This window comes from Juglans microcarpa x Juglans regia, chromosome 5D (genome assembly GCF_004785595.1).
Source record: "Juglans microcarpa x Juglans regia isolate MS1-56 chromosome 5D, Jm3101_v1.0, whole genome shotgun sequence".
Lineage (NCBI taxonomy): Eukaryota > Viridiplantae > Streptophyta > Magnoliopsida > Fagales > Juglandaceae > Juglans > Juglans microcarpa x Juglans regia.
In genome coordinates this window covers 10,180,037-10,391,592 of record NC_054602.1, presented here as the reverse complement: position 1 = coordinate 10,391,592, position 211,556 = coordinate 10,180,037, and the positions used below count along the sequence as shown (strand labels likewise).

General features: G+C 35.5%; 11 protein-coding genes, 1 long non-coding RNA gene and 1 pseudogene across 15 annotated transcripts; 7 read left to right on the top strand and 6 right to left on the bottom strand.

Annotated features, from left to right (window-relative positions):
- Positions 1 to 5,027: 5,027 nt before the first annotated feature.
- LOC121264973 (protein phosphatase 1 regulatory inhibitor subunit PPP1R8 homolog) lies at positions 5,028 to 7,715 on the bottom strand. The gene is made up of 2 exons (XM_041168390.1): positions 6,860 to 7,715; positions 5,028 to 6,126 (listed from the first exon to the last, which is right to left on the bottom strand). Exons 1-2 carry the CDS (start codon positions 7,282 to 7,284, stop codon positions 5,316 to 5,318), a joined length of 1,236 nt encoding a protein of 411 aa, XP_041024324.1. The 5' UTR covers positions 7,285 to 7,715; the 3' UTR covers positions 5,028 to 5,315.
- A 1,699-nt stretch (positions 7,716 to 9,414) lies between these two features.
- LOC121265217 (C2 and GRAM domain-containing protein At1g03370-like) lies at positions 9,415 to 16,483 on the bottom strand. Its single transcript, XM_041168752.1, is given in 10 exon segments — positions 9,415 to 10,086; positions 10,201 to 10,473; positions 10,812 to 10,980; positions 12,176 to 12,438; positions 12,617 to 12,733; positions 12,851 to 13,134; positions 13,301 to 13,483; positions 13,818 to 14,559; positions 14,561 to 15,069; positions 15,580 to 16,483. Coding segments are annotated over 10 exon segments (3,084 nt in total). The 5' UTR covers positions 15,929 to 16,483; the 3' UTR covers positions 9,415 to 9,891.
- Positions 16,484 to 23,673: 7,190 nt separating this feature from the next.
- On the bottom strand, positions 23,674 to 27,917 carry LOC121266126 (farnesyl pyrophosphate synthase 1). The gene is made up of 12 exons (XM_041169860.1): positions 27,700 to 27,917; positions 26,916 to 26,940; positions 26,636 to 26,751; positions 26,425 to 26,511; positions 26,211 to 26,327; positions 26,048 to 26,136; positions 25,512 to 25,563; positions 25,059 to 25,154; positions 24,624 to 24,668; positions 24,441 to 24,530; positions 24,277 to 24,348; positions 23,674 to 24,054 (listed from the first exon to the last, which is right to left on the bottom strand). Exons 1-12 carry the CDS (start codon positions 27,808 to 27,810, stop codon positions 23,926 to 23,928), a joined length of 1,029 nt encoding a protein of 342 aa, XP_041025794.1. The 5' UTR covers positions 27,811 to 27,917; the 3' UTR covers positions 23,674 to 23,925.
- A 7,008-nt stretch (positions 27,918 to 34,925) lies between these two features.
- On the top strand, positions 34,926 to 38,456 carry LOC121264567 (phosphoglycolate phosphatase 2). Its single transcript, XM_041167806.1, has 11 exons — positions 34,926 to 35,114; positions 35,245 to 35,312; positions 35,415 to 35,507; positions 35,633 to 35,704; positions 36,006 to 36,077; positions 36,338 to 36,397; positions 36,485 to 36,537; positions 37,261 to 37,358; positions 37,443 to 37,542; positions 37,812 to 37,915; positions 38,045 to 38,456. Exons 1-11 carry the CDS (start codon positions 35,021 to 35,023, stop codon positions 38,143 to 38,145), a joined length of 915 nt encoding a protein of 304 aa, XP_041023740.1. The 5' UTR covers positions 34,926 to 35,020; the 3' UTR covers positions 38,146 to 38,456.
- Positions 38,457 to 38,743: 287 nt separating this feature from the next.
- On the bottom strand, positions 38,744 to 42,125 carry LOC121264564 (oligopeptide transporter 1-like). Its single transcript, XM_041167803.1, has 7 exons — positions 41,967 to 42,125; positions 41,388 to 41,827; positions 41,116 to 41,213; positions 40,434 to 41,006; positions 40,057 to 40,315; positions 39,800 to 39,982; positions 38,744 to 39,580 (listed from the first exon to the last, which is right to left on the bottom strand). The coding sequence occupies exons 1-7, from the start codon at positions 42,019 to 42,021 to the stop codon at positions 38,957 to 38,959; spliced, it is 2,232 nt and encodes a 743-aa protein (XP_041023737.1). The 5' UTR covers positions 42,022 to 42,125; the 3' UTR covers positions 38,744 to 38,956.
- On the top strand, positions 39,163 to 55,102 carry LOC121264566 (serine/threonine-protein kinase D6PKL2-like). Of its 2 annotated transcripts, XM_041167804.1 has the most exons (4): positions 39,163 to 39,175; positions 51,002 to 51,247; positions 52,189 to 53,252; positions 54,091 to 55,102. In XM_041167804.1, exons 3-4 carry the CDS (start codon positions 52,240 to 52,242, stop codon positions 54,965 to 54,967), a joined length of 1,890 nt encoding a protein of 629 aa, XP_041023738.1. In that variant the 5' UTR covers positions 39,163 to 39,175; positions 51,002 to 51,247; positions 52,189 to 52,239; the 3' UTR covers positions 54,968 to 55,102. The 2 variants fall into 2 exon arrangements, with proteins under 2 accessions (XP_041023738.1, XP_041023739.1); XM_041167805.1 differs by lacking the exons at positions 39,163 to 39,175; positions 51,002 to 51,247 and adding an exon at positions 51,321 to 51,465.
- A 5,675-nt stretch (positions 55,103 to 60,777) lies between these two features.
- Positions 60,778 to 62,886, bottom strand: LOC121266296 (annotated as a pseudogene).
- A 1,868-nt stretch (positions 62,887 to 64,754) lies between these two features.
- On the bottom strand, positions 64,755 to 67,400 carry LOC121266023. Its single transcript, XR_005940725.1, has 3 exons — positions 67,391 to 67,400; positions 67,344 to 67,349; positions 64,755 to 65,045 (listed from the first exon to the last, which is right to left on the bottom strand). It is a non-coding gene; the product is annotated as an uncharacterized LOC121266023 (long non-coding RNA).
- Positions 67,401 to 68,489: 1,089 nt separating this feature from the next.
- On the top strand, positions 68,490 to 78,703 carry LOC121265533 (phosphatidylinositol/phosphatidylcholine transfer protein SFH9-like). 2 transcript variants are annotated; one of them, XM_041169196.1, is made up of 11 exons: positions 68,490 to 68,925; positions 69,024 to 69,052; positions 70,186 to 70,269; positions 70,384 to 70,437; positions 71,589 to 71,666; positions 71,827 to 71,880; positions 71,999 to 72,058; positions 72,211 to 72,306; positions 76,825 to 76,926; positions 77,169 to 77,249; positions 77,927 to 78,703. In XM_041169196.1, exons 1-11 carry the CDS (start codon positions 68,871 to 68,873, stop codon positions 78,221 to 78,223), a joined length of 990 nt encoding a protein of 329 aa, XP_041025130.1. In that variant the 5' UTR covers positions 68,490 to 68,870; the 3' UTR covers positions 78,224 to 78,703. The 2 variants fall into 2 exon arrangements, with proteins under 2 accessions (XP_041025130.1, XP_041025131.1); XM_041169197.1 differs by lacking the exons at positions 68,490 to 68,925; positions 69,024 to 69,052 and adding an exon at positions 69,781 to 69,911.
- Positions 78,704 to 93,700: 14,997 nt separating this feature from the next.
- Positions 93,701 to 100,390, top strand: LOC121265529 (cellulose synthase-like protein E6). Of its 2 annotated transcripts, XM_041169192.1 has the most exons (9): positions 93,701 to 94,163; positions 94,303 to 94,624; positions 97,920 to 98,060; positions 98,190 to 98,321; positions 98,458 to 98,670; positions 98,818 to 99,048; positions 99,200 to 99,365; positions 99,504 to 99,547; positions 99,644 to 100,390. In XM_041169192.1, exons 1-9 carry the CDS (start codon positions 93,892 to 93,894, stop codon positions 100,190 to 100,192), a joined length of 2,070 nt encoding a protein of 689 aa, XP_041025126.1. In that variant the 5' UTR covers positions 93,701 to 93,891; the 3' UTR covers positions 100,193 to 100,390. The 2 variants fall into 2 exon arrangements, with proteins under 2 accessions (XP_041025126.1, XP_041025125.1); XM_041169191.1 differs by having other exon boundaries at positions 99,200 to 99,547.
- A 21,436-nt stretch (positions 100,391 to 121,826) lies between these two features.
- LOC121265531 (cellulose synthase-like protein E1) lies at positions 121,827 to 131,569 on the top strand. Its single transcript, XM_041169194.1, has 8 exons — positions 121,827 to 122,151; positions 122,463 to 122,784; positions 129,365 to 129,505; positions 129,628 to 129,759; positions 129,881 to 130,093; positions 130,206 to 130,430; positions 130,523 to 130,870; positions 130,958 to 131,569. The coding sequence occupies exons 1-8, from the start codon at positions 121,877 to 121,879 to the stop codon at positions 131,501 to 131,503; spliced, it is 2,202 nt and encodes a 733-aa protein (XP_041025128.1). The 5' UTR covers positions 121,827 to 121,876; the 3' UTR covers positions 131,504 to 131,569.
- A 26,543-nt stretch (positions 131,570 to 158,112) lies between these two features.
- Positions 158,113 to 164,518, top strand: LOC121265530 (cellulose synthase-like protein E6). The gene is made up of 8 exons (XM_041169193.1): positions 158,113 to 158,439; positions 158,791 to 159,112; positions 162,304 to 162,444; positions 162,567 to 162,698; positions 162,826 to 163,038; positions 163,162 to 163,389; positions 163,481 to 163,828; positions 163,915 to 164,518. The coding sequence occupies exons 1-8, from the start codon at positions 158,165 to 158,167 to the stop codon at positions 164,458 to 164,460; spliced, it is 2,205 nt and encodes a 734-aa protein (XP_041025127.1). The 5' UTR covers positions 158,113 to 158,164; the 3' UTR covers positions 164,461 to 164,518.
- Positions 164,519 to 193,031: 28,513 nt separating this feature from the next.
- Positions 193,032 to 199,924, top strand: LOC121265532 (cellulose synthase-like protein E6). Its single transcript, XM_041169195.1, has 8 exons — positions 193,032 to 193,413; positions 193,758 to 194,079; positions 197,546 to 197,686; positions 197,809 to 197,940; positions 198,068 to 198,280; positions 198,401 to 198,628; positions 198,720 to 199,067; positions 199,154 to 199,924. The coding sequence occupies exons 1-8, from the start codon at positions 193,139 to 193,141 to the stop codon at positions 199,697 to 199,699; spliced, it is 2,205 nt and encodes a 734-aa protein (XP_041025129.1). The 5' UTR covers positions 193,032 to 193,138; the 3' UTR covers positions 199,700 to 199,924.
- The last annotated feature ends 11,632 nt before the right edge of the window (positions 199,925 to 211,556 follow it).

Below are 211,556 nucleotides of genomic sequence, written 5' to 3'. Positions count from 1 at the left end.
TAAAAATTAAAAAAATATATATGAACTGTGAATATCCAAATTCACACTCATAACAATTTCAAAAAAATATTTAAATTTGTATTAACATGTTCACAAGAAAAACTTATAACGAAAATCCAAGAACTAAAAGGAGTTTAGTGCTCTTGCAGTAATAATGAGAATATTCAAGTAGATCGAAACACTTTACAACAAAAACTTAAATCTTCTTTCCTTTCCTGCAATCAGATAATAAGGCACAAAAATTAAACCACATCAATCAAAACTTTAAAAAAAGAAATGAAAATGCAAGACTAACCCAACTAAGAAGGCACAAATAAATGCAGTAGCAGAGAGTAACTCACCTGGAAGTTATCAAGAACCATCACTGCAGCAATAGACTAGCCCAAACCTTATGAAATAAGATGCTGAATAAGTAGGAGGATATCAATGGTCATCTTCTATTGCTTATTAAATTGACAAAAAGAAAGTTACATCTTCTACCCAACATAGACATGAACTCACTCTGTATACCAAAATCGGTATACGACTGAACACAATAGCAAATGTACACAAAAATGAGGTTCAAATCAAAGCCATGATACCAAAACTTGAGGCTGCAAAGCAAAACAGAATAGCCAAAAACCCCATATAAAGGCCATCTAAACTGACAACGTAAATGACAGATATTATTCACATATGGGTATACACATATTCGGTTCTATTTTGCAAAAGATAAGTATTTTCCAATAGGTACTGAAGTGAACAATAGTTGGCAAAGACAAGAATTTCGCTACCTTGATTGAATTTGCAAGCACACCAACCATCCACACCATCACATACAATGCCAATAATTTAATAAGACAACCAAAAAATAAATAAAAAATAAAAAAAATAGACAAAAGAAGTACTTCATGACTATAATGCGCAAAGCATGCAATCATCCTTTCTAGATATCAGAAAATTTTGTTAAAACTCTCAAAATGTGTACTCCAAGTACATGGAATGCAAGAAAATACCTATCTAGAAAAAAGAAAGCATCCCATGGCAAGATTTTTTATATATTTTCTCAACCATTGTTATTTAGAAAATTGGTGATAAAGGCAGGCTATCTCATATACATCACAATAATAATTGAAGGAAAAATGAAATGAAAGAACATATGTTTAGCAAGTGAGATGAGACACAAAATTCTCATCTCATCTGTCTCGTCATTACAACTTTTTCAAATTCTCACATAAAAAATAATAAAAAATTCAACTTTTTCACTCAATTTAACTTTTTTAAATTCCAAAACAATAATAATATTATAAAATAATATTTTAAACTTTCATCTAAAATCAAAAATTCTCATCTCATTATCCAAACCTATGGGTACATTTTCACCTCGAGCGAGCTGCTACCATAAGTTGCAGGAAACAAAGGTTGCAGGGCACAATGGAAATAACAAAAGGTTTACAGGTATAATTAGATCACAACTCTATCCCACCAAGTGTTCACTAATTCCATCCAACTGATTTAGCTATTTTCTGGGCACTTTGCCTAAAGAGTCCTTGAAACTTGAAAGTAAGAAAAATTGAATGTATTCCAGTTTACACCAATGTTTCTAGCTCCCAATATACCATGTCCAGATTCAGCCCCTACCTGGCGTGTGCTTTATCATAACTATATTTTACTGATTAAGAAAATATTCTCCAAACGAATGAGAGGATGAAAAGATATATATGTCCCTTATGAAATGTACATAATACTCTGCACTCCTCAATATTAAAGAAAATATTTACCAAGCTATGCTTCAGGGCGCCGAAGATAACATGGGTCTTGCCAAAGTTGGGAGGGCCGATTCAATCTGACAAAAGAAAATGCACATATAGGATTTCATAGGAAAATGCATCCAGAATTCTATTGCAGAACGTATTTTTCTGAAAAAACTAAACATGTGCTGAGTTTATTTTAGAGATATTGCAGAAAGTAAGGTTCTCATAAATTAGAAGTATCAATACCTTCATTGCCTGAGGCTCTTTCCCTTTCTCCATTCTAATAAAAATAACTCAATCCTACACAAAGGAATGCCTTTGAAACTCTTATTAATGCATTTTTCATATAGTCTATTTGCTTAAGTGTTAACCACAAATCTATTCAACCAATCCACAGTAAGTTCTTCAAGGGGTATATTTTCCTTCGTAAAGGAACTTCCGATTTAGTATGCAAATAATATTTAGGTAGTGGAAGTTTCTAATTTACATTTACATGCCTGAGGAACCACAGATTCAGAATATGCATAACACCAAAATAGTTGTAATCCGTGGGGAATATAAGAAACAGAACTACGAAAAAGCCCATCAAAATCAAATATAGCATTTCAACAAGATTCAATGTCTACACCCGTTTCATTTTCTTAGCATCTTTTTTTAAATAAACCTAGAAAATATAAGTTGATTTCGTACGAAGTCATCAGCCTGACAGTAAGCTCCACCATTTAAAGCTACACAGATCCAACACAAAATCATTAAGAGTCGTACTATACAAAAGCCTTACACTCTACACACCACTTAAAAATATGTCATTTTATTTTTTTTATCCTCATATTTCATATTAATTTCAGATAAAAAAGTAAAATCACATGTTTTTAAATAATGTGCAGGAGTGTGGGGTTTATGTTTAGAATTTTTCAATCATTAATAGAGGATATAGCATATTGCTAAACGAGTCGTGCTACACAGAAGTCCCAGACTCTGCACACCACTTAAAAATATGTGATTTTAATTTTTTATCCTCATATTTCATAAAATATGAAAGTAAAAAGGTAAAATCATATCTTTTTAAATGGTGTGCAAGAGTGTAGAACTTATGTTTAGAATTTTTCATTGGAAAAAAACTCTAGTTTTTACATCCAACTATTTCTTTTCCCACAAATTTTTGCTCATCCAACGTGATATCATTGCAAAAGACTTGCTTTTTTTTTTTTCACGGATAATTTTTGTCTCATCAGCTAAATATTTTCCATGATAGTATATTTTGATAAAAAAAAAAAAACTCGTGGGAAAATGTCAAATTTCTTATAGTGAGTGTTGGATTTATATTGGCTTCTTAAGTACCATATATAACTGGACTTTATAATGGTTTCGATTAATTGTAATTGTGACCTTGATTAGTCATTTTGTAATACATCATGTACTCTAGAATGTGATTAATTAGTTCCTTTGAGATTTACATGCAGAACAAATCTCCTTGGGATCCCATTCTCAATACATATTACATGGTCATGTTTTGCTAATTCACATGATTAAACTTTTATGATATTATGATCACCATGCACCATAATCAAGTCTGGCCTGTAGAAATTTCGAGTACTTCATTTTCCTAAAATTTCTAATTTTATTGTTTAATAAAAGAAAAAGAAAGGGATAATCATGATGATCATTGAGATCATTAGCATAACATCATTGAAATCATTAGCATAAATCACTTGTTGCTTTCTCTAATAAATGCATATAACTGTGCGGCGGCCACCATGAAAAAATGAAGCCATCCTTCAATTCGGAAAAGCCAAGCTGCATGCATCCATCTGCATGCCCTGCACCAACCAATCACCGATGCTGTTGCTTGCATCCTAGTTTTTTTTTTTATGAATTACAACCAATTAGCAATATCAACCTACCTACCTATAATATATGATTAATGTTTTAGATACAAAAATATTCCATAAAAATAAATCAACAAACTGACATGACTTTATCTGATATGGGATTTCTTTATGTTTATAACAATTCTCATAATATATGTAATTAAAATACATAAATACAAGTCAAAATGCAAAGAAAATGCTTGTCATTATATATACATGATACGAGTCTCTAAAACAAGAAGCTAGCCCAAGTACGTACGGCATAATGGCCTGTTTACTCAATGTAAATAACTTAGATACATATCTAATCTCTAGTATTATTGTTTCAATTAGATCAGATTAGATACAGTCCTCCTCCCACAAGGTTTAGTCAAACCGGCCATCCACTCTCTTTAATCCGGGTGGGGTACTTGTACCTGTTATCACATCAGGCTAGCTCTAGGATATGACAGCTCAAATGCAAAACCAAGGGGCATACCCAGATTCTAAGCCAGAGGCTCAAATTCAATTGAATTGGCTCTGTTTCAAATTTTAGGAGCTCGTAAAGACGGTCTTCGGCTGCGGATTAAAGATGAGTCCTGAATCATGATCATGCAGTAATTGGAATAGATATACTTTTCATTGATGCCACTTCCAGCCTACAAAGAAAACCAAAGGCTACTAATACTTCCCTTGCACCATACCAAGAGAGAGAAATTCTAGATCTAGGATTTACATCCCCTGTCATGCGGCTGATGTAGAGTAATTTAAGTGATTTTTTATTTAAAATACATCACATCAATCGATACAATTAAGAATAATAAATTCAACACGAAGAACAATATCTTTTTTTTTTTTTTCTGCTAGAAGATTAGAAAATTGATGGTCAACTGTTTAAAAAATATGATCTAGACAAATCGGATTGCTCACCTAATCACCTTAATCTCATGGCCGACTGGAACCAAAAGAATACCAAAGCAATTGTATGAGATATAGTCTCTTTTACATAGTCAAGCCCACATAATGTGTTAAGAATCACCTGTCGACCTACTACATAAGGGCAACTTAAAGACACTAATCTCGTCACTAACTATCTAACAATTGCAACACACAAAAATTATAGACACTAATCCCCATAAGGACACAAAAAATAAAACAAATGTGACAGTGCATTTGAAGTTTGCAAGAAGTGATCAAAGCACACTAAACCTTGCATTCCTGTGACATTTTGTTTGGACACCGTGGAAAATATAATACGTGCTAAGCATCTATGAACGATCATTCATGGCAATTCCAGCTGAGTTATGTTTTCTGTTTTCACCTTCTGTTATGGTCGAGGGGAAGTACCTTTGGTTGCCCATCATATGCAACCTATCATCATGAGCTTCATTGTTGTTAGACCAATAAAAGCACATTACTACAGGTTTAAGCATGACCAAAGGAATAAGCAGAAAACAGCAAAAAATACAATTCTTTCCGCCTCTTGGGTAAAATACAAGTTCAGAGTCCCAGCCTTTGGTTATAAACTGTCTTGGAGATTTAAGAACCATTGAGCCTGGATGGCCATGCAGAAAATTTGTTGATGAATTACAACATATTTTCCCATTTTCAAGGGAAGCAAGCAGTTTCACATAATTTCGAGGAAATCCAGCTTCTCAAAACTCAATCACATTATCAAACCCAACAACAGGAAAACAACAAAGCCTTCCACATCCGATTCAGCTCACATCAGTTAGTCACCAAATAAATCGTCATCATTCTCATCATCAACATTACCTGAATTCCCACTAGATGCCTTCCCTTGGATGTCTTTAATAGCAGAATCCGGTCTACCACCAGAACTAACAGAGGGATATGCCCAGGAAAAACCTACTTTTCCAGAAAATGATTCCCCATAGAGATCATCATAAATCCCACTTTTTGAAGTGGTTTTGACCTTATTCAAGACTTCCTGTAGCTTATGAGTCACCCCTTTCTGGGAAGTAGTGTCCTCCTTCACAGAGGACTGTGGCTTTCCTTTGGGAATTACTGTAGACTGTACAAGGGACTCGTATTTTCCAACAAGACTTCCTTCTTTCATGCCTACTGGACCAGGTTCAGTTTCAACATCTGCACCATCAGAAACCCCAACGACTTCAACCAACTCTCCCCCAACTTGATCCCGGAAAGCCACTCTTAGCTTCTTTTTTCTCTTACTAGGCCTCTCTAATTGCTGTCTGTCATCTCTTCCCGCTTCTGAGCCATCAGATTCAATGGATTTAGACAGTAGGCCAGGCTTGCTCAGACCATAACGATTCAGAAGTGTGTTATAAGCCACTACAGCTTCTTCATCAGACGGATCAGGAGGCGGCGGTAAATTAATCTCTGTAGGCAGAGGAGGCCGAGGAAAAAGAGCCGCTTCATTCTTTCTCAAGATATATGTTCTTGTTGATGCAGCGAACCGCAAAGACTGCCCCACTTCAAGCTCCATAGGACTATCTTTAGTTAAGCGCTCATTTGCAACAAATGTACCGTGAGCAGATCCCAAATCAAGTACATATATACTGTAGAAAAGATAACAGATTAAATGATGCCACAAATGCATGGAAAGAACTTCCAAACTCCACAACACCGAATCACATTCAACAAGTAACAAGCAATATTCATGTCTGTACAAGTATAAATCACATGTGCTCCAGCTGTCGTAGAGGGTAACAACAGATTATTTTACCTCAGAACAACAAATGGACCACTGGAACAACAAACGAAAACTCAATAAGATTGAACCAGAACCTCATATGATAAACATTGGTTTTATGCTGAGCTAATATTTGTTCTTTCTCAAGCAGATTATGATTTTTTAATTGATGATCTAGTATACAAATGAAACTAAATTGCAGCTGCACCAATTAACTTGCCATCCACCGAATAAGCAAGCCAGCCCCACACTCTTTCCAAGCAAATTTTTGCTTGTAATCATCAAATATATCATGTAGTATGGTTCAGCTTAGGATTCCCCTTATTACCTAAAATAAATCATCCTAGCCATTATTCTAGATTAAATGGTTCATATTTAATGGTATTTGAATTTATTATCCCATACTCAGTTTTCAAAAATTCATTATATATCATTCAGTTGAATGCTAAAATGGCAAAAAACGTTTTAAAAACTCTTCTGTGGAGTCTCTAATATTCTATTTTAACATCATTTCACAGAGCATTCTTTATCCAAAGAACGGATATAACAAGTACAAAAGAAAATCATGTCAAGGTGAGGATTGAGAAAAGATGTCTAACCTTCCATTCTTATGAGGAATGACAGCCGCGTGCTGGCGTGAAACCGACTGGTGATCAAGAACGAAATCACAAGTATGAAACTGCCTACCAAAGATATGCCGCCTCCTATCTAGATTAATCCTATCAAGAACCTCTCCATCCTTCAAAACCTCGAGGTAATAGACTCCCGGACGAGGCTCAATGGCCCAGTCGGGTGGTTGCCAAGTCGATTGGCCTCCTCCCACCTGAGTTAGCTGTTGCGTCTGCCCCACCTCTTGAGAAACATGAGGTTGTTGGTGCTGCTGCGCGGTGGGGTTTGAAAGTGAGGCCTTAGGGTTAGGGGACAAGTGGGTATTGGATTTGGAGGCGGAACTGTTGAGAGTCACCGAGAATGGTTCCAAGGATTGAGCTTTCTTGAATCGATCAAGACCAGCTCTTCCATACATTTCTTTTTCTTATCTTTTTCCTTAATCAGACACTTGATCAATAATAAAAAAAACAGCATGAAAGCGAGCTCAGCTAAGATGCAATTTTAGAATTAACAGCGAAAACTAACTACAAAACGCAACCCAGAGATCGAGCAGCACCTAATTCACTACGAAACCCAACCCCAAAGCTTCGATTTTGCATATGCTTTGCAAAAACCCTAAGCTTAAAAAACAAAATAAGAAAGCTTAGCATCAACACGATGATGATTGGTGATACGAAAGTCACAGAGGGTAAAGCCAAAATATCGCAAGAAATAAATTTAAAATAAAAAATAAAAAAAATTAGGGTTTCTGCAGCTACGGGCTCCTCTGGGATTAGGAAATTAGGAGAGAGAGGGCAAGAGAGAGCAGCAGCGTCATTGGCTCTAATATTTGGAGGGCAAAAACTAAACCCAGTTATTCAGCGACATCTGGTGTTATTTTATGCCACTTTTCGTTAATAATCATCGGATTTGACATGAGAAATCATATTTGTCGTTGCAAGTTTTAATAGTTTTTTTTTTTTTAAATTGAATAAATATGATATTTATATATACATATATATATATAATCATTTTTAAAGAGAAAACATTTAATAATTGATTCCGAAAATGAGAACAACTTTTACACTTTAAAACTATATATGAGATTACTATTTCATGATAACAAAGAATAAAAGAGCAAGCGGCCGGGAACAAACATAATATAAGAGATGCATAACAGATCAAGATTAAATAAAAAAATGTCCAATACATTTAACAAATTGAATAATCAATAAAGACGATGAGTAATGTTAAATATAGTAATATGTTGTGCAAATGTCACGCATTTATTTTGTAAAAAAATAAAGTCTATTATTATTATTATTTTATGTAAATCTCGTATTTACTCATTTTAAAAAAAATAATAATTGACGTTTATGCATTCTATAACTACAAATATCATATCTCAAACGATTTGCATGTACTCCATGACCACAATCGGTAGACTATTTGGATGTAGTTTGAAATTTCATCCGAAAACACTGTAATTAATGAGTTTATTGTTGTCAACAAATTAAGATGCGCACTTTCCTTTTTTTTGAATCCTCAATTCGGAAAGACATTTATATATTGGATAATGAAGATTGAAGTTAGACAATCCATATCAATGGTGTGAAATAAAAGATACTTACGACTTTTACTAACACGTTGGATGCACATATCAACATATGTGGATAGACCCAAATTAATGATGTTTAGAGGCATAGATATGCAACCGCATGTGAAATTTATGTCAACTTTAGGTCATGGGATGCTTTGAAACCCCATTTAAATGGATTTTGAAATCCCGTTTAGATAGTGTAAAGATCTCCAAATAGAATTATTTTTTGAAGATTAAAGGTTAGTGAACATGATATTATAGCTTCGAAGATATATTTTTGTCTTAGATGAAAGGAAAACTAAAATAAAGGGGAAAAAAACTATAAATAAAGTTAAGAATGGGAGGGAGGGAGCTCGCCTTTACCCTCTGGTAAATAAAGAGACTTCTATAGGATTTTCAAACGAGAAGTGATATAACTACAAAAAGATACAACAAAAATAAAATCACAAATTGATATGACTTCATATAATACATTAGATCTTTTTTACAATAAAAAATGACTTTTCAGTTAACGTACTATATCAAATCACGTTAGTAGATTTACTTTTGTAAAACCTTTTTCTTCTTAAAGCATTTCTATTTTTAAAAGGGGAAAAAATAGAAGAAGGATAAAGAATCCCGTCACTTTATAGTTTATACAACCTTTTGAGTTCTATGTGATTTGCCAAAGATCTCCCCTTCTTTTAGTTTCTTTTTTATTCCCTTAATTTTGTACTTGGAAGTATTCCATATATTTTGCTCGACGGTACATTAAGCGTGAGAGAGAGAGAGAGAGAGAGAGAGAGGGGTTAAATTCTAGCTTCCCAAACAGACAGGACTTGTAAAGAGTTAGCTAGTTGGGATAACGGATGCTTCTTTCTATCGATTGCCATTTGCCAAAAAGGAGAAGGGTGGGGTTCAAACTTCAAATCTGACTAAAGCCGTACCAACAACAAAGCGCCACATGAAACAAACATCTATCTAGCATTAATCCACAAGATAATTTCTGCACATTGTTAAAATGGCATCACAGCATGTCAAAGCTTCTACACTACTTCAAAACAACATTTGTATGTACAAGAGGCTGCAAAAATATTCCTATAACTAGTATGACTACAAATCCAACATGCTAGTAATCCCAACCCTACTTCTTTATTAACAACATTTGGACATCATTTGAAATTCTTCTGCCAATCAGCTTACAAACCGGTTATCTCCAAAGGAGCTTCGGTCGGAAATCTACCCTATCAGAGGTCAAATGAAAAATAACTCCAATTAATCCACGTTCTCAAAACTTGCTGCCATCTTCACCCGGTTCCGATAATGAGCATCAATCTCGACGAGAATGGAAGGGATGCAATCAACCCCTGCCCAAATCTTAAAGTTCCATATAAAAGTAATTCCATCGGCCCTCAGCAATCAAAACCTATAATCTTGAAATACAATATGCAGTTAATCCATACACTATCTTGCTGCAAACTCCTTCTCAACTTCAGAGAAGATCACCTTCATGCGATCTTGTAGATTATTCAGGATGTTCTTTGAAATCCTTTTCTGATGTCTAGTGCTTTTCAGCCATGCAATTCCAAAGAACACCCGTACATTACACCCCTCCTTTGTTTTGGAGGGTAAATCCTCAATTTGGTACCTAAGATGAAGCTGAAAGATAAGAAAAGAGACAGGTCAATATCGCCTACCCAAGAATGGAAGGTAAAATTAAGATGAACGGGAGACACTGCAGCAAATTTACATTTAAGCACTCATATGCCATACATTGAAATAGTCACCAAGTGGAACACCATGGAGTGTCATAACCTCTTCAACAAGCCATCCTTTTTTATCAGAAAGAGGGGACCTTTGCTGAGTACTTGTCACCTCTCCTCTATAACGGGAAATACGTTTATCAAATATGTAATGTATTTGCCTCTCGTAGATATCACCTTTTTCCAATTCCCATGGCGTGTAAGAGTAGTTAAGACAACCAGCCCTCTCCATTACTCTACGGTCCAGAATACCCCCACTGAATACCTCCACAAAGAAACTCGCCTAAAATCACCAACAAACAAACTTGATGGTCAGACATTAAGGGAAGATGTACAGTATTTAAGACTAGATTTTTTAAGAAAAAGAACCAAAAAAAAAAAATGGGATATGCAAGGGTTGGGTTGGGTTGTGTTGTGTGCACTCATGCTCCTGCACACATATCTGCTCACACACACAAACACGTAATCTCTAGATGGAAATTGAGGGACCTTCATTTCCTGAGGCGCAGCATAGGCATTAGTGGAAAAGCAAAATGAGAAGAGATCTATTCCTAAGAACCACACATTTGACTGCATCTTTATAAAATATTTACAAATATATAACTAGAGAGAGAGGCTTACAGGGACAGATAGAGCAGAAGAATAAACCTCAGACATGCTGACATCATCAAGGCCCAAGAAGGACCCACTCTCTTCAGTTTGGAGGTTTTTGGCTTCAGATTCTTCTTCTACTATTTGCACCTTCTGCTCAAGGCTCAAGGATCTAGCTTTCCATAAAGCCATTATTGTCCTATTGAGCACCATCAAATACTTCAAATCAAAATCAGAGATTGAATCCTTCTAATATTCTTTTTCCTTTTTATCTTTAGATGCTATTCACTTACTAATTAAGCACGCATCAATAAGTTAAGCCTTCTTCAGCATTTCAAGACAATGAAAGGAGATCATCAATACAGTCTAAGCATTACTTGGGCTATGACAGAAAGACGATTCTGAAAAGAGAAAATGGGTGCGGACTGTTTTAAATATACATCTTCTAGTATCTAATTTTAGTGTAGATGTCCAACATTATAAAGTAAGATGTGGTTGCTAAACTAAGCAGATCAAACAATATGCCCATTGAATGCAATGGAATTTATGTCGGCTGAGTATAAGTTGAAGCAAGCTCTAGTAGAGAATTGAAGTACATAAGGACAAGATGGCCATAGAATGAGTCGATTCATGACTAAGGCATTAAACATGAATGGCAAGCAGAAGTGTCAAATTAGTCTGATGTTGAACAGACCATCATGGCCTGACTGAAAAAAAAGATCAACATGGATTTAATGAGAGTAATCACAGTTTTTTTTCTTAAAATTAAAAAAAAAAAATTGCATAATTTTTTTCTTACATTAAAATAACAGTACTTTGTACATGCTCTTCAGCACAACAGCTGAAATACCCCACCCAGGAATAAAATCAAAAATAAAATCTATCGAAAAAAGTACCCGTACAACTGACAAAGATGGAATGAACCAAAATGTGCTGAAACATACAGGAATATATGAAAAAGAAAACCAAAATAAACTGAAATTATAAAAAAAAAATTACAAGTACAGGAATGCCCATCTCTGAAGCAATTTAACAAGACTGCCGCAAAGTTAAAATAAAATAGGGCCATGCCTTTAAGTGAATGAACTTGATAGAAGTTACAGGAAGCACAAAAATGACAACGCTCGAGCATTTTTTATGAACGACAACCATGGGGCATAAAATCATTAAGAATGGTCAAGTCATGCATCAAGAAGTGTGTGAGTGAAAAACACTTAATAGAAGTCTAGATTAAGGAGCTAGAACATGATACAAAAAAGGCCAAATAGGATAGCAAAATAAATATAATCTAACAAATAAAATGATAGAGCTGAGGAAATATGTAATTGGAGAACTTCACTTTAGCTTAAAGAAGTGAGCATGTTCCATTATAAGATGCTCTTTTATTTAGTTACCTATGTGCTACATTGAAGGACACAAAGGACTGAAAATGGAACTTCAGCCTGCCTTCCTCATCTTGCGTCTTTGCCCCATGCCTGGCATCCATACCTCTGCCTGGCCGGAGAGTCATGACAACAATTGGACTCCCCATTGATGACAGAGTAGGTGCAACAACTTGGATATCTTCTATATCCTCCCAAAGGAAAAAGAACTTTGTCTTGTGTCCAAATAAATTTGTATGAAACCCAATTATTCTTGCTGATAGAAATAGGCGACCCTGCACAGAAACAACTGCAAGTTGATGAGATATAACTTTGGAAGCCTGCATCAGTTAAACTCAAGAATGGCAAGTTGGCAACATTTAATTTTTCCAGCTACAGCTCAAAGATTAAAATGGTTTAAAGGAAGTGTGCAATCTTAAACTTTTCAGCATGATTCAATCATGGCAACAGCACCTGCAGAGGCATTTTCCGTTTGAGGTGACAGGTAAAGTCATTAATGAGAAACTCCTCTGGTGGAAGCGCAAAGAGTTTTTGAAAGGCTGAATTTGTTTGAGGAGACCGTACATTTATCTACAAAAGTTTCAGTTGAAATTAGTAATCGAAGTAGGCAAGCCAAGTGCAACGCTTAAAAAACACCCAAAAAATGCACATAGCAATGTGGATTTCCAAAGCCGAATTGGCATGTACCTTCTTCCCCACCTCTTTCTCCATCTTACTTAGGTACTCTTTAACAACATTCACACCTCTAGTATTGTCCAAGAAAATTCTTAAGTGAAGCTTGGACTGGCATGCCTGAGCTAACTTTCCTTGAAGGGGAATCCACACATCAGCTAGAGCTGATATATTAGTTTTCAGAAAGTTTATTTCAGCATTTCCCAGAGATGTAGCTTCGTCAAAAGGTCCATCAAAATCATAAACTTCCACGTCCAGTACAGAAGGAGGCTCATCCATTGCATCAAATTCAAATATTTCTGCAAAAAGCAACAAGGTCACAAGAAGAAAAACAACCAGGTGAAAATTCAGATTCAGAACATATTTACATAAAGATTATCCAACTACTGTAAGATCCACACTATAACAGAATATAAGAGCTAACGATATGAACAGAACAATGATGCAGAAGAAAATAATATTCACCATTCCATTGAGGATCAGATTTCTGGAACTTGATTGAGCTGGTTCTAGTTTTCCCATTACAAGTAAACACAACATATGGGTCAGAGGACCCACTTGAATCAACGGCTGCCAAATTATTTCCTTCAATCAAGGCAACAGTTACCAACCAGCCGTCTCCTTGTGCTTTGATTCCATGATCACTGCCTTTAATTTGGATACACAAAGAAAATAAGTCATATTCAAAACAAGAGAGATACAGATTCAAGGCAATAAGGTCTTTAGGCAGTTGAGACATAGAAGAGTCCTCCAAATGCTAAAATGCAAGAAACAGAAAATGCAGAAACAGTGAGAGCAGTAATTGAAAGAGAAAAAAAAATGAGCGTTCAGCTCTCTGCTTCAAATATTTACTTATGGCATTTTTAGTACCACTGACAATATAGACTGATTATAGACACCTCAGAGACTCAGCTGGAGAGGTGTGATATTCTTTTCTTCTTTTGTCACTAATAAAAAAGGGCAACTGTCCAGGTGGTATTACCTTTTTGCACTCTGGCCTGCATGAAGCGCGAAATCATCCTCAGTAGCCGTTCACCCTGAAGAACCAGGACACCACATACTATGAATTCACCAATCGAATCTGGCAAGTCAAGCCCAACAAACTCGAGCCCTTGAATTGTGCCAGGTGTAGCCAGCCAGATGTGAACAAGCACATACAATCCCATAACAATTGTAGAAAGTACCGTAAAATTAGCAAAGTACCGTACAGCTAACTTCCAATCTGACTGGGGCTCCACCTGTAGTGAAGCTAAAGCCTGTTCCTTATTCGACCCAAGTTCCTTAGAGTCGACAGGCTTAACACTCTGAGATAGTAAATCAGCATACTGCTCAAAACTCTCCTTTAAACCTTGACGGGCTCCATTTTCTATCATTCCTTTCATCATGGTGCTTTGTAGAAAATTCATTCGCCACGATATTACCAAATGGGAAGATTGTTCTCCAGATGGCAGCTCGGGCCCCAGTGTAAGGCAGTAGAGCACTTCTACCTTAAAAGTGTTCCCATAAATGACATCAGGAGTGCTCACGCTTGAAAAAACTGCAAAAGAATTCCCATCAGCTTTCAGATACATTTGCTCCTCAGTAGCTTTCACAGCCTTGATAAATTTAGTCGCAGCCTTAATGTAACTAACCACTCTTTTCAATCTATCACCACCATTTTCGAATTTCCAAGCCCCTATTAGCAGTTCTGTAGATCCCTGCAGATCTGCTAATGATTTGAAAAAAACTTGAATTAGGTGAAAATAGTAGAGAGTTCAGGTCTGCAGGTGCAATCTGATACAATTGGTCAAGAACCACTCCTCCAGGTAAATTGTTTGGAATTTCACTATCTTGATCCTTTGACTCCATCATCTTCATCAATTCTTCAAATGTATCAGAAGAAGGCTGATCATCGGACTTGTTCTCATAAACCTCAGATCCAGACGTTTCAGATGGCTCCAACATGTCAATGGGTCTACTGGAGGTGGATGAAGAGGCTGCACCTGAATGTTTATTGAACATCTGAGCTATTCGGCCAGCAAAGGTCTTCTGTGCACCAGACTTATCTTCCTTAGAGGAGGCAACTTCTTCTAGTCTCACTGCAGAAGGTGAGTCCAGAGGACCACTGAAAGACCTCGAAGGTGAATCAATTGTTTCATCTGCATGCTTTCTCACTTGTGGCCCATGATCGCCATAGCCGTTCAAATCCAAGAATGAATTATTTTGAGAGAAATATATTGTGAGAAGAATTTCTCCTGCAGGAAAATAGCATGACAATTACACTTTCCTCGAGTGAGTTAAAGACTACCTAAGAGACTACTTCAACCATGTTAGGATTTGAATCTTAACTCCAGACCATGGAACTAAATTTCATTTTAACAAAAGAATTACCGACAATTAAGTGGTGAAATCCAATTCTGAACTCAAAATACAGAAGCAGATTATCCTTTTCACGACAACACTTTGGCCTGGGTATTGTAAATAAGTGATGCAATTAAATTTTTCTCAACCAAAACAGGAAAGCACATAAAGAAAGCTCATAATTCGACAAATACCCAAATGCTGCCTTTAAAACCTAAAAGCATTGCAATTTAAAAGAAAGAGAAAACTTAAGCAGTCAATAGCTACAGAATTAAACAAATATAAAAAACAGCATTACCACAAAGGGCGAATTGCAGACTTGAAACAAGCAGCACAGCAACTTACTTACAAGAAGACATCAAAAACTTAAAGAACGCAACGAACAAAAAGAAATGGAACGTTACCACAGTCCTTGTTCTTGGACTTCTTATTCTTTGGTTGCAGAGAGTACCAAGCAGGACCAAGCGACTGGTCGTCCGAATCAAAGACCCGGGACACCGGCACCTTGAGCTGCCCGACAAAGTCATCGTTGAAGTACTTGTCCTCGTCCAAAACAGAGACGAGTAGCTCCTCATTCAAGTCGTCAACCCGGAACCCGAATTCCTCCTCCCACTGGGGATCCAAGCTCTTTTTCACCACTTTGGTCCTCGCCTTCTGTTTCCCCAGCTGCAACCTCACGTACGGATCACTTAACCCATTCAGATCCGTTGCCGGTAAATTCCGAGCCTCGATAACACGCACCAAAAGCTTCATTCTTTTAATATATGTAAGATCAAAAGGAAATTGTTTAGAATTATTACGGATAAAAAAGAGATTATTTGGGTAAATGTGGGACTTGAGGGTTCTTCATTGACGAACAAAACATTAAAGCAGAGTTCAGGAGAAACCGGAAATTTGAATAATCCCCTAAAAATATAAAACTGCAGGAGAAAATGGTAGTAATTTTGCACGTATAATGCTGCGAAAATTGCTGGCTTTAACCATCAAGATTTTTGTCGATTGGAATGTAAACACGAAGAGAATAGAACGACCGAAATTTTCAGAAAGAAAGCACAAAACATTTGAGATGGAACTTAAATAGGATCGAAGGAGAGGAAAGAATGGATGAAAATCAGGAAATTGCAGAGCAAGACAAGAAAACAAAACCAAACCCGAAAAGGCAAAAAAAAACCAATGAATCAGAGAGACGAATGGATTTATTTAATTCCAGGGAAGAGAAATGGGAAAAGTTGTGGGTTGGACTTGGAAAAGCTTGGCAACTTTTCTCTGCTTTTTCCTCTTGTGCGTTCTGTAATTTCAATCTGTTACTGCTCGTAGGATGTTGGACTTTTTGACTTTGATGGCTTCGTTCATAATACGTCACGTTATGGATCTCTTTTAGGCTTTTGACATATATAAATATATGGAATTAATTAAGAAAATTCACGTGAATGATTAGTTTATGGGGGGTGACGTTTGCTGTTGATTAAATTAATTAGGAAGAAACTTTCACGTTTCCCAAAAGTATATTTATTTTTTTAAGATGTTTGCGTTTTTAAAAAATAATATTTTATTTAATTTTTATTTAAAATTATCTCATCTAATCTCCTATTAAAATAAATTAGAAAAAAGTTCTTTTAAATTTTTATTTAAATAATTATGTTTAAATCAAAAAGAAAGCGAAAGATTTACACATGAAAAAAGTTTTAAAGAATATGGTAAGAGGGATATAAAATTTATATGGTTTTAATTTAAATACGGTGAAACTGTAAAAAGGTTGAGAGTTTAAACAATGGAGAGTGAATGCATTGAAATGATTTTTAATTAATTTCTTTCAATAATGTAAGTATTTTGCTGACCCAACCATTTTATATGATTTTTCTGATCAAAGATTTGAGGAGAGAGAATAATTAAATATAATGATTGGTCTATTAGTATTAGCTATCACATTTATTTCGATAGGCCTGTTCTGGTCCTACTTTGAGTTAGATTTGAAAGTATGTCTCAAGAACAAGTCAACAATATTTATATGTTTTTGGTGGAAATTTATTTGCATTTTTTATTTATAAATGAGTAATCGTACTTGTAAATTAGTATATTATTTAATATGATAAATTATAATTTATATAAAATTTTTAAAATTAAATTATTTTACAAATCAAATCATGTCAATAATATATTTATAAAAAATAATCAAAATTAATAAAAAAATATAGGTTTTATAACAGAGATTCCCAAAAGGTAAATTTCAATATATATTGTCATCTCTTTTTCAAGATGTACATTATTTTCTTTTCTTTTCTTTTTTGAATAATAAATATAATGATTGGATAATAAATAAGATTTCTTTCTCTCTTTTATTATTAGATCACTCTCATTAGATTAATTAAAAATTAAATTTATTAAATATTTAGTTATTAAAGAGTAAAATATGCTCACAATAGATTAGTTAAATTTCAAATATTTAAAATTTAATTACAGTAACTTTTAAAAAAAATTTTAAATTTAAAGGTTACTGTACATATATTAAATATATATTTTACTAATTATTTCTCTCTCTATTTCTTTCTATCTCATATTTTATCACAATTGATATATTAATTTGAATTAGTAATATATTAATTTAATAAGAATATGATTATTAATTAATATATAATAGGTAGAATAGAAAAATATGATAAAATAATAATTAAAAAAATTAAATATTTTTAAAATTATTAGTTATTTATTACTATATAATAAATAAATGTATAATCTAATATAGAGTTTTGATGTGAATAAATTAAATTAAATTTATCTTATATTATTTTATTATTATATAATAAAAAATAATTATTTTAATATAAAAATTTATGTGAATAAAATAATTAAAAGTTAAATTTTTCTTATATTTATTAAAAATATTCTTTAATTTTGACTAAATCCAACTAGGGGACTCAAAAATGAGACGCAACTGCAAAGAATACGATCGGTCATTAATTGTCTTATTTATTATTACAGGCAGAGGACGTACTAATTGAACTACTCAATCCTCGTATTTATTGATTATAAGGGCATGGAGTATCTGAATCTGCCTCCTCAAATTCACTCCCTCCAGATAAACCGAAAGGAAAGCTCTAACAAATCTTAATGGACGATTTGGATAGTAAAAATATTTTATTTTATTATTATAATTTTTTTAAATTTTTATATAAAATATAATAAATAATTCAATTTTTTTAAATCTTAAAATAATAATAATATTATTAAAAAATAATATTCGAATAATATTTTATTCAACTTTTATCTAAAATTATCTCATCTTATCTCATTATCCAAACTACACCAATTGTTGAGAAGTGGCCTGGTCATCAGAACTTTGAGCTGGCAGGGCACAAATAAGAGTGTTTGTAAACATATCATTCCAAAGAGAATTTCCAAAGGCTTTATGAAGTCTTTTTTTAGTGAAAGCTTTACCATGCCTATTATTGCACCATGTAAACTTGTTACCCATGAATTCCAAATCACTCATACCACACTCCTTTACTGCTGGTCTGAATTCCTCCATTTGTTTGTAGGATCTCATTGCTTTCCCATACTTCTCACTATTATGAAGAACCTCATTGAAGTCTCCCACACATCCATCCCACCTCTCTCTCATGTTTGATTGCTTTGAGAAATAACCAACTTTCAAGCCTTATTTCCATAAAACCTTGTCAATATCTGGTCCTTTTCCTTACAAGCATTGTGAACTCTTAATGAGATGTGGTTTTGGTTGTAGGACTCCAGTTTAGTATCAACATCATTATTCCACATAAAAGCAAGACCCCCACTAAGTCCTCTAATGTCCACTACAAAACTATTCTCATAATTCAGCCACTTCTTAATCTATTCAACCTTGTTCCTCCTGCATTTAGTTTCAATGAAAAAAGTAAAATTTGGGAACTTATTTTTCACTATAAGGTGGAGATCTCTAACTGTCCGAGGGTTCCCAAGTTCCCGACAGTTCCAACTTATGCAATTCATGGCTATTGGTGGGGCTGCACGACAACCTCCACCACCTCCTCACAATTTGAACCTTTGTCAGCCACAATCTCAACCTTTTATTTTTTAAGAACATTATCAGCAGAATATTCTTCTAATGTAACATTATATTCCCTTTTTCTAGCACCATCGTAAATCCAAGTTCTTGCCTATATCATTAGTAAAATCAGCAAAAAAGTTGTCCCTTGCTCTCTCATTTTCCAGCTTGCTTACTTTTTGGACTTTTCCAGCAATTGAATTGATCAAACAAAAAAGTATCTAAAGAACTTACTCGGGATAAGATGGATGATTATGTGTGATTGTTAACAGCTATGCTCTCCTTTTTTTTTTTTTTTTTTATCAGAATCTTCCATATCTTCCTTCAGACCTTCCTTCTTCATAACAATATCGCATTTATTGGGCTTGCCATCCACAATAGCATTATCTGCATGATCAGAGGAGTGAGAAACTGGGGTAACTATTGCCTTGCAAATTTCCTCCACCTTCAGGTTTGAAATTTCCATAAGATCTGCTTCCTTCCTTATATGATTCTTATTTTCCTTAATAACAATGTCTTCCTTCATTGCTTCCTTAATATGCACCTGTATTATTAACTTGCCTTTTTTGTCTTCATCACTATCCCTTTAGCTTGAGTTTCATGGTTGTTTCTCCTCCTGTGGTGGTTGAGCCGTGTCCCCACCATACTTCTTTTCACTACTGCCACTGGTTTTTGTTGGGAGAGCATGTAACCAGGGTCTATACTAAGGTTGGACAGTACCTGAGTTCTTGTTAGTTTTCATGTTGGGACATAACTTCTTAGGATGCTTAATCATACCACATTGAAGATAAAAATTTTAAAGCATTTCATACTTAAAATGAACCCACACTTGCTTCTCTTCAATGGTAAGAAATTTTCCTCTAACCAGTGCTTTTGTAATGTCGATCTCTACTTTCAACCTTAGATACTTACCTCATCCAAAACCTCTACTGTCTGCATCAACCTCTAGCACTCATTCCAATGCTTTCACTCAGTTGAGATCTTACTTTTTGTGTCATGCATACCAAAGGCATGTTATGAACTTGGATCCAGAAAACTTCCTTCTTAAAAGGGAGATCATTTGGTGGTATATGACCCTCAAACTCCTGGAGACAAACTAGTCATCGGTCAAAAGACCATGGCCTCCTTGTAATCACCCTCTGCCTATCTGTTTCAAATTGAAATTCCACCAAATATTTGTTCTCACCAACTTCTTTGTACTGTATCTATCCTTTAGTCTTCCAAATCCTTGACATAGACGTTTTGAAAGTCTCTCTATTCACAATCTTGTCTGCTATTATCAAAGCAAAAAGATAGTACCTCCCTTTTCTTTTAGCCTTGTCCAGAATTGATGGAGGAAGTACAACCTCCTTCCTTTCCTAGTCAGTGATGCTGGGTCCTTTCCATAGGCTACTCAACTCATCCTCTATGTAAAACTCTACAGACTTAAATCGCCCAAGAGACATTCATTTGTCACAAGCAGAGAAAAAAATACCACACCCTTCAGAGAAGGAGATGACTCCCTCCAAATTTTGACTTAAGCCTATGAAAAATACTGCATCAACCTCTCTATAAAGTAGGAAAAAAGTTTAGACTGTCTAGGTGGCAAAAAAAACTGCTACAGATATAAAAAAAATTACACAAAGTAAACTCACAAACTGTCGTGACTTTATGAGATCTGTTAGATCTATTTTATAATAAAAGTAATTTTACAATCTGACGTACCAAATCAAACCACATCAGTTTGTAGATTTATTTTTATGTAATCTCTACGTAGCTAAAGTATTTTCCTAAAAAAACTTGGTTATTTTTATCCAACCTTCAGCCTCCTCTCTCTCTCTCTCTCTCTCTCTCATTCTTTATTAATTGTTTTTCCTTGTTTCTAAGTGAAAAATGTTGTTTTCTTCTTCTCATTTCTCACATCCTAAGTTTGATTGTTTGGTTTTTGGGTTAGCATCGTTTTTGGGTAGACGCTATATTTGATTGAAGAAGAAACTATATATGTTCCTCATTCAATTATTAGAAAGAAAATTGGTATTGAACTGCTCATTCTAAAGCAGTAGCTAGGGGTGTAATTGGTTTAGTTTTAAACATATTTTAGAACCGAACCGGTATATACCAATTTTAAGATTTGAAGAACCGGTACCGCACCGGTTACACCTCTAAACCAATACTTCCAGTTTTACCGATTCCGGTTCAGTTCGGTCCCCTTTTTCTAGTATATTATATAGTATATATAATATAGTATATTATAGTACATAATAATATAGTGATAATATATTGTAGTATATTATAATTATATTATAAACTATATAGTGATATATTATAATATATAATATAGTGATATATTATAGTATATTATAATATATAGTGATAATATATAGTTATTTATATATGATTTTAAAATTTTAAATTATATTAATTAGTAATTTATTATATAATACAAAAATATTTTATATATAATATATAATTATATATAATATAAAAAATCATGTAAAAAATATTTTATATAATATAGAAAATTAATATATATATATATGAACCGGTCCGATATTAGAAAAAAAAATTAAAATTGGACCGATTTTGATTAGTTTAAAAAAAAAAAAAAAAAACCGGTACCAATGCTGGACCAAACCCAATACCGGATCAAACCTATTGTTCCGGTCCAGTTGACCGGTATTTTTTTCATCTATAGCAGTAGCCAAATTATGAGATATTTCTACCGACTCCAATTTGATATATGGATAAGCATTTGGAAAATGCTTAGGCCACCAAGGATATCCACCAATAAATCTACCGATTTGATTTTTTTTTTTTTTTACTTAATGGTTAATGAAATGTTTTTTTAATGAGTTTGTAATTTTCTTTTAAATATTCAAGAGGTAAAAAAATGTTTGAACAAAAATTACACGTTATAGTGCCACTTATTAGTGGCCGACACAAAATGGAAGGTGAAGAATCACCGATGTTTTTTATTTGGAAATGGATTTAAACCGTTATGACCCATTTTATAAAAAAGTACACTTTGTACCTCAGTTTTACATTTTGAATGAAAAAATTGTCAAAACTAGCACATTACGTTCTCGATCTTCTAAAGATTGGCATTTTATAAACCACATCAATTATATCCCTTGGCGTAATGCTATATAGTTTTGGAATGTACCGTCATACTCATTTGAAAAAATTAGATAAATCTGCAATCTATCTAAAATAATTATTTTTTTAATGGTAATTTCCACTTTCTTTCAAAGGAAATATGCAAAGACTGCATACTTCAAGACTGTAAATATCATTTCTCTAATAAGTTTACTTTTACAATCTAACATATCACATCAAGTTACGTAAGTTTATTTATTTATTTTTATAAAATCTTTTTGACTAAAATATTTCACTTTATTATTCAGGTCTTATGTAGAGATAAAATGATGGGACTCAAAGCACAGGGAAGCCCAACGCAAACCTGCCAAGTATTTGGGTCAGGTCGAGAGGATTGTGAATGGTGGGATCATAACTCAAACCAGTGAGATTCACAGCCCCAGACGTTTAGTATTGAGGTGAACTCTTAACCGAAGTGGAAGCACAGGAAGAGAGTTCAGAAAAATTAACATGTTTTTAGGATTGAGGCCTGAACTCTTAACTGAAAATGGATTATTTTGAACTTTTATTTAAAATAAAGATTTTAAAAAATTGATGGATAATACCTCCTCAGTTTAGTAAGGAGAATTTTTCTTTTGATTCAATACACCTTGCGCCTAAATTTCAGTTCCTTGGGGCCGGGGGTTCCATTATTTCTGTAACAGAGCCATGATTCTATGAACGCCAGTCAGTGGAAACTTTGAGAGAGAGGGAGAGAGAGAGAGAGAGAGAGTGACAGAGATGGATCATGGGATGGTCCAGCTGCGTGGCCGAGGAAGTTCCTGTTTCATGCAGATGGACCCAATTTTGAGACTGGCATCTTTATTTCTCTCTCTTATAAAGTCACCCATGTCAGTGTCTTTCTCTTATTAAAGTCACTCCTGTTATTATCCCAGCAACCGTACGGAATCCTGATTGACATGCATGAAGGTATCCATTATCCATCGCCTAGAAGTGGGGAGCACGAGATTTCCCTGAAAGCTCGCAACAACGTGTTAAGAAGATGCCTTGAAAGTGATCATGGAGATTCTCAAAGGGTTTTCTGGGCACTCGAGTGGTCCATCTCTCTCTCTCTCTCTCTCTCTCTCTCTCTCTCTGAGTTTCTATTTTTGAGCAATATATATGCCTGGTAATATTAACTCGGATGGTCATCATGTAGAGGTTAGTGGACTAAACTTGCTGTTTTCCTCTTCTCAAGTGGAGCACTGAACTGGTTGGTATTTCCTTAACAATGACAAGCCAATAATTTGAACTGCTGATTCTAAAGCTGGAGCTAGCAAGAACTCTTGGCATGCATATGATCAATCACCTGGAGGACATTTTCACCGTTTACAATCATCAGAAATTATTCACACATTTCCAGTCTTATATATGTATAGCATTATGATGTAATCACAGATGGCCAACACATATTGGAAGTGAAAAATCACCAGTGTTTATTGGGATTGGAAAGCAAACTAACAAAACCAGCAGCAAAAAATGTTTACAAGAACACGATACAACAAGATTATTTCTCTTCCCATGTAAACATAGAAATACATATCAAGATCAAAAGTGGGAAAACTCTTCATCTTCCAACCTTTTCCTGACCGATTCTCTATTTTTGCCTCTTATATATTTTACCCAAGAATGACTTCAACACTGATTGCACTGCTTTGCTCGGATGAGCTTCAATCGAGGCTGTTAACTTCTGATAGCTCTTACTCTCATACTCAGCAAATACGCCCTATGAAATTGGGATCAAAGAAGATGTAGATCACAGACTAAAAAATTCAATGGCTGAATACCATAGAATAAATTCGATAAGCCAATAAGTAACTTTGACTTCCTTGATAGGAGAAAAGCAAACAAAAACACGTTTGTTTTCCTTCAAACTAATATATGTTATGGAATTTTATGCTCTACTTAGATATTCCATGGAGTTAACTTTATATGATCAAGTTCAAACCTGAAGATCAAGCTCTTTGTAGAGGGCCTTCACTTTTGTGACATTGGCCGGGTCAGGTTTCCCATAGTTCTCCTGCAAACAAGCATTACAAATGAGCGAATTAACCCCAATATTGTAGAGGAACCCAACTCGATAGGCATAAAGAAAGAAAGTTCAACTCTTACATGTAACTCTTTCTTTTGTTCCTCGTTGCTTAGCTCCAATGCTTTTACCACCAACCAGGAGCACTTAAAATCTTCAATGTCTGTTCCTATCTGGTGTCAAGTGAAAACTCGAAATAAATTAAATGGACCAGAAAGTGAGTTTTTCAAAAACTTTATGGATAAAGCCATCATTCTGGTTCTCACCTTGCCAATTGTTTCAGGATCACCAAAGCAATCCAAATAATCATCCTACAAAAAGGAAAGAAAAGAGAGATTATTGAAATGAACAAGTGATATACACCTGAGGATATAAATAAATGTTACCCACCACTGACTTTTTAATTTTTGAAGTAACTGAATGAGCCCTGATGGATTGATTTAAAATAACATAACAAAAATAAACAAGTAAATGAACGAAAAAAATCATTGAGCTAATAGGGCTTTTCTTATTCATAACTAATGGAGTTTGGAATATTTATAAAATCTCACCTAAAGCAATTATCTGAAATTATTTAGGCTTACTCTGTCCTCATACCCAAAAGGTCAGATAAGGTAAATCAAACGGTTTATTATATCAGTTTCCAACATATGCTGTAGAGGGAAACCATTTTAATTTTTATCAACTGAGAAACATTTTACCTGTACTTGAAAGTAGACCCCCATCTCAACAAGAATATTCTTCACATCAATATGTTTGTCCAGATTCTCACCCGACATAACCAATGCACATGCAACCTGAGTTGAGTCAGAGAATTTGAACAGAAAAAAGTTGACCAAATGAGAATCTTTGAATGCCAGAAGACCAAATTAACTGGTATGAACATGGTCAGAAGAAATCTCAAATAATGTGAATATTGCTTTAAGCAAAGGTCAGAGATGTCAATACGTAGAGGAACAGGGACCTAATATGTTATCTGGAACACCAGACACCAAATTTATGGGGCTAAAATAGGGCAATGCCAAAAAGGCACAAAGATGCAAGCTAATATGATGTCTGTCAAGAATACACTACAAAAAAAAAAGATTTCTAAAGATCCAGGTTGAATGCATGCTAAAATCGGAAATTTAACAGTCATAGATGTTTATACCCACCGAAAGGTAAAATGAGTAATAGGCAGTCTTGTACTGAACAATACGGCGGTGACTGCATCAGATTTCAACCAGTTAGCAAAAAGATTACGTAAAGAAAAGAGATGAAAACAGAGACGGAAACAGAGTTTAGTGCTGCTTAAATGAATATAAAAATCAGAAAGAGATCTATATAACTTATTTATTAAGGAGTCCAGAATTCAGGCTGTGTACACTTCCAACTTCCTGTGGTAAGGGAGATGCAGGCATGATTATATTGTCTAAAGCAAGACAGATGGATCGTCACTGTACTGACAAGCATCAGTTCCTAAAATGAATTTCTCAATATCATCCTACATGTAACGACCTTCGCCACAGATTCATTTACTATTTTCTTGTGGAAATCTAAACCTGGATTAGTGACTCTCTTGATGATACAGATATCAGTGAGCATTTCCTTGGGTAGTTTAAGAGTTTCATATGGGTTGGGTACTTATCTTGAACACAAAGATGCAAAGACGTTATTCTCATAGCATAGATCATTAATAGGTTTCACTCACAGTGACAATGAGTATTTGGACAGATCTTTTTCTCCTTCAAGAGTAGTAATCAAATCTATCATCTGTCCTGAAGCGGTTTGAAACTCCACCTACAGCATAACTAAATTTTTAGCAAAAAATCTGAGTGAGAACCAGTAAAGCAAAATATGTAGAAGTCAATTACCTCGTTAAACAAATCAAGCAAATCTACATAGTAAGGCTTATTCCTGAAGTGGTTCCTAAGAATCCTAGGGATATGGTTTCGAAGTAGAATCCCATCATTTGCAGCAATCAAACCAACCTAGAAAATAATGATCACCCTAGTTAATCTTTCACCAAAAATGGCAACCATAAAAATAACTGAAGTAAACCAGAACATGTTTGGTGTTTTTATAAACCTTTGGCACTCTGAACCAGCAAGGTTGACCACGCCTTGTGTGAGAGTTATCCATGATGTCATCAAGAACAAGAAAATATGCCTGAAGCTGCAAATTTTGTTACAAAAAATTATTAGTCAGTACGTAAATTAACAACAGAATGAAGATTTTAGTGAAAAAAAATTATATCCACATAAATAATCTTTGAATTGGAAGGATTTTATTTTCATACCCATTCAATACACCAACCAAGAGCACTAGCAAGGAAAATTTCATCTTCAGTTAACTCCTTTCCTTCTTTCAACAATTTGTAGCTGTCGATAACGGACAAGCCCCTGTTCAACTTCCCTGCGAGATGAAGTACAATCCATAGCTGTCTTCAAAATATTTTCTTTAATAGGTGCTTCCTTATTTCAAATCCCCCACCCCCCCCCCCCCCTCCCCAAAAACCCCATTTCATTTCATTTCATAGAGAATTTTTCAAAAAAACTACAGATATGCTCAATTCTTACCTCCAGGCACATTGTAATCCAGCATCTGAAACGGTGAGAATTAACAAAGTCAGGAAACCAACAATAAGCCCAAAACAGAATTAACAAACCCGCAATCATACTCTCTGAGAGAGAGTGAGAGAGAGAGAGAGAGAGAGAGAGAGAGAGAGTCTGATTGTAGATTTATGCACTTAGATCTAAGTATAAATCAGAGGCACAGATAAAAGTTTTTACGAAGCCCACAACAGTTTGTAAAAGTGGTTATTAAGATTTGTAAAAGAACAAAGGTAACTCTTTAAATGCTGAGCAGAAATCAATAAATGTGAATAAGAAGGGCACCCTGTTCGATTTTTATAAGAATTTTCTGGGATGGCATATACTTCATATCTTTTAGCTTTTCACTTTCGTTTCTGGGGTGAGCTGAATTAAAATTAGCTTTGCTACAACTAAACGCAACCTATGCATTTTGAAGTTAAATCTACGATCTTTAACTCTGAGTCAACCCGATCTACTTTTTTTTTTTAAAGTCCAATTTGTGTTCCTCATATTAGTCATCGGAACCAGAACCATTGTCATTCGAGCTCTTCTTTGTTTCTTGTTTTCAACCATGAGTGTGAATACCGAATACCATTACAAGGAAAGTTCACACGAACCATTAAAACAATGATATATCAAAAAGATATTTCAAACACTAACCAATCCGAACCAAAAACAGATATTTTAGACAAATAAGAAAAATCTGGATGAGGAGAATGCAAAATGATGACAAGTAAGGAGGAAGATGAAATGGAAAAAGGCGACGTACCCGCTCGACCCATTGCCGAGATTCATCGGTCCACTCGAAAGCAGGGTCTTCAAGGAGCTCCGATTTCAGGGCGGAGTATACTTTCAGAAAGGTTGACTTCAGATCCGCCATTGACACCCCACGCAGAGCTTTCCGAGAGAGAGAGAGAGAGAGAGAGAGAGAGAGAGAGATTTTTAAGAATAACAGAAACAGCAACCGCGAGCCTGTGAGTGTGATAAGATTGAACTCAAAGGACAACCATAAATGGGGCGATATTTTGTATAAATTTCGTACTTTGCCATTATTTATTGAGAATATTACTTCTTGAGAATATTTTGTTTACTGCCTTTTTACCTAATTTATTGATGGTGCACTGAAAGCTGCACACATGTAATTAAATAAGCATCACTTTTTCATGTTTTTTAGGATGCGAGTTCTATCTTTTTTAATTAACATATGGACAAGTTGATAGATGCCCTGTGGTTTTAATTTTGCTAAAATCTTCCTAACTCCACATTATGTTCGCTTTTCGCAAGAGTAATATTTTAGCCATAAAAAAAAAAATCTATAAAAATAAATTCACAAATTAATATGATTTGATGTGATGCGTTAAATCGTAAAGTTACTTCTAACGTATCATATCAAGTTATGTCAACTTATAAGTTTACTTTATTGAAATCTTTTCGTGGTTGTAATATTTCTCTTTACATAATATCACTGTCCAATGTCCAAAGAATCAAAAAGCTCCATAACAAAAAGAAGCCTTATATTGTCGACTAATTGATCACCTTTACATGCATTGAAATGACATGATCATATATATATATATATACACACACACACACACATATATATATATATATATCGCTTTAGATTCCACAAGACGAGGATGAGAGATGTTATCAAATTCATATTGAACTAAAAGCAAGATTAGAATTCAATGCGATATGATCTTGAAAATGAATAAGGACCTCGACATTCTAATAAAAAAACATTAGCTATGAGGAGATATAAAGGGTAGAACATTCAATGTGATAAGTAGCTCGTTTAAAGTTATAGAACCCTAATAAATCATTTGACTTTCAATGTCCTTAATAAGGTTTAAATAGAAGACATTCAAATTGAACACGAAAGAATCATGTTAGATTACAAACATCCCAAGTCTCAATTAAAAGTTTGAGAGAACAAGAGGACATATCTAATTCAATTAGGAAAAGTGTCGACCTACTTACCTCAAGGTCGGGTGTTGACAAGAATGATAATTCTTAATAGTACCCATTCGACACCTCAAATCGAGGAGACCTATGTCATATGAGCTAAAACCTTCTTTGCACCCTTTTTATTCTATGAGTGGGGCTATTCTGCCGCCCCACTCTTACCGTTGGGCGGTATTTTTTTTTTCTTTTTTTTTTCACATTTTTTTAATACATTTAAATATTTTTAAAAAATAAAAAAATATACAAATATACTTAAAAACACTTCCTTAATTAATAAGTAAAAAAAAAAAATTTACCAATCGATCAAGTTGGGACGGCAGACTAGTGTTTTCTTTATTTTATTATGATGAACTTACACTATCTTTTTCCAAATGCATAATTAATAAAATCACACATGAAAAAAAGATACTTTGTAACCTACATCTACTAAACATTAGGCATTATTAGAAATTCCCAATAGCATAATTACAAAGGCAGTCGAGGCAAAGGGATGGAGCCAAACGGGTTGAAGAAGAAAAGAGGACATGGGATAGACCATATTTTCAGATTGTGATTACCCAAAAAGAAGTTATACCCACAAATAAATTTAATAAAAATAAATTTATAAATTCATGATGTGATTTTATATGACATGTTATACTTATTTTATAAGAAAAATAATTTTACAATAAAACATACCACATAAAATAACTTTACTAACATACCAATATCATCTGTAGTTAAAGTATTTTTGTTTTTAAATATATTTGAGTTCTCGCGGGAGTGTAGACAGTATCGTAGTTTACTGGATGAGTGGAGGCTGAAAGTTATTTAAAAGAAACAAAGAACACAGGAATTTCCGAAGAGGTCGCACCCTGGTAGTCCAACCGCTGATTCGGTAAGTACGTTGAAAAAATCGACATCTGAAACACGAGCTTCAACACGTGGCATTAAGTGATTGCATGATTAATTTGCATCGTTGAGCTGAGAAATTCGCGTGTTTGTTTCGTCCATTGTCTTCGACCGTGACATACATGCAACCTGAAATCCAATCTGGTGCCTTGAGAGCCAACATAATACAGAACAATCTCCAATCCCAGCCGTCCAAAGTCGAACAATTTCAATCAAGTGATGGCATTCAAGCATCTGATGGTTGTTATGTGTATACAATGCGTGCAATTAGTATAAAATAGGAATAGGGGAAACAATCTCCGTCAAAGCTAGATAGCCATCAACGTTGAAAAGACTTTTTAATATTTATATTTATTTATTATTGAAAGTGCATGGAAGGGTCCTCACGGTTCCTTAATTAATTTACTTAATTTTAAGGCCAATGGGCGATGCACAACGTGGCTTTCATGTGCCACATGCGGACCTTGTATTAAAATAAAAATTTCCATTGTTTTAAAAATAATTAATTTATATATAAATTGTGTTGTTTGGTTGGTGAGGAACAAAGATCGAAAAAATGGGGAGACGGCAAAGTCCTTCTTCGCCTCTTAGGAGGATCTAATTAAAGAGATCCAAATATAACATTCATTAGCAAACTAATATTTAATTGAATAAATAAAAAGTGTATACTAATATTCTGTTGGAACGTTAAACTGAGTTGAAATAAGTTAAGTTCTTTATAAATCGTAGTGAGTTGAGATGATAGAATAATTTTGTAGGATCTACTTAAGATAAGTTTAAATATGTTTAGATATCAAGATGAATTTAGATGTATTTATGAGAAGTTAAAAAAAATTATAAATCTTACGGGTAAAGAGATATTGAGTTGAAAAAAATTGTGAGTTTCATATATAAAGAAGTGTTGAATTGAAAAAGATTGTGAGTCTAATATGTAAAGAGATTTTGAGTTGAGATTTGAAAGTAAAGTATTTTGATGTTAGACTCAATTTAAAATTAGACTAAATTAAGTTGATATCAATACGTTCTAACATCCAAACAACGCCTAAGTGAGAGCAGAGATGAATCAATTAGATCTGCATAAACGTTTTACAAAAAAATTAAAAAAATAGAAATCAAGGACTTTTGAGTAAATGTATTTCAAGTTTTTTAAAAGTAAGTAATTATTTTTATTATTTCATTAAGATTGACTGCAATAGTATTTAAATCAACTTGGCCCTTACATTCAATTTTTAATTATGAACTTGGGTTGGAGTGGAGGACTTTGATAATAAACTACTAATTAGGACCATACCATGTCAGTCAAAATATTATAAAACAGAAATTGGTTTAATGGGTTCTAACACACAAACCAAAAGATGAGTTGTGAAAAATAGAATTAAACAAATGTAAAACTTCTTAAGCAATCTCCATATTTCTCTCTGTCCTAAAAAAATAATATGTATGGAAATAACGAATCCATATATGAATACGTCTTACCATCGTTGTTAGGTTAATTTTTTTCAGAACTCTCAGGTTCGGCTCAAGTGGTAAAGCGTTTGGTTTTGGTAGTATACTCAATCCAGGTATATGGTTCAAATACTTTATTACAAACAATTTGGAGATCTAATTCTAATTGGACTGGGATAATTTATTCTTAAATTACCTTAAGTGCATTTACGAGAAACTGTTTCATTATATTTGGGAGATTTATGCTGCGTTTGGATGTTAAACTAAATTGAGTTGAAATGATAAAATATTGTTAGAATATTATTTTTTAATATTATTATTATTTTGAGATTTGAAAATGTTGAATTGTTTACATTTATTATTAGGTGCAAGGAGTTGGGTTTATTTTCTATTGATATGGAATGTGATTCTTTGGTGGTGGTTAATTGGATACTGGCTAAAGCTTGTACAGTTTGGTATCTTTGAGATTTTCGGGACAAGCTGATGATTTTACTCGAGGAATTTGATTACAGTATTAGACATTGTTTTAGAGAAAGTAATCAAGTTGCATACTGCCTTGCTTGTGAGGGGGCTTGCGAGATGAACAATATGGTTAGGGAGGCGCCTCAATTAGGCCGTGAGTCCAGAGGGTTGTATAGGCTAGTGGGCGGGTTTGGCTAACATTCGTTTGTCTTGAAATTTTTTGGTCTGGATTTTTGGCTTATAGGCTGTTTAGTTCTTTTAATGGATGGGGTTTTGTTCTTGGTTGGTTTGTATTTGGGTGGTCTTTTTTGTACAACCCCATATGTTTAGCTTGTAGATCAGGATTTTCTTATGCCATAAGTGAGGGTTATTAATATACTTGGGACGGAGCCACTCCTTGGAACTCCAAGCTCTTAAAAAAAAAAAAAAGTCACAATACTCTATTGAATAAGCATGTGCAGGAATATAAGGCTTCTATACTTTTTGACCTTAATGTGTACATTTGCTTTCACTGTAAATATCTTGGCCTAAGAGCTCATTGAGCTATAATCCCCACCTCCATAATATTGTGTAAGGATTTAACAACCATAATGACAGGGCGAAGAAAGGGTGTCTTGTGAAAGAGAATCACCAAGAGAAAAACCTTTCCTTCTGCGTGCGAACTGGAACTAAAATTAGCACTCCTACAACTATATAAAACCTGCCTACTTCGGAGTTTCCAATGTCGTGATCTTTGGATACTTCGGAGTGTCCAATGTAATGGGTAGATTGGATGGTTTGGATAGTGAGGTAAAAATTTTTAATTTTTAATTTTTAATGAAAGATTAAAATATTATTTATTATTATTATTTTAAAATTTAAAAAAATTTAAATTTAAATTTAAAAAAATTAAATTATTTATTATATTTTAAATAAAAATTTAAAAAAATTATACGGATGAAATGAGATCCGAATTTTTTGTCTCATCCAAATCTACAATATAATCAATGTTTCCTGCAACTCTGTGAAAACATCACCTCAAGAAATCAGATTATCAGAATGAATAAATTGTAAACAATATGAAAGAGCAATAAGAAGAGCTTGATTTATAAGAAACCAAAAGGTGAGAACGAAAAGGGAAGATCAGATCTCATTAAGGAGGAAAAAAAAGTACCCGTTCGATCCATTTCCGAGAATCATTGGTCCACTCGAATGCAGGGTCTTCAAGGAGCTCGGATTTCAGGACGGAGAACACCGTCAGATCATTTTTTATTTATTTTTAATCTTCAATAATTTTTTTATTCACTTTAATCTTCAACAGTTTTATAATAATAATATAAGAATCAAATTAAATTATTAATTAATATATAATTAATATAATTATAAAAAATAAAAAATTATTATTAAAAAATAATATTATATTATTATTTTGATGAATTAAATAGCTAATTCAATATAAAGTTATAGATAAGGAAGTTTTAGATATATAGAAAGGGTACGGCTATTATGCCGCCCCAACTTGACCGCTAGGCTTAACGTTCAGTGTAAAAAGTTTTTTTTTTACATTTTTTTAATATATTTAAATATTTAAAAAAAATAAAAAAATACATCAATATACTTAAAATTACTTTCTTAATCACTAAGTAAAAAAAATTTTTACTAGCAGTCAAATAGAGTGGATAAAGTGAGGAGGCAAAATAACTTTTTTTATATAGAAAACATGTATTTTTTATTAAAATTTAAAGACAAATTTAATGAGTCAAATACTAATGTCTGAAAAAGTTAACTTCAAATCCTCCATTGACACTCACAAAGAGCTTTCAGGCGGGATTTGTCTGGGCGTGAATGAGGTATTCAAATAGTAAAGCTGTACAGGAGTATGTGTACTTATATATAGGTCTGTATAGTGTATGGTCAAGGTGAGAATTAAAACGAGGGCTCCATTGGAGTGGTATGATGTTCGGATCTCTGGGCCACCTTCGGAGCAGGGAAGGGTGACGGGATGGAGTCCTAGAATTTTGGTACAATGGAGTCTGGAGAAATTTTACATATAAATCTCGTATTTCCTTTATTTAATTAATATGTGATTTTTTATTTTTTATTTTTTATTTTAATATTTAAATATGTATGTATTTAAAGAGAATGACAAAAATATAAATCACTTAAAAAAATTCTACTTCTCATCTCTATATTACACATCTTTGTATTTAATATGAAGATGATAAATAACATTTCTCAAATCATATATTAATTAAGTAGATGTACGTGATGTAAGTAATTTTTTTTAGTATTCTCTTCAATTAGGGGTGAAAGTTGGCCAGAGAAATCGACCGGATTGGTTGGTTCAGTCCGATCTGGACTTGAGACCAATCGGTCTCGATCCATGAAATAGAGGATCGAGACTTTTTGGTCTGATCCCGATCTAGGGGTTTCCCATCCCGGATTGGACCGAACTGATCGAATTTAAAAAATACATATTTTATATAATAATTGTATAATTAATTATATAATTTTCATCTAACCTATCACCATTAAAAATATAAAATTTTAAAAATGTTATTAACAAATTAATATTCTATCAATTAACTAATGTATAATATCAATTAATTAATTATATAGTAATTATATAAGTTAAGAATGTAATTTTTATCTAATTTATTATCATTGACCATATAAAATAATTTTTTATTGAGTTAGTTACATAATCTATATTAATAATTCACTTAATTTTAATTTAGTATTTTAAATAATTTTTTTATTAATTTATTTAAAAAAAAGAAAAAAATAATTAGGTTGAACCGACCGAACTGATAACTACTTATCCGAAGAAAATGATGAAATTTCGATCCATCACCCCCAGACCAAACCAGATCCGACCGATTTACATCCTATTCTGAATGTTAAAGATTTATGTCATGGTAATAAAAATAAAAAAAACAATATTTTAACTAAATTTTATTTATAAAAATAAATTTATAAACTAACGTGATTTTATATAATAGATTAGATCTTTTTTATAACAAAAATTAATATATTAAATCACATTAATTTATAAATTTTAATTTTATAAAATATTTTTATAGTTAAACCATTTCTCAAAAATTAATATCAGACATATCAGTACGTTATATAATTTTTTAATAAAATATCAGTTATTTTATTTTATTTTTATAAAGTTAAATCAAGAATAATAACATTTTTCTTTAGAGTAAAAATTGAGGATTATGCTCGTCTGTACTACTTGTGGTTACAAACTACAAAATCAGCCACGCAGCGGCTGCAGCCATCTTTGATATTCCGCAATCCGCAGGCTCTGACAGTTTTGTAGTTCACTTTCACACGCAGCAATGAACGTAGCAAGCAGAGCATCTCAGCTTCTGTCCTCCAAGAGCATCGGAGATCTTCTAAATTCCGTCGAAGCTTTTCTCTTCGACTGCGACGGTCTCATATATATGCATTATATATAATTTTTTTTTTTTCTAAATCTTATTTGTATGTTGCTTTCTCTTCGTTTCCTTCTCGTTGCATATCATCATTATTCATTACAAATAAACTGGGTTTTGATATATAGGTGTAATATGGAAGGGCGATACACTTATCGATGGCGTCCCGCAGACATTAGATATGCTTCGCTCCAAGGCACACCCACCTCTCTCTCTCTCTCTCTCTCTCTCTCTCTAAGTTGTCATAAAATTTCGAAATTTCTTGTTGATTTTATTTCTTTTTAGTACATACTTTTAGGGAAAGAAGTTGGTGTTTGTGACCAATAATTCCACAAAATCGAGGAGGCAGTACGCTAACAAATTCCAATCTTTGGGAATTTCAGTCACTGAGGTTTTGTCTTTAATTTCGAATCTAATTCCATTAGATGTTTTCAGAAATTGATTCTCTCTTTTTAAAGCTGATTCTCTCCCTTTTATTTGTTTTCTGGGATTTTTTTTTTTTTTTTTTGGTTTTAGGATGAGATATTCAGCTCATCCTTTGCAGCTGCTATGTTCTTGAAGGTCAATAATTTTCCTAAAGAAAAGAAGGTACTTTGCTGCTTCTTTTCACTTATTTATTTTACTTTTCGAATACCCATATATGTACCTCAAAATAGAGAGAGAGTGCTACTCCGAAGTTGTTTAATTGACAGGAGAATCAGAAGCCTACAATGCTACTTAAACTATTTAGAATGACATACTCCACACCCAAAGAAACATATCCTAGTACCATTGTCTAGTAAAACTGTGTTTTGGCGGTCTAAAGGAACTCGTTTTTCTCATTTCGTGCCTTATTTTGTTACAAGTTATTTGAAGGGACTATAAGTGGCACCGCTTGTTCCTTTTGCAGGTTTATGTGATAGGTGGAGAGGGTATATTGGAAGAGCTGGAGCTTGTTGGGTATACAGGTCTTGGTGGCCCGGTAATTCAGTTTGTTATTTTGTTTTCAAATTGAAGTTCTGGACTTATAGACAAGATACATAACCCATATATCCAATTGCACTCAAGACTTTATTCTAAAAAATAAGGTGATTTTAAGGCCAGTCACTAGTTTTGGCACTCCAGCTGCTGGTCTGCTCTGGTTACTAAACGATCGGGTTTTCCCTCGTGCCATTATGGAGGAAACACTTGATTTATGATTTTTTCATAAATAGGTATGCTGATGAAAGCAAGATATTGCAGGAAGATGGCAAAAAGACAGCACAATGGAAAACAAACTGCCTCTTTGAACACGATAAGACGGTAATGTAACATATTGCCCATCGTTTCTTTGATACTTTTATTTGTTGTGTGCTTGCTCTTAAAATGTGGCAAAACTTCTATTCCCAGGTTGGAGCTGTTGTGGTTGGACTAGACCCGTATATTAACTATTACAAGCTTCAGTAAGTCTAAATTCTCTGTTCATTACTCCCATACTCCCCTATTTTTATGTGTGGAACATGCCATCTTTATTTCTTCAATTGTGCTCCTTAGGAAATGCTTATATACAAACCACTTACACATGTGACATTCTTGTCTGAGTAGGCCGCAAATGGAGCCTATAATACCTCTATAAACTGTTGACTCTTTGAAATAAGTTATCAAAACATTCTACAGAAATTATAAATATGTTCCCGAAAAAATTGTCTTTAACATTTTGAAGCTCAAATGGTCATTGCTTTCTGCAGCTATTTAGCCTTAATGGTGTGTGCATGTGTATGTGTATTTCCATTTGGCTTCAAAGCCATTTTTATCTCGAATACTGTTGCAAGTCATCCTTCATCAGCAAAGGGGTCAGGGCTTTTTGATGCTTTGTTGGATGAACTTAAAAACAATGGCCTCTTGATTTTTGCAAAGGTTATAACCAACTTTACATTCAAGATCTCAGCCTCTCAATTGAATCCAGGAGGAAACTTCTATCGGTAATATAATACTTGCATAGTATCATGGTCATTATTTCTACCACAAATTTTTTTACCTATAAAAAAATTATATCTACTACAAATTTGTGAATTTTTTATTTCTAAAATTTTTCTACCATATGCTTTGCTGTGTTGGATTTGTAAGATTTAATGGAACAAGTTGTTTGCTGCTCTGTTTAAAAGATTCAAGCTTTCAATTGGCAGGTATGGAACCCTTTGCGTACGTGAGAATCCTGGATGCCTTTTTATTGCAACCAACCGCGATGCAGTTGGACATATGACTGATTTGCAAGAATGGCCTGGTATTTTTTTTTTTTTTCACTTTCAACCTTTATTTTATTTAACCAAGTTTGCAACTTGACAGTTTCTATGATGCATACTTGCAGGTGCAGGGTGTATGGTTGCTGCTATGTGTGGATCAACTGAGAAGGAGCCTATTGTAGTTGGAAAACCATCAACCTTTTTGATGGACTTCTTACAACAAAAGTAAGTGATGTAATGGGAACAATTGAAACAATTGCATTCATGTAAATTCAGCCACATAACCATATTCTCCTAATCCTTTTACTGAAACTGGATGCTTTAATCAGAAATGTATTATTATTTTGAATGTATGAGGAACTGGGAGCCATATAGTTTGAAAGCCATACGGAACTTACTCAGATAAATTGTAGACTATTGATTGCAAAAGCATAATGGTTGATCGAATTGGATTTCGTACTTCAGAAAAATTTGAATACTTTTTTGTTTTGTAGGTTTCAAATCAGTTGCCCCAAAATGTGTATGGTGGGTGATAGATTAGACACTGATATCTTATTTGGACAGAATGCTGGTTGCAAAACCCTTCTTGTACTTTCAGGTAAAGGGTTTATTCTTTGTATGATGCAGAGTTGTTTTTTTGATTGGTGATGCGGAGTAGCTGTAACTATGAACGGTCATTAGCCATCCAAGATTCTTCCGATGCTCATGAAATTATTGTGGGTTGCAGGTGTAACAAGTCAATCAACTCTTCAAGACCCTTCAAATGATATTAAACCAGATTACTATACAAACAAAGTTTCTGACATTTTGGAACTATTGGGAGCATAACCCGACTACCAGGCATTCCAACATTCTTTCAGCCCATTTATTTATGATGGGGGAATTATTAACTTTGGTGCTTACTGGCCATCTGGTACCTAGGTTTTCATTTGCTAAAATACTCTTTGAATTTGATTATCGGTTAATATTACTTGATAATACTTATAAAAAAAAATATTACTTGATAATTATCAGTAATATTTCTCATTGGACTTGGAGTACTCCAACGGTTGGGGACCACAATAGTTGCTTTGAACTCTATTCATTAGCAATGATAGTATATTTATCGTCCTTTTCTCCCTCAAGTTGAGATCCCCCTTTATCAGACTTCTCATTAAGTTCTTGTCTCTTTGCGAACCGAGCTGTCATAATTCATTTCAATGTAACGACCCATGGATAACCACAGTTTAATGGGATATCATGGAGGCTGTTTACAAACTTTTGAGATATAGAACTGTTTTTTGAGCTACTAGCTACTTTGGTTCAAATCTTGTTTGCATCCCGGTTAGGGTGGGTCCTATATCATTCCACTAGATATAAACCACAAGGTATCCTCTCTAGTTCTTCATAATTATCTTTACGAATATCCATCTTAGAAGCGGTAATGTACAGTAATGATAGGATAGATATTGTTATGTAGAATCGAAATTTGCAACCATGAAGTGGCAGTCTTCAACAATGTCAATCCTACAAGAGTTGTGCTCCGAGATTTAATGATCGGCAGCGCTACCATAAAAGATTAACCTTTAACTTGATCTACATAGTCTAGCAAACTTTCAAGTCTACTGCATAAACTGCACAGTATAACTGTGTAACTTTGTCAAGGGAATACTGGACAGCCTTCGACCTCAATGCCAGGGGCAGTAGGACAACTTGCCAGTGGGCAGTGATCGTCCAAATCCAAACCCCACCACCCCACTCCATTGATGTCTCTAACCTGCAATGTGAAATAGCAGAGGATGGCCATGAAAGCAACCCCAGCATCTAGCCCAGCTGAGAGAATGTAATTGTGCCTAGCCCACCAGCCTTTGAATCTCCTGTACACAAAAAAGTTGAAGAAAATGCCCACAGCACCCCAACATATGTAGTTCACAGCCTTGGCCGTTGGCATTGCATCTGCACCTCCTATAATGATGGGCATGTTAATGAGGCATATCCACTTTTGGTCAGGAAACAGGCGAGAGAATACCCAAACTGGTACCGGTGCCAGGATGCCAATGAGGAAGAAATAGTTCATCTTAGAGTAAAGACCGAGAGGGCCAAACATGCGAAGTGGACCAACTACTCCCCATATGATGGAAGCATTGTAGAAAACATCATCTCCAGGGCATGTCCAGGGGCTTCCTTCTGGAAGTTTAGATGGGTCACAGATATGTTCTACCGACGTGATAAGCCACCAAGATGTGCCAAAGTAGACTGATGAAGCGACCAAGGTTCCCGCTAACTTTGTTAAGAATAAAGGCAAGTATTAGTTTTCTTAAACAATAATTATACTCTCTGAGTTTACTTTTATCATCTTTAATCATACTAATTAATATGACACATTTTAAGTTGTTTAATAGGCAAACAACTTGAATGAAAGTCATTTAAAATATGACACATCAACGGATGTGATTAATGACGGAAAAATTGAGAATAATTTTTGGTAGGATTAAGAAACCACCTGAACAAAGAACATGGATTTTGGAGGGATTTTCATGTAGTGGCCTAGCTTGAAGTCTGAGAGAAACATTAGTGCCTGAGACATGCTTATGTAGCCATAGGTCTTGAAAGCTACATTTGCAAGAGGTTTCCCCGGATACATGTAGCCGATAATCAGCTCAGTGATGACGTTAAGTCCTGGTTGCTGCACGAAGATTTTTTACAATCCAATCAAATACGATGATCAGGAGACTGGAAGCTTATTTCTCAATGGCGTACCTGGTTTGTCGTAGCAGTGATTACGCCAATAGGGAGAGTGAAGCTCAGAGCCAAGAGTATCGCTAGTAGGATACCCCAGAAGGGAAGCTGCAATTGTTTGCCAAAGCCTTCACAAGCAAGCAGGGCAAGTCCAACCACCACCATTAAGAGTGTGTAAAACCACCATTGAGGGACAGGGTCATAGTTTTTTCTCATTATTCTGGTGTGTACATCCCCGAACTTATCTTTGAATGTAGCCTTTGTTTGTTGCCAGATTGCTCTGCACATAGAAAAGGCAAAAGTAACTAGGAAGTACATGAAGCTTCGAGAGCACATAGCCCATTTTAAGGAAAAGTGAAGAAAATATGCAGTAAAATAGACAAATACTTATGCAGTACCTTCCATGGAAGAGTGCAACATGAGATATTGTAGCAGCCAGTGTTGCAAAGCTTAGACCATAAGTATATACATAGAAGATACTGAGATGTATTTTGCTGTACCCATCATATCCTTGTCGATTGAATTGGAAGGTTGTCTCATTCAAAACTATTGAAACATCGTATTTTCCACCATCAGCATTGAACACATGCGATGAGATAATAGGAAATCGCTTGGCTTCAAAGGAGTTGGTCCAGTAAACAACAGGGATTAATACGTAGAGCGTTAGGAAGAAACCAACCATTATGTTAATAATGGCAAATCCAGGGGTGGCTAAAGGAGATCCTAGGAAACCAGCTACAGTGGACCAATCAAGGGCAAACGAGCCAACACCAAGGCCTCGAAGACCCGAACCAATTTGTTGGGCCGTGACTGAGTCCTTCCATATCCAACAAACAAAGGAGAGTGCAGTAATCGATGGAAACAGGTAGTTGGGTACAATATAGTATGCAAAGCTTGATGTAAGGACTACAAGGAAGAACTGCAGTCTCGTTAGTCCGCCTTTGGGTCTGATCTCAACTTCGTGCAATGCCCTGCAAGTTCAAAGAACATGAGAGAGAGAGAGAGGGTGAAAAGGAAGAAGTTGTGCAGAGGGTGGAAAGGGGGAAGTGGGTGAAGCAAAGTGGTAGGACGTAGGAGCACCTAAATAGAGAGACTTGAACCAGGTTGGAAGGCCACCACATGTAAGGTGAATCGACAAGAAACTTTCGGAAAACTCCAGCCCATCCATATCCAAGCAGCTAAATAAACCATCAAACATATTAAGAAAATTTAAGGGAAACAACTCCACTAAGTCTTGATAATGGCGAAAACCAGTTATGTTTAAAACTCTATTTCTCAAACTTGAGCTATGCTTATATTTTCTGTGGAATAAAATTCTTCCCTATTATCTGAAAGATAAAAACAAGGAATACCTGGGTGGTTTGAGTTAGCAACATGGCTGCAAGAGGATGAATCCGACGGTGATAGAAAGCCTTGACAATTGTAATAATTCCCACAGCATAAACCGTATTTGAACCTGAATTGGCAAATATGGTGATTAGGACATGCTCCTTCAAGTTGAAGGGCCCTGGATTCAATGAAAAACACCATTTTGTTCCAGGAACGCGAACTGATTTGTCTGGTAGGTATACTGCCATAAGCTTTCCCACTGGAAGCACTAGAATTTGGGCTGAAACCGAAGATACATAGAGTGCATTCTGGCGGTAACCAAAGAACTGATTCAAGAATGCCAGAGCAGCACAAGATGTGATCCCCAAAACCCATGTTCGAAATGTCATGCATGGTAATGTTGGATCATCTGTAATGGAGACTGTGAGCCGAACTTGTTCGATTGGAGAGTCATTTACCTCATCTGCAAAGCCATAGAAGTTTGGAAAGGTTAAGTTAATAAGAAGATAACATGTCCTCCACAAACATGCCCAAACATGCTACTTACATAGGAACCAGTAATAAAATAAGATGCATACGTAAAGATACGATGATTTTATTACCAGAATCCTCATAAATATGAGCATCTGGACCAGGCTTCTTGGGCTGATGATCCATGCTTCACAGCTGCACTTACCAAAAAATGAACCCTATGAAAGCCTTCTTTTAAGATAAGCTTGGATTTGTTACCGTACGTTCTTCCTTCCCTTCTTGTATTCTTAAGTTCTTATTTTTATTTTTATTTTTTTCTTGTTTGGCTTGCTTTCACTTTCATTGGGTTTTTTTCCCAAAACAGTGAAAATGAAAACTTCCCCATTATAAGACAGAGGAGTGGTCAGAAGAAAAAATGTTAAAAAATGAATGTAATCTTGGAATCTTCAAGGGGTGGCTGGACACCACAAATGTCAGATTTTCTGTCCTAATGCCTCGTTTGGCTACACTCATTTTATCTTATATAATCATTATAATTTTTTCAAATTATTATACAAAATATAATAGACAATTCAACGAGTGCTAAATTGACTGGAATAATCATATCACTGGTTATAGCTTGAAGTAAAAATACAGTTCCATGATATTTGGCCCATGGGTTGAACAGTTTTTCCCGAGAACCCCTTCAGTAGAGATGGTGATGGATGCAACTTGTCAGGACTAACGCCCATCCTAGTGAAAGCGTCCCAAAATAAGATATCGGTTGAGCTTCCATTGTCTATCAAAATCCGTCTGGTCGTGTAGTTGGCTATCAGCAAGGTGACAACTAGGGCGTCATTGTGGGGTTACAAAACCCCTTGGCAATGTTTATCTATGAATGAGATAGTAGGGGTTGCATTCAGCTTGGGGTGCTTAGGGGGTTTATCCACCATGTATACTTCATGATATCTTGCTCTGCGAGCGTGAGCCTTTTTGCTAGATGTCGTGACACTCCCGCAGGCGAACTCTCCTGCTATGGTACGGATCTCTTCAAAGGGTGTCGGGTCTTGACCCCTTGGTTGTCGGGGGGTGTTATGTCTTCATTCCTCCTCTTGCCTTTGGCGTTTGAGGCTCCTGCTCACGTTTATGACCTTATTCTTTCTTTGGCTTGAGATAGTCGGCCAGCATTCTTTCGAGCTCCCCACTTCTTGTGAGGCTGGCAACCAGCGATCCCCTTCTTTAATGTGGAGCAATCCTCAGTCAAGTGGGTATCCGACTGGTGATACTTGCAGTAACGATGCCCCTTACCGGAGGATGTTCTTCCTCTCTTATTGTCTTATTATTTTCCTGTAAACTTAAGTTATTATGAACGAGACGACGGATGTTCACGTAGTAGTTGACAAGTGAAAATCACGCAGAAGTCTGCAAAGACCTATAGACGGCGCTACTGTAGAGGACGTGTTTCACACTACCAACCACTCGAATGATCTGCAATGAATAACTCGACAACACTGGGTACCCAAGATAAACTCTGATGCTTAAGTTAGAAGAGTAATCTCAATGTAAAATATCTCAAGAAGTTTAGGAAAGTATTTGATACCTTTATGAACCATTTATAGTGGTGTAGGAACGTGTCAAATGAGTCGATAACCATCAGTCTCATGCGTTTATCTCTAATTATCCCTTCCAAAAAGGTGGAGGGGATAACAGCTCTGGTTTACAGGAGTTATCCATCACAGAATAACTACCTTCATCTAGAGGCGTTATCTTCTTGCAAGTAGTATTGTTCTCTTATTGATATCATGCTCTCGTAAGCCCTTGGGCGGTAAGCCTTGTACGTCATGGTGGTAGGCTGGACCCGCCTTCCAACTGTGGGCTTGGCAGCAAGAGAACCTAAATATCCCCTACACATACGTAGAGATACGATAATTTTATAACCAGAATCCTCATAATTATGAGCATCTCGACCAGGCTTCTAGGGCTGATGCTCCATGCTTCACAGTTGCACTTTTAAAAAAGATGAGATAGTTTGGTTGTACATAACTAAATTATCTCATCTCATCTCATCATTATAATTTTTTTAAACTTTTACACAAAATATAATAAATAATTCAAATTTTTTAAATTCTAAAATAATAATATATTAAAAAATTATATTATAATAATATTTTATTTAACTTTTAATAAATTATACAATCTCATCTAAACTATGCAATCAAACTAGATTTAATATTATAATAATATTTTATTTAACTTTTAATAAAATATCTAAGATACGGATTTGTTACTGTACATTCTTCCTTCCGTTCTTGTATTCCTTAGTTTTTTTTTTTTTTTTTTTTTTCAACTTTTCATTGGGTTTTTTGTCCAAAGCAGGAAAACGAAAACTTACACGTTATAAGAGAGGACAGGTCAGAAGAAAAAATGTCAAAAAATGAATGCTAATCTTGGAATCTTCAGGGATAGCTGGAATATCAGATTTTTCTGTCCAATTCAACTTTTCATAAACGTAAAAGATTCGTTTAGGTATTAAAGATATTTCCGTTCATCTCATATAATTATTATAATTTTTTTTAAATTTTTATATAAAATATAATAAATAATTCAATCAATTTTAAATTACCTGAGAATTAGAATAATCAGATCAATGCTTACAACTTAAAAGTAAAAATACTGTTCCATGAGATTTGGGCAATGGCTTAGCCAGATATTTCGTGAATTCCAACTTGTCGTTATAGTTGATATTACATTTGTCATTTACTTTTCATGGACCATCCGAGATGGGACTTTAAATACTATCCGACAAGTGATTCACAGTTGAATTAGTCCACATACTACTACATATTCTCCCCACCCAAAAGAGTTGCTTTCTATATTTTTATACATATTCCCCCTAGCCTTGAACATACATAAAAATTTAAATCCATCTCCATTTAAATACATATTGGAGTTTTTCAGCCCCTCTAAACCACAAGCACCCTATCTTAGCAATGACCAGCCATTGATCTCTCTGCTACCTTTCTACAATAACCAAGACTTGACTGGCGTGCAAGACTTGCATGCCACCTCTCAAGCCATACCGGGCTGGGCCTAGCTTATCTAGAGGGAGCTAGTGACCAAAGTGTAGTCGGCCCACGGGCCAGAGAAAGGAGATCAAAGAGGCCCATGACCCACGTGAGAAGGAAGTAAATATGGGGTGACGAGGCGTTGACATTTCTGACATCGCCTTCCACATGCATGACGACGGCATGGAGGCCCCTCAATAAGGACATTCACTCTTAATGTGGGGTACATGAGACCCCTCAGCAGCCAGTATAAAAACCAAATACCAGATCAGAATTATTCTTCATGCTCTCATATATACAAAACTCTCTCTAAAGAATAGATGATTGATTTAAGTATAGGAGGTGTTTCATTAACCCCAAGCCCCCGACTTTCCTTATATTTTAGATGATCAAGTTCGGAGCCTAGCTTGCGAAATACGTCATTAACAGTTATAATATCATTTTGTAATATCATTTTTATTTTAGAATTTGAAAAAGTTAAATTATTTTTGTGTTTTGTTTGAAAGTTTGAGAAAGTTATAATAATTAGATAATGGTTAGATAAAACAATTGAAAATTTGAAATTGAAAACTATTTGTGTTTATTGTGATGTTTAGATATTCACATGAGTTGAGATGAGATAAAAATATCTCTCTATTCAAACCAGACCTAAGTGTAAAGTCGTATTTAAGAATATTTGTGTCTTTTAACTTCAGAAATTATCCAACACGCCAACACTATTGTATCACTACTCCTTTAAAGATATCATCCACATATATAGAATAGTCTTGCAACTCTCATGCACGTTATTTATTGATATTTATTGAGTATTTAATGCTATTCAAAAGCATTTTTATCTCAAAATCCAAGGCATTCCATCTCGAAACATGATATGGAACCTCAAACCGGCACCCGCGTCCTGGTTCGTGACCCCTCCCTATTTCCCCTTGTAAGGCATGTAGTACTAGCTGCTTCTATTCTCCCAGAAAAATACAAAAAACAAACAACCAAAAGAAATGATAGAGGAACATTTAGGGAGCCTTAAGAAATCTTGAAGGGGCACGGCTCTAGTTTGCCATTATTCGTATTGTTGTTGTTATAATTGCTTATAAGATAAGGAGACAAATACTGTCATTCATGTCTGGAGCTAGCATCATCTTACGTGCTAGTGTGAATTAGCCGTCCTTTTGGTCTTTGCCTAAATGCAATTTACTTCGTAGCTTGAATTCTTATCTCCCTCTCAGTGGGCTTGCTAGGCTGGTCATGATTATATTATCTTTATTGCATTGTGCTGGCGATCAAACCTACGTACGTGCATACAACTTTCTAGCTATTTTATCAAAGAAGACGGCATATCATGATACAAACATCTGCACTGCGTTCAAACTGAATCAAATTTCGTCAGCAAAGTCTCTAGTTTCATAATTATTCATATGCAATGATTTTTCTTTGGAATTTTTTCAAAAGCTAATTTCGAAATACTTTAATTACGAAAAGATTCTACAAAATTAAATTCATAAACTGACGTAATTTGATATGCATGTAGTGCGTTAAATTGTAAAATTATTTTTATTATAAAGTAAATTTATGTAAGATGCTTCCCACATCTCTTGCAAAAGTTGACATGGGCTCGAATATTGAACCCCAAATGTTCTGGCCTATTTAAGAACCATCTGTCCGGAAAAAAGATGCATGCTGGCTGGCTAGCTAGCTGCTGTCGAATTCCTGCATGGGTAAGAATTAGGTGCAGAAATCGCGGCTATTGCATGATATGCAAATGGAATTATTGCACAAGTAGTTTAGATAATGGGTTGCCAATATCAGCCCCTACGTGCGACAAATGATAAAATCAGATCTACATTATGCAGAACTCAGGAGAGTAATGGGCATGCATGTCGGGTTCGATCCCTATCCAAATAAGGAGGTCCTAGTACGTACATCAGATCTAGACATTTAAGAGTTCTCTAGATCGATCATGTCATGCATAGTCCCAATTAAGTAGGGCCTGTTCATGACTCTCTTCTTTTATTTTGTTATAGCTAGGATGGTGATTTGTAGGCTTTTTCTCCATCTCATCAAACACATTCATAAACTCTATCTATTTGTCTTATTTTGGGTTTGATTATCCTCTTCCGATCCCCATCTCCACATCATTGTAACCCTACCACATCCTAACTATAAATATTATTGCATCGGCCTCTTCTTTCTAAAAGATGCCCCTTAATTATTTTGTGATAAAAAGACCAGTAGTATTCATAAATTATGGAGATTGAGTTAATTTTATCTCTAAATTTGGTTAAATAAATAATTCTGCAAACAAATTAATTAAAGGCTACGAGATAATAAGATTTCAAGGTCCATTAATTCCATTTTTCTTTTCTTGTCATAAGTGGTTTTTGGTGGAATTCCCAAAATATTAAAAAAGGAAGAAAAAAAGTGATCAAACAAGAACATATTCCATCGTCACTGGTACAAAAGATCATGTGGAAAACTAAAGGAATCAAACAGGGACAGCATTCTTCACGAAATCATGTATGGACCCCAGATCTCACCTGCATTCCTGGCATAGTGTCATGATGATCTCGAGTATATATATATATATATATATATATATATATATATATGCAGGTTCATGGCTAGCTGATCTTATCGTCAGCACCAATAATGCTTAATTAATATGATAACAATAAATAATAAAACAGGCCCATATATATATATACACACACACACATAGCATGCAGGACCACTGCATGCATCAAACTTCTAGTTTTAACTTCTAAACAAATACCAGCTGCATGCATGTGGTAAACTGTGACTAGCTCGCACCTCTATGCTGCATGGAGCGGTGTGGATAGACTTTTTATTTATTTAGTGTGCATGGCCTTAAAAAACTTATACTTAATGCAGAAGATATAAGATATATCGACCAGATTATTGACATGACAATATTTTAAAAATAAATAATATATCCGTACTTTAGATAATTAGCAGGACAAGTTTCGGAAATCACAATTGCTAAAAATTAAATTAATAAATATTGTTTTAGTATCTTAGATCATTTTTCATGTTTGATATTACTCCAGCTCCGAGCTGCTTTATGGTTACAATTAGTAATATTCTTAATTATTAGACTTGTTTATAAAATAAATAAATAAATTAACAAATTCTAGCTTATCATGATATATATATATACACAATGACTTTATCCCTTTATAAGGTTAAGGTGGCCCTCTGTGTTTGGAATCGAAGGGTACTGAGGCGGGATGCGTGGTTTCGGCCAAAACAGCTTTGTTCTTCTGGCCATTAAGGAAGGAAGGAGGCTTCTTCCACGAAGTTGCTCCCAATATTGATAATAACTAGTACTGCCTGCCCCTAATGATCTTTATTTATGACGTTGCACATCAAAGTTACATATATACTATACATGAAAAGTACCAGTACTAGTTGTTCTAAATAAGTACTCTCCCAACGTGTAGAGATTTTATGTTATTTTATTTTATTTTTTAACGAAAAAGAATAACACTTTAAATATTTAATTAAATGAAATAAATTTATAATTAAGATTCAAATTCATGACTATTGTTCTGATCATTTCATGTAAAATCTTCCTGACTTATTTTAAAAGTTTAATCTAATAAAAAAATATAGAGTTAATTATATATTTATATTATATTATGAACCTACACAAGTAAAAAGCCAATCTCAAATGTATTATAAAATTCAAGAATGATTAATATATATATATATATGTCACGTCAAAATAAAGACGTTGAAGTAAAACGATTAAATATATAATAATACATTAGATTTTCCAAATAACATATAATATATTAATCTCAATGCATGACAGAACTCTAGTCCCATGCAATGTAGCTGTGGATGGACGATTTGGACCACGACTTCAATAAATAAATAACAAAAACTATATATGTAATATTTTTATGCATTTTTTTGTGTATTCTGACTGGTTGCATTTTTTTTAATATAAATAATTGTTTTGATTAATTATATTAATAAGATGCATAAAAAATATGTAAAAATAATTATATATAAGATAACTCAATAAATAAAGTTGTCCACCTACGACAAGAGAAATGCAGTCCCAATACAGTGGTAAATTAATGAAAGTTGCAGACGAAAGTTGATTCGTTGTCGTTTCCAACTAAGTCGTACTTGAAGTAGCTAGTACTGATCAGTTGGCTTGAAGGAGACATGTTTGGACACTGTTTAAATGACATTAATTACAGAAATTTTGCGGTATGGATCTAAAAGCTGTTGGGACGATTTGGATTTGAGTTTTTGTTCAAATGATAAGATTTATAAAAATTGTGAGAGATATATAAATGAATTGAACTCATATTTATAATTATTTGTATAATTTTTGTTCATGTACAATATGTATATATACATATGTATTTTTAATTATAGAAAAATGCTAGATAGTTAGGGTGTTCAAGTTGCGCATATTTTTTTGTTTTTAAATAGAGATTATTATTAAAAAATTATTTTTTTTATATTAGTGAGATAAGATGAGATGAAATGATATAGTTTTAGATGATGAGTTGAATAAAATATTATTAAAATATTATTTTTTAATATTATTATTGTTTTAAAATTTGAAAAAATTGAATTATTTATTATATTTTATATAAAAAATTTAAAAAATTATAATGATGAATTAAATTAAGAGTGTTTCCGAATCTAAACCGAACCTTAATTATTATTTTTAAAAAGAGTGAACGAGAATTACAAACTGCCAGGCGAATACCATTTCTCTTCATTGGATGTAGTTACTTACCAAATTAACGAATATTCTGTCTTATAGCATGTCTCTTTTGCCAAGCAAAAGAAAGACTGTTGTGAACATTCGGTAGAGGGATGACAGAGTTTCCATCTCACCTACGTACGTACATTAATACAATAATGTTAAAGATCGAATGGTTCTGATCACTTCCTACCAACTTACATCTTTTATAATAATAATAATAATAATATTATTATTATATAATGTGCACTTTGATCAGTTAAGATTCAATAATCAAGACTATGCCATGTCACTTATTTTTTCAGTATCTTAACAATTTAAATTGAATAAAAAATGGTATTTAAAAATAATTAGTAGCTGAAGAGTTCAATACCTAATTAACTTTAGTAAAAGGCAAGTTCTCTTTGATGATATTGATTAGAAGTCAGGTATTAATTCAAACTTGTCTTTTAGAACATATTTCCCACATAATACGAAAGGAAATTAATAATTTTCTATAAAAAGTCAACTATTTCTGATTTTCATGAATTTTCTAAACATATTTAAAAACTATATATGGGCGGTTAAGCACAACGAGTTTTTTTTCCGCATAATTTTTTAGGTTAGCACCTGTTTGGGTTGACTCGTGAATGAATCGTGTCTTTTAAAATGTAGATTGACACATAAAAAGCAATAAACAATGAGAAAAAAAAAATGCATTAGTTTAGTTATGATGAATAAAAATAGAAAAGTTTTATCTCTATGAAAATATTTTATAAAATTAATTTGATGTGATACGTTAGATTTATTCTAAGATAAAAATCACGTGAATTCAAAATATGAATTGTTTTAGTCACGAGTTTAATGCTGGGTCATATTTAAAAGAAGTTAACAAAACAATAAATTAATTGTTGGTTTGGTTATATAAAATTAAACTATCACATCTTATCTCATCTTATATAATTATTATAATTTTTTCTAACTCTTATATAAAATATAATAAATAATTAAATTTTTTTAAATTTTAAAATAAAAATAATATTATAATAATATTTTATTTAATTTTAAATAAAATATTTCATTTTATTTCATTTCATTTAAATAATGTAATCATACGAGACCGGAAGGTTTTATTTAGAGGAGAGTGTAAAAGTTGACAAATTAAAAAAATAAAATAAAAAGGAAGCGTAATTTGAAATTTACTTCAAAATGGTTAAGAAATGGAAAGCAAAAGACCTGATGAAGAAGACAAGTGTAAAAACAAATACATTTAAAAAGAAAACGGCAAAAAGAATGAAGGGCATTTTGATAATTTTGACTGGGGATGAAGTATGCATAAACCAATTGAAATTCGCACGCAACGAGAAATAAAAAACAAAAAAGCTCTCGTTGGCTTCAGCTTTGACTCTCTCTCTCTCTCTCTCTCTCTCTCTCTGCCTAATATCCGCCAGAAGCTGAAGCCTAGTCCTCCATTGTAATACTTACATTGCTCTCTTCAGCTTCCCTTTCAGGCTTCTCTCTCTGGTCTACACCGGCTTTAAGCTCTCAGGACAGCTCCCTTTCCCCTTTTGGACAGTGCTAGCTCTTCTCTTTTGTTTTCCACTGCCAGAGCAAAGCCGCTGAAGTATGTGAACCTTGCAATCAGGTACTCCTTTTTGCAGGCCTTCTCTCTCCTACCCTTTTAGCCTCACTGAGTTTTTATTGATGGAATTCCATTACTATACTTCTAAACTTGCTTTTTGCTCCTGGGTCGTTCTGTGGCTGTGGATCTGTGCTGGGTTTTCCCTGATGTCTTTCGCTTTGTGAGGGAGATCATGGTTTTGGTGTAATTGGAGTTTCATCATGCTCTTGTAGTTGACTGCAGTAGGTTTATCTCTTTTGAGTTTTTGCATAAAATGTGTTCGGAATTGGATATCTAATTGGTTGCTCGCTGACTGATTCTTTGCTTCTTTTTGGTGGTCCTCGAATCTTTTGTATCTGTTCTGACTTCTTATTTTTTCCTTAAATTTTCTAATTCGTTTTGGTTAATTTACCTTTACTTGGGTGAAGGAAAATGACAGATCGAGTTAGATGGCTGACTGTCAATCTGCCAATGATACATCTTCTACATCATATGATCGAGTTTACATGCATCTCTGTGCTTGAATTATGTAAATTCCTGGAAAATTAAACTTAATTTACTAGTGGGGTTTTAGGTGTTATGCTTGCTAAAAGTTGACATTTTTACTCATATTTAGCTGAACTTTTCAGTATTCTCTATGGGCACTATCTGATCTAATTTTGTGGTTTTTCTATTGTCTGGGTCGTGGGAAAACTGAAAAGGGTGCTGGATGTGTAAAACTCCACTTGTTTTAATTTTCGTCCGTGGATTTATGCCCCTGTATTTTATTATTAATGAACTTCATGATATACTTCCAGGCACACCATCTTTGTAGCTAGCTCTCTCTCTCTCTCTCTCTCTCTCTCTCTCTGGGGCTTAGAGTGTTGTTACGATTAAATATATATAATCTTTTCGTTTGCGATGCAATGGGTTCTTCAATAATTTGCTATTGATGTCTGTAATTGCTGAAATGCTGGTTTTGACAGAGTGGAGATGTAGTTATGCTGCTAGTGCAAGATATAGTTTGTCGATGATGGATGCTGAGCAGTAGATTGATTCAATCTAATAAAACTTTGTCATGTGTGATGGCCTCAAAAACTGGTGCAAGAGCTTCCACGAGACAGCAACAGAAAACAGCAGGCGTTCAGACAGTAGAGGCAAATGATCTGAGGCCTTTAGCTCCACAGTTTTTAAAGGCAAGCAAACCCGAGTTAGTAGTGCCCGAAGAATTACCGAAATATGTTCAGCACACATTAAAGGAGGTTAGGGGTGAAGGTGCTGAAAATAAAGTCTCATCAAATTCTAATCAAAAGGTGTTGTCCAATTCTTTAATTAATAAATTTGATTCAAGTTCATCCTTACTGGGTCTTGAGCAAGCAGCAACTGGTGTAGATTCTTCTGTCGATGATACAAGAGGCTCACTGGAAGGTTTTGTCGATCAAGAAAAGAAGACATCAGTGTATGAGAGCGTGAAGAACAGTTCAGTTTCTGCGAAAGTTAGTGATGGGACCAGCAGTCTTGCCAAAACCAGTGGAAGTGCCAAGATTAGTGATCGTGTTGATTTTGTTGAGAGTGGAAAGAGCAGTATGTGTAGAGGTAGCACAAGCAGTGATATAAGCGATGAGAGTACCTCTAGCAGCTTTAGTAGCAGTATCAGCAAACCGCACAAAGCAAATGACATGAGATGGGAAGCCATCCAAGCTATTCGAGCAAGAGACGGGGCTTTGGGGTTGGGCCATTTTAGACTGCTGAAGAGGCTTGGCTGTGGGGACATTGGTAGTGTCTATCTGTCTGAGTTAAGTGGAACTAAATGCTACTTCGCAATGAAGGTTATGGATAAAGGGTCTCTAGCAACTCGGAAGAAGCTGCTTCGTGCTCAGACAGAACGAGAGATACTTCAGTCTCTGGACCATCCCTTCCTTCCAACATTATACACCCACTTTGAGACAGATAAGTTCTCATGTTTGGTAATGGAGTTCTGTCCTGGAGGAGATTTGCACACTCTGAGGCAGAGGCAGCCAGGAAAGCATTTCCCTGAGCAGGCAGTCAAGTATGTTAAGCTAGCTTAACCATAATATTATTATTATTTTGATAAACCATAATATATTGTGCCCTTCATTTTAGTTGATGTGCATGTTCTGATTCGCTTTCAGCTTAATATTTTTATCTGTTTACCCCTTTAGCCTTGGATGGTTAAACAAACACCCTATCCTTGAAAAGGAAAATTTTGTTTATTTCTTTCAGGAATCTGTAATTATTACAATATGTTGAGCTATCTGTGTTATGACCATGGCCTTTGTTCTTCTTCTAAGATGATTTATTTCATTAGGTTGAGTTAGTTGCCTATCCCCATTGTATGCCTATGAGTCAGAATATTGCCCGTGCATGTTGAGTAGAGTCTGAAACTTGACTTATATTATATAGACAAGTTCTTAAGCTGTATTCTTAAAGCCATAACTGATGAAACTTGGAACTCACATGTGGCAGAATGTTGTTGTAATGCTTGTATGATTTCTACTAGCTTACTCTAGAGCCTTGAATGAACTTTAGTTGCATATCTTCAAAGCTTGTTCACACATCAGATCATGCAGAATATTAGTTAAAAAAGCCTTTTTTTTAACCTAAAGATCAGTTCTTTTATGGCCTTCAGTTCCAAAGCTGTACAAAACCTCAAACCACTAAATCAAAAAACCAAAAAACTATTTTCAAAGATAAAAGTAAGATGGTCAGTGGCTCAATCATGAATCAGCGGCAATTTTATGTTTCATCTTGTTTTAGGGGGGGGGGGGGGGGGGGGGGGGGGGGGGGGAGAATGTCTTGGAGACAATGTTTTATATGTCATATGATACTTCTTAGTAACTAAATGTTGTATTTCATTTAACCTGCAGATTCTATGTAGCAGAGGTCCTGCTAAGTCTAGAGTACCTCCACATGCTTGGTATTGTCTACCGTGATCTTAAGCCAGAAAATGTCCTTGTGAGGGATGATGGACACATAATGCTCTCTGACTTTGACCTTTCACTCCGCTGTGCTGTTAGCCCAACTCTTGTCAAAACCTCATCTATGGAATCTGACCCATTCCGGAAAAACCCTGTTTACTGTGTCCAGCCAGCTTGCATTGAGCCTTCCTGCATTCAGCCATCCTGCGTAGTCCCTACAACATGCTTCTCACCGCGCCTCTTTTCAAGCAAGTCTAAGAAGGACAGGAAACCTAAAAATGACATAGGTAACCAAGTCAGCCCATTACCTGAGCTCATTGCTGAGCCAACTGATGCCCGGTCTATGTCTTTTGTTGGGACGCATGAATACTTGGCACCCGAGATCATTAAGGGTGAAGGTCATGGAAGTGCTGTTGATTGGTGGACTTTTGGAATCTTTCTGTATGAATTACTGTTTGGTAAAACTCCTTTTAAGGGATCTGGAAATCGAGCTACACTGTTCAATGTTGTGGGTCAGCCTCTGCGTTTTCCAGAATCGCCGGTTGTCAGTTTTGCAGCGAGGGATCTCATAAGGGGGTTGCTTGTAAAGGAACCACAGCATAGATTGGCCTATAAACGAGGGGCAACTGAGATCAAGCAGCACCCTTTCTTTGAAGGTGTTAATTGGGCATTGATACGCTGTGCTACTCCGCCTGAGATCCCAAAACCTGTCGAGATGGAGAGATTACCTGCTCCAACAGCATCAACAAGCGAAAAAACTGCTGCGGCTACACCTGCTCCTGAGCAGAAAGGTTCGGATAATTATCTTGAATTTGATTTCTTTTAGTGATGATTGGTGTTGATTGCAAGTAGTTTATATAGGATAACTGTTTTGAATATTTCAGGGATTAATATTGGTGATTATGAAGTTCTTTTCATTTCTACTTTTATAAAGAATTTAGGGGGAATTGTATGGTTGTTATTGCCGCGGCTAAATGTTTCTCAATTATTTGCACGAGTATTTCCTCAAGTCTGCCATTGAAAGGCTTGAGAACAGTTCCCTCTTGATAAAGCACGATTAAACATTTCCTCACTTCCTAGGTTTGAAAGAACCAAAGGTGTGAACAAATTCAAAATCGTCAAGTTTAGCTGACTCAAAGGTGTGAACAACCAGGTCCTTGCATGTAAAATGTGCAATACATATCCAACATATGGGAGGATGATGGGAGTATTCACTATTTCTTTATCCCAATAAGCTTGTCTACCGTCACCACCAACACCACCAACGGCATAAAAGATTATGAAATTATGCTATGTGAATTATGTGTGGCGTAAAAGTCTTCAAATAGAATTATTTAAGAGCGAAATTAACTACCCATCTCAGTTCATCTCAACTTATCTCATTTCATTAATATTCACTACTATTCAGCAACTTTAACTCTAAAATCTCATTACTATTCATAACTCATCTAACTACTATTCACAATCCATCTCAACTCATTTCAACTCATTTTCGAATCTAAACGACACCTCAATCGCAAGACGTACAAATCCTGGAGTTATTTGAAAATGTTAAATAAAATCTCACATCAGATAAGAAAAAGAAAACAATGACTAATTAATACATAAATAGTCCATTTTAAATCGGGATGCAACAGTAAATATGGTATATAAAACATAAAAAATAAATATGTTTAATAATAATAAGTTTCTCAAATTCACATCTCCCATCGTCGTGAGAGAGACTAATGGAACGAGACCTTTAGGTTGATATTTTCTCAAAACAATAGAAGGAAAAAGAAAAAAAATCACCATCCTCAACTTTTCAGGGATGATACAAATGACTAGCAAAAATAAATCAATGCATTCGAATTTGCTTAAAAGAACAGAGTGTTGAATCATGAACAAAATATGCTAAACAAATTGCATTTAATTTTTAGTCTGTTTATAACTGAAACCGAGGATCAATGTGCATTTTCCTCCATAAAATAGCTTGATATATGATTCAAACTTGATAATCATTATTATTTTTTCAGTCTTGAGATCGAAGTATCAAACTTTCCTCAAATGGATTAGCTATTGCCCGCAGAGCTCTGCTGTCATCACCAAAATCAACAATTTCAAATGATTTGCTATTGATAATATGATATGAAAAATGATAAATACATATCACTTTTCACAATATTTTACACAACAATGTTTTAAAAGGAAGGTTATTTTTGTAAACTAACTTGTAAAAGTGACATCATTTTACCAAAATATCCTTATTTTACAACATGTGTTGTGAAATATGTTATGAAATGTATTGTGTGGATATCATTACTCATCTTGAAAAAGCCATCCTCTTTCGGTGAACCTTGGGCTGAATATTAGCTTTATTCCTCTATTGAGGCATTTGAAGACAATACAAGATATGTCCCAGAACATATTGGATCTAAAACCCCAACTTTAATTTCGTAATTTCGTCTAAATTATCTGAAATGTATAAAATGTCGAATGTAAATGATTATTGGAGACAAAATCCCGACTTTAAGGCATTATTGAATAATATAGAGTTTGGCTTGTAATCATGGATTTCACTCAGAAATGAGTATTTATTATAAATAAAATTTTAATAAATTTGAAATAACTCATTAAGGATCACTATGATATTAGTAACTCATTATGGTCTAGAGTTACATCAAATGAATATGAAAACAATTGCAGAGTAAAAGTCTGAAGTTTACAAGAAACAAAAAAAATGGTTACTTTGAAAATGTAACAGATTTTTTGAAAATTGGTATTTAAAATTTGATAATACCAATACCGTTTTTAAATTTAAAAAAAATATTTATTGTTAATGTATATATACTAAGTTTAGTGGGAGTATATTTATATTTATGGTCATGCATGTATATGACTTTTTGACAAGTATGAATCACGGTTTGTAGTATGACATTAAAGTTATATCTCTAAATAACTTTAAAAATGAAATTTATGAAAGAGATGTCTTTCGTAATTGAGATTGAATCTTAATACAAAGATGAAAACTGTTAGAATTGTCTCAATATATTTGTATAGAGTTTTGAAAGACTTTGCATGTAGAATTGTTGGTCAATAGATGTTTTAAAAATAAAATGTGACATGCTCAATATTTTATAGTGTTCTCGAATTGATTAGGTTGTTAATGAAATTTTGTATATGATTGTTAGAGGTGTAAATTTTAACCAAACAACCAATCTGGAATGGACCAAACCAGTGAAACCGATCCGATTTTGGACCGGTTTGGTCCGGAACCAGTTTCTAAAATGCCAAAACTGGCCGGAACCGGTTCCATGATTTTTAGGATCGGACTGAACTGGACCCATTCAATTTATTATATATTTAAATTAGTTTTTTAAATATTATATATAATATTTTTTTATTTTTTATATATAATATATATAATAATATAAATTATAATTATATATAATAATATAAATTATAATTATATATAATAATATAACTTATAATTATATATAAGATATTATATAATTATCACTATGACCATATATTATTATATAGTATTAATATTAGACTTTTGGACTTATTTTATTTTATAGCAGATTTCTTGTTTCAGTTTTTTTTTTATAGCATAATTTTTTTGCATAATAAATTTTTTTTATAATGCAGAATTTTTATAGCAGAATTTTTTTTACATAACAGATTTTTTTTATAAAGCAGATTTTTGTAAATAGTAATAGATTTTTAATAAAACATATTTTTTAAAGCAGTTTTTTTTAATGAGAAATTTGCATTTTATTAAAACTAAAAAATTGGACCGGAAACCGATAAAACCGGATGTACTGGTTTAGGAGGGTAACCGGTGCGTAATTAGTTTTGAAAAATGAAAAACCGGGTGCATACCAGTTCGGTCCTAAATCTTGTTTAAAATCGAATCCAACCGGACCAGACATGTTACACCCCTAATGATTGTTATAATAAATTTGATGATTGTACAAACTTGTATAAGGTTGAATATCAATTTTGCAATTAGCATTCTTGGTTGTTGCCAAAGAACCTAAGGATGTTTGACCCAAAAGTTGTGAAAAGAGTGCAAAGTTATTTGCAAGAAATTAAAGACTATATTGTTACCTTAAGAAGATATGATATTCTTAAAGTAACTGGATATTCAGACCCTATTTTGTGTGATTATTCTAATGATGAAAAATACAGTTATGGTTATATATTTTGCTATTTAGTATAGTTATTTAATGGAAAAGTATAAGACAAATCTCTTACTGCTTCATGTGCAATAAAGACTGAGTTTGTGGTATACTTTGAGGCCACAAGGTATAATATCTGACTGAAGAAATTTATTTTAGGACTTAGAATTCGACTTATAGCCAAGCCGCTAATAAAGTATTATAAGAATTTTTCAGAATATTTTTCTCCGAATGATAAGTATTTAATGAAATTTTAAATACCTAAGTGTTGAGAAGAAAGTACAGAAACAGATATGTTCGTAACAACAGTGTGTTAATAACTATACTTTAAATGACATGTTGAAAAGATGGGTCATATGCTTATACCCATGATGTGAACATGCTAAAGAAATCATTAATATACTGAGTATTTTGTTACTGAAATTAAAAGATATCTATTATAGTTGTTTCTGTTTTCTTGTATTTTCACTTTATATATACATGAAATGGTGTATATGAATTATGATAAGATAATATCTATAATAGACATGAATTGGAACCCAAGACATTACAGTATTAGCTTAATTGTCTCAATTAAAGATCGTGTTGAATTAAATTACTGGTATTGTGGTATATGAAAGAGAATTTGTTGATCATATAATAGAGGACCGTCATGACTCGTATTGGTAGTTAGTTTGACATTGATATTATGGAACTAATGTATTATGAGTTATGAAAGTTTTCTGGAAATGAATTTGCGTAGAATGATTAATTTTAGCATATCCTAATGGATTTAGAATAGCTCAATATTTATCACTTACTTGATGAGTCACACTGGGATAAAATTAACTTCAATGAGATAAGATTAACTCTATATCTAATCATAGAAGGATACAAAGTTTCTAGAATTCTTGATAACTAGAAGTCTATAAATAGTACTAAGGTGTTAAGGGTTCTCACTTACAATATTATTATGCCTCTAACCATCGGAAGACATTTGGAGGCTAAGTTGTTAGGGTGATTCTTTTCTCATAGTCAACCAAATTATTTATTAAACTGTGATGAAGAAAGATAGGTCTTTTAATTATTATTATTTTATTATAAATCATAAAAAATAAAAAATTTAATTATTAATATGCATGTTAAAATATTTAATACTCCATGCTTGGCTTTCCTAGGTTCCTGAGTCGGGACTGTCCTTACTTCTTCTTCTTCTTGTTTTTTTTTTTTTTTTTTTTGGATCCTTATCAGTCACCAATTAAGTAGTGATTGGTGTAGCATACGAAGAGGTCAGGATTTCTTCAAGTAATTGAATTTGTTCCTCATGTATTTATTAGTTTTGACCGAACTGGATCATGACATAAATTTATCACATCTGCTTTCATTTATTTCCTCGATTGATTTTACCAAGGAAACATGGATGTTTGGTCTTTCTAGTGAGATATTCAACAGATCATAAAAAGTACAATCGAGCGTAGCAAAAATATTATTCATAATTTTTTTTAACGATTGATCCTGAATCTCAATTTTATAAGATTAATGGAAGGTTTGATAGTAAGTTGAGATGAAAGTTGAATAAAATATTATTTTTAATATTAATATTATTTTATAATTTGAAAAAATTAAATTATTTATTATATTTTATATAAAAAATAGATAAAATTATAATGATTATAAGAGTTAGAAAAACTTTTATATCTAAACGGGACTTAACTGGCGGGTAAGGTTTTTTTTTATTTTTAATTAACTTATTGTTTTTTTTGGACTGTGATGAGAAGGCCCACTATCCAACTGGCCCTGCATATATCCTCGGTTTTTCTACATAATACTGGCCGGGCCGTGCTACACAGCCCCTCATGACCACTTCAATGAATGGCTGTACCACTAATTTGCCTGGGTTTGAAGTAAAATTTTATACACTATACTATTATTTTATTCTCGTCTTACTATATAAGATATGATATATTTATTATTATTGAATGATTCTTTATTAGATGATTCTTTATTATCTAATAATAATAAATATGCCACATCTTAAATAGTGAGATGAAAATAGGATAGAAGTATAGAGTATAGCATTACTCGGATTTGATTTCTGTTTGTGATATGGAAAAGGTTTGTGCTAGGGGAGCTGAACTGTGTTCTAAACAAGTCGGGGGAGTGTTATTAATGGTGGCGAGCATGGAGTTCTTTCATTGATAGTTTACGAGGAACTCTTATCTTTGGTGGTGGTATTGATTGTGTTGCCTTTTTAAGGCTTTCAAGCGCATAAAAAGCATGCATGCATGTATGTTCTCAGAGCTAGTGCTTCTAATGGGAATGCAGCGACAACTGTGCATTGGTGTAGTTTTGTAGCTGAATGTGGATTAATGTCCAAAGCTAAAAGAAAAATGGCATGGTTGTTTATCTACGCGGTCTAAGTTGTTCCAAAGCTACAATTTATGACAACTAATACCAAACCGAAAAAGAAACACAAAACCCAGTGGAAAGATCAGAATCACAAATAGTGTTCTTAAGATTTTAATTTACAGCATCAGATATTACACTCTGAATCAATCCAAGAGATCTGTCCCTTCTGATCTTGTAGTGGTTCTCTGCAATTATTTGTAACTATTACTTGAACATGGGTTTGAAGCACATACTGCATGAAAACGAGTCATTGCGTTGATCATCTTGCTCTTGTGGAGGCTGCTTTGGAGTATTATCATCAATATTGTCACGTGGAGAAGGGGACTCGGTCATCTGTTCAATCAGTATTCCCTTTCCTTCACATATGATCTTAACCTCACAACCTACCGGTGCATTCTGCAGCATTTGATCAGCTATCCCACTTCCTCTCCTAGACCTCAATTTCCTATATATCCATTTTTGAAAAGTTATGTGCAGATGAGAAAAAAGAAAGAAAAAGTTTCTTTGGAATGATCACAGAATTATAATTAACTTCTTAAATGGGCTTGCCCGTACTCATGATAAACTAAAGATTCATGTACCTTAGACTGGATTTAGTGGTTCCAACAACCAGCTTTCTAATATTGAGAATAGGAACGAGGTCTAGGATGGCCTTTGCAACCATATCACTTTCGATAAGAATGGTATCGAACTTAACCTGTTTCATTGATTGTATTTTTCTTCAAATTTTCATTAAAAGATTAACCTCAAACATAGATAAGTTTGTATAAAATGATGAATCAAATTGGAGTTTATGTACCCCGAAAGTGGAGCAGGCATCAAGATACTTTTGGAGGAGTTCTCTCCTCTTGCCTCTTTCTTGGGCCATGTAGCTCTCCACCTGCTCTGCACTCACTTGATTCTTTGGAAGCTTTCCTACTAAAATCATGACAAGATACACGCATGGGTCATTTCAGTCTAATATGCATAAGATCCTGGAAAATTTGATGAACTTTACGATTATGAATTCTCGTTTAATTCTGACACCTTGAAGGTAGTATTCAAAATGGAGCAAGCATGGAGATTCTAATGATTTAAACCCTGGTTTATGATCTATTTTAATGATCAAACCCAGCTCCTGAGCATGGGGTAGGGTCAACCTTCATCAAGTACTTTATCTTAATTGTCCCAAAAATTTCCTAAAACCAAAGCTTCAGTTCAAATCTAGGCCCTTATAAAAATGAATTTCAACCGATAGACACAGATCTCTATCATTTTTCCCGTGATTTATGCATGCCACTAGATGCTTCGTCGACAATGACATGTTTCAACCTTTTCTTCGCAAGTCTTTCACAGAGCTCATAAAAGAATCTCACAATTCTGTTTATCTATTGTTGAAAGCAAAGTCACTGGTGGTTGAGGCCCTGGCTGCACATGGCCCAGTTTGACTCACCAACCACAGAGAGAGAGAGAGAGAGAGAGAGAGAGAGAGAGAGAGAGAGAGAGCTTACATGGGCTAGGTATGTACTGAACCTCCGGGAAGACATGGATGAGATAGACGAGAGTGGAGGGATTAACAGCGTGCTTCAAAGTCCAAGCAAGAGCTTCCATGCTGGACTCGCTCTTCCCACGGCCACGTACACGCAGTCTTCCCAGTTCTGAACATCCAACGAAAACACACTCCCTTCAAACTCTTCTTTGATGGATCCCATCGGCAGCACTCCATGATCGATCTCGAAGATTTCGCTCGTACTCTCTTCCTCAATCTCGCACACACTAGTAGTACTGCTATATGGCTTGAACTGGTTATGGTACCCAGCTGCAGCACCAGCTTCATCGTAAGCCGGCATGTATCCGGTCGCATCCGACAATGACACCGACATCTTTGGCTCAACCTCTTCCGGTAAAAAATGATCACCACGACATCATTGACATGGTTTTTTTATTTTATCTAAATCGCCGGATGTATTTGAAGCAAAAACCTATTCCTTGGGCGAAGGGACTTGGACTTGGAGAACCTACAGTACTCGATGAACACAAGCACATGGAAACTTTGAAGAAGTCCTTACACAACGTATTATTATCGTAATAATTTATGCCCTTTTTCTGATCTGTACCTTTGAAAATATGACTTGCTCGTTTATTTCAACGCGAGGCCGAGCAGCTCCTAGCTACCGCCCTCAATGTACAATCTCGATGACGTGACGAAAATTGAGAGCTTGTTTTCTTCTACTTTGACTTTTCCTGGTTGCCATTTGCCCCAAGGTGGAAGAAGAGACAAGATTTTTTTTTTTTTTTTTACCGTTTTCTTGTGTATTGCACGAACTCCTTGCATATTTCAGATATGAATAATTATATTCAGACTTCATGTATAAATAATATATATTTTACAGTAATATTTTGAGATGATGGTATTTTCATAAAATGATATTATTTTTATAAATTATTTTATTCTTTATTTAAAACGTCATTAAGTAAGATATTGTAAAAAAAATTTATGGTTTATCAAAAAAAAAAAAGAATTTTATGTAAATAACTTTTCTTCTGATATTGTGAACTCTGTGGTTGTCTTATTGTTATTTAGAAAAATATTTTTTATAGTTATAAAATATATAAATTTTTTACGCACCCTTTAAAAAATAGAATTCTAGAATGCGCATTTTTTTTTTCATAATAGACACTTTTTTTCTAAAAGAAAATACCTAAATTTATAGGCTAAAAGTAGACTGGGCGGTTTGGATCCACTCAACTCATTTAATTTTAATTAATAATCTTATTATTATTTACATATTATCTCAACTTATTTCACTATCAGTCATATATAGTCTAAAAAAATTTATTCATTTTTTTAATTCTCATCATCTTAATTTCTGACATTAAATAATAGATTTATAAATAAAATATAGTAAATAGTCTCTAATTATTTAATACATTATAAAATGATAAGAATTTAGATAATGGCAAGGCTACTTTACCGTTGGACATGCCGCCTAAGTTTTTTTTTTTTTTTTTTTTACTTTTTTTTTACATTTTTTTAATATAGTTAAATATTTTTAAAAAAATAAAAAAATAAATATTAATATACTTAAAATCATCTCCATAATCACTAAGAAAAAAAAATATATACAAGCAGTCAAATGGAACGGTTCAACTATCTTTTCCTTTTAGATAATAAATAACATTATTTATAGTCTTATTTACATTCAAAATCTACCTCAATTCATCTCATTTAATCAAATTATTATAATTTTTTTTAAATTTTTATATAAAATATAATAAATAATTTAACTTTTTCAAATCTCAAAATAATTTTATTAAATTTCTACACAAAATATAATTAATAATTTAACTTTTATTTTCCACTTCACCAGCTATTTCAATTAATCTAACTTATTTTTAAAGTCAAACTACTCCATAGTCTATATAGGTAGGTAGTCCTTGTATGGGTAGGGCCATACAGCTTTGCCCAGACCTTTATATAGTCTATAGGCTTTTATCAAAGGACCAAGCGGTCAAATCTCAGAGAGAGAGAGAGAGAGAGAGAGAGAGACTGAGGACACAGCAAGTCATTAAACGTGAATTATTGTAATTAATAACGTGTAACTTGTAAGGGAGGTGTGAATCGTTGGGTATCCAATCGTACAATCAATCATTCTAAAGTTTTGGCATAAAATATGAAATATAGTCGAAATATTTTCAATATTACTTTCATTTTTAAAATTTTATCATTCTTAATCGAATATATGCCACATAATCAAAATAATTATATAAATAGGATTTAGTCTACACATGAACACAATTACACAAATTAAATGTAAACAAAATAATTTTCTTATATAAATAAATAAAATATAACACGTAAATTAGAATGAATGATTATAATAAAAATTAAATATATTAACATGATCTATATCTGATCTAAACTTAATGACTGTAGAGAAGGTAAGCTGCAACTTCTTTGAACCCCGTCTCCCCCACCCTCACTGAATGTTTCAAACCCGGTTGCCCAAGAGCTTTGCCAACTAAGCCTTTTCGGTTGTTCGGCGCAAAGGGTTCTTCATTTGTAGGCTTCACAACCGCAACATTCTCACCTTTGATATTCCTAAAATAGTACGCACCACCAAGTCCACCATGAACAGCAACCGGATTAACCCCGATCTTAATTGCCTTCACAATTTCCTTGACCAGCTGTTTCATTTTAGCAAAGTGAGTCGATTGTCCTAATATCTCAATAGGACCACTCCGATCTCTCTGCTAGTTATCCCTCCCAGTAGGTGACAGACACGGGGTTGAGGAGCTCCTATGCATAAGGTTCCGTGTAAGAAGAAGAGGGGAATCGTTTCGAATAGCACTAAGATCATTCTTCAACACCATCTACCTTATCGTTTGGGTTCGAAGATGAGTTGAGATGAATTGAGATGGATTGTAAATAGTAATGAGATGAATTGTAAATAGTAATGAAATTTATGAGTTAAAGTTGTTGAATAATAATAAATAATAGTGAGATGAGTTGAGATGATTTGCGAATACAAACTGGGCCAGTGGGTGAGCTCTCCTCAGTAGGGAAATTTAGAGCAAGCTGCAGCCTCCTCTTCACGATATGGACATTATCATCTCGATCTAATTCAATCCCCAAAACACATCCAATTTCAGTTTGCACAAATACTTGTATCCTCCCTGAAGGCTGGTTCCCTTCCATTTCTCGGCTTCCATGGTATTCCCTGCTAAGTGGGCTCTTAAAGATTGTCACTGCCATCTAAGTCTGAATAGGGCTGTCCAATTCAAGAGACATTAAATAGATAGAACAACTGATTATTTTTACAGCTGGCAACAGAGGCGGTGGTGGAAGAGAGTTTATTCCCTCCCAAGGAAACACTAAACTCCAAAGTCGACAACAATTGTTTGAGATCAAAGTATGTCCCCCCAAAAATCATCACTTAATAAAAAACAACTTCAAATCCCACAAAAGATTCATATAGAAACGAGCGAGATATAGCAACAACAAGACGAAGGAAACAGATGCAGCCGAATGCTACACTGAGTGAGCCATCGTGCCCAGAGATTTTGCACAAGGGACCATAGCTGAATTAAAAATACATACAAACTGCATCAAATAGTACATAAATGACCACCAAAATGTAGACTGTTTTTTACACACAGAGAGAGAGAGAGAGAGAGAGAGAGAGAGAGAGAGGAGGTTTCAAAGGAACAGTGGAAGGGGGTGGGCGCACACTGTTTCAACGGGCAAGGTTTTTTAGAATGAGCGAGAGAGAGAGAGACGGGAGGAGGCCGACGGGAGTGGCCGGGTGGGGGCACAAGAAGGGAATACGAAATTGTGATATGCTACATTCGGGGTGTTTTCGTTTCTCAATATTACTGAAACTCATACGTGGCAGCTGTTTATTTGCTGGTGTAAAATAACATTTGATACCCGACCGACCCGAAGCATCTCCCTTAGGAAAACCCGCTTCCTTGAATTTTGTTCTGTTCATATTGATCATCTTCTTTTCGGAGTTTTCTTTTAGATGCATGGGGCCGGCGGCCATGCACATACGCCATGGCCCATCAATATCTTTTGAAAATCGCAACCGTGTTATCGCTCATCTACTCAATAAAGACCTCACATGACACCAAAAAATGGACCCATAACTACTTATGCCAGTAGAAAAACGTACCCAGCTAAGTGCATGGGAGCTGGATTAGTTTTAAGAGTAGTTTTCATTCACATGACCTGAAGTGTGAGAGAAATCGATGTTTATGAACATGTCCTTGGAAAACCTATGATCATCATAAAATTATGCGGGAATGAATAATATTGAACAAAAGGTCGATGAAGCAGATCACGTACGTTCGAGTATTCATGCATGCCAGAGGTCCATGCATGATGATCATCAATTGGAACTAAAAAAAAGTTAATCGGTATTATAAATATGAGTAATACTACATGTACTTACAGTTTTACTTACAATACTTATTTTGTTAGTTTTTCTTTTAAATTCAAATTTAGAATTTAAATTTTTATGATTTTCAATATATCAATAACTGACATGTAGAGAATTAAATTTTTTATAAATTTTTCTTAAGTACATTTAGTATTTTTCTATAAATATTAGAGCTCAATATTCGTGGGCGCTCGATCTTACACCTTGGTCATAATTCATCCACCCAATACATCCATTAACCCTATCACCCAAGTAGCGATGCAAAATGATCATCAGCCCAATTTATCGGTCTAAACGATGGTTGAAATTACAGGTTGCGCAAAAAAGATGGACGGTGCATGTCTTTTCTAACATACCGAGTATTTCCCAAAAGAGGGTCAGACTTTAGACTCCGATCCGGCCGGCTGGTCGTTTGGAGTTCATCAACGAGTCACAGTCAAAGATATATGGCTCGTTTTAACTCACGTGTGATCTTTCACAGTACTCATCATGACTACCAAGATGCATTTTAGCCTGTTAGGTGACACGCACTGCTCTAAACAAGAATGGAGTCGGACGCTCTTCGCATTTATATTGTGGATACAGTCCGAATGCACCTCATGTGGCACGCGTACGTACGTATGTTAATTGATTAATTGCAGTAACATTAGGATCATCATCTCATCATGCGCGCATGAAATCGTGTCCTTTAATTTGTCTACCACGCACCCACGTACACACACTTGGGTACATCCTCCTTGTTTCAATCATCACACGAACACAAGACTGTTGGCCGACAAAAGTGAGTCCTGCGACGAAGTTTCGATGTACGAATATACGGACGTTAGCTGGTTCCGTGTTTGCTTTGTTGTATTTGTCTGTCTCAATCACCCAAGGAAATAGGATCCCTACTTTTTTGGCGATAACGCATCACTAATCATGCATGGAAACCAAACATGACAACACTAGACATTTTTTACACGTTCATGTAATGGAGGTAGTTTAGCTAGCTCCTTCCGCTTCTCATCGTATCGGTCAATACAATCCCATTTTACCTTAAATCTGCATCAGAATCTTTATGTGATAGCAACGTCTGAGCTGTTTTGTTCCCAAGTAGTAGTTTAGCAAGAAAAGTTTATTTACCTACTACCTTCTTGTACGCTTCCAAGTTTTACCCTCTTTGGGAAGATATTAGCAGGCGGACAAGGATTAGTAGAAGAAACATCGTATATGGAGTAAAGATCCCAAAAGGGAAGGGGACATCCACCCAAACAAATGTGAATACGAGATTTAAGTTGTGTTTCAGTCGGGAGGTGATTTGAATAATAATAAAAAATAAGTGAAAAATACTAATAAAATAGTAATAATAATAAAATATTCTCTACCCAAATGGAACCATGAGAATAAAGGAAAAGATAAAGTTATTATCCTCGTACTACTCATTTTATATTTGATTTTTTTTAATTTTTAATTTAATTTAATTGTTAAAAAGTGACTATTAATAAAATTATTTATTTTTTTAAATTGTTTTCTTAATAGTTAAGAATGTTAAAAAATACTTAAAAAAATGGTAAAAAAATAAAAATTTGAAATGAATTATGAATAGTAAATAGATAGTAATATAGTAATAATTCTATCACTACTCGAAAATAAAATAGGAAAACAGAGACTGCAGAACAGTCAGCCCATACACATACATACATATATGTTTGTATGATATATATATATATATAATATATATATATATATATATATATATATATATATATATAACAATAGAAAGTAAAGGCTAGAAAGTGAGAAAAAAGAAATAGAGGGAGAATACTAAGTGATTGTACAAGTGAACCGAAATATAAGTGGCACGTATTATTCGTAGGTGGTGCAGGGGGAGATAATATTCGAATCCTTGAAGAGATCTATCGGATTGTAGGACCAATAAGGTAGAATAGCATATGGTCCATACAGTTTGGTGGGTGAAAAACTCATCGGTAACTGGGATTCTGAAGCCTGAAGAATCAGAGGGAAACAAAAAACTCAAACAGGGGTTCTAGCACAAATTTCTAGGTGGAGAGTGGGGATCTGGGATGACTGGGTTGTCCCCCCCCCCCCCCCCCCCCCCCCCCCCCCCCCGCGGTAAATTTACCGAACTTTGGTAAACAGAAGAGTCCAAAGAGAAAAAGAGAGAGGAAGAAGCTTGGAAACCTGGAAGGTAGTGAATTTTTTGGACTGTCAGCAGATTTGTGTGTGAAAGGGAGGGAGAGAGAAACAGAGGGAAGAAATGGGGATCGTTCCTCAGGAAGCGATCAGGCAGGTTCAATCACTAATGGATCAAGGTCGGTTTTTTTTTTTTTAACTTCATTTTCTTTTTCATTCGACAGACACTTTATAAACTTTCTGTTCTTTTTTAAATAAATCTTTTGAATAATGGCAGTTGAGGAGCCTTTGAAGAGAACATTTCAGGTTCCCATTTTCCTTATTGCTTAATTCTTTTATGCTGCATCCGATCTGTCTTCAACCCGATTCACAAGCCTTCCAAATATGCTTCTTTTTGTTTTGTTTTGTTTTCTTGTTTCTAAAGTTTAGTTTTTAGTGCATTTTGTTCAGTAATTTTTTCTGGGTGTTGTGGGTTTTCGTAATTCTGGTTGTAGGAAAATTAATTTCTGATTGTAGCTGAGCAAAAGATATAAGCCACAGATGTTTGTTGTGTTTCGGAGAATTTGGTGCGCAAAAGAGTTTGATCCTGAAATCTTGCTTAGCTACTTGATTAAATACTTTGATCTGGGTGGCTACTCGTCTTTTATGTGGCAAATATAGCACGTTATGTGATTCAGAACGAGTCTTATCTGAGTCACACTCACACCATGTAGTTCTGGCATAAGACGACGGTGGAAGTGGTTATGCTATGCTTTTACCGCAACTCACTGAAGATTTTGGCATGTGCCCTTTAATTAAGTTACTAGATCTGTTCATGTCTTCCATTTTCATCTTTCTCTCTATATCTCTTCGATGGGTCAGCTATATATCATTGGTGTTCATGGAATTTGGCACATGCCAATACTGTCCTTGGTCATCAAACCAACAGTTCCTGGAAATATATCATTCTTTTGGGTTGTCATCAAAAGGAGAATAAAATTGTAGTTCGGTCTCATAGCACATTATGCCTCCAGCTTCATGAAAAGCTCTGTCAATGATAGGCCAACCTGTTGAATGACATCATCCCTTCTAGCAACTTCAGAACGTAAGGCAAGTTCAAAGGGTGAAATAGGAAATATAATTTGCACTGTTGTCTGCATCAAAGTGTGAAGATCAATCGTTACAGGTTACTAACTGTGCTTTGGTCAGATTGAGATTTTCTATTGAAATCTAATTCGGCAGAAAACTTATCTATGAGTTTGATTAAATTGCTATGGGCTCGTGGGAATGGAAGATGTCTTTTCATTTGTCACTCTTTTAATGTGGTTGGAGAAAAATTCAGTGTAGTTTTTTGGTTAAAAATAATATGGCATTGAGCTTCACCAAGTGCTATGTACCTCCTCAAACGTATTGATGTTTGAATTTATTGCTGGACTTAATAATTGTACCTTAATCTGCAGAATGTTCATCAAGGATATTTAGTTGAAACTCTGGTGCGTTTCTTGAAAGCAAGGGAGTGGAATGTTGCCAAAACCCATAAAATGGTTCTATATTATTCTTTGGTCAAAATATTTTTCTATGATTTTATATCGTTAAACATTTTGTTACTGCATCCTCTTTATACCAATGACAAATGCTATATCTGTATGATGTTGCAGCTGGTGGATTGTTTAAACTGGAGGGTACAGAATGAGATTGACAACATCTTAGCAGTAAGTTTGTTTTATGCTCAGGGTCACATTTTTCGTTCAGTTGACAACATTAAGTTAGAGATTGGCTGTTAGAATTCTTTCTATGCCTTTCATTAAAGACACAAGGTGTTAAAACAGAGTTCACATTATGTGATTGTTTGAAAATCACCAATCTATTGCATAATATCAAATGCATTATCTCATAGCCTGCAATCTAACTTGTCTAGCTAGTTCTGGTCATTTTGGCTCTTGGAATGCAAATAAGATCAAATATTTCGAGCCGGCTTTCACCAAAATTAACTTCTGTTATTATCTAGTGGGAGTGCCTATATGACCACTTCATAATTATAGACATATAGATGCCACATATGGTTGTTGTATCCTTTTGAGCTAACTGGTTTAGCAGTGGCCTCTTCACCTAGCTGGTACGTAGAAAACCGCTATCCGTAATTTCTCATTTTATGGATGGAAATCATATGAAGCAGGTGGGCTGTCGTATTGTTAGTCTCAGGGCAGTAGTGCTTCATAATATCAGCCAGACTTTTAATTGATTTCAGTTATTGATATTATTGAACAGCGCCTGTGTGTGTATGTGTGTCTGTCAGTGCAAGCACATTAACAATGTTTTGGTCCTAAATTGTCTTGCTCTGGTATTTTGTGCAAAAAAAGGCAGTAGTGCTTCATAATATCAGCCAGACTTTTACTTTATTTCAGTTATTGATATTATTGAACAGGCCCCGTTTGGATAGTGAAAGTTTTTCATGTCATGTCATCTCCTCATTACAACTTTTCCCAATTTCCATATAAAATATAATAAACAATTCAATTTTTTCAAATCCCAAAACAATAATAATATTAAAAAAAAAAATTTAACAATATTTTTTTCAACTTTCATCTCAACTTACTATCCAAACGGCACCTAATTCTTCTTTGCTCTCTCTCTCTCTCGCTCTCTATCTGACAGACACACACACACACAGGCGCATTAAACACAACCATGATTTCTGTCGGTGCATGCACATTAACAATGTTTTGTTCCTAAATTGTCTTGCTCTGCTATTTTGTGCAAAAGTAGTCTTTTTTTTTTTTACAAGTAAATTTGAAGCAGAATATAACTATAGTGTTGGTCAATTAATTCTTGAGTCTGATATGGTTGCCATTTCTTTATGCAGAAACCCATCATTCCTGCTGAGCTGTACAGAGCTGTGCGTGATTCGCAGCTTGTAGGGGTGTCAGGTTACTCGAAGGAGGTGCTCATTTTTAACAAATGCTGCTTATTATTCTGCCAGGATAGTGTTTACATATTCAATACTGCGATATGTTGCTTGATGGGTAGCACCTTAATTGAAGCAATGATGTTAATTGCATTGATCTGTGTTTCTTAACCTTTCCTCTTGCCATCTGCTCCAGGGATTGCCTGTCTTTGCAATTGGCGTTGGGCTCAGCACATATGATAAAGCATCTGTAAGTGTTTTTGATAAGTTCCTCGCTGATGTCTCATTGACAGAAATAACCCTATGGAGTTAACAATTTCTACTGCTTGCTCTCAACGAAGGATGTTTATTTGTCTCTTCTTTTGCAGGTCAACTACTATGTGCAGTCACACATTCAGATCAATGAATATCGGGACCGTGTAATTTTGGTTAGTATTAAAGTTTGCAATCTTTTGGAAATCTCCTGTTACTTTTTTAGATGAACAAAGATTAATGAAAAATTTCTTCAGTTTAGAGATTCCTTTTACATAAAAAACGTATTGAGTCACCGCTTTGATCCATATAAAAAATGTCTGTGTAGCCTTCTGCATCTAAAAAATATGGACGGCCTATTACCACGTGTGTGAAGGTTTTGGACATGACTGGCCTTAAACTTTCGGCACTGAGTCAGATAAAGGTATCACCTTCTGTTGTGAAAATTTTCTTCTCTCTTTACTGCCCCTGCTACCCCATTTAACACTGCAATCATTGTATCATTTTCATTTTCTTCTCATTATATAATTTAGTTTTTTTTGGGCACTTATTCTCTTTTAGCAGCAAATTAAAGTTAGTTATTGCATTTCATTATTACTTATCAGAAAAAGTTATTGCATTTCATTATTTTCTTTTTACTTGTCCAAAAAAAGTTATTGCATTTCACTATTTTCTTTTTACTTGTCCAAAAACAAAAGTTACTGCATTTCACTTTGCTTGAACACTTGGATGAGCAGGATTTGCAAACAACTTGTACACTTCACTGATCTTACCTTGAATGTATGACCAACACTCAAACAATAATTGGACTTTTTCAAGATGGATCAGTGAGAAGTTAATCACAGGGAACATAATCAACAATAGACGAGTTGAAAATATGGTTATTCAAACAAGACAATCAGTTTTTAAGACTAATATTATATCAGAAAATGTATCACCCCGTTCCCCTAGGGTAAATACTAAAGTCATTTTTAGAATCTCGAGAAAACGGTATGCTACTAACTTGATTTAAAAAAAATTCTTTATTAAGGAAGTGCCAGCTCCAAAAGATTTCATAAATAAATAAATTCAGTATTTATTAAAATACTTAAAATTCAAAAGAGAGTCTGCGGAAGTACTTATTAAAATCAATAGTCTCATGTGCTTATTCAGAATAACTTATTAAACTGGAAATCATAAACTGTCTAGGCCTCTGCCTCGCCTCTCTGGGCTAAGTTTTGTCCTGCAGCTCCATCCTCATAAAGATCCTCACCTGGGGAGGTTAAACCATAAAAACATAGAAAAATGAGTCGAATACTCAATAAGTAACACATTATACAATAAACATAATAAAACATAAAGTTTCTTGAAAACATGCATACTCATAATTACATACTTAAATAACATGAATATGGACTTGAACTGTGCATGACATGCTTTAACTTGTCTTTTCACTTGTCATAGGCTGGTACCCATTGTTGACCTCCATGAGTTAGGGTTATCAAATCTAAGTAGATTTCGATTATGCCCATGACAGTGGCTTGTGGAATCCATACATAAGGAAGACACACTAGGTGCACTACCAACATGTACGACCTGACAATGCAATATGCCCATAACATATGGTAGCGTCTTCATATCATAACATAGGCCATTACGTATTTAACATTCACATTTCATCATAGTCATACATGCATACTTTCTTGTCATATCATACCATAGATTTCAAGTGAAATCATGCCTTATCATTTCATAGATTTCAAGTGAAATCGTAATCTTTCATAAATGTCGTGATACATGTTTCTTCACATAATATCTTAATGCATAACTCTTCACATAAAATCATGGATTTTCATAATGTTTTAATACATAACTCTCACATAAAATAAAGACTTTTCATAAATATTTTAATGCATAAATCTTCACATAAAATCATGGATTTTAATAAATCTTTTGATGCATAACTTTCACATAAACTCAGGACTTTTCATAAATACTTTAATGCATAAATAGTCACATAAAATCATGAATTTTCAAAAAATATTTTGATGCATATGTCATGCAACTTACATGAAACTTCTGCATAAAATCATGACATTTATAAGTTTATCATGACTTAGGTGCATAAAAAGGGGTTTCCAATGGAGGACATACATACATAATAGTTATAAAAAATTGTCATTTACTATTCGTACATGTAAGTGTATGATCATGCTACTTACCTTGTAGAGCTAATCCATTATTTTTGGGGTGCGATTGATTACCTATAAAATACAAGTATCGTCACGTAAATTACTAATAAAGTGTGTACAGTCTAATTATAAACCCTAAACACTTAATTAACCTATATTCCCTAAAATTCTCGTAACCTTGAAATAACATTAACTCCATAATATTGAAGTTAACCCTAGTGTTCTTGAATCCAACTTGGTTTCCTAGCATCCATAGTACCATTAACTTTAAAATAGTCTATTCGTCTATGGATTCAAAATACTCTGAACCGTGACTGCAAGTGGCTAAAAGGATAGGGGCATATCTGTAATTTGACTTAAAAGTCTCAAGCCTCATCAATTTGCAAGTAGTTATCTGTTCTATGTGCTTACACTGAGAGACTGGAAAGGGAAATAGACTGTGTTGTGGTATAGTAACCGAGAGAGAGAGCGGGAGTTTACACACCATGCAACTTGGGGGCTGTGGACAATGGTTTTGGACGTCAACTGGGCGGCGTCCAATGGTGGATTCTTACTTCCCGGCGAGTAACAGCGGTAGCCAAGCGGCTACGGTTAAACTGTGGGCTACCGTGGGGGAGGATGGAGGTGGTTGTCATGCGTGGGGCTGCTCTGTTTTCAGTTGATTAGAATAGGGCTTGTCATGTGAGGTTGATGCGTGGATGGGAACTGGGCTGTGGTGCTTAAGCAAAGGTTGCAGCGGCTTTGTCTCACAGTGGGGGAGCAAGTGCTCTGTTTTTCTTGCTTAGAACAGGGGCCTCGGTGATGGTGGTTTCCATTTTGCTTGAGGTAGCGTTTCAGTGTTGGACGGCTGAGGAGGGCTGATGGGTTTCCTTGTTGACGTGCAGCGCACGAGGGGGTTGCTCCTCGGTTTCTACAGGTATGGTGGTTTGTTGGTTTGCTCTTGGTTTTACGTTGGGCGTTTGGTTGTGGCTGACGGAATGGTGGGCAGCGTCGGTTGTTTGTGGGGGATGAGGCTCACGGTATGGACTGTGGAGGGTGTTGCTGGTTTTTGACAATAGGGCAGTGGATTGGAGGAGCTTGGCAGTTGGTTGATCTGGTTTGATGTGGGAGGATGCTGTGGCTTCGAAACTGCCGTGACTTGTAGCCAAGGAAACCGAGAGGTAATATATATACGAGCCTATAACCCGAGCAATGCACGGATTGGTGTGTATGTTGTGTATGTGGGAGAGAGATTTAGAGAGAGACCGAGTTTTATAGTGGAGAAATTCGAAACAGTTTATAGGGCGGTTTATTTAACGAAACAATATAAAGGTTGAAATAATACCTTTGAGTGGAGACTTGAATCAGTTTATATCCTTATATGTAAGAAAATAAATGAAATTTAAAAGTTACAACAGTTCATAATGAAACATTGAAACTTAAAAGTTACAATGATTCATAATGAAACATTACTTTAAAAGGTTTACTGCTTCATAAATATAAAGAAATGAAACTTAAAAGTTACAACAGCTTATAATGAAATATTAAAACTTAGAAGTTACTATGGTTCATAATGAAACATTGCTTTTAAAAGGTTTACCGCGTAATAAACATCACACTTCAAATCTAATTGGTAGAATGCCTACTTTTATAGGTAGAACGCCACGTTGGAATTATATGACTCTGCTTTTATATATAGTAATAGATATGAGAGAGGTGCAAAGCAGCGACCCTAGATTGTGATGAGGAAGGTAATTACGTGGATGGCTTTGAATATATAGAAGGCAGTCGGTTGAAGGAATTTTAGTGTGAAGAGGAATGTAGAATGGTAACTCTAGTGTGTTTGAAGTTGAACACATTCATGGGCTTGGAGTTCATTTCAAATATTTGGGCCCAAGTCTTGGGCAGTGTATGGACTTAACAAATGGGTTGGGCCAGTTTAGGCAATCCAAAAGTCTCTTTGGCTTGTCTATATTTTCATGGGCCTAGTATTCAATAAATTCCAATGGGCCTCCTCTCAAGTCCAAATTAAACCCAACTCGTCCAATCAGTTTTTTATGGGCTATAAGAAAAATTTCTTGGGCCGTTACTAATTAAATAGGGCCCACTTGGTCCATACAATATTAAATGGGCTTTAACTCAATTATTAAGCCCAATAAAATCTCATGATCCACCATAATAATTTATGGGCCCATGGTCTTTCCGAAATTACTTGATTAATCTAATTTGGGCTTCTATAAATATTGGCCCATTAATATCCTCCAAAATCATCAACTAAACCTTAATGACTTTAAAATAAAGTTTTGGGCCGAAGTAAATTCCAATAAATAATAGCTCATGGGCTATTCCAATAGGGCTCATTAAACCTATTTTAGGCTCATTACATTATCCATATTTCATCCCTAAAAATATTGGATCGGGTGTGACAGAAAATTCTGTGTAACATATGAAAAAATGAATTAAATAAAGTTGCTAATCAGGTTTTCAGATTCCACGGTGTTCCTCTGACTTATGGGTGATTAATAATAAATATGGGGTTTTGTTTAAACAAATCTGGTTCTCAGATTTGTTCAAATCACAATTAAATATGTTCAACAGGTGTCCTTAAGAAGCTTGGCATTAAGCAAATCCTATTTGGCTTGGGGCCAAATCTGTAAAAATAAGTTATAAACGTACCTGGAAAAATAATTCCAGAATCATTGGATGAAGCTTGGGAATCTGAGTCTATCTTATACTGGCTGATATATGCATTCATTCAACATTCACTCAGTTGGCATTCTGTTCTCATGCAGTTAATGACGCTTATAACCACCATTGATGATTTGAACTACCCAGAGAGGACAAATACATATTACATTGTAAATGTCCCGTATATATTTTCAGCTTGTTGGAAGGTATGCCTAATGCTGTTGAACATTGTGTACATATAAAAAAAAAGGCTATTGATCATTGTGATATGTATTCTGGTCTGCTGTTTTATCAGTGTTTCTCCTTTATGCATTCGTGCAAACTGAGCACTTGGCTTTATCTCAAGTTCATCAAGAATATAGAGTTATCATAATATTTTTTTTCCTCTAAAACTATATGTTTTTGGCATGGTAACATCGTTACATACTTACATTTAAACTGTTAGCAGGTTGTCAAGCCTCTTTTGCAGGAGAGAACAAGGAAAAAAGTTCAGGTCCTGCCAGGCTGTGGGCGAGATGAGCTCTTAAAGGTAATTCTGTTATAGAATGCATTAAAGTTTTCACAAATGTATGAAATCTGCCTCCGTTATCCACAATCTTTTTTATAATAGTTTATCTAGATATCCCCCACGATACTTATGTACAGTTTGCCTTTTTTTTTTTTTTTCCCTGTTGATCAGCATAGAACTTTCCAACCCTTTTGCAAGTTCTATTTTCTGTGCCGAAATATTTGTCATCTTGATTACGGTTGTCAGTATTCTTTCCTCTTCAAGTCTGTAATATACATGTTGAAATTATAGCGACTTTTTAACTATTACTTTTGAGCCAGTATCTTTTCTGATATGATGCAACCTTTAGTCAAATATTGGAAAACTTGCATGATCACCTTTAGGTGGAATTACCATTAAAGGTGATTGGAAAACTTTCCTACTTGTAATTGATGCCGTGCAGGGATGTTTCCCCTTGACCTGTTTCTGTCAATAATCAAGCATTCCTGTATCTCTTCTGATGTCACTTGTTTAAAGATGCATTAAAAATTTTGCGGCTGCAGACAAAGGATGTAATGCCTAAAGCCAGATGTTTGCTGGAACTCTGAAATGATTCTGCAGAACAAATGTTGCATTTGATGGCTCACTGGAATGAAAGCTCAGTCTCCTGTTCTATAGTTTCAGATGATTAATCTTGTTGGCTTTTGTGTTTCATGTAGATAATGGACCATGCTTCCCTCCCACATTTCTGTAGAAAAGAAGGCTCTGGATCATCTCGGCATGCGGAGAATAGCCAAGAAAATTGCTATTCCTTGGACCATCCATTTCATCAACAACTCTACAACTACATAAAGCAGCAATCCTTGAGACGTGAACCTATTGAACTCATAAAACAGGGTTCTTTTCATGTGGATCTGCCCGAGCCTGCTCCAGAAGGAACAGAGATTGCCAAAACCATAGAATCTGAGTTACACAAGTTTGGGAATGGGAATGGGAATGGGATGCCTCACTACTAGATGCGGTAAAAATTGAAGATATTTGAAATTATGTAGCTGTATTTACTGAGTTGCAGTGACACACCAAAAGCACATGATACGCCGGCACTTCCTATGAGCTTTTAGAGAAGGAATATGGTCTTGCTGGTCCCATCATTCTATTAATACCATATAAATGAATGGAATAGCAGTCGCTTATATCCATCCCTACATGAATTCAGAGAGAAAAGCCGATAAGCTATATGTAACTTGACAAACTGGCTGGATAATCAGTGCTAAACTGTCCCTGGCCTGTCATGTATTAGTGAAACAGAGAATCGTCACTTTTAGTTGCACAGAATCAAGTTAAATGGTAGTAGCGCAGTTATCTGTTTAAGCCATGGACAGTCTCCAACATTGACTGGTGACTGAACTTCTATCTTGGATTTTTCGGGGTTCTCAATCATCCTTTATGCATTTTTGAACGTTGCAGTTGGTATCAAAGGGATTTTCCTTTCTCAATGCAGACTTCATGGCGTAATCTATGACTGGTCAGTTTCTAAAAATTATAGGTTTTCAGATAGCTCGCCCAATTGTGGCCTTGTGCTTGTAGTTTTCCGTCAATAAGGCGCCCTTGAAGAACAACCTCAAGTGTAACACCTCTCTTCAACCCCCTCCCCCTCCAAACTATATTTCTCTTGTGGTCCTGTAGGCTGTATTGATGTGCCTCATAATCTGCTACGCCTACCTACAATATTACCTTATTATCTGTTCCTTATGGAATCCAATGAGAGCGAGCATTTTTTTTGTCTAGGCAATAGGGATGGGGATTGAAACCTCAGATCTCACCCTTGAGTTACCGAGGCCGGTGCCAATAAGAGCAAAAGCAACTGTTGAGGCACAGATTACTTGCTTACAATTTTTTTTTTTTTAATTTTTATTATCGTCGCGTATTCTACAACAAAGGCTTGACTAATCTAGATATCAAAAAATCATGGACGTGAAGTAGAATTTGGTATATGAGTAGTGCTAAATCTACACAGAATTTATTTACAAATATACATGGGTTGATGGGAGAGGTTATATCTACTTTACAATAAAATGAGTTTTATAATTTGACTTCTTATGTCAAGTCACTTCAGTTTAAAATTTTACTTTTGTGATATTTCTATATAGACCAATTATTTTTTCTTGGTATATTTGTCATGTGACATCCAATCAGAGGAGAGTATGATGTCATAAAGGCGTATTAAAAGTTGAAAAACGCATGAAGGTAAGGTGAAAAATGGAGAGCTACTCTCTGCAACTGAGGAAAGCAGTTGGAGTTCTGTTAGAATCGATAACACCCATCATGTCATGTTAGAAAACACCCATGCATTATGCATGATAGTAGGGACATCAGGCCTATGGTGGTTAGGATCAATCGATCGATCTTGAAAGAAGTCTTTGAAGAAGGGTGCAAAGAAATGGGAGAAGACTAGAAGACCCTTGACGTTGGGCATTTCAAGGGGCAAAAGCATGGGGCCAATATGGATGGGTGGTGAGTGAATTAGAAAGCCCATAAGCTGTGGGGATCAAGGAGATCATGGCTACATTGGCCAGCTTGTTGAAAGTATTATCCTTTGGAGTTGCTCTGTTTATGTTGTTTCAATGGAATTGCATTTGCAACCCTAACTTGTGGAACAAGGTATTGAGCTCACAACAGACCCAACTACCCAAGATTCCACCAGATAAAAGCATAGTGGTGAAATAAATGCATGTCACACTCATTTTGTTAGGATTGTTAGCATTGTCAAAATATTCTTTATTCTTTATTGCACATTGTAATCTATAAATAGTACATACCTTGTATACATAAGGGATCACTCATATATCCAATTAAGTTTTTCTCACAGCTCTGTTTGTTTTACATCGTCTTCAAGCTTTCCTCTGTGCCACGCTCAATATGGTATCAGAGGAATGAGCCAATCCATCTCTGACACCGAATTAGAACTTTCCTCGAACACAGATTCCACCATGCCAATCAATACCGAAATAAACCCCAAAACTAATCCTCACCATCCTGCAAGTCCTTACTACATTCACCCTGGTCCCTGGTGAAGGGGCTTCAAATCCGCTTGTTCCAGACTTGCTCACAATAGAGAACTATGTAACCTAGGCGAGGACCATGACGGGCCCTCAATATAAAAAATAAACTTGGATTCATTGACAGCAAAATCCCCAAACCCTCAAATGATTCTGATCATCTACATGCCCCATGGGAATGCTACAACGATATGATCATTGCCTGGATCTAACATTCAGTTGGTTCAGAACATCGGTCGAGCATTGCTCATGCAGATTTTGCGGCCAACGTGTGGAACGATCTTCAAGACAGGTTCTCAATCCAAAATGCCCCACGCATTTTCCAATTAACCAAATCTATATCTTCTCTTACTCAGGAAGAAGATTCCGTCAGCCAATATTATAACAAGCTCAAAAGCTTTTGGGATGAGTTGGAAATTTATGAACCCATGCCTCTCTATACATGTTCGGTGAAGACTCATGGAATACACGCACTGCAGCAAAGTCATGTAGTTCCTCATGGGACTCAATGACTTTTATGATGCTGTTCGGGCCCAAATAGTACTTCACGATACCCTCCCTCCACTCAATCTTGTCCTCTCACTTGTTCAGCAAGAAGAACAGCGTAGGCAACTTCACTCACCTTCAGTGCCCATCGCCATGGCTGCCAGTGGACCTGAACAACACAATTCATCTTCCTCATGCAAGGACCGCCTCTTTTGTTCCCACTGAAACATCTATGGACACTCCCTGGAACGCTGTTTCAAACCTAATCCTCATCTTCCAGTGTGCACTCATTGTCGCATTCCAGGGCACACCAAAGAGAAGTGTTATAAACTCAATGGTCTTCCCCCTGGCCATAAGAACCACAATAAGTTTAAATCGTTTGCTAATCAATCTACTTTTGAGCAGGAACAAATCAACCATGGACCACCTATTACTCAGGAGCAGTATAGCCATCTCCTTGCTCTACTCAATCCTTCTCATCTCGCCACCTCCACAGCAGCCAACCACGCTAGTGTCTCCCATTCTTTCCTCCTATATGATATCTCTCTTTGTGATTTCACTTGCTCACAATAGACAATCACAGCCACAAACACCACTAGATAATTGACAATGGAGCTACAGATCACACGATCTGGAGCCCCTCTCTTTTCACTCACAACATTACCTCCGTTTCACACAATATTAAACTTCCAAATGGAGCCACAACAATAGCCACTCATCTCGGTGATGTTCAACTCTCTAAATGCTTAACACTAAAAAATGTCTTCTGTGTTCCTGCATTTTCCTTTAATATAATTTCAACAAAATCCTTAGCAAATCATTCCCATTGTTGTCTAATTTTCTTTTCGGATTGTTGTTATATCCATGACCTTTCATCTTGGACGACGATTGGACTACGGAAGGTGCATAATGGCTTATATCACCTCCAAGTGTCACAACCCAACCCCACTGTTCTACATTCATCTTTTGCTGCATTATGTTCAAATGCTGTTAATCCCTCCGATGTTTCCAAATTTGATGAATTTGAATTATGACACTATCGGTTTGGACACAACTCAATGACCAAGCGCATATTAAAAGACATTTACAAAGGCAATTCTAGACCCAAAGTGTTTCCCAAAACTCCATGTGAAATTTGCCCAATTACAAAGCAGCATAAGCTACCTTTTCCGCCATCTAACATCACGAAAACAAAGCCCTTTGATCTTATCTCCGCAGACATCTGGGGTCCATATAGAACACATGCATACAATGGTGGTGCCCGATATTTCCTTACAATTGTTGATCAATATACCCGTTGCACTTGGATTTACATCCTTCAAACCAACTCAGAGGCTCGAAAATCTCTTTAGAATTTGTTCTCTCTAGTCGAAACTCAATTTGCAACTCAAATCAAAACAATTAGAACCGATAATGGAGCCGAATTTCACATACCAAATTATCTTCAATCCAAAGGTGTCATACATCAATTAACATGTGTTGCAACACCTCAACAAAACGCTTTAGCTGAACGCAAACATCAGCACTTTCTCAACATTGCAGGAGCTTTAAAATTTCAATCTGGCCTTTCCATGCATTATTGGCCTGACTTCATCACCACTGCTGTTTACTTGATAAATCGAAACCCTACTCCTCTTCTTCATTTCAAGTCCCCTTTCAAACTCCTCTATAACACTAAACTCAGTTACTCACATCTCAAAGTATTCGGCTGCCTATTTTTTGCCTCCACCAACAACAATGATCGCTCCAAATTCGACCCAAGAGCTCGTCGATGCTTGTTCCTTGGTTATCCGTGTGGTGTCAAAGGCTACAAGCTTCTCGGTCTCAATACCAACCAGATATTTCTATCCCATGATGTAATATTCCATGAAGTTATTTTTCCCTCTCAAACAACTACCAACCAGCTACCCACAAATAAACCCCATATTCCAATTATCCTCACTCCAATACACTGCCTCTCCCCATATTCCATTTCCTGCGCCTCTCGATACAACAATCCAGCCTCAACACACTCTTACCCCTTCCAACCCCTCCACTTCACCCACCTTTTCCTCACTCACCGACACAACAAACCAAATTCACCTAGCTACCCAAGAGGTTCCACCAGACTCAAAAAGGCTCCAGCCATTGTTAGCAAGCTACTACACCAGCCCTTCTCCAATCAGCACATGAGCATGAAGATCACAGTCCTTTCAATAATTCGAAGGTAAATTTTCCTCTCTCCTTTGTTCTCTCTTATCACATCCTCTCACCCTCCTTCAAACTTCAAAGCCTTCACCACCTCTATTTCCATGCACGCTGAGCCAACCTCTTATACACAAGCTATCAAAGAACCCATATGGTGTGCATCAATAAAGCAAGAGCTCACTGCTCTCGAGCTTAATGAGACATGGTTCGTGGTCGAACTCCCTCCAGACAAGAAGCCAATTGCATGCAAATGGATTTATAAATACAAATTCAATGTTGACGGGTCCATCGAACGTGCCAAAGCCAGATTGGTCGCAAAGGGATTCACACAACGTGAAGGTATCGATTTCCATGACACTTTTTCCCGATTGCTAAAATGGTCTCTATCCGTTGCCTCCTTACAGTGGATGCCATCAATGGTTGGGATCTCCAACAGTTGGATGTCAATAATGCTTTTCTATATGGAGAGCTTGATGAAGAATTGTACATGAAGCCTCCCCCTGGCACTCCTCAGCCAAGAAAAACTAGGCCTGTCGCCTACACAAAAGCCTCTATGGCTTGCGACAAGCATCCCTCCAATGGAACACCAAGGTGTCCTCTTCCTTAGCTGAATTCGGCTTCATACAAAGCAAGGCAGATTACAGTTTATTTACAAAGCAAACGCATGATTCGTTCATCGCACTTCTCATTTATGTCGACGACATAATTTTATTAAGCTCAGACTCCACTTCCAGCAATGCCGTGAAGGAATTTCTTGCCACCAAGTTCAAGATTAAGACGCTGGGTCCACTTAAATACTTTCTTGGCATGGAAATAGCTCGCTCCAAGGCAGGCATTCAGCTATGCCAGTGCAAGTATGCACTAGACATACTCTCTGAAACAGGTCTATTGGCAGCTAAGTCATCCCCCTTACCCATGGAACCAAATATCAAACTAACCAAGGATGAGGGAGATGTATTCCATGACCCCTCTCTGTACAGGAAATTAGTCGACAAATTACTCTATCTCACCAACACAAGACCAGAACTAAATTATAGTGTTAATTTGCTTAGCCAGTTTATGGAGAAGCCACGAGTTCCCCACTACAATGCCGTCCTCAAGATCCTCAAATATATCAAGGGCACCCCAGGTCAGGGCATATTCTTCTCCAACAATTCCAAGTTTGAACTCATTGCATATTCTGATGCTAATTGGGCCAATTGTCCTGACACATGCAAATCCACAATTGGCTTATGTGTTTTTCTTGGTCATTCACTCATTTCCTAGAAGTCAAAGAAGCAGAACACCATCTCTCGTTCTTCGACTGAATCGGAATACCGAGCCATAGCTTTTGTTGCTTGTGAACTCACATGGTTGCGATATTTTCTACATGACTTGCACATTGACATTTTGGCACCTGCAACCGTGTATTATGATAACTTAGCAGCATTATACATTGCTTCAAACCCCGTGTTCCATGAACAAACGAAACACATCGAACTTGACTGCCACCTCATTAGAGAGAAGATATTAGCTAGCCAAATCTCCACTGCACACGTTCCTTCCTCTGCTCAGTTGGTGGATCTGGTCACCAAACCGATACATTCTCCGACATTTAATCGATTGTTATTCAAGATGAGAGTAATCAGCATTTACTCTTCATCTTACGAGGGGATATTGAGCTCACAACAGACCCAGCTACCCAAGATTCCACTAGATAAAAGCATAGTGGTGAAATAAACGCATGTCACTCTCATTCTGTTAGGATTGTTAGCACTGTAAGAATATTCTTTATTCTTTATTGCACATTGTAATCTATAAATAGTACATACCGTGTATACATAAAGGAATCACTCAGACATACAATTAAATTTTTCTCACAGCTTTGTTTGTTTTACATTGTCTTCAAGCTTTCTTTTGTGCCACTCTCAATACAAGGAGAATCCGTGGACGTTATATATCCCATTCATGCATGCATGCTTATTAATTGGTACATGACAAAGATGCGCATCCCTATGCCACTTCTATATATGTACATTCCTATATCAAGAACAAGTATGGGTGGGCAGCGGGGCCCCGCCCCCGGTCAACGGGGCGGAGCCCCCCGTCCGTCAGATGCGGGGGCGGGTGGCCTCGCTTGCATTTGACCCCCATGGCGGGGGTTGGATAGGGGCAACTCCCGCCCCACTCCCGCTATTCAGTTTATATATATATAAATATATATATGAATATATATATATATATAAAATAACCCAGTCGTTTCATGCCTGGGTTATTATTATTTTTATATACCCATTAGGAAATGACGTCGTTTCCTCAATGGTGAAACAACGTCGTTTCCTTTTTGTTTAGAATCCCCCCCCCGACTCCCTCTCTCCTTCCCTCCCAGTCACTCGATTCTCTCTCTCTCTCTCTCGGCATCTCGCAGCTCCGTCGCTCACTTGCCGTGCTCTTTGTGGTCGGTCGCTCGTCGTTGCCGTTGCCTTCCGTCAGTCACAGTTCATCTCCGTCGCCGAGGCCCGAAGGTAAGACCGTAAGAAACCCATCTCCTACAATTTATTGTATAATTTATTTTATGAAATAGAGATTGGAGGAAGGATGGGGTGTAATCGGAGGTGGAGGAAGGGATTTTGTGAATTGTGTGCTGTGGAGACTTGATTGTGCATGTGGTTCACTTGATTTGTGTGTTGAGTGTTCTTGTGTGAAATGTGAATCTGTCGTGGACTCGTGATTGGTTATTTTTTTCAATTTTTTGTAAATACCCTAAAATAATTTAGGAGTTTCAAGGAATTAGGGTTCCAAGCTGAAACCCTAAATTAATTTAGGGGTTTCAAGGATTGACCCTTTTATAGACAAAAATACATGTTTAATCCCCCTAGCTTTACAAGTTTTGACCCTTTTATAGACAAAAATACATATGGAAAGCAAGAAGTTTCAGCATGCACTAATCAATATATATGTTAATGCTTGGATGTAATTGGGTATTTCATTTTTTTTACAACTTGTATAACCCATTTTAATTGGGTATTTCATTTTTTTTATTTATTTATTTATTTTTTTATGTTTGATGTTTGATCATTAATGTTTCATCTTCCAACTTCTAAATTTCCAATATATATGTTAATGATTGGACGTAATTGTTTGACATATTGATATGTTTGCTTTAATTTTAGATTTCTTGTTTGATTGAGTTAATGGATATGCCAACAAATTCTAGTACGAGCTCTTCTTTCGATGCCCAGGATACCCCTACCTCTACCCCTACACCTACTCCTACTTCTACTCCTACCCTTACCCTACACCTACTCCTAGCCCAACACCTATCCCTACGGTACCTTGCCCCGCCCCTAAGCCCAACAAGAAACCTGCTTCTATAGTTTGGGCTTATTTCACCAAACTAGAGGGTGGTGACCCCAATAACCCCCAAGCCAAGTATAACTATTGTGGAAAAATCTATAGATGCCACTATAGGAAACATGGCACCTCACAATTAAAGGTGCACTTAGAAGACCAATGTAAAAAAGGTCTAATATTAAGATCATTACAAGAGAAAAGCCAATCTAGGTTAGAAATTGAACTTAAAAAAATGGCGGATGGGACTAGTATGATCCAGACGAGTGTAGAAGACACTTAGCTCGTATGATCATCATGGACGAGCTACCTTTTCAAATTGTTGATGGGAAAAGGTTCCAAGCGTTTGCTCGCTACTTGGAACCAAGGTTTAATATTCCTTCTCGCCACATGATAGCAAAGGATGTAAAAAAATATTTTTGGTCAGGAAAAGAGAAGTTGGAGGGTGAATTGACCGGTCAATTTGTTTGCCTTACCACTGATACTTGGACATCAGTCTAAAATTTTAATTATATGTCTTTAACTGTGCATTTTGTTGATTGTAATTGGACATTGCATAAGGAAATTATAAAATTTTGTCAAATCACCGATCATAAGGGTAAGACAATTGGGAAGGCCTTAGAGGCCGTAATAAAGGAGTGGGGGTTGACTCGAGTACTTACAGTCGCAATTGATAATGCCTCGTCTAATGATGTCGCATTGGAATATTTGAAGACCTATCTTAGAGAGGCAAATAAGACAATCTTGGGTGGTGAGTGCCTGCATGTGAGATATGCGGCACATATTCTGAATCTTATTGTTACTGATGGTTTGAGGGATCTTCATGACTCGATTGCTCGAGTCAGGACTGCTGTGAGATGGGTGAGATCTTCTCCTTCGAGGTTGGAGAAATTCAAGATTGCTTCAAGGTCTGCGGGCCTAACATCCAAAAAGGGCCTTTGTACTGATATGGCTATACGATAGAACTCAACATTTTTGATGTTGGAGGCGGCCCAAGAATATAGGCGGACATTTGCAATATTGGGTGATGAAGACATCCAATATGTTAAATATTTTGATGATGACGGGGGATTGAAGAAACCCGTAGATGATGATTGAGAGATTGTATCTATTTTTGTACATTTTTTGAGACTTTTTTATGAGGTCACCATGACAATATCTGGAACTTTGTACTCTACATCCCATCAATTCTGTCAGCAAATATGTAAGGTAAAAGAAGAATTGGATGATATGGTCGCGAGTGGTCACTTTAGGCTGTGGGAGATGGCATTGGTTATGAGGTCAAAGTGCGACAAGTATTGGAGAGATTTTACTAGGGTTAATATTTTGTTATATGTAGCTGTCGTCCTTGACCCGAGGTTTAAGGTGGATGTCATGGTATTTGGATTGGGCCTTGTGTACGGGCAAGCATGGGTGGAGCTTATTGCAGCAAGGGTTCGAGAAACCCTTTGTAGATTATTTGATGAGTTTACTGTCCTGCGGGGTGGTAATATTGCGGCACCTACACCTACCCCCACACCGGTTCAAGAAGTCGATATAGGGAAAAGACGTAAATTGGACTGGGGTGAGAGGTTTGAGCAGACCCCTTAATGCGGAGTTATGTAGAGGCTCAGTCAGAGATAGACAGATACTTAGCAGCGGAGGTAATACCATTTTCATGAGAGTTTGATATTTTAAGTTAGTGGAAGGTGAATGCCGTAAAGTATCCCATCCTTGGAGAGATAGCCCGCAGTCTTTTGGCCATTCCTGTTAGCACCGTAGCCTTGGATTCAGCTTTTAGCACCAGAGGGCGTATATTGGATTTATTTTGGAGTTCATTAGCTCCTACCATTGTGGAGGCTTTGATTTGCACGCATAATTGGATTAAGAGAACTCCAATTCATGTTCCGGATGTTCTTAAGTATGAGGAGGCCGATGTCGAGGAGGAGGGTGGTGATCAGCATGGATCTGGTATTTATTTTAATTTCATTTTCTAATTTCTTATTAATTTATTTATTTTCATTTAATTGGTATTCATTAATTTAATTTCAAATTTTATTGTTATAGTGATACATGAGACGATGTCTATGGCTACCTCCGATGCAGTATGACTTTGTATTGGACCCACCATTGCCATGGTTTGCACAATTTGTCCTTTATTTGTTTTTTTTATTTATAATTTTATATCATATTTTAGTATCTAATTATTTTGCTTGTTTTTATTTTAGCTTTCATATTCTCAATGTACAATTAAACATATGCCCAATCCTAATGACCGATTTATGCTCATCTGCCTCATCTTCATCTCAAATTTCAATTGCCCAATCCCAATCTCATCTCAAAAGGTACTTTTAATATTTTGTATTTTAATTTTGTTTCATTTTATAACTTTATAATTCTAATTTGTTTTATTTTTAACTTATTAATATTTCAGCCTTTAACGTTTTATAACTTATTAACGTTTATGATCTTGATTTTCAGTCTCACAGCAGTCGACACAACTCACCACTCAGTGAATTCATCCTTCCACAGCGCCACGCCGCCATCCCAAATTGTTCAAATTGAAAAGTTATGACTTATAATTGTTAATTTACAATTAAGTGTAATGTTGCTACAATTTGTAATATTTAATATTTTTAGAGGAGTTTGTAATAGTTTAAGTTTATTAGTTCTCTTAGAGTCTTAATTTGTATAATTGTAAATTGTAGTTTGTAATAACTTAGTAGTTAGTAGTTGAAATTTAGTATATAGTTCTATCTATATATATGTATATACTATATATTTTTTCAATTTTTAAATATATTTAACTTTTGTAGTTAAATTCTGGGCCCAAAAATAAATTATGGGCCCAAAAAGGGCCTAGAAAAATGTACTGGCCCAAAAGCCCATTAGGGGGCACCCGGGGGGGGGGGGGGGGTGTAACACCTGAGTCCAATCAAGCCGTTTTACAAAATTTTTGGGGTTTATAGTGATGAAAAATCATTTGGGATTACGAGTAAAATTTTTGGAAGAAAGTTTGGGTCTGAGATATTTTTGGTGGAATATATTTTTCAATAGGTTTGATATTAGGTTTAAATTGACCAAGTGGATGTTCATCAGAAAATTTATGAGATAAGTGTATTTATTTTAGATTGAGTAGAGACCCAAATCTTTAGATAAAAGCCATGCAATAATCTCGTTAAAGGTCTAAGATGTGGCCTAAGTATATTTACTTTATGTTATGTTATGTTACTTTATTTTATCTTCTTTTCTTTTCTTTTTAGACGTAAGAAACCGGTCCGTGGAATCGTTTTCCAAACACCATCGCTCGGTTTGTGTCCATTTTCCTTTTTCATGCAGTGTTCCCATCCTCTCCTCTAGGTTTCTTATCTCTTTACTATTTATATATTTTATATATATGCGTTAAGCAACCTCAGCGCCGCTGCCCTCTCTTCATGCTTTCAACCATTTAAACTCATATGAGCTTCCACCCCCAACCTCAATACAGACCACAGCCAGCCACTGAAAAACCACCTTCTCCGTAAAACACCAACCGAAGAGCTCGGTTTGCATCCAGTAAACTGCCACACCCAAAGCTAGTCCACGAGTCGTAACTCCACCAAACACAGTTCGCGCCGGTGCCTCCGCCTCTCATAGTCCATCACCCAAACCGTGCGCCACCACCCTCTCCGTGTAAACACCATCTATGTAAACCACGAAACTCCCCTGTTTTTAGCCACCCGAAATAGAGATCCATCCACCAAACCACTGCACTGCACCGCACCGCACCGCACCGCACCAGCCACTCCAAGCCGTCGCCACCCGCACGGAAAAGGGCTGTCGAACACCCTCAGGCCACCTCAGCCGGTAACAACCCCTCACAGTGAGCATCTGCTTCTTTCCGCCCTCTCTCTCTCGCTCACCTCTCCCTCTCGTTCTCTCATGCTCAGCGCTGCTTGACGAAAGCTCCGCCGCGCTCCTGCTCTCCTGCCGCACCACCACAGCTCTTCCAGCCAGCCCCGTCACGCCTTACCCCTTCACGCGTGCCTTGGTTTCCCTAAGGTAAGCCCCTGCCGCCACGTACTGGGTGTTATTCCCGTGCATTGTGTGTGTGTGTCTAGTTTTATGATTATAAGTGATGTACGTACATAATATATATGTTATATATATATATATATATATATATATATATATATATAAAGTGTTAACTTGATAGTTGAGTCTGTTACCAGTTCTACCCCTATACTTCCAGATACATGTTTTTGGTTGAGAGGTATTTATTTATTTATTTTTTGTTGTGTTAAAATGAGTTTTGTTTTAAGTCTCATAAAACATTATTTTTGTGTAGAAAATATTTTAATAACATAGTTAACTAAAGGAAGTAAATCTATTTTTAGGAGAGGAGTTTTTCATGGCGTAATTTATAAGATTTTTAAAGTAGTCTAAGTATTTTATTAATTATAAGGCGTAGTTGGTGCTGTAGATATTTTTAAATATTACTTTTTATTGAGTTCCGTAATTGCCTTAATACTTGTTCGATTAAACCTCTTATTTGGTACAAATTTAGTTAAGTGGATATTGATGGTTTTAGAAAATAATGGTATTTTAGGAATTATGAGAATTTTAGATTTTGAGGTTTTAAAATAGGTTCTTTTAGCAATTTAGGTTTAATTATCGAAACACGTGATTGATTGAAAATTTACGGGGATTGCGTGATTTTTATAGGTGACGATTAATATTTGTTCGGCTTTGTTGAGGAAAATTCTTTTAAAGGCTAAGGAGTTCAGGTAAGCGGGGTTCCTATGCTAGACTTTGCATAAAATAAATAAAATGGACTGAGGTTGATTTTGAAACAATATGCATGTTTTGTTATGAAAAAAAATTTGAAATAACCTCAGTTATTTGTTCTGCATGACTAATGAAATTCTGTTTACTTTCTGTCATGACTGGTGTAGACATGAGCAAAGTTTTGGCATTCTGTTTCTGAACTATAAAAGAGAGCGAATATGAAAAACTATGCATAAATTATATTTTGTGATCTGACTCTGTTTTGTTCTGAAAAATGTTCTATACTCTGATGTGATATGATGTGATTTCTGAAACCTCTGGCATGACATTCTGTTTCTGTTTTGACCTTATCACGGGTGTAAAACTGTGGCCTCTGTTTGGGTTGGTACCAACTTTTCTATTTCTGGTACACCCACTTTGGAAACAAAGTGGTTTTCTGCGTGGTCTTTCCTATGTGCACACGCGGGGCTCCGAGAATGATAAGGGGAAGATTAACATTCTGTTTCTGCTCGGTTGGCCGCCGGGATTTGCACAACCCTACCACGGGGGTTAAACATGGAATTCTGTTCTGATATAATGTTTCAATTATGCTGTGCCAAGGAATTTTGAATAAGAATATTTTTGAACTTTTGCTCTGATATTTTTGATAACATGTTCTGACTCTGCATTCTGAAAATAAAAAGTGTTTTGTTCTACATTCTGAAATCTGTAACTGCTCACGTTTGCATACTAGTATATGTTCTCTGCTTACTGAGTTGTTGATAACTCACCCACCTCCTATCTCCAATATTTTCAGATGATTTTTGGATATTTCAGCTGAGGATCAGGACTATGAAGAATTGGGTGAGATGACTTAAGAATAGTGGATTAAAAATAAAAAGCTTTCGATAAGTATCGGTGATTTTTGATAATTATATTGTTGAAATGTGAGTTTAAGTGACATGTAGGGAAGTTGGAAATTTTGGGGTTACTGTACTGAGGATTTTATATACGAGTATGTGTGGTTAATTAAATTTGAAGTGTTTACGTTTGACTTGGAGCTTTTGGAGGTATATTAGCAATGTTGGAGTTGGTTATCAAGTAACATGAGTTAACTCTTCGGACCCTCGGGAACGGGGCGTTACAGGGAGGGATGGATTGGGGTGCACCCCCGCTCCCCGTTGAACGGACGGGGTACACAAGAAGGAAACTCATCATCAATGCATTAATATTAACAAAAAATGACCACAATATATGTTTTCCTTCTTAATAAGTGATCATATATATATATATATACACGTACATATATACATACCGAATGTAATGATCATGAAAGATTATCTTCTAGATGACCATCATTCACGGGGTATTTTTTTTTAACCTTTTTCAAAAGTTAAAAATCTTTTTCAAAAGGTTAAAAAAAATCTTCTATATATATAAAAATCTTCTTGCAACGTAATTATTGTCATGTGGTCATCATGTGATCAGGTTAGTGCTTTTCTAAAGAATTATTTGTGTTCCTTATAAAATAGTGTATCTTTTGGTTCTATTATTAATGGGGTGTGAAGTGTAAACCATTGAGTTGGATTGCATATGATTAAACAGTACTGCCTGAATAATTAAAGAAATTAAAATCTAGCCAATCCTTCCACCATCATAGAGAGAGTCCAAATTAACTCATGAATCTTAAAAAATAGAAAATCTAAATTCACAAATCGCTATATGAGAAGCGCGCGTGAGAGAAATATAGAGCTTAGGTTGAAAGCCAGCTAGCTGGAAGTGTTTTTGGGATGTAATTCCCAACTGTATATAGCTGATCAACTTTTTAAGAAGCCATGGAAAAGCTTATTACTAATAGTACTACTATTAGATCAATTAGGTCCCTTAAGCTATAGTCGAAACTTGAGGGCATCAAGTGAGAGAGAGAGCTAGACACATGGAGTGAATCCTACAATATTTATTATTACCTATATAAATATTTCAGCTAGTATTAATTAGATCATGAGTAATAAATACTTTAACCTACTTCATGATCTATTTCCTATTTGAAATTCTAAAGTTTAATTAGCATTCAACAACGTCCCCATCTTGAGATCAGTCTTTTTTTCAACACGGTCGACGTCCTATTGCGGGTGTACAAACAACAGAAAAATGCTATTTTATTCACTCTATTTGTTTCCTCATTTTGACACCTCATGTATTTTAATTTTTTTTTAATTTTTGTTTTTACAACTATTAGTATATTGATATTATTTTTTTATATTTTTCAAAAATATTTTAAAATAATAAAACAATAATATTGATATCACTATTCAATTCGAGCCTAGTTGATGAAGCATGATCGCAAAATATCCCTTTGTATTAATTAATATGCACATGAGTGAACAGTGTCGATGCGTACGTAGGACAATTAGTGACTGTTTGCTTTGCTTTCAAAAACTCATGTATCTAAAATAAAGTAGACAAGGGAGATTCCTTAAATTGCAAAGATAAACAGTACCATGAGTAGGTCAATGATAAATCCTGAAGTTACTCTAAGCTGACACAAAAGTACGTACCTATATACACATGGCAATTAGCAACTTTTTCATGGATTTTTTTTCTTCGGTGTCCTTGGATTGTCTTTCCTCAAGTATATCAAAATTGTAACATTGGAGTAACGTTCGGCTTGACTTTCCATACATACTGTGTCTTTAAGAGCCCGGCCTCCATATGTTTGTACGTACTTTGTGATCTCTAGTCGATCGATCTCCATTTTGGCCCTCTGGGCCCTCCTACTTCACATGCTTGTCGTTTCCAACCTTTCCAGCATTTGCTAGCCAGTGCTATAAACATTTGCACTAGCTCCTCATTTTAAGCGCAGCATACCAGAGAGAGAGAGAGAGAGAGAGATCATCATGGAAAAAAACTCTCATCTTCCGCTTTATGCGACAAAGTCAGCAAAGGCACGTATTCCTTTCCAATTATTTGCACTTTTACTCTTCGTGGGTGTATGCTTCATCTTTGTATATAGAGTGAGCAACATACCATCAGAAGAAGAAGCCGGAAGATGGGCTTGGATAGGATTGTTTCTCTCAGAGCTCTGGTTTTGCCTTTATTGGTTTATCACTGTAATTGTCCGATGGAATCCCATCTACCGTTGCACTTTCAAGGATCGGCTCTCTCTCAGGTCCCCCTTTCTCTTTCACATGTCTAATTTGTTCATTTATATATGCATGTGCCTCTCTCTCTCTCTCTCTCTCTCTATTATATTTATATGCTACGAGGTTAATTTACATGCTAATTAATTTTGGTCGTAAGAGAAACAGATACGAAGAGGCTTTGCCGGGCATAGACATATTCGTATGCACTGCGGACCCCATGATAGAACCACCAGCTATGGTAATCAACACAGTTCTATCAGTCATGGCTTATGACTATCCACCTCAAAAGCTAAACGTTTATCTCTCCGACGATGGCGGTTCCGATTTGACGTTCTACGCAATGGTGGAGGCCTCAAGTTTCTCAAAGATTTGGCTTCCCTTTTGCAAGAAATTCAAGATAGAACCAAGATCGCCAGAAGCTTATTTCCGAACAGCTGTTGAGCCACTTGAGGATCATGTCACGGCCAAGGAGTGGTCCTCCATCAAGGTAAATCTCGTTCTTCATCAACTTCAAAAATTATTTTAGTTTTAAGTTCTACATGATGATGACAGCAATCCAAATAGAACGAAGATATTTAAATTAGAGCCGCATACAAATTCATTACTCTACAAAACTATGAACTCTAATTTTCTCCGATCATTGTTGGTGTCTTATGGTGTGTTTGGCAAGTACTCTAATTATTATTTTTTATTTTATTATTATTTTTTATCTATTTTTTTTACTATTTATTACTTTTCAACTATTTTTTAATATTTTATTATTATTTTATTATTATTTTTTTATTATTATTTATAAATATTCTCAATACTTTTTAAATATTTTCACTGTCCCAACAAAGCATACTCGTAGAAAATCATGTCATGGCACAACTGCGCGCACAAATAGAATGTAATTAAGTCTGACAGACTCTTGGCAATATGCGCCTAGCATTATCCCATTATATAAATGAGTGGTGCCCGGCATACTTGATATCTATGCGCAGCTTCCTGTATCGGCCCTTAGCCACACACCAGTACAGTACGTTATGCGTACGTCATACAAATGCATGCATTGAAGTGGTTGATCTCTGATCTTCCATTTTCCCAAAAATAAAATAAAATAAAAATAGTATAAAATACGAGAACAAATTGAGTGAACAGTAATATTTTTCTTCTCAAATTTGTCCCCGGATGGAAAATATACACATTTTGTCGACATAATAGCTAGCTAGGCATGCAGGATGGTTTTGATAAACTAGCTAGCTAGATCTCGCACGGTACGTAGCTTTCACCATTACTTGGCTCTCTAGAACTCCAGTCAAGATCAAATATATAAATAGGAATCTATCCAGGAATATGGATCGATGCTTTTTTCGGTACTCTAGAGTCGTGCGCGTGCACGTAATTTGTTTGATTTGGAAAGCTCGTATACGTACAAGATCATATATATAATTTTTATTTATAAAATGTTGATTGTCGCACTCGTGGTCATTCATATATATAAATATATATATTATTTATTTATTTTTCACGGTACTAACATTGAAGATTACGATGCACGCAATATATAATTAATTGTCCGCTAATCATTAAATGCAAAGACGACGTTAAAGATACTTTAATTAGCCTGCACTGAATTATTTGGATCAATCGATAGACGTTGATTCTTATTTATTTATAATTAATTAATTTTAATAAAATAATTATTTATAATTAAAATGAGTCGCACGTAATTTGTTTGATTTGGAAAGCTCGTATACGTACAAGATCATATATATAATTTTTATTTATAAAATGTTGATTGTCGCACTCGTGGTCATTCATATATATAAATATATATTATTTATTTATTTATTTATTTTTCACGGTACTAGTATTGAAGATTACGATGCACACAATATATAATTAATTGTCCGCTAATTATTAAACGCAAAGACGACGTTAAAGATACTTTAATTAGCCTGCATTGAATTCTTTGGATCAATCGATAGACGATCCTTATTTATTTATAATTAGTTAATTTTAACAAAATAATTATTTATAATTAAAATGAATCTATTTTAATTATAAATAATCTTTTTATTACATATTAAATAGTCATAAAAATCTATTTTTTTTTTGTAGTGTGATGGCTAACCACTAATTAATAAGTATTTTTGTCTCTATTATTAATAGTAGTACTGTTTATTGATCCGGATGATCTTCATCTTCCATGCAATCTTATTATATCAACCCACCATAAAATTTAGCATAAAATTAAAATGGAGGTACCAATCAGCTTATTCACGTGATTTTTATTATTTTTTAAATTGGTAAATGTGGTTTAAAAAGTTTTGGATTTCACTTTAAAAACATATAGATTATATTATATATAAATAACGAATGTGACTAATATATATATTTTAATATTTATTTTCATAGAATAATATATTTTAGTAAATAATTGAGGTGAGAAGTTTTATGTACTTTGGTGAAAGATTTTTTTTTTTATAGACGAAAAATCTATTCACTGTAGATGATTCGTCCAAACATGGGAGATTTGACAATTTTCACCGACAGTGCTTGTGATTTGAACGGTAGTGTGTGGGGCATACTTTCAAGAGGAAAATGACTTTTTAGAGCACTTGGCACCACTCGTAAAAATTTGGTCAAAATCTCAAAGCATCACTCGTAAGCTACAGTAGTAAATTTATCTGTTTTTCCTAAATTTGATCATTACTATTTATCTCAAAAATAATATTTTATTTTAAAAATATTTCTAATAGTTACTATATATTGGATAATTAAGTTGAAAAAAAATAATTTTAAGTAAAAATTAAATTTTTAATTAATATATGGAGTATATTTCTAAAATATAAAAAATAGAAAAATTATTATTAAAATATTTAATATTGTATTATTATTTTGACTTTTAAATAGATAGTCTAATGTAGATTAACCTCTCTAATAATTTTGATTTTAATCAAAATTTTAATTTTTAATTAAATTTTAAACTTAATAATGACTAGACTATTGGCAATAATGCTCTTAGAAAAGGCTACTAATAAAGTTTACTATTGTGTTTTCTTTTATTTAATGTTTCAAGAAGTATTTTTTAATAAATTTGTAATTTTTTTTAAATGTTAAAAGACTTTAAAAAGTATTTTGAAAAAAAAAAATAGTATTGGTAATTTTTGTCCGTAGCCAGCTTACACTGTAGCATGCTGATGCCATTACCCTTTTGAAAAAGCTTGGCTCTCCTACTTGCTTTTTTCTTTGATAAAACAACTGTCGCTGTATCGACAATATCATCTGATCATGTCGCTTTATTCCACTCTTTTTTATTCTTCAATCATGATACTCAAACCTCACTCATGTCATTCTTGACCAATTTTATACTTGTGCTAATTATAAGGTTAGGCAGGACCTGAGGATCAAGTACTCCACTCGATTTCTCGTATATTTATACACAGAGTGATGGAAAAATAAATAAGGTAGAGATTTGCCACATAATTATGATCATCAGTTAGTATAAAAAATATTTGTAATTTGATTTATTTTTTTAATAATTGTAATGGATCTCACGCTAAATATATAGTATATGCATTTACATATATACCAACTACAATTTATTATCGGTTGATTAGCAACTAACCCAGATAAATCTATGATGGTATCTAAAATGAGATCTAAAATCAGCTGATCATATTTTATATATATATATATATATATAACAAGCATCTTGTAGTTTTTTTTTTCCATTTATTTTTAATCACAATCGAGTAGTTATAAATAAAATAATTTCTGTTTCATGCATGTTATAGAAATCATATGAAGGGATGAAGAAACGGATTGAAACCACCACAAAGCTAGGCCGAACTTCAGAAGAAATACGCAAACAACACAAGGGATTCAGAGAGTGGAATTTGGTTGCAAGCCGACGTGATCATCAAACCATTCTTCAAGTAGTACTTTGATCTATAATATTGTCACTGTCATATATACATGATGAGAGTGAATATTTAGTACGTACTTCTCCAAGATCACACAATTCTTTTGCTAGCTGAATTAATAGAGTTGTGACTAATTCACAGATACTTATCGATGGGAAAGACCCCAAGGCTGTAGACATTGAAGGACAACCTTTGCCAACTTTGGTATACTTAGCACGTGAAAAGAGACCACAATACCACCACAACTTCAAAGCAGGAGCCATGAATGCACTGGTACGCACGCCATAGATATATACATCCACATATATATACTAATTAATCAATAAATATATAGCTCTTAATTTGTACGTGTACGTATTTGATGCATGGTCTAATTTATAATAATCTTTTATGATAAAAATATATATAGATAAGGGTGTCATCGAGGATAAGCAATAGTCCCATAATTCTTAATTTGGATTGCGACATGTATTCAAACAATTCGGAGTCAGTGAGGGATGCTGTGTGTTTTTACATGGATGAAGAGAAGGGTCACGAAGTTGGCTTCGTACAGTTTCCACAGTCCTTCGAGAACATTACGAAGAACGACGTCTACGGCAGTTCCTTGAACGTAATAATGGGGGTAAGCATAAAAAAAAAGACTAACATGAAGTACTGATTTTAAATTATCGAATTAATTAAACATGCATGCATGCTTCTGATCATAATTGTAGAATATACTTCAAAATGAATTTGTGTGATACTGCGCGCGCGCGTGTTGATCATACAGGTGGAGATTCCAGGATTTGACGGGAATGGAGGACCACTCTTTATTGGTACCGGGTGCTTTCACAGAAGAAACGCTCTTTGTGGACAGAAGTATAGTGATCAGGAATGTAAGGTAAATTGGAAGGAATGGAATGGCATTAAAATAGAAGAGAGCGCGGGTGTCCTTGAAGATACTTCCAAAGTACTTGCAAGTTGCACTTATGAAGAGAAGTACACCCAATGGGGAAACGAGGTCTCTCTCTCTCTCTCTCTCGCTCTGATCTCTCGCACACATATGATCAAATTCATGAACATCGTACAAATATACATACATACATATATATATATATATATATATATATATATATATATAGACACACACACATGAATGTGCTAATTTGCAGGTGGGTTTGAAGTATGGCTGTCCAGTGGAAGATGTCCTTTCGGGACTCGCTGTACATTATCGAGGTTGGAGATCCATATACTTCAATCCAGCAAGGAAAGGCTTCATCGGACTTCCTCCCACAACATTACTGCAATCACTTGTACAGCATAAAAGATGGAGTGAAGGTGATTTTCAGATATTTGCCTCAAAGTACTGCCCCTTTGTGTATGGGTACAAAAAGATTCCCCTCAAACTTCAACTTTCTTATTGCATCTATATGCTATGGGCTCCAAACTGCTTTGCCACGCTGTACTATGTTGCAGTACCTTCCTTGTGCCTGCTTAGAGGCATCTCCTTGTTTCCTAAGGTACGAAAATTTCCTTATTTGAATCAAACCTGTCTATGCATATGCATGGTTGTTCCTAAACTGCTTTCTAAGATTAGAATCGTCTTGCACTACCAGCTTTTGAGCGCATGGATGCTGCCATTTGCATTCGTCATCATTTTCCACCGGGCATACAGCCTTGGAGAATTTCTTTGGTTTGGGGGGACAGTTCAAGGTTGGTGGAATGATCAAAGGATGTGGCTCTTCAGAAGAATTAGTTCCTACATCTTTGGCTTTCTTGACTACATTCTAAAACTAGTGGGATTTTCAAAGTCTGCCTTCGTAGTCACGGAAAAGGTGGCGGACGATGATGTCTCGGAGAGATACGAGCAAGAGCTTATGGAGTTTGGTGCTTCTTCTCCAATGTTTACCATTATAGCTACACTTGCGTTGGTAAACGTATTTTGTCTAGTCGGAGGAATGAAGAAGGTGATTAGAATGGACGTGCAAAGTTTGGTTTCAGAGCCATTTACGTTGCAGATTCTTCTTTGTGCTCTCCTGGTTCTAATCAACTTGCCTGTTTACCAAGGTCTCTTCCTAAGGAAAGACAAGGGCAGGATGCCAACGTCCGTAACTCAACAGTCAGTTATGTTTGCGCTATTGGCTTGTGCTTTAGCCATGTATTAATTAATTAAGTACTGCCTAGCTCGGTGCCCAGCAAAAATTCTGCTGCATGCATGCAGTAAACAAATTCCTGGAAGGAACAAATATTTCTACTTACAGATCATATAAAGCCAAAGGCATATATATATATATATATATATATATATATGCTAGCTGATACTTTCGGAGGGAAGGGAACTGATCTGATCTTTAATATTCATAATGGTGTTTAAAATTGTCAATGCTAAAACGTCTCTCCCATTATGGCCAACTCACGACCCCTGCATTGCAAAGATTCCACTGCTATCACATAATAGAATGCAGGCACAACTAGGGCGGTAAACGAGCCGAGCTCGAGCGAGCATGGGGTGGGCGAGCTCAGCTTGTTCACTACTCGAATCGAGCTTGGGCTCGGCTAGTTTGTCAACTGGGCCAATGAGAATATCAGAGCTTGGCTCATGTACAAGGAAAATGAACTTGAGCTCAGTTCTGTTAATGAGCCTAGCCGAAGCTCGACTCGAGCTCGACTTGCTAATGCAAAATTTTAGTGAAAGAAAAAGAAACAATAAAGTAATAAAGATCAACCGGAAAGGTAACAAAATAAAATTAAATTAAGCACACTGAGATCTGAACACAATCTCTTCAAATATATCAACATCTGTTTGGATCTACAGGGGAAAAAAACTAACAACCGAAATAAAAGGCCATTTTAAAAAAAATGTACATTAACTCAGATCGGTAGGAAATGTTCATTTCCCTGCAGATCCACAACGGAAGAAAAAACAAACAAAAGAGAAAAATAATAGATAAAAGGAGATTGAAAGAAAAATAAAAAATAATGATCAACCGAAAAGAAAAAAAAAAAGTTAACAACGCTAACATCTAACACAATCTCTCAAAATATATGAAAATCTGTTCGGATCTAGAGGAAAAAAAAAAAGGCAATAGAAATAAAAGGAAAAAATTGTTGACATCTAACACCCACCCATTTCCCAACCACTCCTCACGTCGAGCATGGCTTAACGCCATCGTCACCAGTTGTGCAGATTAACTGCCACACGATTTTCACTCGATAACCTCTCTCTCTTCTCCCTCAAGGCATGGCTCTCTGTTATAATCAACGGTTTGAGAAGTAAGAAAGCCTGAGTCTTGGAGGATTTAGGAAGGAACAAGACGAAATCGATGAATAATTAGGGATGGGCAGCGGGGCCCATACCTCACTACCCAGCCCTCGTCTGCCCAGCCCCACATGGAGAAGGCCTAGCTAGGGTTGGATGACCCCAGTGAGGCCCCGCCCCCTTCTCTGCTCCACTCTTTAGATATAATTATATATATATATATATTGTATATAGATATATACAATTTATTAAAGACTTGAAATTGTATTCAAGTCATTGGATTTCCTTGGCCTAGGAGTCCAAGATAATCTAAAATCTAACACTAATGAGTTTAAATTCTTTTTATATTTATAAATCTTAATTTATAATTTAAATTATATTATAATTTGGATCTAAAAAAATATTTTTGGACCAAAAAAATTTTTTTAGACCCAAAGTGTTGGCCCAGGCAAGGGCGAGCCCCGCGGATGAGGTTTTTTCCCCCGCCCCCCAGTGGTGCCGGGTGGGGGAAAAAACCCCACCCCCGCTTGGTGCAGGGTGGGGTGTGGGGAAGGGGAAGGGGAAGGGTACCCCCCGCCCCTCACCATGCGAGTATCAGCCCTATGAATAATCTGGTTTGAAGTCTTTTGGTCAAAAAGGTTAAGTGAAGTGCAGTGGGATTGTAGCTGTTGGATCATGCACTGGGAAAGAAGATGGAAATCACACGTGGAAGCAACATCACTAGTCTTACCTATGTAGTGGAAATTACTATTAAGCCCATTATCATTAGTTTACTACTTTATCAGCATTTATATTTGTAATGTCTGTTATATCCTTTTAATAGTTGTCATCATCCCATTGGTTGATAATTATATTTGTATATATTTGTAATACATTTAAGACATAGTTATAGATTATAGTGATTTAGTTATAGTGATTAGTATAACCATATAATAGTATTAATATTAGACTATTAGTATTAGTTATAGTGATTTAGTATAGCTATATTAGTATAACTATAACTATAGTCTATATTAGACTATTTAGTTAGTTATAGTGATTAATTAGTATAACTATATTAGTTTAACTATAACTATAGTTTATATTAGACTATTTAATTAGTTATAGTGATTAATTAGTATAACTATAGTCTATATTAGTATAACTACTAATGTCTTATGTACTTGTCAAAATTTAGTAATAATATTTGAGTGATTTTCTTTCTTTTTATATATTATATATAAAACTTATATATATAATATTTTGTATAATATTATTTTTGTATAAAACTTATGTATTCATCATAACTTGTAACCTTATAATGTTATATATTTATTGGACTCAATGTATTTATCATAACTTCTAGTTCTATAAGACTAGGAAGTTAATATTATAAATTTATATATAGTATATTTAGTGGACTCTAAGTAAGACTAAGTCTATATACATAATTATGAATATTATAAATTATATATCTATATATCTAACTTTTGGCTATTATATATATTGTATTATATATGTATAAATATATACAAGTCGAGCTCACGAGTCAAATCGAGCTTCATACGAGTTTTTCACAAATATTAATCGAGCCAGTTGAGCTTTATACAAGTTTGTATTGTTTAATAATCGAACATAATTCTATGTTTACGAACGGCTCATTTAATATTGGATTCGAGTTGATTTCGAGTTTAATTAAGTCGAATTCAAGTTGCCTGTCGAGTAGTCTGTTCATTTTACAGCCCTAAGCACAACGCACCTCATTCTCTATATATGGCAACAACACCTTTTTATAACAAACCCAAGTCTAGCATAGAATATTCTAGTACCTGTTGCATTGCAGCATTGTACAGAAACTTTGGCTCACGTTTATATAAAAGCCTCATGTAAATTTTAATGAGAAATACAAACAATACGTTTTTGTAACATGGTATCGAGAGCCAACAAGGACTAATGTCCATGGCTAATCTTGTGTCTTCTTCCCCTCCCTCCCACAACCTTCCATTTCTCATACAATTTCTGTCAAATTAACCCCAGACAATTACCTGTTATGAAAGATTCAATTGGTCCTTTACCTACGTGGTCAGCGTCTTTATAAGTTCGTTGACAGCAACTGCCCAGCCCCTAAACCAGGGCTTGAAAATCATACTCACAACCCTGCATATGACTTATGGCTACAACAAGATCAATTAGTGTTGTCTGCACTAATTTCATCTCTATTCGAACCTTTAATGGGCCAAGTTGTTGGCTGCACCACAGCTCGCGTTGTGTGGCTGTCCCTAGAATCCACCTATACTTCCGTATCCCAAGCTAGTCTCATCCAAACCCAACTCTAACTTGCCTCTCTAAAAAAGGGGTCAGATTCCATCTCTACCTACTATTGACGAGCCAAAGCCCTTGCAGATACCATGGCTGCTGAGGGTCGCCCCTACCCCTGATGAATTTGTGTCGTAGCTTCTTACTGGACTTGGTATTGAGTATGATGGTTTGGTTACCTTAGTAGCCACTCGCCTTCAACTTGTTTCTCCAGATGAACTTCTTGGGCACCTACTTGCTCACAAAGCTCACATACTCCACTCTGACTCTAGTCTCATTAACAACGAGGCCTTTGCAAATTACTCAGAAGTATGTCATTGACTTGCTGCAAAGAACAAATATGCAACTAGCTACGTCTGTCAAGTCCCTGATGTCAACTTCAGAGAAGCTTAGTGCATTTTCTGAAAATTTGTTTGAAGATCCTACATTATATTGAAGTACAACGGTTTCTCTGCAATATCTCTCCTTCACGAGACCAGACCTAGCTTTTGCAGTGGGAAAAGTCTGTCAATTCATGCATGCCCCTTGGATTCCACACTGGAAGACTGTTAAATGCATCCTAAGGTATCTTAAACACACCTCCTCTGTTGGTTTGCAAATCTCAGCTTCCCCTGTTTCGAACATTACGGCATTCTCCGATGCCGATTGGGCTGGATGCCTCGACAGAAGCAGAATTCAAAGCCGTAGCAAATGCTACTACAGAGGTAATCTAGATCCAGCATCTCTGCAAGGATATTCGAATTAAACTCACTCGGGCACCTCTTCTCTATTGTGATAATTTGGATGCCACTTTCCTCTCATCTCACCTTGTTTTTCATGCACAAACGAAGCATCTTGAGATCAGTTTTCACTTCATTCGTAATCGGGTTCTCAACAAATCACTGCATATCACTTTTATTTCAGGAAAGGACCAACTCGTTGATCTATTGACTAAGCCATTGTCTGCTGCTCGCTTTTATTCTCTTTTGTTCAAGCCTACGTTTGCAGCCTCTGCACCTTGAGCCCTACATTGCAAAGATTCCATTGTTTTCATGTAATAGAATGCAGGCACAACGCACCTCATTCTCTGTATATGGCAACATCACCTTTTCGTAATAAACCCATGTCTAGCATAAAATATTCTAGCACTTGCTGCATTTTATAGAAACACTGGCTTACGTCTATATAAGAGCCCATGTAAATTCATTTAGTTTAATGAGAAATACAAACAATATGTTTTTATAACAAATATATTGATCAATTAATCAAGATCATTATAAGTTTAATTTTGTATGAGCGTACGTAGTTTGACTGAGAACCACATATATATATATATATATATATATATATATATATCGGCCTATATATGCTTGGTCATGTAAAAGTTTTTGTAGAGTTCTCGATTGTGTTTTTTCTTCTACTATATATAATATATACAACAAAAGATGATTGATCTATGTACTTCCGGCCATATTAATTCTTGAGTAACAAATGCAGCACCTTAAGATTCCCAAACCGCCGATCTATAAAACTAAGAACCCGGCCCTCGACTCAATCTGATGGCTCCAAGTGATCATGTATATGTCCATTATGTAAGAATAAAATACGATTCTAATCATGCGAAATAACACTTTAGAAACAAGAATTGACATGTTTTAATGCCAAGAACAGTACCTCCAGCCATTGATAATCTTCACTGATTTGCTGCGTTTCTCATTGGTGTTTGGCACTTCCAAACTTTATTCCACTCTATTTAGATGGTGTAAGACTGAAGGGAATTGAGTAAGTGAGTCTGGGGACCAAACACAGTATTTATAGCCGAAACCTCCATCAAGCTTCGGTGCTACGTGTCCCACGTGCTCAGTTTTTCATGGGATCAGTTTCTACGTTTTATGAACGTGATGAATAAATCAGAGTAGACCACTTCAAGGACTCCTAAACTCAAGGAAGCGAGAGACTCGTTCTTTCGAACGGCCTCCTTGAGAAACGGTCAACATTCTCCCACTTGGTCCACACTTCTAATATAATATTTCATCTTAAACCCATCGATAATCTGCATTTAAGTAATAAATACATGAATCATTGCGATAGGTCCTCTAATGACGAGTATTACCTTCCATGTATTAGCATGTATTTATTTTTTAAACATTATAATTTATGTGGCAACAATTTCTTAATGAATAAACCCTATGTTTATTCATGGTCCAACACAGATGAATTTTCTCAAAATTAAATTAAGGTGCATATCAATATGAGAAAAAATATCAAAATATTTAAGAATTTCATTAAAAAATAACATTGTTCATACAATGAAAAATTATATAATGGAACCAAGTCCCATATTCACTACATGATCACTGAATTTCAATGGTGGCATGCCCTTAGTCAAAGGATCAGTGATCATTAGCTCAGTGCTGACGTGCTCAATGACCACTTTCTTTTCTTTAACACGTTTCCTTATGGCTAAATATTTAATGTCGATGTGTTTACTTCAACTCCCACTTTTTTTGTTCTTAACCATAAAAACAGCAGCTGAATTGTCGCAATATATTCTCAATGGACTAGAGATAGAATCCATAATTCTAATATCAGAAATGAAACTCTTAAGCCATACACCATGTGAAGTAGCCTCAAAACAAGAGACAAACTCAGCTTCCATAGTGGAAGTGGCAGTCAATGTCTGCTTGGCACTCCTCCATGATATAGCTCCACCGGCCATAAAAAAAATGTATCCTAATGTTGATTTGCGTGAATCAATACAGCCAGCAAAGTCAGAATCTGAGTTGCCAATTACTTCTAGATTGTCCGTCCGTCTATACATAAGCATGTATTCTTTGGTTCCTTGAAGGTACCTCATTACTTTCTTTGTAGCTCTCCAGTGGTCTAAACCTGGATCACTCTGATATCGTCCCAACATTCCCACAGCAAATGCAATGTTAGGTCTTGTACAGACCTGAGCATACATTAGGCTTCCGACAACAGAAGCATATGGAATGTTCTTCATTTGTTCTCTTTCAAAATCATTATTCAGGCATTGGTTCAAATTGAACCTATCACCCTTCAAAATGGGAGCTACACTTGGTGAACAATCTTTCATCCGGAATCTCTCTAAAACTTTATTAATATAGGTTTCCTGAGACAGACCCAAGATACCTCGAAATCTGTCTCTATGAATCTTAATGCCAATGACATAAGATGCCTCACCCATATCCTTCATATCAAAATTTTTAGAGAGGAATTGTTTTACCTCATGTAGTAAACCCTTATCATTAGTTGCTAGCAAAATGTCATCGGCATATAAAATAAGAAAACAGATTTTACTCCCACTGACCTTCTGATATAGACATTGATCCATAATATTTTCTACATAACCGAATAAAGAAATTATTTTATGGAATTTCAAATACCACTGGCGGGATGCTTGTTTTAAACCGTATATCGATTTCTTGAGCTTGCAAACCAATTGCTCACCATCACTAGAGGGGAATCTTTCAGGCTATTTCATTTAAACCTCCTCCTCTAGATCTCCATTGAGAAATACTGTTTTCACATCTATTTGTTGTATCTCTAAGTCAAAATGGGCTACTAATGCCAAAATAACACATAAGGAATCTTTCTTAGATACAAGAGAGAAAGTCTCTGTGTAATCAATTCCTTCTTTCTGAGTGAATCCCTTAGCAACGAGTCTTGCCTTGTATCTCTCAATGTTGCCCAATGAGTATTTCTTTGTCTTAAAGACTCATTTACATTCAATGACTTTTACACCATTAGGCAACTCAACAAGATCCCAGACTGCGTTACTCTTCATAGAATTAATCTCTTCCTTCATGGCATTGTACCATAATTCTGATTCTTTGCAACTCATGGCTTGTGAAAAGAACTCGGGATGATTTTCGGCTCCAATGTTATAGTCAGATTCTTGCATATACACAACATAATCATTAGGAATTGCTGATCTCCTTGCTCTAATAGATCTTTTAATGTTGTACCATCATCTTCCTGAGAAGTATGTGGTACCATCATCTTCTTGAGAAGTATGTGGTTCAACTTGTTCTTCAAGAGTTGTTGGCAACTCTTGAACTATCTGATCTACTGGAATGTTGTCAGCAGCTTGTGGAACTTCAATGATTGGTCGTTCAACACCAGTTTGTACTTGAAGGGTGTTGTAAACAATAACCAATCTATCACTTGAGGTGGAAGTTTGAGAGTCTGAATGATTATTATCAAAAACTATGTTCCTGGTTTGATCACTCCCACTGATCAAGTCATTTTCAAGAAACTTTGCATTTCTTGATTCCACAATCCTAATATTATGAGATGAACAATAAAATCTGTAACACTTAGACCTTTCAGCATATCCAATGAAATACCAACTAATGGTCCTTGGGTCTAGTTTCTTTTCTTGTGGATTATAAATTCTAACCTCAAACGGACATCCCTAAACGCGCATATGTCGCAAACTCGGTTTCCAACCTTCCCATAATTCAAATGACGTTTTAAGAACAACCTTGGTTGGAACTCGGTTTAATATATACACTTCCGTCTTAAGTATTTCAGCCCATAAGGATTTAGGAAGATTGGAGCTGCTAAACATACTCCGCACCATGTCTAATAATGTTAGGTTTCTTTTTTCTGCTACACCATTTTGGTCCGATGAACCAGGCATGGTGTATTGGGCAACAATCCCATGCTCTTGAAGAAACTTTGCAAATGGCCCAGGTACTTGTCCATTCTCTGTGTATCTACCATAATATTCTCCACTTCTATCTGATCTCACGATCTTAATTTGCTTACCGCATTATTTCTCTACTTCAACCTTAAAGATTTTAAAGGCATCTAATGCTTCGTTCTTGTTTTGAAGCATGTAGAGATACATATATCGTGAGTAATCATCTATAAAAGAGATGAAGTATTTCTGAGCATATGAGTCCATGTCTGGACTACATATATCAGTATGTATGATCTCTAATATGTCTGAACTCCTTTTGGCACCTTTCTTTGACTTGTTGGTCTGCTTTCCCTTTGTGCAGTCCACACAAGTCTCAAAATCAGTAAAGTCCAGAGTATTAAGTACACATTCATTTATTAATCTTTTAATTCTATCTACGGAGATATGACCTAATCTCTGGTGCCATAATTTAGAGAAATCCTCATTAATAACACACATTTTAGTGCCAGTGTGAACATGCATTGTATCATAAGTGGCATTGTTTTGTAAATTAATACACTAAAGACCATCAGACAAAGTATCATTCCCAACACAATCAGATTTATAAAATAAACTGAATGATGAATTTGAAAAATTAAAGGAATATTCAAAAGGTACAAATCTTGAAACTGAAATCAAGTTTCTAGAGAAACTTGGAACATAAAACGTCTTTTCCAACTTTAAAACAAAACCACTAGATAAAATTAAATAGCAAGTTCCTATGGCTTCCACATGCGAGCCCATATTATTTCCTGAAAAGATGCTTTGCTCACTTTCCACTGATTTCCTTAGGTTTTGCAAACCCTGTAAGGAATTTGAAATGTAGATTGTTGATCCAGAATCAATCTACCATGTGTTAATATTGACATTAACCATATTAAATTCATAACAAACAAGTGAAGTTGGATTACCTTTGTCTGCAAGCCATTTCTGAAATTTGGCGCATTCCTTCTTCATGTGTCCCTTCTTTTTATAGAAGAAACACCTGAAATCTTTTTTAATACCACATTGGGGAGGTATTTTGCCTTTTCTTTTCTGATTGGCTTGAGATTTGCCCTTTCCATGCGTTGCCAGCATTGCACTTTCACCTTGTTCCATCATCAGTCTCCCTTCCTCTTGAACACACATGGTCATGAGGTAATTAATTGACAATTTATCCTTATGTGTGTTGTAAGAGATTTTGAAAGGTCCATATTGATGCGGAAGGGTGTTTAGGATGTAGTGCACTAAGAAGGACTCCGACATTTCAACCTCGAGTTTCTTCAATTGAGTCACATTGTCTCTCATTTGCATGATGTGCTCACGCACACTTCTCACACTGGTGAGCCTTAGGGATGAGAACTTCATGATTAGGGTGCTTGCTAGTGTCTTGTCTGAAGTGACAAATTGTTCATCAATGACTTTTAGCAAGTCTTGGACCTTTTCATACTGATCGACAAAACCACGAATACTAGCAGAAATTCTAGTCTTAATGAACATCATGCTGATGCGATTAGATCGCTCCCATCACTCATAGAGCGCGATATTCGCTGCAGTGCTGGTATCAGTTACAGCTGGTGGTTCGTCTTTCCTAATAACATAATCTATGTCCATCCACCCTAAATGAAGAAGAACTCTCTCATTCCAGACCTTATAGTTATCTCCCTTAAGTTCAGGGATATCATATCGAATATCAGAAAAATTTGCAGGTTTTGAAACTGCATAAAATTATAGATTACATGCTTACGTTAAAATTGAGGCGTAAAAATATCATGTTTTACCAATGTAAATCATGCTTAAAAATTGAATCTAATGATATAAAATTGCCTGTGGGCTAAATTTTTAATTCAAGTAGATTCAATTAATCTTTATGATAAAATTTTATCAAATTATTTACTTAATTCATAATTCTAAAGAGTATATTATGATTTGATGTATATTCTATCTTAGATTAATTTTTTTATGATAAAACTATTAAATTATTTACTTAATTCATAATTCCTGTGGATAATTTATGAATAACTTGATATTTTATCCTAATTAATAATATAAATATAATAAAAATTCTTGTGGATAAAATTTATTATATTAAGTATAATTAATTACAATTAATGTCTAATTTTCTTTATGTGATCCTAATCATTCATAATAACTTTACTTAATTAAAGATGCTGTGGCTATTCTCTAATTAATTAAAATTATTTGGATCACTAGACATTAAATTGCATAAGACTAGCTTAATATTATGAATTACATAATTTTAACTAATACTAACATGTTATAATTATGCACAAAATATTCATAATATAAGCATAAATATCGCACAATCAAAACTATAATATTATGCATAACATTTAATTACATCTCTTTAACTTTATATTCATCCAAAAATGCATGTATCAATATAGAGCAAATTTAATCAATTCATGCAAAAATATGAGCATAATAAATAAATTTACACAATAATTATCCAAATTGCATCAAATAAAAAATTATAAGTATAAAGGACATGCATCCAAAAAACCCACTTTCCAGACCATCTATAAAAGTGGAAAAAAATAATTTTTTTTTGAAACTGACCAATTAAAACGACATGTCGTTTTTCCAAAACTGAAAAAACGACTTGTCGTTTTCCTTCATTGTATAAAACGAAAACAGGCCTCATAAACGACATGTCGTTTTTATAAAACTAAAAAATGACGTGTCATTTTTTCTCTCTTCAGAATAATTGAGACTCAACTAAACGACATGTTGTTTCTACCAAAACTGAAAACGACTTGTCGTTTATTTGCTATATTGAATTAGTGTTGGCCCAACGAAACGACATGTCATTTTTCAACAAAATTGAAAACAACATGTCGTTTATCTCTATACTGAACAAATGTCTGCGAACTAAACGACGTGTCTTTTACCAACACTGAATGACAGACTCCCCCACTAAACGACATGTCATTTTCAATAAGGCTGAAAACTACATGTCATTTGGGTCGTCTTCAACCTCCAGACAGCTCGCAGAACAGAATTTCTAGGACCATTTTCACGTCAAAAAAATATGTTTTTAATCACAAAAAGTTTAGAAAAACTATTTCTAAATGATTTCTAAACTTCTTTCAAACAAAAAAATAAAAAAATCGAAATTTAAAATTTATCAAAAAATTCGGCCAAAACAGAGATGAACAGAGCATTTGTGTTAAACACCAAGGCAGAGATAACGGGGCTCTGATACCAAATATAAGAATAAAATACGATTCTAATAATGTGAAATAACACTTTAGAAACAAGAACCGACAGGTTTTAATGCCAAGAACATGAGTACCTCTAGCCATTGATGTTCTTCACTGATTTGCTGCATTTCTCACTGGTGTTTGGCATTTCCAAACTCTACTCCACTCTATTTAGATGGTGTAAGACTGAAGGGAATTGAGTGAGTGAGTCTGGGGACCAAACACAGTATTTATAGCCTAAGCCTCCATCAAGTTTTGGTGCTACGTGTCCCACATATTCAGTTTTTCATAGGATCAGTTTCTACGTTTTATGAACGTGATGAACATGATGAAAAAATCAGAGTGAACCACTTCTAAGATTCCTAAACTCAAGAAAGCGAGAGACTCGTTCTCACGAACGGCCTCTGTAAGAAACGGTCAACACATTACACTACAAAAAATGAATATTTATGATAAGTTATTTATGATAAAAATAATTATTTGTGATAATAATAACTTGATTACAAAACTAATCATTTTAACAAAAAAAATATTAATAACAAATAAACAATTTTCTAATTACCTACTAGCTGCATGCCATCTTAGGGACTCCGACTCTCTTGATCATATTCCTCGTCAAATCCTAAGGATCTTATCACTCAGTGCGCCCCTCGATCGATCCGCTCATGCTGACGATCTATTTTCTTATCAGTGTTTTTTTTTAAATCAGTATTCGATACACTCTTCTAGTTGTGCAGGACAAGCTAAAATTCTGAATTTCTGATCCATTATCGTTCACAATCAATACTACTCTCGTGACCCTTAAGCCTTTTGATTTACTCGCGATCACTTCCCAAACGTGGCTAGTGATCATCTATCGTGTCAATAACTCCCATTAATCGGTCGGTTCTTTCAGCAAATTTAAGGTTTAATTTGCTAGGTATATATATATATATATATATATGAGATCGAACCCTTTTAAAAAAAATAAAGAAAAAGATTGCTGATCCATTTTTTTTTATGTCGAAAGCTAAATGATACGGTTGGATGACCTTCATTTGTCTAAGTGGCTGTGCTCGGTGGAGGATGCTTTAATGTCTCGTTTGTATAATGAAATGAGATGAGATGATTTTGAATGAAAGTTAAATAAAATATTATTTTTTAATATTATTATTATTTTAAAATTTAAAAAAATTATAATTATGAGATGATATGAGATGAGATAAAATCGTTTCTATATCGACCTAAATGTTTATCAATGCAGGCTTCCTTAACGATACATGGATTTAGTCTACTTCCACATGCTTGAGTATATTTAAGCCTTGTTCGGTTATACAAATTAAATTAGATGAGTTAAAAGTTAAATAAAATATTATTAATATATTATTTGTTAATATTATTTGGATAGTGATAGGCTTACTACCTATCTACTACCCATTTACTACTTATAATGTTCTTATTTTTTTATCATTTTATTTTAAGTATTTTTTTAACATCCTTAATCATTAAGAAAAAATTAAAAAAATATATAAACTTACTACTAGTCACTTTCTTAACTATTAAGTAAAATAACAAATTAAAAAAAATTAAATACAAAAGAGTAGTAAATGAGTAGTAAGAGGATAATAATCCTATCATTTCCATATTATTTTTATTTTAGAACTTGAAAAAATTAAATTTTTTTAGGTGTTTAAAAAAATTATAATAATTAAATAATATGAGATAAAATAAGTCGAGATTATTTGTAAAAAAAAAAAAAAATAATAATAAATCTTACTATAAATAAAGTTTAATATAAACTCTCAATTCTCGCTGAACTCTTTATAATCACTCACACGGAGATCACTGGCAAAAAATGATCTTGGGTGCACTCCGAATTCTTTTTTCTTTCTTTCTCTTCAGAAGTCGGTACTGCCTCCCTCTGTTTTAAGCCCTGCCCCTTTCTTTATTTTTCACCGTCCCCTCTCAAAATTTGTCTCATTCTAACTAATTTATATCTAATCAATCCTTAATTAATTTCTTTTCTTCTTCAATTATTGCGCCCATAGTAAACTATATTTTTGCAACGACTTTTTTTTGGTGTACCTAAGACTTATGCTTTTGTTTAAATTTATGCGAAAGAGTAGATGCTTTCAGGCTAGAGATCATATCGCTCCGCCGCCGGTCCCACTGATGACCATAGATGTCGCCAAAGAACTAGCTACTCGATCGGTTAATTTGCTTAATCACGGTCGATATGAAGTTAATTAAACATCTTCACACACACACACACACACACATATATATATATATATATATATACATAAAAGGAATCGTAATGAATATAATATGAATAATTAAATTTATATATTCTTATTAAATAAAATTTTAAAATAAGTGATAATTTTATAAAATATTAAAATATAAATCCTAAATTTAGATTTCAATTTTATACTCTATTTTATTTAATTAAATATGTTATGTGTTGAATTCATTCGTTAAGAGAGAATGAGAAAAATATTAATAATATAATATAAATAATTAAATATATATTTTTTATCTATTTAAACTTTTAAAATAAATAATAATTTAATATAATTATATACATGTGCTTTTTCCAAATAAATAACACGGACATGTGCATCCGCGTACTTATTTATTTAACGGAACCTGCTCTAGCCAGAGGATCTCACGGAAAGGTAAATTTTTTTTTTTTTAATTTTTTAATTATTTTTTAAAAATTTTAAAAAATAATATTTTCCATTCAGAAACGTCTTTCGAGAATTGAAAAAAGGGGTAAAGTAGTGGTTGACTGGCAGCTGAGTATGGACGGCCATGCCAATCCATAGTCCACCAGTTTCAAGACATTGACATTTGTGCAGGACATTTAATTTAATTTTATTGCAATCGAAATATGCATACTTGTACGTCGTATACGCAACAAGTACAGCTCGCATTTTTTTTTTTTCGCAAGAAGTCCGCTATTTTATAGATGAAACCGTAAATATTAATACATCATAAGTTGTCTGGCAAATGACTTAATTATATGAGTGAAATTCACTATAAAAAAAAATCAGAAAAAGAAGAGTTTGGAGTAAAGAGATATTGCCGTAAGTTTGTGTCGTTGTTGTCTATTATGTCAATTTGTACGTGTATCAATTCAATAAACGATGTTTTCTAGCTTTTCATTCTTTAAAAGAAGTGAGATGACATTTGATGTCTCTAGTGATTAGAATATCATAGTCCAGTCTTATACAACAGCAGGGTTGGATATTACCTCTATGGTGGTGCTTAAATTCCCTCCCAATAGTATTTTTTGCTTTAGTAACTCCCATCAAGGCTGCCTTGACTTCTCTTAAATTTGGACTCACATTGCATATTAAATCAATAATTGTAAAGATAGATTCTCCTGAATCATTCCAACAAATAACTGCAATGATAGAGCCTTGAGCCCGAACTGCAACATCAAATCTGATAAGGAAATAGACTATTGGATGATGCCTTGGGTCCATTTTTGGTGATTATTATTTAATAATGACCCAAGCAGCTAAGTGTTAATTGAAAATAAAGGAAACAGACTTCATGAAGGAAAAAGGTATTGGAGAAGAGGGAACCTGATTATGGATTTTTTTATTTCTAAGAAACCCGATACTATCCATAGCTATTAGAGCAAAAAATTGAAAAGAGTGACATTCTTCATCAGGAATTTTAAGGACAACTGAAGGATTGATAATGTTTTTTAGCCAAGTCTGAATGGTCTGTCTCGAGAAAGAAGAAATGTCAATTGACCATTTAGAATGCCTCCACAAAATTCTTGAGTAAAAGCAATATAGGAAGAGGTGGGAGGTATCTTCTGGTTCAGTGTTGCATAACGGACAGAAAATTTGATCTTCGTTGAGATGCAAGACATTGTTGATCCTAACTTTGGTAGGAAGGATATCATGACTTGTCTTCCAGAAAAATAATTTCAATCTATCCTGCACTTTCATTTTCTATTAAATCTTCTAATTGAGGTTCTGATTGTTGGGATTAGGAGCGTTATTATCCTTGACAAGCTGATTTAATAGAGAATTTTTTAGAAGAGTGATGAGTCCAAATGATATTGTCTTGAATGTTCTGATAATTATGATTGGCAAGGGAGATTTTTTGGATTTCTCTAGTGAATGTCTTGAGAAGAGAGTATTGAGGAGAAGAACATTCCAACGTCTTGGTTCCTCTAGTATGAGTTCTGAAACATGCATATTAAGATCAGGCTCAAGATTGTTATCAGGGTTTGGATTAGGGATAGAATTATGAATGGTAGGGATCTAGGGGTCAGTCCAAACCTTGGTAGAACTCCCATTATTAATTTGGTAGCAAATGCTAGATCTCAGGAAATCTTTCATTTTAAGCAAACTTTTCCAGAACCAGGAGTCAGAAGATTTAGGAGAAGCTTCCAAGAAAGTTTTTAAACCAAGGTATTTTATTGAAATGACCTCTTACCAAAGACTATTTAGCCCATTAAGAAGAGACCAAACATTTTTTGAAACTAGGGCGGAATTAAAAGATGACATAAGTCTGATTCCAAGACCTCCCAGTGATTTAGGAATGCATATAGAACTCCAGAATTTTGGAGTGAATTTCTTTTTCTCTCTATCTTCAAATCCCCACCAGAATCTACGGAAAAGGGAATCATGATGCTTTGTTATTGTTTTGGGGACTAAAGTGGAAGACATCACATACGAAGGAATGGAGCTTGCAACTGCTCTTATGGGAACAATTTTTGCTGTTTGAGAAAGAATCTTAGATTTCCTACCCTGAAGCCTGTTTTGACCTTTCTCCATTAAGTCCTCAAAAAACTTTTTCCTATCAGCTCCATTGGAGAGGGGTAGCCCAAGATATCTGGAATTAGGAGGGAAAATTCTAAAATTGAATGATGATTTGACCTCATTAATGGATGCAAGGGAGACAATTTTTGCTAAAATGGAGAGATGATTTGGTTATATTGATGCTTTGACCAGACCATTGTTCATAAGTCTTTAGAAAATTAGAGAATTTTTTAGCGTTATTAGCAAATGCTGACCCAAACAGAAACAAATCATCAGCAAAAAGAACATGCATGATGCTAAGACCGTCAGTTGAGAGCTTGATGCCCTCGAGGCCACTAGAATGTTCTTTTGGTGCAATTAGTCTAGACAGGACCTCAATACTAATAATGAAGAGAAATGGCGATAACGGATCCCCTTATCGGAGACATCTGGAAGGATGAAAGTAACCTTGTGGGGAGCCATTGATGACGATTGAATATGTCATAGTGGTGATACATTCTTTAATTCAATTGATCCATTGTTGTTTAAAACCTGCATGTTTTAGGATATCAAGGAGAAATGACTATTCCATAGAATCAAAAGCCTTAGCCATATTGATTTTAATGGCTATTTGACCAATTCTTCCCCTTTTTTTTTTTTTTTCATACAATGGAATATCTCTTAGGACAAAATAGTATTATCTTAGATAAGACGCCTAGGTAAGAATGCAGATTGGCATGGTGAGATGATATTGAGGAGTATGTATTTAAGCCTATTTGCAAGAATTTTTGTTATAATTTTATAGTAAACATTGGATAGGCTTATGGGTCTGAATTGATTGATATCATTTGGATTGCCAGCTTTTGGGATCAGAACTAAGTTGGTACGATTGAGTTCCTTTAACAATTTCCCATGGACAAAAAAACTCCTTACCGCTCAGTTAGATCAAATTTAATGACTTCCCAAAAGATTTTGTAAAAGAGATCCGTGAAACCATCAGGACCGAGAGCCTTGGTAGAAGGAAGATTTTTGACAATGAAAGCAATTCCATCCTCAGTTGGAATTTTGCAAAGCAGTTCATTTTCTTGATCAGAAACTTTCCTTGGGAAAAGAGAATCCATATCTACTAGGGATGTAAGATATGTGGAAGAAAAAATAGCTTGGAAATGTTCTTGAAGTTTGGATGAGATGATGTTATGATCCACCGTCCAATTGTTTCTTCCTAACTTGAGACAATCAATATTATTCCTTCTTTGTCTGATAGAAGTGGAAGCATGAAAGAATTTTGTATTCAGATCAGTAGTTGTCAGCTAAGTTATTCTGGATTTTTTTCTCCAGAGAGATTCCTCTCTGAGAAGCAACTCATTAATTTTTTTTTTTTAATTTCAGCTTCTGAAGAATTAGAAGATGGATGTACATTTTGATCTTGCAGGGATGAGAGATTGGACATCAAGGTTTTAACATTAGTCTGGATATGACCAAAAGTTGTTTGATTCCAATCTTTGAGAGCTTTCTTGGTGTTTTTTTAATTTCCTTGATAAAATGAAAGAAGGGGTTCCCATAAAGTGAGAATTACATGCTTCTTTAATAATTTTGAAAATGGAAGGATCACGAAGTCAGAATTCTTCAAATTTAAAGGATTTTGGAAATGTATTTCTCTTTGTAGTGTCTAAAAGAATGGGAGCATGATCTGATATGACTTTGGCCAGTATAGTAAGGGTGGCATGGGGAAACAGATCAATCTAAGAGATATTAGCAATACCTCTATCTAGTCTTTCTTTAATTAGATGAGGGCCAGATCTATTATTGGTCCATGTGAATTTAGGACCCGAAAAACCTAAATCAATAAAACCAAGATTTTCCATGAAGAGTTTGAGATCCTTGGGTTTTGAGGATTGAGCAAAAGGAAGACCACCAGATTTTTCATTTTGACAGATAATGGAATTAAAATCACCTAAAATCAATGTAGGACCAGGAAATGAAGAGCTAACTCCGGAGAGAAGGTTCCAAAAATTATCCTTTCTATTGTGCGACGCTGGACAGTACACCAAATTAAGAAGCAATGGAAAATGACAAAGGTCAGAATACACCAAAGCAGAAATAATATTACAAGAGTTATGTACAATTTCAAGATCGACACCAGGTCGATTCATGAGCAAAAGACCTCCCCATTTACCGGTAGGAGGAGAGTACACAAAAGAGACATATCCCAATATATTCACAATACGAACACAATCAGTAGACGATATTAAACATTCTGAAAGGAAAATAATATCAAGGTTATGGACCCTAATATTTGCTCTGAGGGATCTGATTGCACGAGGCCGGGCAATGCCTCGACAATTCCAAGCAAGAATTCTCATGGAACTTTTGGTGGCAGTGAAGACCCTGCCACTTCAGCCATTGGATTCATAGGGAATAAATTCATGGTTTGAGACTGAACCTTGTTGCCCGTTGCCTTCAGATTCTGAGTTTGGTATGGAGCATATCTGATGATTGTTGAACTCTTCTTCAGCTGCTTTCTTGATGATTGATTTTTCTTCGGTTGTTTGACTGCTTTGTTCTGATTCATCTGCTCACCTCCTTGTTATTGATCTACATTCGCTTCAATGGGTACTGTTATATCAATGCTGAGTGAACATTTTTTGAGTGGGTTAAATTGCTCCATCTCAGAGAATGAAATTTTCGTCTTCCTCTTAGTGTCGTTGTGGGTGAAAGTTGGGTATTGAGATTCGGCATCTGATGAGATATTCATTTCTGATAGGGTTTGATTCAAAGGTGGATGATCGAATTGGGGGAGAATGGCGTGGGGATCAGAATAGAATAGATCAAGTTGATGAGTTGGGGAGAAAATATTTGTTGGGCTAAGCTGAATGGTATTGTTTGCAAAACAGGCCTTGCCAGATGGGCTTACTAGAAGGGAAATATTATGGCTCGGGTTCTGAAACTCAGATGGGCTTTTTTGGTCTTTAAGTTGAGAGATGAACTGTTTAATGAATGATGGATTGGGTTTGGGTTCAATTGAGAGAGGCTCGATAGGAATTTTTTCCAATTTCAGCAATTCGGGCACTTTGAGCTTAAGGGTAAGGACGGGGGACATTGAGTTGACTTTCAATGCATTGGTTTAATGAAGTGCAGGACACGTGGAGGGTCAGGGGGTCCTTAGTAGACAATTGTGTCGGTGACGTAGGGTCCAAATTATTGAGATTGAGAGTTTGGCTGCTCACCTTAATGGGATCTGAAAATTTTGTCTGGTGAATTGAGACATTTCCACGCGGCATTGAAATAGGGTCTTGGTGCAGTAAATTGGGATGAACAATATTGTCCCTTAGGGCTTCACCATCATTTCCTGGAAGTGTAGAGAAGAGCTTTTTTATGCAAAATTCCTTCCTTTGGCCTTCTTCCGTATTGACGATAATGGCTTTGCCTTTGCCCATGTGTTCAACTCTGTTATTCTTTTTAGTTGGCTCACTTGTTCCCGAACCTTCCAAGAAAATTGGGTTGATTGGTTCTTTAATGTAGACCGGTGGAAGGGTAGGTGGGATAAACTTCATTTGATCTGAGAAATGAAGGGTCTGGGCATTGAATTGGTCTCTTTGGTCTTCTTCAAAATGCATCTGTCTTCTTGGTTCTTGGGACTCAACTCGCATCCATGGACCAAAATGAAGTTCTTCCCCTGGATTAAAAAAAATATGGCATGACTGTAGAAGATGGCCAATTCTTCCACAATTGTAACAAAATTTCGAAAGCCTTTGATATTTAAAACTGATTTTAGCTGGGTTTCGATTAGGACGAGGAAAAACGAACCCTTCATAAAGGAGCTTTTCTATGTTAATCTCCACCCGAATCCTTAGACATTGTTTGACCCCATTTGCAGGAATGAAAGCTTGATTGATTTCGATTAGATTACCTAGCACTCTTCCAATTTTTGCAGCATTATCTTCAGTCATCATTTCTAGTGGTAACCCATATATTTGGATCCAGAAGGCGGAATGGATAAGGTCTATTTCTTGGAGATTTAATCCTGGGGGCCATTGTTTAAGCACCATGTGATAACCCTTGAAATTCTAAGGTCTTTGTGAGAAGACTCGAAATTTTTCATTCAATGATAGAAAAGTGAAGAGAAAAACGTTGGGCCCAAGATCTTCAATGGTGAGACCTTTTGTGAAACTTCAAACCGCACAAATTGTAGAATGAAAGATTTGCTTATTCAGATTTTTAGAGGAGACCAACTTACCGATCAATACATGATTCGAAATATTTGTAGTTGTATCTACTTCCAGAACCAGAATAATATCATCCCAAGTTAAGGCCTTTGTGTGTTCAATGAGTGATTCCAGACTTTCAAAGAGTAATTCTAGATTTTCTTTTTCCTTTTCTGTTGACATTGTTGGGAACAGGTTTGGTTGATTGTATTTTTGTGAGAATGGTTGGTGAGAGGATTGATGACTAAGGAGTTTAGTTGATGGGCAGGTGGTTGGTGGAAGGAGTGAGTGGGGTATTGATGGCGATGGGGTTTCAAATCAGTAATGGAGAATAGAATGGTAGGAATATAAAGGGAAGACTACTAAGAGGGGAGGAAAAACTATCTTCAGAGATCGAGAGGTGTTCTTTTTCTTGGGACCCAGCTCGTAATTAAATGGTTGCATGCAATTATTTTTGTCATTTGCGTCTGTGTTTGTCACAGCAAATTTGAAATAAAAAAATAAAAATAACTTTTTTATAATATTTTATATAATTACGTTTTAGAAGTAGAACATTATTGTAAAATAATTTATTATTTTGTAAAAATATCTTTATTTTAAATAAATGTATTGTGCATATATGTTTAAAGATAACTCATACAAACACAAATTATTTTTTATAAAAATAAATTTATAAATTGATATATTAGATTTACTTTAAAATATAAGTAGATTTATAATCGGACATACTGCATCAAGTTACATCAATTTATAAATTTACATTTATAAAATTTTTTTATAACTAAAGTATTTTTCATGTTTAAATGATAAGCTTTAAAAAAAAAACTCACATGATATATTTTATTAAATATTAATACTAGGAACAGGTCTGAAGTAAACCAGTTTTATATAAGTTATTTGTAAAAAAAAGTAGATTACACTAAAATAAGAAATTACACTTTTTTTAAATAATTTTTTATAAAATTTATACGAGATTTATCTATATGAAATTTGTATAAATCATTTCTCTTTATTAAATAGGTAATGATATCATTATACATTCTTTATTGCTGCTTTACTATTCAACTATTTTTTTTTCTTTTGCTTTTTGAATTTAGACTAAAAATCTTAGAATATGAAGTTTTTGTATAATTTAACAAGAAGTAAATTCAATCAACTAATATAACCATATAATTTAATTAAAAATAAATTCAATTTTATAAAAATTTACTTAAAAAAGGTTATGTTTACAGATTTTTAATTTTAATTTAAATAAATAATAATAATAAAATGTAAGTATATCATTTTTCATGATTAATATGTTTAAGATCTCTCTGTAATTTTCTGGACACTTCTTCAGCTAGGTCCTACTACCTCCTTTTGTTTTTTGTCTTTTTGGAATTTTTTTGTCGTGATAGTATTAGTTGATATAGCTATCATCTGCACTCCAACTCGTACATCTCGAGAGAGACAGAAATGGAAAATAAGGATGATCATCTTCCTCTTTTCACAACAACGCCAGCAAAGGCACGTACCCCTTTCAAATTCTATGCACTCTCAATCTTCGTGGGTATATGCTTGATCTTTGTATATAGATTGAGGTATATACCAGCAAAAGAAGAAGCCGGAAGATGGGCTTGGATGGGAATGTTTCTCTCAGAGCTTTGGTTTTGTTTATATTGGTTTGTCACCATGATTCTGCGATGGAACCCCATCTACCGCCGCGCTTTCAAAGATCGGCTCTCTCTCAGGTCACCTAGCTAGCTAGCTATTTCTCTTTCACACGATCATGATATTCATGGTAGCTGTTTAACTTAAGCTGAGTTGAAATTTGTGAATATTAATAAATAGTAACGAGAACAATCCAAATCGGCTCTAAGGTCTCAGGATAATTTAGATATTGAGATGAAAATTCTTGATTTTAGATTTTAAAATATTATTTTTTAATATTATTATTATTTAAGAATTTTGTGAAAAAGCATATTCAGTACGTGCTTGTGTGGAGTAGCGAGGTTTACTTGTTAATTGTAATTAAGAGTGGTCGTTTATTAATAACGTACAGATACGAAAAGGTTTTGCCGGGCATAGACATTTTCGTATGCACCGCAGACCCCGTGATAGAACCTCCAGCTTTGGTGATTAACACAGTTCTATCCGTCATGGCTTATGACTATCCACCTCAAAAGTTGACCGTTTATCTCTCTGATGATGGCGGTTCTGATTTGACGTTCTACGCAATGCTCGAGGCCTCGCGTTTCTCAAAGACTTGGCTTCCCTTTTGCAAGAAATTCAAAGTAGAACCAAGATCGCCGGAAGCTTATTTCCGGAAAGCTGCCGAGCCACTTGGTGATCCTGCCATTGCCACCGACTGGTCCTCCGTCAAGGTAATCTTATCTCGTCTCCTTTATTTTTTTTTAATCAAGGTACAATTAATATACTAATAATTTGAAAAACAAAAGAAAATAAAACGTGTCAAGTTATATAAATATGTGGGGTATTTTTTATAGGATTAGAAATAATTTTTATTGGGTGCAGAGTGTTGGGCAATGAGTAACACATTTTTTTTTAAAGAAAACTTAGAACCATTTCATTAAACCAAAGGAGAAATACCTGAAGGAATGTCCTCCATTGTTACAATAAGATTAGAAATGGAGAGAGCATATTTTGCTAACAAGTGAGTCATTGACTTACCATTTCTCCTTACATGAGAAATATCCCACTTAAAAAAATTTTTAATCAAATGTTTAGCCTCACTAACAAACATACTAGCCGAAATCCAGCATTCCTTAGTACTTTTGAGGGCAGTTACAACTTGCAAGGAGTTCCACTCTAAAAAAAGGAGCTATTAGAGACACGAACAGATCTCACACATTGATGTGATATGTCCATTTTTCCTAGCCGCTCATTCCCCCACTTTGGATCAGATTACCAGCAGCATCACGTAAAAGTCCCCCTGGACCTGCCTTCCCCGGATTTCCTCTACTACTTCTATCAACATTCAATTTAATCCAACCCAATTTCGGTCTATGCCAGTGAACAACCTTCATACTTTTCATGCGTTTGATTCTTGGTTGGATATTCAAGTCAGCTAATATTCTCTCCTCTTGCAAAGAAAAAAGGTTGGGTTACAAAAAACTTCTCACTTATTTTATCAAACCAGAACTTAATACTACGCCATGTCTCCTCCACTGATTCCGCTTTCCCTTCCATCCGAGCTCTACACCTCCGAAGCCAGAGATGCCAAGTTGCTATAGCAGGAATAATGCCAAGTAGAAACCCTCTCGTGGATTTTTTTTAAGCTCTATGAAACCATGCACTCACTGTCTCTGACCATGTGCCAAATTTAGTTCTCCACATGCCCACCTGACGAGCACATTTACCCCACCCTTCCCACATTACTACCAATCTGAAATCCAAGCTCTCGAGTTATGCATCCAAAGGCAGTCCATAAGCTTGGATCCAGAACTCCTCCCTGTTGAAAGCCACCCCAGTGATTGACATAGAGTCATCAAAAGATTGAAGGCACAAAAGCCATGTATCAAATGACCAAGGCCTGCCACTGATCACCCTCAACATGTCCTTCTCTTTATTAAACTCAACTAGGAACTTATTGAATCCAACTTCAGAAAATTGAATCCAACTCTTACACCTCCAAACCTTAGATATCGTGCTCTTGAAAGCTTCCTTGTTAATAATCTTATCAACTACAATCAAAACTAACAAGCAATTATGTTTCTATTGCACTCCTTTTGCATTAACAGGAGCTGTTAAGACAACCCCCTCCCTTTCCTTTTCAGTAAGAGACATTCTCTCCCATTGCCTAGATAGCTCCTCCTCCATGGTCTCCTCTTCAGACTAGCCACATTAGACTAAGATTGTGTTTGAATGTTAAAGTGAGTTGAGTTGAGATGATAAAATATTGTTAGAATATTATTTTTTAATATTATTATTATTTTGAGATTTAAAAAAGTTGAATTGTTTATTATATTTTATGTTGAGATTTGAAAAAGTTGTAATGATGAGTTGAGATGAGTTGAGATAAATTTATGTTCCAAACGAAGCCTAAGAGACTTACTCTACAGGAGAGAAAACACTCTCAATTGGAGAGAGACTTTTTGTAGAGAGGATTTATTTAGTGAATAGCTATTAAATAGTGGCTGGAACACCTAAAAAATATTATTATTTTAATATATAATAGTAGTTAAGTTGTAATATAGTTTGTGTATCATTGCATTTTTCAAATATGTAATTCTATAGCTCCCCGGATTTTGATCATCTTTCCTACTGCAACTTGCACGTCCTTCTCGTCAGAATATAAATTACTCCTTCCTGTAAATTTTATAGAAAAATGCTACTTTATTCACTTAATTTGTCCATTCATTTTGAGTCTTTTGACATCTCATGTATTTTATTTTTTTTTAAATTTCTTTTTTTATTTAATAGTTAAGAAAATCATTATTAATATATTGATATATTTTTTATATTTTTTAAAAATGTTTTAAAATGATAAAAAAATCTGAATAAAAAAAAATATATATATATTTTTAGTCTAATGGTAAACTTGAGCAATGCACCGAGCGGTAGAGCAGCACCGCTCAATTTTATACGGATTCGAATATTGACAGACGCTTCTTAAAAGTTGGATGGACGCGTGGTACAGACCATAACGATTCCAAGAAATGTAGATAGATGGAAAGATTAAAAAAAAAAAAAAAAAAAATTTGAAGGAAATCTATAATGTGTAATAGAATTTGGATAAACGTGTGTTAGATCACTATCATTGACTTCTTTATTCTATCTTTTAAAATATATTATTAAAATTCATTTTTTCTATTTTATATACTAACTTTTATATATAACTTATTTATTATTTATTTATATCATTTAAATATTACATTTTTTAATATTTTTTAATCATTTCAAATTTTTTCTCTAACTACTAATAATATACTCAAATATTTTGATATTTACAATATCTTCCAATATACAAAGTGATAATTATGTTTTATTTTAATTTAAGTCAAATTTATAAACTAAACCAAAATTTAAATTTATAAAAATCGAAATATAAGAGATTTCATCTACCCAAGAAAAAAATTGCTCGAAAATCCAAAATCTACCCTAAATATCAGACCATCCACAAATCTGTCCAAGAAAAAACCACTCGAAAAGGGTGAAGCTTGAGCTTAGGAATTTACCACCGGAATTAGATGCTTGAGCTGTGTTGTTGTGTTTTGGCACTTTGCAGTCGTTGCCTCCATTTGGGTTGAAGAGCAGAATCAGTCTTGAGAGGAAGTGAAGATGGCGCCCCAAATATACTGGGGCTGAAACGAAAGAATCTCCCCGGGGAAGAAAGAAGTAGAAAGCATAGAGAGAGAAAAAATAATAAAAAACTTATACACTTGTTTATACTGTTCAGTTGAACGTATTCTGAACTATTGCCAATAAAATGTTGGTAGATAGAAACGAAATCTAAAGTAATCCAATCTAAAATCTGACTCTGCTATTTGGATATCTACGGTTTACTATGAGATTCGGATGTGAAAGCTCCAATTTGGTGGGCCACCAAAGTAATTGAGTAGGTATGAATGTATGGCTGGTTTGGCACCTTACGGTCCATACCTTACATTCTTGAGTCTTCGACTCTTCTTAACATTGGTGAGTTCCGTAAATTTGGACAGTCAGCTGAAAATGGGTTAGCTCTGCACTTCTTTTATTTATATGAAAATGTTAAGGGTCTCGATAGTGGGTCTTATAATAGATTCTGATATATTTTTTTTTTCCTTAACTTTTCACAAATTTTTATATAAAATATAATTAGGAGTGTAACTGATTCGATCTGATTTGATTTTAAATAAAATTTAAGATCGAACTAGTATGCATCAATTTTGCATTTTCAAAAATTTATTACGCATCAGTTACCTTCTTAAATCGATATCTTTGATTTTACTGGTTTCGATCCGATTTCTCGATTTTAATATTGTATTAGTATTAGAGTATAAAATGTAATTAATATACAATATACATTAATATACTAATGTATACTAATTAATTAAAGCGAAATCTAATTAATATACTAATGTATATTAGTATTACTAATATAATATATATTTATCAAAAGGAATATGTTAAGAATTTATTAGGCTATAAATTGTTATTAATATATATATTTTATGTTTAAAACATATGATCAAGTAAATTTTCATGTTATAAATTATAATAACATTATTTTATATATAATTATAATTTATATTATTATATATATTATATATACAAATTATATAAAATATAAAAAATATTATATATAATTTTTAAAAAAATTAATTTAAAATATATAATATAGTGAACCGGTCCGGTTCTAAAAAACATAGAACCAAAACCAGACTGGTGTCGGCCAGTTTTGGAACTAAGGAAACCGGTCCCAAACAGGTCCTAGACTGGACCAGTTCCACCGGTTTAGGTCGGTTCGGTTTTTTCGATTCGCCGGTTAATTTTTACACCTTAAATATAATAAATAATTTAACTTTTTCAAATCTCCAAACAAAAAAAATATAAAAATTGATATTTTAATAATATTTTATTCAACCTTCACCTTCTATCTCAATTCATCTTATCTCAACTCATTATCTAAAACTAACCTTAATGATTAAGGAAATGCTTTTTAATGATATGTATTTTTTTTAAAATGTTTAAGATGATTAAAAAAATAAACGAAAACAAAACAAAAAAAATACACTTATTAGGAGAATTTGTCCTAGGGATGGGCAACCCCCGCCCCTGTTCGCTCTACCCCACATGGGCCGGTGGGCTACCCCACACTGCCCATGCGGGAGTGAGGGGAGGGATTTTGCATTTATAAATTTTAATATAATTTAAATTATATTATAATTTGGGTCGAAAAATTATTTTTAGATATAATGAATTGTGGTTTAGGCAGGGGGTGGTTTTGAACCCCCCCCCCCCCCCCCCCCCCCCCCCCCCGCCTCGCGGGGGTGAGGTTGCAAAACCCCTACCCCGCATGGTGCTGGGCGGGGTGCGGGGAAGGGCTCACCCCACCCCGCACCATGCGGATATCACCCTAATTTGTTTGGAGGAATTCTCAGTGGCAATAGTGCCACCCTTATTTATAAAGTAGGAGTTGAACTCTATATAAGATATCCTCCTACTTTTTGTGGTTGACAATGGAAATGAGTATGACAATGTTCAATGTTTAGGTCTAGTTTGGATGGAGAGATGCATGCTATCATCTCATCTCATCTCAACTCAATATTTAAACACCACAAACACAGACACTTTTCAATTTCAAATATTCAAATTTTTCATCTAATCATTACCTAATTATTATAATTTTTTCAAACTTCTAAACAAAACACAAAAAGTAATTTAACTTTTTTCAATCTAAAAAAATATATATATCTTCTTAAAAATATTTTAACTTTATAATATTTTATTCAACTTTTTCTATTTCTTTTCCCAAAATTCTATAAAATATTTTAACTCAAACCATTTCTAACTCATTTAATCTCAACTCAAATATATTACTATTATTCACAAATTATCTCAACTAATCTTATCTCAACTCACTACCTAAATGGGTTATGTTTAATGTATTTAGTATCATATTTTCAACGTTATTTATATATATATATATATATATATATATAAAAGCTTAATAAAATATAGATTTAAGAAAAAAGTACAAAATTCGAGCAAAATCAGGGTACTAGGATTTCGGGTAGGGGTGTAAATGGTCCAGTCCGGCAATGGATTGAATATTTTCGGTCCATCATTTTTTCGGACCGGACCGGACCGAACACCCAAAGGGACCGGACCGGACCGATCCGGTCTAGTTGATCCGGCCTAATTTTTTTTATTTATTTTTTAAATAATTAATATAAAAAAATTATTTAAATACTAAATTAAATTAAGTGACTTATTAATGTGGATTATATAACAAACTCAATAAAAAAATATTTTATATGGTCAATGATAATAAATTAGATGAAAATTATATTATTAATTTATATAATTATTATATAATTAACTAATGGATATTATATATTAGTTAATTCATAGAATATTAACAAGTGTTAATAACATATTTAAAATTTTATCTTGCTAATAGTGATAGGTTAGATAAAGATATATATAAAATATTGTTAATTTATAGAATATTAATAAATATTAATAATATTTTTAAAATTTTATATTGTTAATTATATAATTATTATATATAAAATATTTATTTTATTTTATTTTTTATTCGGTCCGGTCTGGTTCGAAAAAACCTTGGACCGTGGACCAGACCGAAACTTTTCGGTCCTTTAAATTGTGGACTGGACCGGACTGGTCTAAGTCTTGGTCCGGTCTGGTCCAGACTGAAACGATCAGTCCGGTCGGATCGGACCGTATCACCCCTGATTTTGGGTTTCAAAAATCTAAATTTGTCTGGTATTGGCCCATAATTCGAGCCGCATTTGACGCCCGGATCCTGATCCAAATATATCTAGGTAACTGAACCTATGTGAACAATCCCTAGACTCCTTAGTATTCGAGTTTCTTGAATTATTCAATTGACCAAATGGTGAACATATCCTGCAGATCTAGATTAGGTAAATGGACTCGTTCCATGATTAGAAAATGGGATCAAGATTTAAAAAAATGGTTCCGATCAAACCCAAAAATTGATATTTCACACCCTTTCTTAAAACCAGAAAAGTAAAGATAACTAAAACTATGTAAAATAACTCTTGTAAAGAGCTATTTTAAAATCTTTATTGCAAGAGGTAGGAACAAAATTGCATCATTTACCAACAACAAAGAGCTAGTCTACTTCACATGCAAGTCCTCAATGCTCGTGAAAGAGTTCTTCATTTCTCTTATACAATTGAAATGACCTTATGATTCATTTTAATTTATTTGGAGTTTATTTATTGATATCATCCGGCCTCTTTCACGTGACAGAAAGCATACGAGAACATGAAGCAACGGATTGAAACCGTCACAAAGCTAGGTCAGATTCCAGAGGAAATACGTAAAGAACACAAAGGATTCAGTGAGTGGGATTTGGTTGCAAACCGACGTGATCATCAAACCATTCTCCAAGTACGTACTAATTACAAATCTTGATACCAACGGCAACGAATATTTTCATATGCATAATTTACTCAAAAGTCTTCTGCACCTTACAGCTTAATTATAAGTAGAGTTATTATTCAAATTCACAGATACTTATTGATGGGAAAGACCCTACGGCTTTGGACATGGAAGGACAATCTTTGCCAACTCTGGTATACTTAGCACGTGAAAAGAGACCCCAATACCACCACAATTTCAAAGCAGGAGCCATGAATGCACTGGTACACCATACTTCATATCCACGTGCAAAATGCATATACACATATATAGCATTCCAATTAATTCGTGTGTTAACATTTTTTTTTGTTGTATATTTTATGGTTATGATAATTGAAAAACTAGACACGAGTGTCGTCGAGGATAAGCAGTGGTCCGATCATTCTTAATGTGGATTGCGACATGTATTCAAGTAATTCGGAGTCGGTGAGGGATGCAGTGTGTTTTTTTATGGATGAAGAAAAAGGTCACGAAGTTGGCTACGTACAGTTTCCACCGTCATTTGAGAATCTTTCGAAAAATGATCTTTATGTTGGTGCCTTAAACGTATTAAAAAAGGTAACTACAAACCAACAACCCGGTGATTTCAAACGATTGAATTAAACTTGTCCCTGATGGATTAATACTTTTACTGAATTTGTATCGGTGGTATGCATGGTGGTGATAAAAGGTGGATCTTCCAGGACTTGATGGGAATGGAGGACCTTTCTATATTGGTTCCGGTTGCTTTCACAGAAGAGAGACACTGTGTGGGAAGAAGTATAGCGAGGAATGTAAGACAGCTTTGAATGTATGGAACGATATAAAGGCAGAAGAGATTACTGCAAGTGTAGAGGACACATGTAAAATCCTTGCAAGTTGTACCTATGAAGAGAATACTCAGTGGGGAAAGGAGGTCTCTCTCTCTCTCTCTCTCTCTCTCTCTCTCTCTCTCTCTCTCCCTCCTAAACTCCATGTAAACCTTCGTATACATCTTATGATTTGCAGGTGGGTCTGAAATATGGCTGTCCGGTGGAGGATATCATAACAGGACTAGCAATACAATGTCGAGGTTGGAGATCCATATATTTCAATCCAGAAAGGAAGGCCTTCCTCGGACTTGCGCCGACTACATTATTGCAGACACTTGTACAGCACAAGAGATGGTGTGAAGGTAATTTTCAGATCTTTGTCTCAAGGTACTGTCCCCTCGTGTATGGGTATAAAAAGATTCCCCTCAAACTTCAACTCTCCTATTGTCCCTATTTGCTATGGGCTCCAAACTGCTTGGCCACACTGTATTATGTTGCAGTACCATCCCTGTGCCTGCTTAGGGGCATCCCCTTGTTTCCTAAGGTACGAAAATTTCCTTATTTGAATCAAACCTGTCTATGGTTGTTCCTAAATTGTTTTCTAAGAATAGAATCGTCTTACACTAAACAGATTTCAAGCACATGGGTGCTGCCATTTGCATTCGTCATCGTTGCCCAGCGGGCATACAGTCTTGGAGAATTTGTTTGGTGTGGGGGCACACTCCAAGGTTGGTGGAATGAACAAAGGATGTGGCTCTTCAGAAGAATCAGTTCCTACTTCTTTGCCTTCTTTGACAACATCCTAAAACTTTTGAGATTTACGGAGTCAGCCTTCGCCATCACGGCAAAGGTGGCTGAAAGTGATGTGTCGCAGAGATATGAGCAGGAGCTTATGGAATTCGGTGCTTCTTCCCCAATGTTTACCATTATAGCAGCACTGGCGTTGCTAAACGCATTCTGTTTTGTTGGAGGAATGAAGAGGGTGATTATGGATATGAAAACTTGGTTTTCAAACCCATTTACGTTGCAGATTCTTCTATGTGCTCTCCTGGTTATTATCAACCTCCCTGTTTATCAAGGCCTCTTCCTCAGGAAAGACAAGGGCAGGATGCCAACTTCAGTGACACAATGGTCACTTATGTTTGCCGGTGTGGCTTGTGCATTTGCCCGTTATTAAGTTATCTCTAAATGCCAAGCAAAACTTTCTGCTAGCAAAGAAATAAGTTGAAATTACCTTTCTCAATGCAGACTTCCATGGCGTTATCTATACACCACCTCCGAGTGTGACATATACACCACCTCTCTTCAACCTCCCTCCCCCTCCAAACTATATTCATCTTTTGGTTCTGTATTGATGTGCCCCATGATCTACTACGTACGCCTACATATTTACTTTATTACATTATTGTCTATTTCTTACGGAATCCAATGTGTGGGACAATTTTTTATCTCTAGGCAATAGGGATAAGGATTCCAACCTCATATCTTACTCTTGAGTTACCGAGGCCGGTGCCAATAAGAGCGAAGGCAACTGTCGTGGCACAAATTATTTTGTTACTTTTTTGTTATTATTAGCACGGGGAATTCGAGATAAAGTCTCGACTAATCCATGTATAGAAAAAATCCAAACTGATGTTAGGGATTTGGGTCAATTGTGTTTTTTGTTTTTTTTTTTTTTTAAAGGAAAACATTTCCATTAATCATAAATCAACAAAGGTCAAGAATACAAGTGGGAACATTTCCCACATCAAGGCAGCTTTGTTGCCGTCTCTTCTAACATGTGAAACTGACCAATCCTCAAAAAAACTCAACCGGTTCTTGACATCTTGAATAATCATACCTGTAGCTGACCAGTTTTCACTCCTTGTACTAATAGTTGTTATGACTTCTTTTGAACCCCCTTCTAGTATATCCTTTTAATCCTCAACGGCAAGCCAAAATATGAAGCTTCCATTGCTGGCAAGTGCCTCTATCAGTAATGAATCAGGGAAAAGAGGCCTGAGTATCCTTGATGTTGCCAAAGTCCTCCCATTCCAATCTCTGAGAATTAAGCCTATGCCAATCATGCATGTACCTTATCAACTGCTGCATCTCAATTAAGTTTATAGACATTCACAGGGGGGATTATGTGTAGTGATCACATTCTTCAGTAAACTTTGTTGATCTGATGCAACTGTCGAAGTATGTCGATTGTGTTGAACTAGTTTAAGAAGGTGAATTGTACAAATATAACAAGAAAAACTTAATATTCCTTAGATTGGGGCAATATCATTTTTTTCATATATTCTATTTACGTTCAATTTTGTCTTCTTGGAAAGTATCTTGTTTCAAGTTTTGGAAGTGATTTTAATTTTAATTTTGGCCAAATTTTTGTTAGGATTCATGTTTACTTACGTATTTAATTTTTATGCAATAATTTAAAATTTTCATTTTTGAGAAAATCTTTATAATTTATAATTTTGTAGTTATTTAAGCCCAGTTTGTGCACTTCATAAAATGTTTTCGAGTTTTATCATTAATCAATACTTTTCAGAGTTTTCTCTCTATTTTGTATCTTTTCTTAATCTCAATCCCCAGTTTCTGTTGATTAAGTACTAGCCGTCAGAATAATTTTAATTATGTGACATCTGGCGTGATTTGGCATCACAGCTTTAATGTTTTCATAGGATTATTTATCATCAGTTTTATGGCTGGTAGAGATTGTGGGTGACGTGGGCATATTCCAAATGAGGAAGCCCTTCACCGCCATTGTGATGCACATGACATGATGATTGTAGATTTATAGAAGTAAATAGCAGAATTAACCTAGCATTTCTCATATAGACTTAGCACTGCTCATATATGATGCCAGACAAATTAGACTATTATGACGACTAGTTAATCAACAGAAACTTGAAATTGAAATTGAGATCTTACAAAAATGAACTTACTATTATGAAAAGGGCTTGACGTGACATGTTATATGTACTTTACTATAAAAAGAGATTTACAATTTGATATCTCACGTGAAACCACTTGAATTTATAAATTTATTTTTGTGATATTTCTACATAGACCAAACATTTTCAATAGTTATATTTGTCCATAAGATACCCAATCAGAAATTTGATCCTTATGTTGGGTGTGTTGGGTTTATGCTCCTTTGGAGTCCCACATCGGTGGGAGAAAAATAAGGAGGAGGCCCCATGGCCTATAAAAAGGAGGTTTAGCCTCCTAGTTAATCACACCAAGTCATAAACTTAATTAGTAACTTGTGACTCTAAGAAAAGTCCTCTATTAGCCTTTTCTTGTAAAAAGGAAAGAGGTGAGAGTTAAAGTTTTACTAGTGGGAAAGCTTTGGGGGTGTCATTTGGGATGAGAAGAAAAATTGTGTGATTGTAATAATTTTTCACATAGTGTATTTTCTTCTCTGGGTCTGGTGATTTTTCTCCTGTTTTTGAGAGTTTCCACGCAAATTCTTGTGTTGTTATTATTTCTCTGATTTTCTTCATATTTCACCAAAAAGTGGATCTTGGGGGTGAATTTGGTATGTCCAAATTCCTAACAAGTGGTATCAGAGCCACTAGGTTCTTTTTGGTGGGTGGAGCTTTGGTGTGGTAGTGTGGATACGTACAGTCTAAGGAGGTTCTGTCTAGGAGATTGGTATTTAAGTGGTCCAGTGTGACCCTCCAATCTTTCCTGGGAACCTTGAAGTTCTGTCTAGAAAAGAATAATATTTCCTGGGAACTTACTTAGTGAGTACCATTCATTTCTACGGTAAAATTCATCGAGACAATGTCAGGAAGTAAGGCTTCAAATTCTATCAGATATGAGGTGGAGAAATTTGATGGGAGAATCAATTTTGGCTTGTGGCAAGTTCAATTCAAGGATATTTTGATTCAATCAGGATTACACAAGGCGTTGAAGGGCAGACCAATCCCTAAAGTCAGCAGTGATACTAGCGTGACTGATGAAACAAAAAGCAGATCTGTAATGAGCGATGAAGATTGGGAGGATCTGGATTTAAAAGCAGCAAGTGTGATACGTTTGTGCTTGGCCAAGAATGTTCTTGCAAATATTCATGGAATATCTACAGCAAAAGAACTCTGAGAAAAGCTCGAAGAGTTGTATCAAACAAAGGGCGTCTCAAATCGGGTGTACCTGAAGGAGTAGTTTCATACACTGCAGATGAGTGAAGGTACGACTATTTCAGATCATTTAAGTATTCTCAATGGCATTGTCTCTGAGCTAGAATCTATTGGAGTTAAAATTGATGATGAGGATCAAGCCTTGAGGCTCATCTGGTCTATTCCATATTCCTATGAGCATATGAAGCCTATTTTGATACATGGGAATGATAAAATAATTTTTTCAGAGGTTACCAGTAAACTCTTTTCTGAAGAGAGAAGACTAGGTGGTGGAAGAAATGGTTCACTTGGAAACTTAGCATTGGTAGTAGCTGGTAATGGGAAGAGGAAGAACTCCATGAAGATGAAAGTAGTTTGCTGGGGGTGTGGACAATCTGGGCACGTCAAGAAAAATTGTCCAAGAGTAGGAGCAGGTTCGGCAAGTGGCTCCAAGTCAGTAAATGGAGATACTGGTAATGAAACTAACGTTGTCTCTCTCTCCATGGAAGACGATGTCTGTTAAAGGACATGTACATCCTCATGGCATGCCGCTAATTCTCAAAGTTGCCATGATAGAGGATGTGTTAATGTTAGTGGGTTCACAAGTTTGCACACAGGCATTGGTTTGGCATTAATGCAGAGTGTGTGGTGGAAATTTATGTCGATGGCTAATGCACTTCCAGGAAAGCCAAACGTGGAAGTTCCACCATAATTTTTCAGCAAGATTATTTTCGACATGGGCCGAAATTGAAATGCTTGGAATTGGTTTATTCTGAGTGGGTATGCTTTTATGGTGGAGCATGATAGCAGAAGTTATGAAGATCTTCATTGCGGTGGAGCGTGACTGTGGGATCGGCCAAAGTCGCAAGGTGGAGATTGTTGGGTTTATGCTCATTTGGAGTCCCACATCGGTGGGAGAAAAATAAGGAGGATGCCCCATGGCCTATAAAAAGGAGGTTTAGCCTTCTAGTTAATCACACCAAGTCATAAGCTTAATTAGTAACTTGTGACTCTAAGAAAAGTCCTCTATTAGCCTTTTCTTATAAAAAGGAAAGAGGTGAGAGTTAAAGTTTTACTAGTGGGAAAGCTTTGGGGGTGTCATTTGGGATGAGAAGAAAAATTATGTGATTATAATAATTTTTCACATAGTGTATTTTCTTCTCTGGGCCTGGTGGTTTTTCTCCTGTTTTTGAGAGTTTCCACGCAAATTCTTATGTTGTTATTATTTCTCTGATTTTTTTTTCATATTTCACTAAAAAGTGGATCTTGTGGGTGAATTTGGTAGGTCCAAATTCCTAACAGGGTGGAGGGTATGATGCGATATAGATGTATTACAAATTGGAAAATATATGAGAAAAGCAATTCGAGTTCCATTAGAATCGATAAGAGCCATCATGTCATGGTAGATAACACCCATTATGGTGGTCAGGATGTATCGATCTCGAAAGAAGTCTTTGAAGAAGTGTGCAAAGAAATGGGAGAAGACTCGAAGATCCTTGATGTTGGACATTTCAAGGGGCAAAAAGCATGGGCTACGCGTGGATGGTGAGTGAATTCGCAGCCCATAAGCTGTGGGGATCGAGGAGATCATGGTCGGCTTACCGAAAGTATTATTCTTTGGAGTAGCTCTGGTTATGTTGTCTCGGTGGAAATGCATATGCAACCCTGACTTATGGAATGAGGAGAATACCGTGGACATTATTATATATCCATTCATGCATCATGCATGCATGCCTATTAATTGGTACATGATAAAGGTGCACATCCTTATGCCACTTCTATGTACATTCCTACGTCAGGATCAAGACAAAAAAAATCTCCTCATCATTGCATTAATATTATCAAAAAATGACCACAATATATGTTTTCCATCTTAATAAGTAATCATATATCTATCTATCTATCTATCTATATATATATATATATTTATATATATAGACATACATACATATCAAATGCAATTGATGAAAGATTATCTTCTAGATGGTTTGTTTCAATCTGTAACTTAATTCGTGCATATGCATAAAATAAATGGAATCACCAAAGATTAAAAATTCTAAATATTTCTTACAAGTAGAGGTTAAGATCATAGATGACTGGCAACAGCCTACAAATGACCCAAGCATGTACAATTTGTAATGGAACTTTTGAGCATATATACAATGGCCTAGATAGCTAGCTTCTGGACGCTCTGAAAATGAATGTAAGAGATAAAATAGCATGAAAAAAGGCTTCAAAAACATGTCATGATCAATGGCTCAACTAAAACATGTTATCTGGTCGTGTACGTTGTCAAATTTTAACTACTAGTACTCGCACAACCTTAAAGATGAACCTTTATGTACATGATTCATGCATGTCAGTTGATATTCATCCAATGTAACGGTTAGAAATACATGGTACCTTCACCGCGTCTCCGTTGTTTTTGCAACTTGCACTTATTTAGCATATGGACAACTCCTTTTAATGTAGCCTAGCTTCCTTCCTAGCTTCTTTAAAACTCCATAGCTGGTACTATGAATCTGGCATCTACCACTTGGATTATGTTCATTCATCTCCATCAAGGTTGTTCACTGTTGTCATGGCCTTGTAGACTTCATCGCCATTATCGTTCTTCATATTCTTCAATTTTTCATGCACTTTGTCAATGACTTCATGCATGCACAACATTAACAATATTATCCAAAATCATTTTTCATAGTGTTGATCACTTGAATCTTTTTTTCGTGCTACAATTTTTATAGGCATATGTATACCTTAATATTCCCTTCTATGTCGAGTCGACGATGATCTTAAATGGATGCCAGCTTGGATCCCTGATATGATCCTCCCATTGTGAACATAGCCGATCCATTGCTTTCTCATCTGCTTCTTCACTAGAAAATTTCCTCTTGGCTGCAACGACCCAGAATGGCTTGATGTCAAGCTCTCCCATTCTCTTCATGCGTAATTGCGTGTATTTGCACATGTTGTCACTTGTTGCAATCCCTATGAAGTAAGGAAATTAGACTTTTCACCCAAACAAAAAATGAATAAAAGAGTTAATAATTCCAACATATATGTTTCTTTACAAGGACATAAAAAAAACAAAACTCAGACCAAACATATATGTTTCTCTACAAGAACATCAAAAAAATCCCAACATATTTAATCAAGAACTCTACAAAGTGTCAATAAAGGAGTCAACATCCCAAAATACCAATCAATAAAAAGATAAAAATCTCCTGAATAAGACTCCAATAACCCCTTGTACCCTGGCACTTATCCCACTACGCTCAACTAATAATTTCATCCAAGCTTACTATTCTTGATCCCCACTTGATCTATCATAAATATTTGAAAAATATTGAAGATAATTAGGTGAGTTATTAACAACCTTCGTGAAATAAAACATAAAGAGAATGATTGCAAGCAAGAAGGACATGAGGACATTGAGCATCAAAGCTGCAACACAAAGAAATGTATGCAGAAGTAAAAACAGATATGAAGTACTCTGCAATGACCAAAAAATGCATGCAGTAGCAAAAGTAAAAATAAAGCATACTATAGCAGAAGAGATGTAAAAAGCATCAGCAAAAAGAAGAAAGTATTGTCACAAAAAAGCAAGAGATCATATGTGAAATACATGGCTGCACACAAAGCAATGTCAGGAAATCAACATGTAAAGCACTACCTAAACCATGTTGTCCATAAAGCTGCAGACCATTACTTGTAACTAAATAGGAGATAAAAGTTAGTTTTTAGAATTTTTCTTTTCTACTTTTTGTAATGTATATATAGCAGTAGTTCTTGTATCATAAAACACATCAATGGGAATCATATTCTTTTCTATATTGTGGCTTCATTTCGAGTTCCATTTTCACTTTTAATATGATATCAGAGCAGGTTAGTTGTCCTGTTGTGTTTGCCTAAGTTTTCCAACCAACTTCATTTTCTAAGTCATGACACCCTCTTCTTCTTCTTCTTCTTCTTCTTCTTCTCTTATTTCCCTTGCTAAGGACCCAAGCAGTCACTTCTTTCTAGATCGTGGTGACAATGCTAACACTGTCATTGTCTCACCTCCATTAACTGGTTCAAATTACATATCTTGGAGCATATTATTTTTGCTTTCCATTTCAGTCAAAAACAAGTTAGGCTTCCTAGATGGCACCATTTTTACTCTTGAGTTGTCAGATCCCTCATTTGTGCCATGGCGAAGATGCAACAACATCTTGCTTGCTAGGTCCTAAATTCTGTTTCAAAAGATACTGAATCTAATCTATTTTTCATAACCTTAGCTAAACAGGTTTGGGACAAACTTAAAGAAAGATTCGTTCAACCTGATGAAGCTCGAATCTATCACCTCCAACACAAGCTCAGTAGCATTGTTCAAGGACATCTCTTTGTAAGTGATTACTTCACACAACTTAATGCTATTTGGGAAGAATTACACAGTTATGGACCTCTTCCTTGTTGTTCATATGGAAAATGTACTTGTGATGCTTTAAAAACTGTTAGTGAGATCCAATAAGGGGATTATATCTTTAAGTTTTTAATGGGCTAAAATGATAGCTATGATTCTGTGAGATGACAAATCATTTTGCTAAGTCTCTTGCCTTCATTAAACAAAACCTTTTCACTAATTTTGCAAGAGGAAAGATAAAGGCAAGTAAGGAATACAACCTTGCCCATCTTAGAACCTTCAGCCTTTCTTGCCTAACAAAACTTCCCGAAGAAAAGGAAAAAATCATAGCTGGTTTGTCACAAGTTAGTAGGCTTCCCACCAAACTTTAAGTTTACCGAAACCAAGTTTGGAAATACCTCTGCTGCTCCATATTCTACAAACCAAGTCACTGGACAAATGACCACTTCACCTAAGAAAGTACCTACTCCAAATGCCTCTTAACTGAACCTCTCTAAGGCACAAGTGTAGCACCTCATGGCTCTTGTCAATGCTCAATTTCCCCATATGAACTTGGGACAAACCAAGCCAGTTCTGCCTATATTTGCCCCTGCCAAACCAGACACTTCTAAAACCAACTCCTCGACCACACCTTACTCAAACTTAGCAGGTAATCGTCACTAACTCTCCACTATTTCCATGCCTTTTGATCACTCTCATCTCAGTACTGTGAATCACTACAAACATAGTTCATCTTCCCAACATAAGCACTCTGATATGTATAACAAACCATGGATCATGGACACAGGATCCACTGATCACATGGTGTGTTTCACCTCCATCTTTGACAATCCATCTTCTTGCATACAAGCTTTTGTGCAACTCCCAAATGGTATAAGGGCTCAAGTCACACACATAGGCTCTGTTAAGCTATCAGATTCACTGTCACTGACTGATGTTTTGTGTATACCCTCATTCACTTTCAACCTCATCTCAATTAGCAAGCTCACTCAAAAACCAAATACATGTCTGTTTTTCTTAAAAGATCTTTACTTCATTCAGGTCCTCTCTTCATAGATGATGATTGGATTTGCTAAGGTTCACGCTGTCCTTTATTATCTGCTGCCTCCATTTCATGACAACAACATCAACCCCTCTTTAACTTTTCCCAATCAAGCTCGAGTCAACCAAGCAGCTATACAACAGGATTTTGACCTATGGAACTTTATATTAGCACATTTATCTTCACAAAGAATGAATTTAATTCATTCTCTTGTTCCTAATGTCAAGTCCAAGGATCCATCTCATTGTAAAATCCGTTATTTGGCCAAGCAGAAACATCTTCCTTTTCTTCCAAGTGTATCCACTAGTTCATTTCCTTTTAACTTAATCCATTGTAACATATGGGGCCCATATTCTCAAGCAACAATTCAAGGTTTTCATTACTTCTTAACCATCGTGGATGATTATTCAAGAATCACTTGGATTTTTTTTAATGAAACTGAAATCAGACACAAGGCCTATCCTACAATCATTCTTTCAGCTCATACACACTCAATTCAATTGCAAAGTTAAGAAAATCAGAATTGGCAATGGCTTTGAATTCGAGATGGCTGATTTTTATAAAGACCATGACATCATTTACCAAAAATCATGTGTTGTACCCCTCAACAGAATGGTGTTGCACTCATCTTTCAAGCTAGATTACCTACTCATTTTTAGGGAGATTTCATCTTTACTGCAGCATGCATCATCAATAGGATGCTGACACCCCTCCTTTCTAACCAATCTCCCTATAAAAGGATCTTTTCATCACCACCCTCCTATGTTCATTTTTGAGTCTTTGGCTGCCTAAGTTATGACTCCTAAGCACCACAGAACCAAGTTTGAACCTCGAGCTAGGCCTTGCATTTTCCTAGGATACCCTGCAACTATCAAAGGTTACAAGCTCTATGACATAGAGACTCATTCCACCTTTATTTCTAGGAATGTAATTTTCCATGAATCTGTCTTCCCATTCCACTCTTCCACCTCCATTCCCTCCTCTCATTCCTCTTTAGAGATTCACTCCTCCTTCCCTCATAATCTAGTTTTACCTCCTCCACCACCAAATAACTACTTTCCACCTCCTCTTTATGAGCTACAATCTCACACATCCAATTCTACTCTCCAATCTGAACCACCTCCTCTTGAAACCTCTCTGCCTGCTACCTCTTTTGATCCACCTCTTTTTTCACCTCATCTTGATAAGCTACATGCCACCTCATCTTCTGATCCATCTCCTCGAAGGTCCACCAGAGATAGGCATCAACTTGCCTATCTCCAACAATACCATTGTCAGATAGTATAATCTCTATCTCTCAATGCATCCTCTCCATCCTCCACACTTCATCTACTCAATCATCACCTTACCTACAAACACCTCTCCCTATTCTCTGAACCTAACTCCTGTAGTGAAGCTGTGAAATTTAAACATCGGCAAGATGCCATGAAAGCTGAACTCAGTGCTTTAGAGGAAAATAACACTTGGACCGTTACCTCCATCACCCTAAAAAAATCTCATTGGTTGTAAATATATCTACAAAGTAAAGCTCAAATCTGATGATTCTTTTGAAAGATACAAAGCTAGACTTGTAGCCAAGGGGTATACTCAAAGAGAATGTTTTGATTTCCAAGAGACATTCAGTCCAGTGGCTACACTCATCACAGTTCTTGTCTTCCTTGCCTTAGCATCCATTCAAAACTGGTTCTTATCTCAAATGGATGTTCATAATGTCATTTTACATGGGGATCTCAATGAGAAAATTTATATGGAGATGCAACCAAGATATCACATTCACAGAGAGCAAATTGAGGGGGAGAAATTAGTATGCAAAACTGAATAAGTCCCTCTATGGACTTAAACAAGCATCAAGGCAATTGTTCAAAGTTTTCTAACTCACTCACTTCTATTGGATTTCAACAATTTAAATCTGACTATTCTTTATTCACTAAAGTTAATCAAAATGGGTTCAGAACACTCCAAGTGTATGTGGATGATATCATAGTGGGAGGTAATTCTCAGGATGAAATTGATTCACTCAAAGCTTACCTTCGTAAGAAGTTCAAACTTAAAGACCTTGGACTCCTCAAATATTTCCTAGGCCTAGAGGTTGCAAAGTCATCTTCTGGAATCACTATCTGTTAAAGAAAGTATACCCTCAAAATCTTGGAAGATGAAAATTTACTTGGCACCAAAACAATCTACACCTATTGAGTTGAATCACAAGTTAAGCCACACCACAAATGAGATTCTGCAAGACCCCACAACCTATAGAAGACTCATTAGAAGGCTCATTTATTTAACAATTACTAGGCTAGACATCACTTTTGTTGTGAATGTTCTAAGCCAATTTATGGATAAGCCTTCACAAACTCATATGCACTCAACCTATAGCGTTTTCAGATATCTCAAAGGATCCATAGGTCAGGGCATTTTCTTGTCATCAAAATCATCTTTACAATTAAAGGCATATAATGACTCTGATTTGGTTGCTTATCTCGAGACTAGGAGGTCTGTCACAAGTTTTGGTGTGTTCACTATACTAGCGAACATCTCCATATAAACTAGTATGCAAATGAATAAATCCCTCTATAGACTTAAACAAGCATCAAGGCAATGGTTCTCAAAGTTTTCTAAGTCACTCATTTCTATTGGATTTCAGCAATTTAAATCCCAGGCCAGACATCACTTGTGCTATGAATGTTCGAAACCAGTTTATGGATAAGCTTTCTCAAACTCATATGCACTCAACATATAGAGTTTTGAGATATCTCAAAGGAATCATAGGTCAGGGCATTTTCTTGTAATCAAGATCATCTTTACACTTAAAGGCATATAGTGACTCTAATTGGGTTGCTTGTCCCGAGACTAGGAGGTTTGTCACAGGTTTTTGTGTGTTCATTAAAGACTCATTGATAAGTTGGAAATCAAAGAAACAAGTAACTGTCTCTAGGTCTTCATTTGAGGTAGAATATAGGGCATTAGCTTCCACAAGTTGTGAAATCGTGTGGCTTCTTGGTCTGTTACGAGAATTTAACATCAATCCTGAACAATCTGCTCTTATGTTCTGTGATAACTAAGTAGCCATCCACATCACAAGGAATCTTATCTTCCAAGAAATGACTAAACACATAGAGATGGATAGCTATTTTGTTCAAGAAAAAGGTCCGAGCTAGAGACATAACTCCTGTCCATATTGCCTCAAAGTTCCAATTGGCAGACATTTTCACTAAGGCTTTATCATCTTCTGTTTTTCATTTTTTGTTGTCCAAGATGGGAATCATAAATATCTATACCCATCTTGAGGGGGAGTCTCACGAAATAACACATAAAGAGAAGGATTGCAAGTAAGAAGGACATGAGGACACTGATCATCAAAGCTGCAACACACAAAGAAATGTATGCAGCAACAAAAGCATATATGAAGTACTCTGCAATGACCAAGAAATGCATGCAGCAGCAAAAGTAAGAATAAAGCATACTGCAGCAAAAGAGAAGTAGAAAGCAACAGCAAAAAGAAGAAAGTATTGTCATAGAAAACAAGAGATCATATGTGAAATACATGGTTGCACACAAAGCAAGGTCAGGAAATCAACATGTAAAGCACTGTTTAAACCATGTTGTCCATACAACTGCATACCATTACTTGTAACTAAATATGAGATTGAAAGTTAATTTTTAAAAATTTTCTTTTCTACTTTTTGTTGTATATATAACAGTAGTTCTTGTATCATAAAACACATCAATGAGAATCAGATTTTCACCATATTGTGGCTTCATTTCGAGTTTCATTTTCACTTTTAACAACAACGTCTCAGAAAGCAGTGAATATATATTAGTTTGTAAATATGAGTCAGTTACTAAATATAGAACAAAATAGATTACCAAATATCAGAGTGAAGTTTCAAAAACATTTATTTACAATAATAACTATACATAAGTCCTTTAGCATAAGTATAATTGAACCACATCATATTGGAACAGATTCTGTGTTTAAACCCCATGGTAGGTTGTGTTATCCCCGTTGGCCAAACCAGGTAGAAATAGAAGTGAAATCTCTCCCTTATTATTCTCTGTGTTCCGAGTGTGCGCAGAGGAATTACCATGTAGAAAACAATTTTGTTTTCAAAGTGGGTGCACTCAGAAACCAAGATGTAATTGGCACCAACACAATAACAAAGGCCACAATTTTACACCCATGATAAGGTTAGGACGAAAGTAAAAACAGAATGTCATGTCAGAAAGTTTTTAGATGTAGCATATCATATCATAACATAGTATTAACATATAAATATCACGTGATCATATACAATTTTCAGATTTCATAATCACTACTTTTTATACAGTTGAGAACAGAGTATTAAAAAATGCTAATGTCTACACTAATCATGACATAAAAATATTCCAGTTTCATGTTCAAATAACAAGTAGTGCAGGAAAGGTGACCGAGGTTGTTTTTATAACAAGACATGCAAGTTTTCATAAAATTAACCTCAGTCAATTTTTATGCAAAGAACACTGCTTACTTGACTATAGTAGTGTATTATCTATGTTATGAGCTCGTACGTTAGTTGTAAGGCCCAGTTTCTTTGTCAAAGTGGCTTGGAACCGTGCGTGGAAATGGCCCAGCCATTTCAGTGCTTAGTGAGACCACCAAGCGGCGTCGTTTTAGGGAGGTTAGTAGTTCTCTTCCTCCATCTCCGTCACTTTCTCCCTTTCTCTTCGCATTTTCAGTTATTATTTAAGTTTCTCCAGCAACTCTCTCTCGTCTCCCACGTCTCCCACATCTCCCACGTCTCCCTCTTCTCTTTTCGATTTCATTTTTGTTTCTGGTTACTGGCATTAGTTTGAGTTTCCGAATCCATGCCCTAGACCTCCTCACGTGGATTTCTGTTGCTGCGTTGCTTCTGGTTTCCCGAGTGTTGCCGTCTGCTATACTCTGTTTTTCCTCCATTTCTGCATTTTGGTTTCCGTCTGCAACTCACGGGCATCAATTCGCATCCCCTCCATTTTTGATTGGTAAGGGTTTCTTTCTCATCCAAGTATCGGTTTCTCCTTCTGTAACCGTGCGATTTCTGCTTCTTAGTTTTGGGTTTGGTTTATCTTCTTTTTTATGCAATATCTGTTTTGGCTGTGAGTTTGAGTAGTTTTTGTGAGTTTTTCTGGTTGTTGCGTGGTGAGTATTTCGGGTTGGTGTTTTGTCCTAGGTTTGGATTATTTGAAGTTTCATTGTAGTGGAATTGTTGGACTGGTGGTGGAGAAAATATTTGGAAGTGTTAGTTTATACTTTATGTTATGGAGTTGGGAATGGAAAGAAGAGTGCTTTGTGTAGTGTAAACTGGTTTTGTTGGCAAAATCTGCGTACTTCGCTCGAGCAGACTGTCGAGCGCGATTCGAGCGAACAGCCAAATGAGCTTTGGCTTGAGCGGAGTGTCGAGCGAGACTCGAGCGAACCTCTCTGACTTGCATTCGCTTGAGCGGAGTGTCGAGCGAGACTCGAGCGAACCTCTCTGTCTTGCTTTAGCTCGAGCGGAGTGTCGAGCGAGACTCGAGCGAACCTCTCTGACTTGCCTTCGCTCGAGCGGACTGTCGAGCGAACTTGGCTCGAGCCAACTGTCGAGCCAACTTTCAGCAAACACTTTTTCAGTTCCGAATCAGTCTCCACTTATAGCCAACGTACTGAGTTTAGTATAGAATATTTTGGGTCGAAGTGTGGGCTGTCCGGATTGTTATTTGGCTAGTTAAGTTTGATTAAACTCGTTGAATTATGGTCTAGAGTTTGAGTTCTTGAGTTGTTTAAGACCAATTGTGTATTGTTGGACTTTAATATTTAGTTTATATTATCTTATGAATAGGTGGCGAGACGGATAGAGATCGTATTCAAGTCATAGATAATACGCTGCAGGAGTCAGGTAAGCGGGGTTCCTATGCTAGGTTTTATACAAGTTAATAAGACTGAGGTTGATTTTCTGAAAACTTTGCATATTTTGTGTTGTGTTGGGAACTTGTGAAAATAAAGATCAACCTCGGTCACTCATCTGCATACTCATGAAATCTGTACGAAAAAGGAAAAATATGTTCTGGCATGCATTGTGTAGACATGAGCTAAATTCTGTCATGTGGTTTCTGAAATCTGAAAAATGAGCGATATTGAGAATATGAAAAGCTGTACATTTATTTAGAAAGATGTTCTGACTTTTGTGTTCAGTGTCGGTAAACTGTCTGATTCTGTTTCGGTACTCTGTATTATTTTAATATAACATTTGAAAACCTTTGGCATGGTGTACTGGTTTTTGTATCTGACTCTGTCTCTGCTTTGCTCTGCTCTACTCTGTTATGCTCTGCTCTGTTTGGGTTGGTACCAACTTCTTTGTCTCTGAGTGCACCCACTTTGGAAACAAAGTGGCTTCATTGTGGTCTTTCCTGTGTGCACACTCGGGCTCCGAGAAGAATAAAGGAAAGATTTCACCTCTGTCTCTGCCTGGTTTGGCCACCGGGGTTAGCACAACCCTACCATGGGGGTGAAACATGGTCTCTGCTCTGTTTGATGCTCTGTTTTGATTTGATGATGATACTCAGTTTATGTTATGCCAAAGTACCATGGGTTTTACTTGTTTTAAAACCATCGCTCTGTTATTTTGAAAATATGTTCTGTTCTGCATGATAACTCTGGAAAAATATTTTGTTCTGCATACTCTCCTTGATAAATGCTCATGTTTGCACGCTAGCATATGATTTCTGCTTACTGAGTTGTTGATGACTCACCCCCTATCATTATAATATTTTTCAGATGATGTGGTGAGTCCAAATGAGGACCTGGATTAGAATGCTCTTTGTGTCTAAAGCTGAGGAGATGTTGGTAGAAGAAGGACTTTTGGTGTTCTTAGTTTTAATATCTTTGGGTTTTATTTATGTCTTGAGTTTAGTAAGATTTATGAAATATTTAGTTGGTTTGTTATGACTATCGAGAAGTTATGGACCCCTTTGATTTATTATTATTGCATTAAAGATTGTGTGGAGTTTATAATGAGATTATTGAGAAGATTTGAGATTGATTTTCATTTATGAAGTTGTTGGAGATTATCCTTTGGATGTGTTGGGAGACATGTTTACGAGTGACAGGTAGTAATTCTCCAAGCCACCCGGGTTTGGGGCGTTACATTTGGTATCAGAGCCAGGTTAGAATTCTGCATACTATAAACCTAGGAGGTTTAGATTTCTGTGGGTGCATAGGATTGAATATTGTTGAAGTGAGAAGTCTTAGAATTCACAGGCTTTGCGAATAACTATGAAGTGTGGTATTTCATAGGTCTATGAACTAAATTCATGTTGATTAAGGTTTAGTTTAGTGGCGGAGCCTTCTTAAATACTCAGATGGAGTAAGATGTTAAATTTTTGGGAGAGATTGACTATTACTACCGTTGTGCGTTCCTCTTTTGTCTCTGTTATAGATATTCTTATATTTTTGAATTCTAATATATATATATACGTTTTGTTTTTACAAATACCACTAATTTTCTATGTTCTTATAAAGTCTATTTTCAAAGCGATTTTTAAAAATTCTAGTTATTTTGTCAGGATGCCACCTCGTCGTAGAGGACGAAGCATGACGGATCTGAATGCGACCGAGATCGAAAGGGAAGCAAACCCGAGTGCTTCCGACGTATTACGAGTTGCTGCACATCAGTTAATTGATGACCTTGTGCAGAATCCCACGGGTCGCCAGCGTAATTTCAATGAATGGGGTTGTACTGTTGAGCAATTCAATCGTATGCACCCTCCTTTATTTGATGGGAGAGGCGATCCAACTTTGGCAGAGGATTGGATTCAGGACATTGAGGAGATTTTGCGAGTCCTAACTTGTACTGAGGAGCAAAAAGTGGCGTACGCCACATTCAAGCTTACTGGGGAAGCGAAGAGGTGGTGGATCTCTGAAAGATCTATCAGGGAAGCAGAGGGGACAGAGATAGTCAGATGGCTGCACTTCAAGCAGACCTTTCTTGGGCACTTCTTCCCTAGCTCTTTCCGTGAGGACAAGGCTATGGAATTTGCCACCTTGGTTCAGGGAACCATGACGGTACATCAGTATGCTGCTAGGTTTACTGAGTTATTCCGTTTTGCTACTTATTTGATTCTCGATGAGGAAAAGAAGGCACGCAAATTTGAGCAAGGACTGGATGAGAAACTGTATGTGCGTGTGGTGGGCTTCCAGATTCGAAACTTCTCAGAATTGGTGGATAAAGCAACAGTTTTTGAAAGAACCCTTCAAAGAAGCGTTGCAATGCATGAACAGAGGAAAAGGACTACTCCTACTGGGTACCAGTCTGGCATGGATCAGGGACTATGGAAAAAGAGGAATGAAGGTAGTAGTTCGGGAAAAAGGCTGGTTCAGAGTAATCAACAGCCCTACCAGTGTAGGACATGCAATCAAGTGCACTCCGGAGAGTGCAGAAAAGGGGCGGGATTGTGTTTTCGTTGTGGCAAAACAGATCACTACATCAGGGATTGCCCAATGCAAAATAGGAACAACCAGACATTCATACCGCCACCTCAGAGGAATGAAGTATCGGCCCGGGGCAGCAATCAACGTCCTGCTGTGCCTGCTCGAGTCTTTGCACTAACACCTGGAGAAGTTGAGGGTAGGAATGACGTGATCACTGGTATGACTCTTTGGTTTTACTTCAAGGATTTTTAGTTTCTATTATTTTCTTTTCTTTGATTGATTCTGGTTAAGACTTTGAATATTCTTGGTTCATGGATGGGTTTGAATGTGAATCACAGGTACTTTTTCTCTATTTTCTAGTAATGCTTTTGTGTTATTTGACTCGGAAGCGACACATTCTTTTGTTTCCACAGCGTACTCTAGATTTTGCACTTTAGATACTGAAAGGTTGAGGAACAAGTTAGTGGTTGCGACCCCAACAGGAAATTCTGTAGTCTGTAGTGAGATTTTACCTGGATGCCCTCTTTCTATAGAGGGAAGACTGATGCCAGCAGATTTAATAGTTTTCCACATGGTTGGGTTTGATGTAATTTTGGGTATGGATTGGCTGGCTTCCTATCACGCCAGTATTGATTGTGCTAAAAAGGAAGTGGTTTTCAGACCCCCTGATGAAGGTGAATTTCGGTTCACAGGGTCAAAAGTGAGGTTGACTCCACCCATCATTTCTGCCATTCAGGTTGGAAAACTGTTGCATGATGGTTGTCAGGGATTCCTAGCCTGTGTGGTAGAAACACCAAAGGGGGAAGTGATGTTGGAACAGATACCTGTGGTGAGAGATTATCCAGAGGTCTTCCCTGAAGATTTATCGGGACTTCCACCCGAGCGGGAGGTAGAGTTTGCTATTGAGTTAGTTCCAGGCACGGCACCCCTTTCGAAAGCACCTTATCGCATGGCGCCATCTGAATTAGCGGAACTCAAAGAGCAGTTGCAAGATTTGTTAGATAAGGGTTTCATCAGGCCCAGTGTCTCACCTTGGGGAGCTCCAATTCTTTTTGTGAAGAAGAAGGATGGATCGATGAGAATGTGTATCGATTATAGGGAACTTAATCGGGTGACCATAAAGAATAAGTACCCGCTACCCCGTATAGAAGATTTGTTTGATCAGCTTCAGGGTGCTCAAGTATTTTCGAAGATTGATCTTCGATCAGGTTACCACCAGTTGAAGATCAGAGCTGAAGACGTGGTTAAGACGGCGTTCAGAACCCGTTATGGCCATTATGAGTTTTTGGTCATGCCTTTTGGCCTGACTAACGCCCCAGCCGTATTTATGGACTTGATGAACAGGGTGTTCCATGAGTTTCTGGATAAGTTTGTGGTTGTCTTTATTGATGATATACTGATATACTCCAAAAGCGAGACCGAGCATGAAGAACATTTGAAGTTGGTACTTGGGACACTCAGAGATAAGCAGTTGTTTGCTAAGTTGAAGAAGTGTGAATTTTGGCTTGATTCAATCACGTTTCTGGGGCATGTAGTTTCGAAGGATGGTATTTCAGTGGACCCAGGAAAAGTGGAAGCCGTGGTTAATTGGTCGGCACCGAGGAATGTTCATGAGGTTAGAAGCTTTTTGGGATTGGCGGGGTATTACCGTCGATTCATTGATGGGTTTTCCAAGATAGCAGTCCCTCTCACTGCACTCACCAGGAAAAATAATAGGTTTGAATGGACAGCAAAGTGTGAAGAAAGCTTCCAAGAGTTGAAACAGAGATTAGTGTCAGCCCTAGTGTTAACAGTTCCCACAACTAGAGGCGGATTTGTTGTCTATAGCGATGCTTCTAGGCTTGGTTTGGGGTGTGTATTGATGCAACATGGGAAGGTTATAGCTTATGCCTCACGCCAACTGAAAGTGTATGAGCAGAATTATCCCACTCATGATCTGGAACTCGCGGCAGTCATTTTTGCACTTAAGCTTTGGAGACATTACTTGTATGGAGAAAAGTGCGAAATTTATACGGATCACAAGAGTTTGAAGTATTTCTTTACCCAAAAAGAATTAAACATGAGACAAAGGAGGTGGCTTGAGTTGATCAAGGATTATGATTGCACCATTAATTATCACCCAGGCAAAGCTAATGTTGTAGCCGACGCTCTAAGTAGGAAGTTAGTGGGACCGACAATTGCAGCTATTACCAATCAGCATAGGTTGTTGATGGATTTAGAAAGAGCCGGTATTGAAGTCTTTTCTAGTGATACAAGTGCTGTCATGGCCAGTTTAGTGGTTCAACCTGCTTTGATAGATAGAATCAAAGATGCTCAGAAAGTGGACTCAGAGTTGGTGAAGCTAAGGGAAGAGATCGGAAACGGGGACAAACCTGATTTTTGTATTTCCAAGGATGGAGTTTTGAGATTTAGGAGTAGAGTATGCATACCTGCTGATGATGAACTAAAAAGGTTGATTCTTGAAGAGGCACACCGTTCTTTGTATACTGTTCACCCAGGGAGTACCAAGATGTATCGGGATTTGAGAGAGTCCTTTTGGTGGAATGGCATGAAAAGGGAAATTGCTAAATTCGTAGAACAATACCTGACCTGCCAACAAGTGAAGGCGGAACATCAGAGACCTGCAGGATTATTACAGCCACTTCAGATTCCAGAGTGGAAATGGGAACATATCTCCATGGATTTTGTGACAGGTCTACCAAGGACCGTAAGCGGGCAAGATGCTATATGGGTGATCGTGGATCGCTTATCGAAGACCGCCCGTTTTGTGCCCATTAAAGTTTCTTATAAACTAGAGAAACTAGTTGAACTGTATGTGCGGGAGATAGTGAGGTTGCATGGAGTACCGGTATCCATTGTGTCGGATAGAGATCCTCGCTTTACCTCGAAGTTCTGGCAAAGCTTACAGGAGGCAATGGGTACTCAGCTAAGTTTCAGTACCGCTTTTCATCCTCAGACAGATGGACAGTCAGAAAGAACTATTCAGATTTTAGAAGACATGTTGAGGGCATGCCTGATGGATTTCAAGGGATCTTGGATGCAACATTTACCATTGGTTGAGTTTGCATATAATAATAGCTTCCAGGCTAGCATTGGGATGGCACCTTACGAGGTTTTGTATGGCAGGAGATGTAGGTCTCCATTGTATTGGGATGAAGTAGGTGAAAGGAAACTTCTAGGGCCAGAGATTATTCAGCAGACCACCGAAAAGATAGATATCATTCGGGCTAGAATGAAAGCAGCTCAAAGTCGACAGAAGAGCTATGCAGATAAACGCCGCCGTCAGTTAGAGTTTGCGATGGGAGATAAGGTTTTCGTGAGAATTTCCCCAATGAAAGGAGTTATGAGATTCGGAAAGAAAGGTAAGTTGAGTCCTAGATACATTGGGCCGTTTGAGATTCTTGATCGGTTTGGACCGGTGGCGTACAGGGTGGCTCTACCACCGGCATTTTCGGGAGTACATAACGTGTTCCATGTGTCCATGTTGAGGAAGTACATCCATGACCCCACTCACATCATAGATCATGAACCCTTGCAGATTCAAGAGGACATGACCTACACCGAGGAACCATTGCGGATTCTGGACAGGAAAGAGCAAGTATTGCGGAATCGAACTATTGCTTTGGTTAAAGTATTGTGGAATAATCATGCTATCAATGAAGCATCTTGGGAATTCGAGGAAGAGATGAGAGTAAAGTACCCTCACTTGTTCGAAGGAAATTACTATAGCTTGTAAAAAAATTCCGAGGACAGAATTCTTGTCAGGGGAGGAGGATGTAAGGCCCAGTTTCTTTGTCAAAGTGGCTTGGAACCGTGCGTGGAAATGGCCCAGCCATTTCAGTGCTTAGTGAGACCACCAAGCGGCGTCGTTTTAGGGAGGTTAGTAGTTCTCTTCCTCCATCTCCGTCACTTTCTCCCTTTCTCTTCGCATTTTCAGTTATTATTTAAGTTTCTCCAGCAACTCTCTCTCGTCTCCCACGTCTCCCACATCTCCCACGTCTCCCTCTTCTCTTTTCGATTTCATTTTTGTTTCTGGTTACTGGCATTAGTTTGAGTTTCCGAATCCCATGCCCTAGACCTCCTCACGTGGATTTCTGTTGCTGCGTTGCTTCTGGTTTCCCGAGTGTTGCCGTCTGCTATACTCTGTTTTTCCTCCATTTCTGCATTTTGGTTTCCGTCTGCAACTCACGGGCATCAATTCGCATCCCCTCCATTTTCGATTGGTAAGGGTTTCTTTCTCATCCAAGTATCGGTTTCTCCTTCTGTAACCGTGCGATTTCTGCTTCTTAGTTTTGGGTTTGGTTTATCTTCTTTTTGATGCAATATCTGTTTTGGCTGTGAGTTTGAGTAGTTTTTGTGAGTTTTTCTGGTTGTTGCGTGGTGAGTATTTCGGGTTGGTGTTTTGTCCTAGGTTTGGATTATTTGAAGTTTCATTGTAGTGGAATTGTTGGACTGGTGGTGGAGAAAATATTTGGAAGTGTTAGTTTATACTTTATGTTATGGAGTTGGGAATGGAAAGAAGAGTGCTTTGTGTAGTGTAAACTGGTTTTGTTGGCAAAATCTGCGTACTTCGCTCGAGCAGACTGTCGAGCGCGATTCGAGCGAACAGCCAAATGAGCTTTGGCTTGAACGGAGTGTCGAGCGAGACTCGAGCGAACCTCTCTGACTTGCATTCGCTCGAGCGGAGTGTCGAGCGAGACTCGAGCGAACCTCTCTGTCTTGCTTTAGCTCGAGCGGAGTATCGAGCGATACTCGAGCGAACCTCTCTGACTTGCCTTCGCTCGAGCGGACTGTCAAGCGAACTTGGCTCGAGCCAACTGTCGAGCCAACTTTCAGCAAACACTTTTTCAGTTCCGAATCAGTCTCCACTTATAGCCAACGTACTGAGTTTAGTATAGAATATTTTGGGTCGAAGTGTGGGCTGTCCGGATTGTTATTTGGCTAGTTAAGTTTGATTAAACTCGTTGAATTATGGTCTAGAGTTTGAGTTCTTGAGTTGTTTAAGACCAATTGTGTATTGTTGGACTTTAATATTTAGTTTATATTATCTTATGAATAGGTGGCGAGACGGATAGAGATCGTATTCAAGTCATAGATAATACGCTGCAGGAGTCAGGTAAGCGGGGTTCCTATGCTAGGTTTTATACAAGTTAATAAGATTGAGGTTGATTTTCTGAAAACTTTGCATATTTTGTGTTGTGTTGGGAACTTGTGAAAAAAAAGATCAACCTCGGTCACTCATCTGCATACTCATGAAATCTGTACGAAAAAGGAAAAATATGTTCTGGCATGCATTGTGTAGACATGAGCTAAATTCTGTCATGTGGTTTCTGAAATCTGAAAAATGAGCGATATTGAGAATATGAAAAGCTGTACATTTATTTAGAAAGATGTTCTGACTTTTGTGTTCAGTGTCGGTAAACTGTCTGATTCTGTTTCGGTACTCTGTATTATTTTAATATAACATTTGAAAACCTTTGGCATGGTGTACTGGTTTTTGTATCTGACTCTGTCTCTGCTTTGCTCTGCTCTACTCTGTTATGCTCTGCTCTGTTTGGGTTGGTACCAACTTCTCTGTCTCTGAGTGCACCCACTTTGGAAACAAAGTGGCTTCATTGTGGTCTTTCCTGTGTGCACACTCGGGGCTCCGAGAAGAATAAAGGAAAGATTTCACCTCTGTCTCTGCCTGGTTTGGCCACCGGGGTTAGCACAACCCTACCACGGGGGTGAAACATGGTCTCTGCTCTGTTTGATGCTCTGTTTTGATTTGATGATGATACTCAGTTTATGTTATGCCAAAGTACCATGGGTTTTACTTTTTTTAAAACCATCGCTCTGTTATTTTGAAAATATGTTCTGTTCTGCATGATAACTCTGGAAAAATATTTTGTTCTGCATACTCTCCTTGATAAATGCTCATGTTTGCACGCTAGCATATGATTTCTGCTTACTGAGTTGTTGATGACTCACCCCCTATCATTATAATATTTTTCAGATGATGTGGTGAGTCCAAATGAGGACCTGGATTAGAATGCTCTTTGTGTCTAAAGCTGAGGAGATGTTGGTAGAAGAAGGACTTCTGGTGTTCTTAGTTTTAATATCTTTGGGTTTTATTTATGTCTTGAGTTTAGTAAGATTTATGAAATATTTAGTTGGTTTGTTATGACTATCGGGAAGTTATGGACCCCTTTGATTTATTATTATTGCATTAAAGATTGTGTGGAGTTTATAATGAGATTATTGAGAAGATTTGAGATTGATTTTCATTTATGAAGTTGTTGGAGATTATCCTTTGGATGTGTTGGGAGACATGTTTACGAGTGACAGGTAGTAATTCTCCAAGCCACCCGGGTTTGGGGCGTTACATTAGTAGTATCACAATAGGCTAAACCAGAAAAATATTCGCTTACACATCAATAATCCACACAAGCACAAAAATCCAACTAAAAGAAATTCCAAAATCCTAATGATAGAATAGTACCGAAAGCCTAACAATATGATCAGATAATCTTCTTCTGTCTACGTGGTGGTGCTACGTGAGGGATGCTTAAAGTGTTCATCCATGGCTAGTTTGATGATAAGAGAAATGATATTTACAGTTTTAGGATGTACAAATTTTGTACACTCTTTTTGGAAATAGATGGCACTAACATCTATTTCCACAGATCTTGGATACAAAATTCACAATAAATAATGTTTAATACAAACTCTCAATCCTTATGCTAAACACTCTACAATCACTCACATGGAGCTCAGCAGCAAAAAATGATCTTAGGAGTTCTAGCTCAATCTCGTTTGTTTTTACAACTCTTTTAAATTCATCACATTTCATCCTATATAATCATTACTAGGGCTGCAACCCGAGAAACCTGTTCAGAATTTGAGCCCAATCCGATTCGGCCCATGCTTCTGAGTGTGTCAAATAGACTCAACCCGTCCCGCAGATTCATGATCAGGTCAACCCGAGTTGTTCTTTATTTTCCTCTTTTTTTAAAGATGAGAGTTGGTTGGGCGTGTACTCAAGAAGAAAAGAATCAAACCCAAGATTTCTAATTACTGGCGATTTGCAATTCCTTTGTACAGTTTGCATATATAAAACCCTTTGCCTCTGCAAACGCAATGCGACCTTTCGCTACACCAAAACCCACCAATAAAAAAATAGGACACAACAAAAGCCAAGCCAAAGAGACACAAGTAGGGGAAAAAAAAAAGAATAAAATTTTAGTAAACTTTATGTATGGTCAATCCTATCTTTTTCACTTCTATTCTTCAATTATTGCATTGTAAACTACTTTATTTTTACGTAGACTGTTTGGTGTACTTAACACTTACGCTAGTTTCACCTCAACGGGGATGAATAAAATTTGAATAAACACGTGAGTCCGTGACAGTATCTGTATTTTTATTATTAATTTTGTTTAGATTTACGCAAAAGAATCGATGCTTTCAGCTGGGGATCACATCCCTCCGCAGATCGTGTCGCTGAAGATCAACTGCTCCCACTGATCATAGATATATGTCGCGAAATAATTACTGGCCTACTCGATCCGCGGTTTGCTTATTAATGATGATCGATATGAAGTAAATTAAACATGCATGTTTACATATACTAGGTAAGAAGCACGTATTCTCTTTTGAAAGTGTTACTGCAATTTTGATATGATAAATATAAATTTTAAGACACATATCAATTAAAACAAAAAATATGATAATTGTTAAAGATAATCATAAATCTATACAACGAATTTTATAAATGATTATATTTGTACCTAAGAAAATGTAATATTACTGAATACATAACAAATTAAATGTTTAGAACTCATTATATTGAAATCATAATAGGACAAGCATTGCTCCACTCAACCATCATAAGACAAATTAATTAGACATGATCTACATAATAATAATAATAATAATGTGCTTATAAATGAAAAAATAAAATAATATTATTTTTAATTGTTTCAAAAAACTAAATTGATATAATTGTTATTGGAATTAATTTGAAATTTAAAAAATTATAATGTTGTTTTCTCAAATAAAAATAATATTAGTTTAAAAAGCGTTATTTTGAATCTTTGATTCATTAATATTATGATAAATAATATGAAGACAATTCTTTCTTTTTTTAATGATATCCTATAGTAATAAAATATTATTATTTAAGTTTAAAGACAATGTTTTTATGTTTGAACTTCAATACAATATTATTTTTCTTTTCAAGTTTGGAATTGCAATATGATCTTAGACAATAAAAGCACGTCCTTTCCAAAATAATTTTTTAAAGGATAAAAAGTTCTATTAATTATTTTAATAATAATTTAAAAATGCATTACAAATATATTCATATGAAATGCGTTACCACAAAAAAAATAATAAATATGATAAACTAAAGACCAGTTATAAACTAATGCATAAAATGGAACATAAAAATAATAATTGTATTTTATAAAATGGAAATATTATTAATCCAATGACTAGGATTTTTTTTTTCTTATGAATTACTATAAAAGTAATTCGAAGATAATTTTTATTTTTTCAAATAATATTATATATAAAAAAATGCTATAATTCTTAAATCTAAGAAGAAATATAAAAAAAAAAAAAATTCGAAGTTGTTAACTTGTTGCACAAAAGTTCCATAAACCAAAATCTTCAATTTAGGTTATTTGTAAGTTCATTATTATTATTATTATTATAAAAAATTTTAATGATGAATTAGGAGACAAAAATGTAATTATAAAAATGAAGGCAAAAATATAATTGTGCAAATAGAAATAGTGCGAACTCAAACAAAATTCAATGTTGATGAGGCTATAGCCTCTTTTTATCGTAGGATATATATATATATATATATATATATATATATAATAGATATAACGAAGATGCTAATATTGTATGTAGTTGCATACATGTGCTACTATGACATGCTAAATAAATGTGGATGCGCTTGTCTGTTTTATTTCAATGACAATTCAGAAACGTCTTTCAAAAAAAAAATAATAAAAAAAAATAAAATAATTTTAATGCAATGGATATACGCACACTTGTACCTAGCATATCCATCAAGAACAGCTCGTAATTATTGCATGCAATCTTCAAGTTCACCATTTGTGTTGTCACAGCAAATTTGAAAAGCGCACACACACATATATATATATATATATATATATATATATTATATGATAATATTTTATTGATTAAGCCATATTTTTTTTATTGTCTACGGGCTTTGATCCCAACAAGATTTCTTATCGTTAAAATTAGGTGTGTAATTAATCCAATTTGATTTAGTTTTAGACATATTTTAAAATCGAACCGAAATATATACTAATTTTAGATTTAAAAAACTGATTTTCTATCAGTTATATCCTTAAAACGGTACTTTCAATTTATTCATTTCGAATTGATTTTTCTGGTACTATACTAATATAGTATATACTAATATAGTAATATATTATAATATATAGTGATATAGTATTAATATAACTACTAATACAATAAATAATAGTGATAATATATAATTATTTATATAAAATTTTAAATTTTAATATTATATTAATAATTAATTTATCATATGATACAAAATTATTTTATATATAACTATATATATATATATATACGGTTTACCGTTTTCTATTTTTTTTTTCACCCCCAGTTCAAGATTCGTTGTCAGGCCGAGCTGGGGTAGGGACGTAGTGTGACAGTGACCTCCCTTTTCCTCTGGATGTTCTGGCCACATGCTTCAGCTAGGTCGTAAGCATGCTTTTCGTTTCTAGTGTTTTTTAAATTTTGCCTTGATATAAGCAAGTAGCATCTGCATTCTGCACTCCAACTCATACGAGAGATCCAGAGAGAGAGAGAGAGAAATGGGAAATAATGAAGAGCATCTTCCTCTTTTCACAACAACGCCAGCAAAGGCACGTATCCCTTTCAAATTCTATGTGCACTCAATCTTCGTGGGGATATGCTTGATCTTTGTATATAGAGTGAGGTATATACCAGCAAAAGAAGAAGCCGGAAGATGGGCTTGGATGGGAATGTTTCTCTCAGAACTTTGGTTTTCTTTATATTGGTTTATCACCATGATTCTGCGATGGAACCCCATCTACCGCCGCGCTTTCAAAGATCGGCTCTCTCTCAGGTCTCCCAGCTAGCTATTTCTCTTTCACGCATTATTCATGCAGATATCTAACTTTTGTATGCAGATATATATTCATGGTAGCTGTTGATCTTAAGGCATCGTTTATTTTCACATTTAACACATTTTATTTCATTTAAATGTTATAGTTTTTAAATTTTTTACCTAAAATAAAATAAATTATTCAATTTATTTAAATCTTAAAATAATAATAATATTAAAAATTATATTTTAACGACATTTTATTTAATTTTTAATTTTTATCTCAATTAAAACCACGTACATGCTTGTATATCTGTACGATATTTACTTGCTAATTGTAATTAAGAGTGGTCATTTATTAATAATGTACAGATACGAAAAGGCTTTGCCGGGCATAGACATTTTCGTATGCACCGCAGACCCCGTGATAGAACCTCCAGCTTTGGTTATTAACACAGTTCTATCCGTCCTGGCTTATGACTATCCACCTCAAAAGCTGGCCGTTTATCTCTCCGACGATGGCTGTTCCGATCTGACGTTCTATGCAATGCTCGAGGCCTCGCGTTTCGCAAAGACTTGGCTTCCCTTTTGCAAGAAATTCAAAGTAGAACCAAGATCGCCGGAAGCTTATTTCCGAACAGCTGCTGAGCCACATGGGGATCCTGTCATGGCCAACGACTGGTCCTCCGTCAAGGTAATCTTATCTCGTATCCTTTACTTTTTTTAATCAAGGCACGATTAATATACTAATAATTTAAAAAACAACAGAAAATAAAATGTGTCAAGATATATAAAAATATATAATTCTATAACTCTTCGGATTTTGGTTCGATCGCTATAAGAAAAATGAGCTTTTGTGATTAATTTATTGTAACTAAAAGACTATTCACAACTAATTTTAATTATAAATAATCATTTCGTTAGAATTAATTGGTCACAAAAATTCTTTTTTTTGTAGTATTCTCCTTCGGACTACAACTTGCAAGTCCTTCCAAATAATATCATTTTACAAAAGAGAAATCGTTTGTATAAATTTTAAATAGATGAATTTCATATAAATTTTTATAAAAAAATTAGATCTTATTTTATAAAGTATAAAAAAATTTGTCTTTTATTAGTGAGACTTATTTTTTACAAAAAGCTTGTATGAGATATATTTATTTGAAATTTATATTTGGCCTTACTCTTTATAAACTATTTTTATTTTAAAATGTAATTATAAAATGTGTTGAATATTGTGTGCGTATCGATATTCTTTATGAAAATAATAAGGTTACTATCTTCTTATTACCTATTTACTATTTTTTAAATTTTTTTAAAAATTTTTTATTTTATTTAATGGTTAAGGAAGTGAGTATTAATAAAATTATATATATTTTTTTAATCTTTTTAATGATTAAATGTGTTAAAAAAATACTTAAAATAAAATAATAAAAAAATTACAAATACATATAAATAGTAAATGGATAGTAAACCCTTCTTATAAAATATCTTATAAAAAATGTTTTGCAGTAGCATTACTGTAGTATAAAAAATTAAATAGCACAAATATTTTTGTATACTTGCATGCTTTCATATTAGTGGTTTTTTTGAATAATGAGACGAGATGAATAAAATATTGTTAAAATATTATTTTTTAATATTATTATATTTTTAGAATTTAAAAAATTTAAATTATTTATTATATTTTTTTTTTGACAATTTAAAAAAATTATAATAATAAGATGAGATTAGTTAAAATGATTTTTATATTCAAGCGGACCCTAAACGTGTGCTTTCACAAATATATGGGATCCCGAGAATGCCCACCCTATTACTTTGGCAAGCAGAATTCGATTAAATATGTGGGGATACTTGTTCTCCGAAGAGTTAATTGTCTGTCCCTTTTTGGCAAGCGATGAAGATGGATGAAAATTGATTAATTAGGTTTCGTTGAAAAGTATTTCATTTTATCTCATTATTATAATATTTTTAAATTTTTACATAAAATATAATAAATAATTCAACTTTTTTAAATTTTAAAATAGTAATAACATTAAAAAATAATATTTTAATAATATTTTTTTAACTTTTATATTCATTCTAAAATCATTTCATCTCATTTTTAAATCTAAATCAGCCCTAAGCCATATATGTTCGCGGTGGCCTTTTTATTAATTAGAAGTCTTAATGCATATGGGATCACATAATTATAAGTGATTGAATTTATTATTTTAAAAAATAAGAGTCATGTTGTGATATTTCATATTGATTGATAAATGTACGTGATATATAGATCTCACGTTATTTAAAGTTGTATTTGTTTTGGAGTAATTTTACATATAATCGTGAAGTTTACAACTGTTGTGTAATCGTTTTGAAAAAAAATAGAGTTCGCTATTAAAAAATTAATTTTTTTATGAAGGTCTTATATTTTATTTATTTTTTTCAAAGCGATTATGGGGCGGTTCTATAATTCACAATTGTAAATATCTTCTCTCTTTGTTTTTATAACTTCTCTCAACTCATATTATTTTATCTAATTATTACAATTTTTTTAAAATTATACACAAAATAAAATAAATAATTTAATTTTTTAAATTTTAAAATAAAAATAATATTAATAATAAATTTTAATAAATTTTTTTTAATTTTTAACTTTAATCTCAATCTATCTTATCCGTAAAAATAAATAAAATTTTAGAATTAAAATTTTATCTTCTTATAATGAATCAATGATTTTAATGTGATTTTAATTATGTAATTGATTTGTCTTTATTTATTATTATTTTTTTAATGTAGTTTGGATCTTTCTTAAAAGTTGGATGAACGGGTGGTGCAGAGTCTACAGACCACAACGATTCCAAGAAATGTTGATAGATGGAAAAGATGTGTTATAGAATTTGGATAAACGTGTCTTATATAGCATAAAACTTCTTGTCTAAAAAAGCTGACTCTGTTTTTACAAAGATTCGGATGTGATAGTTCCAATTTGGTGGGCCCACCAAATTAATTGAGTAATATAAACGTATGGCTGGTTTGGTGCCTTCCGGTCCACACCTAACCTTCTTAAGTCTTTGGAGAGCCAATCAGTGAGCGCTGAAAATGCGTTAGCTCTGGCCTTCTTTTATTTATAATGTAGGTGTTGAACTCTATATAATATTTTTTTTTCTTCTTTTTAAATTCTATAAAATATTTTAATTCAAATAATTTCAGCCTCATCTAATCTTAATTCAAATATCTCAATATTATTCACAAATTATCTCAAATCATCTCATCTCAACTGGGCCATATTTAATGTATTTAGTATCATGTTTTCAGCATTATTATTTTTTTTTTTATAAAATCTTAATAAAATTTAGATTTAAGAAAAAAGCACCAAATTCGAGCACAATCTGAGTACTAGGATTTCGGGTTTCAAAAATCCAGGTTCTTTTGAGTACTGGCCCATAATATGGGCCACATTTGACGCCCGAATCCTAGTCCAGATATATCCGGATACCCAAATCTAGGTGAATAGTCCCTAGACTCTCAACTATTCTAGTTTCTTGAATTATTCAATAATAAAATTACTATACCTTCCCACTTTGACTGCTGATCAAATTTTTTTTATTTAGTAATTAAGGAAGTGATTTTAAGTGTATTTATATATTTTTTTATTTTTTAAAAATATTTAAATATATTAAAAAAATAAAAAAAAAAATCACTGGACGGTACGTACAGCAATAAGAGTGGAGCAGCATAGTCTTTAAGAGTACGTACAGGGTCATGTATGTATAATTACTTCCTTTTTTTTTTTTTAGGCTGATCACCACAAGTGAGAAGCAGCTTATCATGATCTTATGATTCATTTTAATTTATTTGGAGTTTATTTATCGATATCATCCGGCCTCTTTCACGTTACAGAAAGCATACGAGAACATGAAGCAACGGATTGAAACCGTCACAAAGCTAGGTCAGATTCCAGAGGAAATACGTAAAGAACACAAAGGATTCAGTGAGTGGAATTTGGTTGCAAACCGACGTGATCATCAAACCATTCTCCAAGTACGTACTAATTACAAATCTTGATACCAACGGCAACGAATATTTTCATATGCATAATTTACTCAAAAGTCTTCTGCACCTTACAGCTTAATTATAAGTAGAGTTATTATTCAAATTCACAGATACTTATTGATGGGAAAGACCCTACGGCTTTGGACATGGAAGGACAATCTTTGCCAACTCTGGTATACTTAGCACGGGAAAAGAGACCCCAATTCCACCACAATTTCAAAGCAGGAGCCATGAATGCACTGGTACACCATAGTTCATATCCACGTGCAAAATGCATATACATATATATAGCATTCCAATTAATTCGTGTGTTAACATTTTTTTTTTTTTTTTTTGTATATTTTATGGTCATGATAATCGAAAAACCAGATACGGGTATCGTCGAGGATAAGCAATGGTCCGATCATTCTTAATTTGGATTGCGACATGTATTCAAGTGATTCGGAGACAGTGAGGGATGCATTGTGTTTTTTTATGGATGAAGAAAAAGGTCATGAAGTTGGCTACGTACAGTTTCCACATACCTTCGAGAATCTTTCGAAGAATGATCTTTACGGTGGTTCCTTGAACGTAATAATGAAGGTAACTACAAACCAATTAACAACCTAGTGATTTCAAACGATTGAATTAATTAACTTGTCCATGATGGATTATACTTTTACTGAGTTAATTTTGCATCGGTGGTATGCATGGTGGGGATAAAAGGTGGAACTTCCAGGACAGGATGGGAATGGGGGACCATTCTATATTGGCTCCGGGTGCTTTCACAGAAGAGAGTCCCTGTGTGGGAAGAAGTTTAGTGAGGAATGCAAGACAGATTTGATGGTATGGAACGGTATAAAGATAGAAGAGAGTAATGCAAGTGTGCTAGAGGACACATGTAAAATCCTTGCAAGTTGTACCTATGAAGAGAAGACTCTGTGGGGAAAGGAGGTCTCTCCCTCTCTCTTTATCCCTCTCCCTCTCGCTCTCGTCCTAAACTCAATGTGATCCTTCATTATATATATCGTATAATGATTTGCAGATGGGTCTGAAATATGGCTGTCCGGTGGAAGATGCCATTACAGGACTAGCTGTACATTGTCGAGGTTGGAGGTCCATCTATTTCAATCCAGAAAGGAAGGCCTTCCTCGGACTTGCACCCACTACATTACTGCAGACACTAGTACAGCAACAAAGATGGTCTGAAGGTGATTTTCAGGTCTTTCTCTCAAGGTACAATCCCCTTGTGAGTGGGTATAAAAAGATTCCCCTCAAACTTCAACTCTCATACTGTCCCTATTTGCTATGGGCTCCAAATTGCTTGGCCACACTGTATTATGTTGCAGTACCATCCTTGTGCCTCCTTAGGGGCATTCCCTTGTTTCCTAAGGTACGAAAATGTCCTTATTTGAATCAAACCTGTCTATGGTTGCTCCTAAATTGTTTTCTAAGAATAGAATCATCTTACACTAACAGATTTCAAGCGCATGGGTGCTACCATTTGCATTCGTCATCATTGTCCACCGGGCATACAGTCTTGGAGAATTTATTTGGTGTGGGGGCACATTCCAAGGTTGGTGGAATGAACAAAGGATATGGCTCTTCAAAAGAATCAGTTCCTACTTCTTTGCCTTTTCTGACAACATCCTAAGACTTTTGGGACTCACGGACTTTGCCTTTGTCATCACGGCAAAGGTGGCTGAAAGTGATGTGTCGCGGAGAAATGAGCTGGAGATCACGGAATTCGGTGCTTCTTCCCCAATGTTTACCATTATAGCAACACTGGCGTTGCTAAACGCATTCTGTTTTGTTGGAGGAATGAAGAGGGTGATTTTGGATATGCAAACTTGGTTTTCAAACCCATTTACGTTGCAGATTCTTCTATGTGCTCTCCTGGTTATTATCAACCTCCCTGTTTATCAAGGTCTCTTCCTCAGGAAAGACAAGGGCAGGATGCCAACTTCAGTGACACATTGGTCACTTATGTTTGCGGGTTTGGCTTGTGCATTAGCCCGTTATTAAGTTCTCTCTAAATGCCAAGCAAAACATTCTGCTAGCAGTGAAATTAGGTTAAAGAACAGTACTTTTCTACTTACCAGGAGGCCAGGGAATATACCGAGTCTCAAAGGAACTGTAGTGTTCATGATGCGTGGTATGTTATTCCCATCTGGTTTTATTAAGGTTTTGTACGACAGAATAAGCTTTAGAAGGCAAAACGTCCATTGGCAAACTGAATTAATCTCATTAGTCATTACCTGTTTTAATAATGTATGATTAGAAATTTTAATAGGCATGTCATCCATTGACAATCTCATATGCCATGCTTAGTGTTAATGTAAAAATGAGTGTGTTGGCATATTCTTGTAAAAACCTTTGTAAAATTGTGTTGTAACAAGTGTTGAAGTGTGTTAAAGTGAAAAGGAGGTCAAGTGAGCTCAACACGACTCGAGCAGAACACATAGAAAGTTCACTCGACTGGCACTTGAGCGAAACTCAAAACAGAGAGTTCGTTCTACATGCGCTCGACACACCACTCGAGTGAAGCTCATATAAAGAGTTCGCTTGACTTATGCTCTACACAGCGCTCGAGTGGAAGGCAAATAGAGAGTTTGCTCGACAGGTGCTCGACATGGCGCTCTGGCGAAGGTCATCCCAAGAGTTCAAGTTTCGCTCGACTTGGCGCTCGAGCGGCTTTAGAAGTACAACATGCACTCGACCTGTGCTTGACATGTTGCTCGAGCCAATGTTTAGAAAACTTAATTTTTTTTAGGATTTGAGTGCCTCACTTCTTGGGAGGTATAAATAGAACATTTTGTCCTGCACTTTGGCTGAGGTGAGAGAGCTAAAAATTGAGCCCATTCCAAGAGCATTTGAGAGAGGCTCCCCTCCACATTCAAAGTTGAATATTATCTCTTAAAAAATATATCTCCACCATATCACACTCAAGATTAAACATAGTTGAGTCTATTGGAGTAGACGTGTTGGTTGGCCAGAAGATTTCTGAAGCTGCTGTTGCTAGAGAGAGCAGGAGGTTCTTGTGGGACACTATAGAAAGGTCGGAGTTTCGATACAATACATGCATGTAGAGATTGAGTGGGTCACTCGTGGTGTTGCATGCCAAGTTTAAGAACTACAAACGTTTTGTGAGTGTCTCTAAATTAGTTGTAACAATTAAAGTTTCTATAGTGGATTTGAGGTGGTGACTTACACCGGAATTATTTTAGATTTTGAATACGTTCTTCAAATGAGTTTCCACTTCGTGACCAAATCTCTGTATTAATTATTTGTGTGATTTGTTTCTTTGATTAATTGTTTATTTAGCAATATTTTTTAATAAACCATAAAAATTGAACTACACCTATTCACCTCCCCCTCTAGGTGTTATGTTAGAATAGAACCACTGTTTTTTCACTTAGATGCCTAATTGTACGCCAAATCAGCTACATATTAATTCAATAATAATTTACAAAACTAAATAGTTCTTAATGTATGAATCCTTGCAAAAATATACAACTTTTTTTTCACAAGAAATTTTGGAATCAAGAATATATTGAAAACAATTAAAGATGACAGTGAAGAAATGCCATAGGGTATATTTATTAAATAGACCTACATTAAAAAAAAAAGAAAAATAAAAAAGGAGAAAATTGATAAGATAAGACTGTCTAAAATGGGAAAAATAAGTTCCTACGTGAAGGTGGATTCCTCAGTTTGGCCACCTAAACCTAGAGGAGTGTGGCCCTTTATTTCCTTCTTGTTTTCTTTTTTATTTTGGCCACAAATTAGGGTTGAGTATTATAGATCAGCTTCGCTTAGTGTAACGCCCCGTACCTAGAAGGGTCGGAGAATTACTACCTATCACTTACTAACCTATCTCTGCAAGCACCTAAAATTCCAAGGATTTTATAAATAGCACATAATCTCATATTATCCAAATAACCACAATACAAACTCCATAAGTCATTATTACAAAAATAACATAAACCAAATGGGTCCACAATTTTTCAATAATCTCAATAAAAACAGAATGATACATCTTTAAATCTCAATGGGTTCAAACAACTCGAAGTACTTCTATTACTCAAGTTATACTCTTTTACTAATAATGGAACTCGACTTTCTATCCATATCTAGACAAGCTCCAATTTCTAATCCTGACCTCCTGCTGGGCAATCAATGTCATCTGAAAATATAAGAAGATAAGGGAGTGAGTTATCCACAACTCAATAAGCAGAGAATGTATACTAGTATATAAACATGAGCCATTTTTAGAAAGTTTGGTATGCAGAAATAAAACGTTTCGTTTTCTTATGCACATCTCAAAACGTGTTATCAGAAAAATCAGAGCGACTATTAAAATCTTTTCATACTCATAAACCATTTTCATATTCAAAAACCACTTTGGCATAACGTAACTGCACATCTTCATCTTATTATATCATATCGTATCATATCATATCATGTCATATACCATGTTTAACCCCCCTGGTAAGGTTGTGCTATCTCCGGTGGCCAAACCAGGCAGTATCATGTTATGAAACTTCCCATTTTTCAATCTCGGAGCCCCGAGTGTGCACAAGGGAAATGACACGTAAAATACCACTTTGTTTCCAAAGTGGGTGCACTCATATCATATCATGTTGGTACCAACCATATCAAGTGAACCAGTATCATCATATCAGAACCATATTCAGAATTAGATTCAGAACAGGTAAGTGTGCCAAAGGTTTATCATATCCATATCATATCAAAACACGTGCAAAACATATTCATATCATTTTCCCATAATCAATAACAGTGCCAAAATATTTCATATCACATGTACAAAAATTCACAGATATCGTATTTGCTCTTTTGCACATTTAAAAACATGTCAAATATTGCTCATGTCTACACATTTCATGTCAAAAACATTTTTTTTCTCTTTCATACGTATCTCATGAGTGAATACAAAACATATACTGAGGTTGTTTTTCACTTTTCCTTTTTAACACAACATGCACATTTTTACAAACCAACCTCAATTCATTTCTTTTTATACAAATCTAGCATAGGAACCCCGCTTACTTGGGCTTCTAACTTTTCAAAAATTTCCTCAAAAGTGCCGAACGAATATTTATCTTCACCTATAAGATAATCACGTAAATTTCCATAAATTTCCAATCAATCTCATATTTCGATATTCAAGCCTAAAATTTCTAAAATAATCCATTTTTAACTCCTCAAATCCAAAATTCTCATTATTCCTGAAATACCAACATCACTTTCTAAACTCATCAATATCTAACATAATAACTCCGATTAAAACATCAAATTCCAACTTATTTACAATTGAGATCTTACTATAATTTATAAAACTAAATAACATAACTATATCAAAGTCATTATCAGTAGCTGATCATACTTTTTGTTTAAATCAAAAATATTCTTTTAAAAGGATTGAAAAAAAAAAAAAGATTCGCACTTACCGATCACTTCAAAAATTTATCAATATTTTCATAAAAATATTCCGTTAAAATATCAGTCTCTTACAAAAACTAACTTAACAATATAAATCCACACGCCTACGTTCAAATAAAAACATACTCTGCAACCCACGTAATATACTCATGATTTCAAACCCAAAGTACATAATATAAACTCATTAAACTAAATACCCGAAACAAATAAATCTGGAGCCATACTTTAAGAGGTAAAAAGGTAAAAACTAAAACAAACTCATCTTCCTATTGGGTTAACCAATATATATTCCGTATGTTTCCTTTTTAAGCAACTATCAACAACAACCAAAACAGTAACAACAAGCAGAGGCCTAACGTAAGCCACGACAGGAACTTACCCACGAAAAAACCGAGGCAGTGACACCGTGGGAGTGCGACGGAAGCTGGGCTGAGGTGGTGGTGACTTCCCCAATGGTGTCATACAGAGAGAGCGGAAGAGAGAGCTGAAAATGAGGGAGAGGGAGATAGTGTGAGAGAAGAGATGGAGGGGGAGAGCAAAACCGAAAGGGGGAGATACGGCGAGGGAGTGTCCGTGGCTTACCGAGGGATAGAGGTGGCGTGCGGCGGACTGAGGGTGGTGCGACGATGGCTTGCGGCATGGGTTGGCAGGTTGGCGGCACACGGGATGGAGGAAAACTCATCTATTTCTTGGTGCGGGAACAGAGCTTTCCGTGAGATGGGGGCGTTTGGTTTCGCGGGCATGCGCAGGGGCTGAGGGTGCTGTGGTGCACTCCGACGAATGCCACTGAGCCGCAATTGGTGGTACTGAGTGGTTAGGGTGGCTGCAGGTGAGGCTCTGCTTCGGTGAATGAAGGGTGTGGTTGATAGCAACTAGTGCAGTGGAGTAGAGTTCCCGTTTGACTCTGTGAAGAGGTCGAGTGGCACAAAAACTAGGGTTGAGGATGATAAATACACTTAAATATAAGATATAAGTAGTAAAGAGAAAAACCTAAAGGAAGAGGATGAAAAAGGGCATGCATGAAAATGGCAAAAAGGGCGTGAACCATGCGACGTGTTCTGGAACACCTCCACGGGCCTGGGATTGGCAGTGGGCTAGGTCTTACACTTAGTTTTACCTGAACTAAGCATTACAATGAAGATACAAGGAAGAAGAAGACTTTGTCATGCATCTCGTATATCAATTTGTCATATTGCATGAAGCGACCTTCCTTGATAGGTTTGTTAACCTCGTTTGTTTTCACAGATGAGATGAGTTGAGATTAACGTTAAAAGTTGAATAAAATATTGTTTGAATATATTTTTTAATATTATTTTTGTTCTGAAATTTAGAAAAATTGAATTGTTTATTTTATTTTGTGTGAAAATTTAAAAAAGTTGTAATGATTAGATGATATGATATGAGATTAGTTGAAATGAGTTGTGAAAACAAACGAGACAAGTTTGTGATTGTGATATATAGGAAATAGAACTTTTCATAATAATGCTTTTAATTTTAGAACTTTAATATAAATAGTACTGCCACATCCACAACGAATTACACAAAAATTATCCTACAAACTGATGTAGTTTCATATAATCTGTTAGATCTATTTTACAATAAAAGTAACTTTATAATTTTATGAACCACATCAAACCATATCAATTTGTGAGATTGTTTTTATATAATCCATTTGTGACTAGAGTATTTTCCTTAATATAAAGTTATACAATTAAAAAAAATGTTTTCTGTTTCAAAACATGCATCTAAAGAGATTTTAAAATTAGTTACTATAGTTTTTTTTTTTAAATGTGCAGTTATCTATTGCATGAGCTTTTCAATCAAACTTTCAATTTTGTGTTTTTTTAAAAGTGAACTTTCAGCTTTTTTTTAAGTGCTTAAGATAATTTTTATAAATTTACTAAACATATCATTTTTATTTAAGAACTTTTAGGCGTTAAAAGTACTTTTTAAGTTTACAAGCTCAAACCCAAACAAACACAGCTAATTTGGAGTAGTCGTCTCAGATAGTGAAAATTTTTTGAATGTGAGAATCACTGGCCTGCTCTTCTGCTAAAATGGTATCCTTTTACTGTTAGTTTAGATTAACAATTTGATTGATTTTAGCCCACGTTTTTGGTAGTTTAGTTTAACAATTTTAACAAAATCAAGAAAGATATGGAAAGATTGAATCGTTATAATTGTGGAATCTGGTATATGACTGGCACTTTTTTTCCTAACCAAGCTTCATTGAAGAAAATAAAACCATTACTGATTATAGAAGAAGGTTAATTGAACAATACATATGGGTGGATCTTTTCTACTATGAGAATCTAATAGACATTGGGGAATACAAATAAAGGGATGCTTCCATGTGATTGGTTGGAAGCTATTTGTTAACGTCATGTTTCGCACACCTTTGAGCTAGACTCTAACAACTCAGGTCTTCTGAAATGAGCTTGCAAAAGATAGTGAATAGTGCAACCAGGAGAGGGCAGCCTTGGGGCCAGGGAACCTCCGATACTAAAGTTAGTAAGTATTTTTAGAAGTTTATAAATAAGTAAAAGAGTTTAGGGATCAAAGATATATTTTCGTACCTGTGATCTGCTATTTATATTATAAGTATGGGGGACAGATTGGGTCTGCCCCCATGGAGTCTGCATCCTTCACAATGTTCCCTATGTCAGAGTCACATTTCTTGCACCACCTTCCCTCCTGCAAGTTGCGTACAGAGGACCCTTCTTATGGGCTGGGTTGGAGACTGTTTGTTCTAAGCTGGGCCTTTGGTCTTGATTCTCTTATCTTTCATTTATAGGCTTGTTGGGTTTAGTAGGAGAGAAAAATCCTCTTACACTTCGCTAATTCTCAACGGACGAGTACGCTAAAAATTTTATCACTATTTGAACCCGCCTTGCCACTAAAGTCGGGATCCCATTGTTGATGTGTGCACAACTCCGAAGTTCAGGAAGACTCTCATCGTTTGGTAATCTTGACAACGTTTCTCCATCATTCTTGATTGGCTCACCTTTTGATGATTCTGGTGACATCTTTTCAAGCTCATTAATGTGAGGGTATCAGGCGGCTCTTCGCATTCACGACGCTTTGTAGATTACACTTCCAGAATTGGAAGCTGCTCATACTCCTCCCTTTTGTCATGGGGTGTGGGACATCAATCGTCGCCTTCCCCTTATATAAAGTTGGAGTTGTGTTGTTTTCTTCTATTACGTTGTAACCTTCTTGCTATTTCAATTTTCCAATTTTCTTTCCTCTACCCAATTTTCTTTACGTTCTTCACTACTCGTACATTGGCATTGATGGCCTCCGAAAAGTCTACTCGACCAATATTTCCGGTGGGGGCTCTACCGACGCTGGGTTGTTGTTCGGGGGCAGTTGTTGGCGTTCAAATGCCACGGCGTCAATGCTGGCTTCCCTGACCTTACTTACCAAGTACCGAAGTTAGTGTTTTTCGAAATTCCTAGTCCCAACGAGGGTGCCATCGATGCAGAGGGCCGTTCCACACGAGTGGCCCTATTCCCTTCCATGTTGTCATGCGGCCTAAGGCTGCCTTTCCCTCACCCTGTTTGCAACCTTCTTGACCGCCTAGGTCTGGCCCCCTCCCAATTGCATTCGAATGCCTGGAAGCTTTTGATATGCTGCAACATTATCTGGCGGCGTGCTCTGCTAGAATCATACCCAGATGATGCGGACCTTATTAGTCGTGAGTTCTTTCTTACCCATAAGGTGCTATAGCAAAAGGGGAATGTCTGCTGTTTCAAGGCAACACACACCCTAGTCACCCTGGAGTCAAGATATCTTAAAGTGAAAGACTGGTCTCCTAAGTTCTTCTTTGTGTCCGATCGGGATGGGAGTTCCCAGTGGGCCAAGTGACTCACCTCGAGTTCCCAATTCAGATGAACTAAGGGAAGGTTCTGGAGGACAAGACTGTGCATCCATCAACTACTTCCTATGAGGCACGACACATTGTGGTTGTCCGAGAATTGGTGCAAAAGAACCCTGAAGGCGTCTTCTTCGAAGTCCTTTCTAAAGAGAGCTGAAGAGGTTCTCTGCCTCCCCTTGGTCACCTTTCATTTGATGATAGGCCGATCGCGGCCCAACCTTGAGTTTTCCTTGCTCAGAAGCGCTCCTTGGACCCTTCCTCACTAGGTAAAGGGAAGAAGCTTTGATTGGAGGGTGCCAGGGTTGACGGCAGGCCCTCTTCTGGAGCTTTGAATCCTCCACTGCAAGAGTCAGCTACACTAGAGGTCGTCTGCCCTATTGCCTTGGAAACCCTGACAAGGGTGCTGGCGAGGGGTCCGACCGAAGATCCCCCTGCGATGTCAATGTTAGCTACTACTGCTGAGGTGTTCGCAGACAAGGTGGAGCTAAATGCCCTAATCCAGAACCTCTATACGGTCATGATTCTTGGGCGAACTAAAGAGGAGCAATGTTCTTTGTCATGGATTTCTCCACCTTCTTCGTCTCACTCTGCCGTCGGTAGCCACTGCTTCAAGGACGAGGTTGCTGGAAAGAGGTGGTGGCTGCTACTTCCAACAATCGTGCAGAGATGGAGGGTTGCACGAAAGGCAAATCCCTTTTGGATGTTGTAGTTCACATAGGTTTGAGGAGTCCAGTTGATGACCCACGCATTCAGCAGAGCACTCAAAGGTTGGTGATCCCCCTCTGGGTATTATAATCAGTGAGGGTTCGAGGGGTCTGCACGACCAAATGCCCTCTCAGGCCGGGCGTCTAACGGAGCGTGACCCCCTTCTGAATGTTGTAATCGGCTCTGGTCTGGAAAGTTTGTGTGAAGTTCAAACCGTTCCTCCTGAAGTGGCTGCGCAATCATCAGAGGCTGAGGGCTCAGTGGAAATCATTCCCCCTCTGTCCCATCTGGAAACGGAAGGGAGCCGTCTAGAGGCCATCAGTCAGGTCGTCAAGTGCTTGTCCGACTTTTTCCATGAGGTTCAACCCTTCCTTCCAATCTTTTTCCTTCTTCTTTCTCTTTTTTTTTTTGGCTAATTGTTGCATGCCAGTCCTTCTTGTGGCCAAGGCACTTCTCGGCTGAGCCTCTTTTCAATGACTACTACCTCCCTTCACCATGTCAGTGGCGAAATGGAAGAGAATAAGCTGTTGGAGCATGAACTAGAGAATACGTGATGAGACCTGGCGGAATAGCGCAAGAGGGTCAGGAAACTGGAGTGCCACCGGAAGAAGCTCAAAAGGAAGGCGAAGAAGGAGAAAGAGCAATTAGAGTGACTTAACCAAAGTCTTCAAGACAACTTATCATAAGCGCAGGATGTCGCCCTTTGTTTGGATAGGCAGCTGAAGTCATTCCCGAGTGTTCGGGACTATGTGTGGGGACAAGGGCTTATGGAGGGCCGTAGGTCGATGCAGGATTACCTCTTGGGGAGTCCTGAGTTGCGTTTGAGGTCTTCCACGCTTAGGCCATTCAAATGGCTTACCCTTATATTACAATTTTTAATATATTTACTTTATATATCGAAGTCGGACTTCAAAGCTTAGAGCCGATGTTGGCTCCGACTCCAACATTTTTTCCCGGAGTTACTCTGACTTCGAACTCCGATTTTTGCACTCCTCTACTATCTGGCATCGCAGCTTTAATGTTTTCATCGGATTATTTATTATCAGTGTTATGGCTGGTAGAGATCGTGGATGACATGGGCATATTCAAAATGAGGAAGCCCGAGGAAGCCCCTCACCGCCATTGTGATGCACATGACATGATGATTGTAGATTTATAGAAGTAAATAGCGGAATTATCCTAGCACTGCTCATATAGACTTAGCACTGCTCATATATGATGCCAAACAGTTTAGACTATTATGATGAGTAGTTAATCAACAGAAACTTGAGATTGAAATTGAGATCTTACAAAAATGAACTTACTATTATAAAAATGGCTTGACATGACATGTTATATGTACTTTACTATAAAAAGAGATTTACAATCTGATATCTCACGTGAAACCACTTGAATTTATAAATTTATTTTTGTGATATTTCTACATAGACCAAACATTTTCAATAGTTCTATTTGTCCAAGAGACCAAGAGATACCCAATCAGAAATTTGATCCTTATGTTGGGTGGAGGGTATGATGCGATACAAATGTATTACAAGTTCAAAAATATATGAGGAAAGCAATTTGAGTTCGATTAGAATCGATAAGAGCCATCATGTCATGGTAGATAACACCCATTATGGTGGTCAGGATCTATCGATCCCGAAAGAAGTCTTAGAAGAAGTGTGCTAAGAAATGGGAGAAGACTAGAAGATCCTTGATGTTGGGAATTTCAAGGGGCAAAAAGCATGGACTAGGCGTGGGTGGTGAGTGATTCGCTGCCCATAAGCTGTGGGGATCGAAGAGATCATGGTCGGCATACCGAAAGTATTATCCTCTAGAGTAGCTCTGTTTATGTTGTCTCGGTGGAACTGCATATGCAACCCTGACTTATGGAATGAGGAGAATACCGTGGACATTATTATATATACATTCATGCATGCATGCTTATTAATTGGTACATGATAAAGATGCACATCCCTATGCCACTTCTATGTACATTCCTATGTCAGGATCAAGAAAAAAAATATCTCATTATCATTGCATTAATATTAACAAAAAATGACCAAAATATATGTTTTCCATCTTAATAAGTGATCATATGTATATATCTATATATATATATATATATATATATATATATATATATATACATACATACATACCGAATGCAATTGATGAAAGATTATCTTCTAAATGGTCTGTTTTAATCTGTAACTTAATTCGTGCATATGCATAAAATAAATGGAATCACCAAAGATTAAAAATTCTAAAAGTTTCTTACAAGTAGAGGTTAAGATCATAGACGACTGGCATCAGCCTACAAATGACCCAAGCATGTACAAATTGTAATGGAACTTTGAACATATATACAATGGCCTAGATAGCTAGCTTCTGGACGCTCTGGCCACAGAACCTGAAAATGAATGTAAGAATAAAAATAGCATGAAAAAAGGCTTCAAAAACATGTCATGATCAATGGCTCAACTAAAACATGTTATCTGGTCGTGTACGTTGTCAAATTTTAAGTACTAGTACTCGCACAACCTTAAAGATGAACCTTTACGTACATGATTCATGCATGTCAGTTGATATTCATCCAATGTAACGGTTAGAAATACATGGTACCTTCACTGCGTCTCCACTATTTTTGCAACTTGCACTTATTTAGCATATGGACAACTCCTTTTAATGTAGCCTAGCTTCCTAGCTTCTTTAAAACTCCATAGCTGGTACTATGAATCTGGCATCTACCACTTGGATTATGTTCATTCATCTCCATCAAGGTTGTTCACTGTTGTCATGGCCTTGTAGACTTCATTGCCATAATTGTTCTTCATATTCTTCAATTTTTCATGCTCTTTGTCAATTACTTCATGCATGCACAACATTAACAATATTATCCAAAATCATTTTTTCATAGTGTTGATCACTTGAATCTTTTTTCCGTGCTACAATTTTTATAGGCATATGTATACCTTAATATTCCCTTTTATGTCGAGTCGACGATGATCTTAAATGGATGTCAGCTTGGATCCCTGATATGATCCTCCCATTATAAACACATCCGATCCATTGCTTTCTCATCTACTTCTTCACTAGAAAATTTCCTCTTGGCTGCAACGACCCGGAATGGCTTGATGTCAAGCTCTCCCATTCTCTTCATGCGTAATTGCGTGTATTAGCATGGGTTGTCACTTGTTGCAATCCCTATGAAGCAAGGAAATTAGAGTTTTCACCCAAACGAAAAATGAATAAAAGAGTCAATAATTCCAACATATATGTTTCTTTCCATGGATATAAAAAAAAAAAAAAAAAAAAAAAAAAACTCAAACCAAACATATATGTTTCTCTACAAGGACATCAAAAAAATCCAACATAATTAATCAAGAACTCTACAAAGTGTCAATAAAAGAGTCAACATCCCAAAATACCAATTTATTTCAATAAAAAGTAAAAAATCTCCTGAATAAGACTCCAATAACCACTTGTACCCTGGCACTTATCCCACTATGCTCAACTAATAATTTCATCCAAGCTTACTATTCTTGATCCCCACCTAATCTATCATAAATATTTGAAAAATATTAAAGATAATTAGGTGAGTTAATAACAACTCTTGTGAAATAAAACATAAAGAGAATGATTGCAAGCAAGAAGGACATGAGGATATTGAGCATCAAAGCTGCAACACACAAAAGAAATGTATGCAGAAGTAAAAACAGATATGAAGTACTCTGCAATGACCAAGAAATGCATGCAGTAGCAAAAGTAAAAATAAAGCATACTGCATCAGAAGAGAAGTAGAAAGCATCAGCAAAAAGAAGAAAGTATTGTCACATAAAAGCAAGGGATCGTATGTGAAATACATGGCTGCACACAAAGCAATGTCAGAAAATCAACATGTAAAGCACTGCCTAAACCATGTTGTCCATAAAGCTACAGACCATTACTTGTAACTTAATATGAGATTAAAAGTTAGTTTTAGAATTTTTCTTTTCTACTTTCTATAATGTATATATAGCAGTAGTTCTTGTATCATAAAACACATCAATGAGAATCCGATTTTTTCCATATAGTTGTCCTGTTGTGTTTGCCTAAGTTTTCAAACCAACTTCATTTTCTAAGTCATGACATCCTCATCTTCTTCTTCTTCTCCTATTTCCCTTGCTAAGGACCCAAGCATTCACTTCTTTCTAGATCATAGTGACAATGCTAACACTATCATTGTCTCACCTCCATTAACTGGTTCAAATTACATATCTTGGAGCAGATTATTTTTACTTTCCATTTCAATCAAAAACAAGTTAGGCTTCCTAGATGGCACCATTTCTACTCTTGAGTTGTCAGATCCCTGATATGTGACATGGCTGAGATGCAACAACATCTTATTTGCTAGGATCCTAAATTTCGTTTCAAAAGATATTACATCTAATCTATTTTTCATAACCTTAGCTAAACAGGTTTGGGACAAACTTAAAGAAAGATTCGCTCAACCTAATGAAGCTTGAATTTATCACCTCCAACCCAAGCTTAGTAGCATTGTTCAAGGACATCTCTCTATAAGTGATTACTTCACACAACTTAATGCTATTTGAGAAGAATTAAACAATTACGGACCTCTTCCTTGTTGTTCATGTGGAAAATGTACTTGTGATGCTTTAAAAATTGTTAGTGAGGTCCAATAAAGGGATTATGTCTTTAAGTTTTTAATGGGCTTAAATGATAGCTATGATTTTGTGAGGGGACAAATCATTTTGATAAGTCTCTTGCCTTCATTAAACAAAACCTTTTCACTAATTTTGTAAGAGGAAAGACAAAGGCAAGCAAGGAATACAGTCTTGCCCATCTCAGAACCTTCTGCCCTTCTTGCCTAACAAAACTTCCCAAAGAAAAGGAAAAAATCATACCTTGTTTGTCACAAGTTAGTAGGCTTCCCACCAAACTATAAGTTTATCGAAACCAAGTTTGGAAATACCTCTGCTGCTCCATATTTTGCAAACCCTGGACAAATTACCACTTCACCTAAGCAAGTACCTGCTCCAAAGCCTCTCAACTAAACCTCTCTCAGGCACAAGTGCAGCACCTCATGGCTCTTGTCAATGCTCAATTTCCTCATATGAGCTTGGGACAAACCAAGCCAATTCCGCCTATATTTGCCCCTGCCAAACCAGACACTCCAGCTCCTCGACCACACCTTACTCAAACTTAGCAGGTAATCATCACTAACTCTCCACTTTTTCCATGCATGTTGATCACTCTCATCTCAGGACTGTGAATCACTACAAACATAGTTCATCTTCCCAGTATAAGCACTCTGATATGTATAACACACCATGGATCATGGACACAGGAGCCACTGATCACATGGTGTGCTCCATCTCCTTCTTTGACAATCCCTCTTCTTGCATACAAGCTTTTGTGCAACTCCCAAATGGTACAAGGGCTCAAGTCACACACATAGGCTCTGTTAAGTTATGAGATTCATTGTCACTGATGTGTATACCCTCATTCACTTACCTCATCTCAATTAGCAAGCTCACTCAAAACCAAATACATGTCTGTTTTTCTTAAAAGATCTTTACTTCATTCAGGTACTCTCTTCATGGATGACGATTGGATTTGCTAAGGTTTACGCTGGCCTCTATTATCTGCTGCCTCCATCTCATGACAACAACATCAACCCTTCTTTAACTTTTCCCAATCAAGCTCGAGTCAACCAAGCAGCTATACAACAGGATTTTGACCTATGGAACTTTATATTAGGACATTTATTTTCACAAAGAATGAATTTAATTCATTCTCTTGTTCCTAATGTAAAATCTAAGGATCTATCTCATTGTAAAATCCATTATTTGGCCAAGCAGAAACATCTTCCTTTTCTTCCAAGTGTATCCACTAGTTCATTTCCTTTTAACTTAATCCATTGTGATATATGGGGCTCATATTCTCAAGCATCAATTCAAAGTTTTCATTACTTCTTAACCATTGTGGATGATTATTCAAGAATCACTTGGATTTTTTTAATGAAACTGAAATCAGAAACAAGGCCTATCTTGCAATCATTCTTTCAGCTCATACATACTCAATTCAATTGCAAAGTTAAGAAAATCAAAATTGGCAATGGCCTTGAATTTGAGATGGCTGATTTTTATAAAGACCATGACATCATTTACCAAAAATCATGTGTGTATACCCCTCAACATAGTGGTGTTGTTGAGAGGAAACACCAACATCTTTTGAATGTTGCTAGAGCACTCATCTTTCAAGCTAGATTACCTACTCCTTTTTAGGGAGATTCCATATTAACTGCAGCATACATCATCAATAGGATGCCTACACCCCTCCTTTCTAACCAATCTCCGTATGAAAGACTCTTTTCATCACCACCCTCCTATGCTCATTTTTGAGTCTTTGGCTTCCTAAGTTATGTTAGCACTCCTAAGCACCACAGAACTAAGTTTGAACCTCGAGCTAGGTCTTGCATTTTCCTAGGATACTGTGGCGCCCTCGACCCCCATGTGTAATTTTTGTGGAGTTCGTGACACCGGGATGATGACCACAAGGATCACGCACCCAAACGACCAGTGCTCAGATTGTGTACAAAATACAATACGTGTACAAAATAATATTCGCAGCGGAGAAATAAAAAGGTCTTTCTTTATTAAGTACCTGAATTGTTCAAAAACAGTAAAATATTATTACAAGATTTACACAGTCGTCCAACAGATAAAATAAAGACAAGAAATAACATAAGGGAAACAAATCCCATAACGCTGAACAATATCTTTGCAACTCAGACCTCCGGAGGAGCTGATCCCTCGGATTCATACTCGAGCTCTGCGTCAGACTCTACGGCACCATAAGATAGAACCGTAGAGTAAAACACCACAATGAGATTATGACATCTCAGCAAGTAATTAAATCAAACAACATCCAATAGATTTGAAATATATTAATATAATCACACATCCCCATACAGACAAATATGCAGAATAACAAACCACATTCTTTTTTTCCAAAAATACACTTTTAATACTCAGGCCAAAAATAAGTTTTTGGCCCAATCATAACCATTATTACAAAATTACGCATGCACCACGGTCTCCCCTATGGACCGTCCGCACACGCTGGCTCTCATCGTCACATCACGGGTAACGTCCGTGTATAAGACTTCGCCAGCCAAGCATCCTCTAACCTCGCCAGCCAAAAGGTCACGGAATCGATACGAGAGCGTTACCGTCTCGTCCGTTCCTGTCGTCGCCCTGCGACAACTCAGGGAACGTCACGTCAGTCTGTTACGCTCCTGAGTGACCAGAGGAGCTCCACCGAGATAATACCTCATCTCAGCTTGGGGTCGTGATACACACGTACCCACATATTTAGTCACAATTCCAAACAGACAACGTGACATCACAGCACAATTTATTAAAAACTATAAATATGCATTTCAACAGTTTATTGGAATACATTTAAATATCTCATTTACAAATTCACAATAATTACAAAAATACAGTTTACAACCAACTACACGCGTAATCCCGTCTTCCAATCCGGCCAAGGCCCAATTCCAACAACCCAATTAACATCTCAACACTTTAACGGCCCAAGGCCCATTTCTAACAGACCAACAAATCGACAGTTTACAATGACAAGTATAACAATTTCATTTTAAAACTGAAAAATTACATACACACGAAGTTGGAAATTCTTGAAAGATCAAGCGAAAGGGGCGTTTGCTCAAGGTGGCAGCACAACGACGGCAACAATGATTTCAAGAATAAAACAATGGCTTTTCTATTGGGTTTTCTCTCAAAGGAATTTGATCTAAGAAAAATGATGAGAAACTCAACTCACGGCAAGTTCCCATAATTCACCAAAATAAACCGATTGAAATTCCACAATTTTAGAACAAAACAAAGCACGGCCAAACTTTCAAGTTCTTGGATTCACCAACAAAAATACAGATCGAAACTCAAACACCAAAAGATGAAATAGCTTGAATGAGAGAAAGAGGAGGAGGATCTTGGAAGAATTTATTTATGGAACCCGTGGCCTATTTATAGGCCAAGAATGGCGGTTTGAGGCACACAGAGACAACATGCGGAAGAGAAAACCGAAGTGCACGCTATGGAGGGAACGTGTGGCAGTGCGGGTTGCGTGGGGAAAATGTGGATTGACAGCAGATGAAGGATGGACAATTGATAGACATGGGACAGCCATGGGAGCTCGAGGTGGAAGGTGGTGGTGGCTGTGTGAAGCTACGGCTTGACAGGGAGCATTCAGAATCCCTAGCCGAACGACACCGAGAAGAAAAAGGAAGGAGGAGGTGGCGGCTTGCAGGAGAAATGCGCGGCTAAGTCGGCACGGTGATGGCAGCAGCTGCTGTAAGAAGAAATTGCTGGAAGAAGTTAGAAGAGAGAAGAAGAAAGAAGAAGAAGGAAGAAGAAAGCAGTGTGGCGCATGAAGTTCACGATGGAACCTTAAGTTCCTGACCGAAACGGCGCCATTTAACAAGCTTAGCGGCTGGGTTCACTTAACCCGCACGGGCTGGGCTTCAAAGGCGCACACGGGGTTGGGTTAAAACTCAAAAGGATTGGGCTTTAACACAACACACACACAGGCTGGGTTTAAAAAAAAAAAAAAAGAACACACGCACACAGCCCAAATAAAAACACTACAATAAACAAGCCCAAAAATAAAACACAACAATTCAAAAGCCCAAACCAAAATAAATACCAACATAAAATTAAAATTATCATAAATAAAATATCATAAAATAACACAAACAACATAATTAAAATAACACATTTAATTAAAATATACAGAATTATAAACACAAGTAAAAACTAGAGATCTCACAGATACCCTGCAACCATCAAAGGTTACAAGCTCTATGACATAGAGACTCATTCCACCTTTATTTCTAGGAATGTAATTTTCCATGAATCTGTCTTCCCATTCAACTCTTCCACCTCCACTCCCTCCTCTCATTCCTCTTTAGACATTCACTCATCCTTCCCCCATAATCTGGTTTTACCTCTTCCACCACCAAAAAACTACTTTCCACCTCCTCTTGAAACCTCTCTGCCTGCTACCTCTTTTGATCCACCTCATTTTTCACCTCATCTTGATAAGCTACATGCCACCTCATCTTCTGATCCATCTCCTCGAAGGTCCACCAGAGATAGGCATCAACTTGCCTATCTCCAACAATACCATTGTCAGATAGCAAAATCTCTAAATCTCAATGCATCCTCTCCCTCCTCCACACTTTATCCACTCAATCATCACCTTACCTACAAACACCTCTCCCTATTCTCTGAACCTAACTCCTACAGTGAAGCTGTGAAATTTAAACATTGGCAAGATGCCATGAAAGCTGAACTCAGTGCTTTAGAGGAAAATAACACTTGGACTGTTACCTCCATCCCCCTAAAAAGATCCCATTGGTTGTAAATATATCTACAAAGTAAAGCTCAAATCTGATGATTCTTTTGAAAGACACAGAGCTAGACTTGTAGCCAAGGTGTATACTCAAAGAGAAGGTTTTGATTTCCAAGAGATATTCAGTCCAGTTCGTGTCTTCCTTGCCTTAGCATCCATTCAAAATTGGTTCTTATCTCAAATGGATGTTCATAATGCCTTTTTACATGAGGATCTCAATGAGAAAATTTATATGGAGATGCCACCAGGATATCACATTCACAGAGAGCAGATTGAAGGGGAGAAATTAGTATGCAAACTAAATAAGTCCCTCTATGGACTTAAACAAGCATCAAGGCTATTGTTCAAAGTTTTCTAACTCACTCACTTCTATTGGATTTCAACAATTTAAATCTGACTAAGTTAGTCCAAAAGGGTTCACAACACTGCTAGTGTATGTGGATGATATCATAGTGGGAGGTAATTCTCAAGATAAAATTGATTCACTCAAAGCTTACCTTCGCAACAAGTTCAAACTTAAAGACCTTGGACTCCTTAAATATTTCCTAGGCCTAAAGGTTGCAAAGTCATCTTTTGGAATCACTATCTGTCAAAGAAAGTATACCCTCAAAATCTTGGAAGATGCAAATTTAGTTGGCACCAAAACAGTCTCTACCCCTATTGAGTTGAATCACAAATTGAGCCACACCACAAATGAGATTCTGCAAGACCCCACAACCTATAGAAGACTCATTAGAAGGCTCATTTATTTAAGAATTACTAGGCTAGACATCACTTATGCTGTGAATGTTCTAAGCCAATTTATGGATAGGCCTTCACAAACTCATATGCACTCAGCCTATAGAGTTCTCAGATATCTCAAAGGATCCATAGGTCAAGGCCTTTTCTTGTCATCAAGATCATCTTTACAATTAAAGGCATATAATGACTCTGATTAGGCTGCTTATCCCGAGACTAGGAGGTCTATCACAACTTTTTGTGTGTTCACTATATCAGTGAACATCTCTCTATACAAACTAGTATGCAAACTGAATAAGTCCCTCTATGGACTTAAACAAGCATCAAGGCAATGGTTCTCAAAGTTTTCTAACTCACTCACTTCTATTGGATTTCAGCAATTTAAATCTCATGCCAGACATCACTTATGCTATGAATGTTCAAAGCCAATTTTTGGATAAGCTTTCACAAACTCATATGCACTCAACCTATAGAGTTCTCAGATATCTCAAAGGATCCATAGGTCAGGGCATTTTCTTGTAATCAAGATCATCTTTACACTTAAAGACATATAATGACTCTGATTGGGCTACTTGTCCCAAGACTAGGAGGTTTGTCACAGGTTTTTGTGTGTTCATTGGAGACTCATTGATAAGTTGGGAATCAAAGAAACAAGTAACTGTCTCTAGGTCTTCATCTGAGGTAGAATATAGGGCATTAGCTTCCACAAGTTGTGAAATCGTGTGGCTTCTTGGTCTGTTAAGAGAATTTAACATAAATCATGAACAATATGCTCTTATGTTCTGTGATAACCAAGTAGCCATCCACATCACAAGGAATCCTATCTTCCAAGAAATGACTAAACACATAGAGCTGAATAGCTATTTTGTTCGAGAAAAGGTCCCAGCTAGAGGCATCACTCTTGTCCATATTGCCTCAAAGTTCCCATTAGCAGACATTTTCACTAAGGCTTTATCATCTTCTGTTTTTCATTTTTTATTGTCCAAGATGGTAATCATAAATATCTATACCCATCTTGAGGGGGAGTCTCACGAAATAACACATAAAGAGAAGGATTGCAAGTAAGAAGGATATGAGGACACTGAGCATCAAAGCTACAACACACAAAAAAATGTATGCAGCAACAAAAGTATATATGAAATACTCTGCAATGACCAAGAAATGCATGCAGCAACAAAAGTAAAAATAAAGCATACTGCAACAAAAGAGAAGTAGAATGCAACAACAAAAAGAAGAAAGTATTGTCATAGAAAAGCAAGAGATCATATGTGAAATATATGGTTGCACACAAAGCAAGGTCAGGAAATCAACATGTAAAGCATTGTTTAAACCATGTTGTCCATAAAGCTGCTGACCATTACTTGTAACTAAATATGAGATTAAAAGTTAGTTTTTAGAACTTTTCTTTTATGCTTTTTGTAATGTATATATAGTAGTAGTTCTTGTATCATAAAACACGTCAATGAGAATCAGATTTTCTTCATATTGTGGCCTCATTTCGAGTTTTATTTTCACTTTTAACCACAACGTCTCAACAAGTAGTGAATATATACTAGTATATAAACATGAGCCAGTTACTAAATGTAGAACAAAATAGATTACCAAATATCATAGCAAAGTTCCAAAAACATTTATTTACAATAATAACTATACATAAGTCCTTTGGCATAAGAATAACTGAACCACATCATATTGGAATAGATTCCGTGTTTAAACCCTATGGTAGGTTGTGTTATCTCCGTTGGTCAAACCAGGTAGAAACAGAAGTGAAATTTCTCCCTTATTATTCTCGGTGTTCCGAGTGTGCACACAGGAATTACCATGTAAAAAATCATTTTGTTTTCAAAGTGGGTGAACTCAGAAACCAAGATGTAATTGGCACCAACACAATAACAAATGCAACAGTTTTACACCCATGATAAGGTTAGGACGGAAGCAAAAACAAAATGTCATGCCAGAAAGTTTTTGGATGCAGCATATCATATCATAACATAGTATTAACAGATAAATATCATGTGATCATATACAATTTTCAGATTTCATAATCACTGCTTTTTATACAGTTGAAAATAGAGTATTAAAAAATGCTAATGTCTACAATTATGACATAAAAATATTCCATTTTCATGTTCAAATAACAAGTAGAGCAGGAAAGGTGACCGACGTTGTTTTTATAACAAGACATGCAAGTTTTCATAAAATCAACCTCAGTCAATTTTTATGCAAAGACTAGTATAGGAACACTGCTTACTTGACTATAGTAGTGTATTATCTATGTTATGAGCTCGTACGCTAGTAGTATCACAATAGGCTAAACCAGAAAAATATTCGCTTATCCATTAATAATCCACACAAGCACAAAATCCAACTAATAGAAATTCCAAAATCCTAATGATAGAATAGTACCGAAAGCCTAACAATATGATCAGATAATCTTCTTTCTGTCTACGTGGTGGTGCTAGGTGAGGGATGCTTAAAGTGTTCATCCATGGCTAGTTTGATGATAAGAGAAATGATATTTACAGTTTTAGGATGTGCAAATCTTGCATACTCTTTTTGAAAAAAGTGAATAAATATGAAGCTCACGTAAAAATTAATTTTTAATGGTAGACTCTACTCTTTTTTCAAAAGAGTTGCAGAACTTGTACACTTTAAGATTATATATAGAATTACTCAATTGATAAATGTATGAAAATAAAGGAGACATGATGGATTTATGTGATTTGGCACTAACATCTATTTCCACAGATCTTGGATACAAAATTCACAATAAATAATGTTTAATACAAACTCTCAATCCTTGCGCTAAACACTCTACAATCACTCACATGGAGCTTAGCAGCGAAAAATGATCTTAGGAGCTATAGCTTAGCCTCGTTTGTTTTTACAATTCTTTTAAATTCATCACATCTCATCTAATCATTACTAGAACTGCAATCCAAGAAACCTATTCAGAATTTGAGCCCAATCCGATTCGGTCTGTGCTTCTGAGTGTGTCAGACAGACTCGACCCGTCCCGCAGATTCATGATCAGGTCAACCCGAGTTTTTTTTTTCCTCTTTTTTTAAAGATGGCAGTTGGTTTGGATGTGTACTCAGGAAGAAAAGAATCAAACCCAAGATTTCCAATTACTGGCGATTTGCAATTATTTTGTACAATTTGCATATATAAAACCCTTTGCCTCTGCAAACGCAATGCGACCTTTTTCTGCCCCAAAACCCACCAATAAAAAAATAGGGCACGACAAAAGCCAACCCAAAGAGACACAAGTAGGAAAAAAAAAAAAAAAAAAAAAAGGAATAAAATTTTAGTAAACTTTATGTATGGTCAATCCTTTCTTTTTCGCTCGATCTATTCTTCAATTATTGCATAGTAAACTACTTTATTTTTACGTAGACTGTTTGGTGTACTTTTATTTTTTGATAATGACTGTTTGGTGTACTCAACACCTACGCTAGTTTCACCTCAAAAAGGATGAATAAAATTTGTATAAACACGCGAGTCCGTGACAGTATCTGTATTTTTATTATTAATTTTGTTTAGAATATTTACGCGAAAGAGTCGATGCTTTCAGCTGGGAATCACATCCCTCCGCAGATCGAGTCGCCGAAGATCAATCACTCCCACTGATCATAGAGATATGTCGCCAAAGAATTACTAGCCTACTCGATCCGCGGTTTGCTTATTAATGATGATCGATATGAAGTAAATTAAACATGCATGTTTACATATACTATGTAAGAAGCACGTATTCTCTTTTGAAAGTGTTACTGCAGTTTTGATATGATAAATATAAATTTTAAGACACATATCAATTAAAACAAAAAAAAAAAAATGATTATTGTAAAGATATCATAAATCTATACAACGAATTTTATGAATGATTATATTTGTACTTAAGAAAATGAAGGAAATAGAAAATGTAATATTATTGAATACATAACAAATTAAATGTTCAGAACTCATTATATTGAAATCATAATAGGACATGGTCCTATTATTGCTCCACTCATTATGAGATCAATAATGTGCTTATAAATGAAAAAATAAAATAATATTATTTTTAATTGTTTCAGAAAACTATATTGATATAATTGTTATTGGAATTAATTTGAAATTTAAAAAATTATAATGTTGTTTTCTCAAATAAAAATAATATTAGTTTAAAAAGCGTTATTTTGAATCTATGATTCATTATTATGATAAATAATATGAAGACAATTCTTTTTTTTTTTCAATGATATCCTATAGTAATAAAATATTATTATTTAAACTTAAAGACAATGTTTTTATGTTTGAACTTCAATATAATATTATTGTTCTTTTCAAGTTTGGAATTGCAATATTGATCTTAGACAATAAAAGCACGTTGTTACCAAAATAATTTTTTGAAGGATAAAAAGTGCTATCAATTATTTTAATAATAATTTAAAAATGCATTACAAATATATTCATATGAATGAGTTACCACAAAAAAATAGTGAATATGATAAACTAAAGAGCAGTTATAAACTAATGCATAAATTGGAACATAAAAATAATAATTGTATTTTATAAAATGAAAATATTATTAATCCAATGACTAGGATTTTTTCATTTTATGAATTACTATGAAAGTAATTCGAAAATAATTTTTATTTTTTCAAATAAGATTATATATAAAAAAAAATACTATAATTTTTCAATCTAAGAAATATTAAAAAAAAATTCAAAGTTGTTAACTTGTTCCACAAAAGTTCAATAAACCAAAATCTTCAATTTAGGTTATTTGTAAGTTCATTATTATTATTATTATTATTATTATTATTAGAATAATAAAAAATTTTAATCATGAATTAGGAGACAAAAATGTAATTATAAAAATGAAAGCAAAAATATAATTGTGCAAATAGAAATAGTGCGAACTCAAAAAAAAATCAATGTTGATGAGGCTATAGCCTCTTTTTATTGTAGGATATATATATATATATATATATTATATATATGTATATATATATATTATATATATGTATATATATATATTATATATATGTATATATATATATATATACTAGGTAAAAGCAACGTGCAATGCACGTTTGCTTAGTTTATATATATATATATATATATATATATATATATATATATTTTAAGAACTAATGTTTTATTAATAAGAACATAATTTTTTAGCTTAATTAAATAACGATGTAATGTTTATGTCGTATAAATTAACATCACAAGTAAAAGAAGAACATTAATAAAAACTATAACATGGTCTTATGAATAAACGTCGTCCATAGTCTTATGAAAGTTATTTGAGATAATTTTGATTCTAAGATAATGATCCAGCATTTTTCTCATCTTGCATTGCCTCAATAGAGAGGACATTATAATACTTATATTTTTCTCCTTCAGTTTCTCTGGATCCGCATAAACTTGAATCTTCCAGGTTTTTGTTGATAATTTATCCACAATGCTTTTAATATATGGTTGATGTTCCTACAAAAAAAAAAAAATTGAATAGCTTTACATAATTAATTAAAACCCAATTTCATTATTAATTAACTCATTATAACCAACACTCAAATTTACCATCTTCATTATATATATTGATAATGAAGATGTTAAAAGTTTAATTATCTTAAAATATTGATAAAGAAGAAATATTGATAAAACAGTTAATTGTCTTTAAGTGTTGCTCTGTCCAGCAGATATAGTGTACACCGCGATAATCACTTTTACTTGAAAATAGTAAATTTAGGCTGCATTTAAATGTTGAACTGAGTTGAATTGAATTGAGTTGAGATAATAAAATATTATTTGAATATTATTTTTTAATATTATTATTATTATTTTTAGATTTAAAAAAGTTGAATTATTTATTATATTTTGTATTATAATTTGAAAAAGTTGTAACGATGAATTGAGATAGAGAGGACATGAATAAAAATTATCCGTAAAGGTAATTATTAGTATCTGGGAATACAATTTATTGAACTGTGTTAGTACGTTGCGTCAGTAATAATTTTTCCAGAGAAATTTTAAACCACACAAATCCATCGGCAGCTTCACTGTTTTTTTTTATCTCTCAGTCTTATCTCTTTCGTCGTCTCTTTCCTCTGAAAGTTCTGTTTCCTCTTCTCTCCGAAAGCAAACTTTTTCTCGTCTTTTCTCCATTCTGCTTCTTCTCATCTTCTTTCTTTTGGTCTTCATTTCTTCGTTTTCTTTTGGAAACCTCGGTTTGTCTTCACTACTTCAAACCACGACCATGTAAGACCGCTTTTTTTCTTTTTTCTCTTTCTGTTCTCGTAACTTTTTTTTTTCTAGAAAAATATCTTGTTTTTCTTTCTTTCCAGATTCATATGTTCATCCTTTCTCGGAAAAGTTATCCGCGAGTGCCTTTCTCTCTCTGAAATTTCCTGTATTTAGGGTAAGAATATTGTGCTATTCAAACCCTAGGTCCGAATGAAGGCCTTTGCCTCACTGAGTGCTGTCATCAACCAAGATCTAGCTGCACCAAGCCGAGCCACTTCGAGCCCACAATACCGCCTGCAGCACAACTAAACACAACCCCAAACTGCCACTACTCCTCCGTAAGCCGCTAGTGCTTTTCCCCTCAACAAAGCCCCTCTCTCTCTCTCTCTCTCTAGATTTCTCCCCCTCCCGATCTCCTCAGAACAAGGGTTTGGGAATTTCTTTTGTTTAATGACTACAGCTGGTTAGAATATGGGTGCAGATCATTTGATAGAAAGGTTGTGGAGGAAGGAATTGTGAGGACAATCCTCACCCTGCCTCTAGAGGAGCAGCAGAGCATATTGCTTTCTTAGTTAGAAAGCAAGAACTTTGTTTTTTTTTTTTAAATCAACAACTCTTTTTTTTTTAATTTTCTGATTTTTTAAAATGAATTTTTAAATCCAACAAATCTGAAGGCTCATCTTTCATATATGTTTTTTATTTTCCAGCTAATGCATGTTTTTTATCCTCTCTGGTTTTAGCATACTAATGTTTCAAATATGTTTTTTTTTTCCACCTCATGTATGTTAGTTTGCTATTCTTGACCTGCTTCCTCTCTATCTTTGTGTTTGTTTCTAATTTTTCTTTTTTCTTTTTTTTTTTGTGAACACATACAGATTATGATGGTGTATGTGTCGAAAGATTAATGCATTTGTATTAGGATATGTATCATGTGTTGTTTCACTATGCATATTGATTACCTCTGTATGCTCATTTCTAAATATTTTTTGACAATACACACAAATCTAAGATCTGTTGGAGGACCTTGTGGTTGAGAGTTTTGACCCAAAACAGTGAGTATGGATTGTGGTTACTTTTATGGAATGATCTTTCCATTCTATTATGATGGTGTTTAATCCTATGGTTAGTTAACACTTTATGATCATTCAAAATTTTAAATTAGAAGCGGCATGTTGTATGTAAATAACTCTAGAATTGTTTGTTACAATTAACTAACTCTAGAATTTTGAATATTCTGCTGTTAGAATTTTCTGTAAATTTATTTATCTATTTGTCAACAACAAAAACTTTTTTGGGTTCATATCTGGTTGTTGGTATCCTTTATATGAACTATAAATACAAAACACAACTAGACTATAGATATACCATAAACACACAAAAGCTAGTTAGACTGACAAACTATAAACGCAAAACATAGCTAGACTATAGATATACTATAAACACACAAAAGGTGGTTAGACTGACCTTTTCAATGTTTCCTTCAAACTTTAGTACCACTGCACTGCTTCCAGACATTTGATCTGAGAGAAACAGAGCATAGAAGAAAGATAAACTGAATATGCATTTGTACAATTAATTTTTCTTTTTTTATTAAGTTTTATAATAGAAAATCCAGATGTTTACTTAGATTTCTTTATTAATATTTAGTAACTTATTAATAGAAAACTCGTGTGAAATATGCAGATCTTGAGGTCAAAACATGATTTTTTTCTCTGTAATAGTTGACATAAAACATATAGATAAAGATACGAAAAATTATCTCAAATCCAACAAAATTTGAATATGTAAATCTCTAGTAGCTTTAAACAGCATAAAGATGAATACAAACTCAAGAAGAAACAGGGGGAATTTCTTCGGCTGAGAAGAGAATTTGATGCGTTGCGTTATTCTTTAAATTTTATGCATTTGTATTTTTTTTTTAATATGTAATTGTTAATTGGAGATTTGTATCGACAGATGTAAATACAATGAATTTGTGCATGCAGATGTATCGCCAGGAACTGATAAATAGACATAATTTCAATGAGTGGGTGAAAATACAACCGATTAATATTCACATTTCTCGTAATTTAACAATCAATAAATAGACGTAAAAGACCCAATAAATGGGCATCAAATTTGAGAATACAGCCGTTTAACGGATGAGAATCATTTTTAACAGAAAAACAATGAAAACTGTTAAAACAAGAATTGCCGTTAGATAGGCACTTTATATATATAAAGGGAGATATATATATATATATATATATATAATAGATATAATGAAGATGCTAATATTGTATGTAGTTGCATACATGTGCTACTATGACATGCTAAATAAATATGTGGATGCGCATGTCTGTTTTATTTCAATGACAATTCAGAAACGTCTTTAAAAACAAAAAAAAAAACAAAAACAAAAACAAAAGATGGCTTTAAGTAGTAGTTGACAACTGAATATGAACGGCCATTTAATTTTAATGGAATGGTTATGCGCACACTTGTACCTAGCATATCCATCAAGAACAGCTCGTAATTATTGCATGCAATCTTCAAGTTCACCATTTGTGTTGTCACAGAAAATTTGAAAAGCTCATATATTTATATATATATATATATATATATTATATGATAATATTTTATTGAATAAGCCATATTTTTTTAATTGTCTACAGGGTTCAATCCCAGCAGGATTTCTTATCGTTAAAATTAGGGGTGTAATCGATTTAGTTAGGTTTAATTTTAGATATATTTTAAAACCGAACCGATATATATCGGTTTTATAGTGATATAATTTTATCAGTTACACCTCTAAATTGGTACTTCTAATTTTATCGATTTCGATTTGATTTTTTCGATAATATACTAATATAGTATATAATAATATAGTGATATATTATAATATATAGTGATATAATATTAATATAATTGCTAATACAATAAATTATAGTGATAATATATAATTATTTATATAAAATTTTAAAATTTAATATTATATTAATAACTAATTTATATATATATATATATAGAGTTTACCTTTTTCTATTTTTTTTTCACCCCCAGTTCAAGATTAGTTGTCAGGTAGTGATAGGCTTACTATCCTATTATTACTCAAGTATATTTCAAGTTTTTTTATTTTTTTATTATTTTCTTTTAAGTATTTTTTTTAATATCCTTAATCGTTAAAAAAAATTAAAAAAATAGATAACTTTATTAATACTCATTTCTTAATTATTAAGTAAAATTAAAAATTAAATAAAACAAATAGTAGATGGATAGAAATAGAGTTAACCCTATTATTATTAAAAAATAATAAACATACAACACTTTATACAACAATGTTTTAAAAAAAGGGGTATTTTTGTAAAGAGTAATGCTACTCATCATCCGAACTTCCATCATTCTCTTATCATCCTATGATGTGTCATTAGATGATTAGAAATTATTTATTATATTTCACTTATAAACCTATCATCTAATGTCATATCATGGAATGATGAGAAGATAATGGAAGTTAGAATGATGAATAGATTTTTTCTTGTATAAAATGTTGTATGTTTATCACTACTCATTATTATTCTTAGATCATTGGCATTGAATTAGTCAAATGTCTTTTCATCTTTAAATTTAACAAATATCATCCATATTTACTCTACATTGAATTAGTTAAATTATTTTCATCCAAATTATAAGCTACAGTAAATCTATTCTTCTTTTTAAATATAAAAAGAACTATAACAAGTTTAAAAGTATTTTTTGAGATTATTATATTATAGATATGAGATTTTTATTCACATGAGATTTTATTATCTATATACATATGAGATTATTATATTATAGATTGTTAGATTGTGAAAATGAAAATAAATATGATTATTAGAGGATATTGAAGATTATAAAAATAAAATATAAATTAATTAAAAAAATATAAATAATAAAAAATAATAAAATTTTATTATTATAGAGAGTGTGATGACTAATCTAATATAGATTTTAAGTTTTGAATGTTTAGTTAAAAATAAAAAAATTATATATTAATTAAAATTTAAAGAATAAAATAACTAATTCAATACTAATACTCTTAGTTGTCAGGCCGAGCTGGGGTAGTGACGTAGTGTGACAGTGACCTCCCTTCTCCTCTGGATGTTCTGGCCACATGCTTCAGCTAGGTCGTAAGCGTGCTTTTCGTTTCTAGTGTTTTGTAAACTTTCCTTGATATAAGCAAGTAGCACATGCATTCTGCACTCCAACTCATCGAGAGATCCAGAGAGAGAGAGAGAAATGGGAAATAATGAAGAGCATCTTCCTCTTTTCACAACAACGCCAGCAAAGGCACGTATCCCTTTCAAATTCTATGCGCACTCAATCTTCGTGGGGATATGCTTGATCTTTGTATGTAGAGCGAGGTATATACCAGCAAAAGAAGAAGCCGGAAGATGGGCTTGGATGGGAATGTTTCTCTCAGAACTTTGGTTTTCTTTATATTGGTTTATCACCATGATTCTGCGATGGAACCCCATCTACCGCCGCGCTTTCAAAGATCGGCTCTCTCTCAGGTCTCCTAGCTAGCTATTTCTCTTTCACAAATTATTCATGCAGATATCTAACTTTTGTATGCAGATATATATTCATGGTAGCTGTTGTTATTAAGCCATCGTTTATTTTCACATTTAAGACATTTTATTTCATTTAAATATTATAACTTTTAAAATTTTTGCTTAAAATAAAATAAATTATTCAATTTATTTAAATTTTAAAATAATAATAATATTAAAAATTATATTTTAACGATATTTTATTTAATTTTTATCTTAACTAAAACAATGTACATGCTCGTGTATCTGTACGAGATTTACTTGCTAATTGTAATTAAGAGTGGTCATTTATTAATAATGTACAGATACGAAAAGGCTTTGCCCGGCATAGACATTTTCGTATGCACCGCAAACCCCGTGATAGAACCTCCAGCTTTGGTGATTAACACAGTTCTCTCCGTCCTGGCTTATGACTATCCACCTCAAAAGCTGGCCGTTTATCTCTCCGACGATGGCTGTTCCGATCTGACGTTCTATGCAATGCTCGAGGCCTCGCGTTTCGCAAAGACTTGGCTTCCCTTTTGCAAGAAATTCAAAGTGGAACCTAGATCGCCGGAAGCTTATTTCCGAACAGCTGCTAAGCCACATGGGGATCCTGTCATGGCCAACGACTGGTCCTCCGTCAAGGTAATCTTATCTCGTATCCTTTACTTTTTTAATCAAGGTATAATTAATATACTAATAATTTAAAAAACAACAGAAAATAAAATGTGTCAAAATATATAAAAATACTTAATACTTTAACTCCTCGGATTTTGATCCTCTTTCGTACTGCAACTTGCACGTCCTTCCAAATAGTATCATTTAACAAAAGAGAAGTAATTCGTATAAATTTTAAATAGATAAATTTTATATAAATTTTTATAAAAATTTAGTTTTATTTTTTAAAAATATGAAAAAAATTATTTTTTATTAGTAAAATTTACTTTTTTTACAAAAGGTTACGAGATTTGTCTATTTGAAATTTGTATTTAGCCTTACTCTTTATAAAATATTTTTATTTTAAAATATAATTATAAAATATGTTGAATATTGTGCGTGTATTAATATTATTTATGAAAATGATAGGGTTATTACCTTCTTACTATATATTTACTATTTTTTTTGTATTTAATTTTTTTATTTTTCTTAGTGGTTAAGGAAGTGAAGATTAGTAAAATTATATATTTTTTAAATTTTTTATTAATGATTAAAGATGTTAAAAAATACTTAAAAGAAAATGAGAAAAAAATAAACTTTTCTTATAAAATATCTTATAAAAAATGTTTTGCGGTAACCTTACTCGTAGTATAAAAAATTAAATAGCACAAATATTTTCGTATACTTGCATGCTTTCACATTAGTAGTTTCTTGGATGGTGAGATGATTCATGTTATTATAGTCTTAAAATTTAAAAAAATTAATTTATTTATTATATTTTTTATGATAATTTAAAAAAATTGTAATAATAAAATGATATTAGTTAAAATGATTTTTGTAAATATATGGCATCCCGAGAATGCCCGCCATATTACTTTGGCATGCAAAATTCGATTAAATATGTCTGTCCTTTTTGGTAAGCGATGAAGATGGATGAAAATTGATTAATTAGCTTTCGTTTGGATTTGAAAAGTATTTTATCTCATTTTATTATTATAATTTTTTTAAATTCTCACATAAAATATAATAAATAATTCAACTTTTTCAAATTATAAAATAATAATAACATTAAAAAATATTTCATATTAATTGATAAATGTATGTGATATATGGATTTCACGTTATTTAAGGTCTCATTTGTTTTTGAATAATTTTACATATAATTATAAAGTTTATAACTACTGCGTAATCGTTTTAAAAAATAGTAGAGTTCACTATTAAAAAATTAATTTTTTTTATCTATGTGTCATATTTTATTTATTTTTTTCAAAGCGATTACGTGGCAGTTGTACAATTCACGATTGTAAATATCTTTTCTCTTTGTTTTTATAACTTCTCTCAATTCATATCATTTTATCTAAAGATTACAATTTTTTTTAAAATTATACACAAAATCATTACAATTTTTTTAAAATTCTACACAAAATAAAATAAAAAATTTAATTTTTTCAAATTTTAATTAAAAATAATATTTAAAAATATATTTTAATAATATTTTATTTAACTTTTAATTTTAATTTCAATCTATCTTATCTTTAAAAATAAATAGGATCAATCTATCTTATCTTTAAAAATAAATAGGATTTTAAAATTAAAAATTCTTATTTTGTATAATGATTTTAATTATGTCATTGATTTGTCTTTATTTATTTATTTATTTTTAATGTAGTCAGGATCTTTCTTAAAAGTTGGATGAACGTGTGGTACAGACCAGTTGATTCCAAGAAATGTTAATAGATGGAAAAGATGTGTTATAGAATTTGGATAAACGTGTGTTATATAGCATAAAACTTCCAACAAATTGGGGATATATTGGATAAAAACACTTGAAGTAAAGCAATCTAGTCTAAAAAAACTGACTACTCTCTCCGTTTGGATATCTACGGTTTTTAATTTTGAGAAAGTCTACTTTATCTTTTTAATTTGATATTTTTATTTGATTGCTAGTCAAAATTTTTTTTTTTTTTTTACTTAATAATTAAGAAAGTAATTTTAAATATACTGATATATTTTTTATTTTTTAAATATATTTAAATATGTTAAAAAAATATAAAAAAAAAAAATAAAAATAAAAATTTATGCTGGGCGGTATGCCAGCTATTAAAATGAGGCGGCATAGTAGCCGGCCCCTTTAGTTTTTACAAATACAAAGATTCGGATGTGATAGTTCCAATTTGGTGGGCCCACCGAATTGATTGAGTAGATAGAAACGTGTGGCTGGTTTGGTACCTTCCGGTCCATACCTAACCTTTTTAAGTCTTTGGAGAGCCAATCAGTGAGTGCTGAAAATGCGTTAGCTCTGGTCTTCTTTTATTTATAATGTAGGGGTTGAACTCTATTTAAGATTATCCTCCTGCTTTTTGTGGTTGACAATGGATGTGAGTGCCTATATATTGACAATCTTCAACGTTTAATCTAGTTTGGATATTGATATTTTTATCTAATCTCATTTTAATATTTAAATATTATAAATATAAATTTTTTAATTTCAAAATTTTAATTTTTTTTATCTAATTATTATTTAATTATTACAATATTTTCAAACTTCTAAACAAAATATAAAAAATAATTCAATTTTTTCAAATTTCAAAATAAAAATAATATAAAAGAAATTATATTCTTAAAAATATTTAAACTTTATAATATTTTAATCAATTTCTTTCTCTCTTTTTCTAAAATCTCATAAAATATTTTAACTCAAACAATTTCTAACTTATCTAATCTTAACTCAAATATATCAATATTATTCACAAATCATTTCAACTCATCTCATCTCAATTGAATCATGTTTAATGTATGTAGTATCATGTTTCAACATTATTTTTTTTTATAAAATTTTAATAAAATATAGATTTAAGAAAAAAGTACCAAATTCGACCACAATCCGGGTACTAGGATTTCGGGTCTCAAAAACCCAAATTCTTCCGAGTACTGGCCCATAATCTGGGCCGCATTTGACGCCTGGATTATGGTCCAAATATATTCGGATACCCAAACTTAGGTGAACAATCCTTAGACTCCCTCCTATTCCAGTTTCTTGAATTATTCAATTGACCAAATGGGTGAATTATTTGTTAAACATAACCTGCAGATCTAGATTAGGTAAATGGACTTGTTCCATGATTAGAAAATGGGATCAAGATTTTAAAAAAAGGTTCCGATCAAACCCAAAATTTGATATTTCACACCCTTTCTTAAAACCAGATAAGTAAAGATAACTAAAACTATGTAAAATAACTCTTGTAAAGAGCTATTTTAAAATCTTTATTGCAAGGGGTAGGAACAAAATTGCATCATTTACCAACAACAAAGAGCTAGTCTACTTCACATGCAAGTCCTCAATGCTCGTGAAAGAGTTCTTCATTTCTCTTATACAATTGAAATGACCTTATGATTCATTTTAATTTATTTGGAGTTTATTTATTGATATCATCCGGCCACTTTCACGTGACAGAAAGCATACGAGAACATGAAGCAACGTATTGAAACCGTCACAAAGCTAGGTCAGATTCCAGAGGAAATACGTAAAGAACACAAAGGATTCAGTGAGTGGAATTTGGTTGCAAACCGACGTGATCATCAAACCATTCTCCAAGTACGTACTAATTACAAATCTTGATACCAACGGCAACGAATATTTTCATATGCATAATTTACTCAAAAGTCTTCTGCACCTTACAGCTTAATTATAAGTAGAGTTATTATTCAAATTCACAGATACTTATTGATGGGAAAGACCCTACGGCTTTGGACATGGAAGGACAATCTTTGCCAACTCTGGTATACTTAGCACGTGAAAAGAGACCCCAATACCACCACAATTTCAAAGCAGGAGCCATGAATGCACTGGTACACCGTACTTCATATCCACGTGCAAAATGCATATACATATATATAGCATTCCAATTAATTCGTGTGTTAACATTTTTTTTTTTTTTTTTTGTATATTTTATGGTCATGATAATCGAAAAACCAGATACGGGTATCGTCGAGGATAAGCAATGGTCCGATCATTCTTAATTTGGATTGCGACATGTATTCAAGTGATTCGGAGACAGTGAGGGATGCATTGTGTTTTTTTATGGATGAAGAAAAAGGTCACGAAGTTGGCTACGTACAGTTTCCACATACCTTCGAGAATCTTACGAAGAATGATCTTTACGGTGGTTCCTTGAACGTATTAAAAAAGGTAACTACAAACCAATTAACAACCTAGTGATTTCAAACGATTGAATTAAACTTGTCCATGATGGATTATACTTTTACTGAGTTAATTTTGTATCGGTGGTATGCATGGTGGTGATAAAAGGTGGATCTTCCAGGACAGGATGGGAATGGTGGACCTTTCTATATTGGTTCCGGGTGCTTTCACAGAAGAGAGTCCCTGTGTGGGAAGAAGTATAGTGAGCATTGCAAGACAGATTTGATGGTATGGAACGGTATAAAGGTAGAAGAGAGTACTGCAAGTGTGCTAGAGGACACATGTAAAATCCTTGCAAGTTGTACCTATGAAGAGAAGACTCTGTGGGGAAAGGAGGTCTCTCTCTCTCTCTCTCTCTCTCTCCCTCTCTCTCTCCTCCTAAACTCAATGTGAACCTTCATTATATACATCGTATAATGATTTGCAGATGGGTCTGAAATATGGCTGTCCGGTGGAAGATGTCATGACAGGACTAGCTGTACAATGTCGAGGTTGGAGATCCATCTATTTCAATCCAGAAAGGAAGGCCTTCCTCGGGCTTGCGCCCACTACATTACTGCAGACACTTGTACAGCACAAAAGATGGTCTGAAGGTGATTTTCAGGTCTTTCTCTCAAGGTACAATCCCCTTGTGAGTGGGTATAAAAAGATTCCCCTCAAACTTCAACTCTCCTATTGTCCCTATTTGCTATGGGCTCCAAATTGCTTGGCCACACTGTATTATGTTGCAGTACCATCCTTGTGCCTCCTTAGGGGCATTCCCTTGTTTCCTAAGGTACGAAAATGTCCTTATTTGAATCAAACCTGTCTATGGTTGCTCCTAAATTGTTTTCTAAGAATAGAATCATCTTACACTAACAGATTTCAAGCGCATGGGTGCTACCATTTGCATTCGTCATCATTGTCCACCGGGCATACAGTCTTGGAGAATTTATTTGGTGTGGGGGCACATTCCAAGGTTGGTGGAATGAACAAAGGATATGGCTCTTCAAAAGAATCAGTTCCTACGTCTTTGCCTTCTCTGACAACATCCTAAAACTTTTGGGACTTACGGACTTAGGCTTCGCCATCACGGCAAAGGTGGCTGAAAGTGATGTGTCGCAGAGAAACGAGCAGGAGATCATGGAATTTGGTGCTTCTTCCCCAATGTTTACCATTATAGCAACACTGGCGTTGCTAAACGCATTTTGTTTTGTTGGAGGAATGAAGAGGGTGATTATGGATATGCAAACTTGGTTTTCAAACCCATTTGCGTTGCAGATTCTTCTATGTGCTCTCCTGGTTATTATCAACGTCCCTGTTTATCAAGGTCTCTTCCTCAGGAAAGATAAGGGCAGGATGCCAACTTCAGTGACACTTTGGTCACTTATGTTTGCGGGTTTGGCTTGTGTATTAGCCTGTTATTAAGTTCTCTCTAAATGCCAAGCAAAACTTTCTGCGAGCAATGAAATAAGTTGAAAGTACAGTACTTTTCTACTTACCAGGAGGCCAGGGAATATACTGATTCTCAAAGGAACTGTAGTGTTCATGATGGTATGTTATTCCCATCTGGTTTTATTAAGGTTTGGTACGACATAATAAGCTTTAGAAGGCAAAACGTCCATTGGCAATCTGAATTAATCTCATTAGTCATTGCCTGTTTTAATAATGTATGATAAGAAATTTTAATAGTCATGCCATCATTGACAATCTCATATGCCATGCGTAAAAATGAGTGTGTTGACATATTCTTGTGAAAACTTTTGTAAAATTGTGTTGTAACAAGTGTTGAAGTGTGTCGAAGTGAAAATGAGGTCAAGTGAGCTCAACACAGCTCGAGCAAGAACACATGCAGGAAGTTCACTCGACTGGCACTCGAGCGGAACTAAAAACAGGGAGTTCACTCGACATACGCTCGACAAACCGCTCGAGCGAAACTCATACAAAGAGTTCGCTCGACACAGCGCTTGAGTGGAAGGCAAACAGAGAGTTCACTCGACAAGCACTAGACATGGCGTTCGAGCGAAGGTCATCCAGAGAGTTCGCTCAAGTTTTGCTCGACTTGGCGCTCGAGCGGCTTTAGAAGTACAACATACACTCGACCCACGCTAGACCCAATGTTCAGAAAACATAATTTTTCTTAAGGTTTGAGCGCCTCACATCTTGGGAGGTATAAATAGAACATTTTGTCCTGCCCTTTGGCAAAGGTGAGAGAGCCAAAAACAAAGCCCATTCCAAAAGCATTTGAGAGACTCCCTTCCACTTTCAAAGTTGAATATCTCTTGGAAAATATACCTCTATCATATCACACTCAAGATTAAACACAATTGAATCCATTGGAGTGGACAGTTGGTTGGCCAGAAGATTTTTGGAGTTGCTGTTGTTGCAGAGAGCAAGAGGTTCTTGTGGGACACTATAGAAAGGTCGGAGTTCCGGCACACTACATGCACGTAGAGATCAAGTGGGTCACTCGTGGTGTTGCATGCCAAGTTTAGGAACTACAAAGGTTTTGTGAGTGTCTCTAAATTGGTTGTAACAATTAAAGTTTCTATAGTAGATTTGAGGTAGTGACTTACACCCGGAGTAGTTTTAGATTTTGAAGATGTTTTTCAAATGAGTTTTCACTTCGTGACCAAATCTTTGTGTTGATTATTTGTGTGATTTGTTTATTTGATTAATTGTTTGTTTAGCAATATTTTTTAATAGACCATAAAAATTGAACTACACCTATTCATCCCCCTCAAGGTGTTGTGTTGGAATAGAACCACTGCTTTTTCACTTAGATACCTAATTGTATGCTGAATCCTTGCAAAAATATACAACTTTTTTTTCACAAGAAATTTTGGAATCAAGAATATATACAAGAAACTATTTATTTGCAACCAGTTAATTCTAGTGAAATGACTATTTGCAACTAAAATTGATTGTAAAAAGTCTTTTGGTTGCAATAAATTGGTCACAAAAGTCTGTTTTTCTTGTAGTTATATAGAAAACAATTAAAGATGACAATGAAGAAATTCCATAGGGTATATTTATTAAATAAACCTACTTAAAAAAAAACAAAAATAAAAAAGGAGAAAAATGATAAGATAAGGTTGTCTAAAACGAGAAAAAAAAGTTCTTACATGAAGGTGGATTCCTCAGTTTGGCTAACTGAACTAGTAGGAGTGTGGTCCTCTATTTCCTTCCTTCTTTTTTTTTTTTTATTATTATTATTACTTTTTTTTTTTTTGCCACAAATTGGGGTTGAGTATTATAGATCAGCTTCGCTCAGTTTTACCTGAACTAAGCATTACAATGAAGATACAAGGATGAAGAAGACTTTGTCATGCATCTCGTATATCAATGTGTCATGTTGCATGAAGCGACCTTTCTTGATAGGTTTGTTAACCTTGTTTGTTTTCACAGGTGAGATGAGATGAGTTGAGATTAACGTTAAAAAATATTATTAGAATATATTTTTTTAATATTATTTTTATTTTGAAATTTGAAAAAATTAAATTGTTTATTTTATTTTGTGTGAGAATTTGAAAAAATTGTAACGATTAGATAAGATGATATGAGATTAATTGAAATGAGTTGTGAAAACAAATGAGACAAGTTTGTGATTGCGGTAGGAAATAGAACTTTTCGTAATAATGCTTTTAATTAATTGTAGAACTTTAATATAAAGAGTACTGCTATATCCACAAACGAACTACACAAAAGTAATCCCACAAATTAATGTAGTTTCATCTAATCTATTAGATCTACTTTACTATAAAAGTAATTTTATAATCTTACAAACCACATCAAGCCACATCAATTTGTAAGATTGTTTTTATATAATCTTTTTGTGACTAAAGTATTTTCCTTAATATAAAACTATACAATTAAAAAAGTTGTTTACTGTTTCTAAACATGCATCTAAAGTGATTTTAAAATTAGTTATTATAGCTTTTTTTTTTTTAATGTGCAGTTATCTATTGCATGAGCCTTTCAATCAAACTTTCAATTTTGTTTTTTTTTTTTTTTTTAAAGTGAACTTTCATCTTTTTTTAAGTGCTTAAAATAATTTTTATAAATTTACTAAACATATCATCTTTTCTTAAAAACTTTTAGGCGTTAAAAGCACTTTTTAAGTTTACAAGCTCAAACCCAAACAGATACAGCTTTGGAGTAGTCATCTCAGACAATGGAAATTCTTTGAATGTGAGAATCACTAGCTTGCTCTTCTGCTAAAATGGTATCTTTTTACTGTTAGTTTAGATTAACAATTTGATTGATTTTAGCCCACGTTTTATTTTAACAAAATCAAGAGAGATATGCAAAGATTGAATCTCTATAATTGTGGAATTTGGTATGTGACTAGCACTTTTTTTCCTAACCAAGCTTCATTGAAGAAAATAAACCATTACTGATTATAGAAGAAAGTTAATTGAACAATACATATGGGTGGATCTTTTCTACTATGAGAATCTAATAGACATTGGGGAATACAAAGAAGGGGATGCTTCCATGTGTTTGGTTGGAAGCTGTCTGTTAACGTCGTATTTTACACACCTCTGGGTTAGACTCCGACAACTCAGATCTTCCGAAATGGGCCTGCAAAAGATGGAGAATAGTGCAACAAGGAGAGGGCGGCCTTAGGCCGGGGAACCTCTAATGCCAAAGTTAATAAATATTCTTAAAAGTTTGTAAATAAGTAAAAGAGTCTATGGATCAAAGAGATATTTGTGTATCTGGTATCTGCTATTTATATTATAAGTCTGGCAGGACAGATAGTGTCTGCCCTCATGGAGTTCACGTTCTTCGCAATGTTCCCTATGTTAGAGTCATTTAATGCGACGTGACTCTACGACAAAATCATTAATGTGCCTTGTAGCTCGGGTAGTGGTGCTATTAATGCAGTATGGCTCTCCAATTTCTTTCTCCCAGATAGTATACTAGGTGGTTCGTCAATGTCTTTCCTGTCAGAAGATCAATCGTTCCTCGCACATTACGCCTTCTATGCAGGCGGGCACTTCAGAGCTGAACATTACTCGAGGGGGCCTTCAGATCGATGAGTAACATTTGTTGCAGCACCCTCCCTCCTGCAAGTTGCATATAGAGGACCCTTCCCATGGGCCGGGTTGGAGACTATTTGTTCTGAGCTGGGCCTTTGGTCTTGATTCCCTTTTCTTTCATTCATAGGCTTGTTGGGTTTAGTAGGGGAGAAAATTCCCCTTATAGTTACTCCATTAATTCTCAACGGACGAGTAGGTGGGAAATTTTATCACTATTCGAACTTGCCTTGCCACTGAAGTCGGGATCCCATTGTTCATGTGGGCACAACTCCGAAGTTCGGGAAGACTTCCATCGTTTGGTAATCTTGGCAACGTTTCCCCATCATTCTTGATTGGCTCGCCATTTGATGATTCTGATGACGTCTTTTGAAGCTCATTAATGTGAGGGTATCAAGTGGCTCTTCGCAATTACGTCGCTTCGTAGATTACACTTCTAGAATTCGAAGCGGCTCATACTCCTCCTTTCTATCACGAGGTGTGGGAGACCAACCGTTGCCTTCCCCCTATATACAGTTGGAGTTGGGTGTTGTTTCCTTCTATTACGTTGTAACCTTCTTGCTTTTTCAATTTTTCTTTCCTCTGCCCAATTTTCTTTACTTTCTTCACTATCTCATACATTGGTCGTGATGGCCTCCGAAAGTCTACTCAACCCAATGTTTCCGATGGGGTTTCTACCGACGTTGGGCCATTGTTTGGGGGCAGTTGTTCGCGTTCAAATGCCACGACGTCAATGCTGGCCTCCCTGGCCCTTACTTACCAGGTATTAGAGTCAGTGTTTTTCGAGGTTCCTGGTCCGAACGAGGGTGACGTCGATGCAGAGAGCCATTTCGCACGAGTGGCTCTATTCCCTTCCATGTTTTCATGCAGCCTGAGGCTGCCTTTCCCTTGCCCTGTTCGCGACCTTCTTGACCGCCTGGGTCTGGCCCCCTCCTAACTACATTCGAATTCCTGGAAGCTTTTGATATGCTGCAACATTATCTGGCGGCATGCTCTGCTGGAATCATACTCGGATGATGCGGACCTTATCGGTCATGAGTTCCTTCATACCCATAAGGTGCTACAACAAAAGGGGAATGTCTGTAGTTTCAGGGCAACACATGCCCTAGTCACCTTGGAGTTGAGATATCGTAAAGTGAAAGATTGGTCTCCCAAGTTCTTCTTTGTGTCTGGTCGAGGATGAGAGTTCCCAGTCGGCCAAGTGAGTCACCTCGAATTCCCAATCAGGACAAACTCGGGAAAGGTCCCAGAGGACAAGACTGTGTATCTGTCAGCTACTTCCTACGAGGCGCAGTGCATTGCACTTGTCCAAGAATGGGTGCAAAAGAACCCCCAAGGCGTGTTCTCCGAAGTCCTTTCTGAAGAGAGCTTAAGAGGTTCCCTCAAGGGGAAGAAACTTTGATTGGAGGGTGCTAGGGTTGACGATAGGCCCTCTTCTGGAGCTTTGAATCCTCTACTGCGAGAGTCAACTACAACAGAGGTCGTCTGCCCTACTGCCTTGGAAACCCTAATGAAGGTGCGGGCAAGGGGTCCGGCCAAAGATCCCCCCGTGACATCAATGTTGGCTGCTACTGCTGAGGTGTTCACGGACGAGGTGGAGCTAAATGCCCTAATCCAAAACCTCTATACGGTTGTGAGTCTTGGGCCAGCTGAAGAGGAGTAACGTTCTTCCTCATGGATTTCTCTGCCTTCTTTGTCTCCCTCTGCCATCAGTAGCCATTGCTTCGGGAATGAGGCTGTTAGAAAGGGGGCTGCAGTTGCTACTTTCAGTAACCATGCAGAGATGGAAGGCCATGCAGGAGGCAAATCTCTTTTGGATGTTGTAGTTCGCACGAGTTCGAGGAGTTCGGTTGATGACCCGCCCATTCAGGCAGAGCACTCAAAGTTGGTGATCCCTCTCTGGATATTATAATCAGTGAGGGTTCGGGGGGTCAGCACGACCAAACGCCCTATCAGACAGGGCATCCAACGGAGGGGGACCCCTTTCTGAATGTTGTAATCGGCTTTGGTCTGGAAGGTTTGTGCGAAGGTTAGACTGTTCCTCTTGAAATGGCTGATCAATCGTTAGAGGCTAGGGCTCAATGGAAGTCATTCCTCCTTTGTCCCAACTGGAAACGGGAGGGAGCCATCCGAAGGCCATTAGTCAGGTCGTCAAGTGCTTGTCCGACTTTTTCCACGAGGTTCAGCCCTTCCTTCCCATCTTTCTCCTTCTTCTTGCTCTTTTTTTTTTTTTCTAATTGTTGCATGTATGTCCTTCTTGTAGCCAAGGAATTCTCAGCTGAGCCTCCATTCAATGACTACCACCTCCCTTCACCATGTCTGCAGCGAAAGGGAAGAGAGGAAGCTGTTAGAGTGCGAGCTGGAGAGGACATGACGAGACCTGGCGGATGAGCGCAAGAGGGTCAGGAAGCTGAAGTGCCACCAAAAGAAGCTCAAGAGGAAGATGAATGAGGAAAAGGAGCAATTGGAATGGCTTAACTAGAGTCTTCAGGACAACTTATCCCAAGCGCAGGATGTCGTCCTTTGTATGGATAGGCAACTGAAGTCCTTCCCTAGAGTTCGGGATGATGTGTGGGGACACGGGCTTATTGAGGGCCGTAGGTCAATGCAAGATTACCTCTTGGGGAGTCCTAAGCTGCGCTTGAGGTCTTTCACGAAATATTTGCAGGGTTTTAATCTTGTCAGCATTCCTTCCAGCATGGCGACCTTCAAATTTGGCTGCAAACTAGAAGGAAAGTGATGCCCGACGCTTTCTCAAACCCGATTGTTCCTGCGCCCCGCAGGGCCAAGTGATCCTGTTCTTGGTGCTACCAAGGCTGGTGTTCCCAGCACTGAGACCTGATGCTCCATTATTTTGTTCTTCCTTTCTTTATTTTTTATTTTTGTTGTCGAACAGATGTACCTTCACTTTGTCGCCCAGTGACTTGTATATAAAATTAATGAATGAAAATACCTTGTTCTTTATGTCTTTTATTTTTCGAGCATACTCATTTTTGTATTTTTGTGACCGGCCTGGTGGTGTTTGGCGTTGGAGTTCATAGGGTTCCTATTCACCCTGCTAGCTGGTCGTTCATCCGTCTGTGTTGTGCTTGTTTGCTTTTACTAGACAATAGTCCTCAGGGCCTCCTTGTGATCTTTATTGGTGATGCTTTCCCAATGTAGGCGTATCCGCTAGCTTTAGCCCCGCATTGTTGTATTGGTTACTTTATTGACTGCATTCGGCTATGTCTTTGGCGCATATTTCCTTTTTCGTCATTTCATTTTTTCTTCCCTTGTGGTCGGCCTGGGGAGATGGCCACAAGGTTTACAACCCACCCCGCCAGTGCCCGGCCTATTCTTGATGTCCCCTCTAGCTGGTGGCTTCCCCATTCGTGTTGCTTTTACTGGCCACTTTCACACGGTCGGTCACTTTGGGGCCTCGATGACTTGTGCTAGTTGTCTTTATTTTTCTTTTGGTCATCCTGTCATGTTTTACCCTGCCTAACTCTTGTATTTTCTCACTTTATCTTTCCTCTATCGCGCAATCCTCCGTCCGTTGAGAGGTTGATCCCGCGATCCTCCACGGAGAGACAAGACGGCCTCCAACTTGACTTGCCTCCTTCATCTGAGGCAACATAGGTTGCCTGGGCCGTTAGGAATTATACTCGTCTTTCTTCAATCATTATTCCAATCCATCCTGCTTGTGAAGTAAGGATGTTATCACTACTCTTTTGGTAACATTAGTAAATGTCGCAAACCTGAGTCTCTTAGCCTATGTCGCGCCGTGCTTGTTGTTTTCTGCACCGTTGATGTCTGTGTCTTTCACTCCAGTATTTAGGTTGTTCATATACTCAACCCACTTATGCATGTTGACACTGTGTAGTTTTCCACATGATGTCTTTTCTTCTTTGGAGATTCTGTTTATGTCGAGTAGCCAAAAGACTAAATCTGCACTCTATTTGGGAGAGATCGGGATGCCTCAAGTCAACCCGCATCTTTTGATTCCCTAAGGATGTAACTTTTTCGGACGGCCGCGAGGCCAGTCTACTTTTTCACCGTGATTGGAGTCGAGGTAAGTATTTGGGTAGCTGCGAGGCTGATCCTGCTCCCCACTGCATGAGGGATAAGGCAACATTTAGGCCTACCTCTCCCTATAGTACCCCGTAAGGAGGTAAGTCGTTCAAATAGTTTGTTACTGAACCTGCCTCCATTGCAGAAGGGGTAGAACAGCCTTCGGCTTGGTTCTCCCCTTTGATCCTACAGGAGGTATGTTGTTTGGGCAGTTTGAGACTGCACCCGCACCTGCACCCGCTCGTTGATATCGCAGGGAAGGTAAATGTTGGGTCAGGCTGGCTCTGATCTCACTCTTCATTGCAGTGGAGGATGGGGTAATTCATTCGGGGAGTCGTGAGGCTGATCCCACTCTCTACTATGGGAGGTATAAGGCAACCTTTAGACCTACCTTTCTCTATAGAATCTCGTAGGGAGGTCCATTTTTCGAGCAGTTTGTGATTGAACCCGCACCTGCCTATTGATGCTCTCAAGGAAGGCAAGCTTTTGTCTTTGGGCCTCTCGAAGGCTAACCCGCACTCTGCCGTGGGAGGGATAAGGTAATTTTTTAGGCCTACATTTTCCTATGGTATCCCTCAGGGAGGTATATTAATTCGTTGATGACTTTGTCGTTGTAGATTTTGTTAGTTGCAAATTGTCTCATTGGCACTTTGCTGATAACATGACAGTTCAAAGTAGGCATTTTACATTGTCCTGAAAAATCACATTTTTCATTAAATATAAAAAAAATTACACGTTGGAGAAAAATATATTACAAGACAACAGGAAACACAGTTTTTGGCCAAGGAGGTTGTCGTTCATTCTTCCTTCTAGGCCCGTACACCCCCTTACTCCCCCTCGAGCCCGGCAAGGCGAGTCGTAGACAAAGGCCTGCCAAGGCTCTTTAGTGGTGCGCAGCTTGTTCTTTCCTGGTAGTGATGTTCGGGGGAGCCCACTATCCCTCTACTTTAGCTCTTGGACGTAGCACTCACTTGTCAAGATTTGTTCGCCTCGAACTTCTGCCACTCATTGGGGAGTTGGGAACTTCATCTTGAGGTGGTAGGTCGATGTGATGACCCGCAAACTGTTGAAGGTGAGCCTTCCAATAATGGTGTTGTATGATGATGGGGTCCTTATTACCAGAAAATTGACCATGACAGGGGTTGTGCAAGGGCTGCTACCGACGATGACCAATGATGTGATGGTTCCCACAAGCTAGACCATGCTTCTAGAGAAACCCTTCAATGGCATGGGGGCTGGTTGTAGTCAAGCAGCATATAGCATAGTGACTACTAACGCGTCGTCGTGGGGGTATATGACTCCCTCCTCGTCGACCTCTATGAAGGAGATGACAGGGGTAGGGTCACCCTTTCAATGCTTGGCGAGATGGTACTCGGCTGAGTACACCTACTATGGTTTGGATTTCTCCAAGTGGAGGCCCTTCCCGTGGCGGAGAATGGGGACGAACTTGCTGTGGCTCCTGCGCTGGTGGTCATCGCCAAGGGCTGTCTTCCCTCCTATATCGGTTGCCTCGATCCCTGCTCCTTTTTCTCAACCTTCCCCTTCTTTCTTGCTTTAGTTTCTGGGTCAAGGTGGTGTTGCCTTTCCTACTTCGCATATTCCCTTTTCCCTTGCTGGGAGAAGCAATCCTCGGTATTATGCGAGGTGAACATGTGGTAGGTGCAATCCTCACTCCAACTCCTTCCTTCTTAGCTCTGTCAATGCCCGAAGAGTATGTTTCGCGTTGATGAAGTTGTCAGCCTGGTCCATGAACACTCAGTGTCACTGGAGTCCTCCTTGCCAGCTTGATCATAAATTGGGATCACGGCCAAACTCCTCCTAGAAGCGCCGCCAAGATTATCTTCTAATCTTGGTTGTCGATGGTCATGCACTCATTGTTGAACTGAGCTAGGTAGGACTTCAAGCTTTCGTCCTCTGCTTGTTTGATGGTGAGGAGGCATGTCGCCGAGCACTACCTCCTTCGACTCAACATGAATTGGGTTAGAAACAATCTGGCTAACTCACCAAAACTGTCCACTGATCCAGGTGCTATAGACCCGAACCATACCCATGCTAGCCCCTTCAGGGTCAATGGAAACGCTCTACATGCTACTTCACCTGGGAAGCCATGCTGCATCATGTGAGCCCTGAAAATTTCTAGGTGCTCAAGAGGGTCCCTTCCTCCGTCATATATTTTCATAGCTGGACCCTGAAATTTGGTGGTAAGGGCACCACCATCACCTCTTTTGTATAGGGTAGACCAGTGCTTGTGAGCAACCTTCATTGCTATCTTCTCATATTTTCTTGCTATCTTCTCATACCTTCCTTTAAGATTACGGAGCTCGTCTTGCATGTCCTTCTACTCATCTTCCTTATTCGGTCCAACTTCCATGTTTCGGGACCCTACATGTTCATTGTCACTAGACTCTGCTCCACCTTTGCGCTCTTGTCTAGGTTTTATGAATTCCTCGTTTTCCTTACGAAGTGTTTGCACTTCATCAGTTAACTTTATCACCCATTCCTCCATATTCTTCAACCTTACTTTCATGCGTCTCCTATGTCTCTCTTGAGTTGTCTGAAACGGGTTGTCGTAAGCATGAGAAAGACACGCAAGAATCTATATCAATCCCACAGACGACGCCACTGTTAAAGTCGTGTTTCGCACACCTTTAGGCCAGGCTCCAAAACTCAGGTCTTCCAAAATGGGCCTGCAAAAGATGGAGAATAGTGCAACCAGGAAAGGGCGACCTTGGGCCGGGGAACCTCAGATGCCAAAGTTAGTAAGTATTCTTGGAAGTTTGTAAATAAGTAAATGAGTCTATGGATCAGAGAGATATTCTCGTACCTAGGATCTGCTAATTATACTATAATTCTGGGGGGACAGATCGTGTCTGGCCCCATGAAGTCCACGTCCTTCGCACTGTTCCCTATGTCAAAGTCTTTTAATGAGGTGTGGCTCTATGATAGCATCATTAATGTGGCTTGTAGTCCGGGTAGTGATGCCATTAATGCGATGTGATTCTCTGATTTCTTTCTTCCAGACAAAATCCTCAATGGTTCATCGATGTCTTTCTGGTCAAAAAATCAAGGGTTCCCTGCACATTAAGCCTACTATGTGGGTGGACATTTAAGAGCTAGACACTACTCAAGGGGCCTTTAGATCAATAAGTCTCATCCCTTGCAGCACCTTCCCTCCTGCAGGTTGTGTACAGAGGACCCTTCCCATAGGCCGGGATGGAGGCTGTTTGTTCTAGGTTGAGTCTTTGGTCTTGATCCCTTTATCTTTCATTCACAGGCTCGCTGGGTTTAATAGGGGAAAAATCCCCTTACACTGCTCATTACACAATATTATGCGTACATCGATTTTAAGATTAATGAATTTTTTGTACTTTCCATTCGTCAAAGAAACATAACATATATTCTATGTCATTTTGATAGACTCCATTGTCCAATATGTTGCATACTTTGGTTGAGCAATTGTCTGTACTACCAACTTTGAGTCTCCTTCAATGAAAATAGTTTTCAAAATTCTATTCATTGTTTTCTAGATTGTCGTTGATGCTGTCATGGCTTCTCAATATTTGGATTGATACTGTTTATGAAGCTTGTGTGAACAAAAAGAAGTGTGGTAATGTCATATCTGCAAATTATTGCTACTATTGTGCTTACATTGCTTCTAAGAGCATTAGCATTTTTTTTTTCAATCAAGAAGGACGGCAACTCCAATTTATTAAAAAAACTCTCACTTGTGGTGGAGGAATACGTTTATAACAAGCACCAAAAAATTCAATACTACCAACAAGCCTCATAAATTAAATACAAACGCACTTATGAAATTCTCACATAAGGTAAACTGAGTTTGTCCAAACGAATCCATCCTCTAAACTTCTGCTGCAATTCCCTCTCATTATTCCAAATCCTACTTTCGCCATGCGCTCCTAGTTTTGCCCTAAAATCAGCTGGAGAATTTCCTTCCCAAAAAATATGAGAAAGAGAAAAGTTCAATTCTTGAAGGCCTTGCGAAATCATATCCCAGTAGTCTCCAAGTACCATACTCCACATCTACCTTGTTTGAACCAGTTAATCAAGACCATAGAGTCTATTTCGATATCCACCTCCGTAAGACCCATCCTCTTGCAATGTTTGACACCTTCCAACACACCCACAAGCTCTGCATAATTATTGGACCCTGGAGGCAACAAAATAGAGTATGC

Bases quoted from the DNA above. Each gene is read 5' to 3' on its own strand.
- LOC121264973 (XM_041168390.1), bottom strand. From the start codon at position 7,284: ATGTATGGAAGAGCTGGTCTTGATCGATTCAAGAAAGCTCAATCCTTG. The intron at 6,127-6,859 runs GTTAGACATCTT...TCTTTTCTACAG, and splicing joins ATTCCTCATAAGAATGGAAG to TATATATGTACTTGATTTGG.
- LOC121266126 (XM_041169860.1), bottom strand. From the start codon at position 27,810: ATGGCGGATCTGAAGTCAACCTTTCTGAAAGTATACTCCGCCCTGAAA. The intron at 26,137-26,210 runs GTAATTGACTTC...GTTATGCTGTAG, and splicing joins TGCTTGATTTGTTTAACGAG to GTGGAGTTTCAAACCGCTTC. The intron at 24,669-25,058 runs GTAAAATGTTTC...TCCTTTTTGTAG, and splicing joins GGGTCTACTTTCAAGTACAG to GATGATTATTTGGATTGCTT.
- LOC121264567 (XM_041167806.1), top strand. From the start codon at position 35,021: ATGAACGTAGCAAGCAGAGCATCTCAGCTTCTGTCCTCCAAGAGCATC. The intron at 36,078-36,337 runs GTAATTCAGTTT...AAGATATTGCAG, and splicing joins ATACAGGTCTTGGTGGCCCG to GAAGATGGCAAAAAGACAGC. The intron at 37,359-37,442 runs GTATTTTTTTTT...GCATACTTGCAG, and splicing joins TGATTTGCAAGAATGGCCTG to GTGCAGGGTGTATGGTTGCT.
- LOC121264564 (XM_041167803.1), bottom strand. From the start codon at position 42,021: ATGGATCATCAGCCCAAGAAGCCTGGTCCAGATGCTCATATTTATGAG. The intron at 41,007-41,115 runs GTGCTCCTACGT...TTGAACTTGCAG, and splicing joins GTTCAAGTCTCTCTATTTAG to GGCATTGCACGAAGTTGAGA. The intron at 40,316-40,433 runs GTACTGCATAAG...TTCTATGTGCAG, and splicing joins GTTGCACTCTTCCATGGAAG to AGCAATCTGGCAACAAACAA.
- LOC121264566 (XM_041167804.1), top strand. From the start codon at position 52,240: ATGCTGAGCAGTAGATTGATTCAATCTAATAAAACTTTGTCATGTGTG. The intron at 53,253-54,090 runs GTATGTTAAGCT...TTTAACCTGCAG, and splicing joins TTCCCTGAGCAGGCAGTCAA to ATTCTATGTAGCAGAGGTCC.
- LOC121265533 (XM_041169196.1), top strand. From the start codon at position 68,871: ATGGGGATCGTTCCTCAGGAAGCGATCAGGCAGGTTCAATCACTAATG. The intron at 68,926-69,023 runs GTCGGTTTTTTT...GAATAATGGCAG, and splicing joins TCAATCACTAATGGATCAAG to TTGAGGAGCCTTTGAAGAGA. The intron at 69,053-70,185 runs GTTCCCATTTTC...CTTAATCTGCAG, and splicing joins CTTTGAAGAGAACATTTCAG to AATGTTCATCAAGGATATTT.
- LOC121265529 (XM_041169191.1), top strand. From the start codon at position 93,892: ATGGAAAAAAACTCTCATCTTCCGCTTTATGCGACAAAGTCAGCAAAG. The intron at 94,164-94,302 runs GTCCCCCTTTCT...TAAGAGAAACAG, and splicing joins AAGGATCGGCTCTCTCTCAG to ATACGAAGAGGCTTTGCCGG. The intron at 98,061-98,189 runs GTAGTACTTTGA...ACTAATTCACAG, and splicing joins ATCATCAAACCATTCTTCAA to ATACTTATCGATGGGAAAGA.
- LOC121265531 (XM_041169194.1), top strand. From the start codon at position 121,877: ATGGAAAATAAGGATGATCATCTTCCTCTTTTCACAACAACGCCAGCA. The intron at 122,152-122,462 runs GTCACCTAGCTA...AATAACGTACAG, and splicing joins AAAGATCGGCTCTCTCTCAG to ATACGAAAAGGTTTTGCCGG. The intron at 129,760-129,880 runs GTACACCATACT...TTGAAAAACTAG, and splicing joins CAGGAGCCATGAATGCACTG to ACACGAGTGTCGTCGAGGAT.
- LOC121265530 (XM_041169193.1), top strand. From the start codon at position 158,165: ATGGGAAATAATGAAGAGCATCTTCCTCTTTTCACAACAACGCCAGCA. The intron at 163,039-163,161 runs GTAACTACAAAC...TGGGGATAAAAG, and splicing joins CCTTGAACGTAATAATGAAG to GTGGAACTTCCAGGACAGGA. The intron at 163,829-163,914 runs GTACGAAAATGT...TTACACTAACAG, and splicing joins GCATTCCCTTGTTTCCTAAG to ATTTCAAGCGCATGGGTGCT.
- LOC121265532 (XM_041169195.1), top strand. From the start codon at position 193,139: ATGGGAAATAATGAAGAGCATCTTCCTCTTTTCACAACAACGCCAGCA. The intron at 197,687-197,808 runs GTACGTACTAAT...TCAAATTCACAG, and splicing joins ATCATCAAACCATTCTCCAA to ATACTTATTGATGGGAAAGA. The intron at 198,281-198,400 runs GTAACTACAAAC...TGGTGATAAAAG, and splicing joins CCTTGAACGTATTAAAAAAG to GTGGATCTTCCAGGACAGGA.